The 243786-nt window shown below is 55.8% G+C and overlaps 8 protein-coding genes and 1 non-coding gene across 27 annotated transcripts; 2 read left to right on the top strand and 7 right to left on the bottom strand.

The window, feature by feature from the left end:
* Positions 1-9411: 9411 nt before the first annotated feature.
* CPNE7 (copine 7) lies at positions 9412-23435 on the bottom strand. The gene is given in 18 exon segments (XM_032464728.1): positions 9412-9720; positions 10321-10557; positions 12979-13112; positions 13176-13227; positions 13644-13698; positions 14065-14198; positions 14846-14905; positions 15243-15285; positions 15287-15327; positions 15596-15694; positions 15867-15945; positions 16269-16369; positions 17012-17086; positions 17293-17367; positions 20010-20192; positions 21670-21740; positions 21743-21979; positions 23417-23435. Coding segments are annotated over 18 exon segments (1998 nt in total). The 3' UTR covers positions 9412-9417.
* A 3333-nt stretch (positions 23436-26768) lies between these two features.
* On the bottom strand, positions 26769-44060 carry LOC116658792 (glycine-rich cell wall structural protein 1.8-like). 2 transcript variants are annotated; one of them, XM_032464637.1, is made up of 3 exons: positions 43740-44060; positions 41769-43693; positions 26769-26782 (listed from the first exon to the last, which is right to left on the bottom strand). In XM_032464637.1, exon 2 carries the CDS (start codon positions 43620-43622, stop codon positions 42423-42425), a length of 1200 nt encoding a protein of 399 aa, XP_032320528.1. In that variant the 5' UTR covers positions 43623-43693; positions 43740-44060; the 3' UTR covers positions 26769-26782; positions 41769-42422. The 2 variants fall into 2 exon arrangements, with proteins under 2 accessions (XP_032320528.1, XP_032320527.1); XM_032464636.1 differs by having other exon boundaries at positions 41769-43757.
* On the bottom strand, positions 28532-30738 carry RPL13 (ribosomal protein L13). The gene is made up of 6 exons (XM_032464638.1): positions 30618-30738; positions 30323-30443; positions 30096-30237; positions 29722-29895; positions 29204-29260; positions 28532-28714 (listed from the first exon to the last, which is right to left on the bottom strand). Exons 2-6 carry the CDS (start codon positions 30424-30426, stop codon positions 28556-28558), a joined length of 636 nt encoding a protein of 211 aa, XP_032320529.1. The 5' UTR covers positions 30427-30443; positions 30618-30738; the 3' UTR covers positions 28532-28555.
* On the bottom strand, positions 29951-30034 carry LOC116658852. The gene has a single exon (XR_004314143.1). It is a non-coding gene; the product is annotated as a small nucleolar RNA MBII-202 (small nucleolar RNA).
* On the bottom strand, positions 33333-57685 carry SPG7 (SPG7 matrix AAA peptidase subunit, paraplegin). Of its 6 annotated transcripts, none has more exons than XM_032464634.1 (17): positions 57449-57685; positions 56282-56384; positions 55137-55226; positions 51032-51273; positions 49697-49836; positions 48654-48756; positions 47913-48038; positions 47551-47713; positions 47193-47366; positions 40947-41071; positions 40751-40853; positions 40141-40269; positions 38762-38877; positions 37358-37514; positions 36652-36818; positions 36083-36160; positions 33333-34481 (listed from the first exon to the last, which is right to left on the bottom strand). In XM_032464634.1, exons 1-17 carry the CDS (start codon positions 57653-57655, stop codon positions 34284-34286), a joined length of 2421 nt encoding a protein of 806 aa, XP_032320525.1. In that variant the 5' UTR covers positions 57656-57685; the 3' UTR covers positions 33333-34283. The 6 variants fall into 6 exon arrangements, 2 of the variants coding, with proteins under 2 accessions (XP_032320525.1, XP_032320526.1); XM_032464635.1 differs by having other exon boundaries at positions 40141-40251; positions 57449-57684; XR_004314094.1 differs by lacking the exons at positions 33333-34481; positions 36083-36160 and having other exon boundaries at positions 36686-36818; positions 40137-40269.
* Positions 57686-68397: 10712 nt separating this feature from the next.
* ANKRD11 (ankyrin repeat domain 11) lies at positions 68398-205049 on the top strand. Of its 9 annotated transcripts, XM_032464616.1 has the most exons (15): positions 68399-68692; positions 125412-125495; positions 179189-179329; positions 181533-181671; positions 188122-188218; positions 188672-188842; positions 188934-189137; positions 190072-190214; positions 192223-192370; positions 192572-198750; positions 200648-200746; positions 200813-200956; positions 202191-202283; positions 202416-202490; positions 204090-205049. In XM_032464616.1, the coding sequence occupies exons 4-15, from the start codon at positions 181645-181647 to the stop codon at positions 204273-204275; spliced, it is 7566 nt and encodes a 2521-aa protein (XP_032320507.1). In that variant the 5' UTR covers positions 68399-68692; positions 125412-125495; positions 179189-179329; positions 181533-181644; the 3' UTR covers positions 204276-205049. The 9 variants fall into 9 exon arrangements, with proteins under 9 accessions (XP_032320505.1, XP_032320507.1, XP_032320501.1 ...); XM_032464614.1 differs by lacking the exon at positions 188122-188218 and having other exon boundaries at positions 68398-68692; positions 188937-189137; XM_032464610.1 differs by lacking the exon at positions 188122-188218.
* Positions 184592-204085, bottom strand: LOC116658791. 2 transcript variants are annotated; one of them, XR_004314093.1, is made up of 4 exons: positions 204071-204085; positions 191376-191624; positions 189514-190752; positions 189249-189263 (listed from the first exon to the last, which is right to left on the bottom strand). XR_004314093.1 is itself a non-coding variant. In XM_032464632.1 (2 exons), the coding sequence occupies exon 2, from the start codon at positions 187183-187185 to the stop codon at positions 186022-186024; it is 1164 nt and encodes a 387-aa protein (XP_032320523.1). In that variant the 5' UTR covers positions 187186-188200; positions 189514-190077; the 3' UTR covers positions 184592-186021. The 2 variants fall into 2 exon arrangements, 1 of the variants encoding a protein (XP_032320523.1); XM_032464632.1 differs by lacking the exons at positions 189249-189263; positions 191376-191624; positions 204071-204085 and adding an exon at positions 184592-188200 and having other exon boundaries at positions 189514-190077.
* A 16088-nt stretch (positions 205050-221137) lies between the features above and the next one.
* SLC22A31 (solute carrier family 22 member 31) lies at positions 221138-225907 on the top strand. Of its 2 annotated transcripts, none has more exons than XM_032464630.1 (9): positions 221138-221531; positions 222640-222791; positions 223046-223200; positions 223472-223640; positions 223833-223978; positions 224073-224181; positions 224315-224529; positions 224917-225028; positions 225462-225907. In XM_032464630.1, exons 1-9 carry the CDS (start codon positions 221229-221231, stop codon positions 225766-225768), a joined length of 1668 nt encoding a protein of 555 aa, XP_032320521.1. In that variant the 5' UTR covers positions 221138-221228; the 3' UTR covers positions 225769-225907. The 2 variants fall into 2 exon arrangements, with proteins under 2 accessions (XP_032320521.1, XP_032320522.1); XM_032464631.1 differs by lacking the exon at positions 222640-222791 and adding an exon at positions 222835-222938 and having other exon boundaries at positions 221145-221531.
* Positions 225908-226126: 219 nt separating this feature from the next.
* Positions 226127-243423, bottom strand: CDH15 (cadherin 15). Of its 3 annotated transcripts, none has more exons than XM_032464620.1 (14): positions 243160-243423; positions 235987-236145; positions 235642-235797; positions 234438-234582; positions 231932-232092; positions 230993-231121; positions 230461-230646; positions 229242-229495; positions 228504-228646; positions 228110-228346; positions 227605-227844; positions 227370-227506; positions 227009-227176; positions 226127-226691 (listed from the first exon to the last, which is right to left on the bottom strand). In XM_032464620.1, exons 1-14 carry the CDS (start codon positions 243199-243201, stop codon positions 226491-226493), a joined length of 2358 nt encoding a protein of 785 aa, XP_032320511.1. In that variant the 5' UTR covers positions 243202-243423; the 3' UTR covers positions 226127-226490. The 3 variants fall into 3 exon arrangements, with proteins under 3 accessions (XP_032320511.1, XP_032320510.1, XP_032320512.1); XM_032464619.1 differs by having other exon boundaries at positions 228110-228379; positions 243160-243286; XM_032464621.1 differs by lacking the exon at positions 235987-236145 and having other exon boundaries at positions 228110-228379; positions 243160-243286.
* Positions 243424-243786: the final 363 nt, after the last annotated feature.

Below are 243786 nucleotides of genomic sequence, written 5' to 3'. Positions count from 1 at the left end.
TGTATCCACTTTATCGTGTGGGAAGACTGAGGCTGCTTTTCATCCACCAAACGTCCAAAAGTGAGGGACGGGAGTGGGGGATGAAACCATTGATTTTCCTCCGGGACACGCGCCATGCTGCAGAACAGACGTGGCGGATGCAGGCTGACCCGCCACAACTCGCTGCCCCGCTGAGAACACACGAGAATAGTCGGTATATGGAAACAGTGGCCCATCGAACCAGTGGGCTTTTAATACATTGTGTTGAGAAAGGACAGAGCCGTCTGAAAAAAGGCCAGGTTGGACGCCCTGCCTCACAGTCTGCAAACACTGCAGATCAACGTCTCGCTCGATGCCAGAAGTCAGAAAGCACTGGAAGGAAAATCAAAGGGCGGCAGAGAGAAGCACGGACACCACCCCACCAGCAGCCACAGCAGAGGGTCCAGGGCCAGTGACAAGCAGGAAGACGTACTTCTGCATCCTGCAGAAGAAGCTCCTTCAAATCATTTTTTCAAAGAAGCAACTCAACAGAAAAACAGGCAAAGGGCATGAACGAAAAGATGACACAGTAGCAAACAAACGCCCTGAACCTCACTCGAGTGAGAAAAAGGCAACGAAACCACAGCAAGGCCCCATTCTGGGACCAGCCTGAGCGGTAAACTCCAAAAGTCAGTGAAAATCAAACCTGCCTCTGCCCTCCGAGTGAGGTCGCCCCTCTGGGAAATGGCCCCACAGACACAGCGCACACGCACGAGGACAGCCTCTCTGCCCCAGGATTCCCCACGCCGAGCCCACCTAGGGGAGGAACCTGCAAGCTGAGGTGTTCGCTGCAGCTGTAAGAAGTGGGGGGAGGGCAGAGCCCCGTGGTAGCATGCGTTCTTAGTGGGCACAGGGTCCTGCGCGTCCACTAAAAATACATACATAAATACACGAACCCAATTACCTCTCCCCCCAAGAAAAGAAATGGGGAGGCTCTCTGTACACCAACAAGCAGACGTCTGCAGGGCCGGGGGGCCGGCACAGCTTCCCACGACTCCTGTATGTTTGTACCATGTGCATTTACCACACTCACTACCTACGATAAATACATTTTTTTAATTAGGAAAAGTCATGGTTTCAGAATTCTGTTCCTGAGACCAATAGAGAAGCCAGCGCCGAAACCCCCCCCCCACCCCCTGCACCGCACTTTGTATCAGGAGAGCAACGCTGGGTCCCCAGGTGCCATCTAGTTAATCATCCTTAAGAAGAGGCTACAGACTCTTCGTCCAGTGGGGTGGGGGACTATCCCTCCCCTCCCTCTCCTCCTGGGCAGAGTCCACACTCAGGAGGCTGGGGGTGGGGCGTTGGGAGGCCCCCTCTGTGATCTAGCCCCAGATGCAGCTTCCAGCTCGGGGCCACTGGCCGGCCTGCGTGGGGGAGCGGTGGTGTCCACGGCGGGGCAGCCAGGAGGAGCACTGTGTGGTGAGGGGGGGCTCAGGCTGTGGGGGTGCCTGGGAGCGGCAGAGGCCTTCTCAGGGACCCTAGATCGAGGGAACACCATTCACGTACCCGGGCTTGTGGCTTTACGGAGGGCTGTTCGTTTCCAGGGGCGTCAGGCAGAACTAAAAGGGGCCATCTTACCCCTTTCTGCAGGCTGTCAGGGCCGATCACTCCCCTGCTGAGCTGTGTAAATAAATACTTTATATAAATGCTCCTTAAACGTTTGGTCAGCACAGGTATGGCCTTGTGTTTAGGGTGCGTTCAATGTTGAGCATAAACATTTAAAACCCCCGCTTCTCCTCCTTGGAACAAAACTGCCCACTGCAGGGCTCCCCTCTTTAATTTTGATTTTTGCGTTTGCCTCTTTTGTTTTGAAAGGGTAACACACTCACAGAGTTCAATGATCAAGACGGTTTTAAACAGTACGCGTGGGAGTTTCTCCCTCCCCCGAAGAATGACCACAAACGCTGAGGCGGCAAGACCACGCCGGTCCTCAGGTCAGGGTCCAGGTGGGTGGCTGGCCCTCCCAGGGCCCCACAGGCTCCGCCTGAGGCCACACTGCCCTGCCGAGCCTGTGTGGACCCCTCACACAGCCCCACAGCCCCGGCCGGAGGAAGTTCTCACTTAAGGGCGTGGACAATTCGATGGGCCCACCCTGGTCTCAGTGGGCCAGGTGGCGCAGCACGGGCTGCAGGTTCCGGGAACGAGGGGCACCTTTAGGGGCCGTCCTGCCTCCACAGGATGCCGGAGAGCTCTCCCCACCTCTCCCTCCTGCCTCGGTCAGGCGGCCACAGTCGTACACTTGGGTTTTTGTTTTTTTAATTTTGTTGCGGGGTAGCTAGTTGGATCTATTTGTTTACTTTTTAATGGAGTACTAGGGATGGAGCCCAGGCCCTCACGCCTGCCAGGCATGAATGAGTGGGAACACACCTAGCTAAAGAGCTCTGCACAGCAAAAGAAACGGTCCGCAAAGTGGAAAAGAAACCAACAGGACGGGGGAAATACTTGCAAATCATCTATCTGATAAGGGGTTAATACCGTAAATATATGAGAAACTCATACAATTCAATAGCAAAAAACCCAAGTAACTGGATTAAAAAGTGGGCAGAGGACCTGACTAGACATTTCCCAAAGAAGACGCACAGATGGCCAACGGGTACACGGAAACATGCTCAGTATCACTAACCATCAGGGAGATGCAAGTCAAAACCACAATGAGCTACCACCTCACACCTGTCAGAATGACTGTCATCAAAAGGACAAGAAGGAAGCTGACGCAGTCACTATGGAAAACAGTACGGAGGCTCAGGAAATTAAGAGCAGCTGCCATATGACCCAGCAACCCCTCTTCAGGGTTTTTATCCTAAGGAAATGAGCCACTCTCGGAGAAGAACCTGCACGCAGTGCTCGCAGCAGCCAAGCCGTGGAAGCAGCCTCGGCGCCCACCGACGGTGGGCCAAGCGGGCGCCACACGCCCACAGAGAAACAGCACTCAGCCATAAAAAAGAAAGACATCCGGTCCCTTGTGAGACCATGGGTGAGCTGAGAGGGCATTATGCTGAGTGAAACAAGCCAGACGGGAAAAGACTCTCAGTTCTCACCGTGCGATCTCAATCATATGTGGCATCTGTGAAGCCAAACTCACAGAAGCAGACAGTGCAGTGCGGTTGCCAGGGGCTGGGGGAGGGGACGTGGGGAGATGCCGGGCCGGTGCCACCGATCTCCAGCTGTAAGTTCTGCAATCTAACGCACAGCTCGGGGACCACAGCTAACAATGCCGTGTGCAGAGCTGGAAGTGGCTGGGAGTAGATGTGAAGTGTGGTAACTGTCTCCCAGTGTGTAAGTGTAGCACATCGCTCACCCTAACCTGATACAACGAGACCCGTCAGCAACGCTGGGGAAGACGCCGGCACGTTGGCAGGCTCGCCGTCAGCGCTGAACCAAACTCTGAGCCTTGTTGGGGCGCCCTCTAGTGGAAGCCAGAGTCATGTCACGTCTCATTTTGTGCCGCGTTGAGGGGGGTGGGGGCGTGTATGGAGCTCCTGAGTCCCGCCCTGGATCCTGGGAGGTGGCTGCCTCCCAGTACCCGCAGGGGTCGGGGAGAGCTGGACAGAACTAATCCACATCACAGCTCTGCATGTCCGGGTTGAGAAAATACTTTATGGACTCCTTCCACTGAAAACAATGAAATACTTCAGAAATTTGAAAAATAAAACAGAAAGCAGATGCTCCTCAACGCCTGTGACACACCAAATCCCAGGGTGGCTTCTCTGTTCCCAGCCTCGCCACCTCCTCGGAGCTGCCGTGCAAAGGACCACAGACGGGGGCTTGAAACAACAGAAGTTTGCCCTCTTACAGTCCAAAGTTAAGGTGCCGCCCGGGCGGTGCTCCCACTGGAGGCTGGGGGAGGGTCACCTCCGCGATTCTCAGCTGGGGCTGCACGATCCGGTCACTGGCTCTTTCCTCCTCTTACAAGGACCGCAGACCTCAGATTTGGGGCCTATCCTCATGGCCTCAGCTGATCTTGGTCACATCTGCACAGACCCTATTTCCAGATAAGGCCCCACTCCCAGGGGCCAGGGCCAGAACTGGAACACAACTCGACCCATAGTGACGGGGACAGCACTCGCTGGCCTCCTCCCCAGAGGCAGACGGGGGGTGTCAGTGACAGGAGATCAGGACGAAGAAGCTGGTAGAAACCCGGGGCTTTCTGAATAGAGAGCATGAAGCCGCACCCTCTGCCTCTTCCGGAGTGAAGAGCTGAGGTTCCGTGAGGCCCATAATTGAGAAAAACCAAGGTTGGCACATGGCAGTGGTGGGGTGGGGGGTACAGCACCACATGTGGGCACTGCCCAGGCCTCAAACCCCAACCACAAGAGGCAGGAGATGCCGTGGACCTGGTCTGGGGTGACACCAGGGTCGGGTAGGAGGTGGGCTCCTCGCTGGGACCACCTGAGCCTGCTGCTGACCAGCTGCCCCTACTCAGGGCCCCAGACATTCAGGAGCCTCCACGAAGCACCAGGCAGAAGGGCCTGGGAGTAGAGAGGCTGCCTAGGGGCACGGCCACCATCCATCCGGTGTTGATTCCCATCTGGCTCTGCTGTCCAGCTGAGGAGTCAGAAGGACTAGACGCCAAGGCTCGGGGGAGAGGATCTGGTAGGGGTGGGCCGGAGGCCAGGGCCAGGCTGTGGCTTGTGGTATGTAAGTGAACGTGCACGGACATCTGCTCACCCGCCTTCACCACCCAGGACAGATGCCCCCACCCCTCCTGCCCCGTCCTCGAATGTCACATGAACGGAACCTCACCATGTAGATCCCCTCCTGTCTGCCCCTCCTCCTGATCTTGCTGAGGGTCTCAGGAGCCCTTTGGCCTAATTTCCCCCTCGGGCCGTTGTGTGATTTTCCATAATACACTGGTCTGTTCCCCTGTTGGCGACTGTCTGAGTGGCTGCATGTGTCTATTTGTTCCCCAGGTGTGGACCCAGGGCCGAGTGTCCAGGTCTGCTCTGCAAGGTTCAGCCCCAGCACACAGGGGTCCCAGGTGCACTTCACGGACCCTGGATGAGGTCAGGCTGTGGTGCAAGCACCCCATGCCTGACTCACATTCCTCTGGTGGCACCTGGTCACGGCCCCAGGCCCCCCGTGTTCTCTGCCTCCCCAGGAGACTCTGGTGCCCCAGCTGGTGCGGAGGCTGGGCTTCAGAGGAGAGCTGAGTCATGCACAGTGGCTGCACATTTTCTGAAAATGAACCTGAGGCCAGGCAGGCTTATCACTTCACATCGGAGACCCTGAGGCTGGGCAACCATACAGAGGGTCCAGCCTAACACCTGCTTCCTCCCACTTAAAACAAAATGGGGTGTCAGTGCTCCCCCTCCCTGGGAGGCCGCCAGATTGACGTAGGTGAGGACACTGTGCACTGGCACTGCCCCCGCTGTCCACCTCCTGCCCGGCTGCACGGCTTCCCTCCTGTCGATGTTTCGACGCCATGCCCGGCGCTCAGTGCCCATCCACCGTGAAGCTGTACGCAGTCGGCTGGGCTGGCCGGGAGCAGGCGCCCTTATCCCCCGGAGCCTCCACCAGTTGCTCCAGTCCTGTGTCCAGTAGCTGGAGCCACGTGGTCAGAGCTTGGGCCGTGAGGGAGGCTCAGACAAGGCCCAGGGTGCAGCCACGGCCTGGCACCTGCCCCAGCCTCAGCCTTGGGGAGCCAGGGACAGGCAGGGGGTCTGCTCCCAGTCCCCTACCTGTCCACCCGACCATGCTGTGGGCCGAGTGGTGCTCTGGTCTTCCTGGGAGCAGCGCCAGCTTTACCGCGCTCCCATCCCGGCCCCTTCCTGCCGAGGCGGCCCCACCGTCTCCGCCTGCCACAGCTGACCTCTCCCCCTGTGCCAGGGGAAGGGAGGTGGCTGGAGCCCAGTGAGAATCTGTTTGCGTTTTGACAGCTTCCCAAGGTGGGTGTGGGCTGGGGACACACAGGCCGCTGTGGCTGCTGCGCCGCTGAGCAGGGACCTCCCAGGGCCTGTCTGTGGCGCTGGACTTCCCACGGCGCCCCAAAGCGGGGCCCATTGTGCGTCGCCGGGCAGCAGGCCGCAGGGCCAGGTGGAAGCAGAAGACAGCTGGGCTCACTAGAACTGGTGGCTCATGACACATGGACTCAGAGCCACTGAAAGGGCTGGAGGAGGCATCACGTGACTGGGGACAGAGCTTACGTGGGAGGGCACTTCCAAGCCATCAAAGGGAGGCTGACAGAGAAGTCCCTGATGTGGAATGACCACACGGTGCCCCGAGGCTGTGAGGAGTGGGGGCCGGCAGGGTGCCTCTGTGGTGCCCCTCTCACCGCTGCCACGGGGCTGCCCACTCCCCCCCGTCTTGTTGGGGAGCTCCCCCAGGCTCAGCCAAGGCCCCTTTTGCCTCCAACACAGCGTCCTGGGCAGGCTGTGGAGCCACCTGCACGCGGGGTCACGGTGCCTCCTCGCGCAGTTGAGAGAGTCGAGGGCCCCAGTGGGCGTGAAGCACGTGGGCAAAAATCCCCATCGGGCACCCTCGCCCCAAGGACAGTTTCCTCCCTCACAAAGCAGGTGTGTGAGTGTCACACAGAACTCTGGAGGGGAGTGTGGCAAAGTGCTCACCCGTGGACATGCTGGTGGGTTTTCATAGTTTTTGCTAATTTACATTTTCTAATTTTTCTACAAAGAACACAAATTGGGGGAGGGCAGAGCTCAGTGGCAGAGCACATGCTTGGCATGCACAGGGTCCTGGGTTCAATCCCCAGTGCCTCCATTTAAATAAATAAATAAACCGAATTACCTCCCCCTCAAAAACATCAAAGAACACAAAATGCTTCTGTGAGAAACAAGTTTCCTCCCGCTGCTTGCTCTCCACAGCAGAGGAAAGGCCATCTGGGGGCCGAGCTGCCTGTTCTGCTCCCTCAGCGCACGGCTGACACCCAGGAGGCTGGGGGTGGGGGCCCTGGCCCCGACCCCGGGTCCCCACAGAGGGAGGCCGCCGGCCAGCCTCAGGGGGCACTTCACAGTCAGGGGCGGAGCTTTGGAACAACCGTCACTCAGGTGGAGGGAGGCCGCCTGGCTCCCTTGGGAAGCTAGTATTTCTTTACCAAACAGGTGTTTTGAGCCAGGCCCTGTGGATGCCCCATCCAGTCCTTACGAGAGGCTGTCAGTCATCTGCTGCTGCAGAGAAATCACACCAAAACTCAGCGGCTTAGAGCAGCAAAAAACAAGGATGAGCTCACAGCCTTTCTGGGCTCAGGGAAACAGCAAAGGATTGTAGTGGTCCTAGCCAGGTCTCTCTGAAAGTGCAGGAAGGCGTCATGGGGCTGGAGAGCCCCTCTACAGACAGCTGGTTTGCTGGGCCCAGAGACCACGGCCTGGCCTTGGATTCAAGGAGAAGCAGCATCCAGCCCGCCTCTCGAGGGGAGGGGCAGCCTAGGCTTTTAGGGCCAGTATTTAAAGCCACCACGCACCCTGTGACAGCAGAGGCTGAGGAGGGTTTTCCATTGAGAGCTGAGGCCACGTGCCCAGCCTGACTCTGGCCTAGTGCTTGAGCCACTGACCACCGCAGGCTTTTGCAAATCCCAAACCCAGCTTCCGAACAGGGGGCTGCTCTGAGTAGTGTGCTGGGGGCGACTTCAGAGGAGCACGTCAGCCCTAGGAGCTCCCGCAGAGTTCCCTGGCCACGGCACACTTTCTCGGTCTGCTGGCTGAGAACCCCATGTGTGCTGCTGTTCTGAGCAAATGAGGCTCCCACTCCAGGAGGGGCAGCGCTGAAGAGCTGGGAACCATCGGTCTCATCTGCAGGTGCCATGCCAGGTGCCACGCCAGCTGCCAGCGTTTTTGACCACCCGGTCCTGGGGTTCACTTCCTGGGGTTCCAGAGCCCTTGATGGAGGCCCGTGCACTGAAAGGTGTATATCCAGGAATTACACGGGGCTGGCAGGCCCTGCTTCTGCCACTGGCCAGCTGTGTGACCCTGGGCAAGCCCCTGAACTGTTCGGAGCCCTGCTTTACTTCTCTGTGGAGTAGGAGCATTGGCTATCCTTCTGGTCCAGACTCTGGGTGACAAGAGACAGAACCCCCCTCCCCAAGTTGGTCTGAGCAGACAGGGGGTTTATGGCTCCCTTAACAGGACGTTTGGCTGAGGAGCTGGATCCACGTCACCCCAGCACCATTTCTCTGTCCACTTCCTCTGCGCCCCCTCTTCCTCAGGTGGGCCCTGCCCATGTGGTGGCAGGGGTCACCAGCTCTCCTGGCTCCAATCCCACCAGCTCTCCTGGCTCCAATCCCACCAGCTTAGCAACCCCAGGAAAAGTGCCAGGACCAAGTCTCACTGGCTGGTCGGGGTGACTGTCCACCTGAGCCCAGGGGACAGCACGCTCACTAATTGGCCAGGTCTGGGTCACGTGTACACCCTGGGCTCTGGACAGTGGTCCAGACCCACAAAATACATGGACTGAGCGATGGGGCCCCTAAGGAAGTATGGCTGTGCCACAAAGGAGGTGGGTGGGCAGAAGCAGTTAGTATCCACCTGAACCACCCCTGGGGCGGTAATCGCTTTGTTACATTACTGCCTCTAGGCAGAGTCGGCTGCCTTGGTCGCAGTCACTGTGTCTTTACAGCGGAGCTCACCCCTGCAGGCACCCAGAAACCGTCCAAGGTGGTGCAGCCACACCTGTCTCGATGGCTGGGTCGCTGGTGACACTTGCCCTCCCCGCTCGGGACCCACCCCACCCCCCACCCCATGGCCCTGCCGCCTCCCAGATGTGGACAGAGACGATGCCTCTCTGGTGTCCTCTCCATCCCTAAAGAGACCAGTATCAGCCCTTCCAGAATTCAGTGGTAGCCAGGTTACCATGGCAATACCCATTATCCCTGCTTAACAGGAGATAAATCAGGAGCTAAAAATAGGCCCCCAGAGTGGACGGAGGGATGGATGGATGCACGCCTGCCCGTGCAGATCCTGGGCGGCGGTCATGGGAGGCTGCTTCTGGCCCTTCCTGGGGTCAAGCACCAACACCCCCACCGCACCCTTTCATTCCTGGGAGGGCCCTTGGCTCAGTCCAGGAAGAACGCGGTCAACCTGACAAGACGCTCCCCCGCCCTGGGCACCGCCCCTCCCGTGAGTGCAGTCCTCTGCTGAGGCTGGGGGGCAATAAAGGCACAACACTTCTTCAAGCACCAGATGACACTGTATTTTGCCTAAATGCCCCCAGCCCTGCAGACCCACAGACACGGTGGGGAGAGCAGCTGGGGGGCAGCTGGGACAAGGAGGGATCTGGCTACAGGGACAGGAGTCGGGGGCCCAGGTTATCCCAGAGATGGGGGTGCTGCCTGCTGACCCACCCCCATGAGGACCAGATGCAAAGCAGGAATCCCCCAATCCCCCTTCCGCGCCCCCAGGACCCCTCCCACCCGCCTGGCTGGGGCAGAGCAGGTGTGCCAGCTGGGGGCTACCCACCTTTCAGTACTGGGGCCTGGAGGTTGGCCCACCAGGCAGCAGGGTCACAGGAGACGAGGTGGGCCTGGCCTGGGGAACAGGGGGCCTCCAGGAAGTCAGGGTCAAGGATGCTGGAGACGGAGCCTGGGAACACAGTCCTGGCCGCGCCCCGGGCGCCCTCAGGGTGTGGAGCCCAGGCTGGCCTCTCAAGCGTAGGCGCTGCAGTCCCTGGGTGCAGATCCCCGTGGCTGTACTACTCCACCACCTGTCTGGGCACCTCGGCTAGCACACTGTTAGCCAGCGCTGAGGGGGCTGCCTGCAGGGCCGGGGCTGGGGGTGCACTGAGTGTCTCCAGCCGGGGCCTCCCCGTCCTCTGTCGTCCACCCCTCCACCCCCATGGCTCACACCTCTTGCCCCCTCCTAGAGCCAGGTTCACACTACGGTCTCCATCCTCTAGTGGTCCTGCCCTAGCTTGTGACCACAAACAAGAATTCAGCTGGTGGCCAGATGGGCCTGTTCACGGCACTGCTGGGCAAAATGGGACCACAGTGACTATGGCAGCCAGACGCAGCTGGCACTTTGGGAGGCCCCTCAGGGCTCCTCTGGGTGGGTGTGACCCTGCTCTGGGCAGCGGGTGGAGGCAGGGAGGGAGGGCAGGTCCCGGGGCCCAGGCCCCGCGTGGACGCTGTAAGTGGGCCCCACACCCTGCATATCTCACTGTGTCACAGATGTTTGGAAGCCACTGGAGAGCCTGCATGTGGAGGTGCACTGCCCTCTGTGGTGTCAGCCTGAGGTTCTCATGACGCAAAGGTTTGCAGGGGCTGAGGCTGCTGAGGGCAGGCAGGAAGGCGCCCATCTCTCCCCGGCACTGCCTGAGGCCTGGCCCTCCGCCCTGGCCCCAATGGGAAGCACTCACGTGCCTGAACTCCTGGAAGGGCACGAACTGCACAATGTCCCGCAGGGCAGGCTCGCCCCGGGGGGAGCGCAGGACATCGCCATCCCCATCCAGGAGCTGCGTGTTGGTGAAGTCGGTGTTGCCCACCCCCAAGATGAGGATGGGCATGGGCAGGTGGGAGGTGCGCACCGTGGCCTCCCATGTGTCCACAATGTTGGTCACCACGCCATCCGTCGGGATCAGCAGAACATGGTGTTGCTGGGGACACAGGGCAGAGGGGCTGTGGAGACCTTCAGGGCAGCTGCACCTCCCCCGTCAAACCCCAAGTCCACCGACCAGCTCTTCTCCCCGAGATGGCCAGGGGAGACCACAGACGTCCCTCAACCCACGGTTTCCAAGCTGCTCCAGGAGCTTTTTTGTGGAGCCTAAGTATTCGCGTGACCACGCTGATCTGGGAGCACCCCCCAAGGGGGCACGTTTGCCTGCCTCCGCCCTGCCTCTGACCCGAGGATGCCAGAAAGCCCACATCTTACAGACGGGACCCCAAGGCCCAGGGACCCAGGCTGACCCAGGTCTGAGGCCAGAGGAGGAGGGGTGGGGCCTGGGGTGGGAAGGGGCCCCCACACTCTGAAGAGACACTGAGATTCAAGGAATGGGCTTTGGCGAAGACACACCCTGGTCTAGCCTGGCCAGGTGCCCAGTGCATCTGCCAAGAAGACAGACTGGGACTTGCTTCAAATAAAAGTCAATTGCCAGGGTTAAAAAGACAAAACCTCTCAGTAGTCATTACTAAACACCTGAACGAGAGAAAACACACAGGAGAAGAAAGGCTCACTCTGCACCTGCAGCCCTAGAAGGGGGCTGTCCACCAGCTGGCCCAGCCCGGCCAAGTGGGCACCCAGCACTGCACCATCTCTCCAGGGAGGGAGCCCACAGATAGCCCAGCAGGCTGCCCTCTCTGAGCCCCCGACCCGAGGGTGGGGTGAACAGTCTCCTGACCGGGACTGGAGCTGCCCCACATGCCTCCTCAGCAGAACCCCCAACGCCTGCCTCCCCGAGAGTAGTGCCAGGGCCCATTTAGAGCTCACAGCCCTGTGTCTCCATCACCACCTGGAACGGAAGCTTCACCTGAGCTTGGAAACCATCACAGTTGGGGCCCTGGGAGGCCATGTGCATCAGTGAGATGGGGCGGGGCCTCACCACGGGACAGAGAGATGGTGGGAGGGAATTTCAGGTGAAGGCGTTGGGGGTGGGTCCCGGGACGCTCCCCTAGCGTCTGCCAGCATCAACCCTGCTCCGCTAAGATGGATATCTGAGCACCGACAAGGCAGAGGCAGCCTTGAGCACCTCCTGGAGTCTGGCCCCTCCCAGGGATCAGAGGACAGCGTGGAGGCCACCTGGAGGGCGAGGGCAGCAGACTCCAGTCGCGGGCCCTACTGGACACACACTGGGCTTCTTCAGCCCAGGGACCTCGTGAGGCAAGGCAGGGTCGCAGCTGGAAGGACACGCCCCCCATCAGGGCAAGGCCGTATCTCAACCTCGTTCTAACTGGAAAAGCCATCAGGGCATGGACAGGAACGGTCACCTTTTAGCTGTGAAGATGGCCTGAGGGCTCTATTTTCTCTCTCGAAGAGGCTTATACTGATGTTGGCCAATGAAATTATGTGTCTGGGACTCGCTTTAGAATAAAGCGGGACCACGACTGCTGAATGTGACCCTGACTCCAGACTGGATCCTGAGCCAGAAATAACACTGCGATGGAATTACTACTGGGGCAACTAACGAAGCGGGAGTGTGTTCTACAGATGAAGCGCCGCATCCAAACTGTCACCTGGATCAGCACCTGGGCTGCGGGTGTGTGAGGGACACCGGGCCTGAGGGCGGACGGGCTGGGAGGACAAGAGGCTGCAGCCCAGGCCCCTCTCCCCATGAGGGGCGACCAGAGTCTGGACGGAGCACGGCTGGGAGGAAGAGCCCAGACCAGGAGACCCGGACACGGGCAGGGCAGGTCCTGGGACAATGTGGATGCGTCGGGTGAGACAAGATGGGGGCACCTTCAGTGCTGGGCTGGGGGGTCAGGAGGCCAGCAGGCAGCTCTCAAACGGCTCAGAAAGAAGACATAATAATGTACAATGTGGGGCCGGGAAGCGGGGGAGGGAGGGAGTTGGGGAGGGGAACTGCAAGAAGTGGGTGCCAGGTGGGTCCAGGGGGGGTGTGCTGTTCTTCCATAAACTTGATGTTTTTTTCAAGATAAAAAGCTGGAAGAAAGTAACAGAGCAGCGCAGCACAGCAGCACAGCCAGGCTCACAAAGCACCGTGACAACCAAAGCGGGGCCGGGCTTCAGCACAGCGCTATTCATGCAAATTAAACACATACAAACACAGTAACAACGTTTGTACAACAGAACAGCAAACAGCGTGGATGTCAGCAAATCAGCCTCCAGGGTGAGAATTCACCTGTGCAGAGCTCAGTCCCCGGCGCCCCTCCTCGCTCGGTCCAGCCACACTGGCCTCCTGCTCCCTGCCTCATGGCCTTTGCACAGGCTGTCCCCTTGGCCTCTGTGACCTCTATGCACCCCCCTCTCACACAGCTGCCCCCACTCCTGCCCTGTTCCCCCAAAGCAGGCAGCACCTCCTGATGCACCTGGTCCCCACTGCGCCCCAGCCCCAGGCACCTACGGAGCCCTCCTGGGTGTGCGGCTCAGCTGTAGCCCTGCGGGCCACCTTGGAGATGATGGGTGCCACATTGGCGGGGCCGTAGAGCTGGACCCCGGGCAGGCAGTTCTGGTAGGCCTCCACCACACCCTGGATGCCTGCGGGGGGAGGAGGGTGAGCCTGGCCCCGCGGCACCCCCACCCGAGGCGCCCCTGTCCGACCTTCACACTCGTCGTCCTTGGGGTTGAAGTTGATGGCAAAGTCATGGGACACCTGGGTGGGCACAGAAAGGACCTGTCAGCTGGCTCCCCCCCAGGAACCCACACCCCCATCTATTTATTGGGAGAGGTAGGTTTGGAGCCCCTGGGGCCACCACGTGTGGAGGGAGTCACCAGGACAGAGGTGGACAGACAGACCAGGGCTGGGCATCACTCCAGCCCTGGAACCAGCAAGACCTGAAGCTTCAGAGTTGCTAGCCAGTCAGTGCCCCACCACCACCAAGTTTTCTGTTTAAGCCAGTTGAATGTCCTTTCTAACTGGAAGATTCTGGGCTAATGTCCCCCGTTCTCCCGACAGGGCCGAAGGGCTGTCTTCGGTCATGAGAGCACTGGTGCTGGGATGTCACAGGTCAGCCCTCTGGTGGAGGGAGGGCCGGTGCCTGCACCTGCTTGTCACCCGCCACACAGCGCCCCATATTTGGGAGGGATCCGGGCTCCAAACCCCAGAGCAGGGAGCCTCTTGTCGCTGGAAGAGAGGTGGCCTCGTCACCCAGGGTCTCTGATTACCCTGGTCGGTGGGGGGCACACTGGGGAGACACTGACAGAACAAGGAGATCAGGCTGACACTTTTGGGGGCCCCAGGCCCCGCCCCAAACTACATGGGGGAACTGAGGTTCAAAGCCATGAAGAAGCCGCCCAGCACACAGGCAGGCAGGGGAGGACCTTGGCCCCCTTCACCCTCAAGGAGCCTCAGTTTATCATCTGTGAAGTGGGACTCGGGTCCTTCCGTGTCTGTGTGAAGGACAAAAGAGGCCACGTGGGTAGGGGTGGCCCTGCCTTGGTCCCTGGGGCTGCTGCAGGCAGAGCCTGGGGAGCAGGGAGGTTGGCGCACCTGTTATAGTCCTGGCAGATCTCGCCCACGGCCACCAGGGCCTGCAGGTACTCATTGGGCTGGAAGGGGTTGATGTAGTGCAGGGAGCAGCTGTTCCGAGGGCCTCCATTGGAGGCGATGAAGTCAATGGCCGCCTGCAGAGGTTCCAGGTGATGAGCCGGGAGTCCCTCCCACTGGGGCTGGGATGGGCACCTGCAGCCACCTCCAACAGGTAAGGGAGGGAAACCGAGGCTCGGCTGCGAGGAAGGCTGGTGGTGAGCCCCAGGGCCCGGCTCTGTGCAGGGCAGGACCAGAGGGGAACAGACCTCCTAGCTGACGTGCCAACCCCAAGGCTCCTGGCTCTCCAGAGGAAGCCAGCGCGCCTCTGTAGGCCCACAGGGAGCCGGGGAGGTCACCCTGGACCTCCCGCAGAGTCCTGGCCCTGCCCATAGCCTGACCAGTGGGGGCGAGGCACTGGGAGGGGCCCAGAGGCGGGACCAGGCAGGTCTTCTCAGCCACCACCCTCCCAGTGCAGGACCTGGGAGGAGAAAGCCTGAGCTGGGGTCCCCTTGAAGCACCCCCTAGTCACTTTCCTCCGGCCTGGAGCACGAAGGCCATGCAGAAGGGCCTCACTGTACCCACGTCCCTGCACATGTCCACACCAGGGTGCTAAGCTGGGCCCTGTGTTACGTTCAGAGTGGGGAGGGCCGTCGGGAGGCCTGGGGTGGCGCCCAGGTGCTGACCACCCCCATCCCACTGGGATGTACTCCAGCTGGCTGCGTGGAGGGGTCTGTGGACTCACCGTGAAGTGGATCTGGCAGCCACCCATGATGCAGTCCAGCGAAGAGCAGACCCTGAAGAACTTCCAGGACGGCTGGCCGAGGCCAGGGCTTCCGGGGCTCCTGGGGCCTGCCCTCCCCCAGGGATATGGGGGCAGGAGCCCAGCAGCCTCCATCCCCTCCCCTCAGGCCCTCAGGCAGCCTGAACACACATCTTCCCCCTCCACCCCTCCTACCTCCACATTCTGGGGACCACCAGACCTCCGGGAGGGGAGCCCTTGAGGGTCCATCGGACAATGGGGGGCCTTGCAGGGAAGGGCTTGCGGCCCCGCTGGGCACTGACTCTCAGCAGTTTGGGCGGAAGCCCCCTCCCCCACCGTGGGCGGGTGGGGAGGGTCTGCAGGCTGCCCTGAGGCCCACCTCCAGGTCTGCCGGGACCACCACCCCAGAGTTCTTGTAATTGCCTCCTCTGCTTGTACTTGGCGTTCACGCAGTCCCGCTGGGCCTGGGGGACAGGGACAGGCAGGGGCCCCACACCACAGTGCCAGTGCCCAGCATCCACCCCAAGGGGCAGGGGAGGCCTGAAAGCCTCGCCCTGGTTTTCCCAACTCTAACAAAGCAAAGGACCGACCAGGGTCCCTACTCTGGCCACCTGGCAGGGCGGTTGTCATTCTGTCCTCAATTTCCTCCTCTAATGCCATCACGACTTCTGCAGCAACGCAGCACAGCCCAGGGCGCCCCTCTGGCCCTGCTGCTGCTCCCCAGCAGCTCACCTGGTCCTCTGCAAAGGCTTTCTGCAACTGCTCCAAGGTGGTGGAGAATTCTCCAATCAAGTCGTGCTTCCTGCGGGAATCATAATCCCAGACGAGGCACTGGGGAGCCCAGGAGCCCTCAGCCCCCTGCCCCTCTGGGGCCCCCAGCCTGGGCAGCCCCTCCCCACCACCCCTCCCCATGAACCCCAACTCCAAGGTGTGATCTGGCAGGACTGGCCCTGCCCCATCACAGACCCCACCCCGGCCCCCAGCCCAGCCCCGCCTCACCCACCTTCAGAGGCCGAGACTCCTCACAGCTGCACAGGCTGCTCAGAGGCACTTTGAAAGGCTGCCACGTGGAACACATCGTTCTCCACCACGTGTGAGCCAGGAGGGGCCAGCGGCCCCGGGGGCTCTGCCTCAGGTTCCAGAGCTTCGTCCTGAGCCTCGCTCCTTCACAACTTCCCCCCGTTCCTGGAACACCTGGACCCCTTTTCCCTTGGTCTTTTTTCATTCAAGTGAATTTATCTCAGAAGGAAATGCTCTCCCTCTGCTGTAACTGCTGTGAATCCAGTTTCAGGGGCAGGTAGTGACAAGGCCCTGCTCAAAGGCAGGTGGCGGTGTGGGGCCGGGGGATGCAGAGGGGCAGCAGTGACAGCTCCCTCCCCGCCCTCCCACGCCCACCCCTGGGTGCTGGGCAGGGACCCCCACCTCTGTCCTGTACACCAGCTGCTCACTCTGAGCGTCACTGAGCAGTTACAGCTCCAGGAAGGGGTCCGGCTTGCTGAAGAAGTCCTGCAGGAGGAGCAGAGGCTTTGCCTGGCAAGGCGGGGAACGCGGCGGTGGGGGAACACCAGGTTCAGCCCCTTCCTGGCTCTGAGGAGGGTCTTCCTCCTCAAGAGCCCCTGAGCCCCCAGGCCTCACCCTCCCTGGCCCCCCAGCACCCCCTCTGTGACTCCGCCCCAGTGTCTGGCTCTGCTTCTCTCTGGCCACATGTTGCGTTCTCCCACCTTCAGCCTCCCTTGGGGGAGGCAGCAGGGATGCCCCACACCAGGTCAGACCCCTGCTCTGTGCCCCACCCCATGTGAGAGCCAACAGAACCAGAACCGAGTTCAGATCCATTTCCTCCTCTGTCTGGATGGGGGACCTCGCTGAGCATGTGTCCCCCTCCCTAAACAGGCGGTTAGGGCCCGCCACAGGGGGCCGCGGGGATTCTGGGTGGGGCCCAGCAGAGACAATGACAGAACAGGCCCTTGACTGCAGCATGGGAGCCTGGCGGCCCCCTTCCCCAACCCCGCGGCTCTGGGAGCTCCTCACTCCACACCCACTAGTTTCCCTGTGGACACAAGTGTAGTCCTGTCTGCACCTCCTTACAGGGAAGAAGCAGTGCTTTTCTCAGGCTGGCCCTGGCCCCCACCTGCCATGGGCCCCCCTCACCTTGTCGTCTAGCTTCCTGGCCCGGAAGGAGAGCTCCACGCAGCCTTTGTTTCCCGAGATGTCCTCGGCAGTCTCCTGGGGGCAGGGAAGCCTCAGCTCCAGGCTGGGCAGGAAGGGCTGACCAGACCCATCATGGGCCCTCAGGCTCCAGACTGCCAACTACCACCCTTCCTGGTCCAGCTGCAACCCATCCTGAGGGAGGTGACTGGACGCCCCAGCAGCCTGGGCCTTCGGGGCAGTGAGGTCAGGCCTGGGTCTGAAGGGGGAAGGCGGGGCCTCACCGTGATGGTGGACTTGCCAGCCTTCCTGCCAAACTTCAGCAACAACACTCGGGTCACCTTCTTCTGAGCCACAATCTGCAAGTCAGAAGAGGCAATGGGGCGGGGGGGGGGGGTCCGCGCCTGCTCTCCTGGGGACCCTAACCCGCCCTCGGTGACCTGACTCCTCAAAACGTACCACTCAGGGCCCCTTGGGGCCTGGATCTGACTAGTCCTCTGTCCTCTCTCCCTCTGCCAGGCATCCTCACCTCCCTGCCTCATGGGCCCTCCCACCTACCACGGTCAGGTGAGAAAACAGGTTCAGAGATGAGGGAGAATGCCAGGGTCCCCTCGGTCAGCACACATGTGACCTGCGGCAAAAGCAGTGCATCGGCCCTGGGAGCCTCCCAAGCCAGGGCTGGCCTGCGCTGGGCCCTCCGAGGGGTCTCGGCCTCCCCCTCCTCCCACCAGGCTGCAGCCCCTTCAGGCTATAACCCACTAACTGGGCCAAGAGTTGACACAGGGACACCAGAGGGCAGCTCTCAGGCTGGCCTGCAGACCAGACAGAAGCTGACCGCCCCTCATGGCAGCTGCAGGACCAGCGACTGCACTGTGTGTGGGCACTCTAGCCTCTGCATGGCCAGCTCTGACCCTCACCGCCCCGACTGAGCTGAGACAGACGGGAAACAGGACCCCCACCCCCACCCCAGTCTGCCTGGCTGACGGCTCTGAGCATTCAAGAACGTTTTGTGCAGAAGAGAAACCATCCCAGGTGGGGGAAGCTGAGGCCAAAACGGGCCTCAGGTGGGAGAGCTTGGTGTGAGGTGCGAAGGGTGGGGCCCCACGCCAGGCCCCCGATTCTCTCAGTTGAAGGCTCACTTCTGGGCTCTCCTATGGAGAAATGGGACAGCTGCTTTGATGAATGACCGTGCCTCCTGCAAGCCTGGTTTACTTGCGCCTCAGCTCCCGCTGAGGTGCCGATGTCAACAAGGTCCCCGTTTTCCAGATGAGGAAGTGCAGCCCAGGCAGAGGTCAGGGTCCGTGCTGCACCCCTGGGACTTGAAGTGTCCAAGCCTTTGGCCACTGAGGCGGCCCTACCAGCCCAGACCAGAATGGCTGCCAAGCAGGAGGTCCTGAGGACCTTTCCATAATCTAAAGTGTGCGTGTTTACCCAGACATGTGCGTGTCCACACATGTGTCCGTGTGTGCCGTGCACAGGTCTACGTGTGCAGGCATGCACACACTTGTTTGCACACGGATGTCTGTGCAAGCATGGGCTTTTACATGCCTCTATGCATGTGAGTTTTTTTGAGCAAAGACCAATTTGTATTCCATATTTCCCTTTTATTTATTTTGGAGGGGGAGGTAATTAGGTTTATTTATTTATTTATTCTTAGAGGAGGTACCAGGGATTGAACCCAGGACCTTGTACATGCTTAAGCATGCACTCTACCACTTGAGCTACACCCTCCCCCCAGAAGAAATGCCATATTTCCCTTTTTAAATCTCCACTTCTTCTTGGAGGGGAAAATTATCTTTCACTAACTTCATCTTAACATCATTCAAAAAAAATCCATTTTCATCAATAGACTACACTGAAATGGTTTCCAGAGCGGATGTTAATTAAAGCTGTCACATAAACAGAGTCACATCTTCTCTGAACAAGTCTTATTTCATGCTGGACATGCATATTTCCATGTGTGTCCCTGTATGTGGTCCCCGTCTTCCATGCTCACGAGGGCAGCTGGGGGCCAGGCTGGGTGGACCGCCGCCCTGTGCAGGATTGTGCCCTGCGTGGGTCTTGGTCCTTTTATCTGACAGAAGGCTCTACCCGCCCATCTCCAGCCCAGGCAGCAGCATGGATGAGTCACCCAGACATCATGTTGGGTAAAAGAAATCAGACACAAATGAGAACATCCCATAAGATTCACGGACATGAAATTCTAGGACAGGCAGAGCTATCAGGGCGGGGGTCGTGCTGAGAGGAGCAGGGGAACCTGCAGGTGATGAGAATGTTCCATGTAATCTGGGTGACGGTCAGGTGGACCACCGTCTAAGCTCATCAGTCTCAACCCTCAAGGTCTACACATTTTACTGTGTGTACATTACACCTCAATAAAAAGCAGTGCCCTTGTAGCCCTCACAAGAATTTAACGTGTGACACACGGAGTGTTCAGCACAGAGCCTAGCGCTAAGTAGCCTGGCTGGTGGCGAGAGCAGGCACTCCTGTCACACTGATAATGGAGGAGCTGACGGACGACTGGAGTGGAGGATACAGTGTCCCTCAGGTGGGAGCTGGACCAACAGGCCACGGGGAGAGACACGGGAAGGGCTCCCTTGTGTCATTCAAGTGAAGAAAGCAAGCTACAGAACAGTGTATGCCATTTGTGTTTTCTAATATATAAATATAGAGAAAAGAGCACGCGTTCCTTGGCTCTAGTGAGAAGACGTCTCTGCAGAAGAATGTAATGGCCCTGGAGACAGAGAAGGAGGGAAGCCTTCCATGTGTGCCTATCACACTTTCTGGATTTGGATCCATATTACCCAGTTCAAAATTACATATTTTTAAAAATAACCTTTTTAGGAGAAGGAGCTGTGGAGACAGGCAGCGCTGGGGGTCATGCTGGTACACAGTTGGCATCTATTCATTGTCCCCATGCCACCACTGCCATAGAGCCAGCCCTCAGGACCTGCCCAAGTGCCCATCCTTCCCCCGCCCTCCCAAGGGGATGGGCACTCACCTGCCCCAAGGTGCACTCCACGCCCCCCAGGAAGTTGTCTCCCCGACAGCTCAGGCTACTGGGCCCTTGGGCGTCATAGACCTCAGAGCGCAGCTTCTGCACCTCCTCAAAGCAGTAGCCGAGCGTGAAGGCCTTGGGGAACACCAGGTGCAGGCTGCTCCGGACCACCTCGGTTCTGTCCACCTGCTGGCAGCGCCGGCAGCAGCTCAGGGTCCCCTTCCCCTCCCATATGCCCTCAGGTGGTCCTTGCTTCCAGACTGTGTTGTGGGAAGACCCCACCCCACAAGATGCTGCGAGGCTCCAGGCCGCCCCTGGGGCGTCATTACCCTCCCTCACTCCTCACTCCCCAGGCCACCCACATCGCAGATGGGGAAACAGGCTCAGAAGGGGGAAGGGTGGGGCCCAAGGGCACCCCAAGTCAGGGACAGAGTCGGATTGGAACCCTGGACAGTGAAACCAAAAGCAGGTATCTGTCTCTGGTGGTCCGGAGATGACAAGAGACCGTACACAGTCACGGATCAGAAGGTCGCGGCGCTCCTGGCCTCCGAGCCCCTGGGCTCTTGGGCCCAGACGCGTCCCCCGCCACCGCCCCACCCCGCGTGCCGCCACCCCGCCAGGGGGCGCCAGAGCGCGGGAGGGGCCCGCCGGCGGGGAGAGCCTGGAGCCGCCGCGGGCTCGGGCCCCCGCTCCCCTGCTCACCAGCCCCTTCAGCCCCTGACCTCGGCTCGCGCCCCGATCTCCTGCTCTTTCGAGGTGAAGCCACGCGTCTCGCGTGAGATGTTGACCGAGAAAGCGCTTCGTCCGGCGCGGAGCGCCCGGAGCCGTCGCCGCGACCCGCCCGCGGGGAGGGCTGGGCTGGGCTGGGATGACGAGGGCAGCGGGCCCCGTGGAAGCCCCGCTCCTGCGCAGGCGCCCCGGGCACTCCCAGGACGAGAGGTTTGAGGGGGAGCCCCGTGGCTCAGAGACCCGCCCGCCCAGAGCCAGGTCCCCAACCCTGGCCACACACGCCAGGCTGCCCTGGCCACGCGCCGAGGTCCCTGGGGACCCCGCCAGTCTTCAAGAACAGGAGAAGCGACAGGCTGGGGGGCCCTGCAGATGGGGCGTCCCAGTCTCGGAGATCAAGTCCTCGGCTCCCAGAGAGCTCCGGCCCCGGTCGGCCGCTCCCCTCCGGGCCCTCCCTGCTCCAGGTCCGGGCACCTCCGCCTTGCGAAGGAGGACCCGGCAGAAAAGCCGCGCTCCTGGTTGCCCCTCGGGCGGAGAGGGACCGGCGACCCCAGTCCAACCCCTGCCCCTCCACTCCTTTCTGCCCCTTAGGCAGGCCTCCTGCGGCGCCTCTCTGGCCCCGGAGGCACCCCCCAACCCTGGGTCGCACCCCCCACTCCAGCGCTCCTCTCTCTGCTTGGAGCTCCCTGTGCAGGTCCGCCTCCAGCCCACTCCGGACACCTCCACTGCCACAGCTCCTGGGCACGCACCCCTAGACCCGGTAACCCCACCCGTGACCCTGAGCTCAGCCCCAGCTCCGACGCCGCTGCCTTGGGCCCCATTAGCTTCCCACACCCACCTCGGTCTCTGCATCCCCAGCTCCAGGACACCAGTCCCCACTTGGCACCACCGTCCATCCCTAGGCCTCTTCCCTCTGCACCCCCGCCCTCGCCCCTACCTGCACCCATTGGCTCTGCGACTGCAGCAGCAGCACCACGCTGGGGTCGGGCTGTGAGCGGGTCGCAGGTCGCGGTCCAGCAGGTGCCGGCAGCTGAGCCGCAGTTCCACCTTCGAGGCGCAGGGCGCTGGTACCACCCCGCGGGCCGCCTCCTCCACCGCGCGCTCCGACCTTGCGCTCGTGCTCCCGGCGCTGGCGCTCAGGGACCCGTCTGGGCGCACCAAGGGGCCGCTGTCCGCGAATCCACGCCTTGGCCGCCCGGGGAAATGATGGCCGGGCCAGGCGTGGCCGCGCTTCTCTCCCTGTGCGCCTGCGGGGCACGGGCACACGTGGCTCTGGCGGCAGCCACCACGCGGGGACTGTAGGGGGTGGGGTGTCGGAGAGGGTGAAACAGAGGAGGGGACAGTGGAGAGGGCTAGGGGGGCGGGGAGTGGGCTCCCAGCGGTGGCCTCAGCCCGCACTTTGTCCCTATTCCCCCTCAAGGATGTCCCGGGTTAGCTGGGCTCAAATCTTCAGGGCGGAGAGTTTTGGGGTCCTGGCCATGTGCGCCCTTCCAGACTGTGCAGAGCCCCACAAGCTCCCTGGGTCAGGATCTATTCCCCAGCAGGAGGCTCTGCGCTGCCCTGGGCCTGGTCCAGGGTCCCACACAGGCAGCCCCTGTGGGAGCCAGGGGACAACAGAGGCCCAGTTTAGCACCAGATCCGCACCTCTCTCCGCATCTCTGGGATCCATCTCCAGGCCTTGCTGCATTGGTGAGGCACCAGCTCAGTCAGAAAGCAGGTAGTGGGCACCTCCTGTGTGCTGGGCACCTTGCTGGGCTGGAGACAGGAAGAACCTGTCCGCTCTCCCGAGACCTGTAGTCCCAGAACCAGTACAGCCCCCACCCCCACCCCACCCCCCCAATCCTGGTGTGGAGGGTGTCTGCGGTGAGGTCCAGAGTCTGACCAGACCGATCCTGGGGGCTCTTCCACATCTGTCCCCCACAGGAGATTGGAAGAGGCTGGGGCTCCATTCCGTCCTGAGCTACACTCCTACCCTGGACTACCTGGTCCCAGCAGTGGAAGCAGTACGGAAGAAGGGGTGTTGGTGGAGGCAGAAACCACCTCCAAGCCCAATCTCTTTGCTAGTTTCTGCCTGAAAATAGGGCATAGACCTGGCCAAAAGCCATGGTGCAAGGGCAGCAGGAAGAGGGTTAAGGTGAAGGCGCCCAAGGACCAGGGGAGCAGAGACTAGATCCCAGGTGCAGCCAAGATCTGTGAGCTCTGGAGGCTCCGGGCTGAGCCTCAGCCACCGGCACTCCGGAAGAAGATCCTGGGGTCAGAGGGCCCAGCCACTAGCAGGACAAAGACGTGGCCCGGGCAGAGGTGGGAGGCCAGAGGTTGCACTCCAGCCTCAGCAGAGGAGCTTCCACGGGTGGGAGGGTGAGCGCATCTCTAATGTGCCTGGAAGGCAAAGAACTTGTGCCCAACTTGCGGGAAAGGGAAAGGCCCAGTGGGTCAGTCTTGTGCCCGCTTCCTCCTCCTCACCAAGCCTCCCTGTCATGTCACCCCCTCTTGAAAGCTGGCCCAGATTCCAAAAGCTTCAAAAACCAGTAGTTGAAGAGTCTGCTTCTCTCTGCAGATAGTTACCAGCCTGGAGCCCCTCAGGGATCTCCAGCCCCGGCATCTGTCCCAGCCCTGCTTCCCAGAGCTGGGGGAATCCCAATCTTTAGCCCAGCAACTGTGCACGTGGGCTTGTGGTAGCTTACTGGCTCGCAGGGGCCCCATGCCCGCCCAGAGACAGCTTCCTCTGGACACCAGCTCCACCGGCACCCTAGGCAAGGCCCCTCAGCCTCTCTGAGTTTTAACAGGGATGAGGATGCGAAACCCCAGGAGGGGCGAGGCTCCGGTGGGCATCCAGCCCCACACTGGCACACTCAGCAGCTCCTGGCAAGGCTCAGGGTCATCACGTTGGCCCACCAGGCCTGGGCACTTTCCCCCAGGACCTCTCTCCCACCAGCATGGAGGACGGCTATCTCCACTGGGCACTGTTTGTGCTCCCTGTGATGGTGCTCTCCATGAACCCTCACAACAGCCCTGTTTCATAGATGAGGAAAGGGGCCAACAAAAAGCCCAGCAATTTGCTGAGGCCACCCAGCTGGCCAGTGTAAGTATCAGGCTTAAACCTGGCCTCTGTCCAGCTCTTAACCACCACACGCACAGCACCGGCGAGTAATGTGGCATTTTCACCAAAAGGGCAGAGAGGAAAGAGAATTCCGTTGGGAATTCGAGTCTCTGAGGTCCAAAGATTTACGGACCCACTGAGGTCTCCACCATAGCTTCACAGCAACAGGCCCCCCCACCCCCCGCCTTGTGGGGCGACCCTGGGCTCAGCTCCAGAGCTGACTCTGCAGGAGGGGCCAGCACGGTGGCTAGTGGAGAGAAACTGCAGAGGAAACACTGGATTCCTGTAGCCCTGGTCTTCCCCAGGGCCAGCCATGCGCAGGACCCACCGCCCACCAGCCCACGGAGGCCCCAGGGATGGGAAGGGCCCAGAAGGTGAGGGGGTGGAGCTCAGGCACCCACATGCAGGAAATGTACTGCTGTTATACTCTGCTGTTATTGTGGTGCAGAAAAATGTGTTTTCAACACATATTCCTTGTTTAAAAATTAGAAAATGTAGATAAGCAAGAAAAAAAAATTCTAGCACCCAGAAACACTTAACATTTTGATGTTTATGCCTCCAGCTCCCACGCAATCCGTTTGTATGAATTTTTTTTATTGAAGTAGTCAGTTTACAATGTTGTGTCAATTTCTGGCGTACAGCATAACAGTTCAGTCATACATCTACATACATATATTCGTTTTCATGTTCTTTTTCATTATATACTACAAGATATTGAATATAGTTCCCTGTGCCGTACAGTAGGACTTTGTTGTTTGTATGATTTTTAAAAGTTGTTTCCTACCCTTAGTGCCCTTTTTGCCAGCTTGGGGGACCGTCCTATTCCTTCTCACAGCCGAGTCTGTGGGCCTAGGACCGTGCCTGGCACATAGTAGGTACCCAGTAAATGTTGAAAGAGACCATGGTGCAGTTTCTGTTCTGTAACTTCTTTCCTTTATTCGTAACATCATATGGCCCTCTTCCATAGACTGAGTGTCTGTGTTCCCCCCAGATCTGTCTGCTGAAACCCTAGCCCTCACTGTGACAGCACTGGGGGGCCCCGGGAGGTGCTCGGGTCATAAGCATGGAGCCTTAGTGCCTTTATAAACAGGGCCCTAGACAGCTGCCTGGCCCCCAGCCGCGGGGACAGAGAAGACGCCTTCTCTGAACCAGATGCCGTCTGTTGGAGCCTCCCTCTCTGACTTGCAGCCTCCGGGACTGTGGAATCTCCGTCTGCCGTCTACAAGCCCCACCATCTGCGGCGCTTCTGTTCTGGCAGTCTGAACCCAATGAGCTCCCTCAGGGAATGTAGGTGGGGGGCTGGGAGCTGCAGCCCCCAGGGCCAAATCTGACAGCCCACTTTGTCAATCAAGTTTTACTGGGATTCGGCCATGCCTGGGGCCTGGGCGACCACTTGCTGTCTGAGGCTGATTTCGCTCTGCAAGAGCAGAGTTGAGGAGAGGGTGTAGCTCAGTGGTGGGATGCACACAATCCCCAGTGCCACCACTAGGTAAGTAAAATAACCCTAATGAACCACCCCCAGAAAACCCAAAAAAACTCTTGAGTCTCTGGGACAGACTGTATGGCCCAGAAAGCCTGAAGTACGTACTCTCTGGAGAAGGGTCTGCAGGTCTGCAGCACGAAGGTCCCTGTGGGGCCACCTAACACTCAGTCCTTTCTTGTGTACTTAACCCCATGGCTGTCTCTTTAAGTGCTTCTAGTCACCAATTTTTGGCCCAACAGTGAAGCATCCTTGCTTTCAAGGCACAGTGCTGTGTGCACCAGCTCCCCATCACCAGCCAACTCCTACTTACTCTTCAAAGCCCAGCTGAACTGCTACATCGCCCAATTCAACAAGCGGCCCTGAGCTCCTGGGAATCCACCTGTGGGTCCACGTGTGGCCTCAACAAGTTCTAGGCCGCCCAGTACCTCATCTCCTCACCTGGAAAGTGGGGCCAGGTGCAAAGCCACCCCCAGGCTGTGTGCAAGTGACCTTGCCTTGGCAAGGCTGGGCGTGGGACTCAGAGGTGGGGAAAGGCCACCGCCATACCCTCCCGCCTCGTCCTGTGTCCTGTCTTCAGTGCAGAGCACGCAGGCCTGGCCCAGCCAGCCCTGCAAGGCGTGTGGAAACTAGAAATTGCAATGGGGGAGTAGGGTGGCAGAGGGCTAACAGGATTTTCAAAAAGAGTAATGCCACATCTGGCGGAGCTTTTTATAAGCTGCGCTCTGCCTGTTTCTTTCTTCCTGAAGAAATGTTATTTTATCTCAGAACACCTGCAACCTGTCAGGTCTTCCTGCAGGGTCTGGCTTTTAACTTTAGAAATGAAACAGGTGGGCCTGGAGAGGGGACCGGCTGACCACATGCAGGTCTGCCATCCCAGCTGGGACACAGGACACTGTCCAGCACAGGCTCTCCCTCAACCCGGGGTTTTCCTGACCCATGAGCCCTCCAAGCCCCCTTGCGGAGGCTTGTCCAGGGCACCTGACTACACTGCTTCCCCGGGTAAGTGGACTCTCTGCACCCTTTGTCCTTCACTTCCGTTCCAGCAGAAGCCAAGTTGCTGGGTCCAGCCCACACTTAGGCAGGACCACAGGCCAGGGTAGGAGGGAGACCATGAAGACATAGCTGCCCAGGGTTCCCAAGGGATGCTGGCAGCGTGGGCCAGGGCGGCAGCAGTGTCCTTGAGCAGTGTCTCTAGCTGACAGTCAGCTGTTCCTACCTGACTCATCTGGTGGCTTTTGGTGATATCCTTGGTGAGAACTGCTGGGACGGGCTGACACCCTCTATGCTCTTGGTCTCTTTCAACAATGACCCAATTTGCCTCCTCCCCAGGATCTCTGCAACATTGTGTGATAGGGAGTCCACCTGCAGTTGTGGACACTGGGGCTTAAAAAGGAGGGCAGCCCAGCTGAGGCACCACAGCTGAAGAGGGACCAGGTCTGACACACACGCCCACTTTCCCCACAGGACCTGCTGGATCCCCATACCCCAGTGATCTGGAGGAAGAGCCCTAGGGTGCTGAGCCTTTCCCTGGAAGGTGGGTCCACAAGTCTCTGGAAGGCCAGCCCCTCTTCCTGGGCTGAAGGCCCTTGACCAGGCCTCAAGCCAGCAGATCATCCTCCTATACCTGGCCAACAGGTGGCCAGTCTCCACTGCAACCTAAGCCCACAAACCTTCAGTGAGGCCTAGAGGTCTTTCAGAAAATTCCACCAAGGAAAGATACAGCTTGTTTGGTTCACTACTGTCCCGGCCGCCGGGTCTGGCACACAGGAGGTGCGCAGTGAATACCTGGACACCTGTTCTCACCACTGTCTTCCAGTAACTACCCCCCACACCACTGTCCACTGCCAGGACCACCCACCACCACCCCTCACCAGCTCTGCCCACCCTCCCTGGCCCAACACCTGGACTCTAAAGTCTCCAGATGGTCCAGGCCAGGAGGCCAAGCCAGAGTCAGCACACTTGGTATCGTCTCACCTCTAAGCTGGAGCAAAAAGGACAAGGGCAAGGACGCTGGGAAGTCCTGGAGCTGGGCGTGAACCGCTCCAGACAAAGGCCTCCAGGGGCTGGAGGGAGGCCTCATGCCTACTTTTCTCTTCCAGACTTTACTTAAAAGAAAAACCCAAAACCACAGAGACCAGTTTTCTTCCATAAAATCTAGAAAGCATAGAAGAAAAAAATGGCAAATGTGATCACTTCTAAATAAAACTTATGAGAAACAAGAATTCGGCTTCAACTGAGTTAGGTAAGGAAGAGCCTAACCAATTTAAAGTGACCACAGTTTCCTGTACATTACACTTAGAAGTAACTGGAAATTAGGATTAATTCCAATTCTTTTAAAAACAGCCAACTACCTACATTTTCACAAAGCAGCTACAGGATACAGATTCAAAACAAAGCTCACCCTAGAGGGCTAACACTCCTGTGTTAAAATTCCATGATGCACACTTTCTCTCCAAAGTAGAATACTGTATAGCTTAGAAAATAAACTAAATTACTTCTCCCTTAAGAACAGCCTAGGAAATTGAAATTCCTCTAGTTTAAAAAAAAAAAAAAAGAGCACAGCAAATTGAGACGTTATTTGCAACTACTGCCAAACCAGCGCAAACCAATTAAATAAAGAGCAGGTACACACGGGAAATGAGACAGATGTGACCAAGCCCCTGCAGGCACAGGGGCGACACCAACGCTTTGGTTTTGTGTCCCTGAGGTGCACCTACAACCCACAAGCAGTTCTGACCAGGTGAACAGCAACCACTTGGGATCCTCGTCAGAGCTGGACCTCAGCCCTGCACATGCCTGGAGGCTCTGCTCCCCAAACTACGACCACGACGGCAGGTGATGCGGTAGAAGTGGAAGCAGTGCCTCCAGTCGTCCACAAGAGGCCACTTCAAGGTTGTCACAGATGGACTGTGAGGCTCAAATTCCCACTCCTCCACACCAGCTGCCCCCCACAAAATGAGCATGACAATCAGTCAGCACCTCACAAGCTGTTAATTTTGGATGTGTTAATAGTTGTTTAACAGTCCTCTGTTATCTGAGGCAGCAGAATGGGAATCCACACACCCTGCAGGGCTGGAGGATCCAGACAAGAAAACCCATAAAACCCCCAGCTTCCAAAGCTGCTTCTCCCACAGGAGGTTGTGTGTGCCGAGGGACAAGGACGCGCACCCAAGTCCCAGATCCTTACGTGACAGATGTCACACGGACACCACAGGCTTATCACCATCTGCCAACAGCACTTTATTTTTTCTTTTCAACATCCTGTTCTGCAGCTTCCTTAGCCCTTTTTGCCCGGATGCCAAAGAGCCGGGCGTTGGCACGGGCCATGCGGAGGCTGGCAAACGCCTTGAAGTTCTTCTCCTCCTCTGTGATGACTCTGGCCTTCTCCTTCTTGTAGACCTGAAAGGGGGCCCAGGCCCAGCTGTCAGAGGAGCAGAGGCCTTGAAGGGAGTCCACCTGCCCGCCCATCCTAGAAAGGCTGCAAGGAGGCCACCACCGGAAAGATGACAACCACCTCTCTGGGGTCCCAAACTCAGTAGCAACTGCCTCAGTTATGTGAAGGGGGGGCTGTGCTTGGATACGACGTGGAGCCTGGACCAGGGATGCTCAGGGCAAACTCCCACTCCCAAGGGAACCTCCAGGCCCAGTCAATCACTGGTCTAGTTACAGGGTCACCAATCACATCCAGAAATACACCCGGCCATTCCAAACAGCAAGCAGGGAAAAAGAACCCAAGGCAGAAGGGTGACAAGTGAGGATCCCCGAAGCTTCCTGTTAAGACATAGGAGGATCTTCCCAGAGTGAAAAGCCTGCTTTCCATAAACCTGTAGTAAATCTCAACACAGACCCCAGCTGCCACCCTCGCTCCCTCCAAACACACCCACTTACATTCCGTATGGGCATGACTGGTCCTGTCAGCTGAGTGGCCAGCTTGAGCTCCTCAGCCTGTTCAAAGAGAGAGGAGTCAGGGGGGGCTCGGCTCCAAGCCTACAACCCCTGGCTGGCTGCCTGTGCCTGCAGGGCCACATGTGTGGGCCCTGGAGCCCTGTTCCACCCAGCAGGCCACCCACCTCAGAACCAGGGATACAGGCACAGCAGTGCCCCCAGCCCAACCCTCAGGAACCAGATCGGACAGGCGTGGTCAATCTCATGTAAAGCTTGTTAGCAAGCAAGACTCTTCCAATGCAAGAAAAACTACAAGTCCCACAGCTTTCGCCCCTATCAGTGGTGCATCCTGGCCGTTGACAATTGGCGCATGCTCGGGGCCTTCTCCCTTTCAGCTCCCCACTGCCCAAGCACGACAGCCCGGTTTCGGGGGAAAATGACAGGTGCTTATTCGCAGTCCAGTTGGGCAGCCTCTGAGATCTCCGCCCCCAGCCCGTGGGCGGCGGGAAAGCTGCACTCACAGAGCTGTCTCCCTTCTTGGGGGCTGAGGGCTTCCTGGGGAAGAGGATGAGCTTGGAGCGGTACTCCTTCAGCCGCTGCACGTTGGTCTGCAGGGACTCCGTGCACTTGTTCCGCCGCCTCGGGTCCACCGAGATCCCGATGGTCCGGGCCACCTTCTTGTGGATGCCGGCCACCTACCCCAGGGACAAACACAGATGGAGCTCCGGGGGCGCCCCGGTCCCCACCCCTAGCGGGAGCGCGCAGCCGTCAGATGGAAAAGGGTTCAAACGCACTTTCATCACTGCCCTACAGCGATTCCGGAGAATGTCATCACTTGGCTGCGGGCCACGAGGGACAGCTCAGGGCTGCGAGGACGCGGGCCGGCGATACTCACCCTCAGCTCCTCCAGGCTGAAGCCCCGGCCGGCGCGCACCTTCGTGTGGTACCTCACCGTGGGGCATCTCACCACCGGCCGGAGCGGGCCGGACGCGGGGCGCGGGGCGATGCGGCGCGCCTTGGCCTGCCGGGCCTTGCGTCTGCGCAGACAGAAGCCGAGCGGTGGTCACCCTCCCACCGCCGGGCGAGCGTGCGCCTAGGGCCGGGGAAGGACGGGCCACTCACCTGCGGATCTTGCGCGCCGGCTGGTTGAACCACGTGGCCACGCGCCGCTGCCAGTCCTTGTGGAAGTGGGGCTTCAAGATCATGCCATTCCGGCTGGGCGCCATGGCTGCGGCTGACCAGCCTGGGGCGCGGGGTAGGCGGGGAGAGAGTCAGGGCCCGGCGCCGGCCCGACGCGGCGCGAGCACAGAGCCCAGGCCACGGCCTAACGCCGGCGGCTGCGGGTGGGCCCCGGAGGCGGCGGATTGGGCCGGATGGGGTCGGATAGCGGCGATGGCGCCGAGCGGCGCGTACTCACCTCCTTCGAGGGCGTACAGCCGGGGAAAGGAAGAGGCGCCGCAGAGCACCCTGGGATGGTAGTGGGCCCAGCCAATCAGAAGCGTCGGAGCGTTCCGACCTATCAGAGCTGAGGCTGCGGAGCGACGTACCAGCTCTCCTGGGAGCTCTCGCGGTGCCGTTGGACATAGCGCCCCAACTCTTTTCCCCTATTCTCCGCGCTCCCGGAGCCCCGCACTGCCTGAGCCCCAGTCCCTCCCAGCCCCGCAGACAGCGTCGGCTTGGGTCCGGCTCTGCTTGTTCACGCCGCGAGATGTCGGTATCGCCACCACCTGAAGCCTCTCCCCCCGCGGGCCGGTCCGCAGCCCCTGCCGCCGCGTGGAGCCGTGCCTTTGGGCAGAACGCGCTCCAGAGTGGGGCTACAGCGGGGCTTCCAGAGCGCCCCGCGCTTGTCGCAGAGAGGTCTTGAGTGTGGAACTAAGAACCCGCGTGGCCGTCCGCGGGTGTCCCGCGCTGCCCGCCGTGCACACTGCCTCCCACGCAGGCGAGCTTCTTTAAAACATCTGTGACCTGGGCCCTGTGCGCCTCTTGTTCCCAAGACTGCCTTGTTAAGTCGCCAGCACCCTCCTGCCATCTGTAAGCCTTTGCACCCAGTAACCCCTTCTTCCCCGCTCTCACCCCAGTCACTAAGCTTCCTCCTCGTGAAACCTAATGAGTATTTTAAGAATTTCATGATACAGAATGAGAAATTTGGAGGCCCGTGTTGTGCCCTGAGTAACCAGGTTGCAGTTTTCTGCCCTATTGAGACACCCTTGGGTATTAGAAAAATCAGGTTGGGGCTCCCTGAGGAGTTACACGGTCATGGTCAGGGAGACAGACAAGTGCAGAGGCTAGGTGTGTGCTCATCTCTGAAGCAAGGGTGGTCCCCGTCCTGCTTTGCTGAGAGATGTTAGCTACTGCATGGAAGCACTTCTCAGCAAAAATGGTATTTATCTGTGATGTCATTGTGTAAAATCTGTAGCCTGCCACTTTCACAAACAGATGACCAAACAGGAAGGTCAGTGACCCACAGGAGAGTGGCTGTGGAGTTGGTTAGTCTTTGTACTAGTCTTGAGGCTGTGGGCAAGTTATTTTAACTGTTTCCTTCTGTGAAATGGGAGGAGCTGCTGGGAGGCCAGTTAGGCCAGGGCCAGCACGTGGTTAAGTCAGGGATGCTGGTCGTTGCTAATGACACCAGCTCAGCTTCCAGGGGACGTGGTAGGAGCCAGCGCGGTGAAGGAAGTGCAGAAGAGAAGGGAGGAGAGCAAGAATGCAGATTGGCCCCACACATCACCACCCGGGCCTGAACCCACACTCACCTCTGTGGCAGCAGAGGGACCCTGGACAGAATGTCTGCCGAGTAGACCCTGGCCTTGACGTGGGTTTGAATCAGTCTAGCGTTAGCCCGTGTTTCCCACGTCTTTCCCAGATGCCCTTTGGTGATCCCACCATGAACTTGCTCTTTCTATTCCCAAACACATCCCTGTCCCCATCCCCAGTTTCTCTTTCCAGACAGACCCACAGACTCATGCAGCTCCGTCTGCTCAGCCAGGATGCTGCCCAGGTCACTGGGTGAGGGCCTGAAGTCTGCAGCAGTCAGGAAGTGAAACTAATTCCGGGACCTTGGGCCGCGGCACACGACACAGCCCGCCATAATGTCCCATGCACGGATACTCCATACTTACTTCCTTCGAAAAGTATGCAGGACAGCAAGGCAAGGAAAGTTCTCATACGAAATTCTGCTGAAAACATGCTCACCTTTTCAGTTGGTAAAGATGGGAGAAGTGAACTGTAATGAACTCATAACGCAGGAGTCCTTCTGCTACAAAGACTTGCTGGCTCAAGGGTTTTAAAAGTCTTTAGCTATAGGGACGGTCTCTGTCCTCCTTGGCACAGAACTCCACAGCCATAGCTCTGCTGAGAGGCTTCTGTCCGAGGATTGGGCCTGCAAGGGTCACTGAAGGGACTCATTAATGTCCCCTGGACACAGTGCCCGCCTAGGGGCAGGGTTCCCAGATGCACTCCCCTGGAGCTGTGGGGTCTTCAACAGCCTCCCAGGATTTCCTTGCAAGACCGGGCCCCAGAGACTGCGGGGCTCACTCCACTCCTGCACCTGACTGGCCTCCAGCTGGAGTTTTCAAGGTTGGCATCAGAGATGCTCGGCAACAGCTCCTGGAGCCCTGTGACACACATCCTTGGTTTTTAAAATTAATCTCCTAACAGCAAAGTGGTTTTTGTAATGTTTTAAGAAAAAAAAAGTCATGTCACTATAGCACTTTGTAAATCAGCCTGACATTTATAACCATGTCATAAATATGGAAAAGCAGTAGCCTAATAACTTAGTAGGGACAGGACGACTTCAGAGCTTAATCACAGAGCTTGGAGCCAGCCAGCTAGCCACACAGCTGTCCAGAGCCGTAGGCTACACGGAACCCAGATGGAGGCTGAAGGAAAGATGCCGGAAACAGGAGAACCACTGTCGGTGAGCACCTGGAAGTGCGTTATTGTCAAAAATGGTCTTATTTGAAAGTTGCCTAGAGAACGGATCTTAAAAGTTCTCATCACAAGAAAAACTTCTGTAACTGTGTGGTGACAGATGTTAACCAACTGTGGTGATCTTCTCAATACCAGTCGTGTTGTACACCTGAAACTAATACACGGCATCTCAACAACAAATTAAAAAATAAAATTTAAAAAAGCATAACAAAAAAATCACGTTTACTTGAGCATAGATCAGAGTGGAGAACAATCTGTATTATAATTTAAGAACTGTAAGTCGGGGAGGGTATAGCTACGCGTGCACAAGGTCCTGGGCTCAATCCTCAGCACTGCCTCTAAAAACCAAGTCACCTGCCTCCCCTCCCCCAAAAACCAAGAACTGTAAATTAACGCTTTCAGTACTCTCTAATATTCCCCTGAGGCTCTGATTATGTTAAATATACGTTTACTTAGAGAACTCATGTCTGTCTGAAGGAGGAGCCCTCACACCTCAGATGCGGAGTTCCGGAAGCTACGGTCAGGCCACGCTGCATCCACTCTGCCAGGCAAGGAGCCCAGTGTGAAGCAGTGGACTGCATCTGTCTGTTCCTCCCCTCCTGACTGGTCACCAGATAGCTGACATTATGCACTGCAAACACAGGACAAGCCCAACAGCCTCTGGAGCAGAGTTGACCACGCAGGACATACAGGCCCTCCGCTCACAGAATTTTTCAACGCAGTCACAGTCCTCAGGTGCGCCCATCCGCACGGAAGCAGGTGGCGGTGCTTTAGTCCTCCAGATCCAATGTCGGTCCGACTGTGACCCTTCTGACACATAAGCCCTGGACAGGGCCCAGCAGAGGACGGGCAACCATCAGTTCAGAGGGTCCTTTCAGGCAGGTCCTGCTAGCATTCTGACTGAGTCACGGGCTGGGAGGTGCCCGGCACCCACGAGACCAGTGTCACAAGCCTGGGAGCTGGGGGACCACTCCACGCACACCCATACCAAGCCCAGAAGACCCTCCCACGGGCGAGGACAACCCACACACACAGATGAAACCATCTCTGCACTACGGTCTGTTTACTCCTCACAGGCAGGGAACTCAGTAAATAGATCTCAGGCCCATCCACCACCCCGCCCATGTCCCCAGGCCACAGGCAAGCAGGCCCGCTATCCTGGACAGGACGGCTCCTCCCCGCGAGGGGGCTGCTGCTGGGGCACCTCCTCGCCCGCGTCCCGCCGCTCCCTCTCGGAGTCGCTCCACCTCAGAGGTGCGATCATCTTCTTGGGCCCGTGGGGCGGCGGGCCGATGAGGGCCTCGATGTCCTCATAGCTGATCACCTCCTTCTCCAGCAGGGCGCTCGCCAGCTGGGAAGAACAGACGGGTGGTGTGAGCAGGACAGGGGCAGAGGAGGGGCCCGCCACCACCCTGGGAAGCACGGAGAGTCGCTCCCCACCCCCACCTTAAAGATAAAGTCCCACCTGCCGGCCTCCTCCATCTTCCCACTCCCCATCCAAATCTGTTTATTTTGGGCAACTTCGATTTCCTCTGCCAGGTGAGCGTCACATGTGGGGGAATGGAGGGCTGCCACGCAGGACTCCTTTCTGGGACTTGGGGGGCAGGACGGTGGCATTGAGGGGTGAGAGCTGGGAGACCTCACAGCTGGGGAGAAGCTGCTCTGTCCCTGTCCCCCCAACACCGGCTTCTCTGACACAGCTGGCCCTGGGACAGCACGGTTTGAACTGCACAGGTCCACTTATGTGCAGATTTTCAACAAACATGGATGGCGGCACCACACAGTCTACAGTTGGTAGGATCCGCAGACAAAGAATCGCCAGCCGACTGTCAGGTTACACACAGGTTTTCAATGGTGAAGGGGTCAGCACCCCACCCTGCACAGTGTTGGAAGGTCAACTCTATGTTGCCAGCCCATGGAACGCTGGACAGTGTGAGCAAACCTCACTCCTGACAGAAGGCAGAACATGCGGCCCACCACACCAGCCCGAGTCCTGCGAGGTGGAGCGCAGGGACCGCACTGGCGATGGGCCTGGGTCACTGCAGGTTCGGGCTCCGCAGGGCCCAGTGGGCCCAACATGCTGCACTGCTCATGGCTCCGGGGGACTGGTGCTGCTGGTGAGGACCCAAACCACCATCCCCACCATCTCACATTAAAGCAACAGCCCACCCACAAAGAGCTGCCCACTCCTGCTGCGTCCACACTAACCTCACCCCCGAGGTCACCTCCTCCAACCCAGCACCCAGCGTTACCGCAACAACATCAAACAGACCCCGCCTGGGGGATGCTCTCCTCACACCAGCCCGCCCCTCAGACGGCCCAGGCTGTTACAACAGGAGGGAGAAGCAGCTGCTGAGAAAGACCTGATGGCCCGCGGGCTCAGCGGAGTACGGGATCCAAGAGCAGAAACGAACAGGAGGTAAGAACCAGGCAATGTGCATGGAGTGTGGACCTGAGCTGTGACATGTCCACACCGGTTCACAGGTTTGTGAAAACTGTCCCATCAATGGAAGATGTTAACAGAGAACTGGGCGTGGGGTGTGAGGGGCTCTGCTATGCCTACAACGTTCCTGAAAACCTAACTGTTCTAAGCTTTACAATTTATTTAAAAAATTCTAGAAGCTTAAGAGTGGAAAAGGATTCAACAAAATTGACCAACCCTTCTACTTGCTGGAGATGGGTGAAGAGTATGGGGGGCTTTACGATGTCCTGCCTGCTCTGAAGGAACTGGCCTGATGTGTTCATCATAAAAAGCCAAAACAAGCGGGAAGGGTGTTGGATTTCCGTTGAGCTGGGTGAAACTCCTGTTGGCTATGCTATTCTACTGTGCTGTGCACATACAAACGCTGCACAGGACAGCCGCCGAGTCGGCAGTGTATTCGGGCGGCACCCTGGCCAGGCCTCGTGGTGGGGCAGGCAGTGCTCGGAGGTCAGAAAGCAGTGGGCCCTCACCGCCTGCAGCTTGTCCAAGTTGTCCAGCAGCACCTTCTCAGTGTGCCTGTAGGCCTCGGCCACCAGCAGTCTTGCCTCCTGCCGATGGAAGGGAACAGGCCTGTGACGCGCCAGTGGCTAACCACCTGCACCGGCCCCACTCTGAAGTCCATGGTGTAATGCAGGCTCAGAACACGGCCTCTCATCCCTTACCCAAGTGTCTCCGGCCCCGACCTCGCCCCGAGAGTGCCCTGTCAAGAGGCCGGCCCAGCAGCCATCACACCCACAGGTGACCCGCCAGCTCCGGGAGCCATGGGCCCAGCACCCACATCATCCACGCCCAAGGCCGCCCCAAGTGCCAGTGCACCAAGCGACCGGAGCTCCCCGAGGGTGCTGACACAGCCTGGTGTGGTCTCCCATGGGCAGCGCAGTGTGGCCTGTGGGCCGAGGGGGTCACTGGCTCTATCATTCAAGGCGTTTTTTTGATAGTCCCCCCAGCAAGGACACCCACAGAGCCGAGACCTGCAGGCAGAGGCCAGGCGCCGGCATGAGACGGCCTCCCAGCCCCACGGCTCAGGCCGCAGACTCACATGGTCCATCATCTGCTGGAGGCCCTGGCTGAAGGGGCGCCGTCCGACACCTGTGAGGCCCTCCTGGGCGTCAGGGAAGGAGACAGGCCCGATGCGGGGCGCCATCCCAAACTGCTTCACCATGGAATAGGCAATGCGGGTGACCTTCCTCAGGTCGTCCTGTGCCCCTGGAGTGGTGGGGAGCGGGGTCAGCAGAGAGGCTTCTGCCCTGGGCACCCCATGGCACGTGCCTGGGCCTGACAGCAGAGGCAGTGGGCCCAGGGGACAACTGTATCCCATCTTTAAAACTTAGAAACAATGCTCTTTTGTTTAAAACCAGCTACAAAGGAAGCACATCTGGGCTCACTGTGCCGGCAGCTACCCAGCACCAGCCCAGGTCTCAGGGCACACTGCCAACAGGGACCCCGCATCTCGGGAACCTTGCCCACTCCTGATGGCTCAAGGAAGGCGCTTGAACTGCATGGAGCCCCAACCAACACTAACCACCCAAGTGCACTCAGTCCACGAGCAGGGAAAAGCTTTTTAACAACTTATTTAAAAAGTCGTGCCTGCTTCCGAATCTCCTTGGACCACAGCTCATCTTTAATAAAACACTTAACGACACTGAAAATTATGTTTGCATCCCACAACAAATCCATCAGGTCCACCCCCCGCCCTGCAGGAGGGGTACCGGATCTAGAGGCCCCCAGGAAACCCGGCTCCCCACCAGAAGTGACTCTGTTGAAGGAGATGGACTCGGAGGCGCGGCCACCCAGGGCCATGCACATCCGCTCAAACAGCTGCTCCTTGGTGAAGAGGTGCTGGTCTCTCGGGAGCATCTGAGCAAAGCCCAGGGCTGCGTTTGTCCTCGGCGCGATGGACACCTACAGGACAGCGGGGGCCCAAGTGAGTGGGCAGGACACAGGCTTCAGCAGTGCCGGTGGGGACAGTGTCAGAACAGTAAAGCGCCTCTGACTGTCCCCAACACCACAGCAGCGGCTAGCGCCCTGACTGCTGGATGTGAGTCCTTTGTGCACGTGACCACCCACCCAAGGGCCCAGAGCACCCCTGCCAGCGGCCCTGGGCAGCTGAGATTCGTGCAGCAGTGCCGTCCTGAGGGCTACAGCAGCAGGGGGACGCTGCGACTCTGAAGGGGAAACGTCGCAATCGGTCCCTGGCAGACTACCGAGCTTGCGGGAGTGGGAGTTCTTGGTGTGACTAGCTCATCTGGTGTTTAGTCAAATGAATTGAAAATTCTGAGAACAGGAAATTGCATATTAGGGTATTTACTTCATCACGGGTTTTTCTACGTTGATTTTCCTGAGATGCTGCATTACAACATTTATCTCAATTACTGGGTTTTTCTGGCAGGTGACGGTGCAGCCCACCTCTGGGGGTGCCTCTTGTGCACAGCGGCTTTGTCATGGCCTCAGACAAGGACAGAAAAGGAACCAGCCTGGTCAGCAGGATGCATCCAAGGAAACCAGACCAACAACCTGCCCTGCGGTAACTCACATCCCCGGAAATGCCAGGAAGGGACACTGAAGCCCCAGAACGTGGCTGCCGCGGCCCACTTCTGGACGTCAGGAAGCCAACCGCAGGGTGGCTCCCCCGGAGAGGTGGGACCAGGCCCCCGTTCCCGCCTGTGGAGGGCAAGGTTACAGTCCTCAAGACAGGGCACCCACACCCCATACATGGAAAGTGTCCTCCATGATCACTCAGGGACCTCCTGGTCACGAGTGCACGTGCCCAGAGAGGTGCCCGTGACGTCACCACCTGACCAGCGTTTTCATCTAGCTTGCAAACGTCTGCAAGAATAGCTTTTAAACTGTGTGCTAACCTCAGTTCCTTCTGAGCTTAGGGATCATGAAAGGAACACGTTTCAGAGGGACAGTAAACCTGGCAATTCTTAACTCCATGACGGATCGCGCAGACGGGAGGGAGACCCCACATCGTCAAGTGGCTTTCCAACGGGCAAACCCACCGGTGAGGCTGAGGCCTCCCCCTTGCACACCCTGCCCTGAGCCTGGACCCTAACAACCACAGGCCCTCCACAGGGAGCTCTGCTCCAGGGCTGGCTGGGCTCCGTGGTCAAGACCCCTGCCCTCCAGTCCCGCCCGGCCACGCCCACCTTCATCACAGCCTCGGTGTGCTCCAGCAGCCAGCCGACCAGAGCATGGCCCGACTCGTGGAATGCGACCACCTTCTGCTCCTCCTTGGAGAGGACCTTGCTCTTCTTGGCTGACCCTGAGAGGACACCCAGGAACGTAAGCTCAGGACACAGACGACCCTGGATCAGCGACCAGCGTCTCCGGACGCTCACCTTCCATGACCCCGCCGCCTGCTGACCCCATCCCATCCCTCACAATTCCTCGGGAAACTCTGGAGGGGCCTGGCTCGTCCCCACTCCTGCAAACGTGGGCGCAACTCGAGTGGCTCCAGTGAGGTCCTTGGTGGGGCTGCGCGGCTGCTGGGCTGGCCCCCCAGACCAAGCAGGGCAGCTGCAGCCTCGACTCTCCAGCCCTTTCACCCCGTTGTAGCTGACCTCTCACCCCAGCCTTTATGTCCCACTGCCCAGTCCACGCCACTGCTGAGGGGTCACCCCTGCCCCAAACTTCCTAGACACCCCAGAGTCTGCACCCAGTGCGACTTCGAGGCTCAGGGCACGTGGGACTCACACTCCCAGGCGCAACCACCACCCCTGGCCGTAAGCTGGCCCGTCCCGAGACGCGCTGGCCACACGATGCACTGCGTCACCCGGAGCCAGTCATGCGGCAACACTCCAGCTCAGGATGGGGAGCACCCATGCTTGAGGCACTGCACACCCCGGGGACCCCGTCCTCACCTCCTGCTCCCACACTCCTGAGGCAGCTCATCCACATCCCCGTAAAATCAACAGCTTGTACAGAACCGAGCGTGCAGTGAGAAGCAGTGCTGTGCCCACGCCAACTCCATCCCTCCCTGAGCGGCAGAGGCCCCTGCCCAGACCTTAACTCAGAACGAGGGCGACGGCCCTGCGGACGCGCCTGTGGGGGGGCCTGCTGCCCTGCAGTTCAGTTTCAGTGACTGGCCTGAACCCTGCTGAGGACAAGAGGCTTGTGTGGGTGGTGCCAAAGGGGCTGTGGAAGCTTCCAGACGCCTCCCCGGCTTCCATCCTGCTCCCTCACATGGACTCCACCTTCAGCAGCCCAGGCCCCCCGCCTACACCCCCTACGCCAGGCCAACCCCACTGATGGGCACGCGCTGCAGGCTGATGACGGCTGAGGGCCGAGGACGTGCACTTGTGAGACCCGTCTATGCACCCACTTGAAGACCATGTCCGCTCTCAACCAGCGGGCAGCAAACTAGGAACAGCTCGGCACACAGAAAAGGCCTGCGGTGAAGGCAGACACACCAACGCAGCCTCTGTCGCAGGTGGTAATGCCAGCATGCGGCATCTAAGCCTGACCCATGCCCTCCGCCCACCGTCTGTCCGGTGCTTCGGGCTGAGCCCGCCGGGCACATACCTACCGGCCACCACGCGCTCCACGGCATAGTCCAGGTTGGACGTGTGCACGGACTGGTGCCCCTCGCGCGCCGCATGCAGCGCAGCCTCGTTACAGATGTTGGCGATGTCAGCGCCTGCCGGTACAGGGGGGTCTCCAGCAGACAAAGGGGGGCAGCTTGGAGGGGCGGGAAGGGCAGGGACAGGGCCACGTAGCACAACCGATCCCCCCCATCCCTGTGATGCCATGTGCTGGACCACTTCCCACACACACTGACAGACAAAAAAGGATCCTTAACAGTCACCAGCTTCTAGTTAAGAACACAAGAAGTCCAGAGGGAAAAGACTATATAATAAAAGGGGTTTTTATTTACGTTACCCCATAAAACAAGAGCCACAAAGAAAAAAATCTCCATTTGTAATAGAAGTGAGACTGTGGGGCGGGGACATGGCCTCACAGAGCAGCGCCCAAGGGAGCAGCGGGGAGACAGGGCAGCATGCGGACAGAGTGCCAGGACCTCAGGGAGGGCTGTCCCTCTGACTCTGCCCCCTCTGCACACAGCCCGCTCCCACCCAGGCAGGGCCAGCCGCAGGCCCTGGAGCAGAGCAAGGGTCCCGGGGGTGACCAGCCCCTACCGCTGAAGCCAGGCGTCAGCTCCGCCAGACGCTGAGAGTAGAAGCTGCTGGCCCGCATCAGCTTCAGGCCCTTCAGGTGCTGCTCAAAGATCTCCCGCCTTTCCTGCAGAGGCAGGACAAAGGACATGGTGCGAGGGCCAGACTGGGGTTGCTGAGCAGGATGGATGAGCCCAGAGGGCAGCCCGGCCATGCCCACCTGCAGAGTGGGGAGGTCGATGAAGACGTGTCGGTCCAGTCGGCCGGGCCTCAGCAGTGCGTTGTCCAAGATGTCAGCGCGGTTGGTGGACGCCAGGACAATGACATGGTCGGTGGTACCCATTCCTGGAGGGAGAGATGGCGGCTGTGAGGCCGGGGTCCCCGACCCGACGGCTTCCCCACAGATGCCCACAGGACACAGGGCAGGAGAGATGGGGCCCTGCAGTCGTTCTGAATGAGGAACTGCTCCACCCAGGCCACCAGCCCAGGGGCAGAGCCACAGGCCAGAACCCAGGTCTGTGCGCCAAGGCTGTCCTCCAGTCCAGATGGCACCTGCAGGAGAGCATGGGGGGCACGAAGGGCACCTCCTCACACTGCGCTGCCCGGGACAACAGAGACCAGGGGGGTACACTGGGGACATTTCCTCTCCAACACTGGGTCTTAGAGCCTGGGTTTTTGGTCCCAGGTTTCTCTCACTAGAACTTAGAAGCAAGTCCAGAGACCATAAAAAATGGCCCAGATCTATGTGTGAACCTGGGCTGGACCCAAATTTGAATAAAGCAACTGCAGAAACACATCCATGAAGCAGCCGAGGAGACCTGAACCTGCATGGACATGAGGTGCTGGCAAGGACACAGATGATGACACTGTTAATTCTCCTAATGCAAAGAGGTGCACCTGGAGCCCTGAAGAGCCAGAACTCTGGGTTTGCCTTAATATAACCCACAGCGGATGGGGAGGAGCACAGAGGGGTGTGGGAGAAAAAACTGGCCGCTACAGACAGGCACTGAGGCTGGGCTGGGACATGGGGCTCACCGCACACTCCCTTCCGCTCTGGTGGCCGTTTGACAAGTTCAGTAACACCAAGTTTAAAAAAGTAAAGACCGTCAGGCTTGGTGTCTCACAGCAGATGGTCCTTCCCTCCACGATCCCAGGACACGGCCAGGGCCCAGCCAAGCCCCCCACCCAGGGAGGGCACCCACCTCACTGAGGGGCCGACACCAAAGCACTGAGAAGCAGCCCCCACCCCCCAGGGAACCACCCCAGAACGTCAAAGAAACGTGTCCTGGAAACAAGGCACCCCGTCCTCGGTCCTGCACTCAGGAGCGTGGAGCCAGGACGCCACGGGGAGCCCCATCCCACTCGCGTGTCTCAAGTGGACACTGCAGAAGACCGCTTCCCGCTGCAAAGGTGATGTCTTAAAGTAACCCTGACTTCTGTAGCAGACTCAGACAAGAGTAAGCAGTGCCCCGGCACATGTGAGGCACCAGCCCCGCCTGGCCGTCCGCACTCGGTTTCAGGGAAAAGTGAAAGTGACGTGGGAAACCAGAGGCTCCTGGAGGGAGGGGCCCCTCGGAGACGGAGGAGCCCCCCAGCTCGTCCAGAACCCTGGCTGGGAAGACCTGCTAGCGCTCGTGCCTCAGGTTCCCGAAATGCCTGCCTGCCAAGGCCAAGACCGTGAGTACAGACCCTGAGACTACGTTAACAGTGAGAAACACTGGACACTAGCAGGGAACACCAGGTGCGGAGGAGAAGCGGCAGCTGGGCCCCGGTGAGCGAGCGTCAGGGGCTCCAGGCCAGCACGGCCCACCAGACCAGACCACCCCCGGGCCGCAACGGCCAGGCCACGGGGTTGCTGCGAAACAGCTGCACAGGGAGCTGCAAAAACGGCACAGGGCAGTCCCCATGGCCCAGGCCACGCGCGTGCCGGACCTGACTCCACGCGCCCAGGCTGCCGGGCACCCCTTTCTCCACACCTGGATCCACCCCTGCCTCGATGAGGAGAGTCCACCAACACAAAGACCTCCTGCCCCCCCCCACCATCCTGACCCTTCGCGACCTCTCGTACCTTCTGCCCCCCCACCATCCTGACCCTTCGCGACCTCTCGTACCTCCTGCCCCCCTGCCACCATCCTGACCCTTCGCGACCTCTCGTACCTCCTGCCCCCCTGCCACCATCCTGACCCTTCGTGACCTCTCGTACCTCCTGCCCCCCTGCCACCATCCTGACCCTTCGCGACCTCTCGTACCTCCTGCCCCCCCGCCATCCTGACCCTTCGCGACCTCTCGTACCTCCTGCCCCCCCGCCATCCTGACCCTTCGCGACCTCTCGTACCTCCTGCCCCCCTGCCACCATCCTGACCCTTCGCGACCTCTCGTACCTCCTGCCCCCCTGCCACCATCCTGACCCTTCGCGACCTCTCGTACCTCCTGCCCCCCCGCCATCCTGACCCTTCGCGACCTCTCGTACCTCCTGCCCCCCTGCCACCATCCTGACCCTTCGCGACCTCTCGTACCTCCTGCCCCCCTGCCACCATCCTGACCCTTCGCGACCTCTCGTACCTCCTGCCCCCCTGCCACCATCCTGACCCTTCGCGACCTCTCGTACCTCCTGCCCCCCCCGCCACCATCCTGACCCTTCGCGACCTCTCGTACCTCCTGCCCCCCCCCACCATCCTGACCCTTCGCGACCTCTCGTACCTCCTGCCCCCCTGCCACCATCCTGACCCTTCGCGACCTCTCGTACCTCCTGCCCCCCCACCATCCTGACCCTTCGCGACCTCTCGTACCTCCTGCCCTCCCACCATCCTGACCCTTCGCGACCTCTCGTACCTCCTGCCCCCCTGCCACCATCCTGACCCTTCGCGACCTCTCGTACCTCCTGCCCCCCCACCATCCTGACCCTTCGCGACCTCTCGTACCTCCTGCCCCCCTGCCACCATCCTGACCCTTCGCGACCTCTCGTACCTCCTGCCCCCCTGCCACCATCCTGACCCTTCGCGACCTCTCGTACCTCCTGCCCCCCTGCCACCATCCTGACTCTTCACGATCTCTTATCTACGCTCCATCTCTAGATTTGGCCACTCTGACAACCTCACAGATGCTGAGTCACTCCTACGTGGACTCCTGAGGATAGCCTGTTTCACTCAGCATAATTCCTCTGAAACCCACCCAAGCGGGTGCCTGTTAGGACAGCCGGCTGCTTCTTCCTGCGGCGGTGTCCCAGGACAACACCCCCCGGAGCTTCACCACCACCCACCCGAAAAGTTTTCAGCTATCACAAACGGAATGTGCAGTGGTGCACACGCGTTTTGGGTGGACATTTCGCCGGGACCAGCACCTAGGAGTGTGACACTGGGTCCATGGGTCAGGGCATGCTCGGTTTGTTCAGAACAGCCAGGCTGTTTTCCTGTTATGTGCCCACCGAGGTGCATCAGGTTTCACTCAGGATCCATTTCTGCAGTTGCTTTATTCAAAGTGGGATCCAGGGTCACACACAGATCTGGGGTCCAATCTCTTCACATCTTCACCACGTTTGGTGTCGCCACTATTTTTGATTCTAGTTAACTTGGCAGGTGTGTGGTCCTATCAGAATCTCAGTAAGAGTTTTTGTTAGACACGGACAAGCTTACCCTAAAATTACATGAAAAGGCAAAAAAGCAGGACAGCACTTTTGGTCAAAAACACAGTGGGAGGAGTTCCTTCACTCTCTTTCAAGACAACACGCAGCCAGGCGACGAGGGTGCAGAGTGAAAAGGACAGGCTGGTGGACAACAGAGCAGAGAGACAGGCCCCAGGCAAGTGCAGGCTCAGTGGAGGGAGGACAGCCCTTCCAACGAGGGCGCAGAGCACCTGCACATCCACAGACAGACTAAGCTGCGACCAACACCTCGCAGACATCAACTTGAAGTGGGTCACAGACTAAAATGGAAAAGGTGGCTGGGGCTTTCTAAGGCCTCTGCACAGAATCAGATCCATCTCGCCCCCAGCTCCTCCACCAGGAAGCGTGGAGAAGAGTCCCCTGCAGGGGCACATGGCCCAAGTCCCCTCCATGCTGATCCCATCAGGTGGCTCAGCTGAATCCAGCGTCCTGCCGTGTGGTCTGGGTCCCTGGCCCCTGCTGACCTGAGAGGCCAGCCACCCCTCCTCCCAGGCTCTCCCACAGCCGGAACGGTGTCTGCATCGTGCAGGCTCCTCAGAGCCGCCCGAAAGCTGCGACACTCAGCTGTGTTGGCACAAAGAGCCATTTGCGGGGCCCTCGCAGGAGCGGCCTCAGTGGCAGCAAACCTGGTGGAAGCTGTTCCTGCCACAGCACAGAGGGGCCCAGTCGGGGAAGACGCCACCTGGTACACGCTTCCTGGTGGGCACAAGTCTGCCCAAAAGGGGGCTGTCTTCACGTGTGAAAAACAGGAGCAGGAAGAGGCGTGCGGCCCCATGGCCCAGGCACTTGGCCACACACACAGCGGGGCCGTGGGGCCTCCGATCACTCACACAAGGTCACAGCCCTGCGGGTGAGGCCGTGCACTCGAACCTCACTTTACACAGCAGAAGACGCCGGCGTGGAGAAGGGGGCCTCTCGCAGCCCAGGAGCCCAGCCGGGGTCACAGCTGGACAGGCGTCTGCAGCACGGCCACGAGGTGGCCGCCCTACCAGGGCCCTGGAAGTCGACGCTCTCCCCTCTGTCCCAGTGTCACGAAGGTCGCCATTCTTTCACAAGGAACCAGAGGCTCCCGCTGCAATGTGGCACTGCTGGGGCTTCCAGAAAGCCAAGGACTCCGGGCGACGACCTTGTGAACTGGAAGACAGGGTGCTGGTCAAAACGCAGGCCTCGCCGTCACAGCCAGGCACTGGGTGGGAGGCGCAGTCGGAGCAGGAGAGGGGCCTGGGAGGGGCTCTCAGAAGCCCCCACATCCAGGGTGAGTCTCAGAATCTGAGTCCCGAGACTCATACAACTACAGACACTGAGTTCCAGGAACTCCCTGCCCAGACCCTGAATTTGTGGCACCGAGTCCCTGAGCAAATTCTGCTGGATGAATGGCCAAGAGCTGGACGTAAGGGTCTCCAGGGGCAGCTCCAGGCGCAAACCATTCTCAGGACGGAGCAAGGCACGTTCCTTGGCTTTGTGAGAAAGCACACTTGATTTTCAACCTGCAGACCTTTCAGACGACACACCTCGTCCACTGCACAGCAGCACAGGAGGGGTCCTGTGGGCCACGTCCCCACGCAGGGACCAGCGTCCACACCGTGCACAGCGAGGGGCACCGAGGCTGCTGCTGCTTCTGCCACACGTGAGGGCACAACCTCACTCCCAGGACGCAGCCTCGGGGGGACATCCTTTCATGGGACTGGCCTGGAAGAAGTGTCACGTCACAAGGACAACGACGCAGAAACAGTCCCAGGCTGGAGGAGATCAGTGAGACAGGATGGTAGCTGATGTGTGAGGCTGGGCTGATCCCCGAAGGCCAGTGTGGATGAGACCAGAACGTGGGTGTCTCCAGGCCCCTTCCGACCCCACGGATGCACCCTCTGTGGTCTGGGGATCAGCCCAGCCTCACAAATAAATGGTTCCCTTAGAACCAAAAATACTTTGAGAAAAAAACTCTCTACCTACAGCATTTAACACAGAAGAACCAGAGTTCTGATTAAAAAGAAGTTAAAAATGGACCCAACACAGCTGGGACTCGGCGCGTTCACAGCGGTGTCACTCACAGTAGCCAGAAGTGTCATCGACGCAGAAACAGATAAACCAACTGTGGTCCCTCCACGCAAGGGGACATTATTCAGTCTTAAAAGGGAAGGGCCTGGAGAACACCAAGGTCGGAGAGACAAGCCTGACACGAGGGACGGCCGGGAGCCGGATGCAGGGAGCCAGGCGGGGCCGGGGCGGCACGCGGGGCCGGGGCGGGACGCGGACAGTTTCTGTTTGGGAAGACGAGACTGGGAGGCAGCTGGTGATGGTGGGCAAGCAACAGTAGGTGTAGTCGTGTGCGTCGTGCCACTGCGCTCTCCGTGGGGGCGACATATGTACGTCTGTCCACCACGAAAGCAGGAGCTACACACGCAGACCCGAGAGTTCCGAACAAAGGTAGCGCCAAAGGGAACAACCCACATTACCTTTTCTGGGTCGTGTCCATTAAAAAGGAAAAGAATTGTGTGGAAGCCAATCCAGGGCTCATGTCCAAGGACAGCAGACGCAGCACTGCCCCCGGTGGCCCCCTGTCCACACATGTCCACTCCACCCTCCGCCCGCTCACTCTTCAGCAGGGCAGGGAGACCCACACAACGGCACCATCACCCAGACTCCCTGGAGCCGAAAAACACCACCGTGACCTGAACTGACACTTCCGTCCCTGGCGTTCTGCACCTCGATTTTGTAAAAGTGAAAGCAGAGTCTCTAGGGGAGACGGCAGCTTCCTAAGCGGCCCGGCTTGCGCCCCGGGGCACCCCCGCTGGAGCCGACACTCACCGTCCATCTCCACCAGCAGCTGGTTGAGCGTCTGCTCCTCCTCCGTGTTGGAGAAGCCGGACGTGGTGCTGGCGCGCTTCTTGCCCACCGCGTCGATCTCATCGACGTACACGATGCAGGGGGCGCGGGCGCGGGCTTCCTTGAAGAGGCTCCGCACGCGGGCTGCGCCCAGGCCTGAGGACACAGATGACCAGGAAGCCAGCGGGTCGCAGACACCAACCTCCTCTCGGGCTGGGACCAGCGCCGCCCAAGGTCTCCACAAGCGTCCTCCCCCGTGAACAGGGCTGCTCCCTCCTGGACCCCCCGCACCATGAGGGGACACCCAGCCCCTCCGTCCACTCCCTACCCTCACGCCTACCTCCGATGACCTCCACGAACTCTGGGCCGGCCATCGCCAGGAAGGGCACCTGGGCCTCAGTGGCCACCGCCTTGGCCAGCAGCGTCTTCCCGCAGCCGGGGGGGCCGAGCAGCAGTGCGCCCTTCGGGACCTTGGCGCCGAGCTGAAGGAAGCGCTCTGGGCTCTGGAAAAGCAGAGGGTGATGGGGCGCTGGCCTAGCATTTCAGAGTCCTCAGGAGATGACTATGGGATCGGACGCCGGCCACACCCATGTGGTCTGGGAAAGCAGGCCAACAGGCGCCCCCACTGTGGTTCCACAGGCCCACTGAGCACATGGCGCGTGGTGGCCCCGAGGCCCCTCGCACCTGCGCCCACGCGCTCACCTTCAGGTAATCCACAAACTCCTTCACCTCCAGCTTGGCTTCGTGCATGCCCGCCACATCTTTGAAGCTGACCCCTTTCCCCATCTTGCCGTCCACAATTGTGAAGCGAGCCATTTTCAGCTGATTCTGGGCAGAAAAACAAATGGTAGTATTATGTGAACACAATGGTAAACAGCCCAAAATACACAAGCATGGTGCAGCTAGCTGAGTACAGAACACCATGCTGTGTTCACAGTGAGGGCGAGTCTCCAGCTGCACATGGAGACACGGCACCCTGCGTCCCCACCGCCCCGGTTTCCAGGAAGGGACAGGAGGCACCCCACGGCCCCGCTCCTGTGGCCCCTCAGCCGATGAGGCTTGTCAGCCAGAGATAGCTTGACACAGGGAAAGTGCACGTTGTAATGAATGCCATGACAGAAGAATATTTTTAAAGCATGTTAAGGTTGTCCTTTTTAAAGACAACCCTGAAATTTTCTCAGCCGATGGGGAAACTCCAGGAAAGTCACATCCAGCTGACATGGAAAACCTTAGAATAAACAGTCTCAAATCCCTTGGCGCAGACACCCCACAAGCAGAGGGGGCCTCAGTCACAGTCAGAGCTGGTGCTGTGCCCCCCACCCTCCGTCAGCTGAGCAGAAGGCAAGATGCAGTGTCAGACAACAGCCCCACTGGCCTCCGTGACGGGTTACCTCTCACTGTGTACCAGCCCTGCACAAGGCAGATGGCCCCAAGAGCACTTACGAAAGCACTGAAGCCGCCTTCCCTTCCAGTCATCCCAGCCAGACGGAAAATGTACCACAGGATGGCCAGACCCACGGCCGTCATCCCCAGCGCGTAGAGGGCGCTGGCGGGAGAGAGAGGCAGGTGTGGGCTCAGGGTGCCACAGGGCAGCCAACACTCTCACTGCACCACGTTACAGCCCACAGATGCTTCAAAGATGAGAGGAGACTCCATTCTGAGACAAATGTGTAGAAGCCGCGGCTGAAGATGGTCTTCCTTGTCCAATTCCCACCCGCCCCTGCCTTCACACAGTGTCCCCATAGGTAGGCCAGGAGCGCAGCAACACAGGACATGCAGCATCTGCCTTGCGTGAAACCAGAGCCGAGACGGTCTGGCCCACCCGAAGCAGGTGCCCGTGTCCCACGCACTCTGGTGTCAAAAGGAGGCTACCGGTTTGGGTTAGCAGAGCAAAGTACACCAGAGCAGCAAACAGAGCAGACCCTAGGGAGCCCTGCCACGTGGAAAGGAACCAGCTGTGCCCCACCATGCCCCACAGCAGCCAGGGCAGCAGCCTCGGGGCCTGCGCCTTCAGGACCGAGACCCGTCACTTCTCAGAAGCTGCTGGTCACTGTGCTCTCAACCGCGAGCAGACACAGACCTCTGCATGAGGTCTCAGGGCCGCGGTCCCAGCGTCCACTCACACACCCCGTGCCCTGCGCATCTGTCTGTCCCCCTGAGGCCCTGCACGGGTCTCTATGTCTTTCTGCAATGTGGGACCAAGAGCGTCTGCGGGGCACCCTACTTCTCCCTTCCCTGCTCCCTCTTCCTGTCTGTGGAAACAGCAAACCCACAATGTGCTGCATTAAGAACAGACAACTGTTGTGCAGACAACTGAGGAAGCGACGGGAATTGCGAAGGCCCGAGGAGCTCCAGGTCCCCGTGCCACCTCCCCAAAGGGCTGGGGCTCGCTGCGGGCAGGGCCGGTCTGAGATTTCTGTCTGTGTTTTTTTTCTCACGCTACAAAGTCAGTTTAGTTCAGGACCCCATAGAAATGACTGACATACTTTCCAAAGAATCCTGTGCGCTTATAGGACACCGGGATCCTGTCCCTGCCTTCAATGTTCAGCTCGTCCTCAGCTGCTCGCAGCTTCTCTTCAAATTTGTCGATATTCGCCACCTGCATGCGGTACATCAAGGCCAGCCGCTGGGGACAGAGAGCAGAGGGATTATGAGGGTGATGACAGGACAGACTGGCGGCCCACGCGACAGAGCGGAGCCTCAGCTGTGCTGTGCAGACAACCTCAGGGTTTCACCTGCCATCGGAAACCACCTCCATGTCTAGAAAGCTTCAGTTTTCTCAAACACAATTACAACCAAGTTGTCACTGATACAACAGTGCACACAAACGAAGGGTGGCACGTGCATCGTAAACTCGGCACCTGCCTCGCATTCGGTCAGAGTCAAGGAGCCTGCGGTGCTGGACCTGGGACCACAGTCAACCTGCCGAAGTCTGCTGCTCACGCGTCAGGTGAACCTGACATCCCACCAAGCAGGTGTCCACTCCCAGGACAGAGGACGGGCTCAGGCGGAAGGCGCAGGCGGCGTTCCTGGAGCGCTGGTGAGAAGGTCTGACTGCCCACGGGCCCTATGTCATCTTTCTAACAGCCCAGTCCCGAGCCAGCCCGACTTTAACTGTTCCAAGCTCTCTCTATATGTATTTCTACTGAAGTACAGTCAGTTACTACGTGTCAACTTACGACTGAAGCCTGGGCTTCTCTGTACAGGAGAGTGCGCTCGCTCGGGGGGGAGCAGAGCATAAAGGCCGGTGGTCCCCCACCACAGAGAGGGGGCCCAGTTTTACCCAGCCTGGTTTTCCCATTATGCAAACTTCTAACAAAAAGTGGGGAAGAGGCTAAAGAAACGTGACAGTTAAATATAACTCATGATCCCTAACTGGACCCTGGATTAAGAGCACTAACAAGAAAGGCCCCTAAGGCAGGAGAGAGGCCCCCGGGAAGCAGAGGCAGGAGCGTCCTTCTTGGCCTGACGCTGGCCGGTGCTCGGGGGAACGGGTGTCAGAGATGGGCAGGGACGCCAGGCGAGGGGCTCGTTCTCACACGCTGTCGCAGGGGCACCTCTCCCCTCCGTAGGGCCCGGCCCCACCTCACACGACATCTGCAGCCTCTCCTCCGCTCCCCTCTCCTCCTGCTCCTCCCGAGGGCTGACTGGCCTGAGTCCGGTCTCAGCCACTGCGGGTTAACCTGCCCGGCCCCATTACCTGACTGACCCGCACCAGCCCAGACACCCCGGGTGCCCTCAGCCCCCACCCCAGGGCCGCCTCTCCCCGCCTCCCAAGCCTCCCAGACCCCCCTTCACCACAACCCGCACGCCCGACTCACAGGCCGCCCGAACACCACGGCCCCAGGGTGCAGGTACACCTCCACCACGTCGCTCTCGGGCACCACCTGCACCCGCTGCACCTCGCCCTTGGCCAGCATCTCGTGCACAAAGTCGTTCCAGGAGATGTTGCCGCCGCTGGAGCCGAGGGCGTTGAGCAGGCTCATGACGACGGCGATGACGAACAGGGTGCGCAGCCGCTCACGGTACATCTGGTCCTCGCGCTCCCGGCGCCGCCGCTCCTCTGGAGGCAGGACAGCGCGAGGGCGTCAGGCCGGGCCTGGCCCCACCCTGCACCCGCCTAGTAAGACCCTGCATTCTGGCCAGCTTTTCAACAAGGTGACGAATCACGAGCCACTTGAGGTCACCACCGTCCCCCTGAGGGAGGACACTGAGGCCTCACTGGCTGAGATAACACAAAATAGCTTTTAAATCAAAACCTCCTGGACCAGCCTGGTGCAGGTGGCTGCTGGCGCTGATGGCGCAGGGCCCACGGGCCGGGCGCACACACACAAGTTACTGATGACAGTCACCCCCCCCGCCTGCCCTCCCCCACCTACAAGTGACGTCGAGTGAGTCCACCAGCACTCGGCACAGACGTGGGAAGTGGCGCGCGGAGGAGTCTGCAGGCCCGTTCTTGACCAGAACCGTCAGGTAAGCCCCCGTCACACCCTTCAGGTACCAACGCTAACTGAGGAGCTCAGGGGTCACTGACCCCAGGCCCAGAGCACAGATGGGCAGCAGGCCCACCGGGGGCCAGGCCTGGGCTTCCTGCACCCACAGAGCGCGGGCTGGAGCCGCGTTGCACAGACACGGCACTGTTGGCCCAGGACTTCACAAGGTCTCACCAGCCCACAGTCCCAGAAGCCTGCTACCCAGGCCCTGCGCCCACTGGCACCTTGTCCAGATAGCAGGAGGCCCTAGACCATGGGGGTCCTGTGTGCAGTGCAGGCCCCACCTTCCCAACACCCCACGTCGGCTTTACAGACCTGCACTAACCGCCTTCACCAGGCCTGCTCAGCACAGACCTAGCTCACAGCCACAGCTTCCTCCCCACTCCGCACCACACACCAGCAGAGCCGGCGTGGTTGCCTCTCCAAGGACAGAGTGCAGTGCGACTCGGCCCACTGCGCTCTGCACAGCCTGCCAGTGCGGTCCCCACGGTCCTGTGAGTGTGTTGTATGTGCACCGTCCCCTGCGTTCCCCTTTGCCTCTCAGACTGGCCCGCGTGACTTCTTGCCTGGTTGATACTACAGACACATGTTTTGCTGGGCATGGTGTCCTCGGTAAAATTTTAGAGGTAGACTTACTTCAGGAAACTAAATATTTCCCACACGCTTGGCCGAGATGCTTTCAGGAAGCACCTCCTGGTCTGCTCCCCTCTCCAACAGTCCGGCTGGAGGAACTCAAGAGCACTTCCAATCCAGCTTAAAAACACTGGGTGCGGGCATAGCTCAGGGGGCAGAGCCCATGCTTAGCATGCAAGAGGTGCTGGGTTCAATCCCCAGTCCCTCCGCTGCAATTAAATAAATAAACCTACCTACCACCTCCCAAAACTCCCACAAAATGAAGCCTGAGAAGGCTACCCCAGCAACTGCTTCGAACACATGAAGGTGCATTGCAGACACTGTCCCAGCTCATGATAGGTGACCGTGCAGCTGACATTTCAAACTCACTTCCCCAGAAGGCCACTGAAGAAGGTGAGCACTTCCCGTGTGTTCTCATGTGAGCGGCTGAGCACTTATTTAGAAGCCGTCTCTGAGACACTTAGCTTTCAGCCTGCTTTCCTCATGAACCACTGGTGAGCCATCGAGGCTGGCAGCTGCACTTTCCGACAGCTACTCTGGGCCATCCTGGGTGAGGCTCACTGAGTAACAGGGTCCCTTCCAGAAGCCCCCGTGGTCACACCTATACAACGGCGGTGACTGCTCTGATGCCCCGAGAGAGCACACTGAAACCTTAACACAGTTTCAGTTTTCCAATAAACCCTCCTCCAGCTTCTGAGTCAAAACCGCCGAGCCCCCTGCCCAGGCACTGAGGAGCCTGACAGAGCCCCCCAGGACGGCAAGAGGTCCGTCCCAGCCCTGGACACTCAGTCACACACGGGAACTGACAGCTTCAGATGTGTGCACAGCATGGTGGGCATTGGGGTGAGAGCCAGGTTCAGAATGACCTGGAAACCCAGGGCTCCGAAGTACCAGGAACTGGCCCCTGTTCTCGGGCGGAGCAAACCAGGAGGTGCTTCTCGAAAGCATCTCGGCTGAGCGCATGGGAAACATTTAGTTTCCTGAAGTAAGTCTACCTCTGAAATTTTACCCTGAGGACACCATGCCCGGCAAAACACGTGTCTGTAGTATCAACCAGGTAAGAAGTCACGCGGGCCAGTCTGAGAGGCAAAGGGGAACGCAGGGGAAGGTGCACATACAACACACTCACAGGCTTGGCTAAATAAACATAGGATTTCCGGGGTGTAACAGGTGAACAAAACCTGACTCTGAGAGTAAACAAAAAGCAGCATTTAAACATTTTAGACATCAGGGACATTTCCTCCACCTGGAAGCCCCTCTTCCTCCCACCTCGCTGTCCTGAGGTACCCAGGAAATGCTGCTGCCCTCTAAGCCACTGGACTGTCCATCCACCGGACCCCCCAACCCATGAGACCGCTGGGAAATCCCACCACCAGAACTGCTGGGCCGGGACCGTCAGCACCGCAGGGCTCCTGAGTCAGCAACGCAAACCCAGAACCACGCGGCCGACGCTGCTGCGTCTCTGGGGTAGCAGCGACCTCACTGACCCCACGGGAGCCGCTGGGATGAGAGCCCGTCTGGACACAGGGGCCAAACTCCTGCCGATGGGACCACGAGCTGACCCTGGCTAGTGGCCCAGGAGTCACCCTGAGGACGGAGAGCACACCCCTTGCAGCAGCCATGGTCAAAGTCAAACAGTGACATGCGTAAGAATGCAACGGAAGCTCTGAAACCGGCTTGGACAGCGAGGACTCAGATTCAGGAGCCTTCTAAAGAGGAGCTGAGGCCTGTGGGGCTCTTGGTGACACTGGAGGAGGGGCTGCAGCTCCCCCCGCACCATGTGAAGGACAAGGAGGGCGATGCCAAGCCTGAAACCAGAAATGCCTAAATTTAAACCCAAACAGCAGCACAAGTCCCTTCTGGGAGCAAAACCTGTCCCCACTGAGCTTTAAAACGGAAAGTTGCAGCTCATCTCAAGGCAAGGCAAAGGGGCCACCAGGGCAGCACATGCCATAGGAACACATAACCTTCCTGCACCAGGGGCTGCACCCCACAACCTGGGGCTCTGGGTGCCCCACCCCCTGAAGAGTCCCTGGACCGCATCTGGGGAAAGTCTTCCCGTGTCCCACCAACCTGGTCAGGAGCTTGCCCTGGGGGGCAGTGGCACCTGGGGACAGGAGTGGTTGGGGGCAGTCCCTCCAGCAAGGCTGCCCTCCGACCTCAAGCCCCTGGGGCTCACCTCTGGGTGAAGAGCAGGCGCCCAAGTTCCCCACCCACAGGTAACCCAAGGAGAGCACACACTTGCTACAGCGCTGGGCGTGCTCCAAGCATCCATTAGGGTTGGCGGTTTCCCTGTGTATCACCTCCAAGCAGCCGACTTTCATCCCAGAGGTCAATTCAAAGTCACCTTTTTCTTTCCCCACCTTCATACATGCTGAGTCCTAATTCCAGAGTGAAGGTGAGACTTCAGGGATCTCCTTCCTCAAGGGCAGGCTGGCACTGCCCTCTCCATGGGGCTGTTCTTCAGGCCCAGAGGCAGGGGCGACACTGACCAGGGGTGCCGAGGAGGGCAGGGTCCAGCCAAGGGGTCCCAGAGCCTTCCTCCCCACCCCAGATTCCGGGTTCAGAGTCACCTTTTCCGAGCAGAGGACAGAAACTCCACCTGCCTTCGGACTCTCTGAACAGGTGCTGGTGAAGGCATCTCTGAAAGGACCGGCAGGGAGCACCCAGCAACTGCATTGGAGACTGGGGGCAAGTGTGCTCAGGGTGGCCTTCAGGGTGGGTCTCCCAGTCCTCACACTCGAGCACCCACGTGCAGACACCCCAGGCGGCATCAGGGGAGAACGGGAGACAGATCTACCTTCCTCGTCTTCAGGGCTCCTCCCCTTGGGTTTCTCGTTGTTCTTCATCTTCCGCCTCCTCCTCGAGACATTAAAGTAGAATGTGCCTCCTACAGGGAAGAGGGAAAGCGCTCAACAGTCAAGACCTGTAACTGCAGGGAAACACTTAGGAGAAAAGTATCTTCTCAAATAGCCAAACTCAGACAGAAACCATCTGAAGTCTACGTGCGCAAGATTAAGAACTACTTCGATTTACAAAGTTGAATCTCTTTGTAATTGAAATTAGCCGATGTGAAGAAATAAAATCTAGGAAAGTAAATTTGAGAAAGTGTCATAAGTTTCTTGGAGAACAAGCCTCTCAACACACAGTCACTTTAAATGGATTTACACAAACAACACAAGGGCTCCGGCACAGGTGGCAGCGACCAGGCTGCCACCTTCACCAGGACAAGCTCACGTCACACTCCTCACACAGAAGGCTCTGTCCTGTCCGAGCTCTGAACAGACCAGTGCTTAAAATGGGGTGTGGGGGAGTCGCTCACAACGTGAGCTGCCCCTTTGTTCACAGACATTAACAGAAGCACAAGTCAAACTGCCTCTGTGTCCACCCGGCACAGGGCTGTCTGGGTGCACCGGGTGCATGTGGGCTCGCGCGACCACAAGTGGGCGCCAGGCTGCTGAGTGTACCTGGAAGAGTCTACTTTTTCCCTGTTCTGGCTGGATAAAGAAGGGAGTAAAAGTACAGATGTCAACCCTCAAGGCCCTTTGACCAAAGGAGAGAGAGACAGCAGGACCTCACAGTGTCTCATCAAACAGGGCAACTGCAGGGGAGAAGCACCTTACTTGCAGGCTGTGTTTAGTTACCTCTGGGACACAGAACACAAACAGCCAGAGAGAGGACATGGAAACCTATTCAAGCAGCCCAATTATGGCCAGAATTAAAAAAATAAAAAGACAACTCAAAAAAGCAAAAAGCAAAAAGCAAAACTGGCCTGTTCAGACCTGAGACAAATCTCCTTTCCATAAACTCCACTTCACAGCGCGTGGGGGCTCACACTGAGCAGCAGCTAGAGGTCCTCTTCCGGAATTAGTTTTCCTGACAATGTCAAACAAGCAACGTGACCTGAATGTATCCACAAATGTCTTTCAACAGACAGATACACACCTAAAAGTCTCCAGAGTCTGACTGGATTCTGGATGAGATGCTGTTTCACCAACAACCTGCTGATCCCTTCAAAGGTGGGGGTTAGCAGTTGCAACTGGAAGCTCTGAGGAAAAAAAGAATGATATGGAGCTCAGCCACTCCAACACCACAGCACACGCAGGCAACACAGCTTAATTCCCCACTGCACCATCATCTTAAAAGCACAAATATTTATCTACATGTAACATTAATACTGCCCTGAACTATGAAGTGATCGTCTGAGCATTATTTCAAAGTTTTAACATAACATCAAAAGAAAAAAGGTAACATCAAAAAGTCAAAAGGAAGCCAGCAAGTCAAAGAAACGCTGAACGAGAGGTGTGGAACCCTGGCTGCCATTCTGTGCCTCAAGGCTCACAACCCTTCTGCAGGACATGAGGAGCCAGGGCGGCAGTGACTGCCCAGACCCCTTGCTCCGAGGTCTCCAGGCAACGACTCCTCCTACAACGTTTCCAGGGACTGTACCAGTACCCACTGGAAAGTGTTTTATGTTAAGGTCAACAGTCCAGCTGAATTTTTTCTGTCTCTGAGTTGGCAATTCCTTCATTTGTTTTATTTATTTATTTTTTTCCCCTTAGTTCATCCCTGGTCTGCAGCTATTATGGAGGAAAGTAATCCCCTGCTAAGCGCTCTCTGGTAAGGAGCACATTACATGTAAGTTCCTGTTAGCAACAAGGCGAGAATTCCTCGTCCAGACAATTACTGTCCCACTTAGTTAACACACTATTCTTGGCTCAGTGATGACCAGAAGGCACATAAAGGAGGGCCACAGAGTGGACCGCGTGATAAACGGGTAACGGCAGGGTGCTGGACATAGAGAAAAAAGTCATTCTTCAAAGTCAGGCCCAAACACTGTCCGAACCTCATTACTTCGCTTTATTAGTGCTACAGTCACTGGTGAGATAATATGCTTAGAGCCCACAGGTACGAGGGAACTGCCTGTTTCAGCCCTATTTCCATAGAATAAGCACAGACTCAGACTAAGACAATAAATTATAATTTTCCTTCTCCGCCCGCCCCGCCCCGGGATGCGGGCCGGGGCCGCCTCTCGGACGCCGGGGCCGGCCGGGCGGGAGGGCACCCTCGTAGCACCATCCCGAACGCTGCCGCCGAAGGGCCTCACGTTACCTGCAGGACTCGGCCTCCAGGCCCGACGAGACCTACATGAGGCCTGGGGACGACGAACGGCCATCTCCTCCCAGCCCCGGCGGAGCAGCCTGGGCTCCAGACCGAGCAGACGCTGGAGCAGGGGCCCCGCAGCCGCCCGGGCACCGACCCCGGCCCCGGCCCCGGCCCGGGGCGGAGAGCGCGCAGCAGCAGCCACGCGGCCGCCATGTTGACCCGGAAGCGGCGCCTGCGCGGTCGGGGCCGCCTTGGGGCGCCTGCGCGGTGCGGCGTAGGGGCCTCGGCCCCGCGCCCGGGTCCCGGGGGTGCGCTGCCGGCTGGCTTATTGCACCCAGGTGGGCCTCTCTAGCGGTTTGAGGTGCCACCCGGTGCGGAGCGCCGCGAGTTAACATGCAGCCTGGCGGGCCCGGGAGGGAGGACCTCGGGACCCTGCTCCGGGCCGCCGCTGCCCGGAGGACTTGGCGCAGGGGGTCCGGGGACTGCGGAGGCGAGGAGGGAGGCCCTGGGGCGCGGAGCGTGCGCAGACGGCGGGGCGCGACCGCGGCCCTGACCCGGAATCCTACCTGGACCCGGAACCGGACCCTGACCCCGACTCAAGGACCCGTACTCCTGTTCTCCGACCTCGGACTCGGACCCTGACCCTGGCCCCGTCTTGGCTCGAGGAGGGTGCTGCCAACGGGCAGGCTCCTCCTGGCTGGCCTCGGGCCGCAGCGTCCGCCCGGGTGGTGCCTGGAGAGTCCTGTGCTCGGAGAGGATGAGGAGGGACTCAGGGTCAGAACGAGAGCGTCGGGAGGAGGGTCTGAGCGCCCCCTCGCAGGCGGCTGGCGTTTTCTGTCCTCAGATGCTTCACTCTGGAGAGCCAACCGTCTCCTGGACTGTTGTTTTCTTCTGGAGACAGGCAGACTCACTCTGGAAGTGCGCAGCCCTGGTGACCACGGTCAAGGCCCAGGAGGCCTCGTCCACTGGCTGTCCCTGGGTGAAGGGGAGAGTCTGTTGTTTTATTCCTGGGCCCAGGCCGTCCCCCGACTCTGTCCCAGCCCACCTGGGGTCTGGTACTTGAATGCTTAGGTCTCAGGCTGCTAATTGTCTCACAGAAGTAGGGTTATGGTGACAAGTTTTTTCCTGTGCTTTTATGCCTTCCCCAAACTCCTAAAGAGGAATCATTAAACAGTAACCAGCCTGAGTGCTGCCTAGTGCCTGGCTCTGTACCCTAGACACTCTTGGAATCTTCACAAGTCTGCAAAGTAAATGCTTTTGCATCTATTTTATGGATAAGGAAGCAGACTGGGAACAGCTTGATCTCACAGCCCCAAGATCACAGCTAAAAAGTGACGGCACAGTTTCAGAACTGGCCTGACTGACTTTGGGGCCTGTGTTCTCCAGGTGATGGCCTTGTATGTTATAGGAGGCACATGTATGATGGATAAATCACACGTCCTTCCCGTCACTCCTGAAGCTAGAAAGGTTTGGGGACTGTTTTTTAAGTGGTGTCCTGATTATTATTCCTCAACCCCAGCCACCAGGTTCTCATGTGCAGTTGGTTGTGGAGGGGCCCGCCCTGACCGGCACGGTGGGGCTGCCTGCCTTTCTCACGCTCTGTCCACAGTCCATCCTCCCCAGTCTCCTCCTTCACTGTTTTTCCCCCTGGTTAAACTGTCCCACCCACATTCCGCCTTCCGCTGTTCCCAGACCAGTCCCGTGACCATGACCAGGCTTCCGAGAGTGGTTTCTCGCACCCTTGCACCCGATCAAAGCTGGTGCAATGCCGACCTGACAGGAAGTGACCGAGCCCCACCCCCACCCCTGCCCCTTCATCACCCTGCCAGCAGGCTTTGTGACTCAGCCTCTCACAAGTTTGAATGTGTTTGGGAAGAGGGTAAGATCTATCCTGTTAACACAGTTTGAAATAGAAGTGTTATTGGCGATTGCCCTGGAAGCAGTGCAGGGTGGCGGCGGGGCAGGCTCTGGAGGAAGAACGCAGCCTCCAGTCCTTCTGAGTCTCTGACCTTGGGCAAGTGTTTACCTTCTCCAGGCCTCAGTTTTCTCCTCAGGAAAATGGGGATAAAGCTGTCAGCAAAATGAGGCTGATAGCAGCCCCGGGGGCCCCATGGAGTTGTAAAATGCAATGAAAGTCTGAAAGCAGCTTGTCAGTGGGGAAGCCTTTCACATGCAGGATGTCCTGGGAAGTGAGGTTCTGGGGATACAATCTTCTTTTCTTTTCTCTCCTTTTCTTTTTTTTTTTTTTTTTTTCCTGGTGGGGGAAAGTAATTGAGTTTATTTGTTTTTTCTTGGAGGAGGTACTGGGGATTGAACCCCTTGAGCTATACCCTCCCTCCCCAGGTCAATTGTTTGTCCAAACCCATTTATTTAACAACTGCGCTCTGAAGGCTGGCTGTGTCCCGGGCCTCAGGTGAGAGGTGGGCCTGACTCAGAGCCTCACCTCTGCTGTGGCCTCCGGTTTGGTTAGAGGATTCAAGCCTCCCGGAGAGAAGGGCCTGGGGGCAGTACACCAGACCTGCCTCCTCTGGGCCCCATGTAAGAAGCAGGAGTTCCATGGTCCTTGCAGCCACTCCCGTCCCCTGCCCTCAGTTCCTTCTGTACTGTGATTTCTGTTTACGTCTTCCTCTCCTCTGAGCTCTGTACATCAGGATGGTTCGACATGGCCTCCCATGACTCAGACCCACTCATGGTGACCGCCTAGGTCAGTGGACTGCCACCCTGACACCAGGGTGCCGAGCATGACCAGGGAGGCTGGGAGGGCTGCCCTTTGCACCACCGGTGGGCAGGGAGGAGGGGCAGAGTGTGAGTCCTCGTGGGTCCCCACAGCTCCACGCTGGGTCCCGCAGCTCTTGTTCCCGCGTGGTCAGCTGAGGACTCCAGGCCAGCTGCTCTCCCATCAGTCATCTCAGCTGTAAAGTAGGAATCATACTCCTGCAGTCTAGGGACAGAAGTTGATCTTTTGGGTTTAAGATCTAGGCTTTCCTATTAAAAATTAAATAATTATTTGCTTCTTCCTAAATTCCTTCATGTAACCACTGGCTCTGTTGACTTTATCAGCTGTCGATTGCTATGGAACAAACTAGCCTAAAACTTAGCAGGTTAGAACAGCTAGTGTTAATTCCCTCACGGTTTCTGAGGGTCAGGAGGTTGGCTGGCTAGTTCTGGCTCAGCCTCTCACCCACCTGGGTGCACAGAGGTGGGGTTGTAGTCTTTTGAAACTTGCCAGGCTTCCAAGGTGCTGCTGGCGGGAGACAGCAGGCAGCTCCTCATCACATGCCACTCCATAGGCCACTCACATGACGTGGTACCATTTGGCAGGAACAACCCACAGGTGCTAATTCTAGGGGGCAGGGGTCACGGACAGCCAGCTTTGAGGCTGCTGACCACAGTGATGATCAGAGAAGTCTGCTGTTCAGATCTGCTCAGCAAAGCTGGTCCCCTCGATTCCTCAGTGCCCCATCACGTGGTCCTAGCCCTTCATGGAGTCACTGATCGCCACACTGGCTGGTTCAGGAACAGGAGCGTCAGCCCCACAGGCCTTCCTTAGGACTTGTGTTTGAAGGCAGGGAGGGGACCTTGCCTTGGGGTCAAGGAGCAGAAACAAGCATCAGCAGTGCTGCAGCGCCCTCCCCGCTGTGGTTGGAGGGGGTGGGGCCACAAAGCCGAGAGACAGAGGCTGCAGGTGAGCCTCTGCACAGTCTGGTTTGCGTCCCCAGATCCAGTTACTGGAAGTGGGACCCGCCTTCACACCCTTATCCTGGGCCAACCTCATTCTCACAGTGCATGTTTACAGTGGTCTTTCAGACCATCCAAGTTGGGGTTTGCCTCTCCAGGTCCATTAGCCACTGGGGAGCCACAGCCAGACACCAAGGTTTCTCCTCCATGCCCCAGTATTGGTTCAGAAGCCTTGTCTGGGTTCAGCTACCAGGAAAGAGGGACCGTGTCTGGATGTCCAGTTTACAACCTGTACCTCTCTGGTTCCTCAGGTCACTTGTTAGGTGAATGATAAGGGAAGAAGAAAGGATTCATTTGTCTGTGTCTGACCTTCTGGGAGCTTCCCGTGAATGTGCCCTGGAGTCAACAGGTTGCTCTGTTCACTAGTCTCCAGGATGTAGCCAGAGACCAGATGATGCATCCCATAATATGCCGCTAGCCATTGTCAGCAACGGGGCTCCATTTCTGGTTGGACAGAGCACACATGGTCTCCCTGAAGGAGGACAGTCCCCAGCCTTTGTGCCTTTCCTGTTAAGACACAGAGCACTCACTGGCTGGCTGGTTCTGGATCCATAATGTGACTGTTTCACCAGCAAGTCCGTGGTGGGCCTGCCTCTAGACGCTCCCAGGAGCCACGTGGAATGTGTACAGCAGCAGCAGCCCAGGGGAAAGACATGATGATGGGCCAGTGTCCGCAGATGCCTCTGCCTTCCTGCTAGCCCGCTGAGGAAAAGTTGCCTCCCTCCAGCTCCTGTCCTGTGCCCTCAGACTCGGGGTTGCTAGCCCATTCTCCATGTTTCGTAGTGCAGAACAAAAGGAGAAAGACGGGGACACGGGGGTATAGCCCAGTGGTAGAGCGTGTGCTTCACATCTGGAAGGTCCTGGGTTCCATCCAGTGCCTCTGTGAGGGAACGCAATGGGGGAAGGGAAGGGGAGAGGAGAGGGTAAAAACAGGTCGCAAGAAGTAATGAAAAATGCAGAGGATGGGGAAAGACACACCAGAGCTGGGACTGGTGAGAGGCCCCCAAAGCACCTGCAGAGAATGAAGGAACTGGAGTGAAAAGGAGATTTTTGTGGGATGAACTGGAATTGTCTTTACATAGACACTTATTGCATGTCTGTATCCTTGGTGCTGAGGACGCAGCAGTGAACAAAATGACGCTCTGGTGACTGGAGAGAAACAACAGTAAACCAAGCGCACAAGTCACGTGGTGAGTGTCCTCGGAGACAGACAGAGCCTGCGATGAGGTGACTGGGGAGGCTTTGCAGAGAAGGGCACGTTTAAAAAGTTGCAGTAAAACAGACATAACATAAAGTTTGCTATTTTGGAAGGGAGTTTTAGGGCAGGAGTGAAGGGAGGGTGAAGGCCAGAGTGTGCGGGTCTGAAGATGGCTGGGGCTGGGTTGGAGGAGGGAAGAGGCAGGGCTGGGGTCAGGCCGGGGCTGCAGAGCCCAGAGGTGCCTGCCGCTATGCTGGAGGGTGTGGGGGATTTTGAGACTGGAACCAACTGGTCTGCTTTAAAAGCATCGTTCTGACTACTTCACGGGGAATGGACTCCAGGGCGAATGGAGGAGGGAAATGGGAGAGCCTGCCTGGGTGGAGGCGGGGGATGAGAGGGGCTGGGCTCCAGGAGGCACTGGTTAGCCTGGGTAGCTTCCAGTTTATCTCAGTGGCTGGAGGCCCAGACCCAGCCCAGGGTATGAGGGCTGAGCACGGGGACAGGCAGGCCCGGGGGCAGTGGCCACCAGGCTCAGATCTAAGGGGAATGAATGAGGCTTTCAGGCACTGCCTCCTTTTCATGTAATGGACAGGGTCAATTTGACAGAGGAAGAGGTGGCCACTTCTATGTAGAATTTGAGCCGCGGCTCACTTAAGCCCCCCTCCTGCCATGGATCCTTGGAAAAAGACACATTCCAGCAGGTGTGGCTGGGCACCAGGGTCTCCCTGCAGCGCGATCAGCACCTTCCCTCAGAGGGTCCTGTGTTTCTGGAGTTCGTGGGCTGCCCTGGTTGGAGGAGGCACGAGAGCTGGTCAGGTCAAGTTAGAGACTATTTGGAGACAGAAGGATACTTCGATTCATTCAGGCCTCAAATCAAAGCACTCAGTCTGAGTTTCGCCTTCCCTGTTTCTGCTGCTTTATGTTTTATTTCACTTGACAGTTTATTTATTACTTGAGCTGTAAGGCAGTCCTATACGAGGTTACCTTTTCTTAAACAAAATAAACAAAATAAGACAAATCTCGTGGACTATATTTACAATCCATCTCCACTGGCAGAAGGGAGGAACTGGAGCACCTGTAGGGGTGGATAGGGACAGGCTGGCCTGGCTGGACAGCTCAGGTGGGAGATGGTTCAGAGCTTTCAATGCTGGAACCCGGGTGCAGCCCAGGACCCTCCATTAACTCATGTGAATTCTTTCCTTTCATTTTCTGAATACTTTTTGAAGTTGCAAAGTAAAGCTGGGATCCCAGGATGCTGTCTCCAGGATCCTGCGCCATACAAGTTATGTGCATGCCTGGAGCACTGTCTCTGGACCAGGACCCCAGGAAGCAGGAAGGGGGCAGTTCTCGGGAAGAGCTGGGTGTCCAATGTCCTGGCTCCTGCAGCCCCGGCCTGGCCAGGGCATGTCTGCCACAGCAGACCCATCACCAGGTGCACAAGTGACGTGCAGGACAGCCCCAGGGCCACCTTCAGGCTCATGAGCCCCTTCCTCACATGCTGCCTTTCACTGTCCCCTAGACTCCCTCCGCTTCTGTGGGACCCAACCTCTCCCCATCCCTCCCTGTTGTCCTGCACCCGTCTCCCCGTCTGGTGACACAGGACTCAGTCTTCCAGACCACAGGGCTCCCGGAGCCCCACCCTTGCCGGCAGCCCCAGCCCCACCCTCGTCTGTCCCCACCTCCATCAGGCTCACCTACACCGCCACCCTCTCGTGCTCTGCTGGGGGCTTGCTCCCACTAGGTATTCAATAACTGAAGCTTGATGACAGGTAGCTACTGAAAAAAACTATGAAAAGACATTGCAGCACTAACGTAGTGTTTCCTTCTGTTCGCAGTTATGGTTAACACGTGTCTACTACCATGCGGATGCCATTCTAACCATCTTGGCTGTGTTATTCTTCCTAAGAATCCTGCCAGGTATGTGCTCATTCCCCACTGCAGATGGGGAAACCGAGGTCCTGAGTGGTGAATACCTTGCCCCAGCGGCAAAGTTGGGGTGTGAACTCAGACAGTCTGGTCTTGAGTCTGTCCTCTCAATGACAGTGTATTGTGGGGGTTTGTCTGCAGGAGGCTGAGTGCAGACCCACCCCCAAGTCTACAGTCCTGATCTTACTGCTTACGTATTCAACACACGTCATGCATTATCTTAAAATGTTTTTATATTCTCTGGGGCTTGACCTCCATGCTGATGGTGCTTGGTCAGGGCAGCTGTGGTATGTTCACAGCTGCACTGCTCTTGGCACTGGCTAAGCCTTAAAATATGTAGGTTCTCTGTAGGATACCACAGAGCTTTTGCTTCTGTAAGTTGTGTCCACTGATATTTACCATGTTCATACTGAAATGGAGAAATGTCTGAATCACAAGAACGCACACTCAGCTGTCAGAGGGACGACGTCATCCTACATCACGCACGTGCTCTTGGGAGGAGACAGTGTGAAACAGAGAGAAACCTCCTAGCAGGGTCAGGGAGATAGTGTGACTTTTCTGGACTCCATGAGAGGTCTTGGGGCCCCCCCAGTGCTCCTTGGACCTCACTTTGAGAACTGGTGGTCCAAGTCAAACATGGCAATTTCTGATGTAATTAGAATTATTTTTTTTTACCAAAGATACCTATGAGTGCCATACATTTACCAAGGGAACTTAGATTTGAGATTATTTCTCATGGGCACTTCTCTAGCTGAGACATCTTTGAGTACCAAGGAACAATTTGGGGAATTTGTTTTTAATATGAAGTCTTTACTGAATTCAGCATTAGTAACAAGTTCTGAATTTACCATCCTGGAAAATAAGCATTGTAGTTGCTTGCAGAACTGGCACCAGCCAGAGGGCTGCGTATCCCTAAGGGCTGCTTTCCAGGGATGGTGAGGAGCACAGACTACCTGAAGGTAAGGCTGTGGCTCCTTCACAAACCCAAGGAGAGGGGCTGCAGGTGGATGTCATGTCATTTGCTGAATGTGGCCACCCATCAAATCTTCTGGCATTTTATACACCAGTTATATCACCACAGGCTGGTGCTTCAAGTCCTGTCTGGACTGTGAAAGTGCTAAGAGGTTTCTGTGTTTTGCCTGGGCTGTAAGGCTCTCCAGCACACAGCAGGCTTCCAATCATTTGCTGAATGAGTACCAGTTCACCTCCCAACTGAGCTGGCCCCCTGCTCTCTGCAGGCTGAAATTTATTACATAAAACACACTGTGCAAGAGGGGGACAGCCTTACTAGAAAAAAAGTCTTAAGAAGACTTACTTTTACTCTCAATCCTCCTAGTTGGATTTGTGATAAATCGATTAAAGGAAAGAATACATTATTTATTTTGATTTTAAAATGATATCAAAACTGGTAGGGCTACAGGAAAAGTACTGAGTATAGAGTTTTAAAAACTGAAGGGGTGTTTTTGGTGGTCTCAACGTCGGGGCCCCAGGAATATCTAAATCCTGCTTTGTGCAACAGTTGCTCCTCCCCTCAAGGTTTGGGGGACAACGTACCACAGAAGACGGTAACTGGAAAGCAAAGCTCATGATAATTTGTTGTGAGACAAGCTTGGGTTCCAAATTCTAATGCTGAGAACGCTGGTGAGCTGGGGTTGAGCAAAGGGCTGAGGCTGGGCTGGCCCAGCCCAAACCCAGATGTCAGTGCTTATCACAGGGCCCCCAGGGAGGAGGATGGAGGGAGGGGCCAGACTGTGGGCTTGCTCAGGCCACTTCTGCTGCTTGTGTACAAGAGGGAGTAGGAGGAAGCAAGGTGGCTGGGCTGCCTCCCTCTCTGCAGTGACCTCTGGCCATTCTGCAAGGGAGAGAGGAGCCCCAGCAGGCACAGCAGCCCTGGCCGGGCAGCAGTCCTGCAGAGGCCTCCAGTGCCTTTGTTGCCCAGAGGCAGAACGAGGTATGATGCTTCGTTTCTTCTCTGAGAGGGCGTCCAGCACCACCAGGTCACCAGTGGCTTATGTGTAGTTGGCAATTAGCTTCTATTGGTTCCAGGGACACATACATGCTGGAGCATGAGTGCCTTTGGCAGGAACTTGGTTGTGTTCGTGGCTAAGTGCACAGCTCCCAAGTCAGTGCTGGGGAAATAGTAGGCCCTGAACAAATGTTTCCGAGGTGAATCCAGGAGCTTTGGGTGGGCTGTTATGAACTCGATCACTGAGCAGTATTGGAGAGAATGTCTGAACACAGGCAGTGTCAGGGCCAGGCCTTCCTGACTGGGCTGGGGATGCCCTGGAGATGGAATGTGGCCCATGGACCACCTGCGTGCCTGCTCTGGGTCTCACTCCACAGCTCCTGAATCAGAATCTAGGGGTGGACCCAGGTAACTGCAGGAAGGAAAACAGGCTTCCTTTTTATTATTTGACATTTATTTAATGTAATTTTCTAAAGTACTACCATTTCCACATGCAGTAAGTACAAAACATTTACTTGTGAAACATTTTACATTCTTTTCTTCTTCATACTAAGTCTTCGAACTCCAGTATTTTATATTCACAGCATACATCAATCTGGACTTGCCACATTTCTGGTACTTGTCATATTTGGCGAGGGGCTACCCCTTGGGACAGCAGACCAGGATGTTCTCACGTCTTACTAGTGGCTCTTCCTCAACCTTCTGGCAGGGCCTTATGTGTCAATATCGCAGGGAAACTTGCAAGCCACCTCCTCCAGACTAGATCTGATTTTCACTCAGGATTCTTTCGTAACTCCCTATACTTCTTTTTCAAAGCACTTGTCACAGCTTGTAATTACTGTACTGGTGTGGCTACTTGGTGGACATGTGTTTTCCCTGCCTGATGAGAAGTCACGTGCTGCTGGACTGGACCTGCTGTTCCTGTTCAGTCCCAGTGCCTGACTGAGTGCCTGGCCTATGGCAGAGGCTCAGTAAACATTCTTTAATTAATGTATTAAATGACTCAGTCCCTTCCTTTACTTCTTTTCTCTACTGTACATTTTTACCTGTAGGTTCTGATTTTGTGGAACTTCACTTTGCTTTTGCCGTAGTATGTTTTCAGATTATTTCAAGGCAAATTGCTTCTTTATTCATATTTCCTATTTTAAATTCCCTATTTGGCTAAGGTCAGTGTTTTTAAAAAGTTCCCAAGGATGAGTATTGTCAGGGACCAAAATAAAAAATGCTAATTCCTAGTTCTCTCCCAGCTAGATTGATACAGTCAGTTAGTGTGGAGTCTGCGGTCTGAAATTTTAACATCACCGGGTAATTCTTACGGTGGCAAATAGGGGAACCCTTGGGTCATCTCTTCTGGGACGCTCGTCAGCCACGCGTTGGCTGTAATGTCAGGTGTCCCCTCATCCAGGGGCGTTGCGTGACGTGGGGGGGGGCGGAGAGCAAAATCTGGCTGCCTAGAGGTGTGAGAGCCCCCTTCCAGTTCCCGACGAGACACGCCCGGTTAAGCTCCCTGGCCGCCCCGTGAGTGGGGCGTCTTAGGCTCCCGTTTCCCTTAAAGAAGCAGGTCTGAGAGGTGACCTGGTGGCGGATGGCGGTTGAGCGCCCCTGGACCAGCGGCAGGTGCACCCAGCGCAGGACGGACTCGGTGTGAGTGGACAGAGCACCTACCGCCCAAGCCCAGCTAACGACCCGCGCTTTGCGGAGCAGCGGGTAGGGCGGCGGCCGGTCCTCGCCGGGCGCGCCTCTGGAAGAGCGGGCGCCGCGGCCACCCCGCGACACCGAGCTTTCCAGCGCCTTCCGCACCAGACCCGCTTCCGGCACATGGGACGGCCAATCGTCACGTCCGAGAACGAAAGACCCGCCCCCTCCGGGACGCAAGTAGCCAAACAAGTTGCCCGCTTCCCCAGCGTCCCGTGCGCCTGGACGCACGACCTTGTCCAATCCGTCCCGGGACGTCCTTCTGGTCCCGCCCCGGCCTGTCCCATAAGCTGTCAATCTCGCTGTCTCCCTTGGCCTCGCGCGCACTTCCTCCCCGACGCCGTGACGTGCGCAGCCTTGTGCCCGACCGCGGCGGGCCAATGGCGGTGCCGGATACAGCGGGCCAATGGGCGGCAGTGTCTCATGCGGCCCGCGCCGCCGCAGCCGCCGCCGGGTCCCGGAGCCAGAGGCCGCCCGAGCCGGAGCGCGATGGAGCGAGGGCCCCAGGCGGGGAGGCGCCGCCGAGCGCGCGGCCCGACGCCCCCTCAGTGAGCGCTCGACCGCCGCGGCGCCGCCCGAGGGCGGGCTCGCCTCTGCCCGCCTCGCCGCCGCGCCGGCGCTTGGAGCCCGCACCGCCTTCCCGCTCGGGCCGCGGGCCGGGGACGGGCCGGGGCTGCATGGCCTCGCCCGCACGCCGCCGCTGAGCCGCGGGCCGGAGCCGGAGCTGGTGAGAGCCGCGGCCGCGCGGGGTCGGGGCGGGCCGTGTCGTGGGTCGGCTTGCGGCCTGCAGGCCTCCCGCAACGGGCAGAGCAGCGCGGCGCGCTCCCGCGGGCCTGGGGGCTGGGGTCCCGGGCAGCCGTGAGGGGCTGGCGGGGACGTCCGCGTGGGCTCGAGGGCCTGGGGGGGAGCCGGGAGGGCCGACCGAGGGCTCCGGGCGAGCCTGAGGGGGTGAAGGGGGTTTCGGGGTGGGCTTTCGGTGAGCCTGGGGGGCCCGAGGGGCCGACGGGGCGCTCGGGGTGGGCCTGGGAACCTGGGGGTCCCGGGGCATCCGTGAGGGGCAGGGGGTGGGCTCCGGGCTGAGCTGCGGAGCCGGAGGTGGGCAGGGGCAGCCTGAGGGGGCCCGGGCAGCCTTGAGAGGCCGACGAGGGCTGCGGGGGGCTCGGGTGCCGACCTCTGACCCGCGGGAGGGGCGCTTTCGCGGTGTGGGCTGTAGTTGTTATTCCAGCGTCCCTATTATTATCGCTGTTTTGAAATGGGAGCAGGCGGCTTCGGGCTCCGAGCCGGAGGGGGCGGGCGAGCCGGGGCCTGGAGGGAGAGGGGGCGCCGGGGCCGCAGGAGGCGCGTGGGCCCGCGGAGGGGCAGGAATGCGGGGCAGCGGCGCGGGGGTGTTTCGGGGGGGAGGGTAGGCGGGACTGGGGGGCGGGTGGGAGGGAAGCGGCGGCGGCGGCGGCTGCAGCAGCAGCCCTTGGCCTCAAGGAACAATGTGAGACGTTGCCTGAAATGTTAATTTCCGTTCCTCATTTCATCATCCCCTGGCAGGGCGGTAGCTGTGAGAGAGAGTGTGAGTGTGTGAGTGTGTGTGTGTGTGTGTGTGTGTGTGTGTGTGTGTGTGTGTGTGGTTGGCCCTGCCACATGAATTCAGTCCCCTCTCAAAGAGGGATTGTGTTATTAAATCTTCTATCTTTGCCGTTTTGGGGGAGTCTTAATTTTTCCTGGTGCCCATCAAGGTTTTCTGCTTCTGTTGTGTTTTTGAAAGCTAGTCTTGTATTCCAGCATCCAAAGAGTTTTGAGAGAGGCTTTGGAAGATTAAGCTGGCCTAACAGGGCACTGTGCTTTCAAAACCATTTTCTTTCTAACAGTTCAGATGCAGCATGCTTAGGTTTCATGGTTTCTGCAGGTCATTGAGAAGTTTTGTATTCGTTTGCAAGAGAAGTCACATTCAGACTTTCTTATATGGTGGGAGAGTTTTCTGAAGTGATTTGAGCAATATCCTTAACATTCCTTTAGGACTGAGGAGTCAAAGTGTGGGCAGTTGTTGGACTGCAGAACTTAGAATATTTTGATCCTTTTGGTGGGGGTGGGGTGGGTGAGGTGCACTCAGCCAAAAGATGTAAGATGATACTGCTTGTGGAAAAAATGCCATTGAAACAGTTACTATTTTTGGTTTGTACAAACCCAGTCAATGGAATAACTTGGATTGTTGTAAATCAGACCCTGAGACCGTGTACCTCAGGGCTTTGGGACCTTGATTTCTGTTAGTGAATGTTGCTGTCCTGGAAGACCTGGAGTCCTGTTTATGTCTTTTGGGAGTGACTGCACAAATATGATAGTGTTACTCTGAAACCGTAGTTAGGAAGGAAAAGGGGACTCATCTTGCTCAACTGAGATTGTGACCCTTAGCCCCCCGCCCTCCATCAGCTGTTGTTGGCCTTCTGTAGTGTCACGCTCAGGAGCAGGCTCCCCTTTGATAGGCTGGCTCTCCCACGGATGGAGGAAACAAAGGCCAAGTTGCTGTGACATTTTCCTGTGTTCTTTGTGCATGCCTCTTGAGATGGTTAAAAAGCTAAGAAAAGACACTGCCAAACTGACCCAGGTTTGAGACTTTGAAAAGGTCTTATAAATATTGTTTAATTGTAAAATACGCAAAAGAAAATGTATCTGAAGTTTGTTTTTAAAGGTGCCATGTAGTCTTGAATTCCTCACCTGCAGTTCTGCCTCTGAGTGGCCGCTGTTGGACGTGTTCTCTGGACCCTCTGTGGACCGGTCATGTTCGTCGCGCTGCTGCAGACCAGACGGGCTGCTTGTGACTAGTGGCTTCACGTTAGCTCTAATTACAGCGTCGATGTGTTGACAAGTAGAACTTCCTACATATAGAGAGACCATGCTATTTTTGAGAATATTTTTCAAGAAGCTTTGTGTACCTTGGGTTTTAAGTATATTTGACATAGTAAGTTTGTTTTATCAAATAGGAGAGTTATTTTGTGTAGGATGGCAGGGAGCCCATCATCAGTTAAGTAACATAATTAAAGAGTGTTGGTAAACGCTGGTTCAGGCATAATGTGCATTTGTTGCCAGAAAGTGTTTTGATCTGTCCACTGCCCTGTGAGTCCCTTCCTCTCTCACCTGGTGAGCGCGATGGACGAGCTTCCTTTACTAGCATCACCTTCGCTAGTTAGCAGGTGAGACTGACGCAGCAATTGTTGGCCGCAAGTGGAGTCAGTGCTCTGAGGGGGTTGAGCTTGGCCCGTCTGATAAACTTTACACAAAAATAGAATGAACTCAAATAACTGAAAGTTATTGTCTTGAAACGTTTTCAGCGTATGCTCTCTTAGTTTGAATTTCAAATGGAATTTCTGTGCAATTCAGCTTTTCCGGCTTTATCATAAAGCTATATGAAAAAGATGGTGTCAGTGCCCAGCGCCTGGAACTCAGGCAGTTAGAGATACTATGGAAAGTCTTTTTTAAAAGGCTTAGGAAAGAATCCACTGTAACAACTACTTTGTTAGTTCTGATGGAAATGTTTCTCTTCCTGAGTGGCTCTTCTTTCGTTTGATGGATCTTACTCTTTTAGGCCAGAGTCAAACTCAGGTGTGTACCTTAAACGTCTGTTTTATTCTGTGCTTTTCTTAACTCCCATTCCTCCCTCTCTGTATTTAAAGTTCTCTTTAAATTCACTTTTGGACCAAATAGTGTTTTATGTTTATGGCAGAACCGCGAATAGTATTTTTATGAAAATGTCCCAAAAGCTTATTAACTGGCTTGATCCTGATTGTGTGGCCCCTCCCCCAGTCCGTCTCTGCATCCTGTTTAACTCCGATGCTCTGGCTTTGCTGGCCTCTCATTTCCTAGATTGGGCATGTGCCTTATTCTCCAGGACTTCGACCATGCTGACCCTCTGCCTGGACCAGGGTCTTGCTGAGTGTCCATCACTGCCTCCCTTGAAAATCCTCTCCCCTCCCAACCAAAAAAAAATCTCTAAGGGAACTACTCAGTCTTTGGGTCTTAGTTCAATGTTGCTTCCTCATAGAGGGTCTCAGTCATCACATGGAAGGAAAGTGGCCGCTCCCCCTTGTTATAGGCACATGGAACTGAACGATGCTGACCAGGTGTGGTTGGTCTTTATCTGCTCCCACGGTAGTAGGGCTCTAAGCTCACTGAAGACAGGGATGGTCAGCCAGGGGCCAGCCTAGGGCATAACACTAGAGGTAGAGTGGCTCAAGAAATATTTGTTGAATTTTTAAAGACTGTGTATGGGAGTGTTTGAGTAATTTTGGGAGGACAAACTTAGGATCATGAACTTAAAATTTATTTGATTGACTGGGGATTAGGCTATGTGCATATTAGCCATTTTTCCATTTGTTACTACAAGTTGCCTTTACAGAGAAAGGTATGGGGCAGAGCTTTTAAAACTGGCACAGAGCAAGAGATAAAGGAAAATAATTAAGGGGAAGATTGTCTTTGTGGGAAGAAAGTAATGTTTTCTGTGGAAGCGGTTGAGGAGGGCTGCTGTTCTGGGGCCACGGTCAGAGGCTCGCCAGGAGGCGGCTGCTGCTTATGGCGCTAGAGGTTTCGTCTAGAGCTCTGAGCGCCTTCTGGCCGTGTGTGACGTGGATAGTGGCTTAGTGTCACAGGGAGTCCTTTGAAAGGGTTAGAGTTTTTTAATTCATTTGTTTCTGTTACTTCCTAAGTGGCTGTAATAAAAAAGCTCCTGGGCATTCAAGCCAAAGCCTCAGTTCAAATAAATATAAATTCCCCAGGATGTAGATGCCCCCTTAACGTTGCCCCCTTCCCCCAGCCCAGTTTTGGCATTTTAATGAAGGAAAAAAAAGTCTCTTTGGACAGAAATACACCATAATGGAGTTGTGTTATTTTTTCACATTTATGTTTGTTTTCTGATTAAAAAAAGAAAGAGAACCTGTTATGTAATTGGCAAAAGGTTGTTATTGGAAAGACTAATTCTCTCTCTTTTTTTTCTTTTTCTTTTTTTTGGGGGGTAGGAGGAGGTATTTAGGTTTATTTATTTATTTGTTTGTTTTTAGAGAAGGTACTGGTGATTGAACCCAGGACCTTGTGCCTGCTAGGCATGCACTCTACCACTTGAGCTATATCCTCTCCCCCTCAAAAGACAAATTCTGAGTATAATCTGGGTGATAGAGACCTGAGTTGGTGGTTTGGATAAAGTAGATTTGTGCAGTTTTAACTTTTTAGGTGGTAAGAGGAATTGCGTGTTGTTGAAAACCTTTAAAGTCACCATTCTAGAACTTAAGAAATCCCACAGTTGTAACTCTGGTCTGTTAATAAAGAGTTGAGTGGGTTTTTAGTGTGAAAATAGAAGTCCGATTAATAGTGGCTGAAAGGACTGAAAATTCTTTTGCAGGGCTAAGGCTCCTGTGATGCCCACCCTAGCCAGGATTGAGGGGGTGGTGCTGTCTGAGCTACAGCATCCTTGCTGGCTGGCTGAGGGCAAGACCTACGTTCCCAGTCCTGCCCTTGGCATCTGTGCAGTGAATTCTTTATTATCCTGAAAATTTGTGGGCACTCTTTTCCCACTTGTAATGAAGCCAATGTGCATCTCTTTACAATATCAGAATGTTGGTCTTTTCTCAATTTAAAACATTTTTGATCACTTATATAAAAAAATTCATAAACTCTCCCCTTCAGTTACTTATTTAACTCTAGAAAGTGTCACCTTTAAGAATGGCTGGGATTGAAATTTAACTTAAGAATGCTTAACTTTGTGATATCAGAGAATATTTTTCATCTAAAACATGGCAAATAGACTTCTTTTCTCAGTTTGTCAGTAGTAAGTGTCCCTTCCTCTCTCCTCCAGTTGCAGTCTTCAGACCCAGCGTGTGAATGTCCTGTAATAATGAACGTTACTAATTAATGAGAAGATTGTGGGAAGGTGCTGGGTTCATAAGGTTTTGGCTAAAGTTATGAATAGTTTTTTGTTTTGTATTGTTTTTTTTGTAAGGGGAGATAATTAAGTTTATTTACCTGTTTATTTATGGGAGGTGCTGGGGATTGAATCCAAGACTTCATGCATACCAGACATGCGCTTTACCACTGAGCTATACCCTCCCCCCAGGAATATATATTTTTTTTAAACTGCATTCATATCCAGCAAAATAAAAAAGACTTTCATTTAATTCTGTCTGATAATGTAGACTTGAAAGCATTATGGCCATACTGTGTAAACTTATCTAAAGTCTAGAGAACATGAAGAAGCAGTGAAGAACCTTATTTCCCTTAAGAAATTAAGCCTTACTAGCATGTACCATGTTTCTAAATGTGGTTTTACATCCTGTAAAACAGGAAGTTAAAATAAAAAAACAAAAAAAACCCCAAAGCAACGCTCTTGAAGGAATTAACTTTTTTTTTTTAATTACTAAAATGCTTGACTAACTAAAGGATAACTTAAAAAAGATCTTGCCTTTTGGATGCTTACAGAGAAGAAAAGCCAGTCTTCAGGGGTCTGGCACTATAGCCCTCAGGTGATTCTGATTTCAAGGAATTTTTAGGCTTTGTGAATTTTCTTTGCTAGAGGTATGTGATTTGCTCCTAATTTAGCTTTAGTTGACCTACATAGGTATTTCTGTTACTTTGAGAGTAGTTCACCTGAAATTTGAAATTTTAAAGTTTAGAGGTTAATATATTAAATATACTAAACCTCAGAATCTTTTGTAGGAAAAAGTTTCCCTGATGTTTGAGAAAGGTGAGCTTTTAATTGTCTTATCTTTTAGTATGAAGCTTAGAAAAGTGGTATGTGCTTTCACTCACAGCCTAAGTAGTTTTCAGCAAATGTAACCTTAACGAGATTTACATGCGAACTTTTTCTTTGGTGAAGTGATTAGATCTGATTCTGCTAAACTTGGGTTCTCCTCAGATGACTGACTTTTTAAGTAAGACAGTGTTGAAGCTTTGAAGCAATAGCTTTAACCTTAAAAAAAAAGTATTTAATAAGCAAAGACTCATGGCACAATGAAGTTTTAGAAAGCTGGGGAGAAAAATCTCTGTCCCAGAATTCAACGTGTATCCTCTCCATTTTCCTTGATAATTTTCTTCTAAGCCCCCAGTATGCTGGGTCAGGGGAGGTGGGGACTGGGTCGGTAGAGGATTTGAGGAGGCAACACAGGAGGTGGGGGGCTCTCAGAATTTGGAGAAACACTTGTGGGTTACATTTCAGTTCTGTGAATGTTTTCTACGCCTGCTGTGACAAATGACCATGAATGTAGGGCTAGAACAGTATAGATTTAACATCTTCCAATTCTATAGGTTGTAAGCCTGGCATGGGTCTCCCTGGACTAAAGTCAAGATCTCAGCGGGGCTGTTTCCTTCTCAAAGCTTGGGGAGACTCCGTTTCCGGGTCTCCTTCCTTCTTTGTGGCCTCTCCTCCATCTTTTTTTTTTTTTTTTTTTTTTTAGGGTTTCAAATCAAGGACAACTCAGGGCCTTTGTTCTTTCATCAGTAACTAGAGATTCCTGAAGTGTAAACTAAGCCCCTTCCTCCATCTTTGACGCCTGCAGCCTGCGTCTTGTCTCTCTGACTCTCTTCCAAAGTTGCCTCCTCTTCCGACTCTTCTGCCTCTCTCTTGTCCTTTTACAGACCCTTGCAGTTACGGTGGGTCCACCTGGGTAATCCAGGATAAGGCCCCTCTCTGCTGGTTAGTAACCTTAATTCCCCTTTGCCGTGTAACCTGAGATACCCATGGATCCAGGGATTAGGACGAGGACTCGGGGTTGGGGGGGGGGCATTGATCTGCCGGCCACTCTAGGGTGCTGTGGGTGCTGCCACAGCACGTGAGGTCAGGTCAGCCCTCAGCGCTGCAGGCTCTGGAGCTTGGCCTCGGTTCTCTGGAACTGTCTTGGCTCTTGGAGAGACTCCGTGCCATCGGACTGCCAGCGAAGTTTGGCATTGATAGGGGTTAGTGGGTGTGGTGGAAATGTACTTCCTGAGCAGGGTTTTGTTTGGGTTTAAATCAATTTTTATTTTGGAGTAACTTCAGATACACAGAAAGGTTGCAAAAGTAGTACAAGTACAGAGAGTTTCATTATATTCTTTTTTGGGGGAGGAGGGAGGTAATTCAGTTTACTAATTATTATTATTGTTTTTATAGCAGTACCAGGGATTGAACCCAGGGCCTTGTGCATGCTAAGCACTGCACTCTGCCACTGAGTCATCCCCCCCACCCTCGGAGAGTTTCATTGTATTCTTTATCCAGGTTTGCTAATAATAACATTTTCCTTAGCAATGGTAAGGTTGTCAAAGCTAAAAAATTAACACTATTAATTAAACCCCAGATCCATTTGATTTCGCTCATTCCCCACCAATGTCCTCTTCCTGCTCCAGGACCCTACAGGGCACTCTGTTTCCCTACTCTCGTTCTGTCTGTGACAATTTCTCAGTCTTGCCTTGTTTTTCATGACCTTGGCAGTTTTGAAGAGTACTGTCTTTGTGTTTTTCTTTCTTTGTAACCATTCTCCCACTTGGCACAGTTGTAAAGCAACTGTGTATGACAGTTGTAGAGCTGATTTCTGATTTACCTGGCCACTTTTCCAAATGTGGACTCCTGGAAATAACAGCTTCCCTTGACTGTCTTCGGTTCTCAGGCTGGCCATTGCCCAGCCTCTCTCAGATGATCGCTGCAAATCCTCTTCAGTGCTGTCTAGGGGAGGACGGTTTTGTGTCTTTCTGCAACTACAACTGCCATGAGTTATATGCTTTGGGGAGGGGCTTCTGCAGGTGCTCTGGTTTAGTAGGGTGTTGACCAGTGGCTCCTTGTGCACAGGGCTGTGTGTGGAAGCACAGAAGGGCAGACACAGGCAGGGAGAGCACTCTGGCTCTACAGCCTGGGGGGGGCGGGTGGAGGAAGCGGATGTCGGGAGCAGGGTCAGGGCGGTCGCAGATGTGGGTAGGCTCTGGACAAAGGCTGGGGAGGGCGGTTGTAACGTGAGAATGTCAGGCTGGCTTGTTTGAGCGTGGAGCCCAGGAAAGAAAATGGTACAGATAAAGCCAGGACAGCGGGCTGCAGTCAGCTTGTAAGGGCTTGGAACAAGAAAGCATGGACTCAGCCTGCAGAGAGGAGGGCAGAAACAGTGTGTCCAGTCTGCATTGCTGCACAGGCTGGAGGAAAGTCAGGGTGACTGGTGAGAGGGAGTGCCTGAATTCGGGAGGCTGGGAGAGGGGGAGTGGGCGCAGCCAGAAACAGCCTGGTTGACCACTGCTCACGAGAGGTCACTGCCTCGTCTCCGCGTGTGTACCTCCACCCCTACTGCCCTCTGCTTTTGGAAGAATATCCGGTTTAAGAAGTTCTTGGTAGATTGTTATTGAGGACTGTTAGAGAAAATGGAAACACCATTTTCTAGGGAAAAATGTAAAGCGGCCAGTTAGAAATGGCTGATGGGATTGAACATTTATGGGAGGAATCAAACCTGCGTTCACACGAGTTGCAGAAATGCCCGCCCCGGGAAAGTGGCTGAGGGGCGAAGTTTGCTGGGACCTGGATGGAGGCTGGTCAGGGAAGTGGGGGGAGGAAGGCCTGTCCTCCTGAGGCTTTCCTGGCAGGATCTAGGGAACCTTGAAGTGGGAAGGGCTCTTAAAGTGGGCTGCTTGGGCTGGATGTGAAGGCTTAATGGTGTTTGCTAGCAAGTGTTTATGTAAATACTCGAAAGTGAGAGGGTGAGTTGACCGAGGGGAGTGCCCAGTGTCTTTGACACACGGGCTCTGCCCTGTGGGGCTGTGCGGTGCTGGCATTCTGGAGCAAGGAGGGGAAACTGTGTGGGAAGCCTGACAGCAGAGGCCAGGAGCTGCGATTGGCTCCAACCTCTTATGTCCCAGACAGTGTCAGCTGCAGGCCAGGGAGAGTTGCAGGAGGGGCTGGAGGAGTGGTCCGCCTGCGGTGGCTATTTGGCAGACAGTTCGTTAGGCTTAGCAGGGACTCTTGTATCTCCCATGGTTCTATGCACGTGTGGTTAGATACCTAATCAGTATTTGCTTGAAAGATCAATCTTAAAAGTTATGGTTTTAAGTTAGGGCTTTTAGCCTGAGAAAGGAGTGACATCTGGCAGGAGCTACGTTGGTCATGTGCTGTGACACAAGAAGTTGGTCCTGTGTCTGTGGCGGGGCAGCAGGGACACTCACAGCCTCTGCCTTAGGGAGCTGCTGGTAGTGACTGTCTCTGTGGCCATCCTGGTTCTTTCAGGCCTGCATCGCACGTGGTGGGTGGCAGGTGCGGCAGTGAACAGCAGCGGTGGGTGTTTGGGCTGCTTGACTGGGCAGGGAGCCAGGGTCAGGACTGCCCATGTGGTGCGGTGCTGTGTGTTTACTGTTCCTTAAACTCTCCTCAGCTCTGCTGGACCCCTTGGTTCCCACCCTCCATAAACCTGCAGCCTCTCACCTTCCCAGTACTCGGCACCTGCTGTCGTCTGAGGGAGAGGACTCGTTTTCCCAGTGGTGACGGGTGACCCTCGCTGCCCGTCACCATGGGGGCGGGGGATGGCCTTTCCTCGCCCTGTCTGGGGCTGGCTTGTTACTGTTGTTCTGCTTGTCCGGGGGGCTTTTGAGTGCTGTGCTTTCAGTGAAACAGGTTATGTAGAAATCACTCAGGATCATTGGCTGAGGCTGTTTGGTTTTGAGGTGTTTGCTGATGGGCTGCAGTTGATGGTCCTGGCTGGCAGGTTAGGGAGAAGGGAAGTGGTTTGTGCCCCCTCACCGTGACCCTGCTCTTTCTGACTTGTTTGCAGGTGGAAGTAATAAGAGTGTTAAACAGCAGACGACAGAGGTGGCAGCCTTCACGGAGTTTGGAAATTACAGCTTTAGACCTCTTAGTGGTGCTGGAGTGGGGGTGTGGGCCTGAGAAGGCAGGTGGAGAGACTAGCACCTGCTCATGGAGCCGCATTTCTCTGCGTTGCCCTTGTGCGGGTGGGGCCCACGTGCATGTGAGGCTGGAGGGTATGGTTCCCTCCAGCCCGCACTTCCCTTTACCAGGCAGCCACCTGAGAGCTGGAACTAGGGCCTGTGTCTTCACCAAAACTAGGGTACTTTTTAAACTTCCCATGTAAATATTTGTCATTGGTGGCTAAATTTCCTAGACTGTAGCTTTTACTGTGGAAAATGTAATTAATTAGTCACCTAATAAGATTTAGAGCTGATAGACAGCCACACAAATGACACTCAGTACACGTGGTTTGTTTTCCTGAATTAAATAAATTCACTGCATGACTTGGAAGCCTAGCATGTAATTCAGAAAAGCAGACCCTCATTATTAGTAGCAGATCCTGTCTGGTGAATAGATCTTTCTGGTATCACTCAGTGCACCCCTCTGCCAGTGGCACTCCTGGCCCCATCATAGAGGAGAACATATCAGTTTTGCCCAGAGTCCCCTGTGTCTCTGGTGGGCTCAGGCAGGTAGGACATGGTGTGAGTGAGCAGTGATGTGATGTTTCATCCCTGAATGGGCCCATTTCTCAAATGTTACATACTGATTAAGTGGTGAAAATTACTCTGGGATGTAAAATGTAACAGTCAAGTTCATTTTAGATGTTACTGAATTTATATTAACAATTTATTATTTGCAAAAGGAACCATTAGCAAAGTGAAAAAATCCTATGAAATTGGGAGAAAATATTTTTGTAAACTGTGTATCTGATAAGGGGTTAATATCCAAAATATATCGAGCACATACAACTCAATAGCTAAAGACCAAATAACCCAATTAAAAAAAGTAAAGGACCTGAATAGACATTTTTCCAAAGAAGACGTACGAAAGGCCAGCAGGTACTTGAAAAGTTGCTGAGCATCACTCGTCATCAGGGAAATGCACATTGAAACCACGATGAGATGTCACCTCACACCTGTCAGAGTAGCTGTCAACAAAAAGACAACAAATGTTGGTGACAACACTAACCTCATAGAAAGAGGTCAGACTCGTGGTCATCAGAGGCGGAGGGTGGGGAATTGGAGGAAGGTGGTCGCAAGGTACATACCTCCAGTTACATGATAAATTAGTCGTGGGGGTGTAACGCACAACGTGGTGACCGTGGCTGACGCTGCTGTGGACGGACGGAAAGGTGTTAGGAGAGTCCATGCTGAGAGTTCTCATTGGGAGACAGTTGTTTTCCCTTTTTTCTCCCTTTTATTGTGTCTATATGAGAAGATGGGCGTCCCCCTTTCACAGTGTATGTAAACCAGACCACCGTGCTCTGTGCCTTGAGATCACACAGTGATGGCGGTTAGTTCTTTCTCAACAAAACTAGTAAAAACTTGCAGAAGTTCCCTCCAAGGCCCAGTGGTAGGAGTGCCATCTGAAACTTTGAACAGGGCGAGGCCAGTGGGTTCTCTGGGCACTGGCCATGCTCTGGAGCCTCCTGCTGCAGTCTGCAGGCTCCCCATGACCACTGCTGCCCCCACCCCATCTTTGTTGTTGGAGTGTTAGTGTATCTGTACGTGCGTCTTTTTAAAGAGATAAAAGATAAACACATTTTTTATAAAAATTTTGGGGGGTGGTAATTAGGTTTTGTTTATTTATTTTATTTACTTGGAGGTACTGGGGATTGAACTTAGGACCTTTGGCATCCTAAGTGTGCGCTGTGCCATTGGGCTATACCCTGCCCCCAACACAGATTGTTTATAAACTGAATTTACATAAAAGCAAATACCAATGCTGATTAATCTAGGAAAGTAGTTTTTTGAGACTACTGTAAGTAGCCTTCAGTTCTATTAAAAGTCACTTCTGAAGAGGGGAGGATATAGCTTAGTGGTAGGGTACGTGCTTAGCATGCATGAGGTCCTGGGTTCGATCCCCAACATCTCCATTAAATAAATTAAAAAAAAAAAAAAACCTAACTGACCGCCCCCCCGAAAAAAAAACCAACTAAGCTTTAAAAAAAAGTCATTTCTGAGTAACAGATTTTTTACATCAAGTCACACTTGTTTCGTGCAGGAGCAAGCCTGCCTTGTAATGAATGTTCTTCTGGTGACTGGACTTTCCTGAGGTCAGTTATCTGACACCAAAACTGTCAAGGACTGGGTCTCCAGGGACTGAGTGTTGGGTTGGGGATGCCCTGGGGTCGGGGGACACATCCATGTAGTTACCGTGGTGGGATGTTTACCTGGTGTGGGGTCTTTTAATGTGAGGGCCCAAGTGTGTCATGGTGGGAGGGCTCAGGTCAGGCACGTTTAGTTTCCAGACTGTCTCATCCTGGAAAATTTTGGGGTAACCATGGTTTCATTCTGTTGAAGTGTGGTTCTTTGAGGTTGGAGTTACGGGGAGTGTCAATGACAGATGTTGTAGGAGGCAGCTGCCATTGTAGCCCCACGGTGTGAGGAGTGGACATGCCTAAGCTGCTCCCCCCGGCCGCACTGGGAGGCTGGGGTGTGGGCTGGATGGAGGCAGCACCCACCACACACGTGACTGTCCCTTGCGCAGGGTGGAAGGGACACGAGTGGATGCTGCTTGGCTGCTGGGGTGGGTGGGACGTCCCTGGGGGCAGCCCGGCCATGAGGCCTGAGACCTGATCTCTGTGGGGCGTTGTGTGTGGACCTGATGAGGATGTCCCTTTGTGGGGTGGTTAGCGTATAGGAGTCTCTCTTTTCTGCTGAGATCCTTGAAATGGGATGTCTTATATTTATACAGATTTGAGGGATTTCAATAAAAAAATCAGCTCGAACACTTTGGCTTTACCTATCTTCCAGTTTTTGTCCCTCTTTTTCATCTTTGCAACCAGAGTGTCTGTTAGGTGATTGCTCATATGTGCTCTCCTGGTTGTCAGACCCTGGCCATGAAAGTGGGGTCCTCAAGTCGTGGGACCTACCAGCCCGGGGGCCCTGGTGTGTGCAGGTCTCCAGAGTTCTGGACAGGCCACAGAGCAGGTCACGCGCTTAGTGTCCTCACACAGACTGCAGCTGGGGTCGGGACCGTTCCCGAGGTGGGGGGAGCACAGAAGCAGCTTCCTAAGCATGCCTCACATTAAGCCACCCCTTTTCTGTGGGTTTCTTTTGAAGCCATGATGGAAGGGAAGCAGAATCCATACCAGAGACAAACGTGAGGCCTCATTGTTAACATTCAGAATCTATCAGTCGTTTTTAATGTTTCCTGTGACCTATTTTTCCATGAAGCACAGTTAATCATATCGAAAGGTGTACAATCACAAAGGTGTACCAGTGCTCTGAAAACTTGGTGAATAAAGCAAAGAAATGCAAGTTAGGGAGAAAGGAAGAAATTCTGGCTGTGCGCCCGCCCCCAGCTTCTCTTACATTCAGAGAGGTCGGGGTACAGGGTGGGCAGGAAGAAGATAATGACCTTGAGGCAGTCATTCCTGGTCCTCATTTTCAAGATGATTTTCATGTTTCTTACTCACAGGTAAGCACTGGGTTCAGTGAAGAGGTGTCTTCAGGTGTGGTAGAAACAAATGAGTCAGGAACAGGGGGCCCTCGTCCTTAGCCCCGTTTCCTGGAAATGCCTCTGCACGTTCTTGCGTTGTTTCCTGTGGACTTCGCCTTTTGCGTGTTCACCTTTAGCCTGACTTCTCTCCAGGTACTCTTTGGTATAGAGTTAGGGGTTGTTACCTTGATCTGTGTGTTGATAAACTTTTCTCAGCCCTTTGTATTTTTTGAGCGTGATAAAATGTGAATGTAAATGACACTTTCAGGTGTCCACTTCAGTGGCAGTAAGTACATTCACACTGCTGTGTAAGCACCATCCGTCTCTGTTTCGGAGCACTTTCATCTTCCCTCCATGGGACTCTGTCCCCGGGACACACTGACTCCCCGTCCTGTGCTGGGTATACAGGTGGAATCATGCCATATTTATCCTTTTACACCTAGCTGCTTTCACTTAGCATAATGTTTCAAGGTTCGTCCGTGTTGTGGCAGAATTTCCTTCCTTTTTCAGGCTGAGTTATTTGTCATTGTGTGGATGTACTGAATTTGTGTCTCCGTTTTCCATTGATGGATACTGAAGTTTCCAGGTTTTGGCTGTCATGAGAGTGCTGCTGTGAACACGGGTGTGCAAATATCTGCTCAGGTCTCTGCTGTCAGTGTTTGGGTGTGCACTGGATATTGGGACTGGTGGGTCAGGTGGTAATTCTGTGTGTAATTTTTTCAGGGGCTGCTGGAGTGTTCTCCATCGCAGCCACACCACTGACACAGTTTGTCCTTTAAAGGAGCGCTTGTTCACTTTCTGTTACAAAATGCAGAAAAGTAGGCAAAAGGTAAAAAGAGTGTCCCATGTGTATCATTTACATATAACAGCATTTTGCTGTATTTGCTTCATTATTATTTTCGTTGAAATATTTTAACACAAACTTCAGATTCACAAAAACCTCATTTTGGCCAGTTTCTTACATAATCACATTGTCTTTTTTCCTTTTACTTACTTATTAATTTATTTATTTTAAATTGCAATATAGTTGATGTACAATATTGTGTTTCTGGTGTATGGCAAAGTGATGCAGTTACATATCTACATATATTCTTTTCCATATTCTTTTACCTTACAGTTTATTACAAGATATTGAATGTTTGTCTAGCTAATATGTGATGATCTGTGTCTGCTGACCCCAGACTCCCAGTCGAGCCTTCCACCCCCTTTCCCTGCAGTCACCGTACCTTTGTCAAACTTAACAGAATAAACAAGGATTTCCTATCTAATGCCTCGTTTAAAGTGTACTTTTAATTGATTGTATAAGCACCTATTAGTCCGGCAAACTTGAGCAAAAAAAAATCAGTGTTTTGTTATTTTCTCTACTTTTAAGTATGGAAAGTTCCAGAGATACGGAGAAGCAGGGTTAGGGCTAGCCCTTGGGCTGCTGCCTGGGTTCAGCCCTTGTTTGCACTCGGCCGTGTTTACTCTCTGCAGGGTGTGCGCTGCCTGACAGCTTGGAGGTGAAATGCAGACCTCAGGACACCTTCCTCAGGCAACGACGGTCTCGTGCTGCAGCCCCACGTCCTGTAGGTCAGCCTGCGGCCCCCGCGGTCACACTTCCCTTTGGTGTCTCTAGGGTCAGCCTCCCCCTTGTTTCTCCATGACTCCAGACCAGTCACCTGAGAATGGAAATGCATTCTTGGGTTGTCTGGGTTTTTTCTGGTTCTGGGGTGTAACTTGTTCCTCTGTCCTGTGTTCCCTGCTAACTGGAAGTTAGGTTGGAAGGCTTGGTTAAACTTAGATTAAACATTTTTATCTTCGTGGGTAAAATTTTTGGGTCAAAGTATTCATGTACTGACGAAGGGTCACCCCAAAGATGACTTCTTGGTTGCAGAGGGACACGTGTGTCTTTATAGTCCCACTTTGGCCAGATGATGGGCTCAGCCTCGGGAGTGCTGTCTACGAGGTACTCTAACTGACGTCTCACTGGCTTCCGTGTTAACGCCTGTAGGCCGTGAGGGAGCCTTGCTTGGATCCTGACTTGGAGGGAGGGAACAAAAGCGCTCTTAAGAAGTTTTCGTTTTTTGAGTTATATGTCAATTAAATCTCAATTAAAAATGTTTTGGGGACACTTGGACATTAAAATATGAACAGACGGCAGATGGTATTAGTGAGTTTATTTAGATGTGAGAATGATTTTGTGGTTTGTAGGAGATTATTCTTTGCTCCCACAGTCTGTAGGCCGGGAGAAGGTGAAGTGTGAGGCCTCGGGTCTGGTGACGGGTGTGTGCGCTGGGCTAGTCCCTCATGTTGGAAAGGTACTTTGTAGGTGGTGTGCGGTCTTCATCTTGTGCCCATCCCGAGACGTAGATGCTGAAATGCTTCCTCCTTTGCAGTGGACGAGACTGGGGAAGGCTGGGGCGGAACCTTTCCTTTGCTGTCCCTGAAGCTGCTTGTTTTCATTAGCAGCTTCTCCTGGGATAGACTCCCACCTGTGTCCTCCTTCACCCTGGCAGCTCCACGTGTCACAAGCTGCAGCCTGGGCACACGTGTGAGTGCGTGTTGTGTGTGGTCTGACACAGGGACGGGTCTCCCCAGAGAGGCTCGGAATTGCACACACCCCAGCCTTTCTGCTGCCTCTCCAAGCCTGGGTCACCCTGGGTCACCCTGGGTCACGGGGAGGCTGGGAGAGGAAGGCAGTGCTCTTGAGGCCTCCTCTGCAGTGCGTGTGGTGCCCTCTGGTCAGAAACACTTCTGAGGGGGAGTGTTAGAGGCGTGTCGGGTACCTGTGCCGCAGCGGAGGTAGAAGTGACTTGAGCAGTGTGACGCGGTTGGCTTAAGTTTCAGTCTAACAGGAGCAACACACGTCTCCCACCAGGGCTGCTGGGATGCATGGTCACGTCATGGAGGGGCTATGTGCTGACTCAGCCTGTGCACTCATCCCTCCCCACAGGTTTGCTTCACTTTGTCTTTGGCCCGCTTTTCCACCGAAGGTGGTAGTTTTCTCTGGGCTGGTGTGGAAGTCTTGGCTCCTGGCCCCCGGCTCCCGTTCCGGGCTCAGGCAGCTTCCTTCCCATCCTTTGGATGTCCTTGCAGTGAGGCCCTGCCTGCCAGTGTGTGTGTTTGTGGAGTAGTTTACACAGTGGCGGGCACAGGCTCTCTGTGCTTTGTGTCTTCACTTACCCTTGGATTTTGCATCGGTGCATGTTTCCCACCGCCGGCACACACATGCTCACCTGTCTGTCAGCACGGTGTGTCCTCATTTCCTGCCTCTCCCCAGGACACAGTGGTGCCCTCATGGTCCTTCTGCACGAGTGTGTTACCTGTTGGCACCGTTCTTTGGGTTGCTAGGCCAGGGGTTCTGGGCCTCTGACGTTTGCTTGCTGTCTGCTGAGACTGCTGGCTCATGCTGTCCAAGGAGCTGGGAGTGCTTTTGGTTTGTTTCACAGTAGCACACTGACCTCGGGGAGAGAGGACACAGTGGCCAGCCTTACTGAATAGGCTGACCGCTTTTACACCTGGAGGGGCTGGTGTTTGGTGGGTGTTTGTATTTTATAGTTTCCCTTCCTGTCTAGAAAAGGCTGAAAAAGCTGCTGGTTAGATGGCTGTTTTTACTAAAATTTGCCATGGTTTAGTTTGTAATTACAGATGACAGGATTGCGTGTCAGTCAGATCAGGAAAGCCCTTTTGCAGACAACACGTGGCCATGGTGAGGGCTGTGCGTTTTTTTCCTCTCAGTTTCTGTCACCTTCAAACCAGAGTGCAGGTCTGGAGGAGGGGAAGGCAGGGAGTTTCCAGAGACACAAGTGGATTTGGGGATGGAACACCAAATCAAGAGAGAGGGGGAGGGCCTTGCTTTTCGTAAGCGAGGGGCATCTCTGGCCTCTTCTCCCGCCTGTGTGAGGACTGGCGGTGGTCACAGTGCTGTTGGCAGGCGAGAGGCTAGAACCTCTTTCCGGAAGAATCGTCACCCACAGTCAGGCATGAGGTCAGGGAGAAGAGTCTTGCTGGACGTCCCAGTCCCTGCAGCTGCAGGTCTTGGCGTCCGCGGCTGCTGAGTCAGGACCTACCCACCTGCCCGGTCTGGCCAGAGGCAGGCGTGGCCCAGCACGATCCAGACACCTCTCCTGTGTGTGTGCCACAGTTTGGTTCGTGTTTCTTCCTCATGTTGACATGTACATAATAATTTTATCATTGCAAATCACTTTCCTTTTCTGTGAGCAACCTCAGACAGAGGATAATATCAGATGTTAGGGTTCTTCCAAGGAAGAGTTCTGATTTCTCTCTCTCAAGGGCAGCATGACTGTCCTCGCAGTAATGAGTTAGAATTAGCTTTAGTGATGTTGAAGACAAGGTCTTTATAATTTAATTCCATTTTTTTGGAGAATGGGTTGATGTTCCTGAGTTGGGTTTGTAACTTGGTCGTTTGGGTGTGAGGAGGCACTGGCTAAAGTTGTTTTGTTCTCAGAATTTTTATGTTTCTGTTTTTCTCTCTGTCTTGCTCAGCTGTTTTTGTGTTCCTGATCTTTCTTCAGACATCTGAGGGCATGTCTTCCTTGACTCAGATACTGGAGCAAAGACCAGAATGTTGGTTTGGTTGCAGTTTTTGTACTCCTTGACTTGCTCTTGTGATGTCTTTTGCTACTGTTTCCTAATTTAAAAATGGAATACTGAGCATACGTTATTGATTGTAATATTTAGTGCTCATAAAATAGCTTTCAGACTTCTAGGGTGAATGATACAAAGTTATTTTAAAATTTAAGGAACAATTGTATGGATGGTGAGTACATAATCAGCATTAATGGTATTGGTGTCTACCTGCTTTTTTATCAGAATGCTTTTCCTGGCTGCAGTATTTCTTTGCAGTGGAGAATAATTTTCACTTAAAGCTGCTTGCTCTATGTTTTCTTCTTGGTTGCTATAGAAACAACCCAGTTTGGTAGTGATACTAGTCAAGTGCTGGCTGACCAGCTTTCATAAAGGAGCTCTCAGCAGCCACTGCCCGGCTCTGAGGGGCAGGCATACAGAGGCGTAAGGGTCTGGATCAGAACGCTGTGACTTCTTTCCCTCCAGCTTAAGTGCCAGAGGCTTTTGTTCTTCACCCATTTCCTCCCCACCTTGAGTCTGTGCAACCTTGCTCGCCTTCAGAGACCTCTCCGGCCTCTGCGTGTCCTGTAGGATTGTCTCCCTGGAACATTCAGCAGGGTCTATTGAAAATTACTGCTTAAACAAGAAATGTTAAAAATTGTCCCGCACTGTGGGAGTCCCCACTGCTAGGCCTTTAGCTGAAGCCCTCACCTCACTGCAGCAGCAGAGCAGAGGAGAGGGCGTGGCTGGCCCTGTGTGACACTGCCCAGGGGATCCAGGAGACTGCCTGGCCCAGCACCAGAGTGGCCACAGATGAAGAGCGCCAGGAGATGTTAGGTCTTTGGTGAATATAGAGCAGTACATTTTAGTCTCTCATGCATTGTTCTGGGCTTGGAGTTGGTGGCAGATATCAACCTGGAGAGCAGCATTCTGTTAAATTATAAAAAAAAAAAAAAACTTGCAGTGTGATAGTTAGTGGAAGCTACAAGGTGAGTTGAAAGACCATGGTCTCATCTTGGTTGGCAGTCTGTCTGAGTGACAGGCTGCCCAGGACACTCAGGGCTCTGCTCTTCCCTTGAACTGTGTGTCTGGAGGCTTGGGCCCCTTTGGTGGCAGTACCCGGTCATGACCTGCGTGTGTAGGAGGTGGCGCAGCAGAGGGCATGCGGGATGCTTGCATGGCTGCTTCACAAGTGACTGTAAACTCATCAGGTGAAAGTGGCCCACGCTGATGGCCTTGCAACGTCTGGGTCCCTGCTCGGGGCCTCACCTGCTTGCACGGGCAGGACTGTGGTCTCAGCACAGGCTGTGGTGGGCAGCGGTCCACCCCCTGCTCTCAGGTTGTCGGTAGGGTTTCTCTCCTTGCAAAGTCCTGTTTTCATGCTGCATGTCTCCTGAGGACGGTTGGCTCTTGGAACCCTCCCAGGCTGTCAGGGAGAGAGCCTCATGCCAGCTTTGCCCGTGAGATGCAGCACAGTCAGGGGGGAGACTCCGCCCCTTTGCTGTATTCTGTTGGTTCGAAGCCACGTCCTGGCTGCCGCACCCCAGGAGGAGCCTCCACTGAGGCCTGGACACTGGACGCCGGGGCCTGCCTGCCACCTGTCCATTGAAAAGGGGTGCCTTTTAGAATTCTGCCTCCCTGGATCTGACATGCGGTCTGGGGTGCTGTCTCTTCTCTACACCCTCCCTCCCTGGCCGTTCTGTTCTCACTGTGCTCCTGGCTTCCTTGCATGGGTCGAATTGGAAGGAGATTGATGGCCCCAGGTTGGGTGGAGGAGCACCTGGATCACATAGTGCACCTGGCATGCTGCCCTGGGGCGTTTGCTTCGTGTCTCAGAGGTCCTGTCTCCCTCACAGGCATGGTGAAGGCGGTGGGGTGATGGGTGTGTCGGTGAACCTCTGGGCAGGGCTGTGAACTGGATTCTGTTCTCCACTCTCTAGGCCGCGGGCCAGTTCTTTTCAGGAGTTGGTGTAGGGTTGTCACCTGCTATGGCCTCTCAGACCTCTGGCTCGTCCAGCCTGGGCTCAGTGAGGGCACTGGGCTGTTGGGGAGGGGGTGTTCTGTGAGACCTTTCAGACGGCGCTGGCTGCTCTTCAGTCTGCCTCTTACACATCCTCCTGTGTGTCCGCTGATGTCTGCCCCCACCATCCGTCCCTTACTGCTAGTCCTCCTTTCCCTTCTGTAACTGCTCCCTGAACTCTCCACAGTTACCAGTGCTTTTCTGAAATGAAGATCTGACCCAGTTGCCCCCTTCCTTACAGGAGACTGCCGTCTTCTGGGTCTTAAGTGGGGTGCTTTCTGCCTGAGATTCCTTTCTCCCCACTTCCTCTGATGACTGGCGATGCTCATCCTTCCGGCCTCAGCGTCCCAATAAGCCTTTTGATCTCATGGCTGACTCCCTTTGGGTGTGCCTTCTGCCCCCAGTTGGCTGGATTCTCATCCCCCATCTCCAGGGGCCCTCTCCACCCCTTTCCAGTGGTGATTTATTGTTCTGCGATGCAGCTGTCCGTTACTTGCCCATCTTCCCACCAGTTGAAACATGTATCTCCAAGTGCGGGCTTGGCACACTCACGGTGGATTCCTCATAAAACTGGGTGCTGTGGCTGCACCCATGTTACCATGACTGGTTATCTCTGCTTCACATCAGCTTTGTGCGTCAGTGAGTCTACTTGGTGCCCTCGCTGGGCTTGTTGTGTGAACCTGAAATATTCTCTTTCAGTAATTGTCCTCCTTTCCTAAATTCTGCATCCACTGAGAGACGCTGGTCCCCTCTTCCTGCTTAGGTTTTGCCCAGATTTGGGAGATTGGAGACGTGCTCATGTCCTTGCTCGCTTCTCCTCCTGGCTTCCTGCTTAGCTGCTGCTCCCCTGCCCTGGGAGCGTTCACACGGCAGCTTTGAGAGGTGCACCTGCAGCTGCTTCAGCCTCAGAAAAGTGATGGTAAACCTGCTCTTAGATTTAGAGCCTTGGACCAGGAGCCACTGTCTGTCTCTGTCCCGTCCCTACGTGCTCTCTCCTGCTTGGGCCAGAGGGGGCCTTGGACTGGGTGTTCTGTGCCTCTCGTTCCACAGACTTGTCTGTGAGTGATAATTTGTGCCTGGTGAGTGGGAAACAGGGCTAATTAGACCAAGTTCACTACTCAGGTGCCCTTGGCAGACAGTGAAAATAGTTTAGAAAGTCGAGGTAGACCAAGTGCAGCATGCTGTCCAGGCTGCTTTCGCTGTGGTGTGCCAGCTGCCATGTGTGGTTGGGCAGGGCCTGGGAGGGCGCAGGTTGGGCCTTCAGATGGCGGCCAGAGGGGTGTGACCTTTTCCCTCTTTTGTGCGGTGCTGCGTGGGAGTGGAGGGTATGATGTGGGTCGTGAACCGTACCTTAAACACCTACACAGTGGCGTCATGGAAACCTGGAGCTTGTGCTCAGAGCAGCCTCTGACAGTGTCTCCCTGGGGGGCTCCTTCTGGACTCTCTGGCACTTGTCTTGAGTTCTCCTGGACTTATTGTCAGCACCTGCTTCAGGTCTGTGTTTCTCGGATGTGAGATCCTGATTGAGGAATTCAGGTTACCAGTCCTTTGAGTTTGGTGTTCAGCTGCTCATAGCTTGTGATACGGAAATTGTTAGAATTCCCAAGTAGTACCTAGTTTGGAGTTCAGTAGTGCTTTTACGTTTAGAATCTAGCAGAGAAGGGATTGGTTCTTAAGCTTTCCTGAGATTTCTCGGTGGCCAATACTCTTGTTTCTCCTTTTACGTCAGTTAAATTAACCAGTTTCCCCACCTCCATTTAGTCTGGACATGTGAGGTCCATGGCTTCTTGTCCTCAGCCTGGCCGCTCACCACCCTCTCCTCAGACTCCCCTGCACTGATGGTAGCTTTCCTGGAGCTGCGTGCACACCGTGTGGCACGTGGCCCCTCAGCCTTCTTCTGCAGGAATTACAGACAGGGTGAAAGCCATGACCACGGGTAAGTCACTTCATTTCTCTTTTGTTTTTCTTAGAAGAATTGGGATTACTTCTGCCTCTCAGGGCTTTTGTGTGGGTACGTTACTCAGTGAGCTGATGACCATTAAAGCAGCCAGCACAGTGACCAGCACTAGCCCTAAATAGTAATTCTGCTTACTTTCCCCCCCCATTTTGCTTGGCCGAGGGTGATGTTTGATGCCTGGTAACTGCTGTTTTTTCCCCACCTTTATTCAGGTACTGTTGACATACAGTGAACTGTGCTTAATAAAGCACACAGCCTGACACACTTCGGTATATGTGTGCACCACGATTAAGATAATGAGTGTGTCTACCCCCCGCCCCTGGAAACTGCCTAGGGCTCCTCTTCCTCCCTGCCCGGCCCTGCCCCCCTGCTCCTGATCTGCTGTGGTGAATTTGCATCTTGTAGAATTTTCTGTGAATGGAATCTCTTTTTCTCTCATTGCTTTTGTATCTTTGTGCAGAGTCAGTTGTCTGTGTGTGGATAGGTCTGTTTCTGGACACTGCTCTGTCCCTCTGATCTCTTCCTCTGTCCTCACACCCAACACGACGATTCCTGTACTCTGCACTGAAGCCTGCCACCATAGGTTAGTCCCTTACTCTTGTTTCTTCCTTTCAGACTTGTTTTGGTCACTTTGCCTGACTTTCACATTTGCATGTGAAGTTTACAGTCGACATGTCACGTTGCACAGAGGTGCCTGCTGAGATTTTGGTCGGGGTTGAGGTGGCTCTGGTGGGTGGGAAGGGGTCTCCCGGCCGTGGATACTGGGTCTTCCTGCTGACTCTGTCCTGTAGCCCCTCAGCATGGCTTCATGTTTCACTGTTAGAATCTTGCATACCTGTTGTCAGATTTCCCTTGAAAGTAGTTCATGTCTGGATGGTATTTAAAAGTGTTTTCTATTATTTTTATACTAGCAGAGATCCCAGAAAACGGTTTGTGTTCACCTAGTACCTTGCAGCCATACTGAGCCCCCTGGCTAGTTTTAGTGGCTTTTCCATAGGTGTGTTGGACTGTCTGTGTAGGGGGTGGTGCCGTCACAGATGAAACTGGCTTTACTGCTTCTTTCTACCCTGGATACCTGTTTTCTTTTCTCTTGGTCTGACTGCCCTGGCCGAACCCTGGGGTGGCCGATGGGAAGAGTCTGTGAGGGTGGGTGTCTGTCTGGCGTTAGTTTCCGACAGGGGGTGGGGTCCTCCACTTTCCCCACCCACTGTGACACCAGCTGTAGGGTTTTCATAGGTTAAGGAAGTTCCCTTTTCCAGATTTCCTGAGTTTTTGTAAGGAATGGACTTCGAATTTTATCAAAAGCTTTTTGCACCTATTGGGTTGTCCTATGATTTTTTATTTTAGTTTGTAAATACTGTGAATCACAGGGATGGTTTTCCACACATTAAGCCAATCTTGAATCCGAGGGTTAAACCCACTTGGTTCTGTGTGTGTGGCTGTCTTGATGGCTGTCAGGTGCGGTGATGTGCCCCTGGGGGCCTCATAATCCGGCTACCCCAGGGTGGCAGCTGCCCATCTCCCAGGGGCGGGAGGAGAGGGGCAGGAGCTGTGTGAGCCCCGAGGCCTAGAGCTCCACGACTTCACTTCTGCCGCAGGGCCGGGCGGAGCAGGTCGGGAGGCCAGCCCAGGTCAAGGGTGTGGAATGGGTCCCGCCACTCTGTCTCTTGCTGGATAAGCTGCAAGTCTGATGGTGAGTGCGGCCGGAATTTGTGCCTTAGTCCAGTCTGCTGTGGGCACAGCCGTCTTGGGCGCTTGCCCCAGAGCAGCTGATTTTGCTGCAGTTACCCTAACAGATAGTTAGCTCTCTGCTCTGGATTTTCCCTTCTGGGTTAACCCTAAGCCAGCAGACTCTTGCCAGGTTTCCTGACTGCGTGTCACAGAGTTGAAGAGCACGGGAGCAAGGAGCTCAGTTGTTGTGTGTGAATTGTATAAACCCATGGAGTTACCCTATGATGTCCCTATGTGCACGGGCGTGTGTGTGCGGTGGGCTGCACACGTGCAGGCTGGTGGGGATTGGCACTGGTTACCACCTAGTGCCAGGGCGCTGTTCCCTCTGACCTCAGAGCTGCTTGGTGCTGAGTTCACTGCGGTCAGGACGTAGCTGAGGGAGCACTGAAGCTGTGTTTTTATCCCCTTTGATGTCAGTGTGATTTTCTTCCAGAACGTGTTTCGTTTTTAGCCGATACACCGTGCGGGCGTGTGTTGAAGTACCTGGCTGTTTGCGTGCTGGGCGTCACCCACCTACTCTGCCTCCCCGGGGGTCTCGTGTGGTTGACGGGATGACCTCTGCTTTACTAGTGACCAGACTGAGGCGCAGTGAAGAGGTTCGGAAGCCATGCTTTCAGGTTTTAGATAAATAAGAGAATCATTTCTTCACAGAACTGAACTGTCAGCAGAATTGGGCTCGTTACAGAAAGGCCTGAAGGTGTCCCTCGCAGGGGAGCGAGGTGGCCTGTGGCCGGCATCCTGCTGAGCTCAGGTGCAGCCTCGTCCTCCTGGTCCCTGCTGTCATCGGCATCCTGACAATTCTGGGAGTGTTACTGGTGACTGGAGCTGTGGCCGTGACACCTGGGAGTAACATGGTTGTTGGGGATGCTGGCCACCTCGAAGGAGGAGCTGGGGCCACCCTCCTACTGGGACAGCTGTTCCCTGTGCCCGCACGCGGACCTGGCCCTCAGGTTGGCTTTCCCCACCCTGCTCTGTGTCCCATGGCATCAGACGGCGGGCCAATTCTTGGTCCTTCGTAGGTAATCTTTTAGGATTTTATGGTAACTTGTAGGATTTTCTGTCTTTTTGTGGGAATCTGAAATGTCACTGTTAGGGTTTGGGCTTGACTTTCATACTGTTCAGTGTTCAGTAGCTCTCTGAACATACAGGCTTGTCGTTTTCCACTCATCTCTCAGGTTTCCTGTGAGGGTCCAGGTAGTAACTGTTGCAGACTTTGCAGACTTTGCAGACTTGATGGGCCACGGGGTCCCCACTGCACTCCTCAGCCCTGCCGTGCAGGGGACCATGGACCTTGTGTGATGAAGGAGCCTGGCAGCGTTTCAGTAAAACTTCATTTATTGACATGAAAATTTGAATTTCATGTAGCTTTCTCTTGTCACAAAATATTTTCTTTTTCAATCAGATACAAATATAAAACCATTCTCAAATTATGGACTCTGTCAAGAAACAGTAATGGGCCAGACTCGGCCCTTGGGCCCCAGTTTGCCGAGCTCTGTCATGTGAGGTGAACTTGGAAGTGCGTGAACTCACTGACTTGTCCTCGGAGCTCTTTTCTAACAGTCTTAACTTTGGTCCCTGTGCCGTCTGATCTGCAGTCGCCCTTGACGTGGGTGATCATGTGGGTGATCTGTCCATCTCGTCTGGTCAGCTCCTGGTGTGTCATTCCATCTTCCAGGATTGCTACAGATTGATTTTGTCTGCTTGTCACTTGGAGAAATTTTAGGTTGCAGGGACAGATTCCACTGTCGCGACCTAACAGTACTGATCTTTTTGTAAACGTAACTGCACTCTGAGCAGGAGGCACTTTCACCGCCTGTGTTCTGACTTGTACAGAAGAAATGAAGTTTTTCCTTGAGTGAGTGGCAAGCTGCGGGAGCATTAAACCTAGTAACACTCATAATACTTGTATGCTGGCTTAAGGAATTAATTTTGAATTAAATGTGAACTAAACACTTTGCTGTGGAGAAACACACTGAGATGAAGTGTCTGTGATGACTAAGCTTGTGACATGTGGAAGTTGACCACGAATTAAAGCCACACGAAGGTGGAGCTTTTGTGTGTCCCTTCTCAGGGCTCCTTCCAGAGGCTGAGTTGCTAGTTTGTTAGTAAGCATGGTTCAGACAAGAACCCTCATTTTTAAAACTTAATATTCTAATGGAAATGACCAAACAGAGTGTTAGAGGAACAATTTATCCTTAGTTTTCTAGATTAGGAGAAAAAGTTTGGAGAATTGAGGGAACCAAAATAGAAAGGTACAGTTAGTGATTCTGTGATTTTTTTCCCCCTGTTTAGTAAAATGGCATGAAAGCTGGACTGTTGCTGGGGAGGATAGAGCTCAGGGGTAGAGTGCATGCCTAGTGTGCACGAGGTCCTGGGTCCCATCCTTAGTACCAGTAAGTAAGTCAGTAAGTAAATAAAGCCCTAACCCCTCAAGGCGGGATTATTGGCAGCCTCAGTTTCCTCTTGTAAAATACACGTATCATGAAACATGCCACTTCAGCTGGTTCTGAGTAGGCAGTCCTGCAGCACTGCATTCACGCTGCTGCGCGGCCCTCACCACCACCACCACCACCACCACCACCACCACCATCACCATCTCCTGAACCTTTTCCTCTTCCCCAGCTCAAACCCTATCCCCATGAAGCTGGACTCTTCCAGCGCCTGCCCCTCACACTCCTGTTTTCTGTCTCCAGGGTGGACCTGCTACAAGGGACCTCAGGGAAGTCGTGTCAGACAACACCTGTCCTTTCTGTTTGGCTCATCTGTGCTGTAGCAGGTGCCAGAACTCCCGTTTTAAGCTAGTGATGTTCTCTCGTGGATGGGCCACGTTGAGTTTGCCCATCGTCCATGGATGGGTGCTGGGTTCTCCCCCCGCTAGGGTACTGGGAGGAGGGGCGCTCTCCCTGCTTCTGGACAGCACATTTGTAGCTCTCCCCTCTAGGGCTTCGTCTTATTTTGTTACATGCTATAAAGTGCATAATGTGTTATTTTTACTTGAAATGGTCAGTTTTCTTCCAAATAGATTTGTTTTTGTGTTTTGTTTTTTGTAGGGGGAGGTAATTAGGTTTATTTATTTATTTATTCTTGGAGGAGGTACTGAGGATTGAACCCAGGACCTCGTGCATGTTAACCCATGTGCTCTACCACTTGAGCTATACCTTCCCCCTTCTTCCAAATAGATTTAAGTAATAAGTTAAACATTTTTTCTTCCCTAGACTTGAAGAGTTAGGTAACCTGAATTACATGGTACGGCTGGCAGTTCTCTAAGTCTCAGGAGTAAACTGCAGAGGAAGGATCGTTTCCATTTTTAGTGTTATTCTTTCCTCTGTGTGGTATTTCTCGTAGTGGACTCCTGGCCACGGGTTCCTCCAGCTTCTGTCGGCCTTACCACATGTTTCTCTCATCTGTGTCTTTGAAGGTGGCTTTGCTGGGCACAGAGTTGCAGGCTGGCCCGTTCTCGGTGCTCTAGTCCCGCTGCCCCCACTAGCTCTGACGTGCACCGTTTCCAGCGAGAAACGTGCCGTCGGTTTGCTCCTCCAGCCTCTGTATGGAGTGTCGTGCTCCCCACCCCCCAGTGCTCTGAGAGTTCAGGTGACTTGATTTATGCTGGAGCGTAGTTCTGTTCGTGTCTCTGGTGCTCGGGGCTGTGGAGCTTTATAGGTCTGTGCCATGTTCATCAGATTTGGAAAGTTCTTGGCCATTATGTTTTCAGATACTTTTCTGTCCATCCCACTCTCTCTTGGAGACCACTCAGATGTCTCTGGGTTGCTTAGAATGTCACCCAGCGCAGTGGCGCCCTGTTCAGTGCTTGTCCTGTTTCCTCTGCTTGTTTTCTGTGGGTGTTTTTGTGGCTGTGTCGCAGCCACTGCTCTTCTGTGCTGTCTGCTGTACCAGACGTCTTTGCCTCAGGACACATCACAGCACATGCTGTAGTTTTAATTTCTCGAGAAGTGTGATTTGGGTCCTTTTTAGAGCATGTGTGGGTCTTTGGCTCCCTGGATGTGCAGACTGCCCACGTCCTTGTCCCCGAGCCGTCCTCTGTGTCACTTCTGCTTGGCCGGTCTTCCTCCCTGTTGCTGATCACTTTCCTGCTCTTCTGCATGTTGGTGAGTTTTGATTGTGTGCCAGACATTGTTAATTTCACCTTGTTGCTGGATGTTTCTGTGTTGCTATAAACATCCTTAGGCTTTGTTTTGGGTGTAGTTAAGCTGCTTTGAAGCAGTTGGTTCTGTGGGTTCTTTACTTCAGGCTTTGTCAGGTGGGACCAGAGCAGTGTTTTGTCTCGGCTGACCCCCATGCAGCTCTGCCCCAGACTCCAGCTGCTTTGCTGGCCAGGGCTCCCTGCCCCACCCCCCAGTCGGGGAGAGCGCTGGCTTCCTGGAACCTCCCCAGGCAGCCTGAGAGCCTGCTTTCACCTGCTTCTCACCTCCTGGGTCACTTTCCTCACGGACTGGTGTCTGGAGTCTTGGCAGCCAGAGCTCCTTACTTTGGTCCGGGTTGGAGGGATGTGGATCTGTCCCTTTCATGCCATCTTGGTGACAGTGGAGGCTGGGATAGGAGTTTTCTAAAATTTTACTTTTTTTGCTTGAAAACTCAGATTTTATCATTAACAGCAGACAGTGGCAGTTGCTGACTTGGAAAACTCTGGTTCGTCAGTCGTTTGTTCAAGTGAAATTGGGCTCTGCCGCCGTTGCAGCCCAGACAATTGCACCAGTGCTGGGCTCAGAGCCGCTGCCCTTGCCTGCAGTGGGCCTGCTCTGTGCCCTCTTGAGTTGTTTTTTTTCCGGAGGTGGGTGTGTGAGGTTTGTTTATTTGTTTACTTGTTCATGTTAATGGAGGCACTGGGGATTGAATCCAGGCCCTTGTGTGTGCTAAGCATGCGCTACCACTGAGCTGTACCCTCTCCCTGCCCTTTTGAGTTTTGTCACAGTATTAAAACAACACACACTCCAGTACTGAACTTTAATAAAGCTAGTTTTTACTGGCTGGCCCAGAACAGCGAGTGTCGCTGCTGTCGGGTGACACTGCGGGTGAGGCTGGGGCTGTGTGAGGACAGCAGGGTCGGAGCCCTGCCTTGGTTTGTGTGGAGGCACCAGCACTTTATGCTCCTTGCAGATGTTGGCTCCGTGAGGAGGACCGGTCATTTTTCAGTCCTCTGACGGTGGTCTTGGGTCTGACGGGGTCCCCGCTGGGTAGAGAAAGTCTCAGGGCCGTCGTCGGTGAGCATGTGAAGGGCTGGCACTGCAGCTGGTGTTGGGGTGGATTCGAGGTCTTTCTAGGGTGTAGAAGACACACTGTGGGCTTAGTTCCCTTTCTGGGAATTTGAGTCAAGTGTTGCTGCCTTAGGTGAGACAAGCTTGGTGTTTGTTCAGAGAGACACTGTTGAAGGCAGCAGCTTCTTTGCAGCCAGCCCTTTGGGGATTGATGGAAGATGCCTGCACACAACAGGGTGCTGGTCAGCCTTCCAGGGAACTGACTGACACATAAAGGAGGGCACTGCTGAGGAAGAAGTTGAATGTACGGTGTGTGCTTCCTAAGAAGTGACGTCCCCAGTCTGTAACACACAGTGTGTGCTGAAGTCGCAGGAGAGCGGGGCTCGTACTCCGGCTGCCCCGCATCAGTGGTATCCCTAGCCCTGAGGTCTAGGGGGGGTCTTTCTGGGGGAGCGCCCATCAGGGGTGGAGCCCCGGACTCCAGCTTGACCTGACTTGAACCGTCCCGTATCACTCTTGTATGGCTCTTGTCTACCCGGCTCTGTGTTGGTGTTTGTTGGGGTGGCCCTAACAATGATTGTGTCAGTGATATTCACACAGTGCACTTCGGGCGAAACAGTGCTCGTTCTGAAGTCCATAGTTGCGTGGATTTTGACAGTTGCATTACCCTGTGTGGCTGCCAGCAGAGACTGATGCGATGTGGAGCAGCAGTTCTCTCGCCCCCAGAAGCTCTGTGCAGCACTTAGCCCCAGCCCTAGCCGCCACCTGTCTAGTCTTTGCCATAGGTTTGTGCCTCTGTTTTAGAATCTCCCAGGAACGGAGTCACACAGGATGTAATCTTTTTGTGTCTCACATGATTCCCATGGTGTAATTTTCAAAAATTGAGATAAAATTTACATGAACCTCACTATTTTAGCCATTTTGAAGTGTGCGGTGTGTGGCCTTTAGCGCAGTCACAGTGTTGTGCAGCTGTCACCACCATCCAGTTCCAGAACGTTTTTATCGCCAAAAAGGAAACCCTGTTGCCATGAAGCAGTCCCTCCTCGCGCTCCCTCCCTCCCACAGCCTCACAGCCGTGGGTGTCCTTGGGTCCTGGGGGTTGCCTGCTTTAGACGCTTCAGACCAGGCAGGTCTTCTGCACCCGGCTCCTCTCTCTCACAGGTGTGTTGAGGTCACCTGTGCCGCTGCTGTGCTGGCCCTCCCTTCTTTGATCTTTGAAGAGGCTTCCGTTGTCCGGAAGTACAGTTTGTTTCCATCATCTGTTGGTGGGCGTGTGGGCTGCTTCTGCCTTCTGGCTGTAACCAACAGTGCTGCTGTAAGCAGGTGTGTAAGGGTTTGTTTGAACACCTTTCAGGTGTGTACCTCGGAGTGGAATTGCTGAGTCATGTGAGAGTTCTTGAAGTTACTATTTTGGGGAGTCACCAGACTCTTCTCCACAACAGTTGCCCCGTCTACAGCCCTACTGTGCAGTGCAGAGCTCAGCCGCGATCCTTTGGGAGGGTGTGCAGCGCTCCGTCTGTTGTCAGCCAGCTGCACTAGGATGTGGGCTGTGCTCTTCCAGGGAGCTGGCGTAGGGGCAGGTGAGCCCCCAGCTTGGGGCCCCCGTCAGCGCGCCCTCACATGGAGGCCCTGGGTTAGAGTCCATGGTCGTGGAGTTCTGAAGAAGTTCATTCTGACCATTTTTTCAGCCTGTCCGTTGCTTTCCTTGGAGAGGGAGTTTTGGAGCTCCCTGGCCCGCCGTTTCTGGCGCTGTCTCCCCACCGTGTGTTCTGAGATGTGCTCGTGTTTGTTCTGTGACGTTTCCTTCCTGAGTCGGTGCATTCGGCTCATGTGGAGCCAGCTTGAGGCCCTGGTGACCCTGGTCCCTGCTGAAGGCTCTCCCGGAGCCTTTCTGCAGAAGCTGGGTTGCAGAAGCAGAGATCCTGTCGTTTGTGCAGGAGAGAAGCAGTCCAGGATTGAAGAAGGGTGCTCGTGGGAGAACTGGCCCCTTCCTGGGGAGAGTGTGGTTCTCAGAAGTGCTTTTTCTGAGGGTGCTCTTCTGGCTGGGTCCGGCGTCCGACTGGCACCTGTAGGTCCGGGTTTCCCCTGGGGCCCGGGTGGCGGCAGGCACCCTTCCTCACCTGTGGGCAGGCAGGTCAGTGGTGAGGTCATGACCTCTGGCCCCAGAGGCAGGGTCTTCCGCTGTGAGTGGCAGAGAGCAGCTGTGAGCATCTTGGACGCGTGGCCGCCCAGCTGCAGGCCCTCTGTGAGGCTCCCAGGGGCCTGGTCCACACTGAAGGGGTGGCCAGAGAGCACGCGCGCTGCCCAGGGCTCCACCCCGTGACTCGCTTGATCTTGTAACTCCCAGGGGTGCAGGCACTGCCCCTCCTCCCTGAGGTAGGGAGGAGGGGCTGGGCCTTGGCCCTCGGCCCCCTGCGCAGAGCCCCGCCTCTGGTCATCCGGTCCCTTGCCGCGTGCCCCTCGGGGGCAGTTAACCACGCGTGGTCAGGGTACAGCTCTGCCGTGCTGGCAGCTGTGTCTCCAGCACGTGTGCAGCGCCAAGTGAAGCCTGCCGTTGCACTGCTGCCCGCGTCCCCGTTTGTGTTCTTGCTCACGAGAGGACGATTTGTGCTTTTACTTAAATCTCATCTCTGTTGCCATCTCTGTTGGCTGCCCCATGGAAGGTGCTGGGCACAGTGCTCTCAGCTGCTTGGTGACACTGACCCAGGCCAGACCTCAGTAGGCAATCCTGCTCGCAAGAGAGGCAGTGTGGCTCGTGACCTGCTCTTCTGTGGAGAGCGAGAACTTTATCTGGCTAATTTGTACTTCAACTTAAATATAAATTCCTTTCAGAATTTTTGAGGAAATGTTAATAGGAACCTGGGTACTGTCTCAGGGATTCCTGTTTTAGTTTTACATTGGAATTTGTTTGATATAAAAGTGGAGTCTTTACCTTGAATGATGATCATCTTATTTCCCAGAGTTGAAACATCGATGTTAGCAAACCGAAACAAAGTTTGATGACAAAGGACTATTTTTAAAGCTACTGACATAGTAGAGAATGTTTAAAATGTGCTTGAAATGTGAGGTGCTTGTCCCCATGTGTGAGGCCGGTGGTTGTGCTGAGAAGGCAAGCACTGAGGCTGGGGGGACACGTGCGGACGACCCCAGGATAGCGAGGGTTTAAAACGTAGTCAGAGTATTCTTGACCCCCCTCAGTGGTCACTAGGAGAAAGATGATATTCAGTGACACCTAGCCTCTGGGAACTGGTGTGGGTGGAGGGTGTGCCTGCCCCGCAGTTCACAGCCCAGGGCAGGGCGTGTGGGTGTCCACTTCCTGCCCCTCCTGCCTCAGTGAGGCCTAGAGTTTGGAATTGGCAGAGAATTTTTGTGAATTGTGTCTCAGGTGACAAAAGCACAGTTATATAGATAGCTACCCTAGAATTTTTAGAGACATATTGAGGTGTAGTTTCCATAGCATAAATTGACTCATTTCAAGTCTATAATTTAATGAGTTGTACTGAGTTTCCTGAGGTGTGAAACCAGCAGCAGAGCTCAAGTTCAGAAACTTCCTGTCCCCTCGAGAGCCGGGGCGGGTCACAGCTGGCTCGATCTCGTCTCTGTCCGCAGCCCCAGGCGATGGCCAGTCTGCTCTCTGCCTCCATAGACTTGCCTTTGCAGATAACTGACTTCTAAAATGAAGACCCTTAGACAGGGGTTGGGGGTAGAGCTCCGTGGTGGAGTGCAAGCTGGTGTGCACGAATCCTGCGTTCAGCCCCCAGTGCCTCCTTTAAGGGGAGAAAATAAATACATAAAAAACCCTTATACACCCTTCAGAGTAGCAGCAGCGCCTACTCACTTGTCTCTGTGAAGACACGTTTTATCTTTGGTTGAGTGAACTCCTGAGCGCAGATAGTCGATCTTTTAGACTCTGGGTTGTAGTGTCTGTCAGAAGTGCCCTCCTCTGGGGCACGGGAACAGCTTTGGGTGAAGGGGTGGGGGAGCAGTGGTGGGTTTCAAGGGGGGCTGGTCCTGGCCCGACTTGCCGCTGTGCATCCTGGGAGGCGCTGGACCGTCTGGACTCCTGCACGTGCCGTGGAGTGTGCTTACGTAGCTTCCAGGAGCACGTACTCTTTGGAGTGAAATGCAGAGACACCTGGGAAGAGAGGGCTAGAATTTCAATTATCCTGATGCTTCAGAGAAATGAGGAATTTAGGAGTACACTTATAGTGGTGAGTTTTAGAGTTTGGGAAAGATAATTGCAAGAAAGTGTTTGCGTTTTGTAAGGTCATAAGCAAGCACCCATCAGCAATAAATATGAAAACGAGGGGGTTGTAGGCTTAAAATTTATTACTTTAAGAATCGATCAGTTACATTTAACTGGAAGCACTGCACACTTCTCGACTGTGTGGTGTGGTTTTGGTCCTGATTAAGGGTGGTTGTTCCTGTGGAAGGTGTCCTCCAGCAGGCTGTGCTCAGTCTTGTTCCGGAATCTTGTCTCTGAGTCTTAAGCTTTTTTTACAAAACGGAAAAATTCCCTTCTCCAATCTATCAAAGTGCTGTGTTCTGAGCAACAGTGAGGCGTCCACACGAAGAACAGCTGTCTAGCCGTGCCTGCCCACCGCAGAGAGCGTGCTCTGTGGGTCTGTGGTGCATCTTCTCATGGAGCCTCGGTGCCCGTCCCGGGTGTGTGAACGTAGGTGTGTGTATGAGTTAAAACGTGACTTTTCATCTGTGAATGAAAGTCACAGGCCTTTGTGTGCTAGGATGTGCTGTTTTCTCTTTGATTCCTCTTCCTGTATTGGGCCCATCTTTCCACCACGTCTTTGATTGCTGGATATTCAGTATCTGTGGAAGGAATGCAGAGGTTTCCCAGGACATAAGTAAGAACAGGATGATTTTTTTTTAAGTCAGGGCGTGCACCATGCACCTGTGTGCCGCAGACCTACTGTGCCACCTGCGCTCACAGGCGTCCCCCACTGCCTTCAGTGCCCAGAGGCTGATCTGCTGTGCCTGGCCTGGAGTGTGCTGGGTGAATGGCATGACCCGCCGTGCAGTGACCCTGTTTACAGGGCTGGAGACTTGAGGGGGCCTCCTGCCCCTCTGACGGCTCCTGGGACACATGCAGTAGGAAGTGACCACGCTTTTGATTTCCCAGGGGGTGGGGGCCTCTGCACCTGCTTCCCGCAGGAGCGCTTTGTTGGCTTGTGTCCATGAACCATTTGACATGAAAGGCTGCAGTGAAGTGAGATTGTAGACTGAGTTTTAACCTAACCTCTGAGTTCATCATCCCGTCCCAACCCCCTTCATTTCAGGACATTACATTTCTGGCCTGTGGACTTTATTTTTCTTAATCTGGCATTTGGCTCTCAAGAGGACGTTCAGAGTGTCCCTGACAGCGGGATCTTGTGTCGGCCTCCACTTTTGTGACTAGAACCGTGGGTTATTTTCTGCCTTATTTTGATTTATTTCTGCTATTTAAAGCAGCTCAGCCCTCCTGAGTAACACAGCGTTGGGTGGGTCTTAGGGCAGTTGGCTGTGTGCCTCAGAATTGAGACTAGCCTTGGGATTTTCTGGGACTTCTCTGAGAGCACAATTTATATTCTGGTGTAGCTCAAGTATTTTAACTTTTCCCTTCTGGTAACTTCTAAGTTACAAAGCAACTCCAGGAAGATGATGTGATTAATATGATGCGTGTCTATCTCTACCTGAATTTCTGTAAAAACACACAAGTGGTCATTCTGGGCAGCTCCGCTGAGTGCTCGTATCCCGGGGTGGAGCTTTGTGAGATGTGTGCTCTGCTGCCAGGCCCTTTGGTGTTGACTGGCTTCCTTTCTTGGGCCCCTGCTGGTTCTCCTGGAAGAGGGCAGCACAGCACTGCTCATCAGTGAGGGGGAGGTGAGCTGTGTGCACCAGAGTGCCGGGAGACGAGGTTGGGATGCTAGGACCTGCAGGCCGGCTTTGACAAGGACAGATCCTGAGGCCTGCTCCCGGCCCCATGACACTTTCAGTAAGTTTTTAAGTTTTAAAAGGGGTATGTAACAACATAATTCGGGGGAGTATGTTTTAGGTGCTTGCATTTTTTGGCCCCATGACACTTTCAGTAAGTTTTTAAGTTTTAAAAGGGGTATGTAACAACATAATTCGGGGGAGTATGTTTTAGGTGCTTGCATTTTTTTAATACATATTTTTATTGAAGTATAGTCAGTTTACAATGTTGTGTCAATTTTTGGTGTACAGCACAGTGCTTCAGTCATACATGAACATACATTTCTTCATTTTCATGTTTTTTTTCACAATAAGTTCCTACAAGATATTGAATATAGTTGCCTGTGCTATAGAGTATAAACTAGTTGTTTATTTGTTTTATATATAGTAGTCAGTATCTGCAAATCTCAAACTCCCAGTTTATCCCTTCCCACCTCCTTTTGTTGGATGGCATAACCAGATAGATAATATTGGTCAGAAAGCACAAAGATGCGGCCATGTAGAGTTAGTGCTAAATCACACTAATTTACAAATCTATGAGGTTGCAAATGTTGAAATAGCGTTTGTTCTAAGGTGTTTTGATTTTTTTTTCAGTTTTATTAGATAGAATTGTTACAATTTGAACATATACAATATGTTGCATGTAAATACATATACACAATATATTGTGTATATTTTTAAAAAACTTACATATATTCATTGTTTCTAAGAACGTTTAGAACTTTAGCTTTTTAAACTTATGTAGTTATCAAAGGAATAAAGCCAACCACAAAATAAGAATTAATTCAAAAAGATACGTACACCCCAGTATTAACAGCAACATTATTTATAATTGCCAGGATATGGAAGCATTGTAAGTGCACATCAGTAGATGAGTGGATACAGAAGATGCAGCATATATATGCAGTGAAATACAACTCACGCATAACAAAGAAAGGTTTTTTGACATTTGCAGCCCTTCGTTCACTTTTTTTTCTCACTTCAAAACCTAGAATTTTATAACTGACATTAACATTTCCATTGCACCACCAACAACAAAATACCTAGAAATAAACTTAACCAAGGAGGTTACCTGTACCCTGGAAATTGTGCAACACTGATAAAGGAAACTGAAGATGATACGAAGAAATGGAAAGATGTCTTGTGCTCTTGGATTGGAAGAATCAACATTATCAAAATGGCCACACTACCCAAAGCAATCTACAGAAGGTGCTTGAATTTTAAATGACTAAAAATAATTTATGCTGTATCCTGTAGGTAGAAGCGCTGGCTTGTGGACTTTTTGGGATAGCTGGGTAGCTGAGGTGCTTCGGGCTGGGTCACAGTGAGGAATGTGACGTGATCGTGGTACCAGATGTGGGTAACAGGAGGGGTACAGTCAGAGTTGCCCCACTGTTCAGTCAGCTGCTTGCTTTCCCTGTGACCTGGTGGTGGGCTCGCCTAACAGACACATGAATGTTTGCTGACTCCCCAGATAGGTGCTCCCGCGGGGGCAGTCTGGCCTCCTGAAGGAGTCTGGGGACAGGAGAGCCCTTTGATGCACACACCCCCCCACCCCACCCCCATGCCCGCAGTTTCCTCTTACCACTGACCCTGTGCAGGAGACCTGCTGTGCCTTGAAAGACACAACGCTCCCTTTCCAAGATGGAAGAATGCAAGGAGTGTGTCACAGTCGAGGGTGGGTGTGCATGTAACACGTGTGTGAGTGCTTGTGCAACACTAACACACATGGGAGCGTGCACATAACCTGTATGTACATGCATCACACATGTGTGGACACGGATAACACGTGAACATGTCGCACGTGTGAGTGTGTATATGTAACGCGTGTGTACATAAGCCAGTTTATGGTGGGTGGCGGCTGCTCACAAGCATGCAGAGAACAGTGGTGGGGGCCCTGCCCTGGCCGGGAGTGGGGGTGGGGCCGGGGCGGGGCGGGGCACGCACTCCCAGGGCAAGCGGGCCCTGGGCCTTGTGCTGCTGCTGTTCTGGTGCCCTGCGCCAGCACCGCCTGGGCTTGGCTTTGCTGGCAGGTTTTAAAGTCATGGAATTTGTGCAGTTAAATTCCTGCTTTTAATAAGGCATACTTGAATATTTCTTGGAAGGCATTTCTGTACTTGTGTCATCTTTAAGGCTTTTATTTTTAACTTCAGTTTTTGGTTTGAGTTTTGGTACTATGACAGTAGGGCTAACTTTGTTGTTTTTTTTCCAAAGATAATGAAGACATGTTCATATGCTACAGGAGGTTTGCTTGGGCTGGGCTTGGAAGCTTCGGCCAGATTTGGAGCCCACAGTGTGAATTCTGACAGATTGTTGAAAGCTTTTCCTTGAACACAGCATTAGTATTAATTTGACTTGTCCTTTTAGTTCAAGTTTTAAAGGAAGTATTTGATTTTATTGTCGGACAGTGTATGTTGGTTTTGTGGTTGAGAACTTCTTACAGAGACTCTTTCTTTTTGTATTCTTTGGCAATACATGCGTGTATTTGCTCCCAAAGTGAAAATGTAACCTGCTCAGCCTGATGAGTTCCTGTCCCTTGACGCCTGCGGGGCTGAGAGTGACAAGCAGCATCCAGCTCACCATGGATTGTTTGGAAAAGTATTACTGTTTTTTAGTGGAGGTACTGGGGATGGAACCCAGGACCTTACGCGTGCTAAGCATGCGCTCTACCCCTGAGCCACATCCCCCCACCCCCACATATTTGGAAGTGTGAGAGCTCCTGACTTGAATGACCTTGAAGGGACTTTCCAGCTCTTGAGATTCTGGTTTGCTTTATTTTTTCATCTAGTGTTGATTGAGTGCCTGCTAGGTGTCAGGCCCTGGGCTGGGGCGCTGGGTACAGAAGTAGGTGCTTAGGATCTGCCCTTAAGTCACTCTCTGCTTCCTACGAGGAAGCAGCTTTATTCACCCACCATTGCTGTCCTGTTGCACTGATTCCCAGACGCATGGTTTTTACAGCTTGGGAAGGGAGTCTCGGACGTGGGCAGTGCTTGTAACTAGCTGTAATTCCTTGCACTTGAGTGGACCTGTCTTTGCAGTTTAAACTGTTTACGTTGAGTTGTTCTGTACATTTTGTTACGAAACGTCTTCGTACAGTTGACGTTCAAATGTCTTCTGAAAGATTACACTGAGATTTAGCCTTGAAATGGGACGTTCCTGTGGGTGCAGGAGGATGGCGTAGCCTCCCAGCTCCTGACTCCTGCCAGCGAGGCACGTGGTCATTGCTGCCTAATGATGGCCACTCTGTATTTCTTGCAAAGCAACGACTTAGCGCTTTATGGAACCCATTAATGACTGAAGCTTTGCTGTGCTTTTACAACTGAAGAGTGCCCACGGCAGCTGAGCACTGCTGCTGCCGACAAGGGGCAGCCACTTGCCTTGGAGTAGCTGAGAGGGGCCGAGGCTCACACATGGCACAGGACGTCACGGGGGCCTTGCCGCAGATCCTGGATAGGCTCTTCAGAAAGGAAGCGTGGTGGTGGCATTAGAGATACCCTCCAAGTGGCCATAAGGCAGAGTACTGGCCCAAGGAATGTGTGGTCATCTCAGCTTAGGGGCTGTCCTTGTGTCCTGAGGAAGGGGCTCCTGATCTGGTTTTGTGGGCTGAGTGAGGAGGTGACCACATGGACAGAAGGGCAGCAGGGCCTGAGATGCCGAGGAGCCCGGCTGACCATGTTGAGGGTGGCTTGGGGAGAGCCGGGTCGGCCACAGAGGAGCGTGTGTGGTGCGGGTGTGTGCTGGCACGTTTCACATGTCAATCGAGGTGTGGAAAGTAAAGCTTGGTGGGGGTGACTCTGGAGGCTCCCGCTGAGCCCAGAACGGCTGGGCTCCTGGGGAGATGACCATGGGCTGGCAGAATCCCAGTGCTTCCAGGAGGCGCATGGGGTGAGCAGTCAAGGAAGCAGGGGAAGAGGCAGTGCCTGGGCCAGGTGAGGTGGTACCATGGAGAGTGGTAGAGTCCAGAGGGAGCCGCGGACGGGAAGGGGTGGTGAGGCTGGCCTGAGGCCCCTGTGCTTGGGGTGCCCCTGCTCTGTGGGGCCACAGCCTGCATCTTGATGTAGTGTTTCTGCTGCAGTTTCTCAGTCCCCCGCTCCCTCCGTTGTTCAGGCTGGTTCAGTGCCGCGCAGGGAAGACCTTGTGGGAAGCCCCTGGTGTGGGCATGTTTGCGGGTGAGGGGTCCCCAGGGTGAAGTGCGATGAGGAGGGTGGTGCAGGGGAGGGTGGGAGCTGTGGATTGGAGGCAGGCAGGTCCCTGGGGTTGAGCTTGGAGCATTGTGGTCGGTCCACTGGACATGCCCTTCCTGTGGGGGCAGCACAGGCCATGCTGGGGGCAAGGAGGCAGAGTCAGGCGTTGTACTTGTTGGCGGCAGCTGGACTGCAGGCCGGCCTTGTCTTGGTTCTCCCCATGCTCTGCTGCACTGGTGCCTTAACTGAGACCCAGCCCCGGAGGGGGCTGCACCTGCAAAGGGTTTCAGGGGACCTGCCAGAGGATTGCAGGGTTTCCCCTCAAAGCCCTTAATGGCCTGGTGGTCAGAACTGACTTTGTATCAAACTCCTTTTAGATTCGAATGCCGTGGAAATGTTACAAAAACCTCACCACTTTTTCACATAAGCCTTTTCATTATTCTCAACACTCATGATTTGGCTCAGGTTTTAGAAGCCTGTTGAGAGCTTTTGTGTTAGACCTTGGCCCAGTGCTGCACCTGGAGCTCCACCATCATGGAAACCTCAAGCCAGTCTTCCAGTGGATGCCCCCCGCCCTGGTCAGGGCAGCCTGGGATCCCCTGCCCACTTCCCATATCTCCCCGTGTTCTACGAAGGAGGCTGTGCCAGGTCTGAGATGCGTCTGGGAGGTGGGTCCCAAGCTCGCAGGCTGTTTGCAGTGGGAGCAGCCACCTAGGGCTGTGTTGCAGACACCTGCTGGTCTGACTGCACTTCCTGTTGTGAGAGGTGAACCTGGCACTCCCAGGCGTGGTGTTGCAGCATGAGCTGTGCCTCGGTCTCCTTAATCTGCCAAGGGTGATGGCATGGAATGATGGCGGTGCCTTGAGGACCAGGCATTGGAATTGGTGAGGGCCTCGACCAGTGCCTAGCCCAGAGCTGGGGTGTGTTCAGGGAAACGGGTGTGCCCCTCTGCAGCACACGATTCGTGCTGGTCCAGGCAGCCACTTTTCGTTCTTGCTCACTGCTTTTTGATGTGGAAGCTTGTGGTACAGTGTGTTGTTCATTTAGCTTGCACATCCGTGTTTATCTGTCATGTCTGGTTACTGTTTCATGCAGGATCATAGAACTTCTTTACTCTCCTTGGTAAAACATCTAAGTGAGTTATTACTGATTTTAGATTTAAAATTTCCAGCAGTTTTAACTCAGCCTTGGTGCATCTGAATGTTCTGCTAAAACCGGGTACCCAGCCTGCAGAGTTCACCACCCTGCCCAGTGCGACAGGTGCTCTGTCCTTGCTCCCTTCCCACACAGTAGTCCCATGTGAGCACAGGTGTGGCTCATACTGTCTCACAGTGGGGTTGCTCTGCACCCATTTTTGCTTGTAGTCCATCCCTCACTACATGTGCAAACCTGCTTCTTAGCAACCTGTCTTGGAAACAGGTCGGTGTTCTGTAGCTCCATTTAACTCATCCCATTTGTGTATCTTCACGTGTGGAAAAGGCTGTTCCTCATTCCTTTGCACAGTGTCCTTAATTCATTTCTCTTGTTTGCAAAACCCGTTGAAAGGGCGTCACAGGTCTGGCAGCCCCGATGAGGGGGTATTGCTTAAAGAATCTCTGGGTGCGGGGGCAGGTGAGGGTGTGTGGCCAGCATCCCCACAGGCCACGTGCTGGGGAAGCGGGTGCAGTGGGGTCTGCCCCTCCACGTGTTTCTCCCTCACGCTGGAGGGCACCTCATGCCCTGGAGGGCAGGAACCTGTTTGTTCTGCTCACTGAGAAAACTGTCTGATACCACATACTTCACATTTGACAAATTCCCTTGCTGGAGTGAAAAGGCATTTGCATCTTTCTAGTGAAAGTGGGGGAGTGTGGGTCTCGTGGTGAAGCGCTCCATGACAGTGGCCAGGAGCCAGCTGGGAGAGGTGCTGGTTCTGGCTGGAGGTGGGTCGGAGGCGCAGGGGGCAGTGCTGCTGGTGGGCAGCCACACATCCCCACACAGAGGAGCAGGGGCTTCTGTGAGAATCTGGAATCCACATCACTCCTGGTGGGTGGTCGGGGAAGAGGGCTGAACCAACCTCTGTAAGACTCAGGCCTCCTTGAGCCGCTTACAAATGTCTTTTGGAAATGAGTTTTAGATGTGTAAAACCACTCACCCGAGCTAGGTTAAAAAAATTGATTTGTTTTGGCCTAAAACCAAGAGGAATTGAGAAACCGGGAGACAGAGAAACCAGGAGACAGACAGACAAAACTGTGTTTCTGGATAAGTTGTTTCTGGAGAGAATTTTATAGAATTGTCTTCACTCAGCATCAGTTTAGAGCAAAATTCTAGGGAAGGGAAGAGTCTTAGACGTCTCAGTCTTTTGTTAACAGGTGGCTTGCTGAGATCGCATTTCCAAAGTGTTACCTAGATAAGGCTCACCATATCCAAACCAGTTTTACGTTATGTTTTAAAGAGTCAGAAGGGAATGTAGAATGTTGATAGTAAGCCCCCAGTGAGGAGGATGAGGACAGTCCTGGCGTCTTCCCCAAGGCACTGCCGTCTGGGTGTCACACAGGCCCCTCGACGATTCCCACACTCCTTGCCCCGTGTTGTGTGCGCGTGACTCATAGCTGTCAGGCCCTCCACAGATTGGTGGGTTAATGCTTATTACTGTTTAAAAAAAGTGTATTTCTAGGATCTTGGTCACAACTGATCTTGATGCTGCTTCCATTGCAAGGATTTTTAACTGACAGACTTTGAATTTGGAGTTATTTAAACTAGAATAAATTGTTTTGAAATCTGCCAACAAATGCAGTCAGGCTGAGATCTTGGATGACTTTAGGAAAGCTTTCCGTAGAGAGGACATGGGGAAGGCATCTTTCCGAGAGTGGCTGTGATTGGCTGGTGCCAAGGGGTCACTGTGGCAACTCTGGGTTACGTAGGTTGCTGCCTACCTGCCCTGTGGTCTCTGTTTAATTATGCAGGGTAGGGTTAATTTTTTTAGAATCAGATTTGCACATCTTTGAAATAATTCTTCTTTTGAAGAGTTGATTTTTTTGTTTTGTTTTGTGGCTGCACTTGTTAGTGGGTGTCAGAATATATTCTGATACTGGATTTGCAAGATCTTTGAAACAAATCTGTAGTAGAACCTGTTCAGAAAATTTCTTTAGTTCTCTGTTCTGCGAATTCTCTTTGAGAATGAAAATCCATGTCACCGTTCAGGGCTTCCTCCCAGGGACTACAGCACACGCACAGGGCCCTGGCTAGACTGAAGGCTGCGCCCCTCTGCCCGGCTCCCGCGTCCCCCAGCCCCAGGCTCTGCCCCCAGGGCTCTTTGGGTTGTACTTCTCTGGTCTCTTAGTTCGGCTTGGTGCCGTCTGGTGGCTGTCGTGTCTTAGTGCTCCTGTTATGCTCGGCCTCCCCCGGGGAGCATCGACATTTTATATGGCTGTGCTGGACGGCTGTCCGCAGTTTAACAGCAGCACAGCGTATTCTTGGGGGCAAGTGTGTGGCAGGAGGCAGTCTGCTGTCGCCTTGAGACCAGAGCGTGAAAAGAGGAAGGAGGAACTCAGGGTGGGCGGTGACCTCGGGCACCTTTTTGTTGGAGCCCCACTGGTGGACCCGGCTCCGCTCCCAGACTGCTGGCGAGTGTTGTGCCACAGGCCATGCTGGTGCCCGCGGGAGGCCACGTGCGGGGCAGGCGGGACTCCTTTTGGCGCCAGCCTTGGTCCAGACCCAACTGACCTCTGCTTGCTTCACCAGGAGGACACCTGCCAGCTAGCTGGGTGTCCGGAGGCTGACAGGAAGGGCTGTCCTCCGTGGGAGCTGGTCACCAAGGGTCCCTCCTGTGGGTGTCACCTTCTTCCTGAGTCTCGCTGTGTGTTGTAGACGGCTTTTGTCACTCACATGCCTTAGTCACGGTTTTACATGGAGGGCTTTGTCCCTTGTTTCTTCCTTCCGTGTGGTTTTCAGCGCTGACAGAGTGTGTGAATTTGATTTTATCTCCTTAGAAGTGAAGCCATTAAGTTAGTGTTACGTAGTCAGAGGTCACATACATTTGTGCTCATGACTTAGAGCAGCTTATACCAAATATTGTCCATTTTTCAAAAAAACTTTTCTGTTTACCAAAAACAACGGGCCTTACCTGAGAGCTGAGCAGGGAAGACAGGAGCTACCGTCATGCGTATACTTGCCCTTTGAACAGTGTGTGTTCTGTGGGGATGTTTACCCCTGAGAGGAACAGAAGAGTGAATGCAGGTCCGTTTGGTGACTGGAGGTTGAATCCTTTTATTAAGAAAGGTCTCTGCTGGGTTCTGTAGGCCAGTGTCTTCCAGACTGTGGCTCATGACCTGTCATTCCTAGGTACGGAATTTTTCCCTGTCTCAAGGCCGTAGCAACAGCTTCACATGCCTTCTGAAAATGTTGCACTTTTGCCATTTACATTTAAGCCTGTAGTCTGTCCCAAGCTGATTTTGTGTGCAGTGAGAGTTAAGGAGCGGCTTGTTGGTGGCTTTCCATGTTCGAGTGGACTGCTCTTTGCTTGCTGGCCTGCGGGGCTCCCTGCTGTGAACCAGGTCTCCCCATGTGTGCCGGTGTTGTGCTTGGGCAGTTGTGTTTGTTGTCTCTCCTGGGGACACTGGCACTTGCCTTCGTCATGGGTTCTGATTGTTGCTGGTGTCTAGGAATGCAGTTAGCTTGTGTGTATCATTTTATATTTGTACCCAGGAACTTCTCTTCCTACAGATCAGGAAACTTAAGAATGACACAGGCTGTTAGAGTGTACCCAAGTCACTGCCAATACAGTGGCAGAGTCAGAATTCTAACCACGCCAATGTCCCTGGCCTGAGCTTACACCCACTGCCCATGTTACTCCCCAGGAAGATTCAGCTGGTTCTGGCGTGGGGGAGTGTGGGAGAGGTGACTTGCAGGAGGGGTGTGCACCGGCCTGCAGAGAGCCCAGCCCTCGCAGGGAGGCCCCGGGCTGAGTGCACTGTGTGTGCAAAGCCCGTGAAGGTGTGTCCTGGTCTGGGAACCCGGGGAGATGCCGGACTTGAGATCAGAGGCTGAGGGGCTGTTTGCTTGGAGGTGACAGTGGCAGACTGGGGAGTGAGTGGGCTGCTGCGGGAGTGGTTGGGAGGAGAGGACAGGCTGTGAGGGGCCCTGCTGCTGGTGGGACTCTGGATGGAAGAAAGCAGGCATGGAGGCAGACTGCTCCATTTCTGGTGTGACTGCAGGCTCTTGTTCTCTGTTGTAGGCGCACAGGTGTCGTTGTTGACTCACAGGTTGAGTGTCGAGTCCCGTTCCCCACAGTTTGTACGTGGACGTGGCTTTTTGGTTTAGGGAGTGCCTCTCCTCAAGGAGGAGAAGCCCCCCTCACTTGTGCACTGTTTGAAGACGGCCGCGTGTGGCAGGTTAGATTTGTGCAGCGTTCATCTCCCTTGAACTCCTTTCTTGCACGCCACTTCTTAGGAGACTGGGGACAAGTAGTGCTGAACTTGTCAGCCATGGCCATCTTTGGTTCAAATGAAACTATTTCGAGGCCTGCGCCCCATGGCCCCCCATCTTTTTAAAGTTACTGTTGATTAATGTCCATTAAATTCAGAGTTTTGTACAGTTAGAGTAGGCAGTTCGGTCCACCCAAGGCCAGAACATCACTTCTCTTTTTAAGGAGTGTCATCGTCTTACCTTACTTCAGAGCGTCTCAGCTGATGGTTGGCTGGGTTATTCTCATAACTATTTAAGATAAGTAGGCATTGAAAGATAGGTAGTCAAAGTTTTTTGATTTGCAAGTATCCTGCACTTCGTGGCCAGTGAATTTTAAATCTGCAGGAGGTCAGCTAGAGGAAAGCTCTGACCGCGGATCTGGGAAGGGGGCTGCGGTTGCCTCCTGCTCCTGCCCTTCATTCTGGGCTCCTGTGCTCCCTCTGCTCTGCGTCGGCTTGGCTCTTGCCGCGTGATCAGCCTGCTTTGTTCTCTCTGAGCACCTCAGGCAGCCCTGTTTGAGGGTCCTGTGTGGCACTCGCTGTTAGAAAATCGAGTGTGTTTTCTCTTGGGGTTTCTCCTGTCGAGGAAGGTCATCTACCAGGAAGTAAACTTGAAATTTTATGTTTTGCTAGAAAAGGGTTTCACCCCACTCTTTGCTTGGGGGTCTTCAGTGAGGCTGGGATCAGTGTGTGTCTGCCGGGCACCGAAGCCTTGCGGGCTGAGGAGCACACCGCTTCGGCAGCTCAGCATCGTCACTGAACGGGTTTGTTCTTCTGGAAACTTGAGGTGATTGAGGGATGAAGAGCATCGCCAGCGAATTGAATTAAATAGACACTGGAGTGAGAAAGCTGTCTTGCTCGCTGACCTGACACATTGAAAGCATGTCTCTTGGGGCAGGGGCGGCAGCCCAACTGGTAGGTGGACGCCAGGCTCCTGGCAGACGTCACATCTGGGAGGTGAGTCGTCGCGCTTATGGACACACCTGCCCAGTAAACGGCTTCCCCACCCCGCAGCCCGCTGCCCGAGGCATTCAGGTTGGTGTTGCTGCGCTTGTGTGCTCGGGCAGTCTTTAGGGCGGGGATGGCCTCAGTTGCCAGGATCACAGCAGTAGACAGCTCAGACATTAGGTCACCAGAACCCTGAAGATAACTGGGTTTGGGTCCTGACACTTCACACTGTGGTGTGGCGGTAGGAGTCTGGTTAGCCTGCCCACACCCTCCCCTTTAGGAGGTAAGGATGGCCTGGCCCTCACAGCTGACTTCGGGCCCAGGAGACATCTGTTGTGGCCTGTGTAGTGTCGGGGCTGCTGGGCAGGCTTGCGTTGGGCTGAGGAGCTGGCTGGGCGCACAGAGGTGGACCAGGTGTCAACAGATGGGGCAAGGGAGCACCTGGGCTCCGGGTGGCCGATTCCACAGGGTGTGGGTGCGCACAGCCCTGCCGCTCCCTCTCACGTGACTTCTGTGGGGTCTTCTTATTTCTGGGCTCTTCTTCCTCAGAGTAGGCCTCTCCCACTTTAGAAGGTAAGGGTAACGAGAAACCTCAAGGCTAAGAAACACTGCTTTCTGGGGACTGTTCCAGTTCTATGATTCGGGCTTGGGTGGGAGAGTGGGACTAGATCAGTGCTTATTTATTAGATTTGCTTGGAAAACATAAAAACCCAGGGTTGCAATCCTCACCCTCAGACCCACAGAATCTGAAGCATCTCAGGGGTGGGAATACGCAGGAGACTCAAGATGGGCGATGGACATCCTCCGCGCTTGTGTCTGTCTGCAGGGCGGGTGTCCTCACAGCAGCCTCACTGCTCTGTGAGCCAGCGCTTCCCCCGGGCGCCCGGCCTTGCTCGTGCAGGGCTGGTGAGCGGTCCTTCCTGTGCGCTCCATGGTGATGTTGCAGAGCTCCTGGGTGCTGGGCAGCTGGCGGAGGACAGTCCCAGGTGGCGCAAGGCTGTCACTTTGTTCATGGAAATGTGCTCACTGGGGTGTGAGGCGGAACCAGGGGACCGAGGGCAGTGCGGTGCCCGATCCCTGAGTTCCTGAGGGGGAGCCGTCCAGGCCCGCCCTGGGGCTTGGAGTGACATGCACTGGTGGGAGGGCACCTCACTTCCTGTGTTCTGAAGAATCCTGTCTGTAAACCACGGTGTGTCTGAGGTGAATTTTTATCTGTATCAAAGAGTGACGGTGAGCAGGCTGGATTGAAAGGGCCCAGATACTCAGAGGTGAGGACAGAGCTTGACTGTGCCCGAAAGGTGGCCTCCTTTCCACATTGGCTAGTCCAGCTGTCAGCTCTGCGCTCTGAGGGTCTCCCTCGGCCTGGGCCTCACGGGCATGCCTCCTGTCCAGGGTGCGGCATGGGGTTCCCGCAGCCTGAAGGTGACAGGCTAGCACAGTGAGAGACTGCCCCTGTCCCTCTGGCAGACCTGGAAAACAGTGACAGGATGAGGAGGGTGGCGGGCCTGAGTGTGCTGGCGGGGGCGGGGGCGGGGGCGGCGGGAGCTTCTCAGAGCAAGGCGCGGTGCTAAGGGCAGTAGAGGAAGTTTGGAGCTGCCGTCACGCAGCACCCGCGTCCCTGGGGATCTCCGTCACCGTGGTGTCTCTGGTGGGTTGTGATGCCAACTTCCGTGGGTACACCCATGTTAACACCCGCAGCGCCTGCAGCCAGCCTGGCCTTTGGTAGGAGACAAGGGGGTGCCTCACATGCTGGGAGGGAAGTGTTTGTGAAGCCTTCTCAGTGGCGTGTTCGTGTGCATGCTGCACCCTGATGTGGAAGACAGGCCTGTGCGCCTCGGGAGCCCAGTGAGTCCTGTGGGCGAGAGCAGGCGGACGCCAGGGTGAATCAGGTGCGCCACGGTCACTTGCCCGCACTGCGGGGAGGGAGGTGGCTGGCTGTGTGGTTGGAAGTGGAGATAATTAAGTTGTCATGGTGACACAGGTGGAGACACAACACAGGCTGCTGGATTAGGAGTTGGGGCTGTGCCACAGGCAGGGGAGAGTGATGTTTAGAAGCTGAAGCTGACAGTCTGTCTGCTGGCTTTTGATTGTGAGTGGGGAACAGTAGCTTTCCGGCTTAGAGAGTCTTCTGCACGTGGTACCCTGAACCAGGGCAGGAAGTAGATCACTGTCGACCTGGGGCCTGTCCTGCGCGCGCAGGTGCTGTGGGTGTGTGTGTGGGCTCTGTGGGCTCAGCGGGCGCTCTGAGCTGGAGAACTGGGATTGATGGGCCAGCCTGGTTGTCGGAGCCACAGAGGCAGGCCGGCAGCCCAGGGAGACCGTAGGCGAGGCAGACGGCCAGTGAGAGGTGGCAGGAGACGCTGGTCTGGTCTGCAGGAGGCGGGGTGGGGTGGCGCAGTGATGGGCAGGTGGAGGCTGCTGAGAGACCAAGGCCAGGAGCGCTCGCTTCTGGTTTGGGGAGGAAGTGCTCGAGCCAGGGGTTTCTGAGCTGGGCGCTGTCTGGCTGTCAGTGCTGGATCGTGTCAGTGTTTCAGGTCAGGAGGGAGTGCTCACTTACAGACAGAAGGTAATTCCAGGAGCTGTGACTGCCTAGGAGGGGTGGTGCCCTGACGATCTGCCCACGCAGGCTCTGCGGACTGAGTGTGGTCCTGACTTGGAGGCAGATGCTTCAGCCTCTCAGAACCTGGTTTCTCAACAGAAAAAAGAGCTGGTGTAACCCTTAGGGTTGTGAGGGTCAGGGAGCTCTGCAGGGAGAACAGGTGAGGTGGGGGGCGCCAGGTGGCACCAGGGGCTGCGGGGACCACCTCTGTGCAGGACTCCAGCCGACACTAGTGTCAGCGCTCACACACAATGGCACAGAAGCCCGATACCCGTGCTGCGTCTCTCCGCCTGCACCCCCTCAAGGCTGCGGGCTGCATTCGTAGGGGGAGGGAGAGTGAGGGGCAGTCGTCATCCCTCACGTTGTCATCTCCAGATGGAAGCTGGAAAAGATAACCACATGAAGAATGCATTCCCTTGGGGGAGGGAGTAGCTCAGTAGTAGCGTGTGCTTAGCATGCACGAGGTCCTGCGTTCAATCCCTAGTACCTCCATTAAAATAAATAAAAATAAATAACACTAATTGCCCACCTCCCTCAAAAAAACCCCCACAAAACAAAAAGGAAAAGAAAATTGAAAAACACACTCCCTGTTGTTTGTCTCAACAAAGCAATTTAGCTGACTGCAAGCATGTGGACCCCAGATGGGTTGAAACCAGACAGTGGTGATGATGGAAACTGCACCTTGATGCCCAGGCGTCCGAAGGTGGGGCTCAAGCCGCTCACCCCTGCAGCCCTGCCCTCACACGGCCTCTAAGACCTTGTCTCCTAACCGGCAGCTTGGACATGGTCTTAGGACATTAGCCCACCATCCTCCCAGGCTGCCGGCCTCCTGAGTGAAGCAACTTTTCCTTTTCCACCAAAAAAAGAAACCAGTTCATTTTGGTGATGTTCCTTTCAGTCCTGGCTGGGCATCAGTGTGCTGGTGAAGTGTCCAGAGGGTGGCACGTGCAGCAGGCCTGGGGTGGAGCCTGCAGGCGCTGGCTCAGCAGGCGGGTGTGCCCCGGAGGCCTGCCAACAGCTGAGGCTCCAGCTGCCCCTCGCTCTGACATCTGGCTGGCTGCGCCACCGCACCACAGCACAGGCATTACATTTAGGTGCTAAATTGCACCGATCAGTGGTGGGAGTTCCTGTCTGCAGTGAAAAGAGCTGCACACATTAGGAAAAATGATGTTTTTTTTTTTTAAATTTTTGTTGTTGAGAGGTAATTAGGCATTGATTGGTTGGAGGAACTGCGGGCTGAACCCAGGACCTTGTGCGTGTGAGGCATGTGCTCCACCCCTGGGCTGTACTGTCCCTGCCCAGAGTGATATCTTTTTAAAGAAACAGTGTTATATTGAAGAGTCTTCAACTTTCAGAATGAAGGGCATTTTGGGCATTATCACATTTAATGCCCTTGTTTTATGGGTTAGTAACCTGAGGGCTGTTTCCTTAGTACTTTTTTTTAATCACCCTTTTACGGAAAAACAAAGCAAAACACCTGGCAGATGTATAGTAGACATTTCAGCTACGTCTTCCTTATGTACTCTCAGATAATGTTTAGAGAACACGCATAGCTCTGTGAGCTGCGCGTGTGCAAGGTGCCTAAAGAAGAGCACTGCAGCAGTTCCCTGTGGCTCTCAGGGCCCTCGCCCAGCTCTGGAAAAGGCAGCCGGCGTTTCGCTGGAGCCCTAGGCTCTCGGGTGGGACTGCTTTCAGCAGCATTGGCTCCCAGTCTGGAAACAGGCTTTCCCCGTGGATTTTGGCCTTCTGTAATTTCTTTCAGGAGTTTTTTGTGGTTTTCAGTGGACAAGTCTTGCACTTCTTTGGTTGAATTCATTCTGAGACGTTTTACTCTTTCTGATGTTGCTACTCCCTGGGTTTCCCTTTCCGAGGGTCACCTGGCGTGCAGGCGCATGGCTGGCCTTGTGCGTTGGCTCTGTCCCGCAGCCTTGCTGGGCTCTGCTCGTGGACGAGCTCCCACGGTGTCTTGTCTGTTCTTTAGGGCTTCGTATGCCTTTCCTGAGGTGAGTTTTCTCGCTGGACATCCCATTTTAGTTCCAGCTTTAGTGGGGTCCTTTCGAGGTGGGTTTGCCTTCCTGTCTGTGTCCCTGGGTGTCTGGTGTGTCTGTTGAGCACTCTCCTGTGGTGCCTGCGGTGGCACTCGTGTGGCGTGGAGCTGGACTGATGCTGAGGTCCTGTTCGGCAGTGTCCTGTGGTCTTTCCTCCTTGGTTACTCCTTTTGTAGAAATACGCCGGGGAGAGTCGTGAGCGTGAGACCAGTGCGCGGTCGTCCACGTGAATGAGGTGGGGCAGCCCTGGCTTCTGCTCCCTGTGTCTCCAGGGCTGGACCCTGGTCACCAGGTCTGGGTGGGCAGGGCGTCCCCACGACGCGGATGGCAGCAGCCTGCTGTCGGGGCTTTGTCCTCAGAGCCGGATGCTGGTGGGAATCGCGAGCTGGTCGTCTGTCTTCTAACCTAGACCTCAGCAGGGTTGCTGCCTTCATTTCTTCTCACGAGGGCTCCAGGTGTGTGTGGCGTCTGGACGACTGTCCTTCGTGCGGCTCATTGTGCTGAGGGTCTGGGGTCAGGGCCATGACTGGGCGGCGTGGCTTCCTGCTCTGAGTCGGGCTGGCACGCGTGCTGTGGAGTCTGGGTTCCTGGCGCCGTGAACAGTCAGCTCCTCCAGCCTCACAGCCTGCTCCAGGTCCTTTCTCTAGCCAGAGTCCACGCTTCTATGTCCACCTTCAGGAGTTTCCCAGTTTCTGGTTTACAGAGTTCCCCTTTCGTGTTTGTCTTTATAGCTGAGCATCTAGTTACTTTAAAAAGCCTGTTTGCCGCCATCCCCTGGGTGTGGTGGCTTTCGAGCGGCCCTTCTCCCTGGACAGAGCCTCACGCCTTCCTGCCTCCTGGGTGGTTTGAAGACCACCTTCTCCACTCTTCCTTCTCTTAAGTGTAAGAAGAGAATTGTCCTGAAACATTACTTCTGTTTCTTGCTTGTTTTGTCCTGCGGAGAGAAGGGTTTGAATGGAAGAGAAGAGCTGTGTTCTCCTCTCATCTTCCCCAACTTCTTTCCTACTGCCTCAGCTCCGGGTCCTTCCCACGCTGTTCCCTTGAGCCTTCACCCGAGTCAGACCAAGAGAGCAGTGACAGCTAGCGCCTGTCCGAAGACACGGGAAGAACAATTAGCCCTCCCTCAAAACCTGCGCTCCTGGAAGGCGGAGGTCGGGCCCAGCCCGCAGCAGAGGTGGGCCTGGCGCCGCAGGCACTTTGAGCTTTTGTGACGGAGGACTTTGAAGTGGGGCACTGCCACTCGTGTGTTCTTCAGACAGCGGCATGCCCCCGTCCTCTCCACTACATTTTAAGGAGATTTTCAAAGCCACAGTGAGAAGGCGTGGGTGCTTGTGTTTCCCTTGTCCAGTTTCGGGGGAGGAGGTGGATGAGTGTGGGCTCTGGAGCCCGCTGGCCTGGGTCTGAGTCCTGGCCCCGTGCAGCGGGCACCTCGGCTCAGCTCTGCGCCCTCACGAGGCCTCAGAGGTCTCCTGTGTGAAGTGGGACTGACAACCGTACCGACCCTATCGGATTGTTGGGGTTAAATTAGGCTAAACCATACAAAATTGCCAATATTAGACATTTTTTGTTTTGTTTTTAAATTGAGATCATTGTAGAGTCATGTGAAGTTGTAAGAAATACTGCGACCCCTTAGATACTCTGCCCGGTTTCTTGAAATGGTATCATTTTATAAAACTTACGTATAGTGTAACATCACCCCCCAGAGTGTTGACGTGGACACAACCCGTCAATCTTGTTCAGGTGGGCAGGTCTCACTTACACTGTGTGCATGTACGTACGTGTGTGTATACGTGCGTGTGCGCTCGAGCGCTCTGTGCAGTTTCATCCCTCCAGGCCCCCTGTGTCCACCATCACAAGGGTCTCTCCTGTTTGCCTTTTCACAAGTGCATTCTCCTTTGTCTTGCCTCATCTCCTCACCCCTGCTCTAAACCCTGGTGACCACTGCTCTGTCCTGTGAGAACGGCCCGGGGGTAGCATGTGGATGTCACCTTTGGGGTGGCCCGGACGAGCCCCTGAGGGCCGAGTGAGCGTGGGCCCACTTGCCCCGCCTTGTGTTGCCGAACACCGGTCCCCAGGGCCCATGGACCACAGTGTATTTATCATCCACCTGTTGAAGGGCACCTGTGCCCATCCTGGTTTGGGGGGATTGTGGGAAAAACTGCTGTGAACATTCTGTGGAAGTTACTGCCCACTTTAGACCCACCAGGATGGCAGTCTCAGCCAGCTCTGTTTGGACCTGAAGGCGTCTGGTGCTCAGCAGGGCGTGGCGATGTTGTGTGCTCACCTGCCTCGTATACACACCTGGTAACTCATCTTGCTGTCTGTGCATGCATTGGCGCTCATGGAGGACGCATTCACTGGTCAGGAGGCCACCGCTCTATGTGGGGCTCCTGACCCCTGGCCCAGGATGTGCACCCAGAGCTCTAGGCGGGCAGGGCACGCTGCCGCCTTTCTGTAGGGAGCAGGAAGGAAAGGCAGGAGAGGAGCAGTTTGCAGCCCTCCTCGGGGTATGACCAGTACCTGGAACCCTGGTGGCAGCGTCTGAGGGGTGCCTGCCTGCTGGCACGGCTCCCTCGACCAGATCCTCACTCCTGCTAATGAGAGCTGAGGTCGCACAGAGGCAGGGATGGAACAGCGCTGTGAGCTGAGGCCAGTGCAGCAAGACCAGGCTTCTGTAAATTTGGATTCTCAGAATTTTGGGCATTTGGAAAGGTGGGGCAGGAGGGAGACGGTCAGGCCTGAGCAGTGCTCCAGGCTGTGAACCCAGAGTGAGACTGTTGACGCGGAGGCTGGGCCTGTGGGCCGGCCGCAGGCACCGTGGTTTCTGCCGTGTGGGTCAACATCATAGCCAGGTAGTTTAAAAACCTGCTTGTCTCATGATGGTCAGAAACTCTGATTAGCAGTTACAGGTCTTTGAATACTAAAAATAGAAGTGAATTTAATTATCAAATATAATTGTATAAGTAGACTCTTCCGAAGTGTGGGGTCCCCCCCCCCAGAATAATAACAGAGCCTGTCAAGGGTCCTTACAAGGATCCGGTTCTGTGCTGGGGACTGGGTTTGCTGCAGGCGGTGGCTTTCCACAGAGAGAGGAGTGTTCAGTGTCAGCTTTTATGCAGAAATGAGATGAGGTGGGGTTAACATGAATATCATGGTATTTCTTGGTAATTTTTAAAAAAAATTTTTCTCAGCCCCTAATGTGGCTCTGAGTTCATTGAAGGAGTTGGTGAGGTAGGAAGGAATAGGAAATAAATTTAAACTGTTGTATGCCCCTTTGTTCAGAGGTGACACTGTAATGGCAAAGATGTTTCCTGGTTTTTCTCAAACGAGCGTTGGTGTCATCCTTCGTGCAGACTGCCCCACTGCACCTCGTGAGCACTTGTGAGTACGGTCTTGGCCGTGTTGCCGGCGCCATCGAGGGGTCTCTCCTCGCTGCTTCTGGTGGTTCTCGGTGGGGCCGGCAGTCCCCTCTCCCTGCTCATTGGCAGCTCCACGTCCCCGGGGTCTCGTCTGCACTCTGTTCCCACTGGCTGTCTTCTCTCGGAATACTGGAGCTCTGACAGTGTGTTTCTCTCGGCAGATGTGGCTTGATGAGGGTGGTGGTGGTTTTGGGGTGAACATGTGAGCTTTTTTTCATATTTTAGGCTGTTTCTGCAATGTGTGTTCCCCAGAAATGGGACTACTCTCTCAGGGGTAAATATTTTAGAGGCTCTTACTTTTTAAAAATTTTATTTATTTTTTGGGGGTAGGTAATTAGATTTACTTACTTATTTTTAGAGGAGGTACTGGGGATTATTGAACCCAGGACCTCGTGCATGCTAAGCATGTGCTCCATCACTGAGCTCTGTCCTCCCCGCAGAGGCTTCTTAGTTTGTATTGTCTTCTAGGAATAATTGAGTCAGTTACTATGTATTTTCCCTTAAGATGAGAAGGCCTTTAGACCAGGATTTAGGAGACCTGGGTTCTATTTCCAGCTTGGTTTTGATTCCCTGAATGACCCCGGACAACTGAAAACTTATGTTTTACCTCACTTTTCCTAATTTGGGCCAGTTTTCTTATTTGTGAAATACCAGTTGGAATAGAGCATTGGTTGTCTACCCACATGATTTTGCCCTTTGGGGGACTTGGACGCTGTTTGGAGACGATGGGCTGTCACAGCGTGGGGTGAGGGAGGCTGAGGACACTGCTCAGCAGCTTGCGGTGCCCAGGGTGTCCTGGTAGAGACCACGTGGCCCCAGGATCAGAGGTGTAGGTTTGAGAAACTCAGGTTTCCTTCAGCACCAAGGAGCAGTTATTACTGGCTGCATTCCTGGTGTAGACATTCATCATAAACTCTGTTGTTCTGTTATCATCTTTATTGGAAAGTTGAAAAGCTTAGTGACTTAGTTTTTGCTTTTCAGTAAAACCAAGGTGTGGTCAATGGAAGCTGCTTTTCCACGTTTGGTTTTCATAGTCCTCTAGGTTAATGTCAGCTCTGAAAAATCCTGTGCCAGGAGTATAAGGACTGAAAAATCCTACTCCATCTTTACAGACACGCCTGCACACCTGTCAGCACAGGTCAGGAAGCTGAGTGCGGCCCTTGGGCCCGCACTGTCCACAAGCACCATATCCCTGTCTGCCATCTCCTGCTCTGCTGCTCGGGTGGGGCTTGCAAGGGGAGGGAGCCTGATGCCCCGTGGGATCGTGGGGAAGGGTGTAAGGGTGTGTCCCCCAGCAGTGTTGGTTTGTTTTACTCTTGAAGATCTGGAAGCTCTCTTGGGAGACTGTAGCATTTATTCAGTTTTCGTCCTGTTACTGCCGTAACCTCCCTTTCTGACTAGAGTGTTACTGTGTTCGTGTGGCAAGGCCACAGTGGTTGCTTGATTTATTTGATTTCTGGCATGTGGGTCTTTGGAGAGGATTCTCAATAAAGTCTGTTTTTTACAGTCATTTTGGAAGATTGTACAATAGTGCCATTTGCTCTTTTTTGCTATTAGACTTTGGGTTTACTTTCAGATAGTCGAAATTGCTGTTTTGATGTAAAAATGTTTGATGAATGAAAATGTTTTTAGTTGTGTCTGTACTTTTAAAACCCTAGTTTTGAAGGATAGAAATAAATTATTTCAAGTAATCATGCAATGGAAGTGCTCTGGGAGCCGGGCTCAGGGGAGCTCTTGCTTTGGGGGAGCCCTTCACCCTGTCGGCTCCCTATCGGGCAGCAGAGGGGATGAGGCCTGCAGCCTGTCACCCGAGCTGGCATGCATGAGAGTGTGGGGGCTAGCCCCCACCCCCGCTGCCAGCAGCTCGGCCTCAGCGGCCCTGGAGGCCTGGCATGCGCCTCCAGCGGATGGCTGCCCGCCAGATGCCCTAGAGGAGCTGGTGCTGTGAGATTTGTGCTTTGTGATGCTTTGTGTTTTATTGGTGTTATACTGTGTACATGGTAAATCAGACATACTAAGTTTCACGTGCTTTTAAAAAACACAAATACATTGAATATACTCCTCTGAGACCCTTTCTCATCCATTGTTAGGGTTTTTGAGACTCAGCTGTGTGGCCGTGTAGAGCTGCCCTTGAGAACTGAGGGAAGAGGAGGTTTGCCTGTGGGTGGAGGCTGGGGCCCTGGCTCTGGAGGGCGAGTTGAGGGGTGCCCAGCGGGGCCCCCCCCATTTCTGAGTCACATTTACAGATTGTGCTGGTGCTCAGGGCCAGATCTGCCCGTTCCTCCTATGTCCTGTGAGGAATAGCTCAGACTCGAGTCAGATGCCAGAGTCAGGCTTCTGACCTGGGGTCACGGGGTGTGTGTGTGCTCCGAGTTGTGGTCCTTTGTCTTTGAAGATGGACCCCAGGTAGCTGGAGAGAGAGTGGAGCGGGGAGAGGGGTGGCCTGAATGTCCCTGTGAGGGGGGCAGGGGCGGAGGGCGGCGAGGGGAGGCTGTGGGCCTTTGAGAACCAGAAGGAGTTGAGATTTTATTCTGAGTGTGACAGCAGGGCTGTAGAGGATGCAAAACGACTTTGACGAAGGATTTCTGGGATTTCTGTCGGACTGCACGCAGGCAGGAGCTCTAGGAACAGCCCTTCTGAGGCCCAGGCCGACCCTGTGGAGAGTGACAGGCCCATCTGAGTGTTCTTCCCTTAGCTGGCCTTTCTGGGCACTGCTTTCCAGAAAAAACTATCGAGAGCAGAGATTTCCCCTTGGGTGGGGTCCTCAGACAGACCGTTGGTATGAGCCCTTCCTGGGCCTGCACAGTCCAGCCCACGTCCTAAACGCTCTTGCTTGTCCACAGTTGGAGAGACAGGGTGGGGAGGGTGGTAGGGTCCGAATAGTAAGTCCAAGTGAAGAGAGATTGAGATGCTGAAAGGAATGAGTGGAAATGGTTATTTCCAGGAGCTGATTTTCCTCTCCTCTCTCAGAAGCTGCGCAGCACTGCCTGGGGGCTCTTGCCTGCTAGACTCGATACGCTGCCCTGTCACCTGTGACCTTCAGCCATGGAGTCGGTAAGTGCTCTGATGTGCTGCTCGCTTATCAGTGTGTGTTATTTTCATTGGTTTGTAAAAAGCAGTATGAAAATAATGCTTACATCTCCAAGCTGGTTTTTTTGGACTTTGCAGTGTTGGCTAAGTGTTTGGGATTTTGTCCTGGATTTCCCTTAAATGAGATGTTTCAGAGTGACAGTAGTGAGCCATGTGGGATCAGTGAGTGGCATCCTTGGTGACCAGCAAGAGGGATTCAGTGGAAAAATTAAAACAGGCCGGTAGCCTGGCCTGTGAGGGAAGTTCGTATCCTCTCAGCCCCATTACCGTCTTTGATAACTCCCTCCCTGAGTCGTCTGGAGACCACTAGGACCCCCTTGTTGTGCTGTTCTGTGCTCTACATGTGGCGCCAGCACGGCCTGGAACCGTCTGTGCCCTCCAGGCTGTGGTGGCAGCCTGGCTGCTGTGCTCCACTCAGGTCCCGGCCTTAGTAGCACATGCTTTCTGGGCAGTCGAGGTGGCGTGTGTGGTAGGTGGGTATGGAATAGGGTCCTTGCTTGGCTGCCCCTACCCGTGGCCTCCTCCTGGGAATTACTGGCACAGGTTTTGAGCGCAGGGCAGCTGCTTTCTCGAGGCTTCAGGGCTCACTGGCACCTGCTGCTCTGGGACAGCTGCCCTCCTCCGGAGGGTGCCACCTGGGCAGATACCCATGTCCTCCGATGTGTGGACTGGGAACAGTTGGAAAGAAAACTTTGGCTCAGTTTTTCATACCTTGGCCAGGTGTTAGTGATTTAAAGTAGATGGTCCCAAAGTGTACGACCTGCTCTGTGGTGGTGCTCCTGGCAGATGGGAGGAGCCTTTCTCTCCACGTCATTGGCCAGGAGCTAGCTGTCCGCCAGCTCACCATCACTGGTCGGGCCACTTTAAATGTACCTGTCTGGCCTCTGACGTGACTGAAGTATTTCCTTGGAAATGGGGACAAGCTATGAAGGAGTTGAGATGTTAGCTGTCTCTGACATAGGCCTAGAACTGTCTTCTCTATTCTGCAGGTTGGTCTGCAGTTGGAAAGAAGCTGGCCCAGCCAGAGGGGTGTTGGCGATGAGGCGGGAATGTCCCCGCGGTCTCCCCGGGCACCCGTGTGGGCAGGACCAGGCCTGCCCACACCTGTGGGCCAAGCCAGCCTTTGTTTGAAAACTATGATATTGCTTGTAATTTATAATGAGGAAAAACACGATGCTGCTTAAATTAGATTATTAATAAGTATTTGGTGATACCTCATGAGAAGAAACCCAGTCGTCAGCAGCGGTGCTGACGGATGCCTGGAAGACCGCGGGCAGGAGGCGTGCTAACGTGTGGAAGGTTTCCTGACCAGGAAGGATGGCTTTCTGACAGCACCACAGTGGTAGTCCACAGTGTCTGGTGCTGTGGGTCACTTTTGTGGACCAGAAATACGCAGTTACTACTGGGTGTCATTGTCTTCAGAAAAGTCCATGGTGTGGGTCAGATGGAGATGAAGGTATTGCTAGAGACCGCCCAGCGTGCGCCGCTGGGGTCTGCAGCCACACAGCTGAGCCCAAGTTGCTGGGTCTACCGTCAGCCACCTTTCCTGGCATCAAAAGGCAGAAGTTTAAACACAATGACTTTCCAGTCTTTCTGATGATTTTTCATTGTATCCATATGATCATTATTTTTAACTTTCATGTTGGCTACTTAAGGTGGAATGGGAGCCATTTAGATCAGACCGAAGATCACTTCTGACAGAGGTGGGCTTGTTCACTGCTGTGCTCTGGCCTCCCCTGGGTATGGTTAAGGCCCGGCTGGTTGGCTTCTTGGCTCGTCCTGCCCTGGGAAGGACGCTTCAGGTGTGGCTGTGGCTCCAGGGTTCTGGGCCCCCGTGTGTGCTGGGCTGGCTGATGCTGGCTCTGACTGTCCTCTTTCTCTCCTGAGCCCTGGTTCCTGCCCCGTGATTGGGGTCCCTGCATGGGACTCGCCCTCCAGACCCTGAGAGGTTCGTGATGCTGTGTGTGGAGACTAAGCTCAGTGAAAATAGAAGCTGTAAGAAAACTAGAGTTAGCGTCTGTTTTCCTTTCCTCTTACGTACAAACTGCTCTCAGCTGAGAGCTGGGGTCATTCTCACTTTGTGAACCTCTTTCTTGGTAAAGTGGAAGGTTCAGGCCTTCCCGAAGTGAAGAGTTTGGAGCAGCTCTCAATGGATGGCTCCCGTCTCAGCAGGTTTGAAGTGCGTGTAGGTGTGAGTCTGAGTGAGCCTGGGCCGCCCGCAGGTGTCGTTCAGCCCCAATCCCTGGATGTTACGGTTGCTTCCTATGAAACAGGAGTTTTGAATTGTTTCCAAAAGCAAAGGCCTTCCTTCTTTCTCCCCTCTTCCTCCTTCCCTCCCATCCCCATTTATAGTTGTTAGAAAGTGATCACTTTTCGACTTGTCAAAATGTTGAACTTGCAGCAACAGGCATGATTTCTCGTGTCCCTGGATGCAGTGCTGAGCTGGCGCTCTGAGCAGGCTGTGCTCACTGCAAACAGCTGTGCACCACAGGTGCCTGGTCCTGGAGCTTGGGGGCTGGAAGTCTCGTAAGCAGTGGAACTGAGTCCCCCCTGCCTGTTGTCCATGTGCTGGTGACACCGGAGGTCCCACCTGAACTGCAGAGTTGGAGGGGCAGGGACCCAGGGAGGGGACCCTTTCCTTGGTGTCTCTTCTGACAGAGCATGCTGTGCCCTGTGGTGCTGTGTCAGAGAGACACGCCTCTGGGCAGGCCCCTCTCTGCAGCTTGTCTGGTAGGAGTGGTGATTCACTGACCCTGCCACCACCCGGGTACTGGTTGGCCACTAGGGACTGTGGCATTTCCTGGTCACGGCACATGTGGGTTCTGGGGGTTCCGCCCCGTCTGTGGGTGCTGTGGCCTGAGGGCAGGGCGGCAGCTGGGCTGGATCTGCAGGTTGTAAGGAACTTGTAGTTCCTTATGTTAATAATATGTTGCCCACTGTAGCAAAGATGCTTATCAGGATTTAAAAATAGATAACAAAGCAGTTTTGCTTCATTTTCAAAGAAATATTCATAGCTAATTATGCCAATATAATTTGAGTATTCTTAATTCTGAATGTAATTTTTATTGTACTTTTAGAATTCTGGGGAATATTCATCAGCTAGGTTCCCTTCAGATAATCGTATAAACTGTGGAACATTTGACGTCACTTAAATTAGATTTCATTAAATGCATCTGTTTTTTTCCTGTAAAAATTGGCAGTTGTGTACACACACTCCCCCAGAAGCCCTCGCTCTCCCCACCCCAGCTCTTGTTGGTCAGCAGAACTTTGTCCTCTTGTTCCAAGAAGTTTGAGTTGCTGGGAGAGTCCATGTGCTCAGGGAGAGGGTGTGGACAGCGGGCAGGTCTGAGCCCAGCCTGGGCCCCTCAGTGGCTGCGCAGGTGCCTTGGGTTCGGGCCTGTGGGGCCCTGTCCCCACCCTCTGGACGTTTCTAGCTGGACCGGGCCTGGCGAGGAAGGCCTGGAGAGGTCTGCTCGCGGCGACGAAGGGCTGTGGGCTGCCTGCAGCCTTGAGTGGTGCATTCTGATACTGTGATGGCTTTCGTTCTGTCGTTAGCTGCAGGGGCTCCCGTGGAGAGTTTGTCTTACTCTTTAATACCATCAAATTTTAAAAGCTGGCTGAGGGATTTTCTGCACATTTTGTGTTGAGGGTGAGGAGGTTTGCGTGTATCTTGCTTAGAACAGGTGCTCCCTGTGTTCTGTTGAAGCGTGCTGCACGTCCTGCTGGCCAGGCCGAGATGCCGCCTTGCGTCCTGCGGGCCTTGCTCACATGGGGAGGGTGGACCCAGGCAGCGGGCAGGCATCTGCTCAGGCGCTCCCAGTGCAGCCCCCTGGGTCTTGGTGAAGGAGGCGGAGCAGGGAACAGGTGGTGGAAGGGCCGTGGGCTGTGCCTGGGGATCGCCAAGGACAGGATTGGGGAGGCGACTTCAGGAGTGGGCCTGCTGAGGTGGCCTCTTGTGCGCTCCAGAGGAGGCCCCCTGGACAGTTATTGGCATGGCCTTTTGGGAAGAGGGATTTGGGTGTTCTTAGTGCCAAAAAAAAAGGGGGGGTTGTGAGGTTGGAAGTGTGCTGTGTTCTGGACGTAAGGACGCAGTGTTTGCTCCAGCACGGTGTCTGCATCAGAGTCTCGGGGTCGGGCTCTGTCCCTGCGACCCCTCCTGTGCCCCGCCACCTGGGAGGGGTCACGTCAGAAGCTGCCTGCTGACTGGTTCTCTCAGTAACTCCTAGCATCCGTGAGAGGCAGCACTTGCTGGATTCCTTCACTTGTGTCCTTTTTGCTCCCTACGAAATCCAAGAAAATAGCGTTTTCCACATTTTTATTGTAAGATTCTAGGCCTGAAAGATGTTGAATAGTGGGGTTTTCAAGGTACCATAACTGATCAGTGGCAGTCTGAGTGCACCTTGGGGTCCTTCTGACACTAACGAAGAGGTGGCTGTGCTTGTGTCTGACTTACGGGGAGGGGTAGGGAGTACTCAGGGACCAGCTGGTGCATCTGCTCCAGGCACTGGTGGTCCCCGGGGCCCTTCTTAAACTTGAACCGTGATTGTGCTGCCGTGTGGGGGTGGGGGTAGTCTCTGTCCCATCACTGGATTCCCTGGTCCTTTGTTCCTGGCCTGATGTCATGTGTGTCCACTGTCAGGTCTGGAGTGAGGCCCGGGCACAGAACTGACAGGACCTGGTCAGCTGCTCTTGGCAGAAGCCCGTTTTCTACAGGCCTCCTCTGTGCTGTCCTCCTTTCCCATCTGAGGAACTAGTGCTGATCCAGCCTGTTCCTCCAGGCAGGCCACACACCAGGCCTCCTGGCCCTCTTGCACTTTTCTCAAGACTTGAGTAGATGGCGTCCAGGTCCAAGGGCCGGGGTCTCGGGGGGAGTGGCCAGAGGCTGCAGATCCAGCTAGGCTGGCTGTTGAGGATTCCCAGACAGTGACAGGCTTGTGCTGCTTGGAGACAGTGTGCTGTGCCCAGTGTCTAGAAGTGGGATGGTGCCCGGTGGGGTCGCAGGCTTGAGAGGGGGCAGCACCAGAAAGTCACTCTCCCGCAGTCCTGAAGGCTGGAAGCCCGAGGCCGAGGTGCCGGCCGGGCTGGCTCCTTCTGAGACCTAGGGGTCCTGTCCCGGCCTCTCCCAGCTCCTGCTGGTTCACTGGCAGCTCTGATGTTCTGTGTCTCGTAGAAGCATCACCCCCATCTCTGCCCCGTCATGTGGGCAAATTTCCCCTTTCTGTAAGGACACTGGTCGTGCTGGGTGAGACCCACCTGCATAATCTCATCTGACTGACTACAGCCACAAAGACCGTCTCCAAATAAGGCCAGCTTCTGAGGCACTTGGGGGTTTAGTATCCCAACATAATGTTTTTTGGGGAGCTAACAATTCAAAGAGTAACACTTATTAGTAAACAAAGCTAAATATAAAGAAGGAAATAAAAATCATGGATAATTCTGCCACTCAGAGATAAAAAACATAAATTAAAACTTTTATATGTTTTTATATACTTTTCACAAAATAGAGGTCAGACTGCATATCAGCTTTCATGTTCTGCATGAATTTCCCACGATGTGAACCGTAAATCGTGACTCAATGACTGTGTCAGCTAGAGAGTGGTTTACAATGTGCCTGATAAAATTGTTACTTTTACATTTTCTGGAAAAGAGGCCTCGTCCACTTGCACCCTGCTGGCCTTCCCACAGCAGAGGGTTCTGCCTGGCCTGTGAGCCCTGGAGGTGGGTGGGAAGCAGATATGGTGGGAGGGGCTTCATGAGGGTGTCCGGCCTGACAGGCAGGACTGCCTGTGTTACTCAGCCCTTACCATAGCTTATGAATCGGAGTTCCCTCCTGCTGCACATTCTGTTTTCCTGGCAGGAGCATTAAAAAAAATATATATTTTTAAACAGACTATATTTTGGAGCAGTTTTAGGAAGGTACAGAGAGTCCCCATACACCTCTGCCCCGCCAGAGCAGTTGATTTGTTTCAGGCCGTGCGCCTGCACTGTCGGCACTGGGCTGCCTTTTTGGCACTCTGCACTCTGTGGGCTTGGATACGCGTATGTGATGACGTGTACCCACCGCTAAAGGCTCATGCGAGAAGTGTCACAGCCCTAAACGTCCCCCGAGCTCCCCCGGTGGCCCCCTGCCCCCCTGCCCTGGCCACCACTGAGCTGTTTACTGTCTCCATAGTTCGCCTTTCCCAGACTGTCACAGGGTTGGAATCACACTGCCGTTTCAGATTGCCTTCTTGCACTTAGTAACGTGCATTTCAGGGTCCTTCTTGTCTTTTCACGGCTTGACAGCTCTTTTTTTTTTTTTTTTTTTTTTGTGCTGAATAATGTTCCATTGTCTGAATGTCCCACAGTTTATGTGTCCACTTACCTCCTGAAGGCTGTCTTGGATCACTTTTAATTGTCTCTTTGGTCTTCTCTGATGGAGAAGTAGGCAGTAAAAAAAGCGAGCTGCTGACCTCTGAACTCAGTTCTGACCGCTCTGGTGAATTGCCCGGAAGAGGGGACATTGCCACCCAGACTTGTGCCCTCAGTTCTGAGAGCCCTGGACTGTGACAGGACACCTCAAGGTTGGTACAGCCTCTGTTCAGGGAACACCTGAAACCCCTCTTGTGGAAAGCACCCCCACAAGGTCTGCACGTTGCAGAGCGGGTGATGGGGGTGGGGAGAAAGCTGGCCGCAGGCTGGGGTCCGTCTGGGGTCTCTCAGGGTGCACAGCCCAGTCCAGAGACAGTGCAAAGCCCTTGCTGGGTTCCTTGGGAGGTGTGTGTAACTGTCTGGCCAGTGTGCCTTTGCCCACACCACTTAACTTCTCTTTCAGAAACGGGACTAGGAATTCTTAACCTGGGTTTAGGACATTTAAAGTGTATTGAGGTCTGTAGCTATTTCCGAACGTCATCAAGTTCTCCAGACATTAACTCAGCACACACGGTGCATTTTTGAGAGTGAGCTCGGCATGTGGACTGACGCTCAGGTCCCTGCGTCGCGTTCTGAAGCAGAGTCCCTGTGGCGGTGCTGGGAGCCAGCTTGGGGACGGCTAGGGGCCTGAGACCTGGAGCTGGTCCCTGCACCTCCGTGCTGCAGCCTCACTGCTGGGCCTTCATTTCCCCATCTGTAAACTGCACGGTTCTGGGTGCTTTTCAGTCTTGACATTCTGAGGATGAAAGTGGGTTGGGGTCTGTGGAAGGACTCTGCCAAATCTGAAGCAGTGTGTCTTATCCTTGCTGAGAGAAAGGACAGAGTCCCAGTCGTGCCTCAGCCCAAGGGCCGCCTCTGTCCGTGTCCCTGTCCTGTGGCCAGAGGCTTGCTCTGCCGGCTCTGCACATCTCCAGTGGAGGCGGCTGAAGGGCAGAAAGGCCCCTCCCTGCTCGCCTCTGTGCTCCTGACGCAGAACAGCACAGCCCCGGCATCTGCTGTCACAGGGACGCAGTCAGGAAGCTGACGCTTCTCTGAGAGAAACACTCAGATTTTGTACGTGTGCATCTGTCTCCCCTCTCATCCAGGTGACAGTGTCTACAGCAGGATCCGGGGAGTGGGACACTTGGATTACAGGTCTTGTCAGCGGTGGGGTTTCAGCAGGGTCTGTGATGGAGCGGGCCCAAAGTCGCCGTCTTTCTGGGACACCCATGTTCTGGGCACTGTTGTCTCAGGAACTGTTCCTCTTGTGGACATGGAGGGGCCCAGAGAACTGGTCTCAGTAAAATGTTCACTTACTAATTTTATTTAAAAGTGGGAATAAACCCACTGCATATTACACTGAATAACACATCTTTACTAAAAATCACTGTATTTTCCAAATGAAAACTTGTCATATGATGCTTTGGTTAAAGTGTAGCCCCGCAAATGTAGTTGGAGTAGGGAAGAATATGTGAATAGGGTTTGATTTAACTTTGGAGGTTTTATTTGATAAGACACCAAAATCCAACAAGTCCTGTGGTGAAGGTCGGGGCAGCGTGGACCCTCCCCTGGGTATTGGCGGCTCCCTCCCAGCTGTGTCCGCCCTGTGCCTGGGCCCTCCCTGCCTGTGGCGCTGCGGCACCTGCCCTGGTTGTTTGCTCAGGCACGGTGTCCCAGACGCTCACACGCTGGACTTTGCTCCTTCTGTTCCTGTTACCCCTCCTCTCCAGGGGAGCCTTCAGAGGCTCTCCGCTCATTTCCCCTAAATTCTAGTGTTTCACTGAATACTTGAATTTTAGCACTGGCCATAAGTTAGATCAAGTGTCTTCCTTGAAGGGGCAGTCTCAGTTTGTTCATTTTCTAGAAATAATCTCCAGATACCTGTGTCTCTGTAACTAGAGATTGTGTATCATTCTTCCACATGAAGATGTTGTTTGCTGGAGCAGTGCTCTTGCTGCAGACGCCGGTGGTTATTTGGTGCACGGCAGAAAGGGCTTCTTGTCCAGTTCACGTTTGTCAGGGAGGACATGAAAGAGACAAGTCCAGGAGGGCTTGGCATGGCATAAGTTAGTCGTTTTGCTTCACCACAGAGGTTCTTGAGCATGTTGGACCGTCATCTGTGCCTCCTCAGTACCAATATCATCCCAGCTAAAAAGGCAGTGTTGCTGTGAAAAGGGGTTTGCAAGGGTTGTGGGAGTCTCTGGGCCACACTGTGGAAGCAGCTGTCCTGAGCGATTCCGCCCTGTGGGAGTTGTAGTTGGACACAGCAGGCCAGCCTGAGTGCTCATCAGTCACGCTGATCTGCAGCCTTGGGAGCATCGGGCTGTGCGGGTTACATCCCTCGCTGTGAGCTCCCGGTGTGGGTGTGTTTTCAGGGGGCTCCTGATGGGTGGGCCTTGGTGAGGAGTGCTCCTCCTGCAGTGCTCAGGGAAGGGTAAGCATTGGCCCCCTTTAAAGTAGGTCTGTGCGTCCATCTTTGGGTATGTGTCCTCAGTGCGTGGGCTCCCTGCCTGGGGTCTCGTCTCTGCCGCAACCCCACAGCGCGTGCAGTGTGGCTGGGGAGGTGCAGCCCGCGCCTCTGGCCACTCGTGGCCCTTCCTAGGGCTCCTCCACTTGGCTGGCAGAGCTCTTCCTGCTCGGAAGCTGCCTCAGAGCTGACTGTGCCTCGGTGGTTTAGACCCTGGCTCTCGGGCATCATTTGAACCACGTTTATTTCTTGCTCTTGGCTCACTTTTCTCTTGTCCTTGGTAGTTCAGCTTTAAAAATGTCTTTGTTTTTCCAAATTTCACAGATCTTTTAAGGTGACATTTGTTATGGATTTGCTGGCTTGGAGAACTTTTTAAAGTTATGGAGCTCTGTGTACTCAACTTTATTTTTTTAAGTAGTCTTTTATAAAATTGTTGTCTCTGAAGTGACTGTTATGAGAGCTCGAGACGGACTTTCTAATAATGCTGATGCTAATCAGTCTGCTTTAGTTGGAAGTGAGGAAGCAGGACTCTTCCTGATGACCCAGAAGTAGCTCTGCAGGCCGTTTGTTACGGAGCTGTCATGCAGCCGTGTGTGCGCCTTTCATGATGCTCTTCATCATAAAGCATGACTCCTGCCCGTGAAAGTGAGCTTTTCCAGGTTTAATAAGATCAGGAGAAAATATTATTTCTTTTTTAATGGAAGTGTAGTTGATTTACAGTGTTGTGTTAGTTTCTTGTGTACAGTGAATGATTCTGCCCTTTGTATACTAATATATACATAGTCTTTTCCATTGTGGTTAATTACAGGATGTTGAATACAGCTCTCTGTGCTGTGCAGTGGGACCTTGTTGTTTACCTGTTTTACATACAGCAGTGTGCTTCTGCTGACCCCAGACTCCCAACCCCTCCTTACCCTTTCTTTGGTCACCATCATTTTGTGAGAAAATGCTCTGAGTTGTGTGTAAGGCGTGTTTGTATTGAGAGGAGCCCTGGCGGGCATCGTCGTGTCGAGGCTCCTTGTTGTCCAGGGTGTGGGGCCTGGCGGGGCCTCAGCTGCACGAGTCTGCGGTGTAGAGGCCACCAGGCCCAGCGCCCCATTGTGCACGTGGACCTGCGCGTCACCTCCCCCTGATGGGCGTGCTCTGTGGGTGCTCACTTTGCAGTGGCCATGGCATCGCTGTGTTCGTGGAACCTAAACTGAGGGTGAGGACCCACTTCCAGTTTGACACACGGTGGCTTCAGCTTTCCTTACTTGCGACGCTCAGAGTTAAACTGAAACAGTCTCTATTGTAAGAACTTCCTCTGTGACTCTGTCTTGGCATGAACTTTGCAGCTCCCCTCATGCGGGTCACAGTGGTGGGTCTCACTGTCCCACGAGCTTCCTCCTGGGACGTGTGGGCAGTGTTCCCCGGGCTGGGCTCCCAGGGTGGAGAGGGTGGCCCACCCGGCTTGCTCGCTGCCTGTGCGCCCAGGCCAGTTGCTCCCCTTCAGTCCTGAGAGGTCCCCGGGGTGGGTGGCCTTACTCTGCTCGCAAGAGGAAGGGAAGTTCTGAGCATGTGTGGGGCTCCAGCCCCGAGGCGCAGTGTCACCTGTGAGCACCGAGACCGGCTGGCATCCAGCTCTCAAGGCCCTTACTGCGTCCAGAAAGATGGGCCGCAGAGACGCAGCAGACGCTCCGTGAGAAGGAGGTGGGTGGGGAAGGGTCCTTGGAGGCTGGGCTGTGCTTTTGCGTGTTCCTCCGAGCACTTCTCTCCTCCCCACCTCCTGCACACAGGCTCTCCCTGCTGGCTGTCACCCGTGTGCTTTGCCATCTTTCTGGGTTATTTGTCTTTAAGGAGGGTTCTGGTAGGCAGCCTGAAGTTGGGTATTGCTTGCTTGCTTTTTTAAAAAAAAAAAGAAACCCAGTCAGACAATCTTTCCCTTTTAATAAAGGGCGTTTACACCGCTTACACCCAGGGTGACTATTGGTGTGATCAGATGCAAGTCTGCTGTTGAGGACAACTTCCACAGTGTGAGAACCTTCAGGAGTACCCTTCCCGGCCTCCCTGCCCTGCCTCATGCTCTCGCTGGCCGCCTGTTGCTTGTGCGTGCTGCATGCCCTGCACCTCGTTGCTGCTGCCTTTGCTTCGGCCGTGGACTGTCTTCAGAAGAAGAGGTCTCATGGCCGTTTCCGGTGCTCTTCAGTGTTTCCTTGCAGAGTCATTCCCCTTGGCTGGAGGGCTTCTGTCAGCCTCTCCTGTAGAGGTGTTCTCTGTGGAGCTGTCGCGAAGAGGGTGGAGGTTCCCGGTGCCCCCTCTTTGCGGATACCTCCATCACCTGGGCTGGCAGAGCAGAGGGCCCCGCATCCTGCATCAGCGCCACTGTCACCGCAGACTGTGCCCACACTCACTCGAATCCTGCTGCCTGTCCCTTGCTGTCCAGGGTCCCACACGGGTACGGCCTAGCCGTGTGTGTGGCCATCCTGTCCCTTCCAGCTCCTCTGGTCTAGGACAGAGTCTCAGTTTTTCCTGGTCTACTCTGACCTGGGCAGTTTTGAGGACCACCAGCAAGATGTCTTCTGGAGCCTGTCTGGTGTTTTCTTCTTAGACGGGGTTTGGTTTTGGAGGGAGGTGACCACGGAGGCAAAGCGCCTTCTCAGCGCGTCCTGTGGCTGCTGGCGTCCCCCTGGCTCCTAGGGGCCCACCTGGGTGCCTGTGCCAGGAGGGTCCGCTTGCCCACAGCTCCACCAGGGTTGGAGCTGAGTTCATTGCATCACCTGAAAATGACTGTGGTGTTTGTTTTGCTTGATGCCATCTTGGTTGTCAAGACTGTTATTTTCTTAAATGTTTTGTCACTTGTGAAAGTATCTGCTTCCTCCATCCGCCAGAGGGAAGAGGTAGATTGTTCTAGGTCATGATTTGCACCTTTGTCGCCAGTTGTGACGTCTTGTTTTAGAAATGCTGGTCCCTAACAGGTATCTTTGGGGACAAACGGCCACTGAGCCGGTGTTGGCAGCTCTGAATGCCCCCACCCCCAAGTTGCAGCCTTCCTTCCAGGACGGCCACAGCCTGTCTGCTGGAAAGCCTGGCCTGCCCAGGGGCTGTGCTGTGCTCTCTGTTCCCAGCCATCACAGGAGGAGACGGGCTCCTCTCTGGACCGCGAGTGTCAGGAGCCGTGGTGTCCGCACGGATGAGCTTCCTCAGGTCTGGAGGGACAGCTGCCTCGTGAGCTGGTGTGGCGGGGAGGAGCAGGGCTGGCTTCCTGGGACATCAGGTTTGGGAAGCCCTGTCTGCGGCTGTGAGAAGCAGGACAGGTGGTCACAAGAGCTGACTTCACCATCATGCTGTTAAAAATGTGATTTTCTGCAAGAGTTCAGCCAGTGTGTTGTCAGGAAGCCTTGCAGTGTGGCTTTCCTTGCTTTCTGACCCACGTTGAAAGTAGGTAAATGGTTCATCTTGAGCCCAGCCCCGTCATTTTCATCAGTAAGGGCTGTACTTAAACAGCTGGAGTCTGAGGGACGGAGGCAGTCTCTTTGCTTCCTTTGCAGGGAATGTGACAGAGCTAGTCATGGTGGCTGCATGCGAGTGTGTTCCTTAAGTATGTGGAGTCATTTGAGAGCTTAGAGTGGCTTCTCTCCTTTAGTCAGAGCAGTTGAATATTCAGGTTTACTCTCTGAGGCTTGTTAACAAGGTTTGGGGCCCTGGAGGCAGCTCCTGGGGACCCGGTAGCCGCCTTGTAAATGAACAAGAGGTGCTCTGGCTCCCTGTGTCCCGTTAGTGTGCCCCGGGTGCCTGCACAAGGGTCTCCCGGGGGGGCGGTGGGGAGGCGGCAAGGTCCCTGACCTTCTGGTCCCCTCGAAGCACCAGATCCCCAAGTGGCCAGCGGGCTCTCCACGCAGTCTGGTCACTGCTGACGCAGGCCTTCTGTTACTCGGTAGACGGTGCCGGCGGGCTGTGGTGATGGCTTGTACCTAACGCGAGTTTGTTTCTGTAGTCTTTGGCGATTCTTGAGTGCAGGATGAGAACCCGGCCTTTTGATGACAGTTCCTTGAGGGCCGGTCTCCCTTCTCATTCCGTGGACGCGGGGAGGCTGCAGAGAGCCGCCCCTGGCCCACTGCGGGGACACTGGGCTCCCTGGGTCCCCAAGCCTGCCTCCGGGTCAGCGTCCGGGCCACGTGGACGGCCTTGAGGCTGTGGCCTGGGAGGAGGAGTCTGGAGGCTGAGCTCGTGGGTGTGTGTGGCTGTCATGTGGCCTGGAAAGGTCTTTGTCAGGTGCCTGGAAGTGTGCTGTCCACTCAGTCACTCCGCTCGTAAACCCCTGGAAGCCTGTTCTTGGCCACAGAGAATTGGAATTTCTTACAACCTTCTCTTGGGACCTGTTTCCAAAGAAGCTGGAGTTGAAGACGGGCGAGGCGTGAGCATGAGGGTGGCCTCAGTCACGTAGTTTGATGAGGAAATAATGAAGAGGATGAAAGTTCTCGAATAGCCTGAAACATTGTTGTGTGTGAGTTGGGATTACTTGCGTTTCTGAAGGCGGGGTTGGCAGGGGCCTTGGTGCCGTGAGGTCACCTTCACTCGGGTGCACCTCTTGTTGGTCACCAGCCCAGCCTCCCTCGGGTGCAGGGCTGTCCTCATCCGCCCGAGGGCTCCGTGGCGCGTCCTCCCTCGTCATACTTCCTGGCGCTGGAGGACGTGAATGGGGGCTGTTTGCTTGTTTTGTAAGGACTCACGGGGCAGACAAGCTTTGAGTTGCCTTCCTACAGCCTGGAAGCTCTCTTCTCTCTTACAGACTCAGCCATGAAAAGCTACCCGGAGGGTCACTCACACGTGTGTCCTTGCATGCGTGTGAGTGTGCACTTGTGTGTGCTCACACAGGCCAGCGAGTGCCTCCCTGGCTGCCCCTGGTTCTGACAACTCGGGGCTGTCTGTCAGCACTGAGTTTTGTTGATATTAAGTGTGGGCTGCTATAAAATGTTGTAAGACCAAAAGGCCACCTGACTGAGGTGAAAGGAAGGAAAAAAGTCATTTTCTGTCCCTTTCTAATTTAAAAGATTTTTGTTTTATTTTTTCTCCAGTGTCACTGTGGTATAGTTGACTTTTAACCTTGTCTGAGGAGGTGGTGTGTGCGTGCTGAGAAGCCACCGTCTGCCAGTCACGCAGCCACAGATGCTGTCTTCCTGAGGAGAACAGTTAAGACGTGCTCTGTCCCTTCCTGCGGTGATGTCTCTGCCCCCGCCTTCCTTCCCCTCCCCTGCCCCACCACCTGCCCGGGTCTCCAGCACTCACCCTGGGGCTGGGATTTGTCTTTGCTCTTTTGTGTTGCTGTGTGGAGGTAGGTGGTGTGTTCTGGGTCTCAGCTCAGTTTTGATCACCCCGTAGTCTTACTGGCTCAGAGCAGCTTCAGAGCAGGGGCTTCCTGCTTAAAAGGAGACGTTCCCGACAGGTCACCAGCAGTGGTGCCGGGCACTCCTGTAAGCCTCGCTGCCGCAGGGACTGTAGTCTGGGACAGCCCAGAGGCTCGACCTTTTCTCTCTCCCAGGGGAGTTGAGGATTCAGGGCCGAGGGCTGTTTTAGACTCTTTACCTTGCCACTTGTTTTATGGAGGGAGCTGGACTCCACAGTCGCACAGCGTGGGATACTCCCACAGGTGCTGGCCGGTGCGAGGATGCTGCGTCGGGGAGGCAAGGCAGGATGGAGGGTGGAGGCAGCTCTCTGGCGCCCATGGGGTCCACACATGCACCCCTGCTACCAGGTTCTTGGCTTCCGTCCCCCTGGCTGGAGCCCGCAGAGCACTGGACCCATGCAGCCTGGACTTGCTGGGGCCCTGGGCTTGCCGCTTCTGGTGCAGCTTTGTTTCCTGTTGGCCGTCACTGCAGACACACACAGAGTTACAGGCATCCACACACACGATGCTGAGGTTCAGAGTCATACAAAAATCAGTTCTCAGAAAGGGTGGACGGTGTCATTTGTCCCTGACGTCCCCCTGGGATACAGATGTCCGTGGGATGTGTGGGGCGGCTGACTGCTCCTGGCTCTGTTGGTCCATGGCGAAGCAGTCGTGTCCCCCAGAGAGCATGGGAGGTTGTGGGCGGGAGGAAGCTTTTGAGTTTCCCCGGGACTCTTAAATCCCACCCCATTTATGTCCCGGACGACTTTGCTTCTCACACCTGTCCCTCACCTTGAGCAACACCGCGGCGTCTTCTTTGCCTTGGGTCACAGGCACCCATTTCCGGGTGGCAAGAGGGCCAGTCTGAGAGGAGAGGGGCTCGTGAGGCCTGCGCGGCATCCACACTGCAGTCCTGGGGCCAGTGTTTGCTCAGGCGGTTGGGTGTGTGGGCTGTGTGGCTCTCACCCTGTGTGGTGCCCTGTGCCCTGCAGGATGGCACGTGAACGCTGTCTGTGCCCCGGTGGCACAAGTGGTTTAATTCTTGCTTTTCTGCTGTTAAACAGCAACAGGAGAAGACAGGCTAGGAATACGGGCCCCTGCAACTTTATAAATCTGTGTGGAACCATGCCCAGTGGCCTTGGGGAGTCAGCCGTGTGAGTCCGGGGTCATTGAAGGAGCGCTGCTCATCGGGAGGCTCATCATCGTACAGGGGTGGAGGGATGCTGATTCAGTGTCTGCTTGAGACGTGGCTGGTGGGGGCTCATTTCTAGTTCTCTTTTAGTGTGTTTGCATTATGTACATTTTTTACAGTAGAAACATGCTGCTTCTGTTCTCCAGTCAGTGTTTGTTTCAGTAGAGGTCTGGCCTCGCCCGCTCCCTCTCTCCAAACCCTGATCCGGTGCCCGAGTCGTGCCCGAGGTAGCACATCCGTCGAATGTGTTCCAGTCACTTTTTCTAACTGTTTTTTAATGACTGGCAGTGACATGAAAGTTGAAACTCCAGACGAGAGAGTTACTTGACACGGCTTAGTTGAGTAAACAAATGGCCTTGTGTTTTAAAGACTGCACTTTATTTCTTGGTTAAGCTGTAAGTCTGGGACAGAATGTCGATTTCTGGACTTTGACAGAGCCCTGCTGTCATGTTCCCGGTGCAGCAGAGGCTGAAGTAATAGACTTCTTTGGGTTTTGCTTGGGGCATCCCCTGCGGTGGTCGCTGTTGGCAGTTCTCATGGCTTTGAGGGGGCTCCCACTACCTGCTTCGCGGCCCTCCTCCTCTGCCTTCCCCACCTGCACGTCAATGCCGCTGATGCACATGGCACTTTGCCTCATGGGACGCAAGTGTGTCTGTGGCAGAGCCGACCTGTGCACCCCTGCAGGTGGATAGCCTCACCCCTGCCCTGCTGCCCTCAGAGAGCCCCTCCACCCCCCGCCCTGCCCTGTCGCATCCGCTTGTGGAGCTGAATATGCTCACTAAACATTTGACGGTCAAGTGAGTGACTTTGGGGGTGAGCACACAGTACACCTGCACTGACAGATGCCCTCCAGGCAGAGTTTGGATAGCTGAAGGCATTGATTTCTTACAGTGAGAATTCGGAGGTCCTGGTTCTGTGGCCCGTGTTCCCTGACCGGCCTGTATGTGGGTTCTGTCTGGTTTGGATGGAGGACTGCCGCTGTCTGGAGGGCCCCGCCGTGAAACCAGACCTGGAGGTGGGTCCTTGGGTCTTCACTGTGTCCTGCTGGCCACCCTCCGCAGGGAGTCACTGGCTCCGGGAACTTAGCAGTTGGGTGGTAGGTCAGGTCCAGGTGCAGCTTCCCCTCCTTCTGGAAGAGTCCTGAGGCCAGTTCACGTAGACTGTGTGGAGACAGTGGAGATCTGAAGGGCAGGCCTGGGGGTCACGCCACACCCGTGCCACCAGCAGCCCCCGCACAGGGAGCAGGGGCTCCTGGACCCAGGGGTCCGAGGTGGCTCTCCTTTGTGTGACGCCGCCTCATTGGCCCCGGGCAGAGTGAGGTCCCACACGAGTGCTGGAAAGCGTGTTGTCCCGTGAGGCGTCCGGCCTGCTTTATACACGAGTACTTGTCGTGTTTGGCTTTTTGTTGATGGCTTAAGGTTGGGGCTCTTACAGCGTGTGAGTCAGGCAGCAGGCCCAGGTGCGCTGGCCATGCGCTGGCGTCTTTCTTCTGCAGTGTCCGCTCCGTCATCCACCCGGCGCTGGCTTCTCGGCTCGGTTGTTTACCATCTGCTCTGGGCTTGGGCCCTGGGACCCGTGAGTGCAGGTCTGTGCAGTGGGCTTTCCTCTGGAGCGGGCGCTGGGCAGCCGCCCTCGGCTGCTGCTGTGCCGCTCGCTCCTCCTCCCTCAAACGTGAGTCTTGGTGCCGGTCACTCCAGTGTCCCTGCTGTGCCCTGGGAAGCACCAGCTCAGAACTCGCTCAGGGGCCTGTGTCTTCTCTGGGTTTTCTGCAGGTGGACCTGTGTGCTCTTGGTGGTTGTCTCTCAGCAAAGACCTGCTCGGCTGACAGCACAGATGGGACTCTCCACCCCCTAGACCAGCCCCTGGCCATGCGGCAGCCCCAGGGCCGGGGCCAGTGCAGCCTACACAGTCCACACCTGGAGCCTCGTGGCATGCAGCCAGCTCAGGAGAAAAGGAGTTAAACACAGATCAGCGTTCTGCAACTGGGGTGCCAGAAATAACGTCTTTTCGCAGTGAACTTCTTGGTATAAGGGAGGAGTTTTATATATCCGCATTTATATTTGGACCTGAATTGAGTAGTTTGGAGATGCAGAAAATAGTGTTTGGTGAATAAAGATGAAGGTGTATATTTTTGAGCAATGAGGATTGGAAACCGTGAAATGACAAGTTTCTGTAGCAGATCTTTTTTTCCCTAAGTTTTTTGTTTTCCTGTATTTACAAAAATTTAGATGAATATTCCTTAGGAAGTTGTTGAAAGCGATGACCACGTAAATGGACTCGTGCACGTGCACATCTTTGTGAACTGACCTGGGAGAGGTGTGACAAAGCAGCCTGCCCCGAGCGCTCGCGTTTCTGGATGCTCTGCCGAGCCCGCAGTGTCGCTCAGTGGTCCAGGTGGTGCCTCTCCAGTTGGTGGCCTCCTATCCCCACATTCAGTTTTCAAGGCACATCAAGAGCCCCATTCACTGCTGACGTTTGATTTTTTTTTTTTCAAATTATCCTGTAAACTTTTAACTCCATTTGGAAACTGGTGGAAGGTCTGTGTCAGAAGCTCTTACATCTTTGAGAGGAGGTGAAGGGCCCAAGTGTGCTTTGTTCCTTGGGGTGCACGCCAGCCCCGCCAGGCCCTGACGGCTCCGGCTGCTTCATGGATGGTGTGGGGCAGGCATGGTGGCCCCACCTTCCAGGAACCAGTTAGAAAGGCTTTCCAGACACATCCCAGCTTCACACATTTTAGGGCCAGCTCTTTTAAGACCATCGGTGTCCATGGTGAGCCTGCGTGCTGAGCTCTTTTCTTGCTGGTGGGCTGCCCTCAGGGCGAACCAGGGTCTAGGGTCCTCCTGTACACCACTCATGCCCTTAAAATCTCTGGTTATTAAAGGATTTTCAACTTTACACCCCCATCCTTCCCCCAAAAACCTGCACAGAAGAAGAAACAAAAGCCAGTGCCTGAGAATTTCTGGTCAGTCTGTCTTGCCTCTCCTGATCACACCTCCTCTCCTGTGTTCTGCTTTTTTCAAGTTGTGCTGGTCACATAAATGATTCTAACCCAAAGAGGGTCCCCCGGGCACGGGGGGCTGGGGGCTCCTGCCCTGTGCATTGGGGTCTGGGGTGTGGTGCGGTGTGCAGGGCTGAGGGAAGGCCTCGGAGAGGGTGCAGTGCTGGATCGTGGGGAGCCTTCCCGACCTTCCGGCCGCTGCGCATGGCAGACTGCCTTTGTGTGTGACTAGGCTTACAGCTCGGACTGATGGCTGAACTTAGCGTGTCTGTCTTAGTCTGTCAGTATTCAAGGTCTTGTGTATTCCAGTGTCTTAAAGAAAGCCTGAGAAGACATTGTGGGAGCCGCCTGTGCTTTCTAGTCCTGCTACCTGCTTTATCTGTGCCCTGGTAGCACACAGACTTACCTTGGTATCTTTTCCGGCTCTACATTCTTGTTCTTTCCTTTCCTTTCTTTCTTTCTTTTGTGTTTTTTTAAAGGAGGCACTGGGGATTGAACCCAGGACCCTGTGCATGCTAAGCGCACACTACCACTGAGCTGTGCCCTCCCCTACATTTTGGTTATTTTCTATGGAGATTGTTATGGTGGTCAAGCTTCAGTGTCATGATGTGAAGTTAGTATCAAGAGTTGGAACTAAACACCACTCTGGTCAGGATGGTGGACTCTGATCTTTAACAAGAACACGAACACACAGACAGACACAGAGATACACGCACAGACAGACACACACAGAGACACACACAGACACACAGACACACACACGCAGACACCCCCGCCCCCCACGTATCTCTTGAACCTGAGGGCTTTAATTCATGTCTTTGCCGCCCTCGTCTGAGCCGAGACGACCCGAGTGGTAGTTTTCTCAGCTGGGATGCTGTGTGGATGGCCCGGTCTAGAATCACAGGAAAGGAGCTGGCTCGTCGCTCGCAGGGGCCCTGTTTCTCTGAGGAAGGCGGTCCCGAGCAGGGGTGGGCCTTTCCACTGGCCCACGTGGTGTGGGTCGTAGGCTTGGTGGGCCACAGGGCCTCTGTGGGTGCGATACAGAAGGAGCCACAGATGCCATGTTACTAGTGAGCACGACTCCCACCACGAGGGCCGCCACTTGCTGTTCTCTCCAGGGGACGTTTTTGTGGCCAAAGCACTAGGGTCAGAAGCCTAAGACCTGGTTGACTTCACGTTCGCAGAACCTGATGCTGCATTTTACAGAGCTGTTCTGCATGAAAGGGCTCTTTAAAAGATATCGCAAGGCTGCTCGCCCTTCTGAGTGGGATGGGTCACACTGCGTGTGGAGTGTCTGCAAGCACCCAGCCGCCACACCTCGTGGCCTTTATCTTGCCTTCCGAGACAGCCTGCACTCTATGGAGTATGTGTCTCTCTGGATAAATCTACCTTTACTCAAAAAGAGGTGAAGAAAATTACCAGTAAAATAATTGCTGATAATTTTTGTCTTTTTTGCAACACTGCCTCCCCTGTGATTCACTCGAAGTAGCTGTTCCCCTCACTGCAGCTTTGTAGGAGTGTGGGTGAAACCACCTCCTCTCGGTCTGACTTTGCTCTGAACGACAAGGAAGTAAGAATGCAGAACAGGACCGTTTTGTTGAGCCCTTACGCAAGGTTTTTTCTTGCTGAGTACCTGCTGGTGCTGAGTGCTGTGTTAAGTACTTTTAAGGCCCTGGATCCTCACCGCTCACAGAGGAGTTCATGAAATGAGGCACGAGACGTGAGCGGCACAGGCAAGTGAGGAGATGTGTGGGACTGATGGGAGTTAAGAGACTTCGGAGAGGAGTCGAGGCCTTGGGGAGAGGAAGGGGGTGAGAGGTGGCACTGGGGAGGTTCCATGCTGGAAGCAACAGTCAGTCTGAGTCTGGTCTCAAAGCAGGCAGAGGGGAGGCCCTGCTGGGCAGAGAGCAGAGACTCCTCGAAGAATTGCTGTCTTCCTGGCAGGAGGTGGGGAGATCTCAGGCTAAAAGCTGGCAGGGGATTTAGGAGGACGGCTCCAGAACCACCCTCTTTAGCTGGAAAAGCCTTACACACACTTACATTTGTGCAGAGTCCTGCCAGAGAAGACCCAGACAAGCAGTTCCCCAGTGAAGACACAGAATTGCCAGCAGGCACAGTGGAGAGATGCTCATTGTCGCTAATTATCAGAGAAATGCAGATCGAAACTACAATGAGGCATCACCTCACACCAGTCAGAAGGGCCATCGTACAAAAGTCCAAGAACCGACAGATGCTGGAGAGGCTGTGGAGAGAAGGGAGCCCTCCTACCTGCTGGTGGGAGTGTAGTTCAGTGCAGCCATGATGGAAGACAGTATGGAGATTCCTCAAAAACCTAAAACTAGACTTGCCTTATGACCCAACAACCCTACTCTTGGGCATATATCCAGGGGGCACTCTAGTTAGAAAAGACACCTGCACCCCAATGTTCATAGCAGCACTATTTACAATAGCCAGGACATGGAAACAGCCTAAATGTCCATCAATAGATGACTAGATAAAGAAGATATGGTATATTTATACAACAGAATACTACTCAGCCATAAAAATAATAAAATAATGCCATTTGCAGCAACATGGATGGACCCAGAGATTGTCATTCTAAGTGAAGTAAGTCAGAAAGAGAAAAATATCATATGGTATCACTCATATGTGGAATCTAAAAAAAGACAAACGAACTTACAAAACAGAAACAGACTCACAGACATAGAAAACAAACATGGTTATGGAGGGGGAGAGTGTGGAAAGGGTTAAATTGGGTTCAAGATTTGCAGATGCTAATATATATACAGAATGGATAAGCAAGTTCATACTGTTTAGCACAGGGAACTATATTCAGTATCTTATAGTAACTTATGAAAAAGAATATGAAAACAAATATATGTGTGTTCATGTGTGAATCACTGCTGTACAGTAGAAATTGACACAACATTGTAAACTGACTGTACTTCAATAAAATATATACACACACACACACATAGAGTCCTGCCAGGGAGCAAGACTGGTCACCTTCCACCTGCATGCTGGGTCCGAATGGATAGGCACATGTGGCCTTGGCAGCTGCAGAGCTCACCCTGGACCGCCCGCCACCCGCCGTCCCTATTTCAGGCCCCTGTACTTGGTGCCTCATGTACTGGTTCAGCCTTCGTGCCACAGGATGGAGAAAGGGTTCTGTGGCTGAAGATGAGAGGTTGCCCTCAGGGACGTCCCAGGTAAGTGGGTGCTGCCTTGGTGAGAAGGCCCCCATCCAGGGCCGGGAAGAGCAGCTGCCGCCCGGAGTCTTGAGGTCCTGACGCTCCTCCAGAAGCTGACTGGCCTTCCGGCTCACCTGGACCAGGACCCAGGCCTCCTGAGCCTGCCCAGTGGTTATCACCTGCCTGACTCCGGCCCCCACCTCTGTCTCTGTGAAACACACAGAGTCAGCAGTTTTTTTTTTTGTTTTTTTTGTTTTTGGTGGAGGGAGGAGGTAATTAGGCTTACTTATTTTTAGAGGATGTACTGGGGATTGAACCCAAGACCTCATGCATGCTAAGCATGAGCTCTACCGTTTGAGCTATACCCTCCCCCACCGGAGTCAGCAGTTCTGATCACAAATACGTGTCCTGACGGTGCCGGTCTTGTGCCCGTGGCAGCAGGCCGGCAGCGGACGAGCACGTGCCCCATCCCCGGGCTGCGCATCTCGGCCCAGCGTCAGTGAGAGCGCACAGCACTTTGCTTTTTGCTGAGTGAAGCAGCTGACGGAACTATGAACTTGAGGTGTTGGTGTAAGTCACATGCTAGTTATGTACTTTCTGTAGGAGCCGGTTTCTGGCAGGGCCATCCCACCTGTTGGCATCCGTCTCAGGAGCCTGCTCTGTGGTGGCTCCAGAAGACTGCTCCACGGTCAGCCAAGTGATGGGTGCGTGGTCAGCATCTCTCCTGCTCCCAGGATCGCACGTCTGGTCTGAGGAGTTGGCATCCCCACATTTGGCGGCAGGGGAGGCTGGCTGGACTCCTCTGCTCCCTGTGCCATTGCCCTCCGGCCCCTGGGGATGGGCAGGGGCGGTGGGCAGAGTGCTGGTGGACAGAGCGGCACCCGTGTGGTCGTGGTGATGATGGCAGGTGGTACCTGCTCTTGGTCCCACCACAGCCCTCGTGCTTGACCGTGAGAGTCCCCAGTCTGGCGTCCAGCGTGGAGGTGGTGCAGGTGTCCCCACGCTACACCGCTCATTTTGGTGTGATTTCAGAAATAGGGCTTTTCTGTTCAAGTTCAGCCGTTAACTTGCTTTAGAATCGGGGGAAAGTGATGCCACTGGGGTTAGAATGGGTGATCTCTGAAGATCTCTTTCCCATCCCCTCTGTTGCTTCCTCGAGCACCTCTCACCATGTGACCGCATTGTCCTGTCAGTGATCTGAGAGGGGGCAAGGCCTCTGAGGTCGTCAGGTTGAGGGAAGAGAGGGCGGTGCTGCCCTGAGGATTCATTTCCTGTAATGAAAACACCAACTGTGGTTTCTCTGGCCTCCTCCTCCTCTGCTAGCAGCCACTCTGAGTGACGGTGACATTGACTCAGGAAAACTCTGGGGACAGGCGGACAGCTACGGCTGCCTGAAGGGGTGGCCCAGGAACCGTCAAGAGTGCTTTCGGTGACCCCTGGGACTGCGGCTCCCTGGCCTCGCCCGGAGGTGGTGCTTCTGCCTGGCCTTCCCTCAGCAGGTCTGAGAGGGCGGGGGCGCCGTGCGCACTTCTGGCACTGGCACTTTGGTCTGTCTCCTGCCCTGCTTGTCTGTGTCCCTGTTTTCTTTCTTTTAAATATTTACATGTTTGTATTTTGAAGTAGATCTGAGGCAGCAGATTATTTTACCTGCGCATACTTCAGTAGTGCCTGTGATAGTTGAAGACTTAGAAAAAGCTGGACCTGGGTGCCGTGGTTCTTGCTGTGGCGGCTGGCATGAGCAGCCGTGGCAGGGACGTCCTTGCAGATGGCTGAGTGCGCTGAGTGCGGGGTCCCCGGGACAGGTGGCCCCCGCTCCCTCATGGGCCACTCACAGGGCCTTTGCCTTTTCCTGAGACTTCAGGGGCGGTGTCCGCCGCACAGTGCGTGTGCTTGGTTTTTCCTCACAAGGGTGTGAATGCTGGTAATTCCCTGTGCACTGAGGTTGAAGTACTGGGTTTGTGTGAGGGACGGACAGCATTGTTGGTGATCTCTGTGCCCCCTTGGTCCATGGCTGGCCACGGTAGAAGGGGTTGGGTGCAGACCTTTGTGCCTGCCTCGCCTTCTTGAGTCCATCATCCCTCTTGGTGCCACCTTGAGAGCTTCAGTAGGAGTTTTTATTTTTATTATTTTTACCCCGAGCTGTGCAATCCCTGGGAGGCGAGTGTGGCAACAGTAGTTCTGGGTCACCACCAGGGAATGTGTCCCCAAGGTGTGGCTATGTGCATGACCCGGCTTTGGTGTGAGCTGCCTTGAGGCTTCCTGCCCCGACAGGGTGAGGCAAGGGTGGGGCACAGATGGAGCAGGATGTGCGAAGGGTTGGGGTGGGGTGGGGTGGGCAGGCTGGATGCTGGGCATGGCCCCACCATCACAGCCACAACCAGGCAGTGCAGAGCGGTCCCGTCTCCCAACCCGAAGTCTGCCCACAGACCGCTTGCAGCGCAAGGAAGCTCCCCACGGAATCTCTGTGGCCTTAGCCATAGTGAAACTCCTACAGTCTTAAGTAAGGCTCCTCTGGTTGTGGTCCCTGGCCACCTGTGAGAATGGCTGGTAAGGTCTGCTGACATTTCCTCACAATCCCCACGCGTATGCAGCGGCAAGAGATGCATGCCACATGGTTGGGACACGCCCAGAAAAGTTCTTTTCCCTGCTCCCAGTGGAGTAAGGCCCAAAGGGAGGAGAGGTGCTAGGGGTGCAGAGGGGGGACGCACAGGAGGGACGGAGGGACAGAGGGACGGGCCTCTCAAGAGCAAGGGAGGTGAGAGGGTGAGACTTATCGAATCCTCCCGGCTGGCTGAGCCAAAGGCGTTGTGGGAACGAGGCTCTTGCCTGGCGCAGGGAAGAGTTTAGGAGGGAGGCATGGTCAAGTGAGAGCCAGCTTGCTCCGAGACACACACTCGCTAGACCAAGTGAGATCTGTGTCACTTGGAAGGGAAATGGCTCAGGAGACATGTGGTCCATGGACAGCATGGCTGTGTCAAGGAGGTGGGGCGTCTGGTCGAAAGTGCAGGTGCACGCGCTGCGCCGGCAGAGCGTAGGCCCCTCCGCAGGCAGGAGCACCTACCACGTCAATAGGAAGAGTTAAAATGCGGTTTTGGTGAAGCGGCATTTGGCATTGTATGTGGGCCTGTTTGCAGGATGCGGGTGCTGTGGGCTCCCACGCAAGTAGTTACTGGGGCTCTGGGGTGTAGGCTGTGCCGTGTGGGACGCCCTGGGCTGAGGGGCAGGAGCTGCCACCCCCTCTGGATGCCCTCCAGCTGGAGAGACTCAGACAGCAGATGTGATGTACAGGCCTGTCTGGAACCTTCTCCGTGTGTGCCCCATGCTGCCCCCAGAATGCAGGGTCCTCTGAGCACGCTCCCGGGGCACACGGCTTCTTGCAGAGGCAGACACGGGCTTGCTGGTCCTGGTGCTTCAGCCATCAGCCCTCATCCCTCCATCTGGTGGAAGCAGCTCCTCTCTTTCCCTGCTCTTCCCGGGGTTTGTTCGTGGTCATGGGGGCTTGGGCATGGGGGCCAGACCCCCCGCCTCTCAGAAGGGCAGCCCTGAACTGGGACCCGGCCCGGGCAGGGTGTGGTGGTGGCGGTGGCGGCGGGCAGGCTGCTCTGCCTGGCTTATGTCTGGGTGTTGGTTTTCTTGAGATGGCTGCAGCCACATGCAGTTGTGGGGAAAAACAGAGGGAGCCTTGAACACTTGGTCTGGTTTCTCTAAACATTTTGCCGACTGGACAGTATCACAACCAGGGTGGGATGTGGGCGCTGGTCAACTCCTCTGCTTTTACTCAGACTGCCCGCTGTTTACTTAGGTGTGTGTTTACTTCCGTGCAGTGTTACCCGCCTGCGCTCCCCAGTTCAGCTCCAGTCAGCACGCGGAGCGGCTCCCTCACCAGCAGGCCTGCCCCGTCCTGCGGCCGCAGCCCCTGCTGCTGTCCGTCTCCGGATGTGCCTGTCTGGACGGTCCACAGCAGTGGAGTCACACACTGTATGGCCTCTGGTGTTTGCATCTTCCACTGAGCGTCGTGCTCTCCAGGTTCCTCCATGTTGTGTGTGCCTCCTCCCCTTCTGTGGCTGGTATTCAGCGTGTGGGGTGACCGTGTTTTGTTGAGCCGTTCGTGAGTTGACGCCTGAATCGACTCCTCTCCCTGTGATTGTGAGCGGTGCAGCTGTGGGCGTGCGCCTGCGAGGTTTTGTGGGGATATGTTTTGTTCTGTTGGGCACGTACCCAGGAGTGAACCTAGCACTGCTCTGCTTGGATGTAAGCCTCTGGAGTTAAGAGGCTTGTGCTCTCTCTCTTTGGGGGAGCGCGCACAGACAGTGGGATGCTGGTGTGCCGTACCGAGTCAGGAGAGCTTCCCCCCACCAGCAGCTGGTCCCCTGCTTGAAATCCTGCTTGAGTGCCAAGCGGCTCACCTCCGCAAGGCAGGAGGGCACCCTGTTCTGAGGTCCCCTGTTGCTCTGTGTTTCCTTGAGAGCAAGAGACCATGCTGCAGAGGACACCTTGACGAGATGTCTGGACAGGTGTGGGATGCTGGTGGAATTGAGGGCTTCTTGCGGACGCCGCTGAGTACAGGCCTTGTGAACAGAGCTAGAGCCCAGGCGAGGCAAAATGAAACAAAAAAGGAATGCAAACTGTTCTCTAGTTTTGAATTACCGCTTTAATGTCACTTCCCTTAAAAACATCTGGTTTTAGTCCCAAACGAGGAGTGGCAGGTCCTGTACGTTGTATGTCTCAGAGGCATTTTCTAAACACCTGTCCAGGGCTGGTTGGTGGCGCCCGTGGTGGTGGCGGCGTTGGGGAGGGAGGGGCTGCAGCACACGTGTGCAGGGGGGCGGGTGGAGTTGGACCCTGGACTGGGGAGGCCACCATGAAGGGGGCTGAGGCAGAGGAAGGTCTGGGCAGCTGTGCCTTCAGGGGGTTGTTTGAAAGCTGAAGCTTTGTCTCCTTTTCTTGGGTTGCTTTGCAGCAATGTCTCAGGTTCGGCCCTGGGGCCGCCGGGCTGGCAGGAGTCTGAGTTGCTCTGTTTAAACAGTGCCACATCTGCGAATGGGGAGCCCGCATGCACTGAGACCCCAGGCGGTGTGATTTCACTGTCCCTGTGTGCAGGTGGGCCTGCTCCTTGTCATCGCAGGAGGCACAGGCAGTGGGCATCTGATGCATCTCCAGGTGGAGGGACCCAGAGAAGCAGGAGGCCCTGGGGGGGGACTGGGGCTGTGTGCTACTTGGCCACAGGCTGTGTTTCCATTTGTGGTCTGCGTTCTTTCGGTCAGGTTGCTAAGGGTGGTTTTCACATTTGTAAAGAGCTGTTCACAGCAGCACAGCCCACAAAGGCCAGAGGGTGTGCTGTCCCGCCCTTCCAGGGGTCAGCCTCCTGGGACCAGGCTTGGTGCAAGGTACGCTCTGCAGGGCCGGCCCCAGGGACTGGCTCTGTTAAACCAGCGTCTTGGATTCTGTCCCATTAAGTGCCACTGATACGCCTCTGAGCGTGGTAGCACCACGTGGCGAGTGAGGGAAGGGGCTGGGTTTGGGGCACAGTCTTCACAAGAGTTTGCTGGGTAAAGGCAAGTCTGAGCCACTGTCTGGAAGACAGTTTCTGCTGTGCCCTCTGAGCACCATCCTCCCTGTCGTGTGCATCCTGTGCCAGGGCCGTGCCCACTTCTCCACTGAGAAGGCGGGCGCCAGACCTACCAGCTTGCAACGTCCAGTAGTCCCATACCCACTTCAATCAGATCCCACTGGCAGGGCTCCCTCCACCTGGAGGGCCGGTGCCCAGATGCTCTCACTCTTATGATGCTTGTGGATTTTGTGTTTTGCGTTTTTCTTCCAAAACAGTTTAGCCTTATGCTCTCCACTGTCAAAGCTCTGCAGTCTGTGGTGAACCACAGTTCATGATAGATCATGAAAAGCAGGTGATTTTTTTTTTTTCTTTTACGTGCTTGGGTACAGTTCCACATTGGGGTCCAGGGGTTTAGAATACACGATAAAATGCCCTGGGCTTCACAAGTATGTGCTGCTATCACATGGAATCCATTCACAAATCTTTTCTCCGAAAATCAGCAGTCTGCTCTGGAACACCTCCTCCTGCCAGGCTCTTGGGCCCCACACGTTCAGCTCTCTAGGCAGTGGCATGGCCAGCACCCCGGTCGGGGTGTTCACAGAGCAGAAGGAGCAACCGCTCAGAAGGGTGGAGGGCGTGGTGGGAAGGAGACTCATGTCGTCACGTTTGAGAACGTTTTTAGAATCTTGCTTATTTTGGCTTCCAGACTTGTTGCTTATTGAAAGAGGTTTCACAGCATCCTCCAGAAAGTTTGGGAAAGATCTTGGAATGTGATTTCCATGCTGAAATTTGAGAATTAGCATAGCATTGTTCACTCTGACTCATACAGAGGATTCCACTAGCATCGAGCACATGGTTGTGCGTGCGGGGAATGAGGGGCACTGGCCTGGGGCAGTGCTTTCACATGGAGGGGCCAGGAGAGGGCCTGCCTTTCCAAGCATCATTTGCAGTCCCTCGGGGAGCACGAGGATCGCCGTTTACAGGGCAGGGTGGGGGAGGGGATGGGGCAGGAAAAGGGGTGAAAGGCTGTGCTCTGTTCTGTGGCTGCAGCAGCATCTTAGGTGTGCTCTCCACACCGCGAAGGGGAACGTGCCCTGAGGGAAGTGCGTGACATTTCTTTGTCGCTGCGGAACAGATTACCCCCAAACTTAATGTGTTAAAGCATGGGTGATTTGTTATTTCTCGTAATTCTCATCTTGCCTGAGTGGTTTTTCTGCTGGTCCTGCCTGTGGTCCTCCAGTGACAAAAAGCTGGTGCCCTGGCTGGGTGTCCCATTTCCTGGTGAGGTTGCAAGAGTGTTCCCAGAGCTTCTGGGGCCCAGGTGCCAGGGGAAGAGGCTCCCTCCTTGAGCAGAGAAGACCCATTACCAGTCCAGCCAGGGGCTTGTGTGTGGAAGAAGTTGATGTGGGGTGTTTGGTGTAAGAAGTGTGGGCCTAGGCACGGCACAGAGGTTGCCTCTGAATTTAATAGAATGAGAAGAAAACATGGTTTGGTTTCCCTAAATTCTGGACACAGAAGGGTGAACTACCCAGGTTTTTTTTTTTTTTTTTTAAAGAGATTTCAAAACTTTATCAGACTGTCTTAATCCTTGCCTGGCATTTAAGCATATAGTGAATTTGTCTGCATTGTCAAAATACAGGGTAAATTTAGGGGATGCTTCAGATTATAGAGTGAATGACAGAAAATGGAACAAGAGTCTACATGTTATTGACCAGAATTCTTTAGCTTGGAGATAACTATGGTTTTACGTAAACGTGGGTGGATGTGTGTTCCCGACTCAGACGTGGGTCATACCCGCTGAGTGGCTGGTTTCAGCCCAGCTTCTCTGCTGTGCCTTCTCTCGCAGCCGCGCCTTTTCCACGGAAGGTGTCCCTGCTGGTACTGTGTCTGCTGTTTTGAGTGTGTCACTGAAGCAGGTGGCCCTGTGACTGTGGAGTGTGTCTTTGCTGGGCAGCGGGGTTCCTGGCTGGGGCTCCCCGCCTGTCCGGAGAGGGCCACCCGGGCTGGAACCATTGCTTCGTGCCATGGGGGCCAGAGAAGATTCCGCTCTGAGGTGTGAACGTGATGGAGCTGTGAGGGTCCTATGTCCCCGGAGCCGCTGCCGAAGGCGCTGCGGCCAGCAGACCTGCCCTTCCTGCTGCGAGGCTCTGGGCTGGCTGAGCAAGACCTTTTCCAGTGAGACATTTCTTGTGGGCACTGATGGGAGTTGTTGGACCTAAATCTTTCCCTCTTGTCTCCGCAGCCCCTTCACACACGCGCGTGTGCTCGCGGAAGGGGAGCCGTGCATATTAGAGGAAGCGGCTGGGTGTTGACACATTCCAGGCTCTGGGTAGTTAATTTTGTCTTGAGGGCAGCTGCCCCGGAGTGCCTTTTTTCCAGTGTTAGTGCCGCGTTGCTGCTGTGTTCTCAGGGATGATCATTCTCCAAGCACCAATGTCAGCGAATGCAGGAAACGAAACTAGATCTGTAGGCCTTTTATCTTTTAAGTATTTTGTGATTTAAGGTATGTAATTTTTCAGGGTTTCACTACACATAACTTAACTACTGCTCAGTACAGATGTGTTTATCAACTGATTAAAATATGTGATGCTGATTTTGGCATCCGTGACACACTGTTTTGGGGTTTGTAGCGTTTGCGCGGGAACCTGGGGAATGCCATCCCACTGTCTTTCCGCACCGGTCAGAATGCAGTGTGGAATCACGTGCAGATGTTCCGTCTGCTGGGGGTGGAGATGAGGGAAGGTGACTCTTCTGGAATGAGATTCCAGCTGCATTGTGAGTGTGTGTGGCAGGGAGGCAGGTGTAGATGTGGTGAAACCCAAAGCTTTGGTGCTGACCTCAGAGTGTGGGGAGTGGCCGGAACAGTCCGGCTGCGGGGCGGTGGGGGGGCAGGTGCGAGGAGGGGGCTGGCTGGCTCCCAGCAAGCCAGCCTCTCGCCTCACGGGGAGGGCCTGGCTCAGTGTCCACTGCAGTTGGATTTGTGGGAAACGGCTCCTGTGGGAATCTTACTAGGTTTCACTTAAAATAAAAAAGGATTCTGAGCCACCAACTTCTGGTGTTTGTTCCCTGGAGGCAGCGATGAGGGGGCACATCGTGGTCCTGTTGTTGAGACGGCGTTTCAGGAGCTGAACTCAAGACGTGGATGTTGGCAGTGGGTGCTGGAACTTGAGGCAGAGGAAAGGCGAGGCCCAGCGGTGTGGCCGTGGGGGACCAGGGTCCTTCACTGTCCTTCCCTGGCAGCGACGGTGGTGCAGGCGTGTGTCCCGGGTGGACAGCTGGTATCTGTCCTGGGGGACGTGTGTGTTGTATGTGGTCCTCTGTGGTATTGCAGGAAAGCAGTTCGTGAGACACAGTGAAGCAGCTCATGGCACCCGCATTCTTACTGCACCCGTGGTCCCTGGGTTTTCACTAGCAGACATGTAAATGGCCCTGATGAGGTGCGTGGGGTCTGCTCGTGGGCCGTGGGGCCAGGCCTGCCACGGGGTCCCCAGCATCGGGTCCAGGGCAGGCGCGTCGTGGCTGGCGCTTTTGAGTCGACGTTGACATAGGCTGCAGCAAGGTCCTGTGTCACTTTGGAATCAAGTTCACCCTCCTTGGCTTTTAGAGCTTCGCCTTCGGAGATGCAGCCCTTAGGACGTGCGAGGAGCGAGCACTGGGGTCAGTACTGGGGCCAGTGGGGCTGACTCACCAGCACAGAAGCCTCTGGGCCTGCTGCCCTTCCCTTAAGGGGAAGAAGGTCATGGCGCGTCCTTGCAGGCCTCCTGCTAGTTAGAGAGCAGAGTCCCAGCAGCTGAGGGAGCTGGGTCCTGAGCACCTGTTTCCACTGAAGCACAACCACTCGTGAGGCCCGCTTCAGCCGCGAGGGACAAAGTGGCGGTCCTGCCCAGGTCGCCCAGGTGCTTGTGACACCTCCACGTTCTCCTGCTCGGCTGCTAAGCTGCACACATTCAGAAATGGGTGGCGTGGCCGGGGGAGGGCCAGAGTTTGTCCAGCTGCTCTGAGGCCTCAGGCCAGGCCTCCTGCAGTGCTCTCACCTTCCATCTGCGATGTTGCCTTAGAAGTTGCACCTGGTTCCTCAGTTTCTCCGTTGTTAAAACCAGTGGGGGGCCGGGGTTGTCTTTGGGACCCACGGCTGTAGGTGTGATCATTCCTGGGGGGGGCCTGGGGAGGCCCTGTGATTGTGAGGAGTGTGTGTGGTTTCTGGAAAGGAAGAGGACATGTTCATAGGGCTGTTTTTAAAGATTTTAGATTTCAGAACTCGAGCAGGGTAATTGTGCCTGACTTGTGTTCTGAAGGAGTTACTGCTTCTGGCTCCTTTCGCCCCAGTGATGTTTATAAAAAATAATAGAAAGCAAAGTTGTAGAGCCAGGAGAGGCTTGCCGGGGCGGAGGGTGTCGGCGCCTCCCTGGGGCCCCTCCCCGGGACACTGGGCACCAGCCTACTCCTTGCTCTCCCCTCTGACTATACGCCCCATCGCTGCCCAGCCCAGAAGCAGACCTCCCAGGTGCTCCCAGGCAGGGACAGTGCTGCTGCCAAGAGTCGGCAGTGGGCGCCCCCCCAAGACGAGTCCAGGAGGCTGACCGTGGTGCCTGAGCACGATGTCCCCCTTGTTCACTCTGTGCTGGGCACAGCCCCTTTCTGGCTTCCTGCAGGGTCCCCTTGGTGAGGACCTGGGGCCAGCGCGCTTGGGAGTGGGTGTGAAGGCCCTTGCCCGGCATTTGTGCTCCTCCGGCCCAGATGGGCTGGGATGCCAGCGACTCCAGGTGGCCCGTTGTCACCTGGCTGCTGCCTGTCTCCGTGGGCTCCTCTTGGGGGGACTCATGTGAGTGGCCTCACACAGTGCTTGTCCTCTCGTGACTGGCTTTTTCCACTCAGCATAATGTCCTTGGTGTTCTGCAGTCCCTGTGGTGGCAAACTGCAGAATTTTCTTCCTTTTGAAGGCTGATAATGAATATTCCATTGTGTAGAAAATCATATTCTTTTCATCCGTTTGTCGATGGACACTTGAGTTGCTTCCTTGTTTTGGCCCTTGGGAGTAAAGCTGCTGTGACCACGGGAAATCAACTGTCTCTTTGAAACCCTGCTTTCCTTTTGTAGAGGTGGGTGTCTGCCCAGAGGTGGGGTTGCTGGAGCATGTAGGAACCCTGAGTTTAGTTTTTTTGAGGATCTGCCATATTGTTTTGCACAGCGTCTGTGCTAAAATTTTACATTCATGCCAGCAGTGCACAGTGTTCAGGAGCTGACCCTGCCAGCAGCTGGACTCCTGGGCCCAGGGAGATGGTGGCCGAAGGGCTGGGAGAAGCTCTGGGAAGTGACACGCTGGCTTCTGTTGACATTTATTCTGCGCACTGTCCTTTTGAGGGGTCCCCAGCATCGCACCATACTTTGCTCACAAAGCCGGCGTTTGAAGCAGCGGAGTCGCACAGAGACACCCTCCTCACTGAATCTTGGCTGCAAGGCCTGTTCACTTCCTCCCAGCTCCCTGAGCCTGTTTCCTCTGCTGAGCAAGGTCAGCTGACGTCTTGTGTCCCTGGGTTCAGGCGGTGGCGGCCTGGGAAGCCTGTGCTCATCTCTGGAAGTTTCCACTTCACTTCCTTGACAAGAGACGTCTCATTTGGACTTGTTGAGAATCAGTTAAAAAATTTTAAACCCCACAACATGCTGTTTACTGTTTGCAGTCTGTAATTGTTAGAATTTTTAACAGATAAGTATCAGAAACGTAAGAAGAAAAATACTGTGCTTTGCTGGTGAAAAGCAGCCCGTGTTCATGGCAAGGTTTTCCGAAGGCTCTTGCAGCGTCTGTGCTCCTGCAGTAGGAACGGGAGGCCTGGTTATGAGAAGCTCACCACGCGCTCTGCTTGCCCCGTTCCTCGGTGGAGTGGAGGGCTGGGCCGGCCCACCAGCCACGCCACCCGCAGGTCGGAGGGTGTAGGTCCGGTTCTTGTGGTCTGGGAAAGTCGCCGGTCTGCCCAGCTGTGTCTGGCCCCCTCATTTCACGGGTTATCTGACTGGTGGGTGAGGCAGCTCCTTGAGGGCTCTGCCTCCCGTTAGGTGGGACGCGAGTACTCTCTGGGAATGTCTGCCTATTCCGAAACAAAGGGAAAATAAGGATCTTTGCTTTTTATTTTGTTTATCATGGAATCAAATTTTTGTTTTTAAAGTACCTTCTTTTAACACTCTGTGATTTGCAGGTCTAGTTCTGAGTTTATTTTGAGGCTCAGAGCTGGAAAAGCTAGTTTTCAGAAGCAGCGCGTAGGCCTTACACTGAGGTGAAGGGCACCACAGGCGATAATTTGGGAATGTTTTACTGAGTTCTCGTCAACCTCCAGTGGGTCTTTCAGGCCGACAGCAGTTGCTGATGAAAGTGGGGTGCCGGCTCAGCCTCCTGTGGTGGCAAGGCCTGCGCCCCCCTGTCCCCCATGTGCTTCTGGCCTGGCGGCCTCAGGGCCACTCCACACACAGCCAGCCTCCCCTTCTCTGCCTGGGGAGAGTTGACAGCATTGAGCTTTTTCTGCCGGTTTTAGATGAAAACGCACCGTCGTCCCAGCGTTTCCTTCATGAATCCTGGTGTCGCTCTGTGAGCCCCTGGAGCTCTGAGGGTCTGTCTGCACCTCCCGGCCCCTCCTGCCCTTGGGGCTTTTCTTCTACAGGAGGTAGGGGACAGGGCCTGCCCCGGCACCGCACCTGCACCACAGAGCGCCTCCAGATGGAGCAGGTCCTTCCTTGCCCTCCGGGTGCCTGGGCGCCCGTGTTCGCCCTGCCCTGGTGATGGGCTGGCCGCTCTGCCGTTAGTGCTGCTTGGGGAGGGTCCGCTTGCTGAGATGGTGATTTTCTGAAGCTTTTCAAGCATTTGGAGGCTTGGCTGATGTTCGTGAAGTCATTTTTTACAGTTTCCATTTACTTAAATTCATAAAGTAGGAAAAAGGAGGCTTATCAAATTTTAGGGTGAGACATGAAGCTTCAGCAAGAACCGTTTCTTTGTTTATCACGTATACGATTAATTTGTGAAGATTTGAATGAGGAAAGGTGTGTTTTTTGGTCATGATGCCGTGTATTATTAAAAAGCTGTGAGATGGCTGGGCTGGTAGACCCTGGGGAGGGGGTGCTGTGGGCAGCGAGCTGTCCTCCCAGACTGGGGAGGGGGCACAGGGCTGGCCCCAGGTCTGCCATCGTGCTGATGAGTGTGGTGCCGTGTGGGTGTCACTGGAGATGTCACACGTCGCTAGGCCTGTGCGGACACCTGGACTGGTGCTCCCTGTGCTGACTCCTGTCTGTGCTTCTGACCCTTCGAGATGCTCTGTACACACAAGTAGAGACTTCCTGCTGGTTTTACTTTCTCTTGTCTTATAATTTTCCATCTGTGTTAGCATGAAGTAAACAAACCCTGTAACATTAGGACTTACATGTTATAAGTTTAATTATTCCATTCCTTTCTTCAAACTTGGTTTTAAAAGTCATCTTGTGGTCATACTCCCCTTGGCGTAAATGAGACACTGAGCAGAAGCAGCGGAGCATGGAGGGGCCCAGGAGCCGTCAAGGGGCTGCTCAGGTCCTGGACACCTGCTCTCAACCCTGGCTTGGGTGTGGTGTGCTCGGCCAGGACAGATCCACCCCAGGGAGCCTTGTTTCACGTTTCGTAGTAAAATAACAGCTTTGCTGAGAAATCATGGACACACTACACAGCCCCCCACGCAGTCTCTGGTGTGGTAGCCACGGCCAGCTGAAAACATGTTCTCCAGCTCAGGAAGGAGCCACACCCCTCGGCCATCACTGCCTACTCCCCTCCCCTGCCCTGAGCAAGCCCTGATCTGCTGTGTCTCTGGATGTGCCGGTTCCGGACAGCGCATGTCCTGAAGCCTGTGTCCCTGGTACCATAGAGCCGCACACGCGTGTTGTGCACGTGGACAGGTTTCAAGGATGCCCGTGGCAGCATTGTTTGTAATGGCAAACACAGAAAGAAGCCACATGTCCGTGATTTAACTTAGACACGCTGAAGAGGTCGTGTCAGGTGTCTGAAGTTCGATGTGATCCTGTGTGAGACTGCACGTGAGCACGCCAGCTTCATTCATTTCCCACGGGCAGCAGTTTGCCGTGACACTGCCTCCTTCCCAGCTCCACGGCGCCACCCGAGGACCGCTCATCGGTCACCCGGCAAAGCAGCAGGCGCGTGCAGTGCTCAGGGCACCTGCACACCTGCCAGAGCGGCGGGCTTGTTGCCCACCCCCTCCCCCCGCCCTGCCATGTGCCAGCTCATCTCACTTCTCTGCTGCCCTTCACAGAGGCTGTACCTTTGTCATGGATCCCCTCTGGCCCTCTCTCTGAGAGCTTTACTGAGATGTAAACGCAGTGAGACACAGCAGTTCTGGGTGCACTGTGTGGAAAGTTCCCACTGTCAGTGCAGTCGTGACGTGGGAGTCCCTGCTTCCCAAAGTGCCTCTTTGAAACTAGCACCTTTGTCCAGTTCCCTGGACTTAGGAACCCTCTGGTGTGCTTTGGTCTTAGAGGTTTTCTTTTCTAGAATTCAGTGTGAGCAGAGCCGTGCAGCCACTCATTCTTCTCCTTAGTGCCCGCTGCACGGGGTCCACGTGGCGCCAGTCTGCAGTCCAGGGATGTTTGTGCGGTTTCCGGCTCCTGCCTGTTCGGACCAGAGCTGCTGTGAACAGCTGCACGCAGACGCTGTGGGTGGTTTTCCTTTCTCTTTGGTGGTGACCGAGGACTGGGGTTTCTGGTCCGGGTTGGATCACTTGAACAACCTGTCAGACTGTCTCCCAAAGTGACCATGCAGTTTCGTGTTCCCACCAGCAGCGAGCCAGAGTCCAGCTGCTCTGCGTTCTCACCATCACTTGGTGTGGTCATTCGTGTGTGTGTGTATGTGTGGTTTTGGTTAAGTATCCATTCCTTCATGCCTATTTTTTTTGGTCCATTGAAAAAATCGGGTTGTCTTACTAAGAGTTCTTTATACTTCTGTGAGTTAGAGAGCTCTTTTCTGTTTTAGACACAGCTCCACTACTAGGTTTGTGTTGTGCATGCACTTCCTCCCTGTCTGCGGCTTGCCCTTCTCGTTTTCCTCAACAGTATCTTTTGAAGAGCAAAAGTTTTTATTTTGATGAAGTCCAAGCTGACAATTTTCCCTCAGATACGTCCCGATTCTTGTGCCTTAAACCTGTCTAACCCAGTGTCACATGCTTTTCTCTTAGGTTTTCTTCTAGAAGTCATGTAGTTTGGGCTCTTACCTCTAGTCCTACAATCTGAGACCCTTTTTGTGTGAGGTAGGGTGAAAGGCTGCTTGTTTTGTTTATGTTTTGAACTTGAGGATTTCCGGTTTTTCCAGTGCCACTCGTTGACAAGATTGGCACTTTGCTTCTACTGAAGACCAGTTGAATGTGAGTCTGTTTCGGACGCTGCGCTCTGTTCCGCTGATCTGCACGTCACCACTGTACCGTCCGGAAGACCGTAGCTTTGTGGTGAATCTTGAGATCAGGTGGTGAACATCTTTCCATAGTGCTCTTTTTCAGCATTTCAGGATCAGTTCATCAATTTATACCCAAAAACGTCATCTGGGATTTTGCCTGAGGTTGTGTTGAAAGAAAGATCTTGTGCATATTTTACCTCTAAATAATTCATTTTGGGGTGCTGTTATAATTGTATTGCTTTTTTAAAATTTCAGTTTCCCATTGTTTGTTGGTAGTGCATAGAAGTATAGTTGGTATTTTTATAGTAGTGACCTACTTTGCAACTTTGCTAAACTCACTACTGTAGTAATTTTTTGAGAAATAGATCCACAGAGTTTTCTGTGTGGAGGTTTTTGTCAGATGTGACACAGTCTTTCTTTCTCCTTTGCACTCTGTGTACCTTCTGTTTATTTTTCTTGTCTTACTGCACTCTAGGACCTGCTGTCCGTTCTTGCCACGTTCAGTCTTTCACAGTTCAGTGCATTGCTGTCAGGTTTTAGTAGATTCCCTTCATTAGGTTGACAAAGTTCTCTTTTTTCCTTAGTTTGCTCAGTTTTTAAATGCAAACGGGAGTGGAGTTTTGTCCTATGCTTTTTTTAACCTATTAAAATGATTGTTTTAAAAAATGCAATAGAGAGAAATCAATGAAACCAAAAGTTGGTTCTTTGAAAAGAAATAAACCTGACAGACTTTTAGCGAAAGTAATGAGGAAAAAAGACACACTTTCAGTATCAGGCATGAGAGAGGGAGCAGCATTGTGATTCTGTAGCTGCTAAAAGAATAGGGGGGTTTTATGAACAGCTTCATCCCAGTAGTAAACTTGACAACAGAGATGAAACAGACAAATTCCTTAAAAGACACACACTACCTAAACTCACTCAGGAAGAAATGGATCACCTGAGTATAGCCGTGTGTCTGTCAAAGAAACTGAATTCTTAATTAAAATTGTTGACGTGCAGAGAAACCTTCAGCCCCAGAGGGCCTCACTGGTGATTTCTGCCTTCTGCTCGCGTGTAAGGGTTGTCTGTGATACACAGGCTTCTCCACCTGCTCCCAGGCTGGGCTACCCTGATCCATAGCCAGGGAAAGGTGTGGTGATAGGCCAAGGCACATGTGAATATAGCTGTAAAAATCCTTGCTTTGGAGCAAATCGAGCATAGCAGCTTACAAGGTGGTGACGCAGGAGGTAGGGTTTATCTCAGAAACTCATGTGAGGAACCTGACATGAACACCCATGGGATGCGCCGTACTGACGAGATGGGAAAGAAACCCATGAGGTCATCTCAGAAGACGCAAAAAAAAAAAAGTGTTTGACCGAATTCTGACACCCATTCACGATGAAACAAACAGCCTCTCCACTGAGGACGGAAGGGACTCCCTGAATCTGGTGGGCAGCTGTAAGAGAGCTGCAGTGACCTTGGTGCACTTAACTGTGAGAGCCTGAGTTCTCTCCCCGATGCCACGTGTGGTGGGGCCGTGGTGGCAGCTCTTTCGTCCTCTTCTTAAAGATCATCTTTGTTGCCAGAGCAATACACAGTGTTTTGGAGAATTGGGAAATACTGACAAGGAAAAACAAGGCGTAGAACACCACACCTGCACTGCTTAGAGAAGAGCCCTGTGTGTGTGTCAGGCAGTGGGGCCCAGGTGCTGCTGCGAAGCCCTGGCAGCCGTTTCCAGCCTGCGGGCAGTGGGTGGGGTGAGGCGGGCGGCTGGGACCAGCAGCGCCCAGGCCCCGCGCACAGCTGCCCTCAGCCCTGACTCCCTGTGGTGCTCCTGGGTCTCCGGCCGGACTCTGACTGGTACATGTATGTAATATGTGTCTATTAATTTTATAAAATCTTAACCTCCTCCACGCTCAGTGATGGTCACCTTTCCGTTTCAGTCAGCTTTTGCCTCCTCCAGTGCCTGGACCGAGGAAAGACCCGGCGGGCCCAGTGTCTTCCCCGGTCGGGGTCTGGCGCAGCCCCTCTCCTTGCTGCTGACAGGGGAGCCCTCCTGCTCTGGCCCTGCCCACCGCTCTCTGCTGCACGGCCCTCGGGTTCTGTGCTCTGTGGCTTGTGAAACTGAACCCGTCTTGATGTTTTGGGCTCCAGTGTTTGCTGCTTGTTGGTTTTGTGTCTTGGGTCATTACACTTTCCTTCTGTGCTTATAGATGTATTCTGAGTTTTAAAGCCTCTTTATTGGGGCACCTTTTGGAAATAAAACCGCAATCCCTGGATTTCCCAATTTACCTTGTGGCATTTTGTGACTCCCAGTTCTGAAGGTTTGAAGTTCCCAGGCCGATTCCTCTCTGACCCTCATACTTAGAAGGGTGTCTCTTAATTCTCAAACCTGCGGCACACGTGGTCTCCTCCCTTCCCCATCTGAACTACATTGTTGTGCAAAAACTTGGTCCTTTCCGGTGTTTTAGACTTGCTCTGTGGGGCTGTGTGTGGCCAGTATTCCTGACCGTTTGTTCCCTGTGTCCTGGGGAAGAATGGTGGTGTGGTCCCTGGCGGGGTGTCTTGCCAGTGCTGCTTGGCGGCCAGGCCAGGGCCGTCTCCTGTGCGCTGATGTTGGCCCGGTGGCTCGTTGGCCTGTCGGCTGCTGAGCGGGGCTGCTTCCTGCTTCTCTCAGGTTTTGTCTTCACTCTGAGGCCATGTCTAGGTCGTGGAAGGAGCCTTTGCCGGGGGGGTGGGGGGAAACTCAGGTGGCCGCCCAAGCTGTGTCCAGTGTCGCACGGCGGCCTCAGCTCTGCCCCTGCCACCCCCACCGCAGGTTTTCACGTCCACCACGTCGTTGCTCGTTCCCAGCTGGGTGGATTGCTCGTTCCATTCCAGGCTGACAGACCTCATCCCTCGCTGCGCTTCTTGGTCCTCTTCTCTTGTACTTAACATTTAATTCTGTCACCATCGTTACTAAAAGCAAAGATACTGTTATTATTGTATTTGGCTTCTGTTTACTCTGACTTGTCTTTTTCTCCTATTTTGTCTTTTTAGATTTTTACCATGTTCCATTTTTTTGTCTACAAATTTGGGAATTATACACTTTCTTTTTATGATCACCTTGGAGGTTAGACTGATGTGTGTCAAGCCGGCCTTTTCTGTTGGTTCCCTGGTGGATGCTTCCAGATTTTGAAAACGTAAAAGCTTTGAAGAACTTCTTGCATGTGGAGTTGTGAGGAAGTGACCTCATGACCTTTGTGACTACCTGGGGACACCCCCCCGCCTTTCTTCACGGGTCTTGTCTAATAGTGATTGTGTTGTGTGTTTACACATTTTCACCTACAACTTTCACTTCTTCCAAATGATCTTTTTTTTTTGTAACTGGTATTTTTCCATAAGAGACTTCGTAATAAAACCAGAGAAGATACACTTTGGTATTTACTTGAGGTAGACAAGAATTGTCAGGTTGTTTCAAGTTTCCCACCTCAGCATTTGTTTTCCTTTTATTTTCACTAGTGAGGGCGCTACTACCCTCCCACCCCCACCGCCCTAGCCAAGCACGGCCCATGTCCTCACCAGCTCTCCTCCAGGCGGCCGAGGGATGCCCAGGGTTTTCCTCCGGACCAGAGGCAGCTTTTCTACCAGTGAGTGGTGACACTCCTTTATTCTGTGCAAATTGAGGAAGATGGAGTTATTTATCCTGGGAGGAGAAAGTCAGTGTCAGTCAGTTCAGTTCACTTGGAGCCCTGGCCCTGTGAGCCCTGGAGAGGGTGTCTGGATTATCTCATCCCCGCCCTCCTTTGTAAAGGGGAAATAATACCATCTGTTCAGCCAAGGCTAGTTAGAGGCTCTTAAGTAAAATGCCCTGTGAAAATGAAGCACCGTGCAAATGTGATTTGAAACAGATCGTTAAACCCCAGTCACTTCCTGAAGGAGTGGGGCGGTCATTAATTACAGCCGCCAGTGTGTGCGGGGCACTCGCCTATGTTCCAGGGGGCCCTGGGAGACAGCGATTTTGTTCCCAGTTTACAGATGAGGAGACTGAGACACAGATTGAGTGGCTTGCTCACAGTTTCAGCCAGTGAGTGGTGGAGTACTCTGCTTTGGGGTTCGTGTCCAGAGCCACACCCACGGGCTTGGGGGTCTGATTTGCAGGTTGGAAACAGCCTGTCATCTGTAGTTTCCAGGGCACCTCCATTCCCTTGACCCTACCAGCTCCACAGTGTTTGGAGCCAGCATGGGGAAGGGAGTGTTCTTGGCACTGGGATTCCTTCCTCAGGGCACAAGGTGCCTCCCTGAAAACCTGGAGCAGTGAACTTTGGGGGTGAAGCTCCGCTGTCCTCCCTCTGATGGGGCTTCTCTCATCAGGCAGCACCAGACGGACACGTCCTCCCTCATGGGCATTTTCTCGGGTGGGTTCTGGACCAGACCCTCCCTGGCGGATTGTGGACATGAGACACTGGGCTTGGCTGCGGCCCCAGCCCCGCAAGTGCATAGGAGCACCAGTGTGTTCTGACTTTTAATAAACTCATGGAAAAGACAAATCTGAGTCAGTATTTACTTTGAAAGAGTTTGCCACGGATGCAGTTAAAATAGCTGGACCTTTAAAACAGTGTAAGTGCCGGCGTTTCTAGGTGTTGATTTGTGCATCATTTCTGTTGGTTTTGCACCGAGTTCAGATTCTAAAGTGCGTCTTGATCTCTTTTTCGGGGCCTGTGGTGGAATCTCTTTCCTTCCATCCACTCCTTTGCCTGGAGATCGATCAGTCACTGCAGAGGACACAGTAAACAAAAGTTTGTTTATTCTAGAAAAATAATTTCCCGGACATTTTTAACATCTCAGTTTCAACATGCAATTGTGTGTTTCCTTGGAATATTATTTAATTTTAATGATGACTGTACTGAGAAGTGTATCTGTAGGGCCCATAAATAGATTTTTGCAACATGAAATATCAAGTTTGGTTTTTTCTCTTAAAAATGTTAACTCATTTGCCTAGTTTTCTGTATGGTGCTTTAAAAATACGGTTGAAAGAAAAGGGAAAAGTATATTCTCTTCCCACACCAAATGCTGGAAGAAGGAATGTAATGGGCTGATTGATACTCCTAATCTGACCGGAGACGGTGCTGGGAGTTACTCCGAACTGGCCCAGTTTCTCTTGTGTTGTCCCGCTGGGCCATCTCTTTGCAAGCCGGGTCAGAGTACACCTACTTCCACTGCTGGCTCATCCTCAGCTAAATGATTTGGTTCCAAGGTCTCACACTTTCCAAGAAATTCCATGTTGTCTTCCCCCAGATGGCAGGGACTGTGATTTTCAAACGAAGTTGGAGCTGGGTTCTGAGGCTGACTCCTTGGATGGCCTGGACCATCTCCACAGGCTGCGGGCCTGCCACACCCCCTCCCTTTCTGTTGTGACTTCCTGGCTTCCTTTAAAGCCAGATGCTTAGTAAGTCACAGACACCCTGAACCGGTGGGTGGGCCTGGGGAGATGAGGGGATGTGTGAGGATGGGGGCTCAGAATTCCCTGAGGTGGCTGCCCTGCTTCAGGCGCATGTCCTGTGCACAGACTCTGCTGGCTCATGGCCACATTGTGTCTGCACGTGAATTTGCCTGAAGATGATCAGTCCAGAAGCCTTATTTAGCTTCTGAAGGTACGTAATTCTGCCGTGTTTGATATAGTTGGGGATGAAAAACATGTTTGCAGACATGGTGCCAGAGGGGCTTAAACCACGGGCAGGACAGCGGGTGGGGGGTGGTCTTTGCTTTAATCTGGAGTTTTATGCCACCGTCTCTGTGCAGCTTTCAGAGATCATCTGGTATTGCTGCACGTGTGTTTAGAGCTGTTTGTTGTCAAGGTGACGAGCCGCTGCCTCCCTGCCCACATTGTCCTTCTAGGAGGTGGAACACTTGGTGCACACGAGGGTCTGCAAGTGGCCTTGTTCTCGCTCCTTGTAGCTCGACTGCCTGGCTGCTCTACCTGATGCCTTAGAAAGATCCTGCAGTGTGTTTCCGTGGTCGTTTTCAGTTGTCTTCCTTAGGAACAGAACGGCTGACTTGGCTTCAGACATTTGTCAGTGGATCTCAGTTTAAACAACTTTTCCAGTGTTGAGTACAGTCGTGAGCCATGTATTACCATGATGCCCCCCTGGTACGTTGGTGACATTTGGTCTCTTCGAAGGTTTAATTTGCACAGGGAAGTGTTCTGGACTTCATTTGGGGCTGCCCCTGTTCACGTGCGACATTGCTGTGTCCTTTCAGGAAGAAAAAACTGTCCACACCTCCTTTGGGTCAGCTGTGGATCCTTTCCTGGGCAAATGCGTAGGTCACTTTTCCTGCGTGATTTCTGAAGTTCCAGAGCTCTCTGGGCCACTGTCCGTCACCCCAGCTGTGTGTGACCTTTGTCTCAGACTTCTTGCCCAGGACAGCCTCATAAATTGCAGTGCAGTCCAGTTACAGTGTGTGAATCTCTGGTGTCCAGCACACTGCCCCAGTCATGGGTATATATACATATGTTCATTTTCAAATTCTTTTTCATTAAAGGTTATTACAAGATACTGAATATAGCTCCCTGTGCTCTACAGAAGAAATGGTTTTTATGTATTTTTATATACAGTGGTTAACATTTGCAAATCTCAAACTCCCAGAGGTATCCCTCCCCACCCCCTTTCCCCTGATAAACCTAAGATCGTTTACTACGTCTGTGAGGCTGTTTCTGTTTTGTAGATGAATTCATTAGTGTCCTCTTTTCTTTTCTTTTTTTTAAGATTCCACACATAAGTGATACCTTACGGTATTTTTCTTTCTCCGACTTACTTCACTTAGAATGACATTCTCCAGGTCCATCCATGTTGCTGCAAATGGCATTATTTTATTATTTTTATGGCTGAGTAGTATTCCGTTGTATAAATATACCACAGCTTCTTTATCCAGTCATCTGTCCATGGACATTTAGGTTGTTTCCATGTCTTGGCTATTGTATATAGTGCTGCTGTGAACATTGGGGTGCAGGTGTCTTTCTGAATTAAGGTTCCTTCTGGATACATGCCCAGGAGTGGGATTGCTGGGTCATATGGTAAGTCTGCTTTCAGTCTTTTGAGGAATCTCCATCCTGTTTTCCACAGTGGCTGTACCAAACTGCATTCCCACCAGCAGTGTAGGAGGGTTCCCTTTTCTTCACACCCTCTCCAGCGTTTATCGTTCATGGACTTTTTAATGATGGCCCTTCTGACTGGTGTGAGGTGATGCCTCATTGTAGTTTTGATTTGCATTTCTCTGTAATTAGTGATACTGAGCATTTTTTCATGTGCCTCTTGGTCATTTGTATGTATTCACTAGGGAATTGCTTGTTTTGTTCTGCCCATTTTTGGATTGGGTTGTTTGTTTTTTTCTTATTAAGTTGTATGAGCTGTTTATATATTCTGGAGATTAAGCCCTCGTCAGTCTCATCTTTTGCAAATATTCTCTCCTGTTCTGTAGGTTGTCATTTTGTTTTGCTTATAGTTTTCTTTGCTGTGCAAAAGTTTATAAATTTAATTAGGTCCCATTTGTTTATTTTTGCTTTTATTTCTGTTGCCCTAGGAGAACGTTGCTGAGGTTTCTGCCAGAGAATGTTTTGCCTGTGTTTTCTTCTAAGAGGTTTATAGTGTCTTGTCTTATATTTGTCTTTAAGCCATTTTGAGTTTATTTGTGTGTGTGGTGTGAGACTGTTCTAACTTCATTGATTTACACGCAGCTGTCCAGCTTTCCTGACACCACTTGCTGAAGAGACTTGTCTCTTCTGCATTGTTGACTTGTTTGTTTGTTTGTTTGGTAGAACCACGTATTTTCCACAAAGGAGTCTCCTACGGGCAAAATATCTTTTTCCCTTTCTCAGTCAGATTCTCTTGATACTTTTACAACTTAAGACATACAGCATAACCAGAAGGAAGAGGGCGTGGTGTGAATGACACAGTGAGAAGCTTCATCAGATTTTTAAAAGAATTTACAGTTAGTTTCTTGCAGATTTATTTCTGGTTATAAACCTTAAAGGAAGAAGCTCTTAGAATTACAGGTAAAACAGTGTAAAGACAAGTACTCAGTGTAGCGTTGTTTGCACTCCCAAAGAGCTGGAAGAAAACAAAAGCCAGTGAACAAGGGAATGTTTTTTCCTTTCAGACAATGAGTACCACACTGCAAGTTTAGTGAAGTCGAACTGTGTATAATAAAAGCATAGATAAATCCCTAAAGCATGATCTGGAGGGGAGAAGGTGTTTGAGGATGCATGCAGTGTTCCCTGCAAAGTACCATGTGCCATGTCTGTAGGTTCACAGTAAAGCATAAGTGTGAACAGGTCTGATGATGAGCAGCACAACCCCAAGTCTTTGGAGAGCAGAAGGGATGGAGCCAGTTCACTGGGGCTCCGACTTGTGTGGGGAGCTTTTATCTGAAAGGTTCCAGACCAGTTATGGCAGAAGCACCAGATGGTGGATACCTGAATGTCTGTTACATTGTTTCTCATACTTTTTTGTCTGCTTGATACATTTTGATGACAGTATTAGCCGTTGTTATGAGATGACAAGGGGAGAAAATACTTCTTGTGAAGGGTCTTAAAGTGTAATCACCCATTTTAAACACGTTTAGGGCACTCTGGGTTCTGGGAATGATTTGAAAAAGAAGTGCTTTTACACTGGGCACTAAAAATGTCCATGACGCCGGGGTCTGCAGACCTCAGGGATCTCGGATCTGACCTCAGGGCACTGGCGCTGCTGACCTGCCCAGCCCACCATCTTGTTATTAAGGTTTCACAGTTGAGGAGTTTTGTTTGTTTTTGCTTCTTGTTTTGTTAGTTCTGCTTTTGTTTTTAATTGGTGGGTGGTGGCATTCTGACTACACTGGCCACATCTTGCGCCTTGTTTGTCTCCAGAAAAACCCATGTCTGAGTGCCTTTCCTGACCTAGGACAGGCCTTTTTACCTCTTAGTAAGGCCTCCCCTTCTGAGCTGGCAGACAGGCAGCCCTGGAGGGCATATGCGGGGAGTGGTTCTACTCTGACCCTCATTGGCTCTGTTGGCAGCTCTGGGCGTGCTGTCCCCACTGTGCGAACGCCCGCGTCACCTGCGAACTGTGCATCCTGTGCCAGCACAGCGTGCTGCCTGGACCTCGCAGGCAGAGTGGTTAGTGACGCGTGTGGCGTCAGGCAGATGAGGTGTTGCGGGCGCAGACTGCCTTCCCTGATTCCACTGTGTGACCGGAGGCCGCAGACGTGCCTGAGTGAACTAGAAAATGCAAAAGACCCTGGAAATGCATTCTTGCTTGGGCTACAGTGTTAATAGCTTCTGGGTTCTTGTTTCATGGATTCATTGTATTTTATTATTACACGTTCTGTTTTAGCAAAAAATGAGGTCCTACCACCTTATAGCGGTTTTTTCCCTGACAGTCTCTGCGGATCTCGGAGCTGGTTTGTGGAAACTGGTGTCTCTCTAGGACTCCAGCACGTCTGTCCTTGGTCTCGCACAGGCTGGGAGTCTTCTTCTTAAAAAGCCAGTGAGTGAGTATTTCAGGCTTTGCCACCTAAGAAGCCACGTGGAGGATGTTCCGTGGGCACCGGCGCCAGCATTTAAAGCTGTGAGAACGGCCAGTGGCTCCCTGGTGGCCCTGGCAGGGCAGCATGAGAGCTGCTGGGGCCCCTCCTTTCCAGGGAGGTGCGCATGTGCCAGCAGCCTGCTGCTTTGGGCTCAGCTGAGAGCTTTTTAGTTGGCTGTGAACAAAGCCCCATTTTTGCGATGAGCATCCTGGCTGGGCAGGGAGTAGCTGGGACCCCGGCCTGAGGCCTTTCCTCCAAGTGCTGCCCGGCCCTCGGTGTCCAGGTGGGCCCACAGCAAGCTGGCGGAGCGCCGGGGCGCGGCCTCTGCTGCCTACAACGCCACCACAGCCTGAGGAGACCGGGAGAGGCTGTTTACCTTGGCTCCCGCCTTGGACACCACGAGCTGCTCCATTTTGCAGATGCTGTGTTGATTCCTAGGGTGGCTGGGACCCTCACCTCTCTTGGGGGTCTCAGGCGGCAGACAAGCCTTCTGACCCCTGAAGACCGGAATCGTGATGCCATGGGGCTGCCAGGACCTCGCTCCCTCCAAAGGCTCCAGGTGGAACCCTGCCTGCCCCCTCCAGCTCCTGGTGGCTCGTGGCCGCATCCCTCCCGCCCCTCCACCGGCTCCCCACTGTCGTAAGGACCCTTAGCACTGGGTTTAGGGTCTGCCAGGATAATCGAGATGCGCGTCTTGAGAGCCTGACTTCCCTACCTTTGCCCAAGTAAGGTCCCTCACAAGTTCTGCATGGATAGATCATTTGAAGTGGGTCTGCCCTTCAGCCCCTGCCAGTGTTTCGTCAAGGCAAACACATAGTTTTTCTTTTTCCTCTTTTTGAAGTTAGATGTAATCAGACACGAACACGGTGCGTGTGCGGTTGAAGTGCGCGCCCTGCTACTCAGCCACACGGTGCCGTCTCCAGACAGGAGACTGGGCGCCGGCAGCGCCTCTGAGGTGGGCGGGGCTTCCTCCCAACAGGACTGGGGTGCAGAGCCCTGAGCCCTGTGTGTGTCCACCTGCATGCGCATCGGGTTTGTTCGTGGTGGACGGTTTGTGGATGAAGCGCCTTTCTGCAGAAAGTCGGGGGTTTGGGTAAATGTATTTTAATACACTCTCTGAATTAGTGCCCTCTTACTAAGGGAAAAACCACTTGGTTTCCTCAGACACTTTGCTGTTCCATCCAGGAGAAGCTTTTTATTTGGTTTTGCCAAAGTGAGTGGTCCGAGGCAGTGGTCAGTCCATAGTGGGCGTCCGGGTTGAGGCTCTGGTTCTCTCTGGCTGTGGTCAGTGTGTTTTGCATTCTGGGCTGATGATGCGGGTGTCCCAGGAAGGGCTGAGGGAGCTGGGACATGTGTAGGGTGCTCCTGGGAGCCGAGGACTCCCACTGTGTGGCAGGACTGGTGACCAGCTGGAGTTCAGCCGGGCCATGGCCTGCTACGAGCAGACTGTTGTCCCACCTGCCACACTCCGTTCTGGTGACGGGGTGCCGGGCCACCCCTGCCCCTGAGCCTGCGCCCCGATTTCCCAGCAGCAAACGCAGTTTTTTTTTTTTAACATTTTTTATTGATTTATAATCATTTTACAATGTTGTGTCAAATTCCAGTGTTCAGCACAATTTTTCAGTTATTCATGGACATATACACACTCATTGTCACATTTTTTTCTCTGTGAGTTATCATAACATTTTGTGTATATTTCCCTGTGCTATACAGTGTAGTCTGTTCTACAATTTTGAAATCCCAGTCTATCCCTTCCCACCCTCCACCCCCTTGGTAACCACAAGTCTGTATTCTCTGTCTGTGAGTCTATTTCTGTCCTTTATTTACGCTTTGTTTTTGTTTGTTTGTTTGTTTTTGTTTTTGTTTTTTAGATTCCACATATGAGCGATCTCATATGGTGTTTTTCTTTCTCTTTCTGGCTTACTTCACTTAGAATGACATTCTCCAGGAGCATCCATGTTGCTGCAAATGGCATTATGTTGTCGGTTTTTATGGCTGAGTAGTATTCCATTGTATAAATATACCACATCTTCTTTATCCAGTCACCTGTTGATGGACATTTAGGCAGTTTCCATGTTTTGGCTATTGTAAATAGTGCTGCTATGAACATTGGGGTGCAGGTGTCATCCTGAAGTAGATTTCCTTCTGGATACAAGCCCAGGAGTGGGATTCCTGGGTCATATGGTAAGTCTATTCCTAGTCTTTTGAGGAATCTCCACACTGTTTTCCATAGTGGCTGCACCAAACTGCATTCCCACCAGCAGTGTAGGAGGGTTCCCCTTTCTCCACAGCCTCTCCAGCATTTGTCATTTGTGGATTTTTGAATGACGGCCATTCTGACTGGTGTGAGGTGATACCTCATTGTAGTTTTGATTTGCATTTCTCTGATAATTAGTGATATTGAGCATTTTTTCATGTGCCTTTTGATCATTTGTATGTCTTCCTTGGAGAATTGCTTGTTTAGGTCTTCTGCCCATTTTTGGATTGGGTTGTTTATTTTTTTCTTATTGAGTCGTATGAGCTGCTTATATATTCTGGAGATCAAGCCTTTGTCGGTTTCACTTGCAAAAATTTTCTCCCATTCCGTAGGTTTTCTTCTTGTTTTATTTCTGGTTTCTTTTGCTGTGCAGAAGCTTGTAAGTTTCATTAGGTCCCATTTGTTTATTCTTGCTTTTATTTCTTCTAGGAGAAAATTTTTGAAATGTATGTCAGATAATGTTTTGCCTATGTTTTCCTCTAGGAGGTTTATTGTATCTTGTCTTATGTTTAAGTCTTTAATCCATTTTGAGTTGATTTTTGTATATGGTGTAAGGGAGTGTTCTAGCTTCATTGTTTTACGTGCTGCTGTCCAGTTTTCCCAACACCATTTGCTGAAGAGACTGTCTTTATTCCAATGTATATTCTTGCCTCCTTTGTCAAAGATGAGTTGACCAAAAGTTTGTGGGTTCATTTCTGGGCTCTCTGTTCTGTTCCATTGGTCTATATGTCTGTTTTGGTACCAATACCATGCTGTCTTGATGACTGTAGCTCTATAGTATTGTCTGAAGTCTGGGAGAGTTATTCCTCCAGCCTCTTTCTTTCTCTTCAGTAATGCTTTGGCAATTCTAGGTCTTTGATGGTTCCATATGAATTTTATTATGATTTTTTCTAGTTCTGTGAAATATGTCCTGGGTAATTGGATAGGGATTGCATTAAATCTGTAGATTGCCTTGGGCAGTGTGACCATTTTAACAATATTGATTCTTCCAATCCAGGAGCATGGGATATCTTTCCATTTTTTAAAGTCTTCTTTAATTTCCTTCATCAGTGGTTTATAGTTTTCTGTGTATAATTCTTTCACCTCCTTGGTTAGATTTATTCCCAGATATTTTATTACTTTGGGTGCTATTTTAAAGGGGATTGTTTCTTTACTTTCTTCTTCTGTTGATTTATCGTTAGTGAAAAGAAATGCAACTGATTTTTGAACGTTAATTTTGTAACCTGCTACCTTGCTGAATTCTTCAATCAGCTCTAGTAGCTTTTGTGTGGACCTTTTAAGCAAACGTAGTTTTATCCTCTTTGATCCACAATGACAGACGGAACATTCCTGCTGACGGTCTTCGCAAACGGGCCTTCACGCTGGGGCGCCTCGTCCTCGTGTCGGGGGGACCTGCATTTAGGAGGAGGCCTGTGTACAAGCGGAGACCTGGGCCGGCCCTCGGGTTCCAGGTGAAGCGGTGGGAACTATGGACACTGCGTCCCTCCCTGGAGGCCCCAGGCACAGGCCAGGTGGTGGTGATTTTGTCTGGGGCGGGGGGTGTTGCCGAGGAGGTGGCTTCATTACAGGTTTATTTCTAGATGACTTAGTGGTTAATGATTCAGCTGGTTTTGCTCCAAGCATCCACTTGACAAACCTTGCAGTTAAAAGAGGGAGGTTAGCAGCTGATGATCTAAACCTATGAGGAGCAGAGGTGATCATTTTTTGTCGCCTTTTTCTGCAGAAGGTTTTCTGTTTTAAAAAACCAGAGTATTCTGGACACAGTGTGTCCAGGAGAGACAGGCCTTTTCCAAGCTGTCGTTTCAGTTTGGCAGAAAGTCCACATTTTTAGTGTCCCCTGTCACGCATGGCTGTCCTGGTCTGAGGGTTGTCCTGGGGAACATCACCATGCGGCTTGGCCGCTCAGCAGCGTGAGGCGCACGGCCTCTGTGGCGCCCGGCGTGGATGGGTGGACGTGCAGGGCTGCATTGTCCACACTGAAGGCGGGTGCTGGCTCTGTCCTGTGGCACCGTGGAGTGACACGTGACCCGGCTGTGATGGGAGGTCACTCTGATGGTTGTCTTTAGTGTGTCCTGCAGCAGCTGCGCCTTGCAGGCCAGGGTTCCACATAGGTCCAGGCTGGTCCTGGCGGGCTGAGAAGGAAAGGATGAGGGCTAAGCTGCGTCCCAGCTATGGTGACGCAAGCCTACCAGTGTGAACAAGGTGTGTTCTATACCACGTGTCCCAGACACCCATGCTCAGAGGCTGAGCACAGACTTTTCCCTAAAAGACACCCTAAGTCACAGAAATACTCAGGTGAAGGACGAGCCTGTGGAACTGCCGTGCCTGCACCCGGGCCCGGCCAGCACACACAGCGGGGCCAGCCGAGGTGCAGCTGGTCAGATGGGGGAGGCATGTGTGGACGGGGCCATGTGCACCAGTAAGGTTGTGTGGCCCAGTAAGTTGATGGGAATGATCCCTGTTTAAAAGCGATTTGGGAGGGTGGGGGACTGGGTGCCCCTGTGCTGTGGGTGAGGGCATGCAGGGGCGGCCTTCCTGCAGACTGCTTGGCAGCGCAGTGTGGACCTGTGTCCACACTGCCTGCTCAGCCCTGCAGGAATGGGTCCGGCCAGATGGCGGAGTACACCGGGGGTCGTGGGCTGCAGGACAGGACGGTTTCCCTGGAGCCCTGGTTTTCTGAAGTGACCACGTGCACAGAGCTGCCCATGTCTGCATGCCTGCCGAGGCTGGGGCCAGCAGAGACGTACCCGGTCTCTCTGTGGGACTTGCCTGGGACATGCTGACTTCCTGTGCGGCAGAACGCTGTGTCACAGTTTCACCCCAGACCCAGTGAAGCCAGCACTGTGGCACTCAATGTGTTCACATGGCGGGAGAGGGGCTGAGCATGACTCTGACCTAAATACTCTGGTTGGTGTCTCCATCCGCCCTGTTTCCTGATGAGATGTCTCTTTATGTCTGAAATGTCACACTGGTACAAAACCCTATTGTCATCTGTCCTTTGACTTGTCTGGCCACATAGACTGTCCTAGGGGGCTGGCAAGTGCTGAGGGTGGTGAAGAGTGGGAGGAATGGCGGGGCCACATCAGCCACGCCCCACGCAGGCCCCGCCTCTGGGCAGGAGGCTCCCCTCCCCTCCTCTGAAGGCAGTTCTGGGTTCCCACCTTGCGATGAGTGTCATCTGAGCCCTGCGGGAAAGTGCGTGGGAGTAGGGGCCCTGTTAGCATTGCCCCGCAGGGCCTGGCGGTTCAGACAGAGAGAGAGAGAGAGATATATATATATAGAGAGATATATAGAGAGAGAGAGAGAGAGTGAGAGAGAGAGTGAGTGTGTGTGTAGGTGTGTTCACCAAGTGTTTCTCAAGCGTCTGCTCTGGTGAAGGCAGTGTCATTGCCTTGGCCCTGCACCTTCACCCCCTGAGGAGTGTGTTCTGCACACTTGGCCCCGTGAGCGTCCGCATGCAGAGACCTTGCCCAGCCCTCTCCTGGGAGCCGAGCTCCCCACGGCACTCCTTGCTCTTGCCTGGTGGCTTTTGTGACTGTATCTGAAGACAGCCACGCTTGGAGGTTGAGGCATTCGCCATGCTGCCCATGGCTCCTGCGCGGCCTTCCCAGGGAAAGGGGGTAGCTGGGGGGGACTCTCAGTTTAGGGCTTGAAACTCTGCTTTGAACAGAGTGACTGCCTAGCAGAGCCATCTCGGGCCATTGAGTGAGATCAGGAGTCCCCACGCCCACCTGGTCTGGATGCTGCAGGAGCAGGGCCCGGGGATCGGAGGCCACGCGTGGGCTCTCCTGTGTCCCCACATGGTCCCCACAGGCCCAGGTGTGCTCGCGTCTGGGAGGAAGGGGCTGACCATCCCGTGGCTACTTGACTTGATTTTTCCATCAAGAGAGCAGGCAGGCAGGAGTTGTTTTTTTTTTTTTTTTTTAATTAACTTCTGGATAATCTTTAAAATCTGTGGAAGCCTTGCTGATGAGTGCAGACGGCTCTGGGTGGCTGCAGCTATCTGGCGTCAGGGTCTGGGATACCACTCCTCAGGCGGGGGCGGCCCCGTGTTGTAGTGGAAGATGGGAAGAGAGCATTGAATGGATAGTTTCAAACACAGACAGAGACTGTCTTTTCCCTTCTCAGCCCTGGGAGCACGTGGGGCCGGCGCCCGGCCCCTGCCTCGTGTGCTGGGAGGACGGTCAGGTCAGCCTTGTCCCTCCCCACAAAGTACATGCAGGTGTGTTCCGGCCAGTTGGGTGCTGAGAGGAGACAGTGAGATTTCAACAGTTAATATGGAAAAGTGAGACAGGTTCTCCCAAAGGCTGGTGAAGGGCAGTTGGGCTTCCGCACACAAGGGAGCTACCACTCTGGAACCTTCTGAACAGTATGTTTCCAGAGTCCCAGGTCATACAGAGCAGAGGCTGTTTAATTCCCGCTGAGTTATTTTAAACGGCCTTATCCAACATGGCAGGGTGGCCAGTGTGTGGTCTGGAGCGTATGAAGTGTTTTCTGACCATGAAAAGTTGTGTCTGGAGAGGAAGGCTCTCAGAAAGACGGAGCAGGCGTACTTGACCCTGTTCCTTCTGCTGAGCGCAGCGACCACCCTGGATGTGACATGTGGAACAGACACGGGAGGACGCGTTGAGGGTAGACTGCCCACAGCGGCGTGGCTGGGTCAGGCCAGGGCGGCCACAGGCAAGGAAGACTCCGTGCCGGGTCCCGGAGCGGCTGCCGTGCTGGGCGGGGCTGCCCGGGATAGCACCCCAGCGATCAGGGCAGGAGGGTGGTCTCTGGCTGCCTGGCGGCTGGGATGGTCTGTCAGGGTGTGTGCAAGGTGGGTTAGTGGGGGAGGTTTGTGTGGGGCTCTGGCGTCTCCAAGGACGGGCTGGCTCTGTGTGGGAGGGCAGTCTCCCCAGACAGCAGACTCTTGAAGATGCCTGAACATCCTAAAATACAGAAAATAAAAAACACGATGAACACGGATTCATCCTGTGATCTGGGAAATGCAGGCCAGGGGCTCAGGCCCACATGCAGGTGGGAGAGGGCACCAGAGCTGCCTGGACACACCTCTGGGAGCCCCAGGGGCCCACAGCCACCTTCTGGACCTTTCGTTCTGGAGTGTGGGGTCAGGGTGCTCCATGCTTTCTGAGCAACCCAGGCGTGAGCTCCTGGGCCTGGTGGGCCTTGCAGGTGGGCCAAGGGTCCCACCTCTCTGGGCTGCAAGTGTTGACCCCTTCCAGGGAGCTGCTGGCATCAGGCCGAGGAGGATTGCCGCAGTTTGTGGGAGGTGAGCAGACCCTAACCCTGTGTCCTCTCTTCCGAAGCAGACTGTTGACGACGAAGCGATGGCAGCGTGAACAAGGACCAGGTGGCGGGAGACGATGCCCAAGGGAGGGAGCTCCAGGACACCGCAGCAAGAGGAGCGTTCCCTCGGCCCCGACATGGTGGAGAAGCAGCCCGGGAAAAAGGTGGGCTCGCCTCCTGATGGCTGCACTGGAGGTGGTGTACCCATCTGCCTTTCAATGGGCGGCTGTGGCTGCTTCTCTGCACTGTTGTGCACAAAACTGCAGGCTTGCGTAACATGTCACTCGCTCCACTGACGTGGAAACTGAGTGGCTGCTAGCAGTGCTGGTCCTGTCAGCCTCCTTTGCTCCAGTCATGCTAGTGGGAGTACCGGTGTCTCCTTGTGCTTTTGAGTTTTCCTAATGCTGAACACCTTTCAAGCAACAATTGGCTCACTGTATGTTTTCTTACGCAAAGTGCGTATTCAGATCTTTTGCTCATTAAAACAAATGGTTTTGTTTTTCAGTGGATGTGGTGATTATAGGCATTCTTGCCTCGACCCCTTCTCTGGGGCAGCACCCAGTCCTATGCACCTGAGCCCTGTCGGGTGGAGGAGGTCCCTTCCCACAGCGTGCTGAGAGTTAGTGTCAGTGCCTCAGCCCTTCTCTGAAGCTGTTGAGATGATCATACGATTTTCTGTCCTTTATCTCCTTGAAGTGGTGAATTACGTTGATTGTTTTTAATTGCTTGCGTTCCTGGATTCTTTGTTATTTGTATTATCTTTCTTAGTGTCTGTAGATCAGATCCACCAGCCGGGCCAGGAGTTTCCTTGGTGGGAAGTTGCTTATTATAGTTTGGGTGTTTTGCTGGTGGGTTCCATTCCTCTCCCAGTACTGGAGGGCTGGGGGTGCAGGTAGCCCATGTCCTGGCGCCCAGGCGGACCGTGGAGTGACCCAGCGCTTCCAGCATCTGCATAGCTGTCTTCCAGAGTCCTTCTTCGTTACAGTGGCGTGGCAGGGCCAGGCTCTGCCCAGTGGCCCCTCTCTGCACTCCAGATGCCTTCAGAGCTGGCAGTGGAGACCTTCTGGTGGAGGTCCCCCTGGTCACTGGAGAATGTCTCTCATTGCCTGCCAAGATCAGTGGGCACTGTGCTGATGGTCAGACTGGGCCACCAGGGCTGCAGGAGACGGACGGACTGCACGGTGCTCCGTGCGGGGTGCCCCCTCCCGGAGCACCAGGCCCAGGGCTGGGAGGGTGTTGTCTGTAGCAGCCTGTCCGCGCTGCCTGCGCGCGTTGCCCAGTGCCCCTGCCTCTTCCTGCGCCAGGGTTGGGGAGGGGAGGCCGTGCCAGTGGGAGTCCGCTGAGCAGCCCCCACCCAGGACAATACCGTCCACCAGGGGCAGGGGCTCCTGGCTCCACACAGCACCTCCACCACCGCCTGCATTTTGAGATGGGCTGTCCCACCCTCGCCCCCCCCCCCCAGGGTTCTGCATGTTATTGTGGCCAGATGGGGCCTCAGAACCTGTGCTGCAGCTCTGCACGGCATGCAGAGCCCCCACCCAGCCTCGTGAGGTGGACATTGTCTCCCATTCTGCAGATGGTGACACTGAGGCCGCCACAGTGTTGGACCTCCAAGGTTGGCCAGCAGGTCCAGGTCAGGGTCAGGCCGGGATTTGGGCCTTCCACTGCAGGAGAGACCAGCCCTGGGACTAGAGCGAGGCCGGGGTGGTGGCGATGCCTGCCTGCTTTCCAGCCAGCTCCTGCTTTGGGTGGGCCTCCTGCACTGGACTCTGCTCTGGGGGTGTCCTGCAGGCAGCCTTGCAGTGTTACAGGTCTGTGGTGCAGCCAGAGGCAGCTTGAGCCTGGGGTCACAGGGAGAAGAAACCAGGGCTCACAGAGGGGAAGCACAGCATCTCGGGCTGTGAGAGAGCTGCCGCTTCGTTCCGTGGGGAGAGTTCATGGTGGGCCGCGGGCTCCGCTGTCAAGCATCCCTTGGAAGGCTCGTCTCCTGGTTACTTCATCCGTCTCTGGGAAAACTGGGCAGGCTGCAGCTGGTATCTGCTCTGTTTTCTTTATACTCATGGGAATGTGCCTTAGTGGCAGTTTCTTGAGACTCCTTCCAGGTGAGGACGAGATGTGGGGTCGGGTGGGGTCAGGGCCAAGGCTCAGTGGCAGCTCTGGTCCCTCCGCCTGGCTGGTGAGTGTGGCCATCTGCTTATGAGGAAGGTGGAAGCCCAGTGCGCACGTCCGAGTCTGGTGGGCGCAAGGGCTTTTAACGCCCAGATGCAGCTTTTGCTTTCCTGGCATGTGAACTAAATCCCAGTAGACTTGAGGACTTTGGGAATTCAATTTGAGAATAATGTCTGAAACCGTCACTTTCTTTTCCAGGATAAAGATAAAGTTTCTCTAACCAAGACCCCAAAGCTGGACCGCAGTGATGGCGGGAAGGAGGTGAGGGAGCGAGCGACTAAGCGGAAGCTGCCCTTCACCGTGGGGGCCAATGGAGAGCAGAAGGACTCGGACACAGGTACCTGCTACCCCCGCCATTCTGCTCTCTGTCCCTCAGAGGTCTCCTGGAGGTGCCCCCAGGACAGGTTTCCCCGAGTCTCTCTGCACCTCTTGGCTTTGTGCTGACTGTTCGAGGGGTCCTGCTGCAGCCCTGGGTGGGGGGTGCTGGAGCGAGGCCTCTTTTCCTGATGTTGGGATGACTCGGAGCTGACAGAGAAGATTTCCAGGCCGAGTTCCCACAAGTGTGCAAAGAATCACTTCCCCCCAGCTGCGGCACGCCCGGGGACCTTCTGTGTGTGTCCACTGTGGGTGCCTCTCCCTCAGAGCTCCCTGGCACCTGCACTCTGCTGAGCCCTCCGAGAGCTTTGCGTTGGAGGATAGGCTTGTTCTCCCTCAGGGCTGCAGAAGCACATAAACTAAACCCGGTTGTTGGAAGTAAAAGTCAGAGGGAACCGTGGGAATAAGCAGGAGCCAGTGCCGTCTTGCCACAAGTGCGTGTGAGCGTGGGCTGGTTAACAGCACGTGCTGTGTGCAGTTTGAAGTTGGTTCCATCTTGAGCTGCTCGCAGGGACATGTGCTGGGTCCAGGTGAGAACCGGGCCCCTCGGGAGCCCCGCTCGCTCTCCCTCTCGACCCTGGTGGCTGGGGCCTTCCCAGCCTGCTGGTCATCTGAGGGCAGCCGTCTAGGCTGATTGCAGGCCTGGAGTGACTCCCAGAATGCAGTCCCAGGGAAGGAGTGGAGGCCCTGCCAGGATTGGGGGGTTCTTCCTACATGTGTTGGGGGCCAGGGGAAGGCCCTGGCAGAGTGGAGGGGCTCACAGAGATTCTGTGAGTTGGGCTTTAGGTCCAGAGGAAACCAGACAGGCCTGGAAACTGACTCCCGTTTTCAGTGCCTGTGTCAGTTCTGGTTGTAGAGGGTGTGGGGTTGCTGTTTGTTTAAGAGCTTCCTGGACTCTGGAGGTCGGTGTCATCCTCTGGGACGTTCTTGCGGCTTCTCGGGAGGACTGCTGCCTGGGCAGAGGCACCTGCGTGCCTAGGAGTACTCTGCGCTGCCCGCGCTGTGCTAGCCCGTGTGGTGTCTGTGGAGCTGGCTCAGCTCGTGTGCAGGGGGGTTCCAGCTGGCCTTGTGGTTAGCATCCCAGCAGGGGGCTTTTGGGTACCAGGGCGTGAGGAGTCACTGGGAGGTGGGAAGCCAGGAGACGTTTTGGAAGTAAGATTTGCTGGCAGGGACTGTTGCAAAGCCCTAAAGACACGTGAAGCACAGCATTTGCCCTCTCACTCTTATCCCTTGGGGGCCAGTTTTACTAGACCGTCAACCCTTGAACAACACGGGTTAGAACTGCGCAGTTCCACTTACACGTGGGTTTTTTTGTTTTTAGAACGGCTGGAGGGCTGGAGGGGCTGGAGGAGTCGAACCTGCAAATGCGGGCGTAGGGGGAGTGTTGGACTAGGCTGCTGCGGAGGCCCCCCCCCCCCTCCCGCCATGTGGCTCAAGGGTCCACTGTAGCTTCTTGTGTGTGCTCTTTCTTGATGTGACACAGCTGGCCTTCCCAGTAGATGGGTGTGTCTGTGTCACCTGTGCAGGAGCCGCCCCTGAAGCCCGGTCCCTTCCCCCTGCCTGTGCAGTCGGTGGGCTGGGCGCTGGGCGGGGACGGCTCTCTGAGAGTTACTGACTGGTGCGGGGCAGAGATAGGGGCTCTGACCACTCTGCGGCTGCTGAGGGTCCCCGCGCCCCCTCCCCCGGGCCTGCTCCTCGGCGTCCCTTCTGCGCCCTCTGCTGGGAAGATGTTTGAATGCCGACTCCACCTCCCCTGCAGCGGGGAGAGGCTGGTGAGCCTCCCTCAGAGACCCCCAGCTGTCTGAGAACATTCTCCTGTTTCCCAGACCCCAGGAGGGGCCGCACGTGACCCTCCCTGGGAGGCCAGCCCCACAGTGCTTAGTCAGGGCCAGGACTGCCTGCCAGGACCACCGGGCTACCCTGACCTGCTGCGTCCTATCGGCTGCCACCCGGCCTCCAGACAGCTCCAGGGCAGGAGGACGTGAGCACCAGTCCTTCAGGAAGCTCTGGCCAGAGGAGGCCCTCCTGCCCGCCCCCGACCTGGGCCAGTCTCGGTGTGAAGCGCTTTACCAGTTGGAGGGCTGTGGAAGAAGTCCCATCATGTCTGGGACCTGCTTCAGAGTACCCTGTTCTGTCTGCTTTTCACACATTTGAATTTCCCCACAACCCAAATAATCTCCACACACCTGCGGCTGAGGCTGGTTTAGGTGACAGCCTGCCCGCAGGCTCCCTGCCCCGTCTGACCCAGCCTTGCTCCCTGGCGGGAACCCTGGGGGCCTTCGGAGAGGGCCTGTTCTTCACACCGACGCTTTGCTGGAAGGAGGGACAGTTAACGTCGTCTTGTCTCGCTCCTGTCTGCTGTCGGTCAGCATTGGTGACCAGTGCGTGGCTCACCTGCTTGGTGCTGGGGTCTGGGGACTGAACTCTTGGTCCCGCTGCTCCTCCGGACAGGGCGCTGCCTGGGACATGCAGGGAGAGACTAGCTCGGCCCCTGCCTCTGCAGGGCCCCTCGGAGCCCCAGACACGTGCCCTGCCGAGCCCCGGAGGCCCCACATGTGACCACGAGGGGCTTCGCCCACCCACCCACCAAGTGTGGACTGAGGGCAAGTGATGCACCGTGACGCACTGGTTGAGAGGGCGCATGCCACCCACACATGACCCTTGAGCTCTCAGGACCCCAAGTGGGAAGGACTGGTGGCGGACGCTGACCTCTCCCTCTTGAGTGGAGCAGAAGGGCCGGCCAGGCCCACTTCTGGCTCTGGGTCAGGATGTGCCACTCAGCCCCATGAACCCCCAGGTTTGGGGATGGGGGAGCCTGAGCGGGGGGCGGTCCACGGCCTCCAGGCAGGCCTGGGGACCAGGAGAACTGATGACACGGTTTGTGTGTTTGTGCAGGTCTGGATTTTGATTTATTGGTTTTAATTCTCAGTGTGCTTTGCTGTAGTGAAAGGCGAGGGGCACTGGGTGGGAAATCGTGTTGTCCGGGCCCTCGATGCTGACCTTACTTCCTGATCACTGCCCCCTGTGGGATAGGCACCGGTGTCTCCCTCGCGTGGAGGTGAAGCAGCACCACTGCAGGGGAGGGAGGTGTTGGGGGACCCAGTCTCTCTCTCTGAGAGGTCGAGGACTTGCTGAAGGCCTCACAGACCTGTTTCTTTTTAAATGATCAGTGATGGTCATTTTCTTAAAAAGAGAAAGGAGGAGACGTAAACCAGGAGGTTGGAAGGACAGCTGGAACGGCAGCTGGTGCCCCATACTGGTCTGGGCCCTGCACACCCGGAGGACCTGAGTGAGGTGCTGGGGGAAAGCGCCTGTCCCATGCAGCTCAGCACCCAGTGGGTCGTCTGTCTTCCTGACTGCACATCCGCATCAGGCCCTGTTTGGTGTGGAAGGTGTGCTCCTGAGGTCAAGAGAGACAGGACGCCATCGGGACAGCAGTGTCCCCAGTGCTCACCACCTGCCAGACCTCCCTGACGTGGGGGCCTGTGAGTTGACAGGAGACCATAGATGCCCTCCGAGGGGTGGAGCCAAGATGATGTTGACACCTGAGGGCTTCACGTGGGACAGAGGAGTGGGAGGTTTCCCATTTTGGGCAGTGTGGTAAACTGTCTCCCCAAAAATTCCTCTGTGGGAAAAGCCTAGAGATGAAAGATGGTGGGTGTCCCTGCCCTGGCTGCTAGCCCCAGGTCTTTGGTGGGCAATGGACAGGCTGAGAGCCTCACAAGGTCAGGGCCATGGAGGCCAAACCTGTGGACACCTTAGCCAGAGGACACTGTCCCTAACCAAGGGCCTTTGTATCTTCTGGCTCAAAATGGCCTCCTTGAGAGTCAGGCTGTCCTGCCCCCGCGGGGCTGGCCCTCCACGTGTGCTGCCGTGGGGCATTCCCCTCGCTCCCCTCTGGCTGGAGAGACGGGCCTCTGTGCCGCTTCCTGGGCCCCAGGGTTCTGGGGAGGATTAGAGACAGTGATGGCGGCAGGATGGAACAGAAAGGCCAGACAGGTTTAAATATGAAACGGACCAAAGGAAACGAAAGTTATCACTGACAGTGAACACTCAGGGGCCAGACTGGACATAAGCAAGAACAAGTGAGCTGGAGGTGACGCTAAAGACGCGCCTGGACGGAGGCTCCAAGAGGGACAGCCCCGGGATGGCTTGGAGGGTGGAGACGGAGCGGCCCAGGGCTGTGAAGGCGGAGCACCAGGGCGGCCTGCGGGGAGAGAGGGTTCCACACGGGAGTGGGAGTGATGTGAAGCCACACAGCAGCACGGGGAAGATGCTGGACTGTGAGGGGACGAGGCCAGGCACAATGGCATCACGGAGACACAGGTGTTACCACGTCACCACGCGCTGCAGCCTGGGGACAGGGCACCGCTGATGCCACCCTAGGGATGAGGAGATCTGATGGCCGGGAGGGCGGATCCAGCAAGAAGCCCTGCCTGCTACAGCCCCCACCTGCCACAGGCCGACCTAGCCAGCTCTGTAGTCTGACTTGGGACATGCCATCTGGAATTTGTGCAGGTTCTCCTCTGCTTCTGCTTGGGTGTGACGCACAGAACCTTAGTGGAGGCCAGAGGGGCTTGCCCCTTGTCACGGTGTGCCTCCTCTGCCTCGTCCCCGCCTCAGTGCTGGCAGCGAGGCTCACTGCCCAGCTCGGGGCAGGAGGTTTTGCGGCCTCCTCCTTCAGGGTCCGAGAGGTCGGTCTCTCCTGGGTTGGCCTCCAGGTTGGCCCTTGCCAGCGGGAGGCGTGTGGCAGGAGGGGCCCGCCTGCAGCACCAGGGCACCGGGCCTCAGCTCCCTTGCAGTGGGCTCTGTGGGCCCGGCCCCCTGAGACGCCCAGCCTGGCCAGACTTAACACCTTTCTAGATGCCAGCCACTGCAGTGCCTGAGAAACTGACTTAGGAGGTGTGATCACATTTTGGTTTGTTTCCTGTGCTGAGCTCGGGGAGACCTGTGTCATCCATGTGTCCTGTGACCGTGTGGACTCGTATGGCTGCCTGCCCACCCCGCACATAGTCCACACGTGACCTTTGTCCCTTCCTGAGACTGCAGGCCCGGTGCCACTGGGCCCTGCCCCTGGGTGGCCACCGCCCTTACGGTCACCTGAAGACAGAGGCTGTGCCCTTCTGCTAGGTTCCTCTGGCGTCTTAAAAACCCCTGGACTGTCTGTCTTGGAGACACACATGCAGCAGAGAGGTGGGGCTGGTCTGCCTGCTTGACTCCTGCTGCTGCTCTGTCTCTGGCATTGTCCACACTGCAGGAAGCACAGGCTTCGTGTGCTGTGCTGAGGTTCCACGTCCGTCCTGTTCTCTGTGGGCTCCGGATTGGTGTGTGCTCGGGGGTTGGAGTCCTGAGAGGCCGGGCTTTCGGTGGTCTGAGACCAGGCAGGGCTTTCTGGGAGACTGGGTGAAGTGGGGCCCGGGTCACGGCGGGGCAAGCAGGGCCGCAGACCCTCCATGCAGCACTTAGCTGTGGGCATGCTTCTGACCCCGCTGCCCGGACCAGGTCCGGGACTGAGGAGTGCGCAGGGTGGCTTAGTTGGTCAGACCTTCCTGGTGCTCTTGGGTCCCAGCTGCCACGAAGGCCCTGCCACCAGGCCACGCCTCATTCAGCCACCCTGTCACTGCCTTCACGAGGTTGGGGGGCGCCAGCGGGGAGGAGTGGATGAGTGGGATCCTTGGTCTTCCACAAGGAGCATTCTTGCTGGAATTTACTCCGTGCTTGGACCTGTGCCTTGTCTGTTGGTTAAAAACCAGTTGCTGCTGGCGGCAGTGGCCTGTGGTGCCCGGAAAGTTACCACCTAAACCGCACAGGCCCGCATTCTCGGCAAGTCACTGCTTTAGTTTTTAAAAAGGCAGTTTAAAAATACTTTTTCAGGAAATAGCAGTTTATAGGAAACTCTCTTAAGGAAATAGAAGATGACACATTTGTGGGGCTCAGGTGGTGAGCAGCAGCAGGGTGTTGCCCTAGGAGTGGAATCTGCCGTGTGTTCAGACACACGTCCTGTGGGGGCTGCTGAGCAGACCTGGAGGGCGGCAGGGAGACACCCCCAGACCCAAGGCCCCCGTGGCGACCCTGCTTCCCACCTGCAGTTGGCACCCTGTCACCGAGAACGCCCCAGGGCCCCCCCAGGATGCACAGGGCGGCTCTCGGTGGATTCCTGGTTTCCCATGAGCAAGAGGCTGTGTGTGGAGGACAGTGAGCTTTTGGCTCCTGATTCATGGAGTTGGGGTGTCTCTTCTGCCCGTCTTCCTTGCCCCTTTTAAAAGAAACAGCACCCCCTGTGTCTGTCGCGGTTGGCAGGGCGTGTGGTAAGGGGCCGGCGCGTGGAGGATGTGCTTGTTACGAGGAGGCTGAGAGGGGAGCGCCGGGCTGTCCCCGGTATCTCGTTAGTGCTCTGTGTTGATGCCTTTAGATGCCTCCAGCTCAGTCCACGCCGTGGTACTGCAAGGCTGGTTCGCTCCTCGAAGCGCCATGGCATGAAATGGAGGCTCCTAGAAGCAAGAAGAAAGGTACAGTACTGCCAAGTCAGCCTTGACCTCTCCACGGGTTCTGAGCTGTGTTTGCATTTCCACCTGTACTGTGCGGAGGCGGGCGGGGAAGGAGGACCTGGACCACAAACGCTAGGCTTTGCTAGACTGAGACTGTCCTGTGTGAGCCAGGATGTCAGTGAGCAGCTGTCCCACCGCCTTGCGCGCAGGGGACGGTCTGGGGAGGCGCCCAGTACAGTGAATGGTCGGTGGGGCCGAGGCTTGGCTTCACCGGCTGGCGACAAGGTGTCGGAGTTGTGTCCTGTCACAGCTAGAGCCGGAACAGGTGATGTGGGCAGTGGGCTGCTGCCGACTCTGCCCCACTTCCCCTGCAAGCTGCGGGGCGGGAAGCGGGCTCCGCGCTGCCGGGTCAGGCTCTGGCGTCTGTGGGCTCCGCGGCATGAAGTCTCCCCTCTCTCCTCCACCGCCTCACAGAGAAGCAGGGTCCCGAGCGGAAGAGGATTAAGAAAGAGCCCGTCACCCGCAAGGCTGGGCTGCTGTTCGGCATGGGGCTGTCTGGGATCCGCGCTGGCTACCCGCTCTCCGAGCGCCAGCAGGTGGCGCTCCTCATGCAGATGACGGCTGAGGAGTCAGCCAACAGCCCAGGTGAGCGGGGCGGGCGCCCGCGGACACGTGGCCTAGGTCCTGACGTGCCTCCTACCCCGTAACGCCCGCCTGTCCTCTCCTCGGCCTGCAGTAGACACCACACCAAAGCACCCCTCCCAGTCAACCGTGTGTCCAAAGGGGACGCCCAACTCTGCCTCCAAAACCAAAGATAAAGTGAACAAGAGGAACGAGCGTGGAGAGACACGCCTGCACCGGGCGGCCATTCGGGGGGACGCGCGGCGCATCAAGGAGCTCATCAGCGAGGGTGCGGACGTCAACGTCAAGGACTTTGCGGGTGAGCAGGGGCTGCGGCCGGCCCGTGAGCCGGCCCAGGGTGCGAGGCAGCCAGCCTCCCACCCGGCCCGACGTGCCCTCCTGAGGAGGAGCATTTCGGAGTAGTCACGTTCTTGTCTTTCATCACCTTAAGAGAATTGAGGCATTGTAGGTGTTAACCCTGATGTGTTATATACACCCCAGTTCTGTGCTGGAGCGGCCCCTGTTCTGGCGCTGGTGCGTCTGCCTCGGACGCATGCAGGAGGGAGTGGGTTGCCCCAGCAGAGGATGGGGGTGGATGAGCCAGGGACACCCTCCCACAGCCCCAGGAAGCTCAGTCACCATTTGAGGCAGACGTGGAAGCCCCTGGCTGAGAGAGGACGAGGCCCTTTACTTACTTCAAGGTCTGTGGTGGTGGCTTGGGGCTGCCTTTGTGCACAGGAGACCTTGGTGGGCGGCGGCAGCGGCAGGTCCCAGAGCTGTGCCTTCAGAGTGGCAGGCGTACATGGGACCAGGAAGCCTTCTCTGTACGGAATCCTAGGTTGTCTGACCCAAACCTGATTTAGCGCCTCTTTGTAAAAAAAAAAAAAACGAAAAACAAAAAATAATTTTCCTAAATCAGGTTTTTCCAAAGCACTGGAGTCTGTGTCCCCAGGTGGCCCTGTGTGCACATGGTGTGCGGCCACGCCCCACGAGGCCTCGGCGCGCTGCCTGCTTTCCTGTTTCCAAAACGAGATTTTTCCTCCCTGAGCGTTCATGGATGACACTGTGCGTCTGCCAGTCCTGCACCCGCGTCAGGCCGCTGGCCCAGATGATTCTTTCAGGCTGTTAGCCGTAGGGTCCACTGTCTAGAGATCACTGAGCAAACCGGGCACCCCGTGCTCGACATGCAGGGCTTCCCGGCTGGACGTGCTCCTCGGGAGCTAAATAACCTACGTGTGAGTGTCTGTTTCCAGGCTGGACTGCGCTGCACGAGGCCTGTAACCGGGGCTACTACGACGTGGCGAAGCAGCTGCTGGCTGCGGGCGCGGAGGTGAACACCAAGGGCCTGGACGATGACACGCCCTTGCACGACGCGGCCAACAACGGGCACTACAAGGTGGGCGCCCCCCCGGCTGCTGTCCATCTCTGTCCTTTTGTCTGCTGGGTCACCAGGAGTCTGTGGCAGGCCTCCAGCTGACCTTTCTGACCAGGCCAGCTTCCTTACCCTGGGTCAGCACCCAGACGACCTCTCGCATCACCTGCAGCGTGTAGGACAGGGCCTTGCTCTGGCCATGCAGGTGTGGTTGGCTTTCAGTAGGTGAGTGACCGTCCCTGGAGGAGGGGCAGCCATCTGTCCTCGTCCCAGTGCTGCTAGGAGCCCTGGGAGGCCTTGATGGGGACATCCAACGCGGGATAACCGTGGGCCTACCCCCAAAGCATGGTCCACTGGGTCTGAGGCACGTCACGCTGCTGGAGGGAGGCTGGCACACAAAACCAATAAAGGGAAGGCTCCCCGCCCTGTTGAATTCGCCCAGCGTGTCTGTAGCTGTTGTCGGAGCCAGCAGTGTGGCGAGTATGTCGGGCAGGACCAGACGTGGCGAGTCTGCAGGATTGGGAGGGGCTGGAATTACAGGTTCCATGAGGCCTGGGGATATCTGGACACGGATTATAGATCTGAGGTTAGGAGGACAGTTCACTTTTCAGGGAAGATAGTGGCATTACGAGGTTTTTGGTGTTTTTAAAGAGCCCTTTGAAAGAAACATACTGAAAAATTATGAACTGTCTGGGATTTGCTAAAAATACCTCGGAGAGTAGGCAGGTGCGGGCCATGGGAGGCTGGCTTGGAGCTGGGAGGAACTGGCCATCATTTGGTCTCTACTCCTGTAATTATCTCTGTAAAACTGCTTACTACAGAAGCATCAAAGGCCATGGAAACATGGGGGGGGGCGCAGGATAATGGTCCCTAAAGCTGTCCCTGTTCTGAGCCTGGAACCTGAGAACACGTGAGCTGAGGTGGTGGCGCCTTTGCCGAAGAGAGTAAGCGGAGGGTCAGGAGATGACCCTGGACCAGCCAGGCAGATTTAGAGGCCTGCAGGGGTCCTCACAGCAGAGACCCCTTTCTCAGTTGTAGGGAGGACACGTGGGGCCCTATGGGCTTGACCTATGCTGCTGGCCTTAGAGGAAGGGGCCACAGCTGGGGAACGTGGTGGCCTCCAGCAGCTGGCAGATGGCAGGGACCCAGAGCCAGAGCCCCAGCACTGGGAGGAGGGAGACTGACCTGGACTCCGAGCCAAGTCGTGAGACCGGGTGGTTGTCAGCTGTGTCGGGTGGAGCAGCAGAGACTGACCGAGCAAAACCAGGAGACAGATTAGAGATTCCTTCCGTGCGCTCCTCTCGGCCCAGACGGAAGTAGGGGCGGCTGTTACCATTTGTCAGGCCCCGGGGAGGCTGTGTGCTGAGATCCAGACCCCAGCACAGTGAGCACCTTGGTGAAGGGAGGCTCACGTGGTCTCTGCAGGAGCACTGTCTAGAAACAGACAGACCGCATTTAAGAGACGTGTCGTTGCTAACAAGCGCTGACCACCCCTGGACTTCCAGCAGGTGTTAATCTCTGTGCTGGTGGAGGGTTTGAAATACTGTGAGAATTTCCATAATGTGACACAGAGACAGGAAGTGAGCAGGTGCTGTTGGGAAACGCCGCCGACAGACCTGCTGGACACAGGGTCACCCCAGACCATGGGTTTGTGAGACATGGATTCTGGAAGTGTGGTGGAGCGAGGTCTGCCCGCAGCGGGGCTCAGTGCCTTGTGAGCAGCTCGGAGAGCTGCCGTCCTGAGTGAAAGTGAGGACGAGGTGCCCTCGTTTCTTAAACGAAAGCACAAACCTGCTTGCGGAAGCTCGGTCTTTGTTTTCTCCATTCTGTAAATCCCACCCCCGGTAAATACTGCCCTGAACTGCCAGAACCCTTTCTGCTGTGGAGCCGCTGGGCGGCGAGCTCGCGGCTGGCAGAGGGGACAGTGCGGGCTCATTCCCGCAGAGGCCCCACCGAGGCTGTGCGAAGGGGCCGCTGTTTCCAGGGGCATGACAGGGTTCTCAGTCCTGGCATGCCCCTCGCTGCTTTGCAGGTGGTGAAGCTGCTGCTCCGGTACGGGGGGAACCCTCAGCAGAGCAACAGGAAAGGCGAGACGCCGCTGAAGGTCGCCAGCTCCCCAACCATGGTGAACCTGCTGCTGGGCAAGGGCACCTACACGTCCAGCGAGGAGAGCTCGGCCGGTCAGTGCCAGGCGTGGCGCGGGCAGCGTGGGGCCTCCTGGAGCGTCTGGACTGGGAGGATCCTCTCCAGGGGTCCCTCTGCCCCGGGTGGGCCACAGAGCTCAGTGCTTCTCTGGCGGGAGCTCACCCCACGCCCACCCTCTGCACGCACCCGGGAGGCCTTTGTCCAGGCCGTGCTGACACCTCTCCCCTTCCCAACAGAGAGCTCCGAGGAGGAGGATGCCCCGTCCTTCGCACCTTCTAGCTCCGCCGACGGCAACAACACGGACTCCGAGTTCGAGAAGGGCCTCAAGCACAAGGCTAAGAACCCGGAGCCCCAGAAGACGGCGACCCCCGTGAAGGACGAGTACGAGTTTGACGAGGACGACGAGCAGGACCGGGTCCCCCCCGTGGACGACAAGCACCTGCTGAAGAAGGAGTACCGCAAGGAGGCCAAGGCCGGCAGCCTTGTCTCCATCCCCAAGATGGAGGTGAGGACGCACAGCAAGGGTGGCGCCGTCGCGCCCAAGAAGGCTTCTCACCGCATCCTGTCGGACACATCGGACGAGGAGGACGTTGCCGTCACCGTGGGCGGCGGGGAGAAGCTGCGGCTCTCAGCTCATGCGGTCCTGCCCGGCAGCAAGGCGCGGGAGCCTTCCAGCTCCAAACAGCAGAAGGAAAAAAATAAAGTGAAAAAGAAGCGAAAGAAAGAAATAAAAGGCAAAGAAGTGCGGTTTGGGAAGAGGAGCGACAAGTTCTGCTCGTCCGAGTCAGAGAGCGAGTCCTCGGAGAGTGGCGAGGAGGGCGGGGACTCGGCGGGGAGCCCCGGCTGCCTCAAGGAGTCCCCGCTGGTGCTGAAGGACCCCTCCCTGTTCAGCTCCCTGTCCGCCTCCTCCACCTCGTCCCACGGCAGCTCCGCCGCCCAGAAGCATAACCCCAGCCACACGGACCCCCATGCCAAGCACTGGCGGACGGACAATTGGAAAACCATCTCTTCTCCCGCCTGGTCCGAGGTCAGCTCCTTGTCAGACTCCACGAGGACGAGACTGAGCAGCGAGTCTGACTGCTCCTCCGAGGGCTCCAGCTTGGAGTCGCTGAAGCCGGCCCGGAAGCGGCAGGAGCACAGGAGGAGGGGAGGCCTACAGGGCGCTCTGCCCGACAGGAAGAACTCCTTCCACCCCGGCGTGGACGGCGCTGTCCCCAAGCTGGACAAGGAAGGCAAAGTCGTCAAGAAACACAAGACAAAACACAAACACAGAAACAAGGAGAAGGGGCTGGGCACAGCTGGCCAGGAGCTGAAGCTGAAGAGCCTCGCGTACGAGTACGAGGACCCCAAGGCAAGGCCGGACAGCGACGGGCCTGTGGAGGGCAGGCTGAAGGCGCCACGGCACGACCGCGACCACCTCAAGAGAGAGGAGAGGCTCGGCAAGGCGAAGGCGGAGGAGAAGGAGTGGCTCTTCAGAGACGAGGCGATGAAGGCCTCCAGGGAGGAGAAGTCCCTCAAGAGAGCCCGCGATGCGGGCAGGGACGCGGGCAGGGGCTGCCGGGAGGAGAAGGACCGCTCGGGCAGGGCTGAGAAGGAGAGGTTGCTGAAGGAGAAGTCTCCCAAGGAGGAGAGGCTGAGGCTCTGCAGGGAGGAGCGGAAGAAGAGGCCCAAGGACAGGCCCCCAAAGCCGGACAAGAGGAGTGACTTCAGAGAAGACAGAGCGTCGAAAGAGAAGCCTTTCAGGGAAGACAGAGAGAGACCCAAAAAAGAGAAGGTGTACAGGGAAGACCCTGCTGTGGAGGAGTATTGCAACAAAAGCCAGCTTCTGGAGAGTGAGGACACCAAGTTCAGCCTCTCCGATGACCAGCAGGATCGGTGGTTTTCCGACTTGTCCGATTCATCCTTCGACTTCAGAGGGGAGGACAGCTGGGACTCCCCGGTGACGGACTACAGGGACATGAAGGGCGAGTCTGTGGCCAGGCTGATCCTGGAGACGGTGCGGGAGGACGGCAAGGAGAAGAGGCGGGAGGGCCGGGCGCGGGACAAGCGGGGTGACAGGAAGAAGGATCGGGACCCCCTGGAGCGGGGATCCGAGCGGCGGCGGGAGCACCCCGAGAAGCAGAAGGGCGGGCCCGGCCACCTGGCGGAGAAGGACAGGAGGCGACGGGAGTCCGCGGAGGGCGCGCGGGAGCGGAAGGAGCCGTCTGAGGCCAGCAAGGAGCGCAAGGACTGCCGTGCCAAGCCGGAGGAGGAGCCCAAGGAGCACAGCGGCGAGGGCGACTTCGGGAAGAGCCTGGAGCCCTGGGAGAGGCAGCACCTGGCGCGGGAGAAGGAGAAGAAGTGCAAACTGGAGAAGCACAAGGAGAAGTGCAGCGACAAGGACAGGGGCGAGAAGCCCGCCCCGGAGAGGGGCCCGAGGGACAAGGAGTGCGAGAAGTGCTTCAGAGAGAAGAGGGATGCCAGGGAGAGGCACAAGGAGGCACACGGCAGAGACAGGGAGAGGAAGGCGTCTCTGGACGCAGGGAAGGACCGGCGGGAGAAGGGCTTCCCCGGGGCTGCCGCGGAAGACTCGTGCGACAAGAAGGAGGACAAGAAGGGCAAGGAGAAGAGCTGGTACATCGCCGACATCTTCACGGATGAGAGCGAGGACGAGGACGGCCCCCCGGAGAGGGAGGCGGGGCTGCGGAAGCACGCGGAGAAGCCGAAGGACCGGGACGGCCGGGAGAGGCGGCGGGAGAGGGGGGCCGCGGAAGGCGTGAAGGACAGGAAGGAGAAGGGCCTGGAGAAGCACAGGGAGAAGAAGGAGCGGGAGCCGCCGGAGAAGCACAGGGACAGGAGGGAGCGTGGCCCTGCGGACGCCGCGCAGGACAGGAGGGGCAGGCAGCGGCCTCCTGACAAGGCGGAGCGGCGGCCCCCCGCCGAGGACAAGGCCAAGAGCAGGCACCGAGAGAGGCCGGAGCGAGAGCAGGGCCGGGACAGGAGGCCGTCCAAGGGTGCCGACGCAGAGAAGAGCCTGCTGGAGCGGCTGGAGGAGGAGGCGCTGCAGGAGTTCCGGGAGGACTCCAACGACAAGGCCAGCGAGGTGTCTTCCGACAGCTTCACCGACCGTGGGCCGGACCCGGGGCTGGGCGCCCTCCTGGACGCGTCCTTCCCGGAGCCCCCGGAGGAGCGGGCCCGGGAGCGGGAGCGGCACAGGCACTCCTCGTCCTCCTCCAAGAAGAGCCACGAGCGAGAGCGGGCCCGGAGAGACAAGCCTGACCGGAAGGAGCGGGGCGACGGCGGCCAGTACGAGCGGGACTTCCTGGACTCCGACGCGTATGGCGCCTCCTACGGCTCGAAGGCCGACACGGAGGACGACGTGGATAAAGCTGTCGAGCTGCTCTCCGCCGAAAAGAAGGAGAAGAACGACTCCGAGAGAGACGCTGCCAAGAAGGTGGAGAAGGAGCTGCGGCCCTTCGGGGCGAGTGCCGCCAGCCTCCTGAAGGAGAAGCGGAGGCGGGAGAAGCACCGGGAGAGGTGGCGGGATGGGCTCCCCAGGCACCACCGGGAGGAGCCGAAGCCCGCCGCCCGGGACAGGGACCGGCCCCGGGACGAGGGCGCCAAACTCGGTGAGACCAAGCTGAAGGAGAAGTTCAAGGAGAACCCCGAGAGGGAGAAGGGCGACCCCGTGAGGACCAGCAACGGCGGCGACAGGCCCCCCGCCTCCAGGGACCCGGGCAGGAAGGATGCCAGGCCCCGGGAGAAGCTGCTGGGGGATGGCGACCTGATGATGACCAGCTTCGAGAGGATGCTGTCCCAGAAGGACCTGGAGGTGGAGGAGCGGCACAGGAGGCACAAGGAGCGGATGCGGCAGATGGAGAAGCTGCGGCACAGGCCCGCGGACCCCAAGCTCAAGGACAAGCTGCGGCCGGCTGAGGACGCGCGCAGGAAGGGTCTGGACGTCCCGCCCAAGAAGCCGCTGTGTCCGGACCCTGCCCTGAAGGACAGAAAGCTCAAGGAGCCGGCTCCTGCCGCGCCCGCCGCCGAGAACAAGCCGCACCCGGGCCCGGCCGTGGACCCCCGAGACTGGCTGGCGGGACCCCACATGAAGGAGGTCCTGCCCGCTTCTCCCCGGCCCGACCACAGCCGGCCCACCGGGGTCCCCACGCCCGCCTCGGTGGTGTCCTGCCCCAGCTACGAGGAGGCCATGCACACGCCCCGGACCCCGTCCTGCAGCGCCGACGACTACTCCGACCTCATGTTCGAGTGCGCGGACTCCCAGCCCGTCTCCAGCACGTCCGCCAGCGCCTGCTCGCCCTCCTTCTTTGACAGGTTCTCCATGGCTGCGAGCAGCGTGTCGGAAACCCCAGGCCAGACGCCCACGAGGCCGCTGTGCACAAGCCTCTACCGCTCAGTGTCCGTGGACATCAGGAGGGCCCCCGAGGAGGAATTCAGCGTCGGGGACAAGCTGTTCCGACAGCAGAGTGTCCCCGCCGCATCCAGCTACAACTCCCCGGGGCAGCACCTGGAAGACAAGGCCCCGGGCCCCCCAGGGCCCGCCGAGAAATTCAGCTGCCTGTCCCCTGGGTATTATTCCCCTGACTACGGCCTCCTCTCCCCCAAAGCAGATACCCTGCACTGTCCCCCTGCAGCTGTGGTCAACGTCACCCCCTCCCCAGAGGGCGCCTTCTCTGGTTTACAAGCAAAGTCCCCCTCTTCGCGCAGGGATGAGCTTTTGGCCCCGTCCATGGAGGGGGCCCTCCCCCCGGACCTCAGCATTCCCCTGGACGCCACGGAGGACCAGCAGGCCACTGCGGCCATCATCCCCCCGGAGCCCAGCTTCTTGGAGCCCCTGGACGAGGGCCCCTTCAGCACGGTCATCACGGAGGAGCCAGTTGAGTGGGCACACCCTGCTGCCGCGGAGCAGGGCCTCACCTCTGGCCTCATCGGGAGCGCCCCCGACAACCCCGTCAGCTGGCCCGTGGGGTCAGACCTTCTGCTGAAGTCTCCACAGAGATTTCCTGAGTCCCCACCCTCGGAGCCCCCTTACCCAGTGTCCCCCGTCTCCTACCCACTGCCGGTCACTGAGCCAGGACTCGAAGTCAAAGACGACACGGGGGCGGCAGTCCCGGCCTCCATCTCTGCTTCGGAGGAGCCACCCCCTTTCGCCCCCACCTCCAGGTTGGAACCTTTCTTTAGTAACTGCAAGTCCCTTCCGGAAGCGTCCCCCGATGGTCCCCCCGAGTCCGCGTGTACGACCAGCGGGGCTCAGGTGGAGGTGCTGGGCCCCCTGGAGAGTAACTTCCTGGAGAGCGGTCACAGCCTCTCTGCCCTCGGCCAGGTGGAGCCGGCGCCCTGGCCTGGTGCCTTCCCTGCCTCCGAGGACGACCTCGACCTGGGGCCTTTCTCACTGCCAGAGCTTCCCCTCCAGACTAAGGATGTTTCTGATGTTGAAACAGAGCCTGTAGAAGAGAGTCCTCTTGTTCCTCCAGAAAACACCCCTGCAGGGGCACCCCCATGCCTCCCCGGCGGGGATGCTGCTGCGCCAGCCGCTGAGGAACAGCTCGTGCTGCCTCCTGACCCGGCAGCTGCCCATCTCCCCACAGAGCCCGAACCGGGGTCCCTGGAGGAGCCAAAGCCGGACGTCCTGCTGGAGGCTGCAGTGGAGGCAGGTGCATTGCAGGGGAGGGCCCCCGAGGACCCCGACCTGAGCTCAGAGCCCATGCCGGCCCCCTCGGAACCACGTCCACTGGGGAGCAGAGATGAGGCCGAGGGCCACGACCCCTTAGCCACCCCCCATGGCATGGCCGACGCCCCTGAGGATGGCTCTGCACAGACGCACGTGGCCGACGGGGCTGGCCCCCAGGACAGTGTGGGGCTTGAGAGGTCTCCGGGTAGCGTCCAGCCTGAAGCTGCAGAACCCGAACCTAAAGCCACAGCCGAAGCCCCAAAGGCACCCAGAGTGGAGGAGGTCCCTCAGCGCATGACCCGGACCCGGGCCCAGATGCTGGCCAGCCAGAGCAAGCAGAGCTCACCGCCCGCCGAGAAGGAGCCGGCACCTGCACCCAGGGCCAAGGGCCGCGCCTCCGAGGAGGACGACCCCCAGGCCCAGCACCCACGCAAACGCCGCTTCCAGCGCTCCAGCCAGCCGCTGACACAGCAGATGCACACATCCACGCGGCAGACGCGGGAGGTCATCCAGCAGACACTGGCCGCCATCGTGGATGCCATCAAGCTGGACGCCATCGAGCCGTACCACAGCGACAGGGCCAACCCGTACTTCGAGTACCTGCAGATCCGAAAGAAGATCGAGGAGAAGCGCAAGATTCTCTGCTACATCAGCCCGCAGGCGCCCCAGTGCTACGCCGAGTACGTCACCTACACCGGCTCCTACCTCCTGGATGGCAAGCCGCTCAGCAAGCTGCACATCCCTGTGGTGAGTCTGCCCCCAGGCCGCCCGCCTCCCCCGGACCCTCCTCCCGCTGGGCCTGAGGGTGCCTCTGCTGTTTCCTCGGTGGGCTTCCAGGCTGCTCCCGGGAAGACCTGGCCTTCGTCCGGCCCCCACCCCTCTCAGCAGTCTGTTCACATGCCCCCTTCCCTGGTGACTCCCTCATGTCTGCACGTGTGACACACCCAAGCCCTGCCGTGCACACTACCCTCCTCCTTGTTGTACCCACATCTGGGCTCCCCCCACCCCCTCCTCCTGGCCCACAGGGGTCTCTTCTCCACACAGCAGGCAGAGGGGTGTGCGGCTAACAGAGCCTGCCCTCGACCCCCCTCTGCTCGGCAGGAGCCAGAGCTGCCCTAGCCCCACCTGTCCCACGCATGCAGTGGACTTTATCTTGACCGTCCTGTCCCACCTTCTGTTCGTCCGTCAGGCCCAGGATGGGCCTCAGTCACAGCTGTCAGTGCCTGTCAGGACGAGCCGGTTCCCAGGGCCTCCAGAGGGGCCTTGTCACACACGTGTGTGCCGCTATCAGGCCTCAGCTCCCTGCTGGCAGCTTCCCCAGGCACTGGTGCACTGCCCGCATCCAGCGTCTTCAGAACAAGGACCAGCGCTGAGCAGCGAGGCAAGGGTCTCGCGCTAGGGGTGGCTGCCCCAGCCACCACCCTCTGCCAACCTGCACGTTGCAGTTTACCTGATGTCACCAGCCGCAGTCCCTGCTCTGAGCCCTGACCCCAAGCTGCCTGGGGAGGGAGACAGAGGCATTAGATTCAGGGTCTCAGAGAGTGAGTCTGAAAGAAAACGGCACCTCGACTGCCACAGACAGCCTTGCCTTCTTCCTGCCCCTACCACTCGCTCCTCTTCCCCTGGCTCTCGGCCTTCAGAAGAGAGCTCCGTTCCACTTCCTGTTGCCACACAGTTGAGACCCAGGCTGTTAGGGGAGGGCAGGCCAGAGGCGAGGGGCCCCCCCACCACGAGCCTGAGGGCCAAGGCCTTGGCACCCTCTCCAGAGGGTGGAGCCAGAGGAAGCTGGAAGGGTGGCTCCCTGAAAATACTCAGACCTGGGGCCAGCCTGGACAGGATGCTCTAGGGAGACATGAGCTGCCACCTGCCTGGTCCCACCGCAGGCCGCTGTGCAGCATCAGGCAAGGAAGTCGCCCTGGGGCCAGGCCATCAAGGACAGGGGCTGGAGCTGAAGAGACCTCACAGGAGGTAGTGATTTCATATTTTGAACTAATTTGAGACCAAAGACTTTAAAGACAGCGTGGGCCACTGATTCATTCCCTGTGGTGGGGGGGTGTCTTCGCTGGGCTGCCAGTCTGTGCTTGTGGACAGCACTAGCCTGTGACCTATGTGGCCTTGGCCGGCAGGGGCTCCTGGGTGGTCCATCTTTCCCAAACACTCACTTCCTGGCCCCACGGGATGTTCTGGTTCAACTTGTGCTATTAGGACGCAGGTGTGGACTGCGTTTCAGAAGCACTGCCTCCTGGGAGAAGCGCCGTGGCTGGTTGGAGGGTGGCCTCTGGCATCGCGGGGGTATCTGCTCTCTGGCCTCACGTCTTTTCCAAAGTGACCCAGGCGAGCCCTCTCCCTCCCTGCTCCCCCTCCCCAGGAGACCATCAGGCTCAGCCTGTCTGCCTCTTGGCGCCTGTGTCCCAGGGGGTTGATGGCTGACCTGGGGGCGCGTGGCGCCTGCTGAGACCAGAGGGCGGTACACACTCCCTTCTCTGCATCCCCACCTCCGCAGTGCCCTCCCTGTCCGCCCTCCCCACCTCACGTCCGCGTGATGCACGCTGGTGGCCTGGCACGTTGTGTTTCACGGGCTGTGTGTCTGCAGGGCCGACTCCCGCGAGTGGGCCTCTGACCCTCCGTCTCCCTCTGACCGCAGATCGCACCACCCCCCTCCCTGGCGGAGCCCTTGAAGGAGCTGTTCAGGCAACAGGAGGCCGTGCGGGGGAAGCTGCGGCTGCAGCACAGCATCGAGCGGGTAAGAGGGCGTGGCCGGGCGGGCGCAGGCACGTGTGGGCCCTGCTCACCTGTCCCTCTCCTCCAGGAGAAGCTCATCGTCTCCTGCGAACAGGAGATCCTGCGGGTTCACTGCCGGGCGGCAAGGACCATCGCGAACCAGGCGGTGCCATTCAGCGCCTGCACCATGCTGCTGGACTCGGAGGTCTACAACATGCCTCTGGAGAGCCAGGTCGGTGCTGCCCCGGACTGCTCACATGGTGTGCCCAGGGCCGGGACGGCAGCAGCGCCTCCTCCGTGTCGGTCTCTCGGCAGCGGCAGGTTTTCCTCTAAAACACACGCGCTGTGGGTGAGCAGCACCCAGTACTTCCTCAGCGAGGGCCACAGCCCTGGGCTGGCTGGGTGCTGCCCATTGGCCCAAACACACAGTTTGCCTTGACTGTCCCCTAGAGCAGTCCTGCCCGCCTCCCCTCGGGCTGGGCTGGGCCCACCTGCACCCCTGTTCCTCTGATGCCTGTTTACCTGTGCCTTGAAGCCCCCCCCCCCCCCGCCAAGTCCTTGGTCACGACTGAGATGTAACTCGTGCAGAGAGTGGACTGTTGTGTCCACGGCCACCCTGATCGGCTTTTTGCCGGCAACCACTGTAGCTTTTTGGAAACAGCCCAGAATGTGTCCTTCTGGGCTTGCCTTCTGCCCCACTCAGTGCTCTGGCTTCGGTGCCCAGTCCCCTCCTGACAGATGCCTCCTTGTGACCACAGGCTCATGGTGGGTAGGGGGACACGTGGATCTCGGTTTCTGAGCAGCACTCCTGGGTTGGCTACATGGTGACGTCGTTCGGTGGTTAAAAACTTCAGTGCGTTAAGGATTTCCCATTCATGTAAAAACCTTAAAGGCTCTATCTCTAAAGTTTCCCTGTGTAACGTGCTGTGCACAGGGACAAGTCTCTCTCAGCAGAAACGTCTGTTCACGATGGTTATTGTAGGGATCGGGTGGAAGTCTCGCCTTTTGTATCCAAAAGGAAAGGAATCTGCTCACCTTGAAGGGACTGCCTGGGTTCCTTCTGAATGTCAAGGGGAGAGGGGTCCAGGCTGCGGTCTCTTGCCTCCACTACGCTTGTTGTGGGGCCTGGGCTCAGCCCCTAGGCGGTGGTCCTGCATGGCTTTGGTGACAGAGACCTTCACATGTCGTCCTTGGCCTGATGGCCACCCTGACGCCCAGGGGCCGGCACTCTCCTTGCCCTCCCGAGGTTGCCCCATCGGTCCGTCTCGGCTACGGCGGCTGTGCACGTGCGGACCTTGGCGGCAAGGCGGCCTCACTGCCCTCCTGAGCCTGCGGAGCGGGAGGGAGGGCCCTGCCGGTCAGTACTGGGCACGCTGTGTGGATTCTGGAATCTGCGCCCTTTCAAGGCGGTGGGGGGGCCTTGCCGCGCCTTCCAGATGCCCACACGGGGCCTGCTGTCCTTCCAGGGCGACGAGAACAAGTCGGTGCGGGACCGCTTCAACGCCCGCCAGTTCATCTCGTGGCTGCAAGACGTGGACGACAAGTACGAGCGCATGAAGGTCAGTCCCGGGGCCGCGGCAGGGGGCGCCGGGCGGCCGTATCCACAGGAGATGGCTTTGGCCCCGCTCGGAGCCCCGCCCAGGCCGCCCCACCCCTGTGTTCCCTCTCAGAGTGTCTTCCCTCCTGTCCAGGTGTGCGGGGAGCAGCTCCTGTCACCAGCTGGCGGTCAGGCCTCTGTGGGACCCCACCTTGAGCCCTCCTCAAAGGTCACAGCACCCGCCCACCACCGCCGCTCTGACGTGCGGGCCAGTGCAGCAGGCGGGGGGGTAGCTTAGCAAGTGCGAAGCCAGAGCTCGTGCAGCCGTGAGGGCCGCACGTGGGGTCCCCTCCAAGAACCACAGCAGTAGCACCAGCTACAAAGTTCCCACCCCGAAGCCAGCACCCCTGGAACCCCCACGAGGCAAGGCCCAGGCCCCCGTGCGCCCTCAGTGCCCCTGATGGTGGGCACAGGCCCAGAGCAGGGCCCCAGCCACCACGGCATCCGACAAGCCCCAGTGGTGGTGCAGAGCTCCCTTCCGCCCGCCAGCCGGCTTGAGGGGAGCTGTTTCTCCTCTTTTCTGTATTAAAGAGAATTAAAATTCAGTTTGGTGCATTAATAATGCCACAGTCTAATTTCCTTAACATGCAAAGGAGTTAAACTAGGAAGGAAAAGTGTGGGCAGGAGGCTAGATTCGTGGTGTGAGGAGTGCGCCCAGACACGGACGGCCAGACCTCGAGGACGCCACGCTCCAGTGACCACTTGTTTCCCAAGCACACGGTCACCGTGAGGCTCCTCAGAAGACAGACTGCCCGCCCCCAGTCCCCGCAGCCCTGCAGCCAGCGTCGTTTGCTGGTTCTGAAGGGTGAATGGAGGCGCCTCCTATTTCAGTGCTGTAGCCCAGCGGTTTCATTCCAGTTGTTTAAAACTCAGGGACCACAGTCCAGTAAAATGGAACCCTAGAAGCCCAGGAACAGTGAGTAGAGGGAGGCTGGGTGCCCCGACCAGGCCAGAGTGAACACTGCGTCCTTTAACTTAGGTAAAGCCAGCCCGACTGCCGAGGGCACCTGGGCTGCTGTTCTGTCAGCCTCCGAGTCTGCCCCGAGCGTCAGACCCGGCTGGCACGTGCTACTGAGAGAGTGGGGACACGGCTGCCCCGCCAGGCGCACGTGGCCTGTTCAGAACAAGCTGGAGGAGCTGTTTATCCTCACACATGTGTGTTTTTTTTAAACCGAATTATTTTGAGCCGAATTAGAGATGATGATGTCCTACCTAAATACTTCTGTGCTCATCCAAGAAAGTGATTCGCTGCGGCCGCATCGCGCTATGTCCGTCTGCCTGCTGTGCTGTCCCACCCGCCTTGGGCCCCACCTGCCGGCCTGGGCGCGTCATCCTGGTGGTGGTGGTTTCAGTCTCTACCTGCCACTTGCCTAAAATGAAATACTTAACTGTTCACTCTTAGGACCAACTTAATAAACCCAGGAGTATTAAATACTGTAAAACTAAACTCTGGGTAACTCTTTCTAAAAATGGCACTTCTAAAAGGCAAAGTTTCTACTGTAAGTGCCAGACATAACTGAAACCAGTAGCAGCAGCCAGACATGATTGTGAAACGAAAACAGAAAAGCTCTTGCACGTTCTGATTAGATGCTGTAGTGAAACCCGGGGGGTGGGGGGGGGCACAGAGCAGTGACAGCCAGACCCCCGTGTGGCCGGGACGAGGCCCCGGTGTGAGAGGCCGTCCTGGTGCCCGTCCTCCCAGAGGGACGCGGGTGGGGGCGCGCTGGGGTCCCGGCCCCTGCCCCTCACCTGTGCGTTTCCCACACAGACGTGCCTCCTGATGCGGCAGCAGCACGAGGCAGCGGCCCTGAACGCGGTGCAGAGGATGGAGTGGCAGCTGAAGGTGCAGGAGCTGGACCCCGCCGGGCACAAGTCCCTGTGCGTGAATGAGGTGCCGTCCTTCTACGTGCCCATGGTCGATGTCAATGACGACTTTGTGCTGCTGCCAGCCTGACGGCCCGGCAGGGGGACCCAGACCAGGCCGCACGTCTGCCTGCTGCTGCCGCCGGGGCCGGACAGCGGAGGGAGACCATGTCCTCAGGCGGGGACACCAGGGGGAAGCCCGCACTGGGCCCCGGGCGCAGCTCCTTCCTCCCGGACGCGGGGATGGATGCGGCGGCCTCGGGGCCTTTCCAGCCAGCTGCACGGGTGTTTCAGGAGCTGTGACACAGAGTGCGATTTTTAGAATTTCCTGTTCCATTGTGATCAACTGAGGAAAATAAAACCAAGGTGTCCACCCCTCACAGACAGCGACCTCCAGGTCGGAGAGCAGGGAGGGCGCTGGCCCGGCTGCTGTCCTGGCCTCACGAAGCTGCCGGCGGCTGCGGGCCGCAGACAGGCCGCCCGCCCGCCCGCAGAGGGACGCTAGGGCTCTCGGTTGTGTTTTTAATGGAGTCAAATCCACGTGGTTTGTATATTTTTTCCTTTAATCTTGGGCATTTTGTTTCTCTTTCTGAGAACATAACTTGAAACACTACAGAGCCAATAATCATATAAAAAGTGTACCCGTAAACGCTGTACAGTTTTATACACGTTCACAATGTACTTTTGCTGCCTTCTAGATAATTTATTTTGCAACACATTACTGCACAGTTGTAAATAACTTATGTACTGTAACATCACTTCAGTTACGTGTAAAGAAATAAATTAATTAATTACACGCTCTTTGTACACGACAGGCCCCTCGGGCGAGGCCGCCGTGGCTGAGATGAGGGTCACTCCCTAAAAACTCCAGTGTCTTTGAATTTTTTCCTCCCAAACAATTAGCTTTCAATTTTGAAACAAACGCTATTTTCCCCTCCTTTCCTTCCCTTACTAGGACCCAGAGGGGTTCCTCTGCTCACGACAGGGGTGCTGGCGGAGGAGGGGGTAGACGACAGACAGACAAAGGCGTAGAGATGAAAACAGTGGCTGAGCGCTGTGGCCATGGGGAGACCAGGGCACAGGCTGCAAAGACTGGTCTCCTGGCACCCAGGCAAGCCGCGACCCTGAGTCCCCGGGGGGCTGAGTGTGCTGACAACTCCCTGCTCCGAGGACACCCATGCTCACCCGGTTCTCCTCTCCAGGGAGCCCCGCTCCGTCCGCGACCTGTCTACTCTCTGGTCCAGCTAGATGGGTGCGAGGCCGTGGGTCAGGAGTGGACCGTCCCTGCTCTCGGCCTCGGACACCTCGTGCTCCTCGCCTCTGCACTTCCCGTGCTGGCGACAGCTGCAGACACGCCCCATTCAGGGGTGAGGACCCAGGCTCGCCCTTCTTCTTCGATTTGTGCTAACCCCCCGGCTGGGTCCGAGCTCAGTGTCCCTCAGCGGGAGGCAGAGCCCCAGCATGAATGAGTCGCAGAACTTTGGTCCCAGAAGCTTCTAAGCTGCGAGTTAGCCTGTGGCTGTTTGCGCAGGGAGCCCAGGCCCACTTAGGGCCTCCGATTCCGTCGTGGGGCCAAGACGCTGGGGCCAACCCCCAGGGCTTCTCTCTCTCTCCTCCAGCTACAGGGCCGGGATGGGGCCCAAACACAAGTGCAGAGCAGAGCAGCTGCGCCCACACTGTGCCCCCGCTCAGGCACCACAGTGATGCCACGGTGTCCCCCCTGCAGGGCCTGAGCACAACTTCCTGCCATGAGACAAACAGCTCAGCTGTCTGGCCACTCACAGGTGGGCTCTGCCCACTAGAACGTTTGTGAAGAAGGTCCCGGAACCGAGGCCGTCTGGTTCTCCTGCTCACCCCAGTCTGGGTGCAGCAGGCTGTGCAGGTGTTTTCAGAATGTCCACGAGCCCAGAATGGCATCGGGCCGAGCCTGCTGACCGGCCCCCGGATCTGAGAGACTCAGGTCGCCCTCAGGACAGTCTGGCTTGGGCCGGAGGAGAGCAGTGCTTTGCCCCGGGCGCAGGGTCCTGGCCTCCTCACCTGAGAGGACCTCCCCTCCCCAACCTGTGCAGACGCTTCCCAACCCCTTGGCAGAACCTGTTGGCATCAAAACATGACAACCGGATGCCTGATACCCAGGTGCCGTGGGCTGGCAAGGCTGGTGGCCCCCTGCCGATGGTACCCCCAGCTTAGATGGAGAGAGAGATGGAAGAAATTGGGGGCCTTTTCCAACCTGTGCACATAATCTCATGGCAGGCTCAGCAGCCTGGAGTAGGTGAGCGGTCTCCCCGGACATCAGCCTTCCTCCTGCAGGGCCGGCAGCTAGACTGGAGGGGAGGGCTGGCCGGGAGACCTGCCATTGCAGCCCTGTCGTCAGATGGAGGAGGACAGGGCCTCCAAGGGGCCAACACCCACGCAGTGCCTAGACACTCGAGTGAGAGCTTCACAGAGGCCCAGGCAGCTCTGGTGCCGTGGGGAACCCCGAGCCTCCTTCCACAATACAAACCTATCTTTGAGTAACCCCAAATGTTAAACATACTGGGTAAGACAAAGTCAGCTCTGACAACCAACTATACTTCAATTAAAAAAAAAAATTTTAAAGTCAGCTTTGATAAATTATGTTCAAAGAACTAAATAAAATTATGTCTAAAAAACTAACATGACAGAGAACAGTCTCACCAAATCGAGAATACCAGTGAAGAGAAACTAGCTTCAAGAGAAAATGGAAATTCTGCGGCTGGAAGTACCGTAACCGAGTTTGTGCAGAAGGGCCAGCACACCTGAAGGTAAGTTAGCTGAGACGATCAAATCCGAGGAACAGGAAAAAAAAAAGAACGAAGGGAAGTGAACAGTTTCAGGGACCTGCAGGATGTGCTCAAGGGAAGCAGTGATGCTTACAGGGGGTCTGGGAAGAAAGGCCGTGAACTTTATGTCAGCATGGTGAGGCCACGGTACCCAAAAATTTAGTCAAATGTTACTCTAGGTGCTTCTGTGAGGGTATTTCTTAGATGACGCTGACATTTAAGTCACTGATTTTGAGTAAAGCAGATTATCCCTCAGTATGGAGGCCTCAAGAGAAAAAGACTGATGTCCCCAGTGAGGGGGGAGTTCTGCCAGCAGACCTGCTCTGACGTCACAACGTAGCAGCAATCCCTGGGTTTCCAGCCTGCCAGCCTCCACAGTCCTGGAAACCAACTCCTTAAAATCTACAATTGATCCATCTACGTATCTTCCAGTAATTCTGTTTCCTTGGAGAATCCTGATAATACATTAGACAAAGACTTAAAATCAGCTTCTATAAATTATGTTCAAATAACTAGAGCAAATCATGTCTAAAGAATTAACATGGCAGTAAGAGAATGATATCTTACCAAACAGAGGGAACCGAGAGAGGAAAAGATACAGAGACGAGGGGAGTTCTGTAACTGAAAGGCACCATGACTGAATGTGAGTTCATGAAGAAAGAGTCAGCAAGTCTGGAGGCAGGCCAGTTACGAGGGCCTCACTTGTGGAACAGAAACAGAAAGACCAACAAGACGCCCAGAGCTTCGGGGACCTGCCAGCTGCTGTCAAGTGTCCCAGCGCACACTGGGCGTCCTGGGCAGAGAGGGAATGGGGCAGAAAGAGTATTTGAAGAAATAATGTTCAAAAGTTACCCAAAATTGATTAAAAATACTAATCTATCTCCGAGAAGTTCGATAAACTACAAACAGTATAAACTCAAGGCCGCCCGCACCCAGAGGCGTCGTGACTCGTCGTCAGAAGCAGGATGCTGAGAGCCTGGACCAGAGCTCAGCCCCGAGGAAGGGCTCTCCGCGGACCGGCTGTCGCCTTCTCAACAGAAACCGCGGGCCCCGTGCCAGTGGGACAGCGCCACATCCCAAGAGGAAAAGACCCTCCCCCAGGCTCCTGTCCCTGCTGCAGCTACTTTTCAAAAAATGGAGAAACAGAAACATAACTGCTCGCATGTCTGCCCCTCAAAAAATCCTGGTAAGAACCCCTCACGCTCAACTGAAAAGTACAGAACAATAACCTGAATTCACATGAAGAAATAAAAAGCATGGCTAAAAGGAGCTACACAGGGAGACAGACAGTGTTAATGCATTTTTGCTTTAAGTCTTCCGTCTTACACCTGCCTGAAGATAAAGCAGGAACGACAAGGTGGTGGCGCACGTGCAAGGGCGTCGCTGCGTCACAAAGGTGGGGAGGAGGCGCCTGTGTTGGAGCGGAGTAAGGACGCTTCTGAAACTCCCTTACATTCATTTCGGCTAGGTTATTTTAGTTAAGATGTTAGCTGTCCTCCTCACACCAAGTTTTTAAACATGTAGAAAAGAAACGGGAATTTACATGGACACAAGAAAGCACCTAACACAAAGGCGCAGGGACGCGGGAGCAGAGAGGACAGGCTTGCAGCAGGTGAGAGCAGCAGGATGCCAGGCGTCTTACAAGGAATTAAATGTACACGGGTTAGACTTTCCAATTAAGAGGCAGAGATTGGCAGAAACGCTTTTTAAAAGATTATGACTGACTGTATGCTTCCTACAGGAGCCTCGGCAAACACTGCGCACTAGGAAGGGGAGCCAGACAGACGGCGCTCAACGGGGCAGGCCTCACCCCGTCATTCTGTCGTGGGGAGGGTGAGAAAGAAGAGCAACAGGAAACAGGAGGCTCCCCTGGAACCAGCCAGACCCCCACCGACAGCGGCAAAGCCTGTTCTCCAGGGCACGTGGAGTACTATGCAGGAAAGGCCGCATGTTGGGCCATAGAACAAGCCTTGGTAAATTTTAAAAGACCGTAGTAACATAAAGCAGGTTCTCCAACACAATGGAATGAGATCAGGAAGCAATTAACAGGTGGGAATTTGGAAAACTCAAAAACTTTGTGGAAGTTAGAAACCACACTCCTAAATCCTCAAAGACAAACCACCAGGGAACCAGAAAACACTCTTGAGGTGCTTTGACAGGGAGAGAAAACGCACTGCAGCACCACATGGAGGGGGCACTGAGGTGGAGCCACCGGGACCCCGGGCGCAGGGCCAGGAGGGTGCGAGCTGCACGGGGGACGGTGAGCAGCGCCAACTCCAGACAGGAGTCCGAGGCCTGCCCAGTAGAGCAGCGAGTGCGACTGGGAGACGCCACAAGCCAGGTCCTGCTGACCCAGCGCCGAGTGTACAACCGTCTTCCAGCCTCGCCCGCCCCAAATGAACATGACGTGAAACCCAGAAGTGTGTGCTGCGGCCCAGACAGGTCCGGGAGCGACCACCCCTCTGGCCGGAGGAGGGAGGAGGCTCAGATGCTCCAGGGACGCCCGTCCGCTCCTTCCCTGTGCGCCCCTGGCCGGGTCCGGGGCTGGGGCCAGAGGCCCGCCAGGCTGAGAAGGAGAACTTTCTCGGAGCAGCTGTGAGGCCAAGACGCTGAGGCCGACCCCCAGGGCTTCTCTCCCTCCTCCAGCTGCAGGGCCGGGACGGAGCCCAAACACAAGTGCAGAGCAGAGCAGGGTAACAGAGGCCCAGGTTTCTGTGCAGAAGTTCAGAAGCGGAGGGGACAGGGAAGCAGAAACTCCAGCAGATGTGGAGAGAGAGGGGCTCAGCAAGCCATCCCATAAGGTGGGTTTAATCCTGGGCACAGCCCCACCCTCCCCCCGGAAGCCACATGGATTTGTCCCCAACTGGCCCGCTGCAAACTTCGGGAACGGAGACCCTGCACACCCACATCCCAGGCGGCCACCACGAGACCCACACGTGGGACAGACCAGAGGTGGGAGGCTGCAGTGACTGCATCCACAGCCACAGGGCAGCGAGGACGGACAGCGGGGACCTACCCAGGACGGTGTCCTGGAGAAACAAAAGGAACCAGCCTAATAATTTCTAAACAAGATCCAGGCTCTTGGGACATAATAAAAAAAATTCTTCACAAGAAAACCAGAAAAATTTCCCTTCCCCCAGGAAAAGACAGTCAGCAAACACCACCGAGAAACTGGCAGAGGTCCTGGGATAAGTGGACAGACACACAACACTGCTCGTGATGTGAATGCCGCACGGAGCAGTCGCCAACGTCCTTCAAACAAATGTCTGATGTTAAAAATAAAACATCTCGTAAAAGAAACAAAAGATAAAAAAGAAAGCACGAGTTGAAATTTCATGAATGAAACAATAAACCAAAGTAAGCTCACTGTGTGGACCTGACAACACCACGGAGAGATGCACTGAAGCTGCAAATTCATAGAAATTACTCAATTTGAATTATAAACGGAAAAAATATCTTTATAAATGAAAAGATCCTGAGGGACTTGGGACATCAACAAAAAGCTGAACGTGCACGAGATGGGGTCCCTAAGAGAGAAGAGAGAGACGTGGTGCTGAACTGTAAGGAAACGAAATGCGGAAACACATTTCAAGTTAGGTGAAAGGAATAAACCTACAGATTCAGAAAGCTGAGCAAATTCTAAAGAGGAAAAAGCACATTACAGTTTTCAAAACTTTCTTCACAAGAACAGCAATGGAACACTGTGAAGCTGCCATAAACGAACACCAGCAGAGCACAACACAGCCCAGGACAGTGTCTGACACACACAAGACACTCAAGATACAGAACAGAGAGCTCTGTACAGAGTCTGACACACAGCAGATACCAAAGGTACAGAGAGAGAGCCCTGGACAGGGTCTGACACAGAAGAGACCAAAGGAGCGGAACAGAGGGCAGTCTTTTCAAGGCCTGGTTCTGAGATGACAAGCAGAATGTGGATCTGGACCCATAATCACCTAACAATTTGTACAAAAGTCAACACCAAGTGGATGAAACCTAAATAGATATCGTGAAATTCAAAAACTCTTACTAGAAAACAATGCAAAATCTTCAGAACACTGGATATGACAATGATTTCTTGGACTTGATACAAAGGCACAGGGACCACAACAAAAATAGAGTAATTGGACTTTATGAACATTCAAAAATGCAGCAAAAAAATTAGATCAATGGAGTAGAAAGACAACCCAGAAAATGGGAGAAAATGCTCACACGTCATACGTCTGATGAGGGATGAATATCCAGAACAATAAAGGACTGTGACTCTTCACCACAGAAGGCCAACAACTCAAGTCAAAAATGGGCAAGGGGCTTGAGCAGAGATTTCTCCAAAGAAGATAAACAAATGGTCAGTTAGCTCGTGGACCTGACCGACCATCAGGGAAACGCAGATGAAAACCACAATGAGGTAGCTGCTCACACCCGTCGGTATGGCTGTTAACCACAAGAACGAAACAGAGCACAAGGTGCGGTGGTCATGATGTGAGAGCTGTGGGCTCTGCGCACTGCTGGTGGGAATGGAAGATGGTGATGGTGTGGCCACTGGAAAACAGCATGGCGGCTCTCTACAAAATTAGCAATATAATTACCACGTGATCCAGCAACCCCACTTCTGGGTGTATACCCCAGGAGAACTGAAAGTGGGGTCTGGATGACAGACAGACAAGGGAAATGTACATACAGACTAGGGAATTTTTCAGCCTTTAAAAGAAATGGAGCGGACAGGGTCCAGCTCAGGGGTGGCACATACTTAGCGTGCATGAGGCTCTGGTTCAATCCCCAGCACCTCTGCTAAATAATAAACAAACTGAATTATCTCCCCCTCATAAATAAATAAACAAAACTGTACCAAAAATAAAAGAAAAAAGAAAAGAAATGAGGTACTGATAGATATTTTAATGACATTATGCTAAATGAAATAAGCCAAATACTGTATGACTCCACTTACGAGGTGCTCTGAGTAGTCAAAGTCAGAGACAGGACAGTGGTGCGCACAGGGCTGGGGGCGGACAGTGAGCAGCACCTCCTGGAGGCTCAGGTTTACCAGCTGAAAGGGGCCTGCGGCTGCGGGAGGGCACAGTTCATGTGTGTGCACGTCACACCACTGAGCCCTTCCCTCAACCACGCTTAGGACAGTAAACTTTATGTTATGTGTATTTTAACACAATAAGAAAGAGACAGTCTTGTGTGAAATAAAGACGTATGTAATATAAAAGTGAAAATAATCTCAAGCAGGCCCACACTACTGAAGTGGTAGAAGTCCTGCAGCAGAAGTAGAATAAAATCAGACAGCGTTCTGCATCTCCATGAGGAAATGAAGCTTTAGAACCACTAACTACGTGTTAAACAGGTAAGGCTCATTTTAGAAAGTTCTTTAGAACATACACCGCCTGTGTAAAGAACAGTAACAATGCAGGGTGTGGACTACAGCACACGCAACACAACATGTACAACAGCAGATAAAGGAAAGTATGGGGAAACGGCAGTGTTACTGCAGGGTGACAACGTGAACAGTGTCCTGTCCCCTGCAGGTAGACTGTGGGCTGTTCAACATAAAGACCCCAAAGCAAAGAGCAGAATAACAAGACAAAGACTTGCAGCTAATATTGAGGCGGGAAGCCCCATAAAAAGACCAGCAGGAGCCCCAGGCAGCACCACTACTCTCCTGCCAGCACCATGCGGTTCCCTGGCCCAGAGGCTCTATCTCACTTTCTGCCTCTGAAACGGCTAACTTCTAGGAAAGTGGGCTCCCTCCTGATTGGTCCACTTCCCTCCCTCCTGATTGGTTATTTTTCTCCTGCCTTATTGGTCCATTTCTACAAAGCCTGTTCCTAATTAGTCAACTTTCATTATACCTCATTTGCATACGATGTTGCAAAGTGTAAACTGGTAGCCTATAAAAGCCAGTGTAAGCCTACAGACGGGGCCCAGAGCTTGGAATGTTAACTGTTCTGGCCCTGCTGGGGTAATAAACCTGAGTTCTCCAACTCTGCTTCTCTGGCCGGGATTCAGGTTGCTGTCGCAACTGAGCTGTAACACATTATTTCTGCAACAGTACGACAACAGAAATAAAATGAACTTATAAAAACATTGACCTAAAGGCAGAAATAGAAGAAAAAAGAACGAAGAAGAGATGGGACAAGTGGAAGCCAAACAGCAAGGTGAGAGACACAGCTAAGCAGTTCAAAGGCCACACTGAGTCCTGACATCCTGAACACCCTATGAAGACACAGACTGTCAACCTGGATTGAAAACCAAAGCCCAACTACACGGTGCCTAAAAGAAATACACTTTACCTTTATTTTTTTTTTCGAGGTTTCCCCCCCCCCCCCCCCCCCGCTGTGGACAGATAATTAGATTTATGTATTTGTTATTTATTTATTTATTTAGTGGAGGGACTGGGGATTGAAGGCAGGAGCCCTGCATGTGCTAATAAGCACATGCTCTACCCCTGAGCTGTACCCTCCCCTGAGAAACACACTTTAAATACAATGACATAAACAAGCTAAAAATTAAAAGATTTGAAAAGCACACCGTACGAATACTTAAAGGGCTAGAGGCGGGGTTGTGAAGTTCTCAGATCTAGTTTTCAAAGTCAAAAGAATAAAGTTTAGAGATTCAAATTTTCCTTTTTGTGAACCAAAATTATACCACATTTCTTATCTGTACAATCCATGAAGTAAAGTTTACTTACCAAAAAAACCCAACAACAACAACAAAGAAAGCAAGCTAGACGCTGGACTCTGGGCTGTGTTCACATCGAACCAGGCAGGTCTCAGGAAAGTGCACGACCAGGGAGGTGGCTCCCTCCATGATCCAGGGGCCAGTCCACACAGGGGACGCAACACCTGTCGGTTCTGTGCACCTAATGGCGGTTTTCAAGATACACGTACCAAAGAGCAATTAAATTGCAGGGAGAAACAGACAAATCCATAATTTTAGTCAAAGACTTGAATGCCTCTCTCAACAGCAGACAGGGTGAGTGGGTGGGTCATCAGCTGTACCATTGACCAGAGTGACCTAATGAATATATATAGGGTGCATCACACAGCAAAGTCAGCAGAACACACACGTTTCTCATGTGCGGTGGACATTCAACAAGATACGCCATACCTTGGTCATAAAAAAGTACCCCCAAATTCCAAGGATTCAAGTTGCATGAAATACAGCTAACCCTTGGCCACCAGGTGGGTCAGTGGAACTGCGCTCGGGAGCAGCAGAAAGTCTGGGACTCACAGCCTGCCCCCTGCACCCGGGCCCTCCGTCTGCGCTTCTGTGGCCAAGGCGGCCCGCGCAGCGCTGCGTGTAAGAAGGCCCTCCCAGCAAAAACCGTGTGGTTCAAGGGTCAACTGTATGTTCTTATTTTTACAAATCTATAACAGACGGATTCTTCCAAAATCTCTTTAAGTTTTGGGAAGTAAATAATGTGCTTCTTTAAAACCCATGGAGCAGAGAAGAGATCAAATGGGAAATCCCAAAGCTGGGCCTTTGAAAAGGTCAGTAAGCGTGGTAAGTCCTCAGCCTGACAGCTTGGGCGGAAAACAACCGAGACACAAGTCAGCAACATCAGGAAAGCCAAGGCGGCACCACTGGAGAGTCTCTAGATATCAAAGGAATAATACAAGAGCTTTATCAACAACTTTTATACCAATAAATTCAACCACTTAAAGGAAAGGACAAATTCCTTGAGACACAAATTATCAAAGCTCATTCATGAATAAACCCACTACCTGAACAGTTCTAGATGTATTAAAGACATTGAATGTGCACATATTTCCATTAAAAGAAAAACCCTCCAAACCTTGATGGCTTCACTGGTGAATTCCACCAAACATTTAAGGAAAATATAATACAAATTCCATGTAAAATCTTCCAAAAAATTGAAAAGAAAGGAATATTTTCCAAATCATTCCATGAAGCCAGCATTAACTTGACAACCCAAAGAGGCAAATACAATGCAACAGCACCACAGGTCAACACCCCTGATGAACATAAAGTCAAAAGTTCTAAGCAAAGTTTTAGTAAATCACTTTAACAATATATTAAAAAGATAACACACCATTACTAAATGGGTTTTAGTCCAGAAATTCAAGGTTAGCTTAACATGCAAAATCAATCCACGTAATTCAGTCTGTTGCTGTTGTTGCTGTTTTTAGAGGAGGTACTGGGGCTTGAACCCAGGACCCAGGGCTTGGTAAGCATGTGCTCTGCCATTGAGCTATGCCCTCCCCTCTGTAATTCATTTTTTTCTTAAACAAAGCTTAAAAAACAAAGTGACAACTATACTAAAAGTTTAAAAAGTGACAACGTATATTGATTCAGAAAAGTCCAACATCCACTTGGACTTAAAAAATAAACTAAGATTAAAGAGAACCTCCTCCCGTCACCCCAAAACGGCATCTATGAAAAGCCCAGCTCTTCATCATCCTTCGTGGTACGCACTGAACCCTCTACCCCTGAAGTCAGACACAGGACAAGAACAGCCGCTCTCACCACTTCTAGTCAGCGCTATCCTGGTCACCCAGCCAACACAGCAAGGCCAACAGGAGGAATAAGAGGCACCCAGACTGCTGGGCAGGAGCCGCATTCCAGGCGTCCTGACTGTCTATGTGAAGAGTTGACGCCATCTTGAAAATAAGCTCCTGGATGTGACAGCAGCACACAAAGTCCATCACACGTCTGTGAACTACCACATACGGCTGAACGTGCGGACTTGAATGAAATGAGACAGCCTTCAAGTTTAATGGGGTGACACACCCTGAACGTACCAGGTTTTGGTGAGGACGTGGAACACCGGGCATCCTGGTATACTTATGGTGAAAACATAAAATATAAACTGGTACAACTGGGAAAAACGCTTCTTAAAAATACACCCACACTGACGGAGTAGGGGCTCCCACATTCCATGCTCTGTCAAAGCGACAGCTACGCTGGCAAAAACTGTCAGACTCCAGGTTTTCAGACAACTGAGACTGGTTAATGAGGAAATAAGCTGCTACATTTTGGTGACATCACAGCAGGGAGAGTGGGCGCTCCAGGAATGGCCCCTCCACCTAAACTGAGCAGGCAGGAGCTGGAGCTGTCCTGGAGCGGAGCCGGCGGCCTCAGAGACGGCGAACCCGGCGGCCCCGCGTTCCGCGCGCCGGCCCCGGGGTGGCGGCTCGTGTCCCCGTGTCCCCACCCTCCGGCCCAGGTTGGCGGCCCTGGTCCTGGAGGGCCTTGCCGAGCGCGGCCTCGGGTCACTTGGCCCGAGCAGAGGGTCCTGCGCCCCGTCTAGCCGCCGTGGGCCGAAGCGGCTTCCTGGACAGGTGAAGGCAGTATTCCGCTTCGGTAGGCCCCTCGCCTTCTGGGAAGCGGGCACGTCAGGAAGTCTTCGTCGGGTCGCCGACGGACAGCGGAGACGGCAGGACAGGGGCCGCAGGCCGCGCAGCAGGCGGAGCCCGGCAAGTCACGGGGGACGGACCAGCCCTTGAGAGCCAGCGGACCTCGAGGAACGAGAGCGTGTGGTGCTCAGAGCCACCGCAACACAGTGCTAAAGGGCCAGTTCTCAACAGAAAGGTGTAAAACGAAGAAAAATCAGGAGAGCGTGTCCCTTCCACAGGAGGGAAGGCGTGACAGACGCCATCCCTGAGGCCGCCCAGATCCCGGGGTGACGGGTCACGGCGCTGAGTGCGCGGCTCTCTGTGTCCGGCCGACCGCAGGGACCTCGGCCGGAGCGGAGCGCTGAAGTCGGCAGGAGAACGGGGCGGACGCCGCGAAGGCACTGGGGGGCCGCCGCAGAGAGGGGCGGAGCGAGTCCTGAGGCCACGCGGTGCGGAACACACCGGGGACGGCGACGGGGCCCCGGCAGCCTGCGCGGGCGGGGCGGCCGGCGGGGACGCACGCGGGGCGGGAAGCCCGGAGCCGCGGCGCCGCCCCTGCGGGAGAGAGAGCGGCGGCGGCGCCACGGCGGCTGCGGCCAGAGGCCAGTGCGCGTGCGCGCGCGGCCCCGCGCTCTCCGAGCGGCGCGCGCCCAAGGTCGGCCCACGGAGCTCGCGGCCGGGCTGCGGGGAGGGGGCAGAGCGGAGCCAGCGGGAGGGAAGGGCCTCCGCCGCGCGGGGCCGCGTTCAGAGCCAGAAAGAAAGCGCCTGTCAAGGAGCAATGCTGCACATTCAAGAAAGGGAAGTCAAGACGCTTGCAGTAGACCCGCTGTACAGAGAGGCTGAAGGAGCCTGCCGGGTGGAATGCAAGGGACACGAGGCCACGAGTCAAAGCTGAAAGGACGAGGAACCCCAGTCTCAGGCAACTCGGACGCGGCACGAAACGCTGAGGCCGAGGGCCTTAAACAACACTTGCTTCTCTCAGCTCTGGAGCCGGGACGACCAAGACCAAGGTGCCAGCAAAAGGCTGATTCCTCGTCGTGTCCACGCGGGATGCAGGGAGCCGGTCTCTCACGTCCCCTCTTGTGGAGAGCGCTGGTCAACACCAACCGCCTCCCAAGGGGCCGCCTCTAAACGCCGCCTCACGGGGGCCGGGGTTCCGCACACCAGCTCCGGGGGCACAGTCCGTCAACGGCAAACGGCAAAGGGAAAGACATGGTGAATATAAAAGCCACTGTTACTGCACTAGTCATGGCTTGCAACTCCCTTTTCCCTGTCATATCTAACAAGAAAATGCGCAAAACAGTCATTGCGAATCTTCTAACGCAGCACATGAAGACGCAATCTGAGAAAGAGTGCCCCAGAGGAGGGACAGAGACGCACAGGAGCAGAGCTTCCGCGTATTATGGCATTAACTGGCAGTGTTTAAACAGTACAAAAATGGTATTACTAATGCCATTTAAAGGGCAAATGGCATTCACTTAAATTGTCGTAAGATGTTAACTAATCCCCAAGGCAGCCACTAAGACATAACTAAATAATATGGAAAAAGAGAAAGGAATCATGATGTTTAAAAACTCAACTAAATGCAAAAACCGACAGTAATGGAAAAACTGAGGAACAAAAAAACCAAGACATATAGAGAACAAATGTAGAAGTAAATGCAAAAGGGAGCCAGGGTGGTTTCCTGCTGTCAGACAAAACGGAGGATAACTTAAGAGCTGTTACAAGACAAAGAAAGACATTATATTGATGTAACAGGTCAATCCATCAAGAAACTATAACAATTATAAACATATACACACCAAGCAATGGAACCCCAAAATACATGAGCTAGAAGCCAACAGAACTGAGGGGAGAAACGGTTCCACAACAATAGCTGGAAACATCAATCCCCCACTTGCATAATGGATTGAACAACTAGACGGAAACTCAGTGGGGACCTGAGAACTTGAACACTGTAAACTCAGTAATCCTAACAGACATGTGCAGAACACTTCACCCATAGCAGCAGCATTAAGCTTCTCAAGTGCCCAGAGAACGCTCCCAAGGATAGGCCACTCGTGAGGCCACAACACAAGTCCCAGTCAACTTGAAAAGACTGAAATCATACAAACCTCCTTTTCTGACCGTGCTGGACGAAGTCAAAAATCAGTAACAGGAAAGAGAAAAATTCCAAACATGTGGACATCAAGGAATGCACACCCTTAATCAAAGAAGAAATCACCAGAGAATTTTAACAGTACTTGGAGACGGCAGAAAACGAGAAACGTACAGGATGCAGCGAATGCAGTGCCGCCAGAGAATCGTACAGCTGTGCATGCCTGTTACATAAAAGCCAAGCAAATCAATACCCTGACTTGACCCATAAGGAGCGGGAACAAGGAGCAAGTCGACCCTTGGCCAGGAAGCCAGGAATGACTCAGAGGAGAGAGGAGACACGGAGTAACACCAGCCAAAGAAGCTGCTGCTTTGAAAAGATCAACACAACGGTCAATTCTTCGTACAGACGGAGAAAGAGAGAAGACGCAAGTCACTGAAGTCAGTAGTGAACAAGGGTCATGACTATGGACTTCACAGAAATAAAGGAAGGTCATACTAAGAACGATGCCAGCACATCAGGAAACCTAGGTGAACTGGACAAAACCTAGAAACACACAAACGACCCAAACTGACCCAAGAAGGAAGAAGATCTGAAGAGACTCTGTCAGTCACCAAAACATCCCAAGAAAGGAAAGCCCAGCAACCAGCAGCTTCACAGGTGAATTCCACCAAACACTGAAGAATCAACACAGATCCCAGGACAGACAGACAGACCTGCGGGGTAAAACTGACAGCCCACGTATTAACCACACAGCTGGTTTCATCAAGTGTGTCAACATGATTCAGTGGGGAAAGAAAGGGGCTTTCAACAAATGGTGTTGGAAAATCTGAGTCTCCACACAGAAGAGAATGAAGCTGAGCCCTTGCCGCACACCAAAACCTGACTCAGACTGGATCAAAGCCCTACATGTAAGAGCTGAGTCTACACGGCAGTCAGAAGGAAACACAGGTGTGAATCTGGTAACGGCTTCTCACACACAACACCGAAAGCATGAGCCCGAAGAAAAACAGTGAAACTCATCAACATCAAAGAATGTGCATCAAAGAACACTATCGAAAAAGTAAAAAAAACTACATGATCACAGAACATACTTTCAAGTCATGTATCTGATGATGCCTTGCACGTGAAGAACTCTCATGACTGAACAACAAAAACGCAAGCAGCCCAAGTAAAGAAAAACAGACAAAGACTCTGAACAGTGATTTCTCCAGTGACACAAACACACAGCCACAGGCCATGAAGAGTTGCTCAGCGTCACCAGCCATCAGGGAAATGCAAATCAGAGCCACAACGAGATACGGCGCATCCACCAGATGGAGATAGTTCTGTTTTGTTTTTGTAAAGAGAAGGTAACAGGTGTTGGCAAGGAGGCTGATGGGAATATAGCTGATGGGAATGTGAAACAGGTGGCCACTGTGGAAAATGGCTCAGTGGTTCCTCAGAAAGTTCAACACAGAATCACCACTCCACCCAGTAATTCCACTCCTAGGAGGACACCCAAAAGAACCAAAAACAGGGGCTCAAACGAACACCTCCACACAAACGTGCTCAGAAACACTAGTCTCGACAGGCAAACAGTGGAAACCAACGCGTCCGTCAGCAGACGACCCAAAAAGCAAAACATGCCATCTGTATGAGGGAGTGTCATCCAGCCACACAAGGGAAGGAAACAGAGAAGAGCAGCGAAAACGCTGTTCTAAGTGCAAGAGGCCAGATCCCCAAGGCCACGTGCTGTGTGGCTGGTGGCTGCCAGGTGGCTGCGGGAGCGGGAACAGTGCTACCTAACAGGTACTGGGTTTCCTTCCGTGGCGATGGCATTTTGGAACTTGATAAAGTTTGGCAGTACCATAAACGGCTAGTTTTATGTTGTGTGAAATTTCACCTCAAAAAAAAAAAAAAGCGTCATCTATAGGACCTCCTGTATTTTTTTCTCCCTGAGAGAAAGAAAAGGTAACAAACACGCCTTACCTTGTTCACGGGAAGGAGGGCCCACCACCAGGACGGCGTCGGTTGCTCCTGCTTAACCCTAAGTGCAGCGTATTCAGAGCCAAACTCACAAAAGCACCAGCGCGGGACAAGGTAACTTCGAAGCTCGTTTTGCAGAATAATCCTACTATAGCCCTCAGATTTCTGGGGCGCAGAGCACGGAGTGGGCCTCTCCTTTCCGGGCACCACGCTCCGCCGGGGCTGCGGCACCAGAGGCCACGCAGGGCAGGGCGGCCCGAGCGGGACGGTCCGAGCGGGACGGCCGGAGCCGCTCCCTCCCCGGCTGCAGCGCCGCGGCCGGCCGCCGAGGTGCACGGTGGCCCGCGGTCGGCAGGCCTGGCCCGAGGCTGACGCGGGGCCCTGGCTGTGTCCGGCCCGCGACCCCCGCACGTCCCCCGGCCGCTAGGGCCAGACGCCGGGGCCCCAAGGCCCCCGAGCCGCCTGAGGGAGCGTCCGTCCGGGGCCCGAGGGGCCGAGCGAGACGCTGCCGGCGCTACTCTGGCCTCGCGCTCACCTGAGCGCCCGCTGGTCACGCCCTCGAGGCCTCGCCCCGCGCTAGGACGCCTCGCTGACCACGCCCCCGCGGCCGGGTCCCCGCCGCACCTGCCCGGCCGTCTACGGCCCGCCCCCGCCAGCACCAGGCCCCACCTCTACCGGCCCCGCCCCCACCCCGGCCCGCCCCAGGCCCCGCCCCGCAGACCCTGGTCCTCTCGGGCCCCGCCCCTGCCCCGCCCCGCAGGCACGGTCTCTCCCGGGCCCCCGCCGCGCCGGCCGCAAGAGGGCAGAGGCCACGGATGGAGACGGAGGCGCGGGTGCTGCGCGCGGCGGGCGGCTTCGGCCGGGCCCGGTGCCTGCTGGCCGCCGCCTCGTGGCTGCCGTGCGTGGCGCTAAGGCTGGCGCTGGGCTCGGAGCCGCTGCTCACCGCGCTGCCCGCCCACCACTGCCAGCAGGATCCCGCAGGCGACCCGACCCCCTCCCTGCCGCTGAGCTACGCGGAGCCGGCGCCCGGCGCCCGCCCCAACGGCACGCGACCCTGCCCGGGTGGCTGGCATAACGCGCTCCCCGCCGTCGGCCTGCTCGGCAACCCGGTCACTCAGGTCTTCTGCACCTGCCCTCGTTCCCTGCCTCTACCTACCCCCCAACCCCGTCCTCTGCTTCCCTGGTCTGCCTCTCCCTTCCTCCGCCCCATCCCTGCCCCATTCCTCAGTTCCCCCTCCTCTACAACCCCCCACCCCTGCCTTGGTCGACTGGGGCTATTATACTGGGGCTTTCAATGGGGGGTCAGCCCCCTCCTGTCTGAAGGTGCGGCAGGTGCCCTAGTAGGCCTGGCTCCAGGCCTGAAGGCAGAGTCTGGCCTGGAGCTGCCAAGGTGAGTGGGCAGTCTGAGGCAGGGGGAGGAGTTAAGCTGAAGGTTTGAGCAGGTAGGTGCCTAGCAGTCAGCAAGGCCTGGCGTTAACTTCAGCGCCATCACCCTTCTAGCCGCCTGTGGTTTTGGGCTGTGCAGGCGTGGAGACTGGGTTCCCAAGACTGAATTATGAGAGCAACTCAGTCAGTTTCATCTTCAAAGAGCAGGCCTCCCATCTGTGAGGTGTGCAGGCTGGACTAGAGGAGGGGGGTGAAGGGGGTTGAAGGCTGCCCATCCCTGCCTCCCTCCCAGCAGCCTCTGCCCCACAGTCCCACTCCCACCCCAAGAGGAAGGGCCCTGGGTGGAGACTGGGACAGTGTTGCCACATCCCTGCCAGGCCCGTCTGGAGCCCGCTGCGGGCTGGGCCTCCTGCTGCTGCCCACCTGTTTGGTGTGGTGACAGGTCAGCGCCCACCAGCTTTCACAAGCAGTTGGATTTTAAAATAAGAACTCTGATGTAATGTGACCCAAAATGGTATGTTAAACTTGGCGAGAAGGCACAGGAGCCTGGAAGGGTAGGCGGGGAGTTGCAAAGCTGAGGTCAAGGGCCTCTGGCTGGGAAAAGCTAGTGAGCATGGCCCTTAGCTTGTTCTTGGAGTCGCCCTTGAAGTGCCCAGGACAGGGGAGGCGCGGGGGAGGCCTGGGGCCCGGGATCAGGTCAGCGGGGGGCCAGCCATAGTGGGTAGAGTGATGGCTGGAGGAGGGTGGGTGCAGCTCCATCCAGAGAAAGAGGGGGAATCCTGGAAACTCCAGGTCATTACTCCCTGGGGGCTTAGGCATATGTTCCAATTCCATATGAAGACCGCCAGAGTCAGGAGACCACGCTGTGTGACCTTGAGCAAGTCCCGCGCCTCTCTGGGCCTCAGTCTCCTCTTCTCTCCAGGGAGGGATTGGAGCAGGACATCTAGGGACCCCTGCTTCCAGCCTGACATCCTGGGAACTCCAGCAAGGGGGTAGGCATCCTGGCTAGCTGACAGGTGACTGGTGTCCCCTCAGTGGAGCCTCGAGTGTGAGGACGGCTGGACGGGGCCGCTGGGGCCAGTGGAGCACCTCCTCGGCTGGTTGCTGGGCTGTGTCCTCCTGGGCCTGGGCTGTGACCGGTGAGGCGCTGCCCCTGCCCTTCCGCCCTGGCGGCCCTCCCCTAGAGCCCCTCTGGGTCCCCTGAGCGCTCCTCACCCAAATCCACGTGTCCCCTGCTGCACACCAGGTTTGGCCGCCGGCCTGTGTTTGTGGCCTCCCTGGTGCTGGCCACGGGCCTGGGGGCCGGTGAGGTCCTGGCTGCCAGCTTTCCCACCCTGATGGCTCTGCGGCAGCTTCACAGGGGGGCCTTGGCAGGGGCCTCCCTCGCCCTCTATGTGGCCCGTGAGTGCCGGGGGTGCCTGCTGGAGGGGAGGGGGCAGGTGGGTGGCACGGGAGACCTTTCTGGCACTCCAGTTGAGGGCCCTTCTGGAGGAGGTGGGAGGGGCACTCTTTGTTCTGTGAGCTCTATGTTTTGTGCGCGGGCCTGGTGCCAGTGAGGCGGCAGGTTGACCTCAGACATCCAGCTCCTGGGGAGGGCAGCAACTGGCCCCACAGCCCTGGACAGAGAGCCCTCCGGAGAGGCCTCGGCCTTAGGCCACCTATGTCTGCTCAGGGCTGGAGCTGTGTGACCCGCCTCACCGCCTGGCTTTCTCCATGGGGGCCAGCCTCTTCTCTGTGGCGGGCACTCTGCTGCTGCCCGGCCTGGCCCTGCTTGCGCAAGACTGGCGCTTTCTGCAGGGGCTGAGTGCCCTGGTGACGGGAACCCTGCTGCTCTTTTGGGGGTAAGTACGGTGGGAGACGGGTCCACAGCTGCCGTGGACGCCACGTGTGCCGCTGCCCTCTGACCTCCGTGCAGCACCAGGCGTGTGGGACAGGGACACAGAAAACCATGCGATGTGCCTCCCTGTGGGCTGGGAAGAGGGGAAGGGGCCTTGGCCGCTGCTCCCAAGGGCCTCCTCACCCAACCCCCACAGGTCTCCAGCCCTGTTCCCTGAGTCTCCCTGCTGGCTGCTGGCCACAGGGCAGTCAGCCCGAGCCAGGAAGATCTTGTGGCACTTTGCGGAAGCCAGTGGTGTGAACCCCGAGGACAGCTCGGAGGAGGAGAGCTCCCTGGCTACCGGTAATGCACCAGCTGGGAAGAAGGAAGGGGTGCTGGAGGCTGGAGGAAGGTGTTGTCCCCTCATACGCACCCCATTATGTCCCCGGGGCTGCAGAGCTGGACGTGCTGTGTGCAGGGAGCCCCCAGCCCCGGCACCACTGGGTCCTGGAGCTCCGGCACACCCGCGTCGCCTGGAGAAATGGACTCATCCTGGGCTTCAGTTCGTGAGGAGGGGAGGGCCTGAGAGGGCATGGGCGGGCTGAGGAGGGGGAGTGGTCCTTGCCTTCCCTCTGGGGTGAGTCTGGTTCCCATGATCCCTGGCTCTGGCTGGGCCCCTAACTTTGCTGTTCCTCCCAGGCTGATCGGCGGGGGCATCAGAACCAGCTTTCTTCGCAGCCTGACACCAGGGGAGCCCACCTTCTACTGGCCCTACTTCCTAGTGGCCGGCCTGGAGGCAGCAGCCACCATCTTCCTGCTCCTAACGGCTGATCTCTGGGGGCGCCGCCCAGTCCTGCTGCTGGGCACCTTGGTCCTGGGCCTGGCGTCCCTGCTGCTTCTTGCGGGGACCCAGTGTAAGTGTGGGGCCCCACAGGCTGACAGGGCTGTTGGGTTCAGCCGGGGGTCTGCCTGATGGGGGTGTCGTGGGATCAGACCCCTCCTGGGGCCTTGAGAGAGACGCACAGGGCGCGAGGTGCTGAGATGAGACCGCTGTCTCCCGAGTGTGCACCTGGGGAAACTGAGGCCCTGAGATTTAAGGGCTAGAAGCATTCCACAAGAAGGGGCTTACTATAAAGGTCTGGGTCAGGTGGGGCAGCCCACAACTGCTGACCCCCAAGCACAGGGCACAGGTGCAGAGGCAGAGAGACGGGGAGGGCAGGCCCGCAGCATCCCTGAGACACGGAGGAGCGGGGGAGGACCCCTGGAGAGCATCACGTGGGCAGCACTCTCCTCCTCCCCAGACCTTCCCAGCTGGACTGTGCTGTCCCTCTCTGTCCTGGGGCTCCTGGCCTCCCAGGCCGTGTCTGCTCTCAGCAGCCTCTTTTCGGCAGAGGTCTTCCCCACAGTGACCAGGTGAGGGGGCCTAGGGCTGGGGGGTGGGGCCCTGCCCACAAGCCCCACTCCCCAGCTCCCTGTCGTTGGGACTGGAGTTCAGAGGTCTCTTCCTGGGTGTCTCAGGGGACAGTGGTGATGTAAAGGCCCACATGTCAGCAGAGGAGTGGAGGCAGGGGGAGGGGAGAAAGCAGCCCGAGGTGGGTGGTCAGAGGGGAGAGCCCCAGAGAGGGTAGAGCTCCATGGGGAGATCACTTTCCGAGTTTCTAACAAAAAGGACAGAACTTGTTCCAGGGCAGCTCTTCCCTAGACTTTTCGGTTGTTTCCCTGGGGCTCCCACACCTTGGCCCTGCTGAGGGCCACCTCTGGGGCCAGGCCTGCCTGGGGGCACTGGGCACCTGGTGCAAGGCTGTGTCCGCAGCCCTTAGGGCCGCCCCACCGTCCTCTCTTGCAGGGGCGCCGGGCTGGGCCTGGTGCTGGGAGCTGGATTGCTGGGCCAGGCCGCCTCCCCACTGGCCGACGTGCACGGCCGGCAGGGCTTCTTCCTGCAGCACGTGGTCTTCTCGGCCTTTGCCATCCTCGCCCTACTCTGTGTCCTGCTGCTGCCCGAGAGCCGTGGTCGCGCGCTGCCCCAGTCACTGCAGGACGCTGACCGCCTGCGCCGCTCCCCGCTCCTCCGGGGAGGCCCCCTCCAGGACCACCTGCCTCTGCTGCCCGCCTCCCAACCCCAGGCCAGGACACAGCTGGCCCAGGAGGGGTGACCAGGCTGCAGACACACCTCCCCTCAGATGGCCACACACCAGTGCAGGCGGAGGGGGTCTCAGGAGGGAGCGAGAGGCCAGCAGGAAGCGGGCCTGGGTTCCCGGGGGCCCTGGTTCCCCAATTGTGCATGAGGAGGATAAAGGTGACCGTGAACTTGGCATCCTTGCTGGTTCTTGCCTCAGATGGCACCTGTGGCTGGAGGGGGCTTCTGGTGTCCACCTCCCCTCTGGAGACTCACAACCCGGAACCCAGGGCATCTGTAGCTCCCACCCCATTGGGGGCAGCCTGGGGCCAGCCCACAGCTGCAGGCCTGAAGGGACTGAGGTGGACGGAGGCCCTGCTGGTCACCGTGCACGCTGGAGAGACTAGCATGTCTTTAATTCACATTTGCCGGAGGGCTGCTTCCTTCCCTGCAGAGATGAGGTCCACGTGGGTGGGAGGCCGAGCTCCCGGGATGGGAGCCTCTGATACCCCTGGGGGCCACTGACCGGGCAGAGGGGCACTGCCTTCTGGCCACTCCACTCTGGGCTCTGGGTTCTGACCTCCCCTGCGGGAACCAGGCTGACCAAGCCCCTGGGTGGGGCCCAGTGCCCTCTGTCCACCTCCGGGGAGGTCAGCTGGGCCTCTCAGCCATACAGCCAAGTGTGGGGTATCCAGTTGGGTCCTGTGGTCTGCCTTCTGTGTCCAGGGCCCCACCAGAAAGCCCCTCCCCTGTCTGCCCTCACGGGGGCCCATACAAATCAGCCAGCCGGGCGAAGCGCGGGCCCCAGTCCCAGAGGCAGCTGTAGTCCTGATCACCGTCGCCCAGGCTGGACAGGATGGAGCTCAGCGTCCCTGCCTCGGAGCCGTCGCCCTCGTAGTCAAAGATGAGAGCCGTGTCGTAGGGTGGGACACTGGGGTCACTGTCTGCAGCCTCCAGGCCCTGCGGGAAGGCCTCAGGGCTCAGGACCAGCTCATGCCAGCCGCCAGCCAGTGCGCGTGTGTAAGGGGGACAGGGTCCTGCAAAGCAGCCCAGAGCTCGAGGGCAGTGGCTCCTGCCCAAGACGGGGGCATAGAGGGAAGGTTCCCTTCCTCAGGCTAGAAACACTACCCTCCAAGCCCCCTCACCCATGTCCAGCTGCCCACCCTCCTCACCCCTGGTCCAGCCCCAGGGCAGATGCCTGAGTCTGGGTGGGGGTGTGGGGTGTGGTGCCCATGCCCTGCCCTTCCAGCCCCTCACCCCTACCGCAGGGCACCTACCTCGTTGATGAAGTCAGCGATGTCGGAGGGGCTGGTGGGCAGCGTGCGGGCGGCCTGGGGGTGCGCTCTGCCGAATGGGGCATCTCTGCGCAGTGGTGGCCGTCCCAGGGGGGTGCTCAGGGCCACCAGCTCTGCCGGGTGGCGTAGCTGGTCCATGTCATAGGCGTCCTGCGGAGGAACAGCACGCGGGGATTCAGCCACATCTGTCACCAGTTGGCGTTTCGTCCGCGGGCACCTTCCTGGGGCGGCCTGCGAGGAGGCCGCAGGCCATCTGGGGCCCCTCGGGGCTCCCTCCCACCACTCGGTGCCTGTAACCCGCCCTACCCCGCCCCTCACCTTGGTCCCCCTCCCCGCCCCTCACCTGGTCCTCCTCCCCGCCCCCCTGCTCATCATAGTTGAGGATGTTGTCCCGGAGGTCGTCCTGCAGCCCGTGCAGGAGTCCCTTGTCCCACGACTGCTGCCGGGACCGTGTCAGGAGGGCCACCAGCAGGGCGAGCACTGGGCGGAGAGGCACAGGGTGGAGGTCGGCGGTGGGAGTGGGCATAGACCATGGGGGCGGGGCGCGGGGGCGGGGTCTGCAGGCGCGGGGCACTCACAGAGCAGCAGGATGACGCTGGCCAGCACGATGACCAGGGCGCCCAGGCTGAGGCCCGCACCGCCCACCCGCAGCGCTGCGGCCCCTGGCAGGCAGGCGCCGTCTGGACCGCAGCGGCACACGGTCACGTTCAGGGCCTGCTCGCGCTGCTGGGGTGGCTGTCCTGAGTCTCGGAGCAGCAGGCTGAGGCGGTGCAACCCCTCTTGGACCTGGTGCCGCAGCCGCAGGCGTGCGTGGCTAACTGCGGAGGGCACCTGGGTCAGCGCACGGTTGTGGGGGCAGGGGCACTGTGTCCGCTGCTGACCCACCTCGCGAGCCCACTCTGCGCCCCTTGGCAGCCTGAAGGGTGGAGATCCTGAGATGCTGGGCTTGGGTTTCCCATCCACCCACCGAATGTAATGACTGACCCCTGCCTGGCCTGCAGAGGGAGGCAGCGGGACCATGGTATTGAGTGACCTCCGCCCCAGGTTCCAGGCCTCCGACCCCAGGGGTGTAGGGGCGCTCACCATTAACCTGGCTGAGGCTCCAGTTCCGAGCCAGCTCTGGGATCCTGGGGCTCAGCTGGAAGTGGAAGGGGGCCCCGTGGGGGGGCAGGTCCTCATCCATGGCTCCCAGGAGAAGACCAGAGCCCTGGTCAGGTGCGCTGCACAGGCTGCCCCACGGTGGGGACAGCTCAGGGGCGTGGTCATTGACCTCCAGGATCTCAATGGACAGGGTGCCAGTGGCCGTGCTGGGTGGGGAGGCTGCAGGCAGGAGAGGCTGGTGGGCTCCGAGACCTATGGAGCCCCGCCCACCCTGTCAGTCTGTTCAGTGGAGTGCCAGGCTCTCAGTCCCTAGGCAGAAGCAGGGCCCCAGCTGCGGTCAGGGAGCCAGGGAGCCCAGGCTGGGCTTGGTGCTCACCATCGTCTTGGGCCAGGATGATGGCCCTGTACCAGCCGTCCTTGAGGAAGGGCGAAGCGGGGCTGAGCACACGCTGGGTCTGGACCTGGCCGGTGGCCCCGTCCACTTGCAGCCAGTCCTCAGGGTCGTAGTCCTTGGAGTAGCTGTTGGAGAGGAGGGAAGGAGGGCGTGGGGTGGCCCTGGGCCCAGGAGGGACCCCAGAAGTGTGGTCACACGTAGACACACACACACGCCTTTGAGGACAGCCTTAAGCTGGTGTTTCCTTCCCAATCAACAGATTAAGAAACTGAGGCCCAGGAAGGACGGGTGAGCTGCTCAGGGCCCCATGGTCACGGAGCGACAGCCAGCATTCCATGGAGACTGACTCGGACACACAGGGCCGAGGCAGTGGGTAAAACCCAAGGTATTAAAGCCACTCCCATGGGAGCAACAGCTCCCCAGAACGGACAGGGCGAGACACTGAGAGGCTGGCCAACACAGACCGTGGCTATGTCAGTGTGTGCCAGCTGGACCTAGCCCTGCCCTAGGGAGCCAGGTCACGTGAACACACACATGCAGGACAGCACTGAGAGCCCCTGGACCCTCAGTGACCCACACTCATGAGTCCTCCACCCTCCGTCCAGGGCCCCACGGGAACCCTCGGGGCACAGGTCCAGGCTCCCTTAGCGGTGCTCCTGCCATGACCAGGAGATGGAGGCCTGGGACTCAGTTCCCTCTGCTCATGCCTGCGGCCCCTACCTGAGCCTCTGCAGCTGCTGTGTGTCAGGGTCTCGGGCAGAGAAGGTGGCCACGGGGGTTCCTGGCGCTGCGCCCTCAGCCAGGCTGGTCCGCAGCGGGTTCTCCTGGAACACGGGCGCCTCGTTGACGTCCCGCACCTGCACGCTGACCCTGGCCTGGCCCCGCTCGGCCCAGGGGGCAGTGGCCTGCAGGGGCGCCTCATTCTGCACCGCCACTCTGAGGTCATACCGCTCACGACGCTCGTAGTCCAGGGGCTGTGGGGAGGGGCAGAGTGCTCAGGACCCTGGAGTGCCTCGCGTCTGGGACACAGGAGGCAGGCGGGCGCTGGAGAGGCTCCCCTGGTGGTGCTGCCACCCCGGTGCATCCTCTGAGCCCCTATGCCCCTTCTCCTTGTAAACTTTGGAAAAATAAAAGTTAAGCAGGACAGAAAGGCACAAAGAGTCATGCAAAAATGACCAAACACAAGCCCATCACTCAGAATGAGTTTGTTGTGTGGTCAGTTTTATATCACGCGGCCAGGCTGTCCTCCTCAGTGACTCAAGCACACACACATCTAGGTGTTGAGAAGAAGGTATTTGGTAGATGTGGTTAAATTAACCTCTACATCAGCTGACTTTAAATAAAGAAGATTACTTTGGACAGCCTGGGTGGGTTTCATCTGTGGCTGAAAGTCTTTAAGAGCAAAGCTGAGACTTCCCTGAGGAGGAACACTGCCTCCAGGTTCCTGGGTTTCCAGCCTGTCCCAACCCTTCGGCCTCCACACTCGCCCGGCCAGGCTCACAGTGGCTGGCATGAGCCAGGCTCTTGCAATAAAGCTCTTTATGTTTCAAAGCCTAAACCTCCATCTCTCTGTGTGTGAGCGTGTGTGCGCCTGCGTGTGTGTCCACGTGTGCACACGTGTCTCCTGCTGGTTTTGTCTCTGGCTTCAGGTCTGGCCGACATGGTGGGTCTGTAATTGTGCATGGAGATCACACATGTCAGGTGGAAGAGGCTGGAAATAACACACAGGCTCGTGGGGTTGCCCCCTTTCAGCCCTGTTGCCTGTGGCCCGAGCCTGCAGTCCCAGCTCCTGGCCCTCTTGGCTCCATCCCCTTCCTCGGCTCTTCCTGAGGACACAGAGGGTCCAAACAGGGGTCCAAGGGTGTGAGGAGACCCACCTTCCCCAGCTCGGTGGTGGCAGTGAGACCCCGGCTGGGGGCAGGGCGTGCAACCCACTCACCTTCACCACGGACAGCACGCCCTCGTTGGTCTTGGGGTCTGTGCGGATGGTGAACTGCCTGTCAGGGTCGCCCTCCAGGATGGTGAACCTGGCCACCCAATTTGGGGAGCCTGGCAGGTCCCGGTCCTCCACTGCGAGCCGCCCCACGTCCACTGCGCTGACGGCCTCGGTGGCCTCCACAAAGAACTGCGGGGCCAGCGTGTTACCCACGGGGCCCTGGGGGCTCCCACCCTCGGGGAGTCATCCAGGTCCACTGCCCCCGAGGGAGCTCCCTCGGAGGAGCCGTCTCCCCCGAGGGCAGGGCCAGCTGCTCCCTCCCACGTGGGAGAGCTTGGGGAGTCTGTTTCCCGCCCCAAGGGCTGCAGAGGGGCCTCGGGCGGCTTCTCCCCAGGACCCCCAGCTCCTGACTGTTCACAGGCTTGCAAGTGCCCCCCTCGGCTGGCCTCTGACTGCGGCTCCTGCACCATCCCCAGGAGCCCCCAGCTACCCCCCCCCAGGAGCCCCGGGGAAGGGCAGCCCTGAGCGGCGGCACCTCGTCCCTCGTGAACTCTGGCGCGTTGTCATTGACGTCCTCGAGTGTGATGAGGGCTGAGGCGGTGGCGGTGAGGCCCTCTCCAGACATGTCTGCCACCTGCAGGGTCAGATTGTACACGGCGACCACCTGGGGGCACAGTGACAGGGGTAAGGAGACCCCAGGGGAGCACGGGGCCAGGGCTGGTTGGCAGGCCAGGCTGGCCACCCGCAAGCTCAGCCCTGGCGGGGAGCCCTTGGCGTCAAGGCCCCAGGTGGCTCCAAGCACCTGCCCTGCTCCCAAAGTCTGGGACAAAACACGCTACCTGGTCTCTTGGGGTCGGCCAGAGTCAACAACTGTTGACCCCAGACTCTGCCCTGGCCCATGCGGGGGCAAAAGGTCAATTGCCAAGTCGGGTAAGCACTTACAGGGCGCCTTCTGCATGTGGGATGCTGGGTCCCTGCCTGGGAAGCCGGTGCAGTGGCAGAGGGAGGGGACAAATGCCACCTAACACAGCCAGTGACCAGACGGAGCGCACGGGTGGCCATGGGGAAACCAAGGAGGGCTTCCCAGAGGAGCTGAAGCCACACAGAAGGCCAGCAGTGAGGGCTACAGGGGCCCCACAGAGGAAGAGCAGGCAGGGACGGCCAGACAGCAGCTCTTCTCCACAGGTCCAAGAGGTGAGGGCCCCACCCCAGGCCAGGGACCCAACTGCGTTGCAGGCAACGGGGTGGGAGAGGTTTTTGGCAGAAAACACACCGAGGGCCCCTCACACCATCTTGGATCCAACCACACAACCGACGGGGGAGGGGCCTGCCTTTGGGGGAGGCAGGGGTGTCTCAAGCTGGGTCTGCCTGGAGCCCAGGGCCATGGGATCGGGCCCCCTCCCCGCCGTGGGCCTGCCTGGTGGACACCGGCTGCCCTGCCCCAGCTATCAGGGCAGAGCCGCGGGGGCCTCACCTCGCGGTCCAGGCCCACTTGCACGGTGCGGATCTCCCCCGTGTAGGGGTCAATGCTGAAGAGCTGGGGGCCACCCTGCTCCAGGATGGAGAACCGCAGGGCTGCGTTGTCGGTCTCTGGGTCATCCGCGTCCGTGGCCTCAGCTCTGGTCACGTAGGTGCCTGGGAAGGGTGCGGATGTGTGCGGCAACGCCCATGGGTGCCAACCCCCAACTCCAGGGCACGTGGCCCACTGGTGCCAGGCCCAGGACCCCATCCAGACTGTGCTGACGCGAATGTCTGAGTGTCCAGACTCGTGCTGCTTGTGGGAACGGAAGCGGGGTGTGCGACACACACGCTGACACGGCCTCCCACCAGACACCCAGACGGCCCGATGGGGCCGAGAGCCTGCTGGGGGACCTGGGGCTGCCCTGAACCCCAGCCCCTGGGGAGACAGGGTGGGCGGCCCTCAGCCCCACCTGCAGAGACACACAGCACCCAGGGTCGCACCTGTGCCCTGGGGTAATGGGGCGCCAAATCTCAGAACCCGTGCCCACACCTGGTTCCCTCCTGCTGCGATTCAGGCCTGGCACCCCTAGCTCAGGTTACTAAAGTTAACCCAGTGAGGTGGACTGGCCTCGGGCCACCTGGGGAGCAGCCCCGGTAGCTGGGCGCCCTTACCTGTGGCTGGGCTCATCCCAGCCCTCCCGGGCCCCCCGGAGTGTCCCACTGGGGTCTGATAATTGGCAGAAAATCAAGTCGCCAGCCCAGCCTGAGAAGCTACCAACCAGGTGACTCCTGGCACAATACTGGACCCCAGGGGAAAGCCAAGAAGAACTCTCTGAACAGGCACTTTTCCCAGGGTGCGGGTGAGCATTCCGGAAGCACATCACACGTACTCCATGAATGAGCAACTGAGCAAACTCCTGGGGTGAGGGAGCCGGGCCCTCACTACCAGAGAGGGGGCACCCCAGCTCGGGTCTAGGGGTCTGCCTGGATTTGGGAGGAGCCATTGGTCCTCCGGAGGGTCCACGCCGCAGGTGGAGACGGGACTACTGAGCAGGTGGGACAGGGGAGGGGTTTGCCTTTGGGGGAGGAGCAGGGACCCCCAGAGGCTTGGGGCACAGGAACCACCCACGACCGAGACCTCCCGCCCCCACGTACCCCGGGAGCCCCAGCACATGCGGGGCAAGGGTAGTGGCCCTGGGAGGGGCCCCTGGGAGCTGCACGAAAGCAGCGGCCCAACCACCCACGAGATGGTCCAGCCTCCCAACAGCGGGCCACCCCACACTCCCGGCAGCCAGTCTCCACCCAGCCCGTCCTGTTCTCTTACACACAGAAGAGAGAGAAAAAGGAATAACCCACCCTCAGCCACCAAACGGCCAGCAGAACCAGACCTACAGCCAGCCAGACGCCGGGGCTTCCACCCAGCAGAACTGAAAACACTGTGCTCAGTGTGTCGGGGCTGTAAAGGAGGAGGTGGGCAATATGCAGAAGAGAGGTGGGGACTGGACAGAGGCAGGACCTCCTCTGCTGCAAAGGCCTTACTGGGCGAGGGAAACCGAGCAAGGTCTTAGATGAGGCGCTACTATGTGTCAACGCTGACTTCCTGGCTCCGATGGTTACACGGAGTCACTTCAGTGTGTGCAACCCCCGCCGTCCAGAGAAGAAGGTGGGGGGAAAAGGAAAATGGTTAACGTGAACGGGATAAACATCGTATCTCTGTGAAAGGTGTACAGGGATTTTTGCCAACTTTTCTGTGAGTCTGAAATTACGTCAAGATAAAAAAATTAAAAGTAAAAAGTATTGTCATTTTGAGTCTTAAAAAAAACAAAAATAGGATGAAATAAAATTAACACGTATGGCCAAGGAGAGGCAAGTCTCTGCGGCACAAGACTGTGAGATTTGACCAGGACCCCTGGGACCAGGGTGGGGAGGGGGCAGAGGGTCCCTGTCTGGAATGAGTATGTCTGCCTGGAACAGAGTCAGGCAAGCGAGACTGTCTTGTGATGATTCCTAAGGCACAGAAGGTTTTGAGCTTTTTGTAATCGAAATGTAGAATTGAGCACAGAGAGGGAGCGTCTGGCGATGGGTACGGGGTCTCCTTCTGGGGGATGAAGATGGTTTTTAGAGGGAGGTGTTGGTGCACAACACTGTGAATGTGCTGAAGTTCATCTTAAAATGGTTAACTGTATGTTAAATAAATTACACCTCAATTTAGAAGGAGGAGAAGAGGGGGAAGGAAGAAAGGGGAGGAGGGGATTCACCATCCACAAATCCTCTCTGCATTCTGGAAGATGTGGGGGGGGGGGTGAGATTTGTATTGAAAGGGGAAGTGACCTGAGTCAAATTCCCTCGGTCCTGGAGGCTGTTTACCCATTTTCAGACTCTCTGATGGACCTAGGGATGGGCCTGGGAAGTTCTTGCTGGAGGGAAATGCTGGACCTCTGACCTACCAAGTGCACGTCTGCAGAAGCTCCCTCCCCCGCCAGGATCCAGGGGGTGCGGGGACCGGGCTCCCACCTCACCTGGGGCAGCGCCCTCCAGCACGTGGCCAGTGAACACCTCCTGCCGGAAGACCGGTCTGTTGTCGTTCTGGTCCACAACCACAATCTCCAGGTCTGTGGGCTCCTCCAGGGTGGACCCTCCCAGGTCCAGAGCAAAGGCCCTGAGCTGGTCAAGCAGAGAACAAGGGCTGCACTGTGGCCCCAGTTTTCGGTAGCTCACACAAGGGCAAAAGGGACAGGGAGCAGGGAATCTGTGTCCTGCTGGAAACACTGACTGGAACATGTGAGGAGCTGCATAGGGTGGGGAAAGTGCTGAGCAGACACAGCCCCCCCCACCAAGAGGCACCTGCTTCCTCCTAGCAGGCAGGGCGGCCACCACACTTCCTCTCTTGCTGTGGCCACCAGGGAGCTCACAGCTACATTTCAAGTGCGAGTGAATCATGCTCTCCCTAGTGCTCAGGTCTTGCTCCCTTTTTCTGTATCCGCTTTTGGCTCCTCTTGAAGTGTATTTTATTTCTCTGTACATGTGAAATGTTAAATGAAACCCCCTCTCATCCCTCTGAAGAATGGGTATGACACCCTTTCCTGGGAAGACACGCTAACTCTCTGCGTAAGGGAACCAAGAGCTGGTTCCTAGAGTCTGAGGAAGATTTAGAGCGGATCGAAAGACAAGGCTGAAGCCCCCTCCCTGGGCAGGTTCAAAACATTTTAGGGGGGGCCCCTCTGTGGGGACTCAGGTGAGCTTCGGGCTCCCCTCCTTGGCCTCCTGCTCACCCAGCTCTTACTGCCCTCCCTGCTACCCCTCTCCCTGGCCCCACAATCCCAAGCCCTCCAACCGCAGGCCCCAGGCTGCCTCCCTGCGTCCCACCTGGACAGTCACGGGCAGCTGCTGCTGGGATTGGGGCCAACACCGTGGGACCCTTCAGCACCACCCCCACCAAGCACAGCAGGCTCAGGGGAGCACAGGCTGTGGCTGAAGGGAGCTCCACCTGCATCCAGCGGTGCTTTCCTGGGAGGGCTGACGCCCACCCCTGCTGGCTGCCCAACCAGGGCGGCTCTTCTGCCAGATGGTCATATGACCCTGAACACCCGCCTCCCAAATCCTGCCACCCCCCAGGGAAGGACACTGGGTCTCACTGGAGGAGCATGTGGCCACCAGCCCCCAGGGGAACGGGAGTCAGGTAGGGGAGGGGAGGGGAGAGGCCAGAGGGAGGGGAGGGCCCACCCGGAAGCGGTCTGTCTTCTCCCGGTCCAGCACGGCGTTCAGGGACACCTTCCCTGTGAACTTGTCTATGGAGAAGACGCCCCGGGGCTCCTCGTCCACGCCAGGCCCCTGGATGCTGTAGATGACACTGCCCGGCTGCTGCTTGTCCGACTTGATCTGTGGGGCAGGACACGGGCTGGGTTCGCGCCCTCTCCGCAGCCCTTGCCCCTGGGCCAGCTGGGATGGCGTCACTCCGCCTGTGGCCCCAAGGGTGTCCTGTCCTAAAGCTCACACCTTCTGGGCCACCAGGGACGCTCCAGGCTCTGCTCTGCCAGGGGCCGCCCCGCCCCGCCCACGGCCCCTCACCTGCACCAGGGGGAAGGGCAGGCGCTTGTGGTTCTCGGACACGCTGATGGGAGGGATGACCCAGGCTCTGCGCACGCGGCCCAGTGTGGGGGCTCGGCGCCAGGGGTACAGGGTGCGGGGCCTGCCCAGCCCGGGGACCCCCAGTGACTGGCACAAGCTCTGCAAGAAAGACAAGCTGCCATCAGCCAGCGCAGCGCGGGCCCAGAGCGCCCCTCCCCCGCCCCGTCCCGCCCCCGAGAGCCTGGGGCTGGGAGAGGCGGCCTGCGATGGCGGGGGGGGGGGGGGGGGGGGGGGGGGGGGAGGTTGGTGAGTGAGGCAGCTGCTGGGAACAACAGCTGGGCACCCCCATCCCCGCCCTGACCCTTCGTGGGTGGAGTGTGGATAATGGGGTAGGGGCAGGCAAAAGAGGCGGGTGCTCTGGGGACCCTCCCTCCTCCCACAGGGCTGATCTCCAGCGGCGGGGCCGGGGTGGGGGGGGCGACACATGGCCACCCCAGCTCTCCTCAGGGACTGAATTCTTGAGGGTTGGTAGAGGTCAACTGGGCCAATGCTTTTGTCTGAAGAGGCGCAGAGAACGGAGGAGCAGCCGTCCACACTGCAGGCCTCCTGGGCCAGGCGGGGGAGTTCACCGGGCCCATGGAGGGTGAGCTGGGACCAGGGCAGCTGCCCCAGGGGCTGGGTGGGGCAGGTGGGCTGCAGTCTTGAAGCTGACAGGCAGAGGAGGTCGGAAGGAAGGGGCAGCATGGAGTGTTCTGGACGGTCAGCAGCCACCCCGGGCCCCGGGAGCCATGCCCGCCCCAGCCCGGGCTGTCCCGCAACTGAGGAACCAGGTGCAACCCCGACACTGTGGCTCCTGGAACCTGGGGCCCTCGGGCACCTCCTCCCTCCAGCCCCACGTGCCCTGGGGACAAGGTTGCCCCACGTGCAGTGCCCTCTAAAGTCCAACACTGGGGCCTGTGGGCTGCAGAGGTGCAATGGAGGGTGTGGCAGCCCTGCTCCCCAAATCTCCCGTGGTGGGCAGGGACATGCAGACACACCCCAGGCCCCCCGTCACCACCCACTGAGCTCTGGACTCAGAACCAGGACCAGGAAGCAGCGTGGGTGCAGTAGGAGGCAGGGCACCTGTGGTGCTGAAACTCTCCCCAGACCCACCGTCAGCTGGGCTCCCCCACTGCAAAATGGGGAAACTGAGGCTCAGAGAAGGAACCCACCTGCCAAACCGAGGGCAGGGCTGGGAGCACCCCAACAAACACCCAGAGATTCCCGGGATGGCCCTGGTTTAAGTACGCGGTCTCTGTAGCCGGTTCCTGGGTTGGGCAGTGGCTGGCCCAAGTGTGGGCTCAGGCCCTATGGTGGCTGGGCACGTACTGGGGGCCCTCTATGCTCCCCAAGTCACGAGAAGGGCTGAGGTTGGTGCAGCTCTCAGGGAGAGGGGCACAGAGCCTGGCTGTCGGGGCAGGGAGCAGGCAGAGGGCACTGCTGGGACCTGGCTGGTTTGGCTACAGGAGAAGGTGGGTGACGCACCCTCCTGGCGAGCAGGACCCCACTGCCTGCGTGTGCAGCTGCCCCTGCCCTGCCCACCCCACCCCCCAACCCCTCTCCCTATCCGCCACCCAAGGCAGAGGAGACATGCTGCCCAGAACCTCTCCTGGCCCCCTGGGCTCCAGGATCGGCCCTGGGAGCTGTGTGCCCCCACCCAGCCCCCTGCCGGCTCTTCCCCTCCTCGACCCCTCCACCCGCCCCCCAGCCACTTGATCCTGCCACCGGCTCAGCTTTCACTGCCACTCCATGCAGTCGCAGTCCATGGAGAGGCCAAGCCTGGCGCGGGGTCGCTGGTGGCCTCAGAGAAGGAGGAAGTGGTGCCTAGTGAATGGGGGCTGCTTGTGGGGGGGAAGGGGAGAGAGGAGACGCTGTTCTGGGCAACCTCTTCCCTGCACCCTCCTCCACAGCCTGGGTGTTCTCTGTGCTCAGGGCCGGCCATGTGGGGCCTCGGACACTTTGCAGTAACACCTAAACGAAAGCCGGCCTCCCCTGGTGGCCCCAGACCACCTCCCCAGTCCTTCGTCCTGCCACCTCCCCTGCTATGCCCGGGGCCTGGGGTCCAGGTAGTAGAAAGCCTGGTTTGGAGAAAGGATGTGGTGGTTCCCCAGGCCCCAAACCTCCGCACAGCCCGACAGATGGCAACGCCCACCTCCAAGCCTGCCTAGGCAGCTGGCGTCCCACCAGGAACCCCAGCACAGCACTTCCAGGTCAGCGTGGAGGCCCCGCCAAGCTGGGACATGCCTGACTGTCACAGCGCTCGTGCAGACAGCATCTGTCTCCTGGGCATCGTGGGGCAGCCCTGAACTTGGCATTCTCCCCTGCCATCTCTGCCCCGGCCCCCTGCCCAGCCCCTCTCGGCCCTCACAGCCCCCAGAGAGCAGCAGAGCAGGGGGCGCAGGCCAGCCATGGCCAAACCCCATCGTAGGGGGAGCACCTCTGTGACCCTCAGTGACAACACCCTGACCTCGGTGGGGGTGGTGGGGCTGGGCCTGGGGAGGGGTGGAGGACAGTCTGTAGATGCCCCTTAACCTCAGGCTCTGGGAGGGACACAAGGGACACACTGCTTTGCCCACCTCTGGGCCGGCCCCTACGCCCCTGCAGCCCACCAGAGCCCTGGCTGCCCCCTCCCTGCCAGCGGCCTTGGCTGACACTCCAGGACGCCCACCAGCTTGGCACAGGGCCATGTGGCAGAGGCAGAGCCTGGGAGTCCCAGGTCCCAGACTCTCTGCAGCCCGAGTTCACAGGGTCAGCAGAAGCCACAGAGCCTTGGCAGGGGCCCCTTGCCCAGATCAGAGGCTGCAGTGGGTGGGGAGGCTGGGCTGGGTGGCTGCCAACTTCCGGCTCGTGGGGACAATCCTTTTTGTCCTCTGTCCTCCCACTACCCCCCTCCCAGAAGACGTGGGTGGCTGGGGGTGCCTGGGAGCTGCCTGGAAATCTCAGGACACTGGGTGCCACGTGGACAAAGCCAGCTCGCAGACCCCAGCTCGCGGGCAGAAACATGAAGGCTGCCTGAGCCGACAAGAGCTCACAGGCGCGATCCGCCCTCCCTGTCCGCCCTCTTTGGGCAGAACCAGCGGGTCACAGTCCCATGTCCCTCCCTGTCCGCCCTCCTTGGGCAGAACCAGCGGGTCACGGTCCCATGTCCCTCCCTGTCCGCCCTCCTTGGGCAGAACCAGCGGGTCACGGTCCCATGTCCCTCCCTGTCCGCCCTCCTTGGGCAGAACCAGCGGGTCACGGTCCCATGTCCCTCCCTGTCCGCCCTCCTTGGGCAGAACCAGCGGGTCACGGTCCCATGGCCCTCCCTGTCCGCCCTCCTTGGGCAGAACCAGCGGGTCACGGTCCCATGTCCCTCCCTGTCCGCCCTCCTTGGGCAGAACCAGCGGGTCACGGTCCCATGGCCCTCCCTGTCCGCCCTCCTTGGGCAGAACCAGCGGGTCACGGTCCCATGGCCCTCCTCGCGTGCTCGGCGGCACCCTCACACTCACCCTTGGCCCTGCTCTCAGCCAAGAGCCTGAGGGCCTGAGGGCCCCCAGCCCCGGCCCCCCGCCCCACAGCTGCCGAGTCAGACAGCTCCGCCCTCATGTGGGGCGCGTGGGGCCAGGCTGCGCGGTGAGCACCTCACAGACCCACCACAGGGCAGGGACGGCGTCTCCCGCCCCGGACCCTGGCTGCCAAGGGCCAGGTCTGACCCTGAGCAGCTGGCCGCCTCCTCTCCTCCCACAAGGCCTCCTTCTGGAGGCCTCTCCGACCTCAGGGAAGTTCTGATCTCCTTGGCTCTGTGATCTCACCTCCTCCCTGTTTGAGGGGCAGAGCGACAGGCCCAGGCTTTCAAATTTGACTCATCAGAAGAATCAACCAGGGTCGGCAAACAGGGAGGCCACAAGCTTACCCCAGCCCTACTAACACAGAACTCCCAGGCGACCCCAGAACCCCCAAGAGGGACACCAGGCAGGCACAGGGCTCACAGTGGGGTTTCAGTGCTACAGAGCCCTGACCTCACTCACACCCCACAGGGAGGTCACCCCACCTTCGGAGGCTCTGCATGGGGGATGGCACCGGGGCCCGTGGTGGGCGCATCCCTACACCCACTCTGTTCAGAAGTGATGGAGAGGAAGTCCCTGAACCCTGGAGAGGCCTGCCAGCTACCCCTTCCCTCTGCAGGGGTCCGTCCTGCCTGGGGGCCTGGGGGCAGCCCACAGGGCTCTCTGCTTCTCTGCATGAGCCCAGGGTGGGACCAGAACAAAGAATTGTAAGGCAGGGCCTGTCTCCCTGGAGCCTGGGAGGAAGGCTGGATGCCCACCTGTCCTGGGTAGGGATGCTGGTGGCCAGGGAGGCCAGGTGGGAAGGGACTTCTGTCTCCTGTGGCCCTGTGAATGGTGGGCAGGGGACCCACATGCGTCCCGGGTGCCTAAAGGGTGAGGGAGCAACTTCTACGACCCTGCTGGGCGCAACAGGGCACACGTTGTGTAACGTGGAGGCTGCAGGGGCTCAGGGAAGGGGTTTTGGGGCCCTGGTGAGCCACGTGGCCTCTGGGAGGTAGACGGGCCACAGCCACACTCCTGGGGGCTTTACAAGGTGCGAAGACCCCTGGGGCAATGTGGGAAAGTACCCGGAACTGGACGGCCCCACAGCAGACGTGCCTGGTCTCCTCCAGAACAGGCACGGGAATTAGCCCGCGTTAGTGTGACAGCAACCGGGGCGGCGGAGCAGAGCCGGATCCTGGACTGCTGTCCAAGGCGAGCAGGGCAGCAGGGAGCACGGTGGTCGCCCAGTGGGCGGGCAGGGGTGCGGCCAGAGCACACAGCAATCCCTCTGCCTCACCATCCTCGCCCCTCCTCTGAAGCTTGCGACAGCTGGAAGGGGCTCCAGGGAGCTGCAGTCGGACAGCTGGGCCCATTCCTGGCATGCCTGATGCCCGCCAGGCCATCCAGGAACGGGGTGGCCTGGATTCCAGCTTGGGGCGGGGGAAGGGGCTCTGGCCTGGGAAGCTGTGGGAGGTCAGGCCAGGGTCTTTGCCCACAGTGCACTTCAGCCTCTCCCCTGGTTCGAGCAGACCCCACCCACGTTCCAGCAGGCTCCAGGCCTCCCTCCTGCTTCCCAGAATCTGAGAAACCCAAGCCTGGAAGCAGTGTTGGAGGGACGTCCATGCACACAAATGTGAGTTCAGCCATGTGGCTGACCGGAGCCGGGTGCAGGCTCGGAGCCCCTGGCAGTGGACCTGGCCCCCTCATCTCTGCCCCTACCCTCCACCACCTGCAGTGGGTGAGGTCCCAATGTAGGCCCAGCTCCCATGGGGGAGGGCCGCCGACCAAGGCCAGGTCTGAAAAGACACACTCTTAGCTCCCTGGCTGAGATTTTAGGGGACACAGGCAGGGGCGGGGTGAGGCTCGTCCAGGACCACCAAGCAGGCGATGGGTCTGTGTGGGGTCTGGTCAGCAAGCCCCCCCCAGGGGCCCCCTTGACACCTGGGCCGGCCTGCCTTGGAAGCCCCCTGACGGGGAGGAAGGAGTGTCCACGAGGCAGCCGCAGGGCCTGTGTGGCTGGACAGGAGGGACGGGGTGTGAAAGCTGAGCTGGGTGGGGGAGGGCTGGGCAAGGTCCGTGTATTTCGGTGGTGGCCGGTGAACATGAGGCCAGGCCTGTCGGCTGGTCCCCTGCACACTCCAGCTGTCTGGGAGGGGTGCATTCTGCCACAGCCCTGGGGGGGGGGGCGCAGAGGAATCTGAGAGGGATCTACTCCCCTCCCCAGCGGAGACCCCATGGGGCCTGGCGAAGGCATGACATCCCCAGACGCAGCGGTGGGGTCTGCAGGAACACGGTGCCCGGTACATGGGCAGGGGCTGGGAGTGCTGCTCCTGGAGCAAGTTGGGAGGGGGCACTGGAGTGTGTAGGGGCCTCTGGGCCCTGCAGGGGTGGCTAGAGGACCCACTGCACAGGGTGGCCCCCCAGCAGAGGGCTGAGAATACAGCTCATGGGCAGCCAGCTATGCTGGGCTGAGGGTGGCTACGGCCTTGCTGAGCCAGCTGGTCGAGGCGGTGGGGAGCAGCAGGCGCTGTCTCTGTGGGGGCAGTGAAAGGGCCAAAGGCAGGGAGAAGGTGGCCCGAGCTGTGGGGCTGGGGGCCCCAAGGGGCCAGCCGCTGGCAGGTCTGGCTGGAGAGCAGCCAGTCAGCTGCCAGGGGCTGAACCCTGGGCTGGAGAACCAGAGCTGGGGGTCTGGGAATTAGGGGGCTCTGCTGGGAAGCCCAGCGCTCCTTGCCAGCATCCAGCACTGCCTGACGGGTCTGGAACTGTTAGCAGCAGCCAACGCTAAGCCCTGTGCTCACTGCCTGTCGAGTCTAAGAGGCTGGAGACCATCCGTTACGCACAACCTAGAGGCCCTGGCCTGTGACCCTGGCTCAGCTGGGTCCCCCGAGGGCCATGCGCCCCACTCCTGGGCCCAGCCAGCGCCTGCCCAGCTGCCTGGGGTAAGAGGGCAGGTGGCCCTAGCCCCGGGGCGCCCATGTGGAAAGCTGGGCGCCCTGTGCTTCCTTGCTCCCGTCCGGACCCCTCGCTGCAGAGACCAGGGGGGGCCCGGGGGCTGTGGACCAGCAGGCAGTGTGGAGGGTGGCAGCTGTGTGCTGGCATGGGGCTCCCCGGGGAGCAGGACACTCCCGAGGGAGAGTGGGTTCCTGGAGGGCAGAGCCTGCAGCTGCCCCTGCTGGTGGGACACATGGGGGCTCTGACCCCACCCAAGACTAAGGAGGGTCACCCACCAGCTCGTGGGGGAGTCTCGACGGAATCTAGCCTCCTGGCTTTTCCAGCTGGGGGTGCTCCTGCTGCCCCTCTGCCCTCCCACGAGACTGAATGCCCCCAGACTCCAGCAGGGCTGAGGGGCGCACCTCCGGAGTGAGAACCGGCCTTCCAGGCGCCCTCCTGGCGGCCCCCCAACTTGGCTCCCTGTCCCGTCCAGCAGAGGCGGTTACACTCATCCCTAGAGCTCGCCCCTGGGACACATCACCCTGGACAGTCCCCGGGCCCCTCAGCTCACCAGCACCCCGACAGGCCAGTGGTCCCGGAGGCCACGGCGCCCCGCTCTTAAGACTCCGTGCGTCCGTGCAAGGGGCGACGAACCCCGCGCGGCGCCGTTCCTTACCTGGGCCAGGAGCCCGAGGGCGAGGAGGAACGCGGCGTCCATGGGCCGGTGGCGCGCGGCAGGCCGAGTGTCCGGCCGGCGGGAGCTGCGCCTCCTGCTCTCCTGCTCGGACGGGACTCAGCTGAGCGACAGCACAAGTGCGGGGGGCGGGCGGGGCCGAGTGAGTGACAGCACGTGTGTGGGGCGGGGCCGGGCCCGGGGCTGAGTGACAGCACGAGTGCGGGGTGGGGCTGGGCGGGGCCTGGGGCTGAGTGACAGCACGTGTCGGAAGCGGAGGGGTGAGGGGTTCAGGCAGTGTCCTAGGCCTGATGCCAGGTCAAGTAGTGGAGCAGAAGGACGCCTGTCAGAAAGGCAGCGGTGCGTGTGGGCTGGGCTGGGGACCAGGGTGGATTCCCTCTTTCATTCTGAGCGCACCAGGCAAGCTCCTGCCTCAGGGCCTTTGCACTGGCGATATCCTTGACTGCTCCTGTTCCCTAGAGCGTCCCACCCCCACCCCCACTCGCCGCAGGTTCACATTTGCTGTGTTTACTCTGTCGAGATGGAGCCCCCAAGACTGATTGTCCTTACTGACCCCCTGGGCTAGCACAATGGAAGGACAGGAGCAGACCTGGGCCCAAGCCCATCCCT

Source organism: Camelus ferus, chromosome 21 (assembly GCF_009834535.1).
Source record: "Camelus ferus isolate YT-003-E chromosome 21, BCGSAC_Cfer_1.0, whole genome shotgun sequence".
NCBI classification, from domain to species: Eukaryota; Metazoa; Chordata; class Mammalia; order Artiodactyla; family Camelidae; genus Camelus; species Camelus ferus.
Note: the sequence above shows the minus strand (reverse complement) of the source record. Positions and strands in the feature narration are given on the sequence as shown.

Coding starts and splice junctions, on each gene's coding strand:
- SLC22A31 (XM_032464630.1), top strand. CDS start 221,229: ATGGAGACGGAGGCGCGGGTGCTGCGCGCGGCGGGCGGCTTCGGCCGG. Junction 221,532..222,639: donor TCGGCAACCCGGTCACTCAG/GTCTTCTGCACC, acceptor TTCCATATGAAG/ACCGCCAGAGTCAGGAGACC. Junction 223,641..223,832: donor ACCCTGCTGCTCTTTTGGGG/GTAAGTACGGTG, acceptor CAACCCCCACAG/GTCTCCAGCCCTGTTCCCTG.
- CDH15 (XM_032464619.1), bottom strand. CDS start 243,201: ATGGACGCCGCGTTCCTCCTCGCCCTCGGGCTCCTGGCCCAG. Junction 232,093..234,437: donor GCTGGAGGGCGCTGCCCCAG/GTGAGGTGGGAG, acceptor CACCCTTCCCAG/GCACCTACGTGACCAGAGCT. Junction 229,496..230,460: donor GCGTGCTGTCCGTGGTGAAG/GTGAGTGGGTTG, acceptor CCCTCCCCACAG/CCCCTGGACTACGAGCGTCG.
- RPL13 (XM_032464638.1), bottom strand. CDS start 30,426: ATGGCGCCCAGCCGGAATGGCATGATCTTGAAGCCCCACTTCCACAAG. Junction 30,238..30,322: donor CCGGCGCGCAAGATCCGCAG/GTGAGTGGCCCG, acceptor CTGTCTGCGCAG/ACGCAAGGCCCGGCAGGCCA. Junction 29,896..30,095: donor TCAGCCTGGAGGAGCTGAGG/GTGAGTATCGCC, acceptor TCCCTGGGGTAG/GTGGCCGGCATCCACAAGAA.
- LOC116658791 (XM_032464632.1), bottom strand. CDS start 187,185: ATGCCCACAGCTAAGTGCTGCATGGAGGGTCTGCGGCCCTGCTTGCCC.
- SPG7 (XM_032464634.1), bottom strand. CDS start 57,655: ATGGCGGCCGCGTGGCTGCTGCTGCGCGCTCTCCGCCCCGGGCCGGGG. Junction 40,270..40,750: donor GCTGACGCCTGGCTTCAGCG/GTAGGGGCTGGT, acceptor TGTCTGCTGGAG/ACCCCCCTGTACCGGCAGGC. Junction 36,161..36,651: donor TCCAGCAGATGATGGACCAT/GTGAGTCTGCGG, acceptor TTCCATCGGCAG/GAGGCAAGACTGCTGGTGGC.
- ANKRD11 (XM_032464613.1), top strand. CDS start 179,243: ATGCCCAAGGGAGGGAGCTCCAGGACACCGCAGCAAGAGGAGCGTTCC. Junction 190,215..192,222: donor CCAACAACGGGCACTACAAG/GTGGGCGCCCCC, acceptor GCTGCTTTGCAG/GTGGTGAAGCTGCTGCTCCG. Junction 200,957..202,190: donor ACATGCCTCTGGAGAGCCAG/GTCGGTGCTGCC, acceptor CTGTCCTTCCAG/GGCGACGAGAACAAGTCGGT.
- LOC116658792 (XM_032464636.1), bottom strand. CDS start 43,714: ATGGTGGCAGGGGGGCAGGAGGTACGAGAGGTCGCGAAGGGTCAGGAT.